Below are 288,358 nucleotides of genomic sequence, written 5' to 3'. Positions count from 1 at the left end.
TAGATAATATTTGATTACCGGTGCGGCAAAATAATAAGAGAGGTTTTTAGCGTGTGCAGTATCCCGGTATAAGTAAAGGGGTGCAGCAATACCGGGTTACTGGACGGCGGTGTAGACATCTCGTGACGCTTCGTCCAACCACAGTCATAGACACGTTTGTTTTCGCTTGGTGTTATTGAGGGAAAAAATGGTTAAAAATGGAACTCATTCGTAATTTTGCCGCTGCAAGGCATTTACATTGGAAGTAGAATGCCCGATGTTTCTGCAATAACAACTTTGTGCTTTCCTAGTTCACCATGACCCCGCTAGATGGCGCCACTTATCCAGCCTGTCAGGGGCATTAGGCCTCTCGCGTTTACGAATTCGGTATTCTAGGTCGCTCAAGCCTCGGTAATCCGGCTGTAACAAGGTAATCTCAAGTGCCGCTGCACTTCGGCTTATTTTGAGTTGGTTGGCTGGAGTCTCCGCAAAGCGGTTATCATGAGTTGCCACTAACGAAGGAGAATTTGCGAGATAGGGCCGTAAACGTAAAGCCTATCCAGCGAGTAATGGACGTTCTGTAAACGTTTACGTTCAGTAAACGTTCGCGCATGCGCAGATTCCATCCGGTATCAGTAACACGGTAACTTAAAGAAGTATACTTACAAACTAAAAGTCCCTAATGATTGGGGAAACTAACCTTAATTTGTTACGTTAACGGAGGGAAGGCACAGGGAGTGGAGTTCTTAGTGTAAGCGTTCCACGGCCTTGACCAGACTAATGCACGCATCACACCATGTAGAGCAAGGCGGCATGTACAGAAGCCAGAGATAGTCGACTGTCTCTTCACTGTAATGAATGTGGTTGCCAGCCATCGTTTAAAGGTTCGACATTCCTGTCAAAATACCATGACGAAAAGGCGTGTGTCATTTCTGAAGCGTATCATACCTATTACGGCGGAGAGGCATGTGTCCTCCCCTCGATCTCCCTCCTTCCGAAGGAGTCAACTTTTCTTTCCGATTGAGGATTTTTTGGCCTCTGCGCAGGCTAATCATCATCTTTTATTGCGATAGTAAATATATGAACAGTCTCAACGGGTTTTTGCCGTCGTCGTTGCCGTTGCCGTCGCCATCGCCGTCATGTCCTTTCGGTATGAAGTCCAAATTGATAAGATCCCCCCGCGCATTGTATGTTCTACCACGGGTACAAGCGCGCGAGCGGGGGTGACCATCGCGACCGAAGCAGTGTTCAAACAAGTCGGCCCATCGCTCGGAGGGTGCATGCGATAACATCACCCCGCTCGGGAGGCCTGCCGTCGAAGCAGACAGGAAATGCCCCGCCCGTGTTTAACGAGCGTTGAAAGACGCGAAGATGTGAGGGGGGGGGGGGGGGAGAGTGTCGCGTCGCGAGACGAGCAACTTTGTACTTTGAATCTAAGGGCGCGGCGGCGATCGCTGGCGCGCGCTCTAGCTCGAAAGCCATCACAGCGGGCGGCTCGTGTACCCTTCTACGTGCTGCGCTCTCAACGCGAAGTGACTATGCGGAGAGCATCTCTCACTGGAGCGGCCATATTCTCTTACACCAGCGCTTTGTAGTTACGCGAGATTGTATACAAAAGAGTTAGCTGCAATCCTCACTTCGTGTAACACTACAATATGTTGCTATAGCATTCATTGCTTCGCCCTTGCGATGAAACTGTGGCTTGTTTCTTTGTTGTTGTTTTTTTTTGCTTTTCTGTTTCCTTGAGATTGTGGCGGAGTATATACACGCGGACTCGAAGAATAAAACACAGAATAAAACACCAGAAAGGACACAAACAGGGCGCCTTGGTTGGTGTCTTTTCTTCGTCCCCTCTTTAAACGCTGTTTTCTACAGTTAATCTGGAGCTGTCAAACGTAATAAGAGCGGCTGCGTTCTTACTCATGGATCTGGCGCTCACTATCCCGCACGAGTAGCACTTGAGTTTAGCAATAAGCTGATCACTTGTTCGCCCATTGACAGGGTAGATAACACCGCGAATCTGGCTTGTGCGAATGGCTTCATACGACTTTATTGGTGTTTCCCTTCCGGATATCACGAGAGACTGAAGTTCCAGAAGACAGTCCTTAGCGCGAGTGTGCGAAACGTCAACTGCAAACCGACTGCTTTGCTGAAACGGTCGTACTTGAAAGCCTGAGTGGAAATGAACAGACGCCTTAGAAAAGTCAGCGTCTCCTAGTGTCAGAAGCGCGAACTGCGAGCGTCCGCCAGTGCTTGTTCTCTCCGGACGTAAGGTACGCATACGGAAATGGAGCCCTTTTACCACGTTGATCAAGTTCTTTAGCCTACAACACAGCTACAAATATATTTAGAGGGTCGAAATCTTCGGAGAGAAGCCACATCTGTGATGCCATCGTGCTTCTGCGTGCCATTCTGTTCCAGGCGCTCAAGCAAAAAGTGGCTCAAGGAAAAAAAATCTAGGCAGACATTTCTGGAAGACCCCTCACCTCCTTAGGTACCATATGGCTACGTATCAGTCCACAGGATGCTCACAGGCTGCGTTCGTTTTCTCTACTTCTACTCTGTTGTCTCCTCCAAGCGAGTTTAGGTACACATAATAATGCCTTACCAACTAGCCCCCCTCCCCCCCCCCCACACACACACCTTCTTTGAGTTCGTTACTGACGGACAGGCGAGTCACTGTTCCACACTGCCTACAGCTTCCGCTTTGAGTGCAACTGCATAAATTTATATCAGCGTTTGGACGAGCGGGCGAAGGGGAGCAGAAGGAAGTGGCGCCGCCAGGGACTCTGACCTCGTGACCTGGTAGCCCGCCTTGCAGTGCTCTTAAATAGAATAAAGCGAGTTTATAATAGCTTCTGTGCTTTTGCATTTTCGTACACTCAGCATGCCACTCTTTTGAACGTTCTTAGGTTAATTAATTCAATTGCGACGTTTGCATTCATCTTTCCTATATGCGACACAAACGAAGAATAAAACTGACAGTCCTAAGGAGAGCGCAGGCGAAAGCCTGTCCTATCGCGTTTGGTCAATTCACATTTCACATATGATTAACATTACAATCCGTATTCAATAAGATTAAATTCACTATATTCATTTCAATGTAGTACGTCGATTCACTCTTGATTCCTTTTATGTTACCTTTAATTTGCTCTTTTATTATACGGCGTCATTACATGAGCATTAGACGTCACATGTTAACGACAATTTCCGACAGACAAGTTTAAACGCTTTTCGCCGATTAATTACGTATCGGCAGACACCCACTTCCCGCACTGCCAATGGAGCCAAAGCGGATGCGCAATGGCTCTGGCTTCCAATATGTCAGAGCCACATTTGCGGCTACGTCGATCCTGTGCCTGTTTTCGAGGTATTGAAGTTAAAAACGCTCTAGAGAAGGAAATCGCAGTGGTCTCTCTGTAAAATATCAGTCACGACGCATGTCTTTTATTTAAAAAAGAACAAGCAAAAGAAAAGACGGTAAAACTTACACTTGAAACCTCTCTCTTCGCTAAAGAGAACGCATCGCTGCGAAATCCATCCTCGTCGACAGGTATTGAAGACGCGGGTACATATTTTATGTGAAAGCTCTTTCTGATAACTTGAAACAGGGTGCCTTGATGCGCGCGTTCTTTCGCCGCAGGTATCGAGGCACGCTAACTTAAAATACTTAACGAAGTTACAGGGTCCCTTAGGCAATAGCCTCAGAAGACTCGACGGCAAAAGCCATCATCGATTCTGTTTCTTCTCACCTTTCATATTATTATTAACTTAACCTTCCTTCGCTTATAGTTAAGCTGGGAAACCTGTATAATGTGACCTTCATTGAGAAGGAGTGGTAGTGGAACTAGTGGGGCTATTGTGCAGCACTCGCGGTTATAAGGCACATTGCAGGACAGCCTTGTCTTAGCGTTTGCTGCATTTTTAAACACGAAAGTGTTTCAGGCCGCAGTCCGCCTAGATTCTGTGACGTATTTCCGTCGCGAATGTACGTCAACAAAATGCACACGATCAAATGGGAAAGAGAAATAACTATGATAAAAGCAAGTGGGAGTCGAACCCATGATCTTTCGGTCCGCGACGATACGTGACGGACGATCAAACCACTGCGCACCGATCTTCTTTTAAAGATAGTCTTTCTTGGGGAACCTAAACGGAGAAATTTTGGTCTGTCTGTCTGTTTGTCTGTCTATCACCCGATTCAGCCACCCGGCCGAAGTTGAACCACTTGCCCAAGGGCCAGCCATCTTGAACGGCTGACTAGGTTCATACTTGTGTACATTGTCGGTCAAAAAGCAAACATTACGCATATCTGAGGCGCAAAATCACTAGGTAAGTATTAAGTGGTGTGTTCCTTTAATAGAAAATAGATAGATACGTAATTCTAAAGACTAGTTTCTTAAGCTGCGCTGAAATTGCGACTGCGCTGAAACTTGCCTTCCTCCGTACCCTCTGCCCAAGCTCATTGTTGTGTTTCAGTTTCGGTTCAGTATTGCACTGTACGAATGTCATGGGGCGCCGCTCTGGCATTCCTCACAAAAGTAATCGCGAACAGGTCTGACTTCCACATCGGCATTGTGAAAGGCCGTTCTGGTTTGCCATATACTATGCACGCCTAGGAACATAATAAGGTCGTAATAAGACGTCATCTTCATTTTGAACGGGGAGAAACCGGATTCCATGTCACTTTAACGGTTCTTATTTCATGCGCAGCGTTGATGAAACAGACTGGGGCCTCATAGAAAATAGCAGAATTTGCAGTTGGCATTTCGTGGGTAGTGCTAAGGCCAGTGAACAAGAGCAACCAGCCTACCTCCCAATGATCCATCCCCTTGCAAGAAGGCTTGAACAACTCGCTCATGCGAACGTTACGAAAGGTGCAGTAACATTTATGCGTGTTTTGCACGTTGCTTTAGGCTTGAAAGTGATGAATATTGCTTTCGTTCTAGACGTATTCACTTCACAGTTTATAGAATTAGTCCTGGTGTAGCTATTTTGCGCTTATCATGCACGTATATTATTTTTGTTAGCTTTACATGCCTAACATAATCTTCGTGCTAAAATAAGCTTTCTATATCTCTGCTGGTACACGGCCTCTGCCGCAGCGTGCTTGCACTAGCCGGCTATGCCTGCTCTGCAGTCGCAGGTCGCGTCAATGATCCATCTCTTTCAAGAGAGCTTCAAAACAACAAACCAGAATGAAGTAAAACGGGATCATTGATTAAAAGGCTTACTTACAATCAACTTCATAGTCTTCGACGGAGCGTTAATGCGCGTATGGGACACCCGCCGTCTTGTGACCATGCTTCCATTTTCAGAGACTTGTTCGTTACCATTATGTACTACATGACCTGTCTCGTAGAGAAGCTTACCTTTATGAATGCTTGCTCCCCTGAAAATTGTATCCGAAACGTTCGGCGGTTTCAAAGCCAGCCAGCAGTTGCAGAGGAACACAGGCAGACGACACCATGCTTGTACAAGTAGCCGCGCGTGTGGTCTGGGAGAGGAATCATCACCCCAGGGACGCGGAAACGGTCGCGTTGGCGCTGAACGCCTCCGCGCTGGTGGAGCCGCCTATGCAAGCGCAGTGTGCCCATACTCTGTGAACGAGCCGTCACACGACGCAAAAGGTAAATCACGTATCGGCGTCTAGTGCAGCTCCTCGACAACTGCGTGGCCAGCGTTCCATCGCTGGAATAGATACGCCCTACCTGCGTCGGTCGTCATAGAATCGTTTCCTATCGGCGCTCATGACGCAGTACTTAACTTCACCCCTCCCAGACAGCAACGCCACCCAGCGAACCAAGAACACCATGCGAGAGAGAATGTAGGAGATATATACGTCGCGTCTGTGAAGCCTCGTACATGTGTTGGTAACACAGTGGGTAGAGCGCCCGGCACCTATCGTCGCGGACCAAGAGGTTTTGCGTTCGATTCCCAGATTTGCGTCAATAAAAGTTTTCGTTCTAGTTTTCATTTGCCATCCATTCGTGTGCATTCCCTCAACGTCATATCCGTGACGGAAATACGTCAGTGAGGTCTTGGTAGACCACGACATAAAACACGATCGTGATAAAAAGAATTGGTACAGAATGGATGGTGCTCCTCAGAGTTAGGTGCTGCATTAGATAGACAGGGCGCGCAAACACGGACACAAGATAGAGATCAGGACACCACAAACGGCGTTTGTGGTGTCCTGATCTCTTTCTTGTGTCCGTGTTTGCACGCACCGTCTCTTTTTAGAATGAATACGTACCAACTAGCTCAGCTCTCTGTTATTCTGTATTAGATATATATCATATCGGAGCATAAGTTTACTTAAGGGCCAATTACCTCTCAGTACAATAAATGGAAAATAATTGAATGCGTTCACTGACAGAGCACACGGTTTTCGTGTGAGTAGTTCGGATGGTTGCGGCACCTGGACGAGCAGATCACAGCCGCGCGCTTGTTTTCCACGTAGTCTCTGGGAACCGCTTTTGCACGAGCGAAGAAACACAAGGTTAAACCAAGGAACACAACAGGGTGTACACAAACGCCGAGTGCCACTAGCATATTGCCAAGTCAAAGCATACGCTGGCTGAAAATGTTTTAAAAATCATTCGTTAAAGTTACCTCACACAGTACTGTTATAAGGCTAGTGAACCGCGTCAACATATAACGTCGAAGATGGATATCTCATTGAATTTATGGAAGAAAGACACTCCAAGTGTAATTTTTAGCCTTTGTGTTTCTTTCAAATAACAGACATGCGTCGTCACTGAAATTTCACAGAGCGCCTATTGCAGTTCATTTCTTCGTAGCGTTTCTAACTTCAATACCTGAAAAACTGGCACAGGGTCGATGTAGCCACAAGGAAGGCTCTGACCAATTGGAACTGAGAGCCATACCGTAATAGTTTTGGCTCCATTGGCAGTCCGTCCAGTGAAACACCTGCGAACGCGCCGCTGTGGGATATTATTATCGTAAAATGCCGTGCAAGCGCCCCCCCCCCCTCTCTTTTTCGGGAGATCTGAAATAAGCGCCAATGACCGAGCAAGCGCCTCCCCTCTCTCATCCCCTGCGGCCAGTGTTTTTCAGGACGAGCGTCGCTTATGTAAAGGAAGGAAGGAGGAGGAGGAGGAAGAAACTTTATTCAGAAAAAAAAATTAAAATAAAATGCAGCCAGTTTGGTCGGGCCCTCAGTCCAGGGCTCCGCTGGCACGAGCGGCTCGCTGGACCTGGTCAAGGAAAGCTATTTGGCTCTGCTTGTCCTCGTGCGCAAGCCATGCCTCCCACTGCCTGAGAAACATGTGTGGTTGCTTAGTGATGTGTGGGCTGTCGATGTGTTTGGGCCTCTGGGTGCACTCCCATGTTATGTGGCTGAGTGTTGGTGCTTGTGAACACCACGGACAGGTATCTTTAAATCTTGCGGGATACATTCTACTTAGATGGTACAAATTTCGAAAGCTATTGGTCTGTATGCGTCTCCAATCCCTGCTTTGTTGGCTATCCAAGTCTTTATGTGGAAACCCGTATTCCCTTCTTTGCTTCATTTGTTGGAGAAGGATATCACGCGAATTGGAAAGAGGTTCAACGTCATAGCCTGCCGTCGCCCGGTTGGTGATGCCTCGAGCTATACGGTCTGCCATGACGTTCCCCTCCAATCCTTCGTGAGCAGCAGAACACCATATAACGTGGTGATCTCCTGTTATGGGTTTATTTAAAAACTTCTACGCTATTTTAGGTAGCGTTCCTCAGAGAAACATTCGGCATGCCGCCTATGAATGAGAGAGCACAACCACTGATTCTCCCCTGTTTTCTGCATTGGATATGGCTATGGCTATTGCCGCCGCCTCTGCCACTCGTGTGAAACATGTTTTTACAGACGCCATTGTGGTGTGATTTTGTGCTACAATTGCCACTACATGTGTCCCGCTGCTCGCTTTACTTACGTCTGTAAAGACGGCTTCTGGGCTATTTTGAAATGCTTTGCGTAAGGAGTCTGCTCTTGCTTTCCTCCTACCTGCGTGATACGTTGGGTGCATATTTCTGGGATTAGGTGCCACAGTTAAATGTGTGCGTTTTTCCGCATCTATTAGCACCGTTTCCTCGTCACAGTATAGCGGCCGCAATGTGTATCCCGTCTTTTCCAGAATTCTTCTCCCATGATAGCTTGAATTGAGCCTTTCCTTTTGAGATAAAAGCACCGCATTGGCATACTCCTCAAAGGTATCGTATATGCCCAATTTCTGTACCCTCTCAGTTTTGGCATTTTCCGGAATCCCCAATGCTGCTTTGAATGCTTTCCTCATAATTGTGTTTATTTGCTTTGTCTCCTGGTTTGTGATTGTCTGGTACGGCAGCGCGTACGTAACTCGGCTGATAACAAATGCACGAACGAGTGCAATGGTTTCTTCCTCCTCTAGTCCCGTTTTGCTATTTGCTATCCGCCTGATCATCCGGGCCACATTCGCCGTGGTTCCCCGCAGCCTTTGCAGTGTGTGTGTTGTGCCCGAATTTCCTTGTATCCACATTCGAAGCACCCGTATTACTTCTGCCTCTGTGATTTGTCTCCCATCCAGCAGTATTTTTATCGGTATTAAGTCCTTTTTCTTTGCATATCTTGCCCTAATTCTACCCAATTCAGTCTTTTTCCGGCGAGCATTGCATTCCTGCAGCTGTCACAAAAGCTTGTATTTTATTTACTGCCTCCAGGAGGGCGTTTTCTTTGTCCGCATAAGACCCCCCCCCCCTTGTCCATAAGGTGACATCGTCTGCGTAAAGAGCTGCTCCTAAGCCTTTTATATTTTCCAGCTCACGTGCTAGCTTTCTCAGGTCGATAATAAATACTATTGGGGATAGCATGGCTCCCTGGGGGTGCCTCTATTTGGGTAGTCGAAGGTTTCAGATGTAACCGAGCCTAAAGATATTGTTACGGATGATATGGGTTTATTTACAATGAGGTCAATGAAGCGGCAGGCAAAAGACAAGGGACGATCCGATGATGCCGAGCACCAAATCCCTCGCGCCCGTTCTTCTTCTTCGTTCTTCTTTCGCGCTCTTCCAGCGCCGCGTTACATTTTCCTCGGGGCCAGACGAAGCTCACCGAGCAAGTCAGAGGGCTCGCTGAGTGCAGGGCTTCAGTCGTGCAACATGGACAAGTTGCGTCTTGCGTGAACGGCGGTTGCCAGCTGTCACTTTTGCGATGACGTAGGTGACGTCGCTCAAACCTTTAACGACGACGAATGGACCGGTGTACTTAGAAAGAAGCTTTTGGCAAAGTCCCTGCTTTCTTAGTGGTGTCCACAACCATACGAGATCACCTGTTGCAAAGGTGACTGGCAAATGTCTTGCGTCGTAACGTGCCTTAGCACGGGAATGGGACGAGAGAGTTCTGAGCCGGGCCAGTCGACGTGCTTCTTCAGCGCGACACAAGGTCTGCGCGACACTTGCGTTTTCGTTGGTCGAGAAAGGAAGCACGGTGTCGAGGAAACTTTGAGGATGGCGAGCGTAGAGCAGAAAGAAAGGTGTATAACCTGTTACTTCGTGTTTGGCGGTGTTAAAGGCATACGTTATGAAAGGTAGTACGGCATCCCAGTTCTTATGATCCGCTGAGACATACATTGAAAGCATGTTTATGATGGTACGATTGGTACGCTCAGTTAGCCCGTTGGTTTGCGGGTGGTAAGGCGTGGAATGCCGATAGTGGGACCCACAGAGCCGTAGTAGTTCTTCGACAACGTCAGCGGTGAACTGCCGGCCACGATCACTTATTACCACACGGGGAGCTCCGTGACGGAGGATAATCGAATGCAGTAGGAACCAGGACACATCAGATGAGGTGGCTGAAGCAAGTGCCATCGTCTCAGTGTAACGTGTTAGATAATCCACGCAGACGATAATCCAGCGGCGTCCGGTGGAAGACTTCGGGAAAGGGCCGAGCAAATCTATGCCGACTTTTTCGAAAGGCGAAGTCGGTGGCGTAACTTGTTGCAGTGTACCTGCAGGAAGAGCAGTCGGTTGCTTGTGGCGTTGGCATACATCACAACTGGCGACGTAGTGCTTCGTCGTCTTCCACAGTCGAGGCCAGTAGAACCGCTGTCGGATGCGATGAAGCGTCCGAGCAAATCCAAGGTGCCCAGACGTAATGTCGTCGTGCATTGCTCGGAACACCGCAAGGCGCAAGCGTTCTGGGACGACTAGAAGCAGTGGGGCACCATTGCTTGAGTAATTCTTGCGGTACAAAACACCGTCACGAATCACAAATTGCATTGAGTGTCGAGATCTGTTGGTCGCATCAATAATTGGTCTCAGTGATGAGTCGCGCAGCTGCTCCTGACTGAAGATGTCCATACTCGGAAAGTCCAAGGAGACCGTCGCAAGGTAATTGTCGAAATCGTCGTCATCGGTGCTTGTAGTTGGAGATGGTAGACGAGATAAGCAATCGGCGTCGGCGTGACATCGCCCACTCTTGTAGGCAACAGAAAAGTTATATTCCTGAAGCCGCAAGGACCAACGAGCCAACCGGCCCGCTGGGTCACGTAATCCGACAAGCCAACATAGGGAATGATGGTCGGTTACGATCTTGAAATGTCGGCCGTACAAATAAGGTCTGAACTTGTGTATGGCGAAAACAACTGCGAGGCACTCCAGTTCTGTTACAGTATAATTGCTTTCAGCCTTTGTCAGAGCACGACTTGCATACGCAACGACGTGTTGGCGTCCGTCATGAAACTGGACGAGGACGGCACCAACGCCCACGCCACTTGCATCGGTATGCAGTTCTGTGAGTGCCTCCGGGTCGAAATGATGCAGAAGGGGCCCAGAAGTGAGCAAAAACTTCAACTGTTCGAAAGCAGCCTCATGCTCAGCGGTCCACCGGTAGGGGGTGTCCTTTCGAAGCAAGTCTGTCAGTGGATGAGCTAGCTGGGCGAAGTTTTTAATAAACCGGCGAAAATAAGAACAAAGGCCCAGGAAGCTACGAAGGTCCTTCACCGTCTTTGGTGGCTTGAAGTTGCGGACTGCAGTGATCTTGTTGGGATCTGGTCGTATGCCGTCCTGGTCGACTAGATATCCAAGAACAACGGCTTGGCGCGCACCAAAGTGGCACTTCTTGGAGTTTAAAATAAGACCAGCTTGTTTGATACAACTGAGAACAACGCTGAGCCGCTGGTTATGCTCGTGGAAAGTCCTGCCGAAAATAATGACGTCATTGAGATAACACATACAAATCTCCCATTTGAGACCGCGAAGTATGGAGTCCATGAATCGCTCGAAGGTTGCTGGAGCGTTACATAAGCCAAACGGCATAACGTTAAACTCAAATAAGCCGTCGGGCGTAACGAAAGCAGTCTTTTCTCTGTCAGACGGATGCATTGGTATCTGCCAGTACCCAGACCGGAGGTCGACGGATGAAAAGTACGAGGCGGAGTGCAGGCAATCAACAGCATGGTCGATGCGTGGTAAAGGATACACGTCTTTCTTCGTGACGGCGTTAAGGCGGCGGTAGTCGACACAAAATCTCCATGACTTGTCTTTCTTTTTTACGAGTATAACCGGAGCTGCCCATGGGCTGCATGACTCCTGAATAACGCCCTTCTGCAGCATGTCGTTGACCTGTTCGGCGATCACTTTCCTTTCCGAAGGGGATACGCGGTAAGGCTTCTGGCGTATCGGTGTAGCATCTCCCGTGTTGATACGGTGGTGCATACGGGAGTTTGGCAGCGTAAAACAATGATCGCTTTGAGCAAAATCAAAGACTGGCGCGTACCTGGCGAGTACCTCTTGAAGAACATCTAGCTCAGTAGAAGACAGCGACTTGTTTATCATGCGCCGCAAGTCGGCTGAGTAGTCAGGAGTGGGTGGATGGATGTCTCGGGACCCTTCAACCGTCCGGACGTTAATTGTGGCCATCTCCTCAAACGTTCCCAATTTGAATCCGGCTGGCAGACAGACAGACTCTGCAGAAGCGTTGACTGTCCACAAGAGAGCACGTCCGTCGATAACTTGAATAAACGACCGAGGGACCAGCACATTCTTCTTAAGTGCGTTGGTATGATCTGGTTCCACTAGGCCGCTGCAGGATCCCAACAGGACACGAGAAGAGCACACGGGAATAAACATGGCTGAATGACCAGGGATCAACGCATCTTCTGACAACGAAAGAACGTCGGCGGGTTGAGCCCGAAAATCGTCAATTACGGCAGTTGGCAACGTGCTTTGGAGAATAATTTCCCCAGTCCCACAGTCAAGTGTAGCGCCACATTCTCGCAGGAGGTCTATCCCTAAGATAACACTATGAGTTGCTTGCGCCAATACAATGAATTCTGCTCTAAAACTTTGTCCTCCAATCGTTACTAAAGCCGAACAAACACCAACGGGGCGCAACATTTCTCCTCCAACTCCACGAAAAGTCTCATTGCGATCCCACGCAAACATAACCTTATGTCCTAAAAAGTGATTTTTAAAATGAAGGCTCATCACCGAAATAGTCGCACCAGTATCTACAAGAGCTACAGTGTTTACACCGTCTATACAGACACGCACTTTGTTCTTCAACATCACAGCAGAAGGAGGAATTGGCGAATCGGACCGTCCCGCGACCGCACCTCCATCGGTCGCACCAGCTAGTTTCCCAGCTGGGGAGGAGAAGGCGACCGACGACGCGGGGACGGCGAACGGCGTGGTCGTCTCGAAGGCGGCGTAAGGCTTCGCTCGGATGCTGGGGACTCGTCACGCAATCTGTTAGGCCACTGCTGTCGTAGAGGGCTAACGATAGATGGAGATGTCGAGGTTTCGTGTACACGAGCCGGGTATGCCGAGAAACGTGGCGCTCGCGGCTGGCGGCGACAGAAGCGCGAGATATGCCCTCGGAGGCCGCACGTGTAGCATATTGGCACGCCACGGTTCAAATTAGTGGTAGCAGAGGCTCGCGGAGTTGGGTGGTACTCCGCAGGCGCACGTCTTGACGTCTCGTAGTAGTCTGCAGGAGGACGTTGTGGTGTCGGGGGATATTCCGCAGCAGCACGACGGGGTGGTGACATCCGGCGGCGACCGTGACTTGTCGGGAGCGATCGGAAGCTCGTGCTGGAGTGCGCCTCTTCAGATTGTGGTCGATACTCGATGCGACGCTCTCGCTTCCAGAAGGATGGTGGTTCGGGAAACTCGTCGAATGCGCATTGATAGCCAGCCTCTGCTCCCTGAAGCCGTGCTAGCTCTTCTTGAACTACTCGACGCACGATCAGAGGGAGGTCTTCGCAGGCGGCGACGTCCATACTTGCAACCGTAGGGACGTTGTCCAAGCGCCCGAACTTCGGCAAAATTCGTCGGGTCTTCAGCGCCTCGAATGCCCGACATTGCTGCCTAAACTCGGAAGGTGTGTGCAGGTTGTCCCTTGTAATTAAAAAGCTATAAACATCTTCAGCGATGCCCTTTAACAGATGTCCGACCTTGTCTTCGTCGGACATGTTCGTGTTCACAATGCCACAAAGCTTCAGTACTTCCTCAATGTACGTCATACACGTTTCGCCGGGCAGTTGTGCTCTACGTGCGAGTGTCTGTTCAGCCTTCTTTTTCTTGGAACTTGTGTCCCCAAAGCAGGCCTTCAGTTCCTCAACAAAGGTCGGCCAAGTGGTCAGCACGTGTTCATGGTTCTCAAACCAAAGCAGGGCGGTCCCGGCGAGAAAGAATGCCACGTTCACGAGCTTCGCCGACGTACTCCATTCGTGATAGCGGCTCACTCTTTCGTAGTGCTTTAACCACTCGTCCACGTCTTCATCGGTCCTACCTGAGAATATGCGTGGCTCAGGTGCCCAGTAGCTAGGTTGTCTCGGTCGGTGGCTGCCTTGCTCCGTGACACCGGTTGGTGCGTGGGCGTTGCCGGCCGACGTGCCTTCGCGAGCGTCGGTCATGTCGGTGTGTTCCGGAGGTAGTCCGGCTAGGCGTCGGCTTCAAAACTGTTACGGATGATATGGGTTTATTTACAATGAGGTCAATGAAGCGGCAGGCAAAAGACAAGGGACGATCCGATGATGCCGAGCACCAAATCCCTCGCGCCCGTTCTTCTTCGTTCTTCTTTCGCGCTCTTCCAGCGCCGCGTTACAATATGGTAGATTTCCTACTTGTTAGAAATGACCGGCCATACTCATATATTCGTTGGCCGCAGTTAATCGATTCGAGGCCCTCCATTATCACCTTGTGTGATATTCTATCGAATGCTTTCTTGATATCTAACGATAGTACAAATTCGTCGCTCGATCCTCTGTTTGGGTTCATGACGTCATTTTGCAACAGCAGGAAAACATCCTGGGCCAATATATGTGTCCGGAAACCGAACATATTCACCGGTAGCAGGCCCTCTCTCTCTACATAGTCTGTCAATCTAGTCAATATTGTTTTTTTCAACTTACCCGAACATGAGGTAAGAGAGACTGGCCGGAGGTTCTTAATATCTCTTGGTTTTCCTGGTTCTGGTAATAACATGATGTTTGAGTCCTTCCATTCTACTGGAAGGTCTCCTCCATCTACCCATACCATTTCATTAAAGAAATCCGTGATTCGTCGGAGGGCCGCGTCACTCAAATTTCTAAGCATAGAGTTTGTTATTTTATCTCGTGCTGGGGCGGTATTCTTTTTGAAAGACTGGGCCGCCGCATATACCTCTTCAAATGTTATGGGAGCGTCTAACTCTGCTTGTTCATTTCCTGCATATTTGCCATGCACCACTTCGCATGTGTCCTGTCCGACATATAATTTCTTGGCTTCGTAGATAAGTACATCATCGTTACCTTCAAATTCATTCTCCAGAATTCTTAAAGCCCTATTCGGCATTGTTTTTGTTGCCCTTGGATTGAGCATACTCCTCAGGATGTGCCACGTCTTTTTGGTTCCTAACGTCCCTCTAAGTGAGTCACTAAATTGCCTCCAGTTACTGTTATTTAGTTGACGTGCGTAGTCATTGGCTTCCTGTGACAACTGAGCTATCCTTATCTTCAATTTGCGAATAAGCTTTTGTTTCCTCCATCTCTTTGTGAGGCTTCTCCGCGCGTCCCACAAATGTAGCAGGTGCTTGTGGACTGCTGGGATTTCCACGCTTCTTTCTATTTACTTTGTCACTTTCCTGTGTGCCTTTTTTATCTGTGTCACCCAGCCACCTAAATCTATTATTTCCCCTTGGTCTCCTATGTTCTCCCTAAATTTGTTCCAGTCAGATATTGTCGCTTTCTCAATTCTTCTTGTCGTGGCGGCATTCATAGTTATTCCGAGAATGTAGTGGTCGCTTCCCAAGTTTTTTCCGAGGTGTGCCCATGAGACGTCTCCTTCAGAATTTGTAAATGTTAAGTCCGGTGATGTGTCTTTTGTTAAGCTATTCGCGACCCGTGTCGGTAGGTCTGGTTGTGTAAGTTGGCAGAGATCATACCGTTCAACAAGGTCTACAAGGAGTTTGCCCTTAGGGCTGTCCTGCTTATATCCCCAATTTCTGTGTGGCGCATTAAAATCCCCCATGATAACTAACCTATCTTTCTCTTTCAATAAACCCATCGCATGCGCTATAATGTTCTCAAAGTCGCCTCGTCTCTCCTTGGGTGGGCTATATATATTGACCCCCACTGTTCTTGGTCCTCCACGTTTTTTGGGCGACACTGTTATTATCTGGTGTTGCACTGCCTTATTACTCACGTAGCTGATACTCAATGCTATATGTTTCTTGGTAAACGTCGCCACTTGTGGGTACTTTGGGTTAATATGTCTCATGTACCCTCTCAGATTTATCTGAAATTTGCCTACTTCCTGAAGGCAGATTATATCAGGAGGGATTGGAGATGCTCGAATTAATTGTTTGAAATTTTCAAGTTTTGTCCTCAATGAGCAGCCGTTCCACTGCCATATTTCCATTTGCTCGGTCTTTTTATTATTACGGTGTCTAGCCATGATTGGTGTTCTCGGAATCTGTTATTCCAATTTCTTTAGGTTGTCTGGTGGGGGCATCCGGGCTCTGACAAGATCTCTTGCGAGGATTCTGCGCCTGACTCATGTCGCTTATGGTGCGTTCCATCTGGCCTAGTTTCGCAAAAACAAGTTGAATTTGTTGAACTAGAAACGCTATCGGCGGTGTTTGTGATTGTTGCGTTGCCATGGGCTGCGCGACAGTCTGCGAGACAACAGGTGTTTTCGGTGGGCTTTGCGTGTTACTCGACTAGTTTAGTAGTGACTCTAGGCGCGCCATTCTAGACTTGACCTCCTGTAGTTCTGTTCTAAGTTATCTGTTCTCAGCTACAACCCTCTTGTATTCTTGGTGTTCTGTGATCGGTGGTGTAACAGGGTTATGTTTGGTAGTGGGAGATACGGCTTGCGCATAGCTTACCGCGTCCGCCTGTGGGTTGCTATGTGCAGGGCATGCCCCCAGTGGCTTGCTTCTCGGAAAGGCTTGCGCGTTCGTATTGTCCTGGCAGATGGCTTTCGGCGTCGACGTCGACTTTGGATGCCGCTGTCCTGGCTGTCCTGTCGCCGCGGCACGGTTTTTCGACGGCGTGCGGGTTCTGAACGGCTCTTTCGGGCCCCGCCGCCTCCGCACTTCCAATCTGATTCCTCTTCCTCCTACTGGAACCAGCGAGGGGCTGGCTTGTTTGGTTTCTTGGGTGGTTTCGCTGATTGCTTGCGAATAGGCTTGAGGCGCTTCAGACAACTGCGGTCTCCAGTGATATGGTTTCCCGTGCAAATTGCGCATGTCGGAGTGCATTTATGGTTTACTTCCACGTTAGGCATGACGCAGGTACGGCACACGGGTGAGTCTGGCTGCGGACACACGTCGGTGCGGTGTGTCCGCAGCCAGACTTCCCCACACGCTCGGCAGAATTGGACGGTGTTACGAAAAGGAATACACTCCTTCTAACCCCCTGTGTAGTAAACATATCTCGGTAGAATGTCCCCGAAGAAACTCAAGACGGCACTCTGAGAGTCTCCCAATATCCCAGCGTCGACCAGCGTTACGCTCTGGGTGCGAAAACGGATGCTCGCTTTCATGGTCTCAGACGGGGTGCGCGGCTCTATACCGTGAATAACACCTTTTCTGGTTCCATCACCTGTCGTAACGTAGACGTTGACCGGGTGTGGTCTTCCGTTCATATTTAAAGACACGAGGTCTCTCATCGCCATCGCGACGGTCATGTCTGGAGTCGACGCTAGTGCAATGTTGGATCCCGGTCGGATGCGGAGAATAAATTGATCCCACCTGACTTTTCCTTGACAAGCCTCCACTATAGCGTCGGAGATCACTTGGGTGGTCACATTCTTCAGAGGCAGTCCCTGGTGAAGTCGGAAGACTACTTTCAGATCGTCCTTGGGTAGTGCTGGGGGCCTCCGTCTTGTACATCGACCCCGGCGCTTTGGCTGGTTGTCCGTCGCAGGTCTGCTGTCTGCGGAGAAGTCCCCTCCTTGTTGAAATGTCCGCTCCTTCGTCTGTTTCTTCTTCGCTCTGAGCGATTGGGATATTTGCCATCCCTCCTCTGCGTGGTCGGTCTCCGTTGGGACGGAAAAATCTGCGTCGGCGTGCGCGGACGCCCCGTTGCAGTTCCCAGGTAGTGCTGCTTCATCCCGGTTTTGCGCGGCAAAGTCCCTGAATTCTTCACCCAGACCCGGTTTGTATTGTCGTACGGACGCTATTTGCGACTCCCCAGTCGAGTCCATTGCCGTCAGCATCCGCGGCAACGCCGTGGTCCTCCTCTTCAGGCGAGCGTTTCCCGGCGTCACCGCCGCCGCTCCTCCACTGGACGCTAGAGGCAGCGAAGGCTCCACATGGGCGAACGAAGAAGTGGCCGTAAAAGCAGGAAAAAAGGTGCGATTTCAGTGAAACTGGAGTCCACCAACACCGGAGCACCTCCCCTAAACGCTGGTGGCAAATTCTGGACGATTCAAGAGGTTGGCCCGTACAGAAAATACGAGAACATGCGGAGCTCGATGTGCATGCGTCTGCACTCATCGGCATCCCAGCAGCGTCTCCGGAAGGAAGGAAAAACTTTATTGGTCGGGTGAGTTTGGGCCCTTTACGGGCCCTGGACCACCGCACGAAAATCACATTGCGCCTATGTGTCCAGACCGCGCAGGGCACTGGCACCTCGGTTCACACGGCGAACCTGTGCGTTCAGATTCTGCCACGCAAGCAGGGCCTCCCATTCCTCCCATCTGCTGATGACGGGGAAGCATCGGCAGGGCAGCCAAAGAAAACGTGGTCTAAGGTGGTGAGCGACAGAGAGTGCACTCCGGAGAAATGGGGCGGATGTGGGATAGGACTTGGGGGTGGGAAGAGTTAGGGACTGGAGTCGCCTCCACATAATTTGTTGCTGGTGGGAAAGGCGTGGGAGGGGAAGGGGGTAGAGATCACGGGCAAGGCGTGCTTGTTGGGTGAGTTCAGAGAACATCTGGACCCGCTTTCTCGGGAAATCCCGGCTGGGGTCTCCATTTGCCCGGATAATAAGTCCTCGGACTATAATATCGGCGGCCTCATCTCAGGAATTGCCAGAGTGAGCCGGCACCCACACGAGTTCAATAAGCCTATCGAAAGTTCCGGTACAAACCCGGAATATTTGCCACGCGGAAGGACGAACGCGACCACGGGCAAAGTTAAGAATGTCTGTTTTTGAATCACTAAGTATCTAAGTGACCTTGGTTTTGGCAATTGTAAACGCTATAGCAGCTGCCTCTGCTTCCTCCGGGGTACAGGGGGGGTCCAAAAAGTGGATGAGGGGGGGGGGGGGGGGGCTGAAGGATGGTAAGCGACAGCTACCGAACGGTCTGGACCACACGCGGCGTCTACCCAGCGCAGATCCTCTGAAGTACCATAGTCCTTATGCAGAGTTACTGCTCGCGCGACGCGGCGGGATTGGCGGTATTCTGGATGAACGTTCCAAGGGAGAGGTTTGATGATAAGCGCGGCGCGCATGGTACAAGGGAGCGAGACTAATTCTGAAGTATGTGCTGGTATAAGGGAGAGAGAGAGAGGGAATTTTATTTGAAGGCAGAGAGGTCGGCCTGAGCTAGTGCGCTCTAGCCTGCTACTCTGCACAGGGCAAAAGGGAAGGGAAAAAAGGAGTGATGAGGGGTGATGATGGGGAGAGGAAGGAGATATGCGTATATACAATAAACACGTGACACAGTGGTTTCGCTATAGTCTTGTGTCCAGTTCTGTGCTCTTAAGAAAATCTATCACAGCCTTGATAGCAGTTGGTGAATTTGTCTGGCCGCACATAGCTGACAAAATACCCAAGTGTTGCCACACCGATTCCTGCCAACGTTGAAGCAAGTGGACACCTCGAACTCTGAACGATGCCAAGTACATGAAACAACAGCACATATATTTTGTGACTGCCCACTTTACGTGTCGCAACGTAATGGTATACGTATTCCAAGCGAATCCAGTATATGCCGCTCTGTTTCGGACCCAGCCAGGCGAAGGTACTGCGATTGTATATGTGCCTCTATCAGTTCTTGTATTGCGTTTTGCGTTCCGAACTTTAAGAGCTGATCCGTGCTAGTATTTCTTTCGTAGATTAAGCAGTGCTGTGGTAGCCATTCGGATTAGAGCGTTAATTTTGTCTTTATCTGCGCAGGATAGGTTCAAGTAAGGAGAGGCATTTAGAATGTGACTAAGCACAAAGGCATGTGGCACGTTGAGGTTATCTGCTTCATCGAGACCTGCGTAAAAAGAACCCCAAGAAGGAGTACACTGAATGCGTATCTAATGTTGTTTATGAAATTCCGTTGTCATGTGGCCGGTTGTATGTTGGAAGATGGTGCGCGCCGCGCCAGGCTTTCCGGTGTTGGCGATCTGATCTACCACCAGAAGACCGCAGATCTCTCCAGGCCGAGTGCGCGGACTAAGTTTTGTGTCCGACTCTGAGGAGTCGTTGGACGAGTTCAACAGTCACGAGGGGGAATAAAAACAGTAAATAAATAAAGCGTTTCATTAGATACATGGACTGGCATTTGTTTATTTTTAGCGGCTCTGCCACCGCCATCTTGAATTTTGATCCGGGACCGAGTAAGCGGCCCCCTCCAAATCTGGTCAGATTATCCTTCACCACAGGGGGGGGGGGCGCTTACTCGGCAATTTACGGTAAGGGAAACCGTTATGCAAGTGAGCGGTTGAAAAATATCCTTAACGCGAAGGGTACCACGCTTCCCGTTACATCTGATGCAATTATTAATAAAAGATTAAATCAGAGTTCAAAGCTAATTTAAAGGAAATCACCGCACAGTAAAGTGGAGCAAGAGTGAACAGAAGCAAATAAATTGGATTTTGTGAAAAAATGCGCTTGAATCACATTACGTTCACTAAATTCAAGCAATGAATCACGCTTGCCGTGATTCATTTCGTCGCACTCGCATGATTCAAGCGCGAATCACGGCAAAATCACTGCTATGACTTTCCCACAGCAAAATCACTACTGAAGGGCATTGATAGACAAAAGGAAGGTTAGACACAGAGACCCGCAGTCTGCTTTTAGTTAACCCTTTCGTGCGTTACGCGCAACGAAAGCGCTGCTGAGTTTCTTTCGGGCCACAAGCCTGACCGAAACTTTGTAAACAGTGTAGTCTATGTATGTATATGTGGTTATCAGTGTATATATCATAATCATCACCCTGGAGCACCTCGAGTAGCATGTCAGGCGAATAGCCAGGCAAACATCTCCAGCTCTTCATTAAAACATTTCTCTCTCTCTCTCTCTCCCTTTCATGACCGCGGAAAAATCAGTTGTTTCTGGCTAGTCCAGGAAATATTTTTTTTCCTGCCACAATACATTTGATGCTAAAGTATAGGGTATCAAACGATAGAGGAAGAATTGGTCTTTCCAAGAGTATTTATTTTAAACAACGGGCTTATTTCGAATATGATAAAACATTATAAAACAAAGAAAAATGCATCAAAAAGAAAGATTCATAAAAAACATCAGTGCTACTCTGCAAAGGTTAAACATAAAAAAAATCGAAATATACGTTTTGAACGCGAAGCCCTTGTAGAATAATAGTGGAAATATAAGCTCTGTAAGTACAAAGATTATTTACATAAATACAAGAATATAGGCACGAGTGCCTATCATGCCACCGCGCGATGCAAGTTCTCGACGCGGTGAAACAAAGGCTGGCTGCGCTTGTTTCGGGAAAAAAAATTTTTCTGTTCAACTTTCCTAGCATGGTTTGCATTTGTGGTATTTTTCAATTTTCCTGTGTATTTGTTGAAATGAACAGTGTAGCCTGTTCCAAATCTGCAAAAATCCATAATTGTACCCTCATTTGACCTCTTTCTCGCTCATATACTGCCGAATACCATACCGACCTTCACATTTCACCATTTTCTCATCCACTGCAAGGTTCCGACGGGGTTAAAAGATAGCGTAGAAAAATCGTTCATGTGTTGCAATAGAGAAGACACGTGGTGAAGATTTTCGTGGGATGCGACGGTCGTCTTCTTCAGATCAGAGACACTCAAGAAGCCTTGAACCTTTTCCGTGGCATCACTGACGGTGGACGAAGGCCTCGAAATATGTGTTGTCGACACCAACACCAATGCAACCGCGGGACTTGAACGATTACCATGTACACATGGAATAAGACGAACTTGCTCATCTTCTCTTAAGTAACCTCCCTCCATGTATCCGTCCCTCTCACTGTATGATGGCTTTTCGAAAGTATGCATCCACGCATACTTATCTGTGTGGTTGCATATCTCTCTGACGACTTCTGCGGTAAAAAAACAACACGAAGACGCCACCGCGCAGCACACCGGAGCGTTGGGTCAAAGCCCGCTCCGCGCCATCTTCGCGAAGAGAATTGCGCTCTTTCTGCAGCCGGCGCAAAATGATCCCGCCCGAATGAAGTTAACACCTTGCAGATACCAGCTGTTATTTTAAGAACGCAACGGATACGTTTACGTCGACGCGCGGCAACGACCCGAGGAGAAGACGAAACTTACCGGCGGATAGCTGCTCATGTTCCGGGGAGGTTTGACGAACTTTCGCCGTCCGTACTGAAGCCTGGCGAATCGAAGTCGTCTTCCGTGTCTGTGGTGCTACCATCATCCAGAGATTCCCGCTCATATTAATCAGAATCCGTCGAAATTCGCCGTTTCTAAGGAGCACCCGCGAGCGGCGTCGACGCGAAGTCTGCAACAACGAGCGCTCACCTACCCGACTGCGAACAAGCTTTAAAAATCTCCCCGCCGTGTAAAAAACAAACCCGCAAACAAAACGGATAAAAAGCATGCTATTTTATGCTTTGTATTGCGTTAGCTGTCCAGAACCGCTCAGAGAGTGCCAAAACTTGATCTTGAAGTCATCGATAACATACTACCGATGGGAATAGGTGCGGTCACGAAAGTGTTAACGTGCGCGCTGCGAATCTTTATTGTTCAACTACGCACAGGAGAAATCTCCAACCGGTGCTACATTGCAGCATAGAGTTTCCTAAAATGACCTAGAGGGAACTCTGGCGCTGCGATCGTTCAGCCACCATGGGAATGATGGGTAGTACACGGATTTGCCTAGTCTTCGTGCTTGTGGGCTTCGAACGCACTTGTGGCTTTGTTTATTGCTATGTTTTGGTTTTCTTTCGGATAAAAGAATGGATCGTTGTGAACTTCGTGACCAGACTTGAATCGGTGAGCCTAACGAAGTTAAAGTGGTGAAGTGAAACTGCTGATTTTTGCTGAACTTCGTTTTGCGACAAAGCGGATGCAGGCGACGCGGAGCCGAAAGAACGAAGTTTAGACAAATCCGTGTACTACCCATGATTCCCATGCTGGCTGAAGCGCGATGCATTGCAGCTCCCATAGACACTAGCGCCAGAGTTCCCTCTAGTAAGTATTGTAGGAAACTCTATGCATTGCAGGTCAATATCGAGTGCCTATATATATATATGGTGTGGCATGTGAACGGTTACGCAGCGCGAGCAGTCGATTTTTAGATGCGAAAGTATCTGATTCTCGGGGCAGTGTCCGTCCTGCGGCGTCCGAACCAATTCTGCACATGTGCCAACTCTCCCCCCTTTCCTCGCGTGAGCTCGAGGAGGTGGGGTGGAGGAGGTGGCGTGAGCGCTGCCTCCGCTTCGTTTCTGCTCTCCCGTTTCTCTCTCTCCGCCGCAGCACTGCACTCGTATATAATGCGGCGCGCGCTCTCCCCCGTTGCACTCGCCTTCGCAACGGCGGTATGGACGCTCGCGAAGCTGAACGTAAACGATAACGCCGGCAAGCGAATCTCGAAGCTGCGAAAGCGCGCGTTTGCTGTGCTTCCGTCATTCTGTCTCTGTGCAACGGTGTGCGAAACGCCATGAACAACGTCAACGTCGGCGCTAGTTGCAGCGGCAGCGCCACCGCCGCGGAGGAGAGGAAGGCTCGTGAAGCCGAACGTAAACGTCAGCGTCGGCAAGCGGTAATACAAGCGCCTAGACAACCAGCGTCTCATAAGTCACATAAGAGAAACGGAAACTTGATGCGCACTCCCCGCAATGCTTTCGCATCCCACCATAGTTGCCCGTAGGGGAAGATTATGTGTAATTTTTCAGTCAGGAAATTCGCTAGCAGATGCTACCTGTGTCGGCGCTGTCTTTCGAAGGCGAGGGCGCGTTTTCGTGCCTTGCGAGCTGGTAGTTCCACGTTCATCGCAGACAGAGCGTTTCCATAGTCAACGCGCGCCATTCGCTCTCTCTCGCCACACGGCGAGCGCTAAGATGGTGATGCCCTCTCTTGCGCCCACGCAAAAGGACCGTCCCGACAGCGACGACAATGCACGCTGACACGCCAACATCCTAACCGTTCGCTTCCCACATACAATCTGCGCAGTGCCCACAATTGAAAATGATATTTTCAGACAAGAAGGGAAAACTGGCTCAGTTGGTTATAGTTCATTTTCGATCAGCTTACAGCGCAATAAAAAGACGAGGACGCAGACCAAGGATGTGATGACACGAGCGCTGACTGTCAACTAAAGTTTATTGGAAGGAAGGGCACAAATAAATACATGCAGAGGCCAGCCGGCTGTCGACCGAGCAACTGCGCGTGTGCATCAGAGTCATCCAGGTGATAACCAAATCACTCAGAGCACGTGGAACACCAACGTGCGTCAAAAACCTTATATACAAAACAAGATCCACTTACAAGCAAACATGTGACGCGACCTAATCCGGCGCCAGTAAAGATAGGTTTCTATTAAGAAATTGCCCCTCCTTTTCACTAAGGGCAACCGACGGATGGCTTATACACCTTTCACCTTCTCTGCTGACGAACAAGGCCTCCATAACCTGCCTCTTGTTCTGATGCTTATGGCGGAACAAACGATCTGTTTTCACCGCCATCGGCTCGCAACCACATTCTCTGCAGTGTGAAAGCAGGTGTAAACCGCCTGCAGCCCTCAACGCTGACAAATGCTCTCTCAATGTGATATTTACACATCGTCCGGTTTGCCCAATATAAACAGGCCCGCGAGACAACGGCAAACTGTATACAACACCTGACTTGCATCTAATGCATCTATCTTTCTGCTTCTTGGAATGTAAATTACAAGCCTTACAACCCCCGATGGTTTCTTATGCGAACGTGAACATCTAGTCGCGAGTTTAGTAGGGGCTGACAAGGCCACGCGCACCCCATACCTGTTTCCTACATTCTTCAGGCAGTGCGAAAACTTATGTACATGAGTCACAACCACCAGTCTATTTTCCTTGCGCAATTGCTCTGTTGTCTTTTGTGCCTTATTGGCACCTTTGACCCACTTGATCAGATTGTGGCAGGCTCTCGCGATTTCCAATTCCTGATAGCCGGCCATCTGCAATTTTTCTATCTGGCTCACGAAACTTTCCTTTAGGAAATCATTGCAAGTTTTCTGGAGCACGGCTCGCAGTGCCGCGTACACGATACCGGATTTCACCGTCTTAGAATGACCAGACCAAAAGTTCAAAATGGCCTTTACAGAGCGTGGCTTGTATATCCAGCACAAGTGGTGCTTCTTGAATCTTAGTTTAATGTCCAGGAATTGGAGTTCTGCGTCAGCGGGTAGCTCACAAGTAAACTTCAATCCCATACCGTGTGCCGTAAGCATCCTTAGAGTACTATCTGCCTTGTTATGGTGACTGTCGCATTCAGTGATGACCAAAAAATTGTCAACATATCGGAAACCCCGTAAGGCCGAACTGCCTAAGCTCTGGGCGATTGCATTATAAACGCGGCTAAGGAAAGTATGGCTTAGGATCGGGGCCACCCTCGACCCAATACAGATTCCCGACTTCTGAGCAAAAAATTCCCTCTGCATTCAACAAACATGGATCTCAAAACGACAGCATTTGAAAAAAAAAAAACTTTTCACAGAAGTACCACATTTGTCAATAAAGATAATCTCGTCATTATCGTCAACGATACAATACTTAACCACCCGCATGATTTCACTGTGAGATATCGAATAAAACACATCTTCAATATCTATGCTAAAAGCGGCACAGGAACCAGGGTTATGATCCTTGAGAAATTCAACGATACCTTCTGAACTCTTCACCGAAAACGGATCACGGACAGTCAAGGACTCAAGTTGTGTTTGTAGGTAACCCGACACTTCCTGCTGCCATGTTCCTCTTACTGAAATAATAGTCCTAAACGGGGAATCTTGTTTGCGGGTTTCTACTGAGAAAAGTATCTGTAAATTTAAGCCTTTCAGCTTCTTAACTCGAGAGTACAAACGGGCATGATTACTTTCTTGCAGCAAAGTGAGCGCCTGCTGTTTCACTTTTGTTGTCTTAACTTCAATGCGGTTAAAATTTTTAGAGACCGCCGCCTCCGAGTTCTCAGTGAATACACCTTCCGGCATTACCACAAACATTCCCTCCTTGTCCGGACACACACACTTGACGCACGTTGGTGTTCTACGTGCCCTGAGCAATTTGTTTATCACCTGGATGACTCTAATGCACACGCGCAGTTACTCGGTCGCTAGCCGGGTGGCCTCTGTATGTATTTATTTGTGCCCTTTCTTCCAATAAACTTTAATTGAGAGTCAGCGCTCGTGTCGTCACATCCTAGGCCGGCGTCCTCGTCTTTTTATTGCGCTGTAACTTGATCGAAAATGAAATATTTTCAGACAGTTTTCTTTCAAAGTAATACCTGAAAAAAAAAACTTACAATACATATACATTTTATAAGATTTCTATTACTGCCATGTTTGTGGCAGTCAGAAATGAGGAGTTGAATATAGGGGACTATGCATTGAACTCTCAAGCGCTTTCAAGAGACATGAAAATTTGAAAACAGTTATTTTTTTCTGTATCGACGCATAGGTAAGATGTGTTCTTCTCCACAGTTGATCTTGAGATCCTTCTTCACCCAGTGGCATATTTTTTTTGTTCATGTGAGTCGATGTAAGTTGAAATCGCTCATCCTCACTGTCTGTGGAGCTTTCACCATCCGTGCGTGGCAGTTGATCCGGCTAAATATACTCTCCTTTGCAATCTGAGCCTTCCAAGTCTTCATCTTCGCTTCCGCTTGGATACTATTTTTGAAGGAGAATTTCGTGTATTTCCTCATGTCAACTGTTGCCTCCACAAAGAAACACATTTTTAAAGCTTTGAGGTGCTCTAAAACCTCTCTTGCAGTAAATTAATGAGAAAGAAACAGAACTGCGATGCACTGCAAACCATTGTCCACTATTTGGCCTATCCGGAAGCTGGACTTCGTAGTCCTGAGATTCACAAACGTGTATGCAAGCCTAAACTGCACATACAGTGGACAATAACTCATGATACAAAAATACTACAAACTAGACTCGTTCCGTAGGCTTCGCGAAAAACAACATAGGCATTTATAACTACATATTACAAGTAATGAGCCAAGAGGAGCATGAACAAGCCGGGAGTTTGCCCTTTTTGCCGGCCGCACGTGGTGTCCATGTTTGCAATGGGAGGAGCACGCAAGTGCGGTACCTGTAGCACCATATATCAAGCGTAAGTGAAAGCTTGCACTTCCACGTTTGTGGCAGCAAGGACTCGGGGGTCCCTTATTGAAATTTTGAGGCAAAAAAATCAAACAAAACTGCCACAAATGTGGCGCCTGGGATATAAAGGGCTAAGGTGTACGAATAAAAACCGATGAACGAAGCTCCTTAGTGGGCCGCAAAGGACTGCGCCTGATCTCGCTTCTGGCTTTCATGAAGGCGGTAGGCTGGGGAGCGCGTGGGGACAGCCTCTGCTGCACTCGGTGGCGGGAACGACTGAGCGAGTGTGTGGCGCCCGCATCGTAAGGAGAGTGAGACAGATGAGAGAGGGATGCGAGTGTTGATGCGGCGGGGACCTTCGACGGCGGGCGTGTGTTCGGCACGCGCACCGTTTCATTGTCTTTTCGCGCCGGCGCCGGGTGGGGAGACCGTCTGCTACTACCTTCGACAAAGCGCCCGTAGTTCGCTAGAGTGATGGTTGTCATTTCACAATACATGAAGAAGGTGGTGAAAGTGAAGGCTACCGTTATAACCAGTTGTGCACAAACCTTATTTCTTTTAACATCGAATTTCCGGTGCGCCAGAACCAAACCGCTCAAGGCCTAAACATTCCGTCTTATATCACCGGCCACTGCAACCTGCGATGCTTAAGAGTTTTTTTGCTTCGACGGCGCCGATGGGTGCGGGCCTAAGGAGCTTTGCTCCTACAAAATGGAACGCATCTCCACGAAGTGAATGATGACGAGTGGGCGAAGCTAGGTCGTACGGTCCATAATGTCTACGTTGTAGTCAAGGAGGTTGGTTGTAATCACCGACTAGAACAAAATGTTTGTGCTTGTAGGAGTTTGATATTGTTCTGTCACGATTATAGTTGATATTAGTGTACTGTTGAACCTTTTTGTGTGTCACATATTACCCGAGCGTCGTCCCATATAATTTAAATTGAGTGACATAAAGTGACAAATAGTCGACGACAAAGCTCGCTTCTAACGTCCATAATGTGTACGTTGAAGTCACCGACTAGTATAAAGGATTTGTGGTTGTAGGTGTTTTATATTGTTTTGTCACAAATACGATTGTTGTTCATCCATTCTAAACCTTTTTTATTTTCGCACACACGTATCTTTCCACTGTAGCAACGGTTTTCTAACCAGCATGACAGCCGACAGTGAGCGTCGACGAAAAATCTAGGTCCTAAGGTTCATAATGTCTACGTTCAAATCGCCGATAGTATAAAGATTTGTGCTTCTAGGTATTTTATATTGTTCCGCCACAATTATGATTCATATTAGTCCATTGTTAAACGTTTTTACGGGATTTTACACGGTGCTGTGCCGTGAGCACGGACACCACACAACGGACAAGTCTAGACCCTAAGATGCTTCGCCTTTAAAAAGAAGTCGTATGGTCCGTTATGCATTTGGCTAAGACGACTGGAAGGCGAAATGCATCTTCTTTTTCATCTAGGTCGATTGCATCGATCACGCCCAAAACCTTTCCTCACCCAACGTGGTTTCGCACTGCCTCCAGTATGGGAGGCTTTTCAAGCTTTCTTCAGCTCACCTGGTTTTGCACGTCCTCCGTCATCGGCCCGTCTTTGAAAGAGCGACGATGTCGTGTGATGATGTCATCATATGACGTCACATGAGGTTACATCATAGTGGCATAAAAATTTGGTAATCCGTGACGTCATGATGACGTCATATGGTGACGTCTTCGAGTGGCGGTCTTTTTAATCACTCGTGTTGGCATCGACGCTGCGGGACGATAGTCAACGCCGACGGTAAAGTTTCGCGTTTGGTGAGGCATCTAAGGTTTTCGCCTTAAAAGTGCTGAGGAGTATTCGGATGGCGCAGTCATTTCTTATGTGGTCTTACCTGATTCAACTAGCCGGTCCACGGAATCAAGCTTGGTGAGATTCACCCTGCTCGGTGTCGCTAGAACAACATCGGAAGAGATTGACTTGGGAAAGTGGGGTCTTTTCAGCGAAATAATTTTTGACAAAAACATGTTTGCAGATTTTGAGGGTGGTATTGAAGCCAGTCGTCCACCGCAGTGGTACAGTTGTTTTGATCGTCGGCTACTGAACCGGAAGTCGCGGGCTCGATTCCGGCCTTGGCGGTAGCATTACGATTGGGGTGAAGTGCTAGAGGCCCGTATGCAGGGCGCTGCAAGCGCGCGTTAGAGAACCCTACGTGGCCGAAATTTTCGGAGCGTTCCACTTCGGTTTGCGTGTAGGAATGGCTGAGAAAAAAGCTGGCCTTCGCCTTCGAGTCTTATTAGACGAACACACAAGAGGCCGCTTGTCTCTGTCTGTCCTCGTGTTTGTTCCCGCTAAAGCTAAAGATAGGCAGCCAGTAATTTGACCAGTTCGCAGTTGGGAAGCTCTGCCAACCTTGTACCCACTCTACGCACGTCTTTTACGTCTCTGTCGTCCCGGCGTCGACTGTCGTCCCGCCCGTCGATGCCAACACGAGTGATTCAAAAGACCGCCACTCATCACGTCACCATATGGCGCCATCATCATGTCGCAGACTGTAAATTTTTTGTCGCTATGATGTCATCTGACGCCACGTCATACGATGACATCATCACATGACATCGTTGCTTGGTCATAGGTGTGCTGTTCCAGGAGGCCGTGAAAAACCAGGTGAGCTGAAAGCTTGAAATGCCTCCCATACTGGAGGCAGTGCAAAACCACTTTGGGTGAGCAAAGGTTTCGGGCCTGATCGATGCAATCGACCGAGATGAAAAAGAAGATGGATTTCGCCGTCCAGTCGTCTTAGCCAAATGCATAACGGACAGTGCGACTTTCTTTTTCAGTGTTTTTTTTTTCGCGCTAAATTGACCGTCGGTGGCATCGGCATGAACAAGAATGATTCAAAAATGCTCACGTGCTGACGTCACCATATGACGCCATTATGAAGTCACATATAGAACATTTTTTTCCGTCATCACGACGTAACATAACGTAACGTCACATGCTGACATACTCACGAGACGTCGCTTGGTCACAGACAGGCCGATCACGGAGGTAGTGCGAAACAAGGAGATGCGCAGGAACCTTGCAATGTCTCCGTTATTCGAGGCAGTGCACAACCACTTTGGTTTCAGTATTGCTTTCGGAGGGGGTGGGGGAGGGTGAATACATCTGGTGATATCACTGATTCCGTTAATCGGGAGGCAATAGTAGGGCAGCGTCCAGGGGCTGACATCGTGGTGTGTTTCGTGGTGTGTTTCGGCCCCCCGAAACACACCACGAAAGCGCGGACAATTGAGGGGTTGGTCCTTTTAGTGACAAGAGTTGATAACACAAGCAAGATATATTCTCAGCTAAGGCACTACAAGCATCACACAAGTATGCGCACTTGGCTGGTACCAATTACAATAGAAATCACACGAATCTAACACAAATGGGGAACAATTATTCACATGCGCTCAAAACCAAACTCTATAGAACATTCCAAAACAATTAGAGTCATTTCATCTTCACCGGTTTGACGGGTCCCTTCCACGTAGACTGTGGCGCTGAGAAATCGTCCTCTTCGTAGTCGGTGCTCGCATGACTCCTCGGCGGCACTCTTTAAAACTTTTCATTGCTCCCGCGGTGTCATCTCTCCATACTTGGAAGTTGAATTGACCACAATGCATCATCAAACAACACGCCTTCCCTGGCCGGCTGAGCCACACTTCACTCCACTCACACCATCACTGACTCACTGACTCCATCGCCGTGCGCTCATATCGGCTCGCGCCCAGGTTCGTGAAGCTTCTAGGCGTATAGACAGCGAAATCTTCGTGTAGCACAGCGTAATCTTAGGAAAGAGCAAGCTCCTTCTCATACTTTCGTCTGGCGGAGTCGGATGCGCCGCGTTGATTTCTAGAAGTCTCTCGATCATGTGCGGCAGTTAGGCTCTCTCGGCGTTCACCGTCTCCGAGAAGGTGAGGTGCGCGGTTTCGGCGCCTTTTGATACTCCTCTAGGGGCGAGGCACCTCATGGTCTCGGCTTGTTGGCGCGTCATGTCGTCGTCAGAGCACATCATAAACAGGTATGCGCCAAAAAATTCGGTAAATCCCCCTACTCACCACCGGTCTATACGATGCATTAATGACTTAAATTTTGATAAGTCAGGGCTAGTTGGTTGGTAGTGTGCCTTCTTTCGCTTCGACGTAGGCGGGTGCAGATTGTTGTGGTTAGTGATGACACGTGCAGGCTTTGTGCTGTATCTTTACATGTTCTCTCGGGTTTGGGCTTGTTGCTTTGGCATGACACAGGTTGAAAGAGCAAAAGACGAAGACAGAGAAGAGGCTTGACACACACGAGCACTGCCCGTGTGTGTGTCAAGCCTCTTCTCTGTCTTCGTCTTTTGCTCTTTCAACCTGTGTCATGTTCTCTCGGTTTTAGGGGCGAAGCTCCTTAAGGCGGCACCCGTTCGTCCCTCGTAGTCGTAGTCGTAGTCGTAGTAGTCGTAGTGCGTAACCAGTCTTACGCTTTGACCTCCAAGGTGGTGCCGGTGGGAGACTTTTCCTGGAGGCGGACTGGAACGATCTGCTCACTAGCCAAGACAAAGGAGACCAGCTTAGGGCCATCCAGAGGGCCCGCGACATGGCCGTGGAGTTTAACCTCCCCGTCCCGTCGTGGGAGTGGCCCACCGGTGTCACCCCCTAAAGGGGGTCGAGCACCGCCTCCGGATAATAATAAAGTTCTTTGCCTGCCTGCCTGCCTGCCTGCCTGTGCGTTGTTGAACAATAAAAAATTCGCAGCGTGCGCGTTAACTAAAAGCCGAATTCTTCTGTCTCTCATTCCCCATTAGCAGCCATTGGCATGTTCCAGTAGGAAACGTTAGTAGAAGTAGAAGTATGAGTGTTAGCTAAAAGCCGACTTCTTCTGTCTCTCATTCCCATTAGCAGCCATTGTTTACTTCCAAGGTAGTGCTTGGTGAGATTTCTCCTGTGCGTGATTAAACAATAAAAATTTTGTTCAAAACGCCGTTGATTGATGAAATAAACCAACGAAAGACGCCAGATGTTTTGTAAAAGCAAAACGAAAGAACGCCAGATGTTTCTAAAGCAAAACGAAAAGACGCCAGCTGCTTAACGAAAGACGCCAGATGTTTTCTAAAGCAATGGTTTTCTAAACAATGAAAATTCACAGCGTACATGTAAAATTAAAGTGAGCTGCAAGTCGTCATAACTCATCGAACCTTTAGTATAAACGCGCCCGATCTCACGTCGGTGATGATGTACTGGGCGGAATTCACGGAAGATTCACGGTTTACCGATGAACCTCCGCAGCTTCGCCCACTCATCATCATTCACTCCGTGGATATGCTGTGATTTTTTTTCGATCCACTGTTACTGTATAAAAGGCATGTGTGATCGCAAATCAAACCATTAGTTGCAAGTTAGCGCTGTGTGTGTGTGCGTCACTCTTCTCTTTCGCTCTCGTGGTGTGCTATGCAATATGAGTTATGAGCTAAAGGTTCGTCGTTACTGCCTAAAACATTGTTTGACTTAGCAGCGCGGTGTCCGAATCATCGACGAAATTTATCAAGGCGCTCACGTTTTTTTATCTAACACCAGAGACATAAGCATGGATCTCTACGGTAATGTCATCTATTTGATACGCCACTTCTTGAAAGATATCTCCAAAGTGACGGCGCTTTACTCGCAAAATGGAGAAGGCAATAATTATCTCACCAAATAGCCGAAGACGATAGTGGAGCTGAAACACCCTACCCTACATGCTTTAGGGAACTGACTCCGGCGTGTAGGGACGAAGAAGCACCTTTGGGCAACCTGCATTCCGATGCAGTTCCCCGACGACACAAGTGCAGCTGAAGCACCCTTCCCTACACGCCCGGTTTCGGGCTTGGCACCACTAGTGCCTCATCAACGAAATCTCTCTCAAAGCAATGTGGCGAATTACCTCGGTCAGGCACTTCTTCTTCTCCCCTCAAGGGCGTCTGCGCAAGCAGGCCTTTGGTGTGTCGGACTTGAGCTACCGGGGGGTTTCGACCCCTCTCACGCCCAGCCGTGCGTGGCTTTGCCATATCCGGGGAAAATGGGATCCTAGAGGTTGAGCCGACACCTGGTGCTTGGACTTTTAAGGCACCCCGTCAGAGGAAGTACACTCCTTTGTCCTTTGGCCCTGGCTTCAAGAAGACGGCAACCCTGAGCTGACCCACCCAGAGGAAATCGGCAGTCGCTTTTCCTGTCCCCATCTCCCATCTTTTAGGGGCGAACAAAGGGAATTTCTATTGACAAGTAACTCTTCACATGGTTACACAGAACAGGGTCGCCTGGACACCTTGTAACTTATACTTACACAGCGCCCCAACTGAAGGGCAGGAAGCGCGTGAACATAGGGTGAGCAAGAAGCGGGAGCCGTACAACGGTGGTAAGACATTCGCGACATCATTATACAAAGTTTGTTCAATATGCATTTTGAAATGCCTATACATTCAGATTATTCATAAAAACCGTGTACATTCAGATTGAGTTTGTGTTCATTCACCACATAAGCATACGCCGTCAGGGTAAATCGGGGCCTGGGTGTGCACCCATAATTTAAGGCACGCGAGGGGGGGGCGGGGGCGGAAGGGGGGGTTAGCGCGCCACTGCGCTCCTTAAGCCCCGCTAGCGAGCCCTTAAAGGCGGCGGAAGGGGGGGGGTAGAGGGTGATCGTTCCCGGCCGCTCCGGGGCGGGAATAATAGTAAAAGGATAAATTGGTATCATTAGGCTTCTGGGGCTCCCACCCGTCTGACTTGAGGGGGGTAGAAGTGGATGAGTTAAAAGGCGGTGATTGGGATTTGCAGCTTGCCTTGGCGCATCAAAAAAAACAGTGTGTGCCAGCGGCGGAGAAACTTCTCCTCGCCGCTGGACTCAAGTTGTTCCGAGAGATATCGCCAGATCATCTCTCGAACACGGGACAAGGTTGGGTAGGCCGCTCTCGTAGTTTTCCGCCTCGCCTCGGCTAAGCAGCGGCGTTTAAAAATGGAGAACCAGGTGCACATCACGACCAGTTTGGCGAACGCGCCCCTGTTCCTGTTGAGCGCCGGAGGGGGGCGGATTTTGAAGTCCCTTGCTACGAGTCGCCAAACAGGCTTGGCTGCGGGGCACTCCATCAGGGCGTGCGCCAGCGTTTCGTCGGCCCGGCAGTTCGGGAAGCGGGGCGACGGCACTATACCAAACTTGTGAAGCCGCTGACGGGTTGGTAACACCCCCCAGTTTTTACGCCACGCGAAGTCCTGCGCCAACCTGGGTTTTCCTCGTCCGTCCTTGGACGCTTTCTTTTTCCACTTGCGAGACATCTGCCTCTCTTCATCGCTTATCTGGTGTCTCGCGACCTCCTCCGTGATGCGGGCAGGCGGGACTTCGTCCACGTCGCAGTCAGGGGCCTCCCTTTGGAGTATCCGCATCGTGTTCGCAGCTGCCTTGTAGAAAGGCGAGGGCGTCTCCGCGAGAGGGCCAAGTGGTCGGTCGGCGTCGAGGAAGGCTGCGCTCGTACTGCTCCAGTAGCGCATGAGGCCTCTCCCCACATAGTCGCTAGAGCGAAAGAGGGCTCTAGCCGTTTTTAGAGCGAGGACTTTGCTGATCGTTAGTGCGTGACTGAGGCCGAGGCCGCCTTCGCTTTCTGGGAGTTGCAGGAGAGTCCGTCGCACGGGTGCTGGCTTGCCCTCCCATAGGAAAGACCCGAGCATTTTTGTCACCTGTGAAGCCGTTTTGGTGGGCATAACTGCTATCCTGCTAGCGTAGTAAGCGAAGGCGCAGATGGTGGTCTTCGCAGCCACGGCCTTCTCACGAAGTGTGAGGTCCTTGAAGCTGAGACGCGCAATTGCCGTTCGTGCTCGTTCTATTGCCCGCTTCCACGTTGTCTCTGCGACGCCGCCACGGCAGAAGTATATGCCCAGCACATTGACCACGTCTACGATTTCGAGATCGCCCAGGGTTTCGTGAGGGAACTTGCCAAACAGTAGTGCCTTGCATTTTCCCCTGTTCAGTTCCGCGCCCGAGACCTCCGCATAGGATGCGAACGTTATCCAGAACTTCTGGAGGCTTGCAGGGTCACTGACGTACAAGGAAACGTCATCAGCGTAGGCCATTACCTTGACCTCGTCCTCACCAGTAAGGGGAAAGCCTCTGATATGCTCGTTTTGCTCGATGTTTCTTATGAGTGGCTTGAGTGAGAGAATGAAGAGGGTGGGTCCCAGCGGGCACCCCTGACGGATCCCTCTTTCATAGACGAAGTTCTGTGTTGGGTTGCCGTTCACAATCACGTGGCACGTTAAGTAGCTGTATAGGGGCGAAATGAGATCGACGGAGCTTGCCGGAAACCCAAAGTGGCGTAAAACTTCGAGCAGGTATCGATGCCTGACCCGGTCGAAAGCCTTCGCCTGGTCTAGGGAAACAAAGGCTCCCGAGAGGGACTTCGCTGTCATATACTCGAATACGTCCCTTGTTGCGGTCAAGTTAGCGAACATGGAACGTCCTGGAACCTCACAAGCCTGCTGGGGGGAGATGATGTTTGGCAGGAGGAGTGTCAGGCGTGAGTTTAGCAAGGAAGCTACAATCTTGTAGTCGACGTTTAACAATGAAATGGGCCGCCACGCCGACGGCTCCTCCTGCGGGGCTCCTTCTTTCAGCAGCAGTGCAATTCTCCCTTCTCCAAATGACTTTTGTTTTGTTTGGCGCGTGACCACCATGTTGATCATTTCCAAGAGAGGGCCCTCAAGCTCATCAAAAAAGTTGCGTAGAAGTTGGCGGTTAGGCCGTCAGTGCCAGGGGTGGAGTTGGGGGGCATGCTTTTGATGGTGGTCAATACTTCCTCAGCAGGCACTTCGCTGTCAAGCAGTGCGACTTCCTCCTCGCTCAGACGCACGAGGTTCCGGCAGACCTCTTCTGTGCTCCGCATGTCACCCGGTCCGCCGTCGGGTTCCGCGCTCCGGAATACGGCCGCGAAGTGATCTCGGAAGATCTCGGTAATCTCGTCCGGATCGGTTGCAAGTGAGCCGTCCGGACGTTTCACGCGAGTGATGCGTACACTGCCGTTGCTGCATACCTCGTTAAGATTCTCATCAGCCTGGTTGGGTGCCTTGCCCCACGGCCCCGGCGGTCTAGCCGCTCGCTGTTGTAATAATCGGATGTACTCGGCTTCCAACGTGATGAGGTAATTCTGCATGCACAGCGTAAGTGTCTCAGCCCCTTTGACGATTCTAATCCTGCGTAACGTATCATTGATCCTGGCCGTGATACGCCGCTTTCTCTCCCTGCCTTCTTCTTGCAGGATTGCCTTCCACTCCACCTTTAGGGCGTCCCAGGTGCGTGGGGTCATGCCCGGCCCAGTCGCCACAGATGCCCGCAGTCGCTTTCTAATACGCTCGACGCTTTCCTCATCTTGTAACAAGGCCGCGTCGAGACGCCAGCCCTGGTCGCTTCTGCTGGCTCCGGGTAACCCGCTCAGCGTGGTTGCGAGAGGGAGGTGATCTGATCTGCTTGCTAGATCGGCGGGGGGAGAGAGGACCTCGCACGCGACCACCGACGGGAGAAGGAAGTCGGACAGGTAGGTCCGATCTAGTCTGCTCGCTGATAGCTGGGAGGTGCGTGTCGGGACGAAAACATCGCCGCGCGTGTGCAACCAGGCGCCCGTCAGGCTGAAGTGCGTCAAAACCTTCCTGAGTTCTCTGGCGTGATAAGTAGACCCGTCTCGGCCCGGCCCCCTCACGTCCCGCTGCGAGTCGATGACGCAGTTAAAATCGCCCAGAATTACGTGTGGGAGAGGCTCCGAGAGGTACGGGCGTAACGCTTGAAAAAAAGAATTGGTGTCAGCCCTCTTTGCCGGGGCGTAAACGTTCAGGAAACGACATCGCTTCCCATTTATGAAGAGGTCTAGCAGGAGTGTTCTGCCGTTCACGCCGAAGGTGCAGAACGCCTTGTGACGGAAACGGCCTGAAACAAAAATGACTCCAACGCCGCAAGCCCGCGAATTTGTTAAAGAGAAAAGGGCGTCTACCTAAACCCGCGTCGGAAGCTAGAGACGTCCAGGGGGGAACGGAAGTTAGTTTCCTGGATGAACAGGATATCGATGCCATGGGCCTGAGCGAAAGCTAGGATATCCCTTTGTTTGGCCTTGTCCCGGAAGCCTCTGACGTTCCATGTTGCGAACGTAAAAAGCGACATATCCTGAGGGGCCGCGACGAGAAAAAAAAAAAGAAAGGGGGGGGGAGGCGAGTGGGCCGACCGGACGCGGAGCCCAGTTAACGTTTCCCGCCGGCACCCGGAGGTGGATGCCCTTTCCCCGAAGGGGGTGTACCCAGCTTCTGGGACTTGGCGGTCGAAGGCGCGTCACTGTCGCTGCTGAGGTCGTGTGTTTTAGAGCGGCGGTGCTTGTTGTCAAGGCTCGGAGGGTGGCTCGACTCAGCGGTGGCTGCCATGGTGTCTCCTCTTAGTGGGGACCTTGAGCGCGAACGGTCGCGCCTCACGAGGCCTGACTGTGCCATGGGTGTGGCAGCGGGAGTAGGGTCTCCTGAAGTTGGGCCAGGTGTCTGCGTCACGGCGGGGGGTAACGGACCCGGAGGGGGGTGCTCAGAGTCAGTTAGTGCGTAGTAGACGCGGCTCACAATGGGCGCTTCGTCGAGATTGGGTGGCGTGGTTGTCGCAGCCGCGAGCGGAAGGAAGTTGACGTCATCAAGGCCCGGGGGGGTCGCCGCGTTGTCGGATGGGGCGTGCTCGTCTTCGGGGACTTCTTGCTCCGAGCTCGGTGCCTGCGAAATGTCCCAAGAGTCACGCGTGGACTCCGGGGAGCCGGATTCGAGGCCACTTGATTCATCCCTGTCGCCTTCGGAGCTTGACATACTCGTCTCGTCATTGGTTTCAACACCAGCGGCCGGAGGTGAGGGGGACGTGGGGGAGAGGCGGATGTCGTTTCTCTCCTGTGAAGCCTGGATCACCTCGGAATCGGGAGCGTTCATTGGCATAAGGGGGCGTGGCCTCGGCCTCACCACTTGGAGCCCCGACGACGACGCCGCGGCCGTGAGAGACCGCGGGCTACCTGGGTGTGTAGCGCTTGTGGTGGTCCTCGTCTCGGACGGGAAGCCACGCGCCGCGGCAACGTAAGAGCGCTTGCGGAAGCACTCGCGCGTGCCGTGCCTCCCGCTCCCCTCGGTTTCATGGCCGAAGAACCCGCAACGCTTGCAGTACGCGGCGGTACAGGCTGATGCCATGTGCCCCGGTTCGCTTCACCTAGCGCACACTCGGCGCATACCCCGGTATTCGCACATAACGTGGTGCCCGGCAATAGTGCTGAAATTAGGGACCGTTCTGCTCATCTCAATTCGCACTACCCGAAAACCGTTGAGTTTGTTTTGTCTGTTTGCGACAGTGCCAAATGAGACGCTTTTAACTTTGCCGTACTGGGCAAGGGCATTAGCTAGCACCTCATCGGGAAGGTAGGCGGGAAACCGGTAAACATTCACAAAAGGTAAGCGGGGGACCGACGGCTTCGACAGCGACGTGCTCGCGGTTTATTTTAAAGCCTTCAGCAACCATTAACTTCGTAGCTTGGCTGGCGTTCCTGGTACACACGAGGAACTTAGAGCCCCCCATGTGCTGCAGCACTAGTATGCTGTCGTCGCCTGCGGTCTCCTCAACAGCATCAATTAGATCGTCAATTGACACATCCCCTTCAGGGGCATTAAACAAAAAAATCACAGCATATCCACGGAGTGAATGATGATGAGTGGGCGAAGCTGCGGAGGTTCATCGGTAAACCGTGAATCTTCCGTGAATTCTGCCCAGTACATCATCACCGACGTGAGATCGGGCGCGTTTATACTAAAGGTTCGACGAGTTATGACGACTTGCAGCTGACTTTAATTTTACATGTACGCTGTGAATTTTCATTGTTTAGAAAACCATTGCTTTAGAAAACATCTGGCGTCTTTCGTTAAGCAGCTGGCGTCTTTTCGTTTTGCTTTAGAAACATCTGGCGTTCTTTCGTTTTGCTTTTACAAAACATCTGGCGTGTTTCGTTGGTTTAGTTCATCAATCAACGGCGTTTTGAACAAAATTTTTATTGTTTAATCACGCACAGGAGAAATCTCACCAGGCCCTACCTTGGAGGTAAACAATGGCTGCTAATGGGAATGAGAGACAGAAGTCGGCTTTCAGCTAACACTTACACTTCTACTTCTACTAACGTTTCCTACAGGAACATGCCCATGGCTGCTAATGGGGAATGAGAGACAGAAGAATTCGGCTTTTAGTTAACGCGCACGCTGCGAATTTTTTATTGTTCAACAACGCACAGGAAAAATCTCCCACCGGCACCACCTTGGAGGTCAAAGCGTAAGACTGGTTACGCACTACGACTACTACGACCAAGGGTCGGTTTCTTCGTATACCTCCCATAGGACGCGAAATTCAAACGCTCCGCCGACGGAAGCGCCGACAGCGCCGAGAGCGCTATTGAGTTACGCCCCTTGCGGAAGGCCGCCAAGATCAGTGGGCCGATGACGTAGCGATTACGCTGCTTACGTCGTCAGGGCAACAGTAACAACAGCCGCTCGCCTCCACCCCTCTTCATCCCTCTCCGCGCGCCGTTTTCTTTCTTTTTTCTTTGTGCGCTTGCTTTTTCTCCTCTCCCATGCCGCGCACCGTTTCTTTTTTGTACGCTTGCTTTTTCTCCTCTCCTATGCCCCGCGCCGGGATTTTTTTTTTGTTCGCGTGCGCTCGCGCGCGTGCTGTGCTTGGCCGCGCATTCGTGTTTGCCCGCAGTCAGCATGTGCTGTAGCATAAAGGATGAATCCACCTACAACATTTCTGTTGCCTCTTTTTATTGTTCTGTTTCCGGAACTCAAGATTTGCATGTAATGGGGCGCGATACAAGTTCAGGAGAAGAACAGAAGGGAAGAATTCACAGTGTGTGCATGACTAAGCACAAAAGTTCATTGTAAAATTTATAAATTAAAAAATCGAACACATTGAAAAGTGTAGGCCCTTTGACGTACACACATATAAGAAACACGATTTTCATTCGGTGCAATACCGAGCAAAGTGCAGAGGAGCCTCTGATGAGAGGTAATCATGTAGTTTAAAGAAATGTCAGTGCATGACAAAAACATAACGAAGCGCAAAATATGTAAATATGAAATAGTATTGCAAAGATTTACTTATTAACCGTTGAAATGATACGAAACACAAAACAACCAGTTACATATTTGCTCAGATTTTGCACAAATATACATGAAATGCTGGATACCTTCATTAGATAAACAAAATGAAAAAGATAAGATTTAGCACAGTAAGTAGTACATTGCGCTAAAAAGAGCAAGACACAATATATGGTACTTGAACACTACTTGAAAGTTAGTTTGTGGCAACGGGATGCAGGCCATGGTCAGTTTATGCAGCAGCATTGAAGCAACAACATTCGAAGAAAAGTGTATTACTCAACGACCAGGTGAAATTTTCTTTCACCGCGAATACAATGCCTAGCTGAATATAATGCCACTGAAGGGAGGACGTCATGTCGGGTACACTGAGCACTTCATTGTTATAAACACAAACAGTAAAATTCTGCATATAGGACATGTCTCATGCCGACAAATGAATCCTTAGAGCGGTTTTTCCATAGGTAATAACAGAGACAATATATAAACACGCAGAGTACTTCTTCAGCCGTAAGTACATAGCATATTCACGCACCGAGAAGAAGCACTGGGGGCAGGACAGAAAGCTGGTCCACTTGAGTTGCGGATCGAGACTTCGCAGAGAGCTGATTCTACAGCTGTTAACCCCTCCTTGGGCAAGCGCATCAATTCTTGCCTTCTCGAGTACTCCGAAAACGTTTCCATCCTGAAATAAAGCAATTGAAAACTATTAATTCCAACGATACAAATTACGCAGTCGCATGAGGCAAACGTAGTTTCGTCGTCTCGGCTCAGTGCAAGCTGCGATACATTAGGCAGTTTTAGAATAGCGTACGCTATGTTAGCGGTTGCGGCTCGCTATTTCCGTCACTACGGGAGCCCGCAAACGGTTAGCGTATGACGCATGCACAGTTGCGCGAAAAGCCAACGCAAATCTTTTCGTACGCTATTCTAAAACTGCCTATTGAGTCTCAGAAACGTGTATTTAAACGATGGCGAGTGATAAACAGGCAAAAAAAGCAAAACGCACTTCCATCACGTAGTTCTGTCATAGACGCAAAAGTGAAACTATGAGTCTCAAGTGCTTTAATTTCATTGCTTCTAGGAACAGCGATATTAACCGCAACATCGTGCTCTTCACGATTCAGGCATATTAAAAAAACAATAACTGTGTTGTCCAACTGCAACTCGTATATGTGTGGCTGCGAACGCAAGCCGCATGCTCACCTTTAGTTTTTCGGAACCTCGAAGAATATTGCGGAACTCGGCCGATCTTGAAGTATCCGTGCACCGTTGCATGATGTACGAATGGTGCGTGCCGTTAACCACCACGGCGGCAAGAGCGCACAACACGCAAACACCACAAAAAGTCCACACGCCGGCCAAAGCTCGCTTCATGTAACGGAACATCACGAAACTTCATGTCAAGGCCAGCGACTAGGACGGGCTCCTGTATGGCGGCGACGGAGCGCGGCTGACGTAACGACCACTTCGATAAGTGTCAAGAGCGAACAATTACCCGCCAAACACAACGGGAGACTTGCAGGTGTCCGCTAAGCATAGCCTGCCTGCACGGCCAGCCTGGTGCCCGCTCTCAACACTCGCTTCGTGCTACAACGGAACTTTCGAAGAATTCAAAACTAGCGTCGCGGCGCGCGCGCGGCCTCCGCGGCCGGCGCGGGGCGCACAGCTTTGTCGGCACGGGCGGCAGGCTGCCATTGGCTGCTTTAATTTTGAATATCCATCGACCCTAGCGCCAATTTCGCCTTCAGTTAGGGCCCCTTTCAAAAGGCCGCCGAACTAGCAAATTATTCAAGATGGTGTCGGTGACGTAATCATGACGTAATTCTTTGGGACGCCGGAGCGGCAGTGTTTCCGGGTATTGCTACGACTACGACTACGAGGGACGAATGGGTGCCGCCTTAAAGGCCAACTCCGGCGATTTTTCGAGGTCGATGGATCTCAGTGAAATTCGCTGGGTACGTTCCTTTGCACGTTTCCGTCATTTATGACAAATTACAGGCTTGAGACATGCGCAGATTGTTTGCAAATGAATTTTAAAGATTGTCTGCAAACGCCCTCCTGGCTTCCCACAATTATTGGCAACATTGCGTCTGTGACGTCAGTGTTGGCAAGGCGGCGGAAGTGACGCAGCCGAGGGCACCGCTAACCTCGGCGCTTAGGCCGCTACAGCGAGCGTCTGCTGTGCACAAGGCGACAGACAGCGTTGGTTTGGCCGGCGCTTCGCTGGTCGTCCCGGCTGTCACAGTTTTCATACTCCGCGCCGGCGTGACCGGCATGCCTTGCACGACTTCCGGTTCGTTCGTAACAACGTCTACGTCATACGTAGACAGTACACTCGGTTGGGTTTCGGTTTCGGTGTTGCGCTTTTTTGCTTATTTAAAATTATTCTCCAATTTGCCGAGTATTTCTGCTATCGGGCCCGTAACAGGAGCGTCTCAGGAACATAAAAGCACCATTACTTTGACATGGCCAAAAAATCGCCGGAGTTGGCCTTTAAGGAGCTTCGCCCCTAAAAAATCACAGCATATCCACAGAGTGAATGATGATGAGTGGGCGAAGCTGCGGAGGTTCATCGGTAAACCGTGAATCTTCCGTGAATTCTGCCCAGTACATCATCACCGACGTGAGATAGGGCGCGTTTATACTAAAGGTTCGATGATTTATGACGACTTGCAGCTCACTTTAATTTTACATGTACGCTGCGAATTTTCATTGTTTAGAAAACCATTGCTTTAGAAAACATCTGGCGTCTTTCGTTAAGCAGCTGGCGTCTTTTCCTTTTGCTTTAGAAACATCTGGCGTTCTTCCGTATTGCTTTTACAAAACATCTGGCGTCTTTCGTTGGTTTATTTCATCAATAAACGGCGTTTTGAACAAAATTTTTATTGTTTAATCACGCACAGGAGAAATCTCATCAGGCACTACCTTGGAGGTAAAGAATGGCTGCTAATGGGAATGAGAGACAGAAGAAGTCGGCTTTTAGCTACCGCTGCGAATTTTTTATTGTTCAACAACGCACAGGAAAAATCTCCCACCGGCACCACCTTGGAGGTCAAAGCGTAAGACTGGTTACGGACTACGACTACGACTACGAGGGACGAACGGGTGCCGCCTTAAGGAGCTTCGCCCCTAAAAAAACGCCAGGCCTGCGCTGAAACCACAGCAGAGTCACAGCGAAAGCTGGAAGAGCGGCATTTCTAGAGCCCGTTAAGCTCTCTTGGGGCTACAATACAAGTACACTAGAAAGGTACCCACTACGCCATAAATCACAATTTTTGTGAAGTTGGGAAGCACCTACGAAGCCATTATTCGTCATTCTGCGGAGAAGCGAGGCACCAGCTACACGTCTGTAAGGCATTATGTGCACTTTGTTGACGCGACTACTGATGACGATGAACAATTATTGCTCAGCCCTTTGTAATGGGTTGGAATCTTTAAACGGCCCACCAGTTATGTAATTTGCATTGGGTGACGCCCGGTCGCTATTTCCCTCTCCCGTCATGCTGTATAACATACGTTGACGTGGGAGAGAGACGGGGGGGGGGGGGGGCGAAGAACTTTACTGAGACCCCGAGGAAATGGATCATGCGCTTATGGGCTTCCTTGGCAACCAATACAAGTGCGCTTGCGAGGAACCCGCTACGCTATAAATCATTGTAATTTTTGAGAAGTAGGGCAGCAGGCACTGTGCCATTTTTCATCATTCTACGGAGAGCGTTGGTACCTGCTAAACGCATGTAAGGCATTATGCGCACTTTGTTGATGCTGTGCCTGATGACGAAGAAGAATTATGGCAGAGTCCTTTGTAATGGGTTGGATGCATTCAACAACCTACTCGTTGCGCAATTCGCATTGTGTGACGCCTGGTTACAGAATTCGCGTTGTGCGACGCTTGGTACTTATTTTACTCTTCTACCACGCTATACTGCATATGCTAATGTGGTTCCTTCCCGACATGAAGCCTCTATAGGACCTTTTTGAAAAGCGGTTTCAAGCACCGGCATGGCTCAGAGGTTGAATACTGGGCTCCCACGCAGAGGGCCCAGGTTCGAACCTCGTTCCATCCTGGAATTTTTTTCTTATTTCGTTTTTTTTCTTATTTCGAGCGATACTGGTTACGGATACCGGCGGCGGCGGCGGACAACTACGGCGCCAAAAACGGCCGGTGAAATGATCTCATAACAGCTTTCGCTGTAAAATTCTCCCTCACTGGGAGGTTACTTGAAGCTGCCATTTCGGTGGGTGTTGCCACGTGTCGCGCTGGCGGGCCGCCGGCGAGACTGGGGGGCGTATCTGGTCGGTCTGATTACGTGGAGTTCCTGAGCACCCTCGTAGGCGGGGCGGCTTAGCCGAGGCAGGCGCCGCACGGAAGCAGGTGGCACCAGGGAGGGCAGCAGGGGACTCCGGGACAGCAGGTGCGGACCGGGATCCTGATGCTTCCTGGCATAGGGGTGCCCCGGGCTGCTAGGCCCGAAAGCTGAAGGCGGTGGTCGCGCGCGCGGGGCGGCGGTGCCACGAGAACTCTCTTTCTCCTTTGAGTAGAACCTGGGGTGGGGTCGGTGTAAGGTGACCCCGGGTCCGGCTTGGTCACTCGCGTGAGAAAACGGCCGAGAAGCGATCGGGCGAAGCTCCTTAAAGCGGCACCCGTTCGTCTCCGTCGTAGTGCGTAACCAGTCTTAACGCTAGTACCAGATCATGACCTCCAAGGTGGTGCCGGTGGAAGATTTCTCCTGTGCGTTGTTGAACAATAAGAAATTCGCAGCGTGCGCGTTAACTAAAAGCCGAATTATTCTGTCTCTCATTCCCCATTAGCAGCCATTGGCATGTTCCAGTAGGAAACGTTAGTAGAAGTGTAAGTGTTAGCTAAAAGCCAACTTCTTCTGTCTCTCATTCCCATTAGCAGCCATTGTTTACCTCCAAGGTAGTGCCTGGTGAGATTTCTCCTGTGCGTGATTAAACAATAAAAATTTTGTTCAAAACGCCGTTGATTGATGAAATAAACCAACGAAAGATGCCAGATGTTTTCTAAAAGCAAAACGAAAAGACGCCAGATGTTTCTAAAGCAAAACGAAAAGACGCCAGCTGCTTAACGAAAGACGCCAGATGTTTTCTAAAGCAATGGTCTTCTAAACAATGAAAATTCACAGCGTACATGTAAAATTAAAGTGAGCTGCAAGTCGTCATAACTCTCATCGAACCTTTAGTATAAACGCGCCCGATCTCACGTCGGTGATGATGTACTGGGCAGAAGTCACGGAAGATTCACGGTTTACCGATGAAGCACTCATCATCATTCACTCCGTGGATATGCTGTGATTTTTTAGGAGTGAAGCTCCTCAAGCCCGCACGCAGCCGTCGCCGTTGAAGCCCCCTTCGCTTAAGCGTCGCCTTAGATTGCAGTGGCCGGTGATTTAAGAGGAAATATTTAGGACTTGAGTGGTTTGGTTCTAGCGCACCAGTTTTCGAGGTTAAAAGAAATAAGCTCTGTGCGCAACTAGTTATAATGATCGTCTTCACTTTCACCGCCTTTAGCGTAGACTCTGAAATAACAACCATCATTCTAGTGCACTATGGGGGCTTTGTCGAAGGCAGTAGCAGACGCTGTCGCCACCCGGCGCCGACGCAAAATGACAATGAAACGCTGCGCGGGGCATGCCGTCGGCGCCGTCGAATCTCCCCGCCACGTCACCGCTCGCACCTGTCTCCCTCTCTCTGCGCTGCGCGCGCCGCACACTCACTCGCTCAGTCGTTCCCGCCACCGAGAGCAGTAGACGCTCTCCCCACCCGCTCCCCAGCCTACCGCCTTCATGAAAGCCAGCAGTGAGATCAGGCGCATAGTCGTTTGCGTCCCATTTCTAATTAGCTTCGCTCATCGGTTGTATTAGTAGACGGAACAACTGCTAGTGTTTATTTCCGGTCTTCTAATCTCTTCTGTTCATTTCCGTAAGCGGCTCGGATTAACCGTGTGTATGTTGTCTTTCTTGGGCATGATATATTAGGCTATAATAGCGCCAGCCTTACATGTTGTTGCAGCCGTACAGCCAACAGCGTCGCCTAGTTGGACTCCATGGCGGATGGCCGCCACTAGGGCCGAGATATCCAAGTTTACTATGGGAGCACCTTCATTGTTGCCCTGACAAGACGGCGCGCAACGACGAACCTCTTTCAGTCAACTCAGAACAACCTATATGAAATTCCGTGTTATACAGAGCAAAAATCTAGAGAAACAATCAAGAGCAATTTGCCCATTTCTCATACCGGAGCATTTGACTGAAACGGTTGAACTAGGCTTATATGGGTGACCAAAATGGCCAGCGGAGGCCTTCTGCATGACTGCCCGAAAGAAAACAATAGGAAAAACTTGGAATCTTTGTCATGTTAGGCAACATGCGAATATCTGTCTTGCAACATAGATCAATGAACAGCTCACGCGAAGCTGTGTCAGAAACAGACCTTTTCGAACTGCCCGAAGATGAATTATTGGAAGGATGCGAAGATCAAAACTTGACCAGTGTAAAACGTATCACCATGAGACGTGACAACAAAGAAATTCTCACCGAACATCTAGTACTGACATTTGCATCAAGCATTCTATCAGAAACCATTGAAACCGGGTACATCAAACTAAGCATTGGTCCGTACATTACAAATCCAAGGCGATGTTCAAATTCCAGCAATTCGGCAACAGTTCGCAGAACTGCCGTGATCAGCAAATCTGTGCAAGATGTGGAGGCCAAGGCCACCCCTCTGACAACTGTACGAGCACACCTCACTGGGTCAACTGTTACGGTAACTACGCAGCCTACTCGCGTGCCTTTTCCAACTAGAAAAGTGAGAAGGACATAATCACTCTCAAGGTAAAGGAAGATATTTAATTAAAGTAAGCCCGTAAAACTGCTCACCCTTTCACACCACACCTTACACTGATGCGGCTCGCCGGGGGGCAACGTCGCCCCAACGTCGCCTGCGCAGAGCTAGCTGTCGGCTATGGCACCTGCCCCCGTGGCGGCAGTAGCCCAGCCTACTACTCGAAATTACGAACAGAGACCGGCGACTGCAGGGTCGTGGGCTCCCAAGGCCCGAAACTTGAACCAACAGCCCGCACTTGCGGGCATCCAGTGCCTCCCTGGAGGCACTGGATGCCCAGCGGTACCGCTGGCGCTGAGACCGGCGCAGTTCTCTTGACCGCGCCAACAAAACAAAAAGCCAATAACGGGGCCGTGCGATCGTCCTGCCGCCTGAAACAGAAAGTATTCCACATCGTCACTCCTCCCTTTCTTATTGCTCATACAACACCATTTTGTGCTTAAGATGCATACACAAATATTTCAATGGAACGTCCGAGGCCTTCGAAACCTCGATTACATACACTAAATCCTCCACAAGCTCAATCCAAAAGGGCTGTGGGTACAAGAAACAAACTTAAAATCAAGACACGCAAACGTTCTACGCAATTACGTCATTTTCAGAAATCACCGAACTGATGCCATGGCGTCATTTGGTGGGGTGGCCGTTATAAGAAATCAAGGAATAGCATATACACATGTACCTCTTCAAACGTTCCCTGAGGCAGTGGCTGGTCAAGCCGATTTTTCATTGAGGTCGACTCATCACAATTCGCTCTCACACCTCCACACTACCATCTCCAAAAATATGAATTCCTGTCCTTAATAGATCAGCTACCACATTCATATATGCCTCTTGGAGACTTGAATGCACACAGCAGTCTATGGGACGACTCTCGCTGCCATGCGTGACTACGTCTAATTGAGCAGTTCCTTTTCTCCATCCGGCGATTTTCCGTTCAGTCCGAAAAAGCCAACATACTATCGCCTTGCTAAAAATACCTGCTCGTCCATAGATCTCAGAATTACATCTTCATCGCTTCTACCGCTACCTAAATGGAAAGTTATTTATAATTCTTACGAAAGTGACCACTTTCCAATAGTTTTTAGTGCACCAATAATGTATGAATATCTTCTATAGGTTCCCAAATGGGTGATTGACAAAGCCGATTGTGAACAGTTTCGAAAAGCTACTCACTTAAGTTGGTCTCATATGCGTGGCTGAATCATATATGCAGTAGGAGACCACTTTATAGCCCTTCACAGTGATGCTGTAATCAGGTGTACCCCACAAATAAGTGAGCTGTCCGGCAAACGACGTGTCCGGTGATGGAACACTGAGTGTCGAAATGCGCGCAAGAAGCAAAACAAAGCGTGGAGGTTGCTTCGGGACTCTCTGACAGCGGAAAATCTTACCAACTTTCAGAACGTAAAGTCACAAGGCAGGAGAATGCACCGACAGGCTAGAAGCCAGAGGCGGCAGAAGTTTTTATCGGGCATCAGTTCATATACACATGAGGGTAAAGTCCTGAACTGGGTTAGTAGGGCAGCCAGAAGACCAACACTTCCACTTCCACTTTTAAACACACAAGGCGACAGCTAGAAAGACCAGGCGAACTTCCTAGGCGCACACTTTGAGCAGGTCTCTAGCTCGTCGCACTACTCGGGGGCTTTCCAACGGTACAGAAAATGCAACGCAGATGTAGGAAATAACGAGGCCTACTACCAACCTATTTTCATAGCTGAGCTACTGCCATCGATAAGCTGCTGCAATAATTCCGCCCCAGGTTTTGACCGTGTAGTATATCATCACGTGGTCGTGATGTTGACAAAGAAAGCAGTCGCCTTGTTCAAATATAACTTTTATTTGGGCGAACCTGTGCCCGACAAATAAAAAGGGAACGTGCGAGCGATTCACACTAAACGGATATCGATGTGCACAGTCATCGGCCGTCGAGCAGTCTCACAAACGTACAGCGCGTCGCCTTTAATGCATGTTTCATCGAAGATTCATCGCTGGTCCAGGCATCTAAACGATGCCTGGATCAGCGCGTCCTCAGACCTCGTTTCCGACGTCTTCATCACCACCCCGGCATGGCGGATCCACGTGCGGGTTCCGTCCAGCACAGCGCCGTCTGCGCCGTGCGGTGCAGCAGCTCAGCCACCGCCATTCCTCGCTTTGGCCAGGGCACCGCCAGGTACAGCTCGGGTGCACATCTCATGGGCTGGCGGCCCTCGTCCGAGTCTGGAGCATCGCTCGGTACGGCTCGGCGACCCTCGATTCAGCCAGTAGCCTCGCCCGGCTCCGTGGTCTTCTGTATACACGCGCCTCGCCCGGCAGAACGTCTCGCTCGTTAGAGCTCGGAACTGCACTGCGCCTGGCCCTAACACTGCGAACGCGCCTCGTGCCACCGTGCTTCCACACTCTTCTTTTTCGTCCCTCCGTGCTCGGTGGTCCGCGCCGACGTTTTTGCGCTATTTACACGCGACATTTTACCCCCACTTTAGAAAGTTGTTTCCCTTCAACAACTTTCCTAATCATGCGGATGGACAATGTTCACAGCCTGAAAGGCGGAAAGTATTCGCATGTTAGCAGTTTGTTTTTTTGACACGCATTTCACAGAGTGTTCACAGAGTGTTGACAAAGAAGTAAAAGCCCTACGAATGCGTGACGTTTCAAGTCTACACTTGGCTCACGTAGTCATTTCCGACTTTGCCACTTCCTTTGATATACTCCACAGTGAAGTCGTACTTCATTACTGTCAAGACACCAACGCAGAATTCGGCTGTTTGTGTGCTTGGCCGAGTTGATGTAGGCCAGCGGCTGGTGATCGCTCTGCAGTACAAACTGCTTGCCGAAGAGATAAATGGGGAATTTTTTGGACAGCCCACACGAGCGCAAACCCTTCTGGCTCTACGGTTGAGTATCGTGCCTTTCGTGGAAGGAGCTTCCCGCTTGTGTAGGCGACGGCATGAAGAACACCTTCATAATTTTCCATTAAAGGAACGCACCACCTAATACTTACATATTAATGTTGCGCTTCAGATATGTGTCATGTTTGCTTTTTGATCAACAATGTTCATAACTATGAACGCAACTACCAGTTCAAGATGACTGGGCGTTCAGCAAGTGCTTAAACTTAGGCCAGGTGGCTGAATCGTGTGACAGACAGAGAGACAGACCAAAATTTCTGCGTTCAAGTATCCCAAGAAAGACGATCGGCTATAAAATTAACATCCCAGCAAGAATCGAACCTAAGAATGCTGTGTGCCAGTCAGGTATCCCACCGCCGAGCCACGCCAGTTCTAGAAACTGCTTTGGAAAAAGACCCTATACAGGCGTAATGTCTGCGCAACGCCAACAGTGGTTGTAGTGCTGGCTGTCTAAGTTTATACTGTCGCAATAAACACTACATATGTATTCCTATGATACATGTGTCATGTCGGGTTACCGTCAGTTGTGGCTCCAGTGTTGTCTCCGCTTTTATAGCACTCCAGTCAGCATTACATTCGTAATTATGTGGTTGAGCAAGCTATGTTCAAGCGTTACTCGACCGCGGATGACTATATGCTAACGAAAGTTACGTATGATATTCACATCTTCGCACTTTCGCATGCCCTTAATTTCAATAACACAGACGTCTGTACTCTAACGTGAGTGCCGACACAACGTCAGACCACAAGTTACCATTTAAACGTCACTCTAGTCGGTCTGCGTTGTAAGCCCCCGATGTGCACACAACTCCTCCATTTACTAAAACACGTGGATCCATCTCTAAATAACGCTAGCCTCAAACCGAAAACGCAGCACAGAGCTACTGGCTCCCTGCTTTGCATGAAGCCGATTCCCGCAAGGCGTGGGATCCGCCGAATTTTTATTTATTTATTTTCTTTACTTCCCCCCGTCACACACTGTGGAGAGCGGCACCTGCAGGTGCTTAAGCCACGATACCGACGAGCAAACAGAAATCCGAAGCATAACTTACTTTTGGGGTTCCGGACGGCGCCAAGCACGAAGTATGCGCATCATCCGGCTTGACAGAGTGAAGCTGCTTCTTTTCTTTTTTCTTTTTTGTTTTAACACGAAAGTGTTTTATGGCGGGGTTCTCCAAGCACTTCCGTTACGGTTATGACGTTGATAATATGGACACCAACGGGTGAGAAAGAAAAAAACCCAGAAAAATATGCGCCCCTGGGAATCGAACCCACGACCTTGCGGCCGCGACGGTAAGCGCCCGATGCTCAGTCGACCGATGTACCTTTCCAGATGTCCGATTCTTCACGAACTCGTCTTATATCTTTCACACATTCTCTCTCGCATGGTACTCACTGTTGGTGGTGTAGGTAGGCGAGGCAGAACGGGGCGGTGCCACCGTCTGTGAGAGCTGAAAAAAATAAATGCGTCACGATGCACACTTACTAGCGCCTACTCCGAGATTGCACGCAATATTGGAGGTCATGGCTAAAACGTCTCGATACCATCGAGGGACACTGGCCGCGTTCTTTGCCTTTCGCTTCGGGTTAGTGTGCACAGGCTCATCGTAGTAGTGCGGCTTCCACATGCGCCAACGGGATTTCTCCGCCGCCGACAGCTTCGAGTGCAAGAGCACCGACTAACAAAACTGCTGCAATATGCATTGCAGAAAGGACACGATTTCGAAGGGCGAAGGTCGTGCCTTGGTTGAGCGAGACAAAGACTAGCGGGACGCACTCGTTTGCGGCTCAAGCTACGAACCTCTGCCTCCCGTGTTGCTGAAGCGCAGTGTGGTAGTGTATGCACGAGCACAGGCGTCGGTTAGACATTACTAGAAAGCGCACACCATGCCGTTTCACTCGTTAATTGGCGACGTTTTGAGGAAGTGCATACCGGGTACCAGAGTTGATTATAGGCTTGTTCATGTCATCTTTACGCGGGAATCACGGTACGCTGTGTCAGTCAGTCAGTCAGTCAGTCAGTCAGTCATTCAGTCAGTCAGTCAGTCAGTCAGTCAGTCAGTCAGTCAGTCAGTCAGTCAGTCAGTCAGTCAGTCAGTCAGTCAGTCAGTCAGTCAGTCAGTCAGTCAGTCAGTCAGTCCGTCAGTCAGTCTGTTTATTTTCCTTAAAGACCCCCAGTGGGGGTATTACATAAGGGGTGGGAATAACAATAAACAAAAGTAATCAGTACATAGGTTACAAGTGTATACATTTCTTCATATTACAAGCAAACATGAATATACAATAAATAATACACGTAAATAACATGAAAAGCACAAAGTACTCAGAGGCTATTTGTTTGAAGATGGTAAGTTACGTGTTGCGCAAATGGGGATGGGCACATTATGTCGACAATGGTAGAAGGGAGGTCATTCCAGTCTTTTGCTGTGAGGGGAAAAAATGACGCTGAAAATGTTGATGTATGAGCACGTATTATTGAAACCTGCTGCGGGTGGCTGGTCCTGACCCTTACAAAAAAAATTGTAGCCAGTCTGTGGAAATTCTGCAGACCACCAGTCATCCGGCAAGTATACTAGGAAAAGAAAAGTGACAGACTTTCTGTAACCCCATGTCACCTTTCAGCGGGCAATTGGAACACCCTTTCTGCAGCAAGTCTGCAGAGCCCGAGTAGCCACTGGATGCAGCTTGTCTGCAGAAAGTCTGTTGCCGAGATGCAGCTTGTCTGCAGAAAGTCTGCTGCCGGTATGCAGCTTGTCTACTGCAGGGATGCAGAATATGTGAAGATGACTGACAGACGTTCGCAACCCCCGTCACCTTTCAGCGGGAAATTGGAACACCCTTTCTGCAGAAAGTCTGCAGAGCCCGAATAGCCACAGGATGCAGCTTGTCTGCAGAAAGTCTGTTGTTGGGAGAATCTGTAGTCCAGCCATTCTAGCATTCAATGAAACGAAATGGTATTTTGTGTTTTTTTTTATTTTTCTCTGATTGGTTTTACGTACAGTGTATGCCAACACACAAAGCTAGTAAAGACAAAAACAATACCCGTATGAGTGAGTTCTGACAGGGCGACGCACTTCCGGCCAGGACTGTGCACCACAGAGAAGGTAAATGACTGATTATGTATTCGATGATTCGTACTTGTCCTCAACTTCTTCCTGCTCAGCAGTGGAGGTGCTTTGCCTCGACCCCATCTTCTGAAACATGGAGCCTAGTCTCCTCTTCAGCTTATCGTCTGAGCATTTATATTTCAGGCATGTATATTCTGTAAACTAATGAAAATGAATTTTAGGGACATCATATTAAGTCATATGCACTGGGTTTTCTGGTAATCAAAACAGCATAGCTGGATTAATCTATGTTATAGTTTTAGTATCATGTGGAAAGTGCAATGTAATGCCCACCAAAGGCAGGCTGGTAAGATTATTGCAGCAGCAAAATTTTTTTCACTAAGTCGTTAGCACTTTTTTGGTGGCAATGGAAAAGTTCAATGTAAACATGAAACTACTCAGGAAAACACTGCATAGACCATAATGAAGCATGCCCACCTGTTTCGAGGTGAAACATTTGGTGCAGTACGACCCCTTTTGTCAAGAATGCAGCACTGTATAGGTGCTGGTAACCACGGAAAGTCAATATGACACAGCAATGTCCATGCATATAAAAAGAAACAGGACAGAATGAGAGAAAGCGTTAGTGCTGACTTCAAATGAACATTAAGAAAAATCAGAAGGCATTTAGGAAGAGAAAGAGTTACATGGAGCACAGAATAAGAGCAACTAAATCCCTATATATCTCAATCTAGGCAAAGTGTGGTACTGTTCCACTGGGCGCGTTATAGTTTTGACAAGTCATAGATTGCCGGGAAAGAGAAATGTAGTGCCAAGCAAGGTAAAACAAAAGATTACGTATGGAATGATGCAAACAGGAAACTTGCAGACATAGAAGACTTATATCAGGATCTTTTGTTTTTTTCCAACAATTTCTAAAAATATGCCAATGTAAATACCAGTACTGCCTTTGCAGTGAATTAAAAAAAAGCGTGTGCGACTGGCCACTACATATTGGGCCTTTACAAATGTTTTGCAAATTGCTTTCAAATGCCTTAATGATGCATGATGAGATGCCAGAATTGTAGCCATTTTTGTCCAAGCCATTTTCAGTTAAGGCCGATTCTGTGTGACCAGCACAACATACAGTGCATGGCGCTCAAAATGTGTGGCAGAAGTTAGGCCACTCGCAAGACAACCTCAGTGTTCATGTTTATTGGATTGCTGAAATGTCATGCATCTTGTTACTGATTAACTATTATGACTTAATTAAACAAAACATGCAACCTAACATCTTAAGTTACAAATGATAATTATTTAAATTCTGAACAAGATAGCCTTGAGCTACGTGATGCCTGCTATTTTAAGGAGCCATGAACCACCCCTAAGTCTTGGTCAGAAAACACATCCTTCGGAAAGCAGCCACTTCTATGAACAGCTCAGCCTAATTTTGCAGTCGTGTGCAGCAAAGAGTTCAGACTCGGAGCACGAAGTTGCCATTTTCTCAGGCGCCCTCTTTTCACAAAGAGGCCCGTCCTCACCCTCTTCGCTAGGCGGGGCACCTACTGTGTGATGTCACGCGGCAGACAGCATGCTATTGGCCGATAGCTGACATAAATCAAAAGCGGCGTTTGGATGAGATGCGCTTCTTGCCATGGGGTCCCGCCACTTGCCGGCACTGCGCTCCTCAGTCTGCTAACTTTACACCGTAGCCACACTTGCGCACACGAATCACAGGAAGAGAGCGATCGCATTTCAGCACGCGCACAACACTGTTACACAACACTGTCCCAGAGCATAATTGCGATTACAAATACATTGAAAGTATGATTCATGAAACTGACATTTTTACGATTTTTTTTGCTATTTTAAGCCCATCATCTCCCCCCCTCCCCCACATGAGAATCGCTTATAATGGTCACCCATGTGTTTAGGTATCAAGAACATTGACCTACCAAGGACTGCAACCACCCTCTTTTGGTCCAATCCAGCTTTCGCTGGCTGGTCTTTGTGGCTGTTGGTCTGACGGCCAAACAGCGTTTTGTTCTCCAGCTCCGCGTCAGTGAAGAGAACACGCAGTAGAGCCCTTGCGAATTTTGAAGGGGCGTCACGAAAGTTTTCCTCAAGCCTTGTCAGACTAGCCCTTGACACCAGGACGCCACCGCCAATATTTTGGTGCTGCAATAACAAAACGCAGGTATGTTGACAAACTATAACTGCGTAGAAGTGCAGAACACAACAAAATTTAACATCAAAATGCCTTATTTTGGCTTGTTGACAGAGTCGAAGCAGGAAGTAGTGTGGTAAAGTAACTGTTACACAGTGCAATTTTGTGGAATTTCTAAATGTTAAGGCATTATTTGGAACTCAGCCACACGTCAGTAAACACTGCTCTCCTCAGCCACATTCTAAGTTGACAGGGTGCAGGCGTAGGCATGTTGGTAATTCATTTCACTATTTTAGCACACCGGTAAACAGGACAGAGGACAGAAGAACGACACGAACACAGTGCTATCTTCGAACATTTCATCTAGTAGGCGTCGCACCAATAAATAGGCAGAGGACACACAGGCGCATTTGTATAAAAAATGAAAACAGAAAGGACTTGAAAACACATGAATATCTTGGGTTATAAATAGTTGACAATGTATTTTAAATATCATGACAGCGGGATGATGAAAGAGAGAGAGAAGTAAATTTATTTGGTCCAGTGGTTTAGGGACCAGGCCCCTGCCTTAAATTCGGCCAGTATCCCTTGGTACCTGGCAGCGTTTTCGGCCAGATGGATGGCCCAGAGTTGCTATTCTGGATCTGAGCTCAGTAGTACAGCCTCCCATTGCTCATCATTAATGATTTTGCGGCCCTGCCGAGACGCCTGAGGGCAAGCACACAGAATGCGTCTCAGATTTGCCCGTTCCTTGCATAACTGGCATAACAGACAGTGGCCCGAAAGCAATGACATATCTCAGAGCACATCATCCCGCAGACAGTCATGCTATTTAAAATCCATTGTCAGCAATCTGTAACCGAAGATGTACGCACGTTTGCAAGTTCTTTCAGCTTTCATTTTTTGTTCTTTACAAATGCACCTTTGTGTGCTGCTTTTCAGCCTATTTATTGGTGCAACGCCTACTGAAAGGAACCAAATGTTGGAAGCTAGCATTGTGTCCATGTCGTTCTTTTGTCTTCTTTCCTGTTTAACAGTGCGCTAAAACAGTGAAACATATTCTACACTGTCTCCCTTCAGCTCATGTGCTTCGCAGCTGGCGGCACATCCACAGCTTCTGAAGGCGTGCTTTATCCTGCGAAGATATTTTCATTTACTTCTGATTGTGAGTGCAAATGCAAGAAAATTAGTAGCGTGGTCTAGCTTGTTGAACCAACATGCACCTCAGTGTTTCGTTTCTCACCCAGCAGAAATGGACACTGAACCCGAATACATGCAGACAGTGTTTGACCCTCGTAGCACAACGGCACGGACAATACCTGTGCACCACTGCCTTGGCCGCCAGATTCCTCTAATTACCAGAACTATGTTACTACTGTTGTAACTGATAGCCGTCATTTGCCTTAATATTGGTAGTTTGTCATGGTAAAATAACATGCAACTATTACTTCGAAGTTGGAGCTTGCATTGTCATGCTCTGACGTTACATCATTAATGTCAAAGAAGCAGGATTGGAAAAAATCATCATATTGCAATGCCACATAAAAATTTTTAACTACAGTCGAATACTGATATAACGAATACCGCTACAACGAAATTTCGGCCACAACGAATAATTTTCGATTCCCCATCAGCTACCCATAGAAACAATGGAAAAATGTCTCGTAACAACGAATACTTTTTCTGGGTATTTCCGCTTCAATGACGTTTTCACTAGTGTGGCCACATCAAAAGACCCGTGTCTACATCGGAGACATACTTTGTGCCACCACACGCACATCCCGGTAATTTTTAAATGCGAATGCACTTTATAAGCGACCCTGAATCCGCCGTCCCATAGCAACGGCGCGAGGAAAGGAGAGGAGCGTCTGTAGCAACGGCGCAGCGACGTCACACCCCACGTGACTGCGCGCGCTCCGCCTCCTCACCGCGGTTTGCGCGGGCGCGCGCCGGCTCCTCACCGCTCTTCTAGATGGCATTGGGTGCAGTGCTTCGCCGCTCCTTCTCTCGCCGTTCGCTCTCTCTCCTCCCTGCGCCCCACTCTCCCGTCCGCTGGCTGGGCGCCTCTCGAAATGTGTGCTCGAGACTCCGCTGTGAAACGCCAACGGCGACCACAAGGCTGAGATTATGGCCGTCAGGTACAATGACAACACAAACAGGTGCTGATGAATGTGTAAATAAATGGTTACGGTACAAATCCTCGTCTCGTCATTAATTTACACCATTAAAATTACTGCGCCGTGTACTCTCGGCGCAAGAAATGCATTCGCATTTCCTCACGATTCCCTTCGGGGAGGTGGGGGCATTTTTTTCACCATTGAGATGCTCGGCGATAGATCGTCCATTCACCATGACGATGCCGGTGGGTTTTATGCGCGTGCAAGCCACAGCAGAATCCTTCAAGAACTTCCACCATGGTTTTTGACATAGCGCTCAGAACGAAACTACAGCTCGTCGTCGCTAGGCTTGCGATCGCAAATGACAAGCACGGCGTTATGAAGGCACGCGCGCTACCAACGACATTTTGCCACAACCACTGCGAACATAATGCGGTCGTGTCAACGCAACCATGGGTGACCACGAAAGTATGCGCGCATCCAACGTACGCGCACAGACTCAAAACAATGATGTGGACAAAAACTGCAGCAGAGGTAATTCTAGCCACCCTAGCAGAGCCGATCACGGTTATACAGATAACAACGACGCAGTTTGAGGGCACATGCACGGCCAGCGAGCAGATTAAAAACGGAACTACCCTCTGCTGCCGCCGCTGCACACGAAACCACGGTGACAGCCAATGTTCATAGATTCTATACATAGGCGTGCGCAGGGGGGGGCAAGGGGGGCGAGAAGGGGGGGCGCAAAGTCAGCCCTATACATTGTAGGGGGGGCGAGAAGAGGGGCGCAAAGGCAGCCGCATACATTGACATAATAGGGAGGGGGGGCGCTGCGACGAACCTTCGCCCCCCCTGAAGGGGAACCCTGCGCACGCTTATGATTCTATAAACGTGACCGCGGTCCCTATCGTCGCGATCATCGATAGTGAATAAGCTCCGAAAGTAAGCAGCTAACACATCAAACGATTAAAGGCAATGAAGTCGCAAAACTGTCACTCGCTCATGTCACATCGCTCAGTGCGGAGCTTCGGCACTTGCCTTTCAGTCAGCCTGTATCGAAGCTTTTGCATGCTCATTCGCGGTGCTGCGCGCTCGGCACGCTTTGAGGTAGCCTGAATATGTATAACCAGCACCCCCCCCCCCTTACAAAATGCTGGAGATCGAAAAAAAAGATACTCGCGTATTGACACAGGGCCGCCTTCTTTGCATTTTGTGAAGCCGTGCCGTGAAGCCAACTTCCGCCTACGAAATTAGAACCAGCACCCTGAGTTTACCCCCAAATTTTGTATATATTTTGTGCGTGTTATACGTTCACTCGGTATGCGGCCAAGTACATCTGAGTTAGCGAAAGTGCAATGGAAAAATTAATGCATGTGCTGACCGGGACCAAAGAACGAGTAATATTAATAGTCAGATTTTCCTAACCTTTGTGGTAATACATGAAATTTCGGTTGAACGAAATTCCACGATTAGAATTTTTTCGCGCGTCCCGTCAATTTCGTTGTGGCGGGATTGGACTGTATAACAATTGCCGTGAGAGCGAATTCATGAGTAAATATCAGGCGGTTAACACAAAGCACTTAAACTGTCTTAATTGCTAGCAAAGTTCCCCTAACTGGTGCACTTGACGAGATTTATGGTCCTTTGAATTAGTCACTAAATAAACTGGCTGTGATTTGGTGGTGACAGGTTGGTAAACGTGTTGCACACCCCACATGCATCGAGCGAAGCTTGATAAGGACACCACTGTGATGACATAAATAGTGGTGTGCGGCCATGACACCACAACGAGACTGGGAGTGAGACAGCTGCTGCTGATGATTACTGTGTAGCGACAACCGAATATGGTGATGGTGATTGGAGAGATCACATGTGGCGATAAAGACTCACACCAGGCCGCTGGTACAGCAGGCCGCTGGCACGCTGAACAGCCAGAAGCTCGTCCCACGCTGTCACGGCACGCCTGCGGCCTGCTGTACCAGTGGTCTGGTGAGAGTCTTCATCGCCACATGTGATCTTTCCAGTCACCATCACCAGCTGTCTTGCTCCAGGTCTCATGGCGTCACGGCCGCACACCACTATTCACATCATCACAACCACAAAGGCATGCGAACAAACTATGAACTGTTTTATTGACCGGAGAACGCCACTTAAACAGACTATCAGAAGAGAACTGCACAGATATAAACAAACACACCAAATGATAGCACACGTATCCCATAAAAAAATCTCTGCACCATAAAGTGATATTGAAGCGTCACTTACACAGCTATTACCTTTTGTCTTGATAAAAGTTTCCAAAACTTCCCAGGCACACATGTTCTTGCTGTGCCCTAGTATCTTAACCTGATGAAATCATGCCTCACATCTACCATCTAGCCCCTCAAACTGAACCAACTAGCCCCTCATGACGTCCTGACCTGAGTAAACAAACTCTTACCATGTTCTCTTGAGCCTGTGCAGGCGTTGCTGGCGCAGAAGCTTCAAGCTTATTGACTAAACGCTGGAGCTTTTTGAGGATTTTGGAAGTATCTGGAAGACAATAGTTGGAGAAGTTTAAGAGCAAGCATTTTGATCAAGGAGTATCATGTACAGGAGCACCGACTGCTAATGAAAGAGCTTTTATTGGTGCCCCGATAGTCAGCTTTGATACTTCTGTACAGTTTACGCCACCGCACATTAGTTCCTGCCCAGTCTGTTCTCTGGCTAAGGGCGCACGGTAAGGCACATTTTACAGCGAAAGCTGTTATGAGATCATTTCACCGGCCGTTTTTGGCGCCGTAGTTGTCCGCCGCCGCCGCCGCCGCCGCCACCGGTGTCCGTAACGAGTATCGCTCGAAATAAGAAAAAAAAACGAAATAAGAAAAAAATTCCAGGATGGAACGAGGTTCGAACCTGGGCCCTCTGCGTGCGAGCCCAGTATTCAACCTCTGAGCCATGCCGGTGCTTAAAACTGCTTTGCAGAAAGGTCCTATACAGGCTTCATGTCGGGAAGGAACCACATTAGCATATGCAATATAGCGTTGCAGAAGAGTAAAATAAGCACCAAGCGTCGCACAATGCGAATTCTGTAACACGGCGTCACACAATGCGAATTGCGCAACGAGTAGGTTGTTGAATGCTTCGAACCCATTACAAAGGGCTCTGCCATAATTCTTCATCGTCATCAGGCACAGCATCAACAAAGTACGCTAATGCCTTACATGCGTTTAGCAGGTACCAACGCTCTCCGTAGAATGACGAAAAATGGCACAGTGCCTGCTGCCCTACTTTTCAAAAATTACAATGATTTATAGCGTAGTGGGTTCCTCGCAAGTGCACTTGTATTGGTTGCCAAGGAAGCCCATAAGCGCATGATCCATTTGCTCGGGTTCTCCGTAAAATTACAATGATTTAGAGCGTAGTGGGTTCCTCGCGAGTGCGCTTGTATTGGTTGCCAAGGAAGCCCATTAGCGCATGATCCATTTCCTCGGGGTCTCAGTAAAATTACAATGATTTATAGCGTAGTGGGTTCCTCGCAAACGCACTTGTATTGGTTGCCAAGGAAGCCCATAAGCGCATGATCCATTTCCTCGGGGTCTTAGTAAAGTTCTTCGCCCCCCCCCGTCTCTCTCCCACGTCAACGTATGTTATACAGCATGACGGGAGAGTGAAATAGCGAGCGGGCATCACCCAATGCAAATTACATAACTGGTGGGCCGTTTAAAGATTCCAACCCATTACAAAGGGCTGAGCCATAATTCTTCATCGTCATCAGTCGTCACGTCACCAAAGTGCACATATGCCTAACAGACGTGTAGCTGGTGCCTCGCCTTTCCGCAGAATGACGAATAATGGCTTAGTAGGTGCTTCCCAACTTCACAAAAATTGTGATTTATGGCGTAGTGGGTACCTTTCTAGTGTACTTGTATTGTAGCTCCAAGAGAGCTTACAACGGGCTCTAGAAACGCCGCTCTTCCAGCTTTCGCTGTGACTGTGCTGCGGTTTCAGCGCAGGCCTGGCGTTTTTTAAATAGTCACTTTCTTTTTTTTTGCGATTTGGTGTATTACTTTGTGCATATTTTCCATATTTGTGCTTCTTTTGGAAAGTCCTTTATGTGGCTGAAAATCAGCTTTTCAAAAGAAAGTAGTGACTGAACATGCACCCTTCTTATTTTCAAGTTTTCCAAAACTTCCTGTACGAAAGCCAAAATTCTTGTACGGAGCCACCTGTATATAAGTGGTCGGGTAACTTCTAAGGCAGCCCGAAGATGCGGTGCACCTTTTTATTTGCATTCGTTCTTCAGAGAGCATCTGTGCAATACCTTTATTTCTTAGCTTCATTACATACTGTGTCTGTCATGCTTGTCGACGTTCACATGCTCAGGATGAAGAAGGTCTCCAGCAAGTGTAAATTTCACAGCAACCAATACAGCTGTCTTGTAAATGAAATGAATGCCAGTGATGTACTGAGGTGCTGAACGCTGAACCAGCAAGCTCTTCCTCGTTGCACTTCTAAGTCTTTTCATGAAAAGCATGCCTCAAGGAGAATTGCACAGATGTTGACAACGAATATGCTCTAATGGACATGAATATCATTTCTGACGCAGTTAGACAGAATTATGCATGCAAACTGTGCAGTAGAAGTGTTGAGCTAATCGGAATTGAGTTGCCGAGTATTTGCTGTCTTCGTCTAGGCTTCAGTCTTGAAGCTGTGTATGTGGCATGAGATGTTAGCTATCCAGCTGTTTTTTTTACTTTAAACTCTATTATCTCAAAACCATGTTACCATTATTTCCTATGTGTTCCAAGATATCCAGTTGTTTCTTTTTCCTTGTACTCTGCGTAAGTGCAAAGAACTACTGTACCAATGTTGAAGTGATGCACATTAGAGTATTTGAGCAAAAAAAAATTGAAAGGCACAAATTAACTCAAAATTTATGTCCTAGTAGTAAAAAAATCAAACAAAATAATAATATTAGCAAGATTTGAATTAATCTGGTACAGTTAAAAGAGCACTAAATTTGGGAGAGAATGATGTATGCGTTATGTTACTAATTTTAATACTGCGAAAACGGTTCCTTAAATGGTCAAAAATGCATGGGATGTATACAGCTGACCCTGTGCCCTTAAGAGGTAGCTACAAAAGCTCACACTTTATATTACTTGTCACTTATCAGTGCCCATTATTGTTCATTGTCTAATGAACAATAATTGGCACTGATAAGTGAATGAGCACTATATATTCCTTATGACGTCATCGTGACGTCAAAGGTATCCTGAATTTGTAACTTCATCACGGAGGCAATGCAAAACGTCATGTAGCTTATGAAGGCGAAAGCCCTAGAGGCCTCATCAAACGGGAAGATTGCCCGTGGCGTCCCGCGTCGGCGGCGTCAACACGAGTGATGCAAAAAATAATCGTCACGTGATGGCGTCACCATATGACGTCATCATGACGTCACAGATCGCCAAAGTATGTAGTGCCATTAAGACGTGACGTAACGTGACGTCACATGATGTATTCACACGTCATGGTCTCTTTGCATTGTCTCCGGGATCGGTGACGGAGGCCGTGCAAAACCACGTTAGGTGCAGAACGCTTTTGGATGGGGACGCCGGAGAATCAATACATCGATTGACAAGAAGATGGCTATCGCCTTCTAGTCATCTTTGGCGAATGCATAATGGACCCTGTGAGTTTTTAGATGCGAAGTATCTTAAGGCGGAGCTCAATCCGGTGGTGGTGGTGTGCGGCGTGACCACCCTTACTGCGCATGCGCATACCCTCTCCACACACCTCCTCTCCACTCACCCTCTCCCCTTCCCCTCTCCACTTTCCCTTTCTCTTTCCACTTTCTCTTTCCACTTTCCCTCTCCCCTTCCCCTTTCCACTTTCCCTCTCCCCTTCCCCTCTCCACTTTCTCTCTCCCCTCCCCTCTCCCCTCTCCACTTTCCACTCTTCCACTGAATCACGGGCTAGACATGCCGAAATTCTCTCCTGCGCAACGCCGCGATGACCTCGAGCGCATGCGCGTCCCCTCCCCTTCTCCCTCCTCTCCTACGCTGCCCCCCTCTCGCCCGCCTGTCGACCGCGTTCCCCGCTCGCCCTGTGAGAATTAACGGCCGGGCTAGATGGAAGATACGACGCGCGTAGCGTCCCTCTTCGCGTTCCACGACGCGAGGTCGGTAGCATGCCCAACGAACGCCAACGAAACGCGATCGTGCAAGTGCTCCGGCTTCGCATCGCCTCATGGTCCCCTTTAGCGGGAGATGGTGTAATTTTTTTAATTGGACGTATCTAAACACTGAGTTACGCATCTGCAGCTGATTTTATGGACGCTGAGCGCGGGGCCGACGATCAAGAGGTCTTACGGGAGGGTTCTGAGATGGTATCGCACGTGGTAAAAGGTAGCGCCTTTTCCATCCTGTGGCAGATAATCATTTGCCAGCGGGAAGCGCGCGCGAGCCATCGTCTCAGTGCACGCTGTCTGCTACTCACCGAACATCGCAGGCCCGACGCAATAATGAAAGCCTGCGTCGCGGAAATGCTTGTTGCACGCAAGACTCGTAGCCGATGGTTACTTGCCGGTTCCTATCTTTCAACCCATGCTTCACGCAGTTTCGTGTCCCGCGGCTACCGGTGCAAGCTGACACTGGGCTCCGTTGCGTAAGCGCGGCACTGCGGCACCGAGCGGTAGAGCCCCATGTTCGTCGCCTTCGGAGGCAGCCACTCTATTACAATGGTTTCAATTGAGTGGAAAATGCGAGAAAACTTCCGTATTTTAACAGACCGCAGCGCATGTGTGACTTGAAACTCGTTTTCAAAGCGCGCGGCAGCGCTCCACAAGCAGCCGACGCGGCCGCTGAGACCACGCGATCCTGCCAATCACGTCACGCCGACGGCGGCGTCGGCGTTTCCAGTGGTGGGCCTCGCTGCCAATAGCGAGGCAAGGACAGGATTTCTGTGTTTTTTTAGAGTTTTTAAAGCTTCAACTACGCTTAGGGAATCCGTGTATATCACTGCATTTTCTAATTTTAATTCTTTGATGTGCTTAACGGCCTCAAGTATCACGTGAGTCTCTGCTGTGAAGTTGCTTATATTGCGGTGCAGAGAATGGAGGGGAACGGCCGAGCAGTTGGTGAATTCTTCCTATATTTTCTGCATGATGTGACTCCTAAGTACGCTATTTGCTTTTAATTATTGAATTTAAGTGCCAATTATGAGTAATGAAAAATTGAATGCCCATGGAATTTAGCAAGAGATTCTTTTAGTAGCAATGATATATTCCTGAACAGCAAGGAAAACATCCCTGTGGCTGTACCCCAGGGTATTGGCCCCAAAAGAAAGAAGAATGGGTTCTCATAATTCCAGGCCCTGCTTTCGAAGAGGCGGTACTAGTATTCTTTTCCTGAATGTGTTGAACCGGCGGCATGATATGAAAAAATTACTAATCGTTTCTTCCTGATTACAGAAGAGGCGCAGAGAGAAATTGAAGGAAGTAACGCGGCAACAAATTTTTGTTATGGCAACTTCCATCATCCTTGAATTAGAGAAATCGCTGTGCCAAGAGAATATAAGGTGCTTGTACTCTGGAAAAGCTGTCAGTGCCGAGTATAAAAAGCCTTTTCTGATTGTAAGTGTGCGCAAGCGCGCCGTCGTGATGTGAGCTCTTTGCGGGAAAACAGGAATTAATAATAATATCTGGGGTTTAACGTCCCAAAACCACCATATGATTATGAGAGACGCCGTAGTGGAGGGCTCCGGAAATTTCGACCACCTGGGGTTCTTTAACGTGCACCTAAATCTAAGTACACGGGCCTCAAACATTTTCGCCTCCATCGAAAATGCAGCCGCCGCGGCCGGGATTCGATCCCGCGACCTTCGGGTCAGCAGTCGAGCGCCATAACTACTAGACCACCGTGGCGGGGCTGGAAAACAGGAATTATCGGAGCGGTCAGCGACGCCTTTGCAAGATTATCCGCCATTTCATTGAAAAACAAGCCCTTCTGGCCGCGTACCCAGATTAAATGAATATATTGAAGATGCGCGGCGACCCGTATTTCAAAGAGCTTCATTATAGGCGTGTCACCGGATGTGGAAATCGGAGAGCACAAAGACAATGAATCGCTCATTACTGCCGCTACTTCGCCAAGGAAGACGGGAATAAAATCGGGCAATCGCAATGAAACAGACCAATCAAGTTCAGGGCAAAATATTCCGATACCAGATCTTTCCTCAGACTGCGGTGTATCCGTTGCAATAAAAACATTCGTTGGCAGAGTTTGTAGATGTTCTTGCAGCAGCCCATTTCAAATGTTGAGTGGCCACCATACGATATTTCTTCCTTTTGCGAAACAGCAAATTGCCCACTACGCTCCCGTGAGGCAACCCGCGAACCTACGCAGCTACTCACTTTGTTGATGTTTTCGCTGATGATTATGATGAAATATGTCTGAGCGCTTCCTGTTGTGGGGATCCTTTAAAACATCCATTCGTTGCGCAATTCACATGTTTCGACGCCTGGCGCGATTGTACGCTTATGCCACCCAATATTACATGCGTTAAGGCGACTGCTTCTACTGCATGACATTCGTAGTGTTTTTTTTCCGAAGCAGCCTCGAGCAATAGCGTGGCTCTGTGGTAGAACACCTGCGTACCACGCAGAGGGCCTGGATACGATTCATACGCGAACCGAATATTTTTATTATTGATTTTATTTAATGCGAAGCATTTCTTAGCGAACCTTTGGCACTTTGAGCGTTTCTATCTACGTGTCTATCTATCTATCTATGTAGCCGCCTACGTCTGGGGGCTCTCATGACCACCTCCTTAACTTGGTGTAGACCAAACTTGGCAGGGGAGAGTAAGAAGATTCGACGAATATGACTGTCGGGTCATGACATGAATAACGTGATAACCCTGTCGTGTACGTCGTCAAACCCTTCGCTCCAGACACGTGTGGCACATACCCGTTTACCACGGGCCGCAGTGTACGGGTATGCGCCACAGGTGATTGACGGTTTATATCTACCCAGGAACGGCGAGAACAGACAATAAATGCGAGAGCATTAAGGAAAACCGGCCACGGCAGCATTGACCCGGCGAATGGGAAGAATGAAAATTAGGATCCGAGCAGGAATCGAACCCGAGCATTTTGCGTGGTAATCAGGTATTCTACCATAGAGCCACGCCAGGTCTGTAAACTGGTTTGGAAAAACAGCCTATGCAGGCGTAATGGCGGTGCACAGTCAATTGTGGTTGTGTTGCTTGCTTCTAATTTTAGAAGAAAGCAAGAAACACTGCATGGTACTCCTACAATGCAGGAGTCATATCGGATTAACGTCTGTGCTTCCAGTGCCGGCTCCGCGTTTGTAGCAGTCTAATAAACATTACATATGTATTCCTATGATTCAGCAAGCTATATTGAAGCATTGCTCGACCCCGGAGGAATACTGTAATGAAATGTACGTATGATATTCACATCATCGCACCGTAAAGTGCACTTAGTCCGCCAGAACGACGCACTGTCCTCTTCATTTCTTACGAGGGTGGGCGATGGCCTCATGCTGACCAAGGATGATGCCAGATTGATTGACAGCCGCTTTGTAGACTAGGCTACGTAGGCTACATACGCCCATGTAGTCAACGAATACGACAAGCGTCATCCACTGGTGTTGTTCTATGTAGCACTATACAGGCCTACCAGCCTCGACGGCCTAGCTATACCTCACCAACGCGAAGGGCGACTTCAGATTCCGACATGTCGTCTGCTCTAACGACAGACAATTTGTCGACGATATGACCGCGGCATCCACGATTTCCAACAGCTGTACTATACCTCATACTTTAGTACACACGTACCCTTCGTCACCGCGATCACGACCTGATCCGATAACAAGTCATGACCAGCTGCTGGTGCTCACTGATCACAGGGAGGACGACCTTGTTCAAGAACTGTCAAGAACTTCTTTCACACACGCACACGGGTTCGTGAAACGTGCGTGCGTTCTCCATCGTAAGACAAGTATAAGCACTAATCAGCTTGCCGCGTCTGGTGTTGGTATAATAACCACGTTGCCGTTGGCAGCGTTACCCAACTGTAAACAACTGGTTATGTAACACATATGCGGCTCTTCAACATATATATGTGCGTATAAACATTATACAGCTCTTTAGCGTCGTTTTGTAACGTTTCGCTCAGTGAAAAAAATACGCCACAGTCACTTTCCCGCCGTGCGCTTCGCATAACATCGACTCTCATGGTACGTGGGATCTGCCGAATTTTTTTTTATTTCCATCTATCTTGACTTTGGGGTCATGGACTACGTGATGATTTTTCGTCCACAACCAACGACGCAGACACCGACGCTGACAACACTAGAATTTCTGCGAAACGACCTATTTAATGATGTCGCGTTAGTACTAGCAAATCTTAGCTAGGTCGAGCACTAGGCTCCGCTGATGGTTCCAGCCTTGCGCCTCTAGCGCAAGCTGCACATTTATTCTGCAGAATTTTCAAAGAATGGTGTGGCTCTGGGGCAGAATAGCTGCTTGCCTCGTGGATGGCCTGCGCTCGATTCTCAGTCGAACCGAATATTTCTATTATTCATTTATTTATTTACACCTTGCTTTTTTTGCTCACGGACAACGCAGCTTTTTTGCACACAACCACTGACACATTGGCCGTCGCCTACACCGGCATTTTTGCAAAACGAGATCTTTAACGCTATCGTGTTAAAACACGCTCTTTCAGCAAGATTCTGACCAGCCTTATATGTATGTACTCGGAGGTGTTTATACACGCGTGGCCATGCTCGCTGATATGAACCACAAAGTATTCGGGGAGACTAGGAAGCACCTCTCATTCTACCTCTGGTTACGCCACTTTTGAATGCACAGCATGCAAGTGCTTCGAGGAAACGCTGGTCACATTCCTTACCTCCTAGGGCAAAGTGACAGCATTGTTGCGCGAGAAAGGTAGGCTCCACCTTTAGCACGAAAAGAAGGCAGATGCAGCTACTCAACGATAACGCTCTACGGAAACGGTGGCAGCTTGGACATGAAAGTCGAATGAATATCTGGCCCTGCAATAAACATCAAGTGGTTTCCAAGAAACATTTCACAAGGCGCGCGCAACCACAGGACTTTCGTGTAAGAGGAAAAGGTGTCAATGATTACGCCGTAGTGCGCGCTGCAGATAGCGAACGAGGTTCTGACTGGTGTTCCAAAGGCCCATCTGAGTAAACGTCGCCGCACCTACGAAACGTTATCAGCGGCGACTGATCATAGTACGCTGCAGAGGGTATCTTAGAACACCGCGGTCGTAATCTGGCAAGCACGGAGGAAGCCGAGTCACAGTCTGCTGCCACTTTTGAGCCCATGAAGGCTGGTTTCAGCAACCTCTCCGACGCGGTTTAAATTTAGTTCTTGGATGAACCGAGTAGCTATCACAGGAAGGGCCCCGATGGGTGAGAACACGGTCCCGTCGATGGATTCAGGATTCAGCTGCTCTGAAGAGAGTCCGGGCGACGCAGGAGCAAATATGTCCTCCGCGAACATTCGTGCCTTCTTGCCCTGGCACAATCGCGGCGAAAGAGACATTCAGGCAGCGAAAGCTGGCGCCTTTCAAGAAAACCAGATTAGCGCTTACGCCCTCCCGTTCCCTCCTTCAGTGGAAAGAACGGAAACAGGCAGCGCGGCACCCGGAGCACAGCAGATGGAATCCGGCGTTAACAATCAGCATTACGCAAGTGCTGGCGGTCAATCACCTACGGAGGCGACGGCGCAGTTAGTCAGAGAGGAAAGTACTGTAGCTGTGATGGTACTGCATTTGTTTACGTTGGAGCGACGCATCACTTCACTTGAGGCAGCGGTGGAAGCATTAATAACCAGAATCAGTGAACCATCACAAAACATTATGTTCCCAGGTACGTCTTCTGTTGTCGAAAGTGCCCCGACCAGCCACGCTGCCGAGATGTCTGAGCCTCCTGAAGGGCAATCGGTCTCAAATAATGGTGGCAGGTGTGAAGAGCCAGAGAGAGAGAGAGAAAACTTTTATTTGTGAAGGCCTCAAGGATTATCCTCGTTGGGTGGAGCCCTTAGTTCAGGGCCCCATTGGCTCGCGCCACACAACGTGCCCGCTGGATCAGCCGACGCTGCTCCTGCGGCTCTGAGCTGGTCAGCGCAGTCTCCCAAGAGGATTGTGAGGGTGAAGGAATAGGGCGGCAGCCCGGTGGTTGTGGACATTCCCAGGTGCAGTGATACACCGTGGGCTTCGCTCCACAATAGGGACAGTATGAGGGATATTGTGTGGGGTGGAAGAGATGAAGGATGTAAAGGCAGGGGAATGAATTAGTCTGAAGCTGCCGCCAGGCAACAGCGTCTTCTCGGTTGAGTGATTTGTGTGGTGGTGGGAAGTACATGCGGCTTTGTCGGTAGTGTTGTAGCGTTTCAGTGTAGTTGAGTGGTGCTGTTGGTGCATCGTCTGGGTTGGACAGCTCTTCCGATGGCGCCCGGTTTGTGAGCTCTCGAGCTACCGCATTAGCGCGTTCATTGCCATGGAGAGAGGCGTGTCCAGGTGTCCAGACGATACGCACCCTGTGTAACAAAGTGGGGTGTATTGATGTCAGGATACGGTGTGTGTAGGGTGTGACCATTCCTTTCGCTATGTTCCGACAGGCAGTTTGTGAATCGGTAACCACGGTAATTGGTTCGTCCGGTGCTGGTAATTGTGAAGCGTGTAGAATAGCCAGGGCGATAGCAGCCTCCTCTGCCGTGCCGCTGTCCAGGGTTTTAAGTGTAGCCGACACCGTTACAGAATCGGTGTTGTCCACTACGACCAGACACATGGCCCGTTTTTGTGGATATCGGGCCACATCAGTGTAAAGGACTGGTGCGTTAGATGTGCCGTCACCTACGATTCGCATTAAAGCTTTTACTCTTGCTCGTCTCCGGCCTTTATGTCGATCAGGGTGCATATTGCGGAAGATGTCCAGAAGATGTCCTTGGCTCCCGCTCTGTAGGAAATACAACGCAAAGAAGTGGACGCCGATGTCGCTTTCGCCGCGATATGTCTACTCCCATGCGGCCCGTAGCAGACTGCACGCAAGACACTACAAACCTCTCGGGGACTCCACAACAGCCCACTTGTGATGGGAGGTTTGGTCAGCTAGACACAGCCAATGCATCTTACAGGTATGAATCAAATGATCTTGAGATACAAAGCCTTGGCCAACCAAGTCCTCAAGAAGGTCAATTCCGTGACATGACTGCGACAGAATATCCTTCCCCCACGTGGACGCTCAGCTGCTTAGCCCCCCAGGGCCGCCACGCATTTGAGAACGGATACGTCGGCGAAGTGTTCAGCCCCGTGACAAAGGCGTCGGGATACCTTGTGAAGTTGTACGCGCGATTCGCAACTAAGGGTGAATGCGCCGTGGTCTCGTTTTGTGTGCAACTTTGCGCTAACATCAAGAATAATGCCGTTCCCTGGCCTTTTCGGGGCGCATTCAAGTTCGTCATACACCATCCAACGTGTCCAGCAAGGAGCAGGACGTACATTGCACCGGCTTTCCAGGAGGAGAGGACTGTTACCATCCGTGACGTCGGCAAAACGCTTTTCAGCCTCACAGGTCCAATACCAGTGACGATTCTGCACAGCGAAGGGCTTTGCGCTGCGGAAACGCTTCAGCTTTCTATTGCTCTTAGCGCGTAGCACACGACAGCCTTTTTTTTCTGAAATGTTAGGGCTGCTTTGGCGTGCACGACGTTCACATGAAGCTCCCTTGATAGTGACGAAAGTAAAACGTTTGGTGCACAAATTTAACTACTTTTTTTTCTGCTGAAGGAAGGAACACCATGCTCTCACAACGAATCATTTATTATAGTGTGGAATTCTTGCATGACAATTGCTTCTGCAAAAGCAATACATCTGTTTTTTTTTTCGTTGAAGTAATCAGAGAATGGAAGGAGCGTGATCGATTTAGTATAACGCAGCGAACAGCAGGAAAGTTTATAAAAAATATAAAACGTATAATCTCAGCGCCCCCACATTGGAAACTCATTTTTGAAAGTGTGTTAAGCCTCTACACCTGAAGGTTTCTATTTTCTTCTCTTTTCTACGTTATTCTGCATCTATAACTGATGTGGTACGCAAGGTCGTATATAATCCCAGTGTTATCGCGAAAGTGAACGTCGCATGTGGATGTCAATGCCAATATTCTTCACTTCTTTCTTGTGTACTCATCTTTTTCTACGAGAAATATATCGTCCATGCTTGATAATTTTTTTGTGCTTTAATTCCACCCATGTGTAATGTGGTCTGGAGAATGACGTTATTCCGAAATAAATGTTGTTATTTCTTCATCATCTTTTAATCGTTTAATTAACTGTCATAATAAGCGCATTTAATCATGAACATGAACTAGCTCGACTCATTGCTTTCCTAAACGAAACAAATGAATTGATAAACAATACCAGTGTTGAAAGTATGAAACATGATCTATTTTTGTATGTCTGACTTTGTATTTAGCACTGGTGACAAAACTGGTGCTCAGCTAACTACTTATTGCGTTAACTTGAGGCAAATATTTTTTATTAACGACCATCTTGGCTGTAGTGTCGGTAGTTTCAAGTATCTCAAGGTCACCCCCATGCAGCGAATGGCTATTTCAGGGGACGCTATTGTAGAACTTCGGTTCAGCAATAAGGGGACTAACATACGAAGGCTTGTATCTATCAGTTCTTCGCACACAACGCCTAATATTTTTGGCATTTTCAATATACCAAACGTGTTCATCAATGTACGTTTTTTTTTGCGTGTTTGCTTACATGCTCATGAATGACAACTTACGTAGTTTCATTTAACTATTATCAGAAAGTAGTTTAAAAATCCGGCAGGTCCCGCGCACTGTGGCAATCGATGTAATGTGAAGCAGTCAGCAAGGAGCGGCATACATGGCATTGTTTGTCTCTGAGGATATTGAAGGCACTCATGCCATTACATGTAGTTCACTATCGCATGTTTGTCATGCATGCATGCATGCATACATGTACAATCTGTTATATACCATGCTAATGAAACGCATATTCTGGCATATATACAATGCATGTCACCCGGCCGCGGCGGCTGCATTTTCGATGGAGACGAAAATGTTTGAGGCCCGTGTACTTAGATTTAGCTAGGTGCACGTTAAGGAACCCCAGGTGGTCGAAATGTCCGGAGCCCTCCACTACGCCGTCTCTCATAATATTATCTTGGTTTTGGGACGTTAACCCCCAGCAAATATTAATTATTAACAATGCATGACCTCTCATTTATGTTCGCCACCCACCCTTGCCATGTCACACCAATTTTGCGTTATAACCAGTTAACGAAACGGCCGGAAGCACACCAAGACAGTACCATGTAAATCGTGCAGTAACGCTAGCAAAACGGCCTCGAACGCACCATGAGAGTGCCTTGTAAATCACGCCGTGGATGACATGTATGCCATAATTTGCATGTTGGGATCCTTCGTACTTTCATGTCACGCCGTATCAATTTTGGTATATACCCAGTGAATGAAACGGCCGCGAACGCACCACGAGCGTTCTGGGGTCGGAAGACCTCCGCGCTCACGGAACACGCGGACACAGTTCACACAGTCGCACAACGAACGAACACGTGGACATTTATTAACAACTCTTACATCACGGCGAGCTCCCCAGCCGAGTCTAACAAATAACTGGAAACATGCGAAATAAGCCAATACACTACACAGAAAACAGAACACAGAAAAAAACACAATAACTTATGCAATGTACCGCGAACGCGTGGTCGCTGACGCCCGACTCACCACGAGGCCCCGTGAGCCCGCGCCGGGTAATAGTGCCCATGGAGCACCCTCCCTCCCCGAGTCATCCGTCGTCGACCACGCCAACCCGCCAGAGAGAGAAAGCGCTAGCATAAAGGGGTCATGAAGCACCCCTTGGGCTTGTTGAAAAAACACATCCTGCGGAAAGCTGACACAACTATGAACTGCTCAGCCAAATATTGCAGTCGTGCGCGCCGCGTAAAGCTACAAGCGGAACGCGAAGTTGCTGTTTTCTCCGGCGCCCTCTTTTCAAACTGAGGCCAGTTGTCACTCTCGTCGGCGGGCAGGGCGTCTGTCAGTTGACGTCACGGATCTGTTTTTTCGCGTCGCAAGAGACATAGCATCCTTATTGGCCAATAGCCGACATAAATCGAGAGCGGTGTTTGGATCAGATGTGCTTGTTCCCGTTGACACTGTGTACAATAGTTGTAGTCAAATAAACAGGCTGAAATATGGAGAAACTTTGTTGCGAATTTTCAAAGAGGTGACTCACTTCCGGTAGAGGCCAAATATCGTCTGCTGAACTCAGCGCGCCGCCGCACGTTCGAGCGTAACCTAAATTTGCCCGCACTGCCTTTTCCGTATCGCAGCCTCTTGTGCCTCGCTTGTTCCGATTAGTTTTGAATGAAATAACTGGCCCAAAAAAGAAACTTTTGTGTGGCGTTGAGTACTAACGCCACGGATTTCGTTCTGACTTGATCAGTGCGTGCACAGATCGAGTTTCAAGCAGCTTCTTAATTAACAGGCCGGAGAACGGCCCCTCGTGAATCATGAGGGTTGGATTATAGCTGAGGGTTTTAACACTGTTATTCTTTTGACAGAGAATGCACACGATCATTTAACCTTTGAATAATACTCTTCACGTCAAAGATATCCCGAAGATGGATTCAGCAGTAACGTCAAAATAATACAACCTGAATTTCACTGTCAACTCACTGAGAGTACTTTTGCTTTCAGTCGTCTTCAGAGAACAACCATCTGCCTGTGTTTAAGCTTACGTAAGGCCACTACATAATTTGTGAAGCTTCACGCAGGCCCAAGTCAACACCTTCGGCTCTGAATTCTGAGCTCGCGCCTACTGTCGCGAGCTGCACGCAGGGGCAACAGCGCCTTATGAGCCGCTTAACGATAATCTATTTCCGCAATTAGCACTTATTTGCAATTCGCGCTTTAGTGTGGCATACAGTGGTTCTCCATAACTGATATTTTGTATTTAGTTGCTTTCATGCTCGTAGACAACCTGCTATCTTACTAATTAACCGTTATTTTTAAGCGTCACACCACCGCGTTAAAGCGAACGCCAAAAGCGTGTCCCGATGTCAAGCTAATCTAGTAACGTTGGTCAGGCACAGCATCCACGAATTTACCAGTGACGTATCTCCCGCAATATAAAAAAGTTAATGCATTTGTACTTCTTCCTTGTGAATGCCCATGGGTACTTGGCACTCCCCTTGCACAGATGACGCAGTACGAATTTAAAAAATATGTATTACAGTCCTCCTCAATGAAAGAGCTGTTCTCCAGAAAATAATGGTTCGCTTGAATTGCTAGTATACTATATTCACAGCAGTAGACAGGTTGGCTTGTTCACAATTCAGACTGTTACATACATAACACAGAAACACAAGGACTATAGCAAATAGGTACAAAACTGAAAAAAACTCGGTCATATGTGCACTGCCTCGTCCACCTGCACATTATGTTGAAGTTGACTTATACAACAGGCACCTTCAATTATGCTACGATTGATGAAATATCACCCAACCTACATTAGAACACATGAATGACTTGTTGCCTAACGGTCACCTATTTCTCTTCCACAATGTGTTCTAATGTGTAAATCATCTGTTCTACTTGTTTGGTAATAAAACACAGCCCGTTACATCGAGCGAGCAGTGTTTCGCCAATATGTATGGTATGCCGAAGTTCATTTCTTCCATTCGCATGCACGACAAATAGTCATACCTCAACTGATGCAAGAAACAGTGTTTGCACTAATTCGTTGCAATCAAAACAGTAGCAGTTCTCATGTCAGTGTAAGCATATGTATATTTTCATCTTTGTGCACAGAACCTGCACCCAGGATGTCGCAACGAAATGTTTTTTGTTTCGCTGTTAGTATCGTTTTTTTATGCGAAAATTCGAAGTTATTATCATAAAAAAAAACATTAGACTTGTGATATATTTACTTGCCATCCTCTTAAGAAAGTGGGACAGGGGTAAGACATGTTCTTCTCACGTTCTTCAGACGAGCGGAAGTAACTGTACCACGAATTCTTACCAACCAGCACAAACCAGTATACCCTTCAAAGTCATTTCCTCAAAAGTCAATTACGATTTTTTAGCGGGCTCAATGCTTTGTGTCGAGGGAGTGAGCACGATCTCAGAAGCAGCACGTGACTGAGTGTACTCTCTGATGTGTGAGACAGCTGGTATGATAAAAAAATTCGGGGCAGATCCCACGCGTTGTGGGAATCGGTTTCATGCGAAGCAGTCAGAGTGTACTTCTATGCTGCATTTTATGGCTTGAGCCACGCGTGACGAGGTGCATCAACGTGTTTTTGTTAGTTCAGTAGCTGTGTGCACATCTCGGCCTTACCAGGCACGTCGACAACGCTGGCGTTTAAAGGCTAACTCATGGTGCGAATAACTTACATACATTAGTATTATCAAATCTGATAGGCCACACAGGATAGGCCGCGCAAATTACGGCTGCCTTAAACCGCTTCGCTGTTAAAATGTTCGGTTCGTGTGGGCATTGAACCCAGGCTTACTGGGTGGCAAGCAGGTGTTCTACCACAGAGCCATGCCAGTACGAAGTTGCGATGCACCCAATACGTGATCTTAATGGAATACGCGCAGTAATGTGTGTGCCATTTGTAATGGATGGCTGTCTTTAAACCACCAAGTCGTTATGATAGTGCCATTGTGTGACACCCGATGGCAATGTACAGTGGTCAACTCTCATGTCTATAACGCCGGAGCGTCGTGCTCGGAACTGCATGAGCGACATCTACAGCTTGAAACGGGCCACATCAGAGCATGCGCAGTGTCACTGATGCGCTCGCCATGTAATTTCCGTCCTTGTTATCGCCGCGGCCGCGACAACTCATTTCGCCGTCAGAAGCGCTGTCAACCGTATAGCGCCTAAAAAAAAGAGAGAGTGCAATCACCGGATCGGCGTGTTTTATACTGCGCACTTATTCTCGGTTCGCAGTATCATATCATACCGACAATGCGCCGGACAATGGATAAACTTATAAGTGGACGCAAATCTGCTGCTGGGACAATGTGATCGCGAACGGCAAATCAACACGCAGCATAGCTTTCATCGCGCGCTGACAACGGTTCGCTTCGCTTCGCTTCGTTTCCTTTTTTTCTTTTTTGTTTTTGTGATAAACTGTTGACAGCGCTTCCAAAGGCCAAAGCAGTTGTTGCATTCGCGGTAATAACCAACGATCTAAAATGCAAGGTAGGCGCATCAGTGGGTCTGCGCATGCTCAGAGGTGCCCCGTTTTCAACTGTAGATGTCGCTCGTGCAGTTCGGAGCACGACGCTCCGTCGTTATAGATATGAGAGTTGACCACTGTACGCTTGTACCACGCAATATTACTCCGATATTACATCTCGTACTGTGACACCTGTATGCAGGACGCGTATTTTTGGGAAGCATGAAAGTTACTTTCAGTACAGCTTCAAGCATAGGCGTGGCTGTGTGGTAGAACACCTGCTTGCCACGCAGACGGCCTGGGTTCGGTTCTCATTCGTACCCAACGTTTTTATTATTTATTTTATTTGCAGCTTTTTCGATTTTTCTGTCACGGACAAGATGATTTTTCGCTCACACCCAACGGCGCCGACACCGACGGTGGAATTTCTGCGATACGAGCTCTTTAACGCTATCGCGTTAAAATATTTTGCTGTATAGTACGAGTAAAATATTATGTAAATATAATAAGCTTGCTTCTCAAATATTTCTTGGTCTTCTTGCTTTTCTCTCTAATACGGCTATCAGCAAGCCGTAAAAACGCATAAAATCTCCTAGCTGTTAAAACCGAGAAGACCAGTACCTTAAAAATAGTGAAATAATTTCGCGCCATATTGCGTGAAGGCGCCACGTCGTTACCGCTTCGAGCTGCGACGCTATTTTTAAATTTTGCTTTGTGTTAGTTGTCCCCACGACACTTATATGGCGACGGTAGCAGCGAGCCGCCTCCTTATAGGCATATGAACTTCGATGGAAGTTTTGCTACCACTTAACGATTACCTTGGGGGAATGCCACAGGGGCAAGAAGCTATGCCCGCGCGCGTCATGACGTTGAGCATATTGTGTTGCCTTTTTTTTCTTGGAACGCGTCGGCACACTTTCGGTGGCATCACTATCTCACTGTGTGGCGTAGTTTGTCAAGGGCAGAGTGAGCGATTTGTAGCTGTCTTTCAAACGTCGATGTAAATTTCCCTAGCGCGTGCTCTGCTATAACATCTGGATCTCATTTTCACAAGGTCTCGTCGACGGCATTTTCTCATCATGTTCAGGGCGTCAATAATGTGCAGTATACTCTCGGATACCGTATTTTCCAATTATGGCACCATATCTATTGCGCCGCAAAAGGTGTGCACTGCGCTGTCTCACTCTTGATCGACGTCACAAAGCCGCGCATAGATAATGCGAGCCAACAGAAATCCGTACGTAGCGCTCCTGTCGCGGGTTGAAGGGTCCCTAGAAATGCATGACGTACTATGTAGCGGCACGTGGAGTTGAAGATATCAAGATATCCTTGAAGTGAGCGCACGTAGACAAAGCGTAGACCTTGCCCACTCCGTATTTTCCATCGGTTGGTGTTATCGTAAGATAGAGGCCGGTTGTAGAGAGCTGAGGGCATTATGAGTGATCTTATCAACAACACTCTTCGGCACCAGATTCATCACGTCTGCTGAATGAGCAAGACATAATTTTACCACAGAGCCACGCCAGTGCTTCTAAGACTATTCTTTACAGTAATATACTTGTATATGTATACACACGAGCAGAAGGACTCGGAAAATGTACAATACTTCCATACGTCTTTTTTTAGGCAATACAGATTTCGTATAAAAATTCTCGCACTCACGGTTCAGTCGTTTTCCCGCACGTAGCCTATCTATGTCGAGACGGAAATACCTTGCCGCAAGTAAAATGACATTGCCAAGACTAATTAACAAACACTCGTTAATTAACTTTTTAATTACTGACTTCAGGGCAGTTGTTTATATTGAAAGTTATAGTACGTGCCAATCGTGTATACCTATTTTCTTTAATTGGCGAAAGTCGGACGTAATTTCAGATATTCACCATGTAATTTTAAGGGCGAAATCGGAGTTCAGTTGGTAGAACATCAGACGCGTATGTATGTATGTATGTATGTATGTATGTATGTATGTATGTATGTATGTATGTATGTATGTATGTATGTATGTATGTATGTATGTATGTATGTATGTATGTATGTATATGTGTGTGTGTGTGTATGAAGGAACGATGAATTTTAAGGGCTCGCTTTTCTTGTTAGACACAATAATAATGAGAACCAGCTAGATAATAACGCCAAGGAAATTGTAGCGGATATTGGTAGCAATTAGTATATGAATGTGAAGAAAGTAAAGTGGACGAAAAAATGACTTGCCGCCGGCAGGGACGAAACATGCGACGTTCGAATAACGCGTCCGATGCTCTACCACTGAGCTACGGCGGCGGTCATCCTCTCGTCCACTTTTATGGGGTATATATGTGCATATAAACCTGGGAGTGTTAGTCAGCGCCGATCGCAGCCACGGCGGTGAATAATGAACACGCTTTTTCTGCCTGTTGGCGTCACGTAGCACGTGATCTTTTTACGAGCTGGCAGCTGGCCAATAATCCCTCGCATACTATTTGAAGGCATCAAGTCTACCAGAACGAGACCCTCGCTATGAAGGAAGGAAAGAAGATGACTTCTAAGCGCTCGCTTTTCTTTGTTAGACACAATATTAATGAGAACTAACTGACAATATTGCCAAGGAAAGTATAGGGGATGTTATTGTAGTAATTAGAATGCAAATGTGAAGAAAGTAAAGTGGACGAAAGTAAAGTGGTTGCAGGTTCGGTCCCTGCCAGCGGCAAGATATCCTTTCGTCCACTTTACTTTCTTCTAAAGCTTTTAAGGTATCTAAAGCTTCATCTTTTTCTCCTTAAAAAAAGAAAACACGCATTCCACCGGTTATTCGGAGCAGCAAATCTAAAGTACTATATAGAAGACGAATAGGTACGCGTGAGATATAAACGTTCATTTTTCGCCTCTGAAACTGTAGTAGTTCTTTTATTGCGACAGCCCCACTTCTCCAAAGACAAAACCAGAAAGCGGCTCGTTTCCTCAATATGACCGCTAAGATTAGAGAAGGTCAGAGCAGCATCTCTGAGCTTCGTCAGCGCCGCAGAAAATTCCTTACAGATTACCCGCGAGATGGCCCAAAGTTCCCGCCGATGAGTTTGGGCCGACGTTTATCCAGAGTATCACCGCGTTGATCACGTGCTTCGCTCCACGTGCTGCGCGTGTCGTCGCAACGCCGGCCAAAGAGCATCAGCGCAATGGTAGTGCGGCGTGTCAGCAAAAACTAACAGCGGCTCCAGGTCATCCCTTACTACCGACACCACCAGAGGCGCTGGCTGCATCCAGGGTGACTGAGCGTTTGCGCAGATAGCTTCGAGCAGCATCTGTGGGATGCTTTGTGGTGCAATGGTAGATTCGGTAGTTGTTTTAGGGGCGAAGCACCTTAGAGCCGAGGCTTGTACTCCCCCCCCACGTGTAGCGTAGCTCTAGTTTACACGTCCCGGCGCGTGCTCTGGTTTGAATGGACTCTCTAAAAGGTTTAACCAACACAACATCAACCACAATTGAGACAGGGCAATATAAAACACCTAGAAACACAAACCCTTTATACTAGTCGGCGATTACAACGTAGATATTAGGGACCTTAGGACCTAGCTTTGTCGTCGAAGCTCACCTGTCCGCTGTCGTCGTGGTTCATAGAGTTTCTTACAATAATACCTAGAGGGGAATCTGGCGCTAGTGTCTACACGGGCTCCTTGAGACGCGCTTCAACCACCATGGGAATGATGGGAAGTACAGGCTTCGGATTTGCTTCGGATGGATTAGGTTCTTGAGATTCGCAACGCTTGTTTGCCGAGTGTAAAACAAAATTATATGAAGTTATTTCCAAATAAAATTTGCTTCATTCTTTTGTATGTAAATATTATTGCAAAAAGTTTGCGTGACCATGAGATGGAGCTGAAACCTGGACGAATTCAACCACCAGGGTATGCATTGCTCTGCAATTGTGTTCCAGATTTGGCATCACCAAATAGTGAATTATTGTTGTACAACACTTGAAAAGAAACACGCTTGTTTTTCCCTCGAAAGTACGCATTATCTATTTATGGAAATAACAGTAGTGTATTGAGTGAGAAACACTTAACGTATTGTCTCTTGCGATGCCAGGTGCGTCTGTTCAAGTGGTTTATTGTCTCCAACGCATCTCTCGTTTTGTTGTGAAGTCGAGTCAGAGGAGCGCGATGGTGCGTCTACTTAGCTTCGCCGTTGTTTTGCAGCTGATTTGAACGAGTTTTGGTAAGACGCGCTTATCAAACAAACGTGAACTCGATGCAGTTTGCTTCACTGACATGGGACGCTACATCTGTGCGCAGCGGTGAGTGCACGACGCTTTGCTAAAACTGTCAAATACAACCTGTAAAGCTGCAGCGTCGCAGCAAACCAAGAGATCTAGCGGTCTTCAGCCTCTTTGAACAACAAAGGCACTGCTTGAATGATTTGAAATGCACCCCACTACCCACGCCTCGCGAAGAACGAAACTGAAACTGTAGAAAAAGATGCGTAGACAGTTCGCTAGCTAACGCTATCCACTCCGAAGCCTGTACTTCCCATCATTCCCATGGTGGTTGAACGATCGCAGCGCCAGTTTCCTCTCTAGGGTATTGTATGAAACTCTATGTCGTGGTTAGAAAAGCGTTGCTATAGTCGAACCATATGTGTGTATGTGAATCGAAAAAAAAAAAGGTTCAAAATAGACGAACAAGAATCATAATTGTGACAAAGGGATACAAAACGCCTACAAGCACAAACCCTTTATACTAGTCGGCGACTTCATCGTACACATTATGGAGCTTAGGACCGAGCTTTGTCGTCGACTCTTTATGTCTCTTTATGTCACTCAATTTACATTATATGAGGCAACGCTCGGGTAACATCAGTCATAGTTGTGACAGATCAATACAAAACTCCTACAAGCACAAACCCTTTATGTAGTGGGCGACTACAACGTAGACATTATGGACCTTGGGACCTACCAGCCACTCGTCATCATTCACTTCGTGGAGCTGCAGTATATGACGTCTCGATGCGCTCTACGATGCATTTCGTGTGACTACCAACAAAAAACAACCAACAGGGGAAAGTGCATACAGCTCGTCTTTGCTAACTTCAGGCTAGATCCGATCGAAGAAACATTGCCTCTACATTCCACAGACCACAAAGCAGTAATAATAAAGGCAAAACGGAATCCACAACTCAACACGACATACGAGTTATGACCAATAAAACACATTGTATATAACTGTACACACGCGCTGTCACTCATTTACATGCGCGAGTGGGCAATGCCACGGGAGATTCACGGTTACCTAACGATCCCCAGTGCTTCGCCCACTCATCATCACTCACTTCTTGGATATGCGTGAATTTTTTTACAGAAGTGGCTGTCTGCCTGACACTTCGCCACGCATTGAGCGGGAACAACGAGGAGCGGGGCTGCCGAGCGCTCAGGCTCGCAAGTTATCGCTCATAAAACTTGGTTTAACCGCGTTCAACCAGTGCGATTGCTCTCTTCCCTAATGCGTTGTCGTGTGCCTTCCTCATATTTTATCATTACGGGGGAGGTCCGATTCACCCCGTACGAGGCATAATATGTGGAGATAGAAAATTATTTTGTTGCTTCCTTAAGCTTCGCCTTTAATGGCGCGTTCACACTTGGCCTCGATGGGGGCGAAAGCGGCAAAACTCGCCGGAAGTTCACTCGCTTCGCCGCCTAAGCGGCCGGAAAACCACGCCGCGAGGCGGACGCGAAAAAATCGGTCCGAGACCGATTTTTCCGCCACGCGAAAGCGGATCGCCTTTCCGCTTCACGGGAAGCCGTACTTTGGCTGCGCTAGCTTAAATCACGTGACGGCCCTGCTAGACGACGGGAGAACAACAATATACAGTGACTCGAGATCAGCAGTTCGAGCATTCGGTAGGGGCACCATCTCAGAATCAGCCTTGCGGATCCTGCGAAATAAGGAGGTACAACAACACACAATCGTCTGGTTCCCAGCTCACATGGGACAGATCAAGGGCGCTCCGTCCAACCTCAACGAGAAGGCCCACAGAGCTGCGCGAGGAGTCGTCGACCGCGTAGCTACTGAACGGCATGACGATGAGGTTGTTGACAACAAAGATCCCCCAACGACGTACAATGAACTTTGCAAGAACTTTTATCTGAGGAGGCGAAAGTATCCGCCACCGCACAGTAAACTGAACAGGCCTCAGGCATTGACGCTCAGACAATGTGTTTTATTGGTCATAACAAAATTTACCCAGAAATTCAGACGTCAAACACGTGCGCGCTTTGCTCAGACTTTGCCAGCTTAGATCATATGCTCTGGCGGTGCCCTGCGTTACGGGTTCAAAACGTTACATCGTCAAAGTGGGATGCTGCGCTACGCAGTACGGATTTCAGGACGCAGCTATGGGCAGTCCAACGGGCCCACGACGTGGCGGACAGGTTAGGCCTATCTGTCCCGACGTGGGAGCGGCCCGCTACGTGCTAGTTCACGCCCCGACGGACCTAAATAAAGTTTTTCCATACCATACCATACCATACGTAAACAACAGACCGCAAATTCAACATGGCGGCCAAGGCGTCGGCGGTGGCTCGCATCGGCGCATTCGCAAACTACCCGTGCAGCGCGACAAGACTCACAGCCTCGACAAGGACGCGTTCCTCGAGAACCTGGTTTGGATTACGATTGACGAGAACACTGGAAGTAGAAAAAAGGTGTAGCAGCAGCGAGTCGGCGTGCCCCAACGTGCCTCGCGTTTTGCAAAGCCGGGTGAATCCGCCGCCGCCGCCACTGCTGCCGTGTCCGCTTATGTGGTTTCTGCTGGTGTATCTCCCGAAACGGCGGTTTGAAAAGGTGAAAGCTATTTATTTTCCGTGTTTTGCATACTTAACTTGAATTTGGTACGAAATTAAATGCTCAGGAAACGGGGAAAAGAGAATTAATTCTCGAAGTGGCGAAGGCCGCGGCGGCGGCGACAGTATGCGGGAGAGGCAGAACAAATGTGAACGTTTCCGACGCGCGCGAAAACGGTTTTCCTGACGCTCTGGCGCTTTCGCTTTCTCTTCGCTTCTCAAGTGTGAATGCGCCTTAAGAGTTGAACGCGATAGCGAAATCCGGCCCCTAGTGCGCTCTTCAAGCACTAAGTGCATACTTATTACTGAGTGTTGTCACACACACACGCACACGCACACAGACACACACGCACGCGTGCGATGTATCTATAATAATGGTACAGTTTTTCGATCTAAAGCACTTCGTGTGCTAGAACGGCGGAACCGTATAGGATCTGCTGTAGTCGAGACATGTTTCTGACAGATGGCAGCACATTATCTAACGTGCGCTGTTTGCTTGATATATTTTCCGCTAGATGGACATAGTTGTCCATTTTTGGAGCTGCTTGCAAGCTTGTGTTTGTTTATAGCGGCGATGGGTGTACTATCCCGGCTTTTTTCGAAGAATGGCGTCGCGCAAGAAACGTAGTGTGATGGCAACGCCAATGCCCTACAAATCGCCGAATGTAGGGTCATTTTCGTCGTGACACCTGCCGAACAAGAAGCGCTAAGGAGACTCCTTCCACTACATGTCATTTATGTAGTGTTTTCTTTCGAAGCAGTTGCAAGTAACATCGTGCCTTTGTGGTCTAACACCTGCTCGCCACGCAGACGGCCCGGGTTCGGTCCTCAATGCGACGGAGGATTTTTATTATTCTATTTGCATGTTTCTTGACTTTTCGGTCACGGACGATTTTTCGCTCACAAACGACGCAGTCACCGACGCCGACGGTGGAATTTCCGCGAAAAGAGCCCTCTAACGATATCGCGTTAATATATCAGGCAACGAAAATGACAATAGCCAGAAATAATAACAAACAATAGCCAGAAAATTGAAAAAGCTAAATAAAATGTAGCAAACTTGAGCCAAGGACCGTAAAGGTAGCCAAAAGTAGCCACGCATGTATCAAAACCGCTACCACATTTTTATTTAAATTGCTAAGTGCAAAAGCTTCTCGGCGAAAATGTAAACATTTGCAGCATGAACTCTTCAAGATTCCTGAGATTGAAGCATAAATCGCTGACTTTGGCAATCATTTCATGTATGAGGACGTAGTCTTTGCGTGGTTGAAAACCTGACGCCCTCTTTACGCGTTTTGCATGATTTTTCTTGAGATGACTAGAAGTTTCAACAATAAAAATGAGTATTGTATGAGTAGCGCTCTCAAAATGACAGCTGTTGGCATTTAAGCATGAATTGTAGCCATTTTCACAATGCTTTCTTTCGTGATAGCGAATCCAGAGTCGCAGTCCGTACCTAAGCCTAAAAATGATGCAAGTAGTTCGTCATATATCCTAGAGAGGTTGGTACGACATTTTAAAAAGAGCACTAAAAAACGAGGACACAAGAGGCAAAGGCATCAACCAACACAAGCGCTCATTAAGAGCACTTGTTAGCGCTTGTGTTGCCTCTTTTGCCCAGTTCTCACTTGATATGGGGCATACCCGATTTCTAATGTCGATGAGTGCAGAGTGCCCTGAATGTGGAGCGCTTTCGATTCCGGTTCACTTCTAATTGTTGTTTAAAGCCGCTTTCAACAAAGGCTGATCTGCAAAATTAGGCCCCATGCGACACTTCCCGCTGAGTCCCAGCCATGTATCCAAAATGATTTTGTTTGAGCGTGTGCAAGGCCTGCTTGACTGGCAGGCTCTAAACGTGTGGTTTTTTAATATTTATGTTATGATCGCCACCATTGACCCTTCCGCCTGCTTAGGCCACTGCGCCGCCCTTTTCATTACAGTTAATTATCGGCGTGATCAAAGTGCCAAATTCAATTTTCGGAGTTGGAAGCACGCTTTGACTGCCACGCTTTGGCATCACATATACTATACCAGCTGCTGCGGCGCCCCCAGACATTGATAATTTTGCTCAAATTGAGGGGACAAGAAATTAGCCAAAAATGAGCCAAGTAGCCAAGACGATTTTTCTGCCGCCACCAGCCTCAAAAAGTAGCCAAATCGGCGCAAGGTAGCCAAACCTGGCAACGCTGGCAGCTGGAAGTCTTTGGTTGGGTGGTGTGCCCTCGGCAGTAATCATCAGGATTAGTTCAGCGAGTGTAACCATGGTGAGGGTAATCACAGCCTTACTAAACTTCTCGCACCATGAAAGGTTACTGTTACACCTGCAATGTTTCTATAAGGCCGTTGGGCAGCCCACTTCAAAAAACAAAAAAAAAAAACAGAAAGGCGCTGTGTTTACATTTGTGGGCGCCAATTGCCTTTACCAACAAAGAGGAAGATACTAGGAACTTTGGTTGTATTGAAGCCTACTTTTCATTTTGTTTTCAGTGATGTTCAGTGTATTGCGGCCGATGGTTACCTTGCTGAAGGCGCTAGCATGATCGATGAGTCGTTTGACGAGTGTGACGAGAGAGCAACATCACAATTCAAATTCAAATTTTCGCTTGCGCGAAATCACTACAATCAATGACTCATTGCGCAAGTATTTCCAGACTGAGACAGGATTGTTCTTATGCAAAAATATAACATGAGTTTCAGAATAAGTATCTATTTAATTCCGCTCTAATGGCAATTCATTATTGAAAGAAAAGCACAAATCGACACATTACAACATTTTCCTCGCACAAGAGATTTTTGGACACCTTAAAACAAAGTGATCTAAATTGCAGAGCGCTTGTTGTTGTTGTTGCTATTCTCTCCTCATGGCGCATACCCGTTTGAGGGGATCGGCCGGGTAGTTAGTGAATTCTTCCTGTATTTTCTGTATGGCGTAACAAACACCCTAACCACTCCTCACCGCTTAGCGATATTCACAGGCGGAGAGGTTGACTCAACATGCAAAAATTGCGACAAAAATGCCATAGCAAACCAAAGTCACATCCTCTGGGAATGCGAGGGCCTTCCCCCACCCAGAGAGCTTCTGCCAGCTCCCTCCGAAGCGACATGGGATACCTTAATTAACCCTGTAAAACCCAGTGTATCATATATGATACATCAAAAATAATGCCTCGAAAGAGGTAATAAGCCCGTCAAAGCTTCATGGAAAAGCCATTATTGCATATTAGCATGTTATAATGAAGTTACACTGAGTTATTCATTTAATCAAATTAAATAATTAATTTTAATTAAGAGTAATTAAGTTATGATCGAAATAAACTTTCACCCTTTTTTTTTCTTAAAATGAATTCTACAAGAAGAGTAACTATGGTGAGTGTTTTTTCACAATTTTTCTGAAGGCAGAACGCCTTTTGGGCATTATAGGGTACGGTCTCCCGACGAAAAACTGCAGAAAGCAGAAATTGCATGGGCAGAAGAGATCGCCGCAGACAAGCGGCCAGCTCCAAACCCATGAAATGTCTTTTAATAAAGTTGTATCCTCCTCCTCCTCCTTGGGTTGTGTGATCACTTTATTTCGTACCATTTTTGCAAGCAATGCGATCCGTGCGCTCCGAAAGGATGAAAAGATTGTCATCCTCCCGGCCGACAAAGGCAACGCGATGGTCCTGCTTGATAGGGAGGCGTACGACGACAAAGTTCAGGATTTGCTCCAAAGCCCGGCCTATGAAAAGCTGACGAAAGACCCCACACCAAGAGTCCAAAGGGAACTGAACAAGCTTCTGGCGGATATCTTCAAAGGACACCAAGAGGCAAGAGCCATCTAACTCCAGCTCATCTGCAGGAACGGCTCTGCACCAGGATTTTACGGGCTTCCAAAGATCCATAAGCCCACCATCCCGCTCCGTCCGATCGCGGATTTTACATCTTCTCCACTCCGTGCGCTGTCCCAATATCTCCACCGGACTCTAGCGCCGCTCGTGGGAAAAACACCAACCCACATACGCAACGCCAGCCACTTCGTGGAGCGCGTGAAGGAAGTGACCGTGAGCAGTGATGAGTGCCTCGTCTCGTTCGACGTCGTGTCCCTGTTCACCAGCGTGCCCATAACACTAGCGGTGTCTTGCGCACGGGCAGCCTTGAATGACGACGAACTCCTGAGTGAAAGAACCTGCCTGAGCACCGATGAGCTGTGCCGCCTACTGGAGTACTGCCTCAAGGGAACATACTTTAGTGTCAACGGGGACTTCTACAGACAGGCCAACGGGACCGCGATGGGAGCAGCCGTCTCCGTTACAGCTGCGAACCTCGCAATGGAGTACGTAGAAGAGGCGGCACTGCGTTCCTTTATTGAAAGGCCAAAAGTATTTGTGAGGTATGTGGACGACTGCTTCTGCATCATAAAGAGAACAGCGGTAGACAGCTTCCTCGAACATCTTAACTCCGTCGACCAAGCAATCCAGTTTACGGTGGAAAGAGAACAAGACGGAGCGCTACCGTTCCTCGATGTTTTAGTACGACGACAAGGCGAACGCATGACCTTCTCGGTGTACAGAAAACCAACGCACACCGGCAGGTATTTGCATTTCACCTCGAGTCACCCCACTGCCCACAAAGCTTCCGTGGTGTCGGCACTCTTTTCACGAGCAAGAGCCATTTGCACATCAGAAGGAGAGAGAAAGAGAGAAGAAGAGAGGGTCGTGGCCGAGTTAAGAAAGAACGGATACACGACAGCTTTCATCCGCCGTGTGGCACGCCGCATGCCGAGAGATCAGCTTCCCCACCGCGGAGACGCATCTGCGAACGACACACGTGACCCTCGTCCCACGCTGGCCACCCCACCGGATACAATGGTATCGAAGAAACCAGCCCAACGAGTCGTCATCCCGTATGTTCCGGGAACTAGCGAACAGCTCGCCAGGGTTCTCGGAAAAGCTGGGGTCACGGTGGTTCACAAGCCGGCCTCAACGCTCGCTCGCTTACTACCGCGGCCGAAAGATCGACCATCCCGGGAGCAACACCAGGGCGTGGTCTACAAAGTGTCATGTGCTGACTGTCCAGCGAGCTACATAGGCGAGAGTAAGTGCTTCCCGGAAAGAATGCGCCAACACAAAAACGACGTCAGAAAGATGGAAATACAACGCAGTGCCCTTGCAGAGCATTGCGAGAAGCACGACCACAAAATTGACTTCGAGGGCGCTTCCATCATAGAAACGGAAAGGAATCTGGGAAGGAGGCTCTTGCTCGAGTCGTGGCACATCCAGAACACACCTGCGAATGTGAACCGGTCCCTCGGAACAATGCCTCCGATCTACGTGCACGGCCTCCGGAATGTGAGGGAAAGAGAAAGGCGGAGCCAAAAACAAGCTGCGACGAAGCCCCCCTGATCAGCACAGTCACCCCTGAAGAAGAGACCAAGCCGGTCTCGAAACGTCGGGTTTCCTCCAAGAATTTGTGGCTGGAGGTATTTCAACTTCTTAAATCTGCATGATGTACCAACTGGCCCATCAGAACACCCTTCTGATCTAAATCGGACACGTTTACGAAACGTTCCTCGTAATTCGTGCCTGAGGGGTATACACAAGCTCGGAAGTTGTTCAGGTAGTTCACGAGAGCCCAGGTGATCCCGCGCGGCGAAGAAGAAGTGACACCTGGCTGGCTGGTGCGTAGTATTCCGAGCAGCGCAGCCAACGAACCAGAATTTAAAGAGAAGGTGAGTGGGCGCGCTTAGGCCTTGACAGATCTTTATTTATTGCGTGCATTAGCTTCTTTTAATAGCCCACAAGAATGCACACTTAAAGGCGTCCTTTATCGGCGTCGATTGGAGCTTGCGCGATTAGGCACCCTTGCAAAAGTACTCCATACGTGTCACATTTGTGGCCTAGCGTCACTTAGTAATTGTGCGAATGTGTCTTGCAGAATTTGGCCTCCGAGTTTTCTACTGTTATGTTTATAGGCTGTATCATTTGAGGCCTGCTCTCGAGAGACACCCGTCATTAGGATAAAAGCTCTTACGTTAGCCTTGTCTGTAAGAGTTAACTTTAGCCAGTACTTATATGATGGACACAATGCTAGCAAAGATGACGCGCCACTGGCAAAGGGCACTTAAGTACGAAAAACCATTTGTATACAGGGTCAAGTTGCACTCTTGCTTGATGCGCGGGCTTCGTGTTTCGTGTTGCTTGTATCGTAGGATGTCGCACGCGATGGCTGAGGAAGAGGCACTTTGCCCTGCGCGACCTGGCGAGCCGCCACGCAAACCGTCTACCTTCTCAGAACACGTGTCAGCCGTCATCGGTTCCCGCTCGTACCTCTGGACGGTTACAGCCATCGCTGGCATCCTCGTCGTCTCTTCCATGATGGCGACGTCGTCGAGGCGCGACACCAGCGGAGCCGTCCCGCAGTTGGCGGCGCACGTGCACCGGTTGTCCGTGGCCGACGCCGATATCAACCCCGCGGCGCCACTTTCGGCCGACAGTGAGGGCCACCGTAGCGGTGTCGGGCAGCAGATGTGAGACCCTCGCGCTTTTTCTGTATCGTTACAATCGGTGTTGATGCACGGACACAGCCAGTCGTTAAAGAAAAAAAACAACGGAAAGCCTGCGTGGAACGCCTTGCGCAGTCACAGCGTAGGCTGACGGATAGCCATTCATGAACACTCTGTAAACTCTCTGTACTGCTATAGTACAGTTGCGAGATAACGCCTAAGAAATGAGTCATCCCGTTTTACGAGGTAGCGAAGCACCCACTATGCGTTTCTAAGGCAATATGCGCACAAGCGTGGCTGCACACTGCTGTTTTTCACCGTAATTTTTTTTGCTTTTGGTGAAAATAAAGATTTTTGATTGATTGATTGATTGATTGATTGATTGATTGATTGATTGATTGATTGATTGATTGATTGATTGATTGATTGATTGATTGATGCTGTTGTGGATGATGATTATGATGAAGAAATATGGCTGGCTGAGCCCTTTGTAATAGGCGGGAAGCTTTAATGCACGCGCTGGTTACACAAGTCAGATGGTGTACGCCTAGTGTGATTCTACTCTTCTACGACGCAATACTACATCCGTTGAAGCCGAAGAAATTGGTTTAGTGCAGATGTACGGAAAAAAAGCATAATAAAGCCAGAAGGATTCAGCAGTACTCAACAGCACTAGGCGAAGCAACGTACTGCCTTTGTTTTCACATGTAGCCGCACGCTGACTGCGTCATAGCTTTGTCTAACAATTTCGTAGTAAAGTTTTATACGTGTACTGATCAAGGCTCGCCTGATCCAACAGCTTGTTCATGTCGTTGATGTCGTTGTCATCATCAAGGATGACTCGTGGGTTGCCTAAGACAACGTATTCATTCGCAGCCACGGCAATTGAAAGCTTGCTTGCTGGCAACGTTTCGCCACTCTGTGTTGATTCATCCAAATCTTTTCGCGTTTGCGTGCGTTGAACCGAAGGAAGTCACGGCGCACCGAGTCCCTCGTGCGTTCCGGCGCTGGGCGCGCTCGCAAGGGCGGGCCACGGCGTTCTGTTCCGTCGGCCGAAGACCGCCAGAAGGATGCCGCCGGTGCGGGTACAGGGGAACCCGAATACATCCGCCAGGTGGAAGGCTGTCGCTCTGCGATGTGTCGCTGGCAGGGCGAATACCTGGGGGGCAAGCTGGACGAGACCATCGATCCCTGCATGGACTTCTACAGCTACGCGTGTCCCAGCCGCTGGTTTCATCAGGACACCCTCGCAGCCATGCCCTACAGAGTCAACGCAGCGGGACAGCTCATGTGAGAGCCGTTGACCTCGATATAACTGAGTGTTTGCTGTCTCCCACTCACATCATTCCGAACTTATGTATGACGACGTTATTTTTCATAGTCTTTTGATCAAGTATATGCTTTAGAGCTGTGCACGGGCCGTATTTCCGAGCCCGCTGACGTTGTCGAAGGCCCGCCCGAGACCGAAGGGAAAGGGCTGCGAGCCCGCCCGGCCCGACGTACGAAAACAAAATCCCGGGCCCGGCCCGGCCCGGCTTTTTGAAGGTTCGCTGCGAAAACGAAACATCGTTTTCCGGTAATTTGGCATTTTATTTAGCATATCAAATATGATCAAACGACACACGACGAACAGTCTCTATTACACAGATTACAAATTGTCGTGCAAAAACAGCAAGCAGTCCAACGATTCCGGCTTCAACGAAGTGCGGCGCTTTTGCCCATGCAAGCGTCAGCTTGCACGATGGCGATACGTCGGGTCGCCCGTCGCTGTCGCATGCATTTTCACTCATATGGGATTTGGCCTTAAATGTAACAAGAACTGTCGCATGGTGCCGTCACTAGCTCAGGTGGTGTTACTTATCTGTTTGTCGGAGTGCAACGCAGGCAGTGCTTTACCTGCTCCCCTTTTGTTTAAAGTAGCGAATGGAAAGGAAAAGCGGTAAAGGGCGGTCGCGGAAAAGGCGCTGTATGCGTGCTGGAAAACAATTCCCGCTCATTCTCTATATTTCGGGCTTGAGTCGGGCTTTGCGCCGGGCCCGAGCCCGGCCCGATAAAACTTCAAGTAGCCCGAGCCCGGCCCGGGCCCGAGGTGAAAATACGTCGGCCCGCCCGAGCCCGGCTTGCGGGCCGGGTCGGGCTCGGGCTTTCGGTCTACCCGGAGCCCGTGCACACTAGAGCACTGCACGGGCTCGGGCCTACCCGAAAACCCGGGCCCGGCCCGGCCCACGGGCCGGGCCGGGCCGGGTAAAGTAGTTTTCATGGCGGGCCCGGGCCGGGCTCGGGCCTGAGGCTCCGGGCTTAGGGCCGGGCCCGGGTTTGAGGTGGCGGGCTCGGGTCGGGCCGGGCTTGGACTCTGCTCAGCTCATAAAGGGACACTAAAGTGATACCACGAATCAGTTAAGACTGATAAAGTGTACTCTGACAACTCGAATGTAATTAGGTTCACCATCATAAGGAGAAAATCAAGGGTGAAGCTCCATTCTTAAATCTCGCGCCGAAATCTCCGCGCGTGACGTCACGGATTTCAAACTGTATTTGTCGTAATTTTGGGTCATTGGTTCAACGAAACTTCTTGAAACTTGGTATGTTAAGTCTATAGCCCTCTCAGAAGTCAATGTACTTCATTTTTACCGATTAGGAACCGTACGTATATCCCAGTAGTCGCCGTCAGAAGCTATGACGTCACTGCTTTTTTTGCACGAGCACCCGTGGAGCGATCGGAGATCTGTTCGTTCCGCTTGTTCATTCTCCTGGGGCGAACCCCCCAGGACAAGCGCGCTGATTGGCTGAAGCGGGAGATGCCACTCAAGGCCGGGGGGTGTCGCCATTTATTTTTGTTGTTTGAGGTTTTCTTTTTTGGTGACGTCATTCCGCGTCATAACGAGTGGGATGATCGGAGATTTCTGTTCTGCGCCGTTCGTTCTGCGCCCATTCTGGCGGCGCACGCGATTGGCCGAAGCCGGAAAAAACCACGTCTCTGAGGGGCGTAGCCATTTTTCTTTTTGCTTGATCTTTTATTTTTTGATGACGTCATACCGCGTGATAACGAGCATGCCGTCTGCTACAAACGAACGGAGTGCGCGACCGTTCGCACACGTTCTCTCGAGCGAACAAATGGCTTCGCACGGCATGATGCAGCGGTTGCGGCGGCCGCAAGAGCTGATTTTGAGAAAATGGCGCTTGCGACGTGTGCTTCTCTTGCGGTTAGAGGTGCGAGATGCGTTTGAAGATATGAGCGAGTGCGGCGTCGCTTTCGGTTCTGGAAACGAACAGTGCGAACGAAATGAACGGGCCTGCCACTGGGCTGTGGTCTTACGCGCAGGGACTTCTTAGTTCAAAAGCGCTACCAGCTACTGCCATGTGTCCTCCCGGTCCTCACTCGTGTACGACGGCCCCAGCGGGCACGACGGCGTAGCGATTTGTGGGTGCTCTTTCGTAAAAGCCAGCAGAAGCTCCCTTTTACGATCCGACACCCGGGAGCCAAGCCAGACATTCCGGTGGGACGACATTTTGAAAAACTGCGCCGACCGCTACTTTTTTTTTTTTCGCGTGCACGACTTCACATAGCGAGCAGGTTAGAAAAATTAACACCAATAAATATCAGCACTGAAACCTATTGCTGTTTCAGAAACTGTTTCAGCTTGAGAAGAAAAACAAGACCTTTTCGTATAACAACTGTACATATTTGAAGGCGAGAAACACTTCGTTTTGAAATATACGGTCCCCTTGCCGAGGAGAAACGATGCGCGTCTACTTCCGGAAAGCTCACCGCTTGACGATTGGCTGTCCTCTTCCTCTCGGCGGAAGAGAGCTGCGGACCGCCCACTTTTGTGACGCAACACCGCCAAAACGAACGCGGAACGAACAGAGATCTCCGATCCCCCCGCATTTTCTTTTCTTGAAGTGTCTGTCCCTTCAAGTGCGTTCCTCATAAGTTGCGCGTACATATGCGTTTCACATTTCATCTCGATAAAACGATTCCTTTTTTTTATGTGGGTCAAGCTATTTGGAGAAGTTTTATGAGCGACAAGTACTGATCTTCTTTCGTTTCTTGCATACGGAGCTACCTGATTTATCTAAAACGAGCGAACTGAAAGTAAGTAGACCAGGCGCTTATATAGCTAACATCTCGCTATTCCGTGCTTTATTTGCATTCGTTATTATTTTATATCTCAAATATTATTCTGTAGTCGCAGTGATAAATGTAATATAATACATTTATAGCTATAACTTATCATCGCAAGTGCGATCGCGGAGGCCCAAGGCGGGCAAGCGTTTTGCAAGTTCCAGCCCTCCACTAAAACGAAGAGACTGCGCGTAGTCTCGTCGCATACAATCCCTATAAAGAAATTCTTTTTTCCGTGGCTCCGTCTTGGCTCCCTGTGATCATGTGACGCAAGCTGGACATGCACAGCCTGCTTTGTGTGTCCCGCATTCACGAAAATTTACTTCCGCAAAGGCCAGGATAGTGACGAAGGTAGGAGTGAATGGGAGGGGGGGGGGGGGAGGGAGGGCAGAATAGGTTTTAGCAGATGTCAGCTAACACTGAAATTTTAAAGGCCTTTTTCAGATTTCATATATGGGTCATTTCTGAAGGGTATTTGGCGGCAAGTTTCCACCAATATATAGATACCTATCTCTAAAATGACTAAACTCTGGACGCCAATTCTGCAACACAGAGTTTTGTTTCACGGTTATGTATCAACACATGGTGGCTGCTGGTGGTGCCTCAGGAAAAAGATGCTTTAGACCTGCATGCCTGTGTAGCTCGAGCACGTACTTATAAAATAAAAGAATAAAAAATAGGACGAAGACAGTCATGTGCGGGCCGCAGGCCGCTAGCGAAAGGTCCGCGGTCTGCGCGTTTGAGACCCCTGCACTATATAGTGCGAATGCTACTTGATGCTGCCACAGCAGCGTTCGAATGTTCAGGAATAGCATAAGTCCATCAAACATGTACATACATTCATGTTTAAAGGCAAAGTGTATTACCTTGACGAAATATCTGGCTTGAAATAAGAATCACGAATTCCATGCCGGGGAATGTCCCCTTACTTCGAATTATATGCAGCCAATGAGTAAACGTCACGAAGCTTATTCACACATTTATTACCAAACTGGAATGAACCCCGAAAATAGATTGCAATCTCTTCGTCCGCCTTTTGCCAGTCCTACCAGTGCAGTCTTACCAGCGTAGGCCACCTTTACAGGTACACACATCGTTAGGAAGGCATGCACCATTATAATATAGACAGAAAAGAGCCCTGTGCAAGCCGTGCATAACAAATACTGCTGAACAGTGCAAGGAGAAGCCCTCAGAGGCATTTATAGATTATAATGAAGAGTGGCGCAACGTTCGGTAATAGAGAAATGAAGGGATCAGCTGGACAGCTATTTTCATTCTGCAGAGGTCCAAAAAGACATCCTAAATTTGCTCCAGTGGTGGAAGTTAAGAACTACGACTACCGACGCCTTCACATTTCTCAAGGCACATGTGCGCCCCTGCGGCTAGCGCAAGCAGTCTTTAGCGTGGCAGGACTTTAGCGTGGCAAAACTTTAGCGTGGCAGGACATGTGATGCAAGGGCGCATGGTGTGTTTAAGTGGAATCTCTTTTTAATTAGATTTTTTGTACAATAACATGCTCACAAATAAGCTATAAACTTTGCCACAAAATTTTATTGACGGTCTATAATAGCAGTGGTGGGGTATATCAAAAAGGTGCTGTGACAAATAGTTGCTTTTTTTTCCATTCGGCTTCTTTTACATATTTCCAAAGTCCACGTGCTGCGCGCGGTTCGTTATAATTTTTATCTAGGTTAGTGTATTTACAGGAAATCTAATAAATTTGAATTTTTTCCTGTACTTCTCTTGATTGGCAAGGTGCTACTACGATGAAGATACATGTGCTACACATCCAGAAGGGTGGACTTTGTCGTTACAGCATGCTTTGGAGGGACACTAAAGGAGGAAACGATTGTTGTCGCATTAGCAAATTACTCTAAATTACCACGCCTGCCGCGAGAAGACGCATGGGAAGCGCGAAAACGCGCAACAAGAAATTACGGCTGGTGACGCCACCATGAAATTCCCGCATCAAACGCGTCATAGATTGTGACGGCGTCTACTAGATCGCACGCAGTTTATAATCGGTAAAAATGAAGTGCATTGTCTTCCAGGGGGAGCCACAGATTTAACATACGAAGTTTCAGGAAATTTCGACAAGCCAAAGTCGCCAAAATACGAACAATACGCTTTGAAATCCGTGTTGTCACGCGTGAGATTTTGTCGCGAAATTTAAAAATGAAACGTTGACCTTTATTTTATCCTTTATTAATGAATCTCTGTTGGCGAAACTAACGGCATTAGATTTCTAAAAGCACAATTTATCAATCTAAGCCGATTCATTGTCTCCCTTTCGTGTCCATATAAATTTCAATACAGAGCGCAATAAAAACAAAGTGAAGAGAGCGTTCTGTTCTTTGTCCCCTCTGTTTTTATTGCGCTCCTTATCAAAACCGGACTCATGCTGGAAATCGCTTTTTTTTTCCTACAATATCTGCACCAAAACGCTCTTGATGATACCGATGGTATTCCTAGAAAATTGGGTACAGTACACCATTGCCGAACAAACGTTCATCGTATACAGTATGTCCTCTCAACTGTTTCCACGGTGAGCCAGCCCCTTTTTACAAGAAAGTACCATAGGTTAAAGTATACTTGCTAGCGAAGCATGTGCCAAGCATGCGTAGATATTTGCCGCTTAAACCGCCCTTGCGGTCGATTCTATCTTCAGGCAACACCACCTAGATTATTGGCTCGGGCCTCTGTCGGGCCCAATCTGGGGTCGGGCCGGGCCGGGCGGGGTAGACGAAATTTTTTCTCGGGTTCGGGTCGGGCCCGGGTCTCTTTTTTGAGTTGCCGGGCCGGGCTCGGGCGGGTAAATTTGAACGAGTCCCGTGCCCGGGCCGGGCCCGGGCCAAGAATCACGGCCCGTGCAGTGCTCTAGTGCACACCTCTAATATGCTTAGAAGCTCTATGTGTACAGGGTTTCACGAAATCCGTAGATTCGCAGTCGATGTGCCCGCACTAAATACAGGCTCTATAACAAGCTTTCGAACAAGGACGGGCGAACTAGTGGGTTTTTGTTGCTTTCTTTCTTTCGTTATATGTGTGTTCGGTTGCTTTGAATAGTTTTATTCCACAGCAGAATACGCCGGATTCGGAGCCGTCGGATGAACAAAGCCTTTTGTGCAGAATCAATTGAACACTCTGCCTGTGAGCAGCACATAAGGAATATATAGTGTTGATTTATTCGAAGTTGGCTAATGTAAGGAAAACTATGTGCAGCGAACGAAAAACCTCATTTTTTTCACTGTGGGATCGGAATCCCTATTACGCACTACACTTGCGCGTTCTGTAATTACCTAAGTTACAGCGGTGGAACTATCATCTGAGCGTTCCTATCTAGCATAACAGTAAGTTTTCGGTATAAATGTAGTTGAGTGCATATAAGGCGTAAACATATACGCCTGATTTACGCTCGATTGGTTTTATACCGTAAATGAGGTATCAACTGGCCCAACAACGAGTTCTTCTAGAGTATACAAGCAAATCGCAGGGCAATGTCGAATCAGTCGAAAACTAGAGCCACAGGGACACTTCATAAGGTATAATTTCCGCGTACAACCTCACGCCAGAGACTTCCGCAGGCAGCGCGACTGATTTTCCATGATGTATACGATGTGATGTCTGAACTTTGTCTCGCAGTTAAACACAAAACTTTACTTCAAAAAAATTTGGCAGATCCCACGTACCGTGGGAGTCGATGTTATGCGAAGCAGGCGGCGGGTAGGTGACTATGGAGTAACTTTTTTTACTGAGCGACATGCTACAAAATGACGCTGAAGATTTGTGTAAAGTTTATACGCACACTTATATATGTTGAAGAGACGCATATGTGTTATTTAACCAGATGTTTACGGTTGGGTAACGCTGCCAGTGGCAACGTGGATATTACCAACACCAGAAACGGTAAGCTGGTATGTAGTGCTTATACGTGTCCCGAGCACGCACGCACGTTTCACCAACCCGCGTGCATGCGTGCAAGAAGTTCTTGACAGTTCTTGAACAAGGCATCATCACCGTGATCAGTGAACACCAGCAGCTGGTCATGACTTGTTAGAGGATCCGGTCGTGATCGTGGTGACGAGGGGTCCGTGTGTAGTGAAGTATGTGGTATATGAGCTGTTGGAATTCGTGGATGCCTCGCTCATTTCGTCGACAAATTGTCTGTCGACAGAGCCTGAAGCCACCCTTCGCGTTGGTTAGGTATAGGCCGTCCAGGCTCATCAGTGGATGGTGTTTCTCGTATTCGTAGACTACGTGGGCGTATGTGGCCTACGTAGCCTAATCTACAAAGCGGCTGTCAATCAATCTGGCATCATCCTCGGTCAGCATGAGGCCATCGCCCAGCCTCGTAAGAAATGAAGAGGACACTGCGTCGTTCTAGTGGACGAAGTGCACTTTACGGCGCGGTATATGGATATCTTATGTCACTTTCGTTAATGTATTCATCCGGGGTCGAGCAATGCTTCAATATAGCTTGCTGAATCATAGGAATACAAACGTAATGTTTATTAGACTGCTATAAAAGCGGTGCGAACACTAGAACTACAGACGTTAATCTGATATGACACCTGTATCGTAGATGTACACATCGTAGGAGTATCATGTAGTGTTTATTGCTTTCTTGTAAAATTAGATAGCCAGCACTACAACCACAATTGACGTTCCATCGATATTACGGATGCGTAGGCTGTTTTTCCAAACCAATTTATAGACCTGGCGTGGCTCAGTGGTAGAACACCTGATTGCCACGCAGAATGATTGGGTTCGATTGCTGCTGGGATCCTAATTTTCATTCTTTCCATTCGTTGAGTCAACGCTGCCGATGTTGGTTTTCCTTAACGCTCTAGCAGTTAAGTTACCGATGTCTGTTCTCGCCCTTCCTGGGTAGATATAAGCTGTCAATCACCTGTGGCACATACCCGTTTACCATATACCACCGTTTACCGTTTACCACATACCGGCCCGTGGTAAACGGGTATGTGCCACACGTGTCTAGTAGAAAGGGTTTGATGACGTACACGACAGGATTTTAAAGTTATTCAGGTCATCACCCGGCAGTCATATTCGTCAAATTATTTTACCCTCCCATGCAAATTTTGGTCTACACCAAGTTAAGGAGGCGATCATGAGAGCACCCAGACGTAGACGGCTAGATAGATAGATAGATAGATATATAGATAGATAGATACGTAGATAGAAACGCTCAAAGTGCCAGAGGTTCGCTAAGAAATGCTTCGCATTTAAAAGGCAGTTTCGCCGCAGGGGTGAAGGAATGTATGTGATAGCAACATATTGTAACGTTACATGAAGTAAGGCTAGCAGCTAACCCTAGCAACCAAGTTGGCGTGACTCTACCAAACGCCGGCCTAAGGAAACACGGTCGCTCCAATGAGCGAAGCGACCTCCGTGTCGTCTATCTCTTCAAAACACTGTAAGCCGTTATAACACAGCACGTAGTAGGGTATTAGCCGTCTGCTGATCTCCGTCAAAATAGCATGCAGGCGACGGCACGTGATCACGCCCGTTTTATCGAAGTTCATCTGCAAGAGCGACGCAGCCCCCCACCCCCCCATCTCCTCCGGCCTCCCTCCATGTGCCTTCGCATGCCGGAGTGCGCCGGCGCGTTTCATCTGTGCTTGAGCTGCGACCGGTCGCAGCGCTCGGGCGCTTTAGCTCGCACATAGAACGTAAGACGCATGGGATGATTTTCATCTTGTGATGCGCTGCAGGTATGACAGGGACCGAAAAAACGAGAGACAACATAGGGGGATGCGCAAACTAGCAACTAGTTTATTTTGAGAATGGACAGACTTATGTACAAGAAAGAAAAGAGGAACACGAAAACGGAGGGGAGGGGGGAAATAGGTAATCAAAATATGGTATACACACAAAAAAAGGAGAGCACATCAGCCTGTCAAACAGTGCCAGCGACACGTGTCATGAGTTATGTATGCGGTAACGTGGTCGCCTTTAAAAAGTTAATTTCTTTTTGAGAGAGGGCGATCGATGAAGTGCTAACGCACACTTCGCTGATGTGCATGTGAAACGCTTAGGTAATTTCCCTCTCTGTCTGATCGAAAGGGCGCGCCAAAACTTTTGTGTCATGAAAAATCACCGTGCACTTACATTCTGCGCAGTGAGAAGCAAAATGGCCAGGGCGCGTCAACACCGAGGCAGCGTATTTATGCTCTTTAAGTCTCTCATTAATGCACCTCCCGGTCTGGCCTATGTATTTCTTATTACAGGAGAGGGGAATGCCATACACAATGCCCTCTGAGCAATCGACAAATTTGTTTTTGTGCTTAACACTGTAGCCCCATTCCCCCCTTCCGGTTTCACAATTATTAACTATTTTGCAAAGCCCTTTTAGCTCGTTTCGCGCTGAAAAAACAACTCGTACGCCAAACTTCGACTATGATAGAAATTATGGATATAAGGGACGACAACTGGTCTTTCCAAGCTCCCACTAGGCCTCGAGTTTTGTTCATTGTTACCAGTGGAGACGAATTAAGGGCCTCTTCAGCAACTGAGCAAATAACCCCATCCGGGAAAGAGAGCTTTTTTTTCACCCGATAATCCTTGCTTCAAGGCTGGCAGGTACTGTGTGAGAGCAAGACTTCTTGATCGCTTGCTGCACACAAAGCAAGGCTGCTCCTCTTTTTAGCAGTTTCGACTGCTCAGAATCGAACCTAAGTAGTTCCTGTCCCCCCAGGATTATACGCCCAGCACGTATAATTCTTGTTCAAAATTATTTTAACGTCGAAATACTGTGGAACACCACCGGTAGGCGATTCCAAAGTAAATTTGAGCCCTTCAAATTGGCTTTGGAAGAAGGGTAAAGCATTCATTCGAGGACTATGTTCTGCTTTCATAGGGGCGCAAGGAAGATAACTATCTACGTACCTAAAGTAGGCACAACCTCGATCGCGAAGAACCGGTGCCAGGGATCTCTTTCCGTCGGCCATATACAGATCTGAATTAATAGGCGCTATACGAGACCCTATGGAAATACCGTCTTTCTGGGAACATAAGGATCCTTCGATTTCTATTTAAGGGGTAGTCACATACATGTTCAAAAGGTCCATGAAGTCACATAACCGAGTCTCACTTTTTTCCACATATTTGGCTTCGCCAAAGTCCCGGATAGCGTTCCTCACAGACTTGAGCAACGGTTGCCTGGGGATATTGAAGAACATGTCCTTAACGTCCACTGAAACACACTGCACTGGCTTGGCCCCGGCGAAGAACGCCGCGAGTTCTTCCGAGCTCCGGACGCGGAAAGGGTCCTCACTGCTGAGGAATGACAGCTGTCTCTGCAGGAGTCTTCCAATCTGCCTCTGTCAGGTCTCTCTGTCGTCAACGATGGCCCCAAAAGGGTTCCCTTGCTTGTGTCCTAACGGGAAAAGGGGTTCCAGCGAAAGCTCCTTGCAGGCCTTGACGCTCTACGCCAATTTTTCTATCGCATCGTTTTTTAGGTCCGTGTCATACCTGGCAGCGCATCACAAGGTGAAGATGTACCAACTAGCCCCTGTTGCAGCGCTATTAGCACAGGATGATGTTATCAATTCACATGGAACATGACGGCGATGGCACCGGCGACGGTATAAGTGCGCCTTAGTGTCCGTAGAACTGCTGTCCTAATAGTATATAACCACAAACTTGCACTCAGGTACCGCCTGGAGAACATGTTCCACGAGTTCCATCAAGCAGAGGCGAGCGCGGACGTAAACAGCCGCAACGCCAGCTTCATGTCGCAAGCAGCGGATTTCTTCCTGCGCTGCGTCTCCAAGGAGAAAGGACGAGGACAGGGGCCTGAGCTCGAGGAGCTCTTTCGTCACTATGGACTTGAAGTACGCTCTAAGCTAAGTACGCCTTCCGAATGAAAAAGTCAATCTAGGTGGTGTTCGCTATGTAGAGGCAGCGCAAACGCAACATGTTAAGGATGTAATTTCGCAAGTACAAGAACTTACGATAAAAAATTACAATATCTCCCGCTACAGGGGACCATGAGGCGATGCGAAGCCGGAGCACTTGCACGATCGCGCTCCGTTGGCGATCGTTGGGCATGCTACCGACCTCGCGTCGTGGAACGCGAAGAGGGACGCTGCGCGCGTCGTATCTTCCATCTAGCCTGGCCGTTAATTCTCACAGGGCGAGCGGGGAACGCGGTCGACAGGCGGGCGAGAGGGGGGCAGCGTAGGAGAGGAGAGAGAAGGGGAGGGGACGCGCATGCGTTCGAGCTCACCGCGGCGTTGCGCAGGAGAGAATTTCGGCATGTCTAGCCCGCGTTTCAGAGGAAGTGTAGAAAGGGGTATGGGAGAGGGGGAGGGGAGAGGGAAAGTGGGGAAGGCAAGTGGAGAGGGGGAGGGGAGAGGGGGAGGGGAGAGGAGGTGTGTGGAGAGGGTATGCGCATGCGCAGTAAGGGTGGTCACGCCGCACACCACCACCACCGGATTGAGCTCCGCCTTAAGATACTTCGCATCTAATAGCGTTTGAAAACAGCAGTGGCAGTTAATGATGTAGTGTGTTTCGCCTTACACGTTGCGCGATGAATAGCTTTTTACAGACAATAAGCTGTAGCTGCATTGCGTTAGCTGAAGAAAACACTGTGTCCTCCCCGCTCCTGTGAATTAATTAGCTAGTAGTGATTACTTAACGTACCAATGAGTCAATATCTACTGCGTAACTACACGATTTCAGCACTTTACATTATCGTCTGCGCACGTTTGAGCCAGGCGCTCCCATTCGCGTTGATCTTTGTTTTCCATGCACCAAAGACAGCCCCCCAAAAATTTCAGGAGCCGCTACCGTACTCATTACGGCGTAAGAGAAGCTTTGTCAATGCGCAACCTCTGCTACTTTGGCAATGGCGTAATGCGCAAAAAATTTTGACGGAATGTCTTCAAAGGCGCTCTATACATCTTCTAATGCAACTGTGGGCATAAAATGCTTAATATTTGTGCATTATTCGAAATATCGTTGCATTATTTCTATACCAACTCGAAATTACGGCAAGATTGTAAATGAGTTTGTCGAAAACATATAATTTGCTTCATTAGCGTACAACATTTGAATTTAAATATAGACCCGGGTTCGCACAGGGTACTCCGTCGCACCTGTCTAGCCAGTCTGGAACCCAAATAATCGCATCACAGCATATTGAACTATATCGCATTTCATGTGTCCTCCTTTTTCCATGTCTTTGTATCCGTATGAACATTGCCATTGGATCTACACACTTCTTAAACATCTAATTCGTGTCCTCCAGTGTGGCTTTATTAAGCTGAATGTCGTCATGCACTCGACTACCGTTATAAATGACTTTTGTCGCCTGCCCAGGGCTACCCTTACAAAGCACCGAACGAGGGCTCATTATCATCGCCCACTATGCCCAACCTCACCCGCGTTGTGGGAATGCTGGACCGCGAGCTTGGTTTGGCGGCCATCTTCCAACCATCGCTTACCACGGCGCGCCGCCGCAGACAAGCAAAGAACGTGGTCCTCTTCATTGACGCACCGGAATCGACGCCTTCAATGCGGCTCAGAGACGACCTTGGCAAGGCCGACAAAGACTCTCTACAGCGAAAGATCCTCGCCGGCTTCGGTCTCCTCAAGCCGACGTCCAGAAAACTCAAAAGGGAATCTGCGCAAGTACGCTTTCGCAGATTGCCTTACACTCATTTGCGTACTGAAATTGCAGTCAAACCCGACCATATTCGACAAGGGTAAATCGAATTATCTTTTTTAGCCAACTTAATTTCGAACGCGGCACTGTTTTAACGTTACTTCATTGGAAAATCTACGGCTACATCGAACGAAAACAGCCGGAACACTTGATATATTGAACGTAGGCCCGCAGAAATTTCATTTCCCCAGCAAGAAGTTGGCTTTTCGTCACGGAAGGGCGCTTTCCCGTATGTATTTGGGAGAGCGAGCGGATTGATTAAGGGGGCGCTTCGCGGAGCGAGTAGAAACTCCCGGTTGCCATGGCAAGCTTTGTCCCACGATCCTTCGTCCTCGTGCCCGCCATCCCATCGTGCGGGATTGCTGTTCGTTTCTCTGGTCCCTATGTTAACGCGATGTCTGCCGTAAAACAGACGATCGTGCTGTTTTCCACAAAACTGGCGATAATCAGCACAGTCGAACATGGAGAATAGTTACCAAGCCGCTGTGTGGAACATCCCAAGGAGAACGCTTAGCAGGATATTGAAGAACAAGGCCGACATTAGGGCCAAGGCGGACCACAGGCTTCCGGCACCCGACGAGTACGCAAAGCTGCCTATGAAGATGTTGAGCCATGGTTACATCGATACCGTATTTCCTGGTGTATAACCCGCCCCTGCATATAACCCGCCTCTCCAAATACAAACCGATGAAAAAGGAAACCTAAATAAGTACCCGCGTATTACTGTGAAGCCTTATTTTAGAGACTTATTTTAAACATCGCTATAGGTCACCAATCACACTCATGAGTCGACTCACTTATACTCAGACTCAGATCGGGCTGTGAGTCCGAGTGAGTGCGGGCGAGTAATATTTTGGTGAGCTTGAGTCTGAGTGAGTCCCGTTAAAGAAAGTTTTAGTGAGACTGAGTACGAGTGAGTCTGGTTGAGTAAAAGATTGGCGACTCTGAGTCCGAGTGCGTCCTAAGCTAAAATTATATTCTTGAGTGAGTCTGAGTGAGCTCCACCTTTTATTGCCGACTATGTTCCTGTCTACTCATCTTCAGCATTACTATCAGCCTAATGTCGGCTTAGCTTATACTCAAGTCTATTCACACATATCTCAACGCACTGGCGGTCATGCACCACCTCAATATTTATTGATCAGAGGCGTGAGTTGGAGGGAGTGGGTGCCATGAGTTTCCCCCGCGAACGTTATACAAATGTCCTTACTGGCTTAAAACCACTGATAACTCGCATTTGAAGGTATAGTATAGAAGGGCATAACGTAGAGCACCGATTATATGAGATATTGGCGTTAAAGATTGACACCATGATCGAAAAGGCTAATTTTACGCTAGCAGGCTCATAAGTCGACTCCCTCATGCTCACTCACTCAGGTCGAGCCGCGAGTCTAGTCTCAGTGAGTCCGGCTGAGTATTATTTTGGTGGGTTTGAGTTCCGAGTGAGTCCGTTTGAGCAAAAGTTTAGTGAGTCTGAGTCCGAGTGTGTCCGGTTGAGGAAAATTTTGGTGAGTCTGAGTGAGCCCTCAGAGCAAAATATATTGCTTGAATGAGTCTGAGTGAGCTCCCCATTTTATTGCCGACATATGCCCAATGCTTTGCACGGCGTCATATCTGAGGGGATATATATTCAATGAATTTCACCGTGCACCGGTGTAGACGCGCGAGTTTCTGACTGCTACTTTTTGCCTGTTGGTGCTCACAGGCTGTGGATTCTTGCGCTGCTGTCGCATTTCGAAAACATCATTGCACGGTGTCTGAGTCTTTGCGAGGGCGCAGCGATAGATTCCGCATGGCTATGGGTCAACCTAGAAATTAGCCTTCATATTATTTAAAAGTTCTAAGCATCGCCCTAAATGTTTTCGTTTCCTTTTCAAGATATTAGATATCGCTCATAATTGCAAGTGAAGTGACATTTCCGAATTTGCCATCTCTTGACAGATGATGTTACTGTGTCTGGCATTTCTGTAAAGAGTTCTCATTAAAATTTAAGGCCCGAAATTCATACCGCTGCTATTCGTTTTTAGTAATTGTAATTTATGGATGTGGTAAAACTAGTTTTTATTCCGCAGAAGTAACTGTCGCTTTAAAGGGAATGTACACGAATACATTCACCACTCGTTACCCCGTGGTGTTCTTTCAGGTGCTGGCCTTCGACGAGAAACTGTCAACTATCATTCAAATGAGGAACAGTGCTACTTTGGCGGGTCACTCGCCGGTATCATTGGTCACAACGGAAACAAAGGACACTGGCCGTCTTCATGGCGCACTTCTCAGCGTTAGCAGCCTGGCGCAAGATTACGGCAACGAAGCCTGGTCGTGGAACGAATACGCGCCGATCTTGCTGGGCGACATCGCCAATGGGGAAAATGCCTCAACAGAACCTCGCGTTCTTGTGCAGGTAAGTCGACTCAGCTGTGCTCTTTTTAAGCTTCCGGAAGAAGTGCTTACTTGAAATTTATATATTTTTTAAATTACTAGTTTCTCGTGTTAATGTACGCAACCTCCAAATAGCGGACGTTGGGTGCCTACCATGTTTTCTCGCGTACAATCCTGCGTGTAGCCCCCCACCAACCTCCCTGAAAAAAAGTCACAGTTTCGCCGCAAGGGCGAAGCAATGAATACGATAGCAAGAAAGTAATGCTATACGAAGTGAGGCTCGCCAATAGATACTCTCAGTTTGAACAGCGCTCCTGTTGCAAAGGCGGCTGAAGCAGCGAAGGATACTAGCGTGCTTCAAGTGTCGAGGTGTGACACTTGATAGTTCCCGCTCATCTTCTGTTTGTTCGTTTAGCGGCGTCCCTTGAGCTCGAGTGACTTTCGTACGCTCTGTAACATCAGCGCGGACATCACGGTGAAAGCTTGAAACATTTCTCTTCCCTTCACCACGAGAAAACCGCGCGAGCAGACAGCGGAAGGGCAAGATTCTCCCTGCGCAAATATAAGAAGAAGCGAGCGAGCTCGCCGACGACTTTTAAATGCGCCCGTCGCGCTCCTAGCGCCATCTCGCTGGTAATGAAGAAACGCTTATAAGCGCCTGATATCTCTGAGTCCGTCCAGCGGTAAAGGGTGTGTATATAACGCTCGCCGTTAACTACGTGGAGGATCTGCGTTTCCTAGTGTAGTGGTTAACGCCACTCGCTGCGGAGCAAGAGGTCCCTGGTTCGATTCCGCTCTTCGGAAGCATTTTTCTGAATTACTTTTCTTTGGGGCTTTAATATATATATATATACATATCATATATATACGGTGCATGACGGCGGCGAGAGCGACGGCATGATCCAGCCGAGACTGTCTGTCCATATAATTGCTATCGCAATAATAAAAAGGAAAGATTGCCGCGTGTTTCCGGAGCGCTTAAACCAGGGAAATATAATCTTACGTGATAAAAGTGACTTCGCAACTGTGCTGAATGTTTCAAAAAACTTTATTTTCACTCAATTTCAGGAAGAAGTGCCAGTTTCTTTTTTTCTGCTAGTCACAGCTTCAGCCGTCGTTGTCGCTGCCACAGTTCTTTCATTGCCATGAAGCATTGCCCCAACGTCACCTTGCACACCGATATTCACGTATGCGCCTCCACTTCAGCTTCAAATTTTATTTTTTCCTTGCGGTTCGCGTGCGATAAAATGTGGCAATTTACGGTCACGAACTGTAACAAAGCGCAGCTGTAATGACACAGCGGCGCGAAATGCGACAAATTATCGGGAAGCGCAGTAAAGAATTGGTCCCTCAATTGGGCTTTTATTTTATTCTTTTTGTTGGAAATCCAGCGACAACTATTTTGCCGGTATAGATCGGCTTCCACTCTACTGCTTCTCCTTTCTGCTTGATTGCAAGCAGCTCACTTGAAAGATATATTTACTGGTCACTGAGACATTCCGTTCATGCATCGTCCATTTTCACAGATTGACAGCCCCGAGCAACTGAAAAAGTTAGTGTCGTTGCTCGGCAACCAAGAGGCCACCGCACTGCTCAACTATGTGGGCTTCTCGCTGGCTGTGTTCTTGTCCCCTGCTCTGCCCCCTGGAGGAATTGCGCAAGAACTGCTCACTCTGAGCCACAACGAGCACGTACCTCACGTAAGCGTGGCACTTTTCCACAACAAGCGTTCAGTGCTATGTTGGGTACCGAAGATCGCAAAATTTCAGTGCTTACCTCAATGGCGTTTTTCAGTATGGCGAATGCTAGGTAAACCGCGCATGCGCATGTGACTGCAAAGCTACTTAACCGTTTTGAGTAGTAACACCTAGGTATTATTCTTAAAAAACAAGTTAACATCACGTGCCGTTGCTTAGACTTTGACACGACACCCACTTCCGTCGTTTCATACTGTGTTATGAAAAAAACTATTTACAGACTAGGGTTCAATGTTTCGAAGAGCGTAGACGTATTCATAGTAGAAATGAAATGATAAAAACATAGGAAAGTTGTGAGCAAATAGTGATAATAGAAAACAAGAAATCAATAAAGAAGTTGCGAAAACAAGCAAGCCAAGACAGACCACGAAGCACTGAACACGAAACCTATAAATATTATTTAACTAAAGAAGCGAAAAAAAAATACCGCAACTGCCTAAGACATCGCAAAAGTAAACGTAGGACAGTAAGAGTGAAATCTGAATACTTTCACAAGTAAGTAAAGGAGAGACAAAGGCATTATGTTCATTGCGGTACATCGCAAAAAAAAAAGGGGCCAAGCACCAGAGAAGACACAAACACGCACTGACTAACCAGTGGAGCTTTATTCCTAAGAACAAGCCAATATATTGAAGAAAAACATAGAGACTGCGCAAGAGATGCAGGGTAGAGAGAGAGAGAAGGAAGAGGGGGGGACCAAATGCGTAAAACCATCGACACACCACGCGTTTCGACATTATAATACACGGTAAACAATTCCAAAATGGACTGGTTGTCAATGAAAAGACACGTTCCGTGATTAGTGTAAACTGGCGGTAATAGCTAACAGCCATGCAATGCAAAAACATTTTCATTATTTAGGTATTCAAGGATTATTTCGCCGAATAATCCGAAGCAGTTGTATTATAACAGCGTGTTAAGTGATTAAACGTTTTGTTTAATATGTAAAGTGCAGCTCTAAATTGCAAGGACTGAAAGTAATATAACACGTGCAACGATGCAACTCCTTAATTTCTTTTATAATATTTTTTCTGCACTGACGGATAAAGTTTTTTTGCAACCAAGGGCAGCATTTTCATAACTGTCACGCCCTCGTTTGTGCGCTACTGAATAGGCTTATAGGAGAGTAGGCTTACTCTCCCGATCTTGCCCACGGAACATGTCGCTCGTGGCAGCTATGGATGATTTGCGATTTTGGAACGTTGTTTATTTCTATATTGGTAAACAAATCTTCAACTCCGCTACAGGTGAAACATTCTCTAAAGGCGAAGTGACGAGTTCTATGACAGCAGCAATATGAACAGGAATCATCGTACAGTAAAGGTCAGGCAGCACTCTGTTTGACTAAAAAGTCCCATAGCCAGCGGAGCAGATCTTGAAGGCTGAATTCCGATAGGTGAAACCAAAAAATGGAAAAAACAAATCATTTCCGACTGTTGGCGCCATAATGAAAGAGCTCCACTGACGTGAAACAAGCATATAGTGTGCGCCCATGTTTTCCACGGCAAGATCACTGCTAATGAGCAATGAGAGACAGACGAAAGATTAGATACAGAGACCCGCAGTCCGCTTTTATTTAACGTGCACGCTGCGAATCTTTATTGTTCAGCTACGCACAAGAGAAATGTCCCACCGGCACTAAATTGCAGGTCAAGATCCAGTGCCTATATATACGGGGTGGCCGGTGAACTGCTGTGCAGCGCGAGCAGTCGGCCCTTTTTTTTTTAATCAAGAAACTCTCTAGCAGATGCTCCCTGCGTCGGCATGGTCTCTCGCGGCCGAGGTTGGGTTCTCGTTCCTTGCGAGCTGGTAATTCAGCGTTCATCGCAGAAAGAGCGTGTCCATAGTCAACGCGCGCCGTACGCTCTCTCGCCACACTAATAAAGTTGTTTAAAAAATAATAAAGTTGTTTACTACTCTCGCCACACTGCGAGCGCTGAGGCGGTGGCGCCCTCTCTTGCGCTGAAGCAAATCGACAGGACGCGACGATGCCCGCCGACACGCCGAGACCCTAAGGTGCTTCGCATATAAAATATAGAAAGTTCTACCGATCCAGGCCTGGTTTTAGATGCGAAGCAGCTTATGAACGAGGCCTGTCCCACCGGCGGAACCAGTGCGCTACATACAGCATAGCCAACAGTAGCATGCGCACGCTCGCGCGAAAAAGAAGTCTTCTTCCTCTTGTTCTTCGAGAGTCTTGATGATGATAATAACGCCGGAAATCCCGATTATCTCCGAGCCAGCTCCTCAATCATCATTCACTTCGTGAATATGGCGTAACCAGTGCCCCGCGTGCCACTAGATGTATGGAAGAAAGAAGAGAACGAAGTGTTGGCACGAGAGGAGAGCTTGCGCATGGTGTGCAAAAAGGAATGTTTGCCTGAGAGAAAGGTGCCACTAGATGTATGGAAGAAAGAAGAGGACGAAGTGCGAGCGAAGTGTTGGCACGAGGGGAGAGCTCGCGCATGGTGTCAGAAAGGAATGCTTGCCTGACATATGGATGCGCGGTAGAGCGCTCGCTCCACTGCAGCGCGTGCTCTAGTATAAATCATGCAAGGTACCCACTACGCCATAAATCATGCAAAGTACCCTTAAATGCGAAGCAGCTTGTGAGCGAGGCCTGTCTCCCCGGCGTTGCGTCGGCGTAGCCAGTGCCCCAGCCGATCCGGAGCGGCGGGCTCGCGAAGCCGAAACGAAACGGGCGCGTTGACATCGCATTATCAAACTTCAAGCTACAACCTTTGCAGCAAGAGCCATTAACTTTGTACTTTACGGACCACAAGGCCGTTATACTCAAGGGGAAACGTTCCCCTGAGCTTCAAGTCATATATGACGAGTAGCAACATCAGGGGAACCTCGAATGGAAGGACCATGAACAGTGATGAAGATAATAAACTATATACAGAAATCTAAGTCAACTCATGGCTGCTTCGCATACTACTCAGGGTTCCCTTTACGGGGAGATGGTGAGATTTTTTTCGAAGAGCTCTTATACACCTACCATTAGTAGTGAAGTGATGGAAAGGTAAAATATAGTGCAGAACGCTTTCTCCTCAAATATGTTTGTTTTCCAGGGCTGATCACTTTTTCTTCGTATAGCTGTCTTCCTCTCTTGTTTGAGCTCAGCATGTATATATGAGTAATAATATCTAGTTGCGTTATAACTGTGTACAACTGATGTGCTAAGAGATAAATGACATATTCTTAGTTTGGATGTCCCAGAGCTTCTCTCGAACAACGCAGGTGCCCGAAGAGCTGCAGTCATGTGTTCACCTGCTGGCCAGAACGTACCGCTACGGCACCCTGTCCCTCGCCCGCCATGCAGTCAGCCGCGACACCAGCGAGGGACATAGCTACAAGTCAGTGCTTCACGCCGATTTCAGATACAGGCCACCGCTTTGCGACAGAGACGAAATTGTTCTTGAACGTGACGCTGAGAGGAAGGATTGCAAGCTGCAGATGACCAAATATCTTTCTTAAATGCACAGAATTAAGTAGAATTTTAAGCAGCCCAAGACATAGATGACCAGTGAAAGACGGATGCATATAATAGAGCTAATTTACCCGTCTTCGTTTCTCTTTTTAAATTGAGGTATGTTTTAAATTCAGGTACGTCGGTTTTTTTTTTTTTAATTAAAGTATGTCGCACCGAATCACCCGTATAGATCACGCGGCCGTATCAATGGCCGACATATAAATCACTAAGTCTTGTGATCACACGTTATTTCCTTAGAAAGAAGGTAAAGAAATATCAATATACCGCTCTGTAACATGTCGACGAAGCATCAATTTTCTGTCATGTATAGAATACGTGACAGAAAATGAATGCTTCCTTGACATGCTGGGTGAACATTTACTTCCACAAATATAATGAGTGACTAGGTCTGCTAAACAAACCTTAATGTGCAAGCTTAATACGTCGACCAATGTGGTGTTATCGCTGCCAAACAAGCTGATCGGCGAGCTGTGTTCGTGCCTGAATTCAGATATGAAGGCGACATGCGAGCCCTGGTAGACGGAGCGCGAGAGCAGGTGTCCGCCCTGCTGCGCAAACACACTGAGGGGATGACATCCGCCGAGCTGTGGACGGCGCTGCAGAGGCTCGACACATTGCGAGTGGTCTTCCTCGGAGAGCCTGAGGACAGCGTGGAACAACTGTCACGTTATTACGGTGCTGCGGTGGCCAGCAACGGCACGGTCTATTCCTTCGTGCAGGCACGTGGCACTGCGATGGCAAGTGCGGCTTCCTGTGTTTCACTCAGCACCTATGCTGTCCCACCTTAAAGTAGGCGTATTACGCCGTTGTTCAAAAGTGGTAGTCACGCGAAAGAAATTTAGCATTTATTATTAAGCCGAAAGCATTAGACGCCTCATGAAACGCGAAGACGGACCGTCGTCTTTGGCGGCGGTTGCGTTGGCACTAGTCAGGGGATGCAAAAAATGATCATGTGATGACTTCACCGTGACATCACAGGTCGCCGAAGTGAATGACCTCATCATGGAGTCACATAACGTGGCGTCGCATTGCGTGGCATTGTCGCTTGGTCACAGATGGGACGATCCCGGAGGCACTTCAAGATCGCGTGCGGTGCAGATAGCTTCCGATACCTCCAGTCCCAAGGCAGTGCAAAATTATTTTCTCTGCTCTCTGGGTGGGAGGGGGAGTTAATGCAGTCGACAGAGAAAAAAAAAGAACAAGATGGACCTTCGCCTTCAAGGCGCCTTAGGCAAGTGCATAAAGGACCGCGTTACTTAACCTTCTTTGCAACGTAACTCAAAAGCCTAACTACCGCCGCTGTCACATAATGACACCGCAGAGGTTTTAGCCGTGTCATCGCGATGGCAGTCTATCGTGGATAGTAGAATATTTCTGTAAAGTTTATGAACGCCTTAGCTTTAATCTCTCTTTATCTTACTATAAATTGAGCCATTGAAATATGCCTCACGCCATAGTATGTGTTTCTTCTCAGTGTCCTTTGCAGTCGGAGCATGAACTATATTGAAGTCATATAAGAGCGTTCAGGCTATGTATTGCGCACAAGTGATATATATGCTACGAAGCTTACACTGGCACAAAACGCGCAGTTAACGCCGCTGTTCACACAATGACAGTGTCATCTTCATATGTGAGCACGATGGGTACCTTTAGGCCAGCTTAGACCTAACTCTGTGAGCTTGGTTTGGGGCCCTCTGTGGCGAGGTCATGCCATCGCGATTTGTCGCACATATGGTACCTTTAAGAAAAGTTCACAGATGTGAAAATGTTTTCTGCCAACGTACTTTTCCAAGAACTACTCAATCCCGCCGTTTCTAAGCAATACACCTCGGCTACGTTTTTCGCTAGAAGAATGTCGAGGTGGCATTCTTTCACTAGATTCGAATCAGGGCTGGGCAGTATCGCGATACAAGAGTATCGCGATAGTATTTCAGAGATACTTTTGAGTATATGTATTTCTGTATCGAGATACATTTGAAAAATGTATTTGTATCTCAGCAGTGAAATACTTTTACGATGTATCGCTTGTATCGCGATACAATGCAGGACACGGGTATCCCGTTACATTTTCTTTTTGTCGGAAATGAGTTGACGCGTGTTTCCAAGGGGGTATGAGTTTTTTTTCATTTGTTTTGTGCCAGACAAGCAAAGGCGCGCCACCGGTCGCCGACAGAAAGGGCGGCGATGGTTTCCCCTCAAGCACAGAATGGCCCATGTGGTCAAGCGCGCGACGCCGCAGACGGCAGACTCGCGGAGGCAGTGTTGCCGGCCTCTGCCGACGAAAGTCGATGTCTCTAAAGGCCAGTGCAGCTCGCCTAGTTTTTTTTCGGGTGGCAAACCATTACTTCGTGACCCCCCGCGCGGATATCGCCTTGGAACAGAGGCTTTGCAATGCTTCGCGTGAGTTCGGTTCTCAAAGCGGCGGCACTTCTAAAAGCAGTTCCCGTAGCTGCGGCGGAAGTGACTATAGAAGATGGCTATCTTCGTCGCGCTTTCAGCCACCTCTCCAGCGTTTCGGGGTGCGTTCCTAATTTATCACAAGCATGAAACAGTCTTTTGAGGTACCAGACTCCCCCACCGCCGGAGGCGACTTCGTCTGTTGCGGCATGCTGAAATGGGTGCTGGTATAGCGTCGGTTGTGGTGACACCTTTATTGAAGAGTGACCCTTTCGGCCCAGGCGACGAGTGCTTGCTGTAGTTTCTGATGGGGCGCTCTGAGCCGCTGTCCCTGATTCCACGTCTGTTCAGAGAGCTTGCAGGAGCGACTTGGGAGGGCTTACACCCTCTCACCCCCAAAGAACGTGATTTTAGAAAGGCAGTTTTTGAATTGTGCAGTTTCGACATATTGGGCTCGATTGCGCGTATATAATTATCACCGGCCTATATGGGCAGCAGAATCCTCAGTCGTCTGACCCGGCGCCGACCGGGCCAGACGGCTGAGGATTCCGAAGATGGGGACCGACTTCTGAGCGGCCAGAACAACCCACGTGAGGGAGGAAGTGTTTGGGTATCTAGATGGCCCGAGAAGAGATGTGACCGCGCTCCTGGGCTATCCGGCTATGAAGGCTGTATTTATTCACTATAACACGAATTTGTGCCCGTCTGCAGCGATAGATAGACTTTTTTTTCTTTCGCGAGTCTTGTGCTGAGGCCGAATCGACGCTGTCTAGAAGACAGTCGGCTTCAGAAGCTCAATTTGTTTAAACTATGCTATTTCTAGCATAGCTCATTTAGTTGTCGCCAAGCATGTCGATTTCGGTGCCCAATTATTGTTACTGTTGCTGTGAAATAGGGTACTTTTTTATTGCGATTGATATGTGTAATTATGTCATTATTACTAATTATGTACTTTGTAAGCCGGCCCTCCCCCTCTGTGATGCCTTAACGGCGCTGAGGGTACTGTAATAAACAAACAAACTAAAGTTTTCAATGCACTGCAACTTTATTTACACCATTATGCTGCACTTATAAATGTCTTTGCGGAGTACGAGCATCTTTGAAATAAAAAAGTATTCTAGTATCTGTATTGCAGTATCTGTATTCCGGAATACTTTTTTCGTCATATTGCAAAAGTATCTCCGAAATATCCCGTTACGCTAAAGGCAAATGTATCTCAGTATCTGTATTTTAGGTTTCCGGTCCATGTATTTCGATATCTGTATTCCGGAATACTTTTCCGAGTATCTCTGCCCAGCCCTGATTCGAATACGATCATAGGACATTCTGGTGGTACTTACGGTGAACTCTATCGCTTCGCATTGCAGAGCCAAAGCTCGAAAAACGCGAACGCCGGCAGCGCCTCGTCGAAGTCGGCGGCTGCGCCCAGCCTTCTGGAGGAGTACGTCGTCCGTCAGAACGCGACCAACGCGCTTTACTGGAGCAATCCGGAGCGAGCTGAAGAGAACCTGGAGACTCGGTGGCCTCCGTTTCGCGTCAAGCCGCCGGCCGACTACTTCGAGACGCGAAACACGCTCCTCATCTCCCCCAGCCTGGTGTCCTTCCTATCCGCGATGCTGATTGGCCTCGACCCTCTCGTTGTACCCGCCCTTGGCTCAGACGTTGTTCGCGCCCTACTGAGCGTCGTGGTCAGTAGCCAGCAGTCGTCGGACATCGGAACGACTGGCCAGCAGAGTTCTGCAGGGCACATTGCCTCCATGAGTCGACACAGAGAGGAAGCTACACGCTGCCTGTCTGAGCAGTATGCCAATCTGACGGGAGACCGCAAGGCACTGGCCCGTTCGCGCGACCTCTTCTTCGACTCCGCTGTTGTGGAGCCCCTGTTCGAACTCTACAGGACCTACTTGGCAAAGGTGATCATCGCTTGGAAGCGTTTTGCTGTTTTGTTCATAATAAGTTTATGGTTTATTGAAAGCTGATCCGGAAGTGAACGATCATGACACGATCTTGCAGACAAGGTTAACATATACCGGATTAAACCAGTAGTTGTTGAGCAATAGTATTCTAGGTGAGCGTAATTTAGGTGACCTTTCTTCATCACCACTGCCGTGAGTACGAGGGAATGAAGGGAATCAAGTAGTGCTTGTAATTGAGGGAATAAAGCGGTACCCACACCGTGTACGTGGGCTATGCAAAAATACCCTCTTTGTAAAGACTCATCGTAATCATAGATTTTTAAGACCTGGAAGCAACACGCTTTATGCATGTCTCATACTGCAGGCGCCAGAAATACTTCACCAAATAGGCAGACTTTATGAGCGCCTCTACGTAACATAACGGCATTTTCGCATTCTGTTCCCATGAAGATTTTGTTTATATCAGCGGAACTATAATCAGGGAGCTTGACTGCAATTATTCGTGAAAAATTGGATCGACAACGGCGAACAAATGCATTGACAGCTTCCAGAAGACATCTTGATTAGGACACTTATCCAAGCAGTGCAAGTGATCTGTGGATATACAGGAATTATACAGCATACCGGCCATGAACAAACTGGGCACCCTGTGTGTAAAACGTAATCATTCCTTGATACCGCACTGCGGTCAAATTACTATGATGAAAACTATAGCTCCGTTGATGGCTCTGCCGGGCCTTAAACACAGTAATACCAGCGTCGACGTCTTAATGTTGTGAATTGCTTATAAACAGAAAACTGAGCAGTGCGGCGTCTCTTTACTTAGAAAAGTTGTAAGCACCACGCTTGTTCAAAGACAGGCCACTTTGTCGGAATGTTCACACGCTAACATACTAAATAGTTTTATGAAACGCGAATCACGCGACGAAACAGCCACTTAAGATTATCTATATTGCAACGATGACTAAGCAAGCTTTCTTTGCATCGTCTACCTAGACAGACACGTTCTTTTGATTGCCTTCTATGAAATAGGTGCATGCGGGCACCTATGAAGAAGAGGAACTGCTTACTTCTGCGATTAGATGCAATGACATCCAATTACCGATGAAATCAACGCAATTATTACGTAACGCACGCAATGACCGTTCAGGAAATACGCATGAGGACAGGTTATTGCGCGCGTTAATGTTGGCTGGAACATAATGTGATGCTAGCGTCATATTCTGACGCCGATCACGAACTGGTATTAATCGGATGAACAACAATTAGCTGAACCACGTCCGCGCAGCGGGGTTTCCGGGTGGCGTCCTCGTTTCGGCGTCTGCTATAACTGTCACTGAGGTGAAGTATTTTAGTTAGGGGTGAGCAGCACACAAAAAGGCAGAGGAGGACTGATGTGTGCGGTTATCTCCTATTCGTCGCTTCAGTAAACGCTGCCACCAGATTCTGTGTTTGCGTGCCTTCTTTTTCTGCGAATAATAGACATAGTAGAATGGGTACAGAAGTATATGTCTTGTAGTTTTGTAAGTTCTATAGCACGTGTAGCTGACCGTGGGCCGTTCTCGTTTTGTGCCTAGTATATTGGACAGGGTGGGCGGTGCCTGTATGTTTCCTTTCAGAAATATTTAAGACACCCCACACCCATCTATCAATGCACGGCAAGGAGTGCGCAGTGAGCGCGACATGGCCAAACCAGTTTTAGTCAACGCGGACTACCTATGTCTAGTAGCATCGAATAGCCAGGAAACAGGTAGATGGACATTCGTTCGAATAATTACGGGACTTGTACGTTTGTCAGTCACCCATTGCAACATTTATTTGAGGCTGAGCACGCATACCTAGAGCGCAGCATGTGACAGTTATATGCTTGAGTTCTCGTGATTGCCTAGCGATGTGATTGCTTTCCGCGGTTTGTTCAGACGCAAATTACACAGCGTGCACGCATGGGCTCTACTTTTGTGTTTGTTGGTTTTTGGTGGCTTGCGTGCCACGTATGGAATTCGGGATTTCCTCATTAAGCCTCAATTAGCTGTCAGCGAGTGCGCTGTACCTTTAGCCACGTGTTCTATTTTCTTCAGGCTGCATTACAACATGTAAAGTAGTGAGCAATATGGGAGGGAACGCTGAAGTCACTTTTGAAAGGCCATAGCAGCTAAACGCATCTGGCAAGCGCAAAAGGGTTCATTAATCCTTGATTAGTTCAAAAGTGTTCAGTAATCCTTCATTAAACACGAATTCACTGTTCCCCCTCTTATTGTTCACGACTGTACACTGTTATTCGTTAAATGCTGGCTATATCCAGGAAACCAGACAAAAAATGTCCGACTTCTGTGCTACATCAAGCACATTAAGCGGGATCTGATTAAGAGTGTACCAATGCCAGCCCAAAGCAAAAATGAAACATACTCTATTTGTGTCTGTTTTTTTTTTGCTAGTTGGGGGCTTTGTTTCATACCAGCCATAGCTGTAGAAGTTTCACTCGAGATGTTTGCACAATCGTGCTACAGCTCTGTTCCTCTCATTACAGTACCCTGAGCTACGTGATGGCCCCAACATTGCGGAGTTGCCAGGCAAGAACTCCTTGGAACTGTTCTTCGTCAACTACGCGGTGGCTCACTGTGAGCACGCACCGCGATCGGTTGACCTGTCAGCTTCGACAGACGCGGACAGGGCGCTGTCGCCGGCTGCGCGTCTCAACGTGGCTCTCATGAACTCCAAGGTATGTGTGGCAGCTCCTTCGGCTGCTCGCTTACGCAGACTAAGGCTAGAGGTCCCACAAACACCCTATAATGCAGCATTAAAACTCGTGTTATAACAGTTGCCAGTTGTTAAACAGAAGTAAATTTCCAGTCACACCGCTAAGCAGTGGTGGAGGAAACGCACGCACATGAGAGCGAGCAGTCTGCTTCCAAGAAGCGTGAAGTCACTGTTGCTTGCAGCTCGACTAGTCTGCGGCTACACAGCTGGCAAAAGACGGACAGATATCACGCTGCGCCGCACTGTTGCCTATTCTGCCTTTCGTTCGAGATTCGCTTACAGGGCGTTGTTCCGCGTCGCTGATTTATGTATAAGCTTCGGAGCCTTTCGCAGCATTGGACAGAATGGTACAGCACCACCCTAAAAAGCTAGACTGAGGTTTGCACAAGCTTCATTGAACTTTCATTGAGGAATACCTGTTTGTTGGTAAATCAAATGATCGCCTTTCTGTAATGTGGCGGTATTTTGTGTTCTCCAAAGGTTTTGTCCTTACCTTACCGCACGGATAAGATGGATGTAGTTCATTGATGGCCATTATCAAAGCCAGTATGTTTTCCGGGTTAATTGAATCTTTGCCTAAATTTGGTCAGAAAGTCTTTACCCGCAATACATATTTACAATAGTCGCAATCATACGAATGTATTATTTATGAATCCTTTTGTGCCTGACTTTCGATCAATTAGAGTCGATGCACTCGTCTTCCAGTACCTCATCAGGCCTTGTCAATAAACAGTTGCAAGATGCTTGGGTCCTATGCCGATTTCATATATCAAATCGAATGTTGTTGTATCTTGGTTGCCACTTTTGCCCCGGAAATTAAGGAAATTAAGCCCTTCGAACCTCACCTCCCAGTTTCACGAAAAGTTATCTTATTTCTTCACTACTAAAGTGCGCATAAGGCAATAATTCTCAATATTTACCCGCCACTTACTACTGTCTTTAAGGCGGAAAGTGTACAACAATTGCATTTTACTATTCCTAAAATACTCGCCAAAACCTTAGAGAATAACGAAGAAACTAGGGTAGTCGAGAAACACGCAGCGTGATTGAACAAAAGATGATGGGAGTAACACGAACAGATAGGAAGACAGCTGTGTGGATCAGAGTGAACACGCGTAGCCGGTATTCCAGTTGATATTGGGAGAATGAAATGGGCCTTGACAATTCACTTAACGACATGGACAGATAACCGATCGCCAGTTAGAGCGAGAGAATGAATACGAAAAGTTAGAAAGCCCGGATCAGGCTGAAAAGGGTTAGGTGGAGCGACGAAGAAATCCGCAGGCGTAAAATGCAATCAGGTCGCAGAGGACGGGAAGGGTTGGAGATAATTGGGAAAGGACTTCGACCTGCATTGGACGTAAGATAGTCTGATAATGACGAAGATGACTAAGTAGAGTAGAGGTTGCGAGGTTGCTCCGTGATGGGCAGGCATGACGTCGACCTGCGACTTCATGTTCCCGAAATGGCCAATGAAACTACCGTGCACCATGCTTATCGTTACCTGCATAGGACTTTTTTGAATGATTTCTCGCTGTCCCCAGTCTTTCCTCCTTCCTCAGTTGTACTGGCATTAAATTGCGTTGGCTTAATGCTGATTAACATATACCTGAGAAACAACTCACTCAGTGTCTTGGAGTTAGTTACTTTATAATTTGCTATTTTAAATGCGAAGAATTTCTCAGCAATCCTTTAAACGGCAGGAGGTGGAAGATGGAAGCTTGCGATGAAAAAATCCGTAAACACTTGTATCCGTAAAAACTCGAGCCGACGTTTCGACAAGTGCACTTGTCTTCTTCAAGGCTGGAACTAATTTTCAGTTCCAGCCTTGAAGAAGACAAGTCCACTTGTCGAAACGTCGGATCGAGCACCCACCCCCTGTTTACGGATATTTTTCATTAGCAAACCTTTGGCACTTGAGCGTTTCTATTTACGTATCTATCTATCTATCTGTCTATCTAGCCACCTACGTCTGTGTGCTTTCATGATTTCCTGCGTAACTTAGTGTAGACCAAAATTGGCATGGGAGGGTAACATGATTCGACGAATATGAATGTTTAGTCATGACATGAATACCGTGAAAATCCTGCCCAGTACGTCGTCAAACCCTTTTCTCCAGACATGTGTGGCACATACCCGTTTACCACGGGCCGCGGTGTACGGGTATGCACCACAGGTGATTGACAGTTTTTATCTACCCAGGAACAGCGAGAACAGAGATTGGTAATTTAAATGCGAGATCGTTAAGCAAAACCGACATCGGCAGCGTTGACCCGAGGAATGGAAAGAATAAATAAAATTAGGATCCCAGCAGGAATCGAACCCAAGCATTCTGCATTTCAATGAGGTATTATACCACAGAACCACGCCAGGTCTATAAACTGGTTTGTAAAAACAGCCTATGCAGCCGTAATGTTGGTGCAACGCCTACTGTGGTGCTGGCTAATTTTAGAAGAAAGCTCTAAACACTACATATGTACCCCTAGGATACAGCCGTCATATCATATTAACGTCGGTGGCTCCAGTGTTGGCTCCGCTTTCATAGCAGTCTAATAAACATTACATTTGTATTCCTCTAATTCAGCGAGCTATATTGAAGCATTGCTCGACCCCGGAGGAATACAAATAATCGCATGATTTCACCATAATCTGTACTTAGTTTCGATAATACTGATGTATCTACTCTAACACGAGAGCTGACGTTACATCACATCATAAGTTACACCTTAAACGCCAGCCTTGTCGACGTGCCTGGTAAGACCACAATGTGCGCACAGCTACTCTACTTACAAAAACGCGTCGATCCACCTCGTAACGCTTGGCTTAAAGCCATAAAATGCAGCATAGGAGTACCCGCTGTCTACTTCGCACGAAACCGATTCCCACAACGCGTGGGATCTGCCTAATTTTTATTAGCTACTTCGTTAGGTGGGACAGCTTGTCTTGTCGTTAGGTGGGAGAGTGTCTTGCACTACAGCGATATGAGATTGTAGGTTGTTTTAGTAATTGTTTCACTCATTATTCATGTGTCATCACTCATGTCGTCCAAAAGCCACACTCTTTTTGTCTATGAATTCTTAGAATATTTATCAGCACTGCTTTGAACCCATTCATTTTATCCCACTACCATTATTTTCACCTTGTTCTTACCTACTAACTTTCGTTTTTCTCTTCAGATGAGAGTACAATCCCGGGGTGGAATTCACAAGACTCTTTTATGACAGTGGTCAATTCTAGTGGCTGATCGCCTTCGCTAATGATATGGCAAGCGTCAGGATTGGCTGAAATTTTGTCTTAAGAACAATTCTAGCATAAGCTGGTTTTGTGACCTCGTACACTGAACCTTAGTGACCTGCGGTAGTTGCCATTTATTCAAGCAGATGCATCTACATACGACACTCTTCGTGGACGTTTGTGCATTGTCGCAGTGCAAAAGAAACAAGGAACACGTACAGACAAGAGAAGCGCTGTATGTGCCTGTGTTCTTTCCTAATACGTGAATGTTTGAACGACCAGTTAGCCCGTATTTTTCTTTCGCTAACTGGACTCGGCTTCTTTGAGAGTATGAAATCTAGAAATTTTTTAATTCACCGTGAGGTTTTCTCAAGGTCCACCTCAAAGTTTGTGGCGGCTGAAAAATACACAGTGAACATTTCAGTCGATTTTCTCTGAATGCTGCAGGGCAGCTCCTAGACTGTTTTATGTCTGATGCGTTTCTTGACCAGCTTCTTCTCAAATGTCTCAGGGAAATCGGCAATCATGACGGTTTTTTTTTTCTAAGTTATGTAAGTGTTCCCGTACGATACCTAATCATCGTCATGACCGGACCCTGGGGTGTAAGCTCGGCGATGCTTTTACAGGTATACCACCTGTATGGTTGCTGCGGCAACTCATTTACATTCTGAGATTTTGAAGATCAAATTCTATTCCCCGACGTTAAATCTTCCATGCTTTTTGTTGTGTTTTAAACCGTCGAAAAGATATTTCAGCTTGTAATAACAATTGTTCGTTCGTTTAATAGTACATGAAGTATAGCGGGAGAAAAGTTGACATAAATCCGAAGCATTCAGCAAGACTTGTTGACTTTTTGAAACGCTGCCTGAAATGTGATGTTTAGTTCCTCGTTTGGCCACTGTTACACTGTAGATGTTCTTTTAACCCCTGTCTTCATCTTCGCATCTAACATAGACGTCCTAATTCTAAAGTTTCATATACATTTTCGCCAAACGACTAACACAGCTATTGCTGCTGTTGTCTCGTGGAAAAGAGTTTTATGATATTCCTTACGCTTGTTTTGGTCTGCATAAAAATAAAGAACTTGTCACTTCGGGCATCGTCGATGCTTTGTTAGTTGTACATGCACTGCTATTGAAATATGATTGAAAGTTGGCCAAGTTGGTACGGTGGAATGTTTTGGTGCAGCGCGAGAACGACGTCGACGGAACAGAACACAAGGTACACAGACGAGCGGTTTCCGTGTCCCTTCTGTTTTATTCCGTCTTCGTCATTCTCGCGCTGTACCCAAACGTGCTATTGCCATTGACGCTAGGTCTGAGAAGTTTGAAACTTACGCGAATCAAAAGGAACTTTATCTTATGTAAGTGGATACGATGAAGAAGCGATCTATAATCGAGGCTGCCAAGGAATGAAAGAGTAATGCTGATTATTCAAGAAGCGAAGTGATGGCCTTTTAGTCAGCGAAGTATATGAGAGAAAGAGCAAATAGAGGAGCTAGAAATGCAAGGGTCATAACGCAAGTTATTCTCGCGTTACAGTACGTCTACTAGCGTTGGATGTACGAACAAGTGAATACACAAACGATGCTTGCATTATTTGCGTGCTCATATGATCATATTTGAAAGCGAAAATGCAAACTGTAGCTCCTTTCTAGGATTAGTAAATAATGGTCCACAGAATTTCTATAGTCGCAAAATTCTTGCAGTGTTGGGCTGGTACGCACATTCCGAAAATCCACGTGTATTTTAGAGCGTAGTGCTTAGGCGCCCCTCTTCCTGCGTTCAGCGTCGTCCCTTGATGGCCCTCGCCGTACGCGCCTGTCTCGAGCGCCTTTATACACGGAACGCTCTTATTCGTTTACCGAGGACAGTAGGATTACTCTGTACCCTTCGCCCCCGAAACAGATATATATATATATATATATATATATATATATATATATATATATATAAAAATAAGTAATAAAAATGAAGAAATATAGGTACAAGAAGGAAGAAAAGAAATTGCTGGCAGTTTGCACTAAGTCGGGCAAAGCTTGGCACAGCGAAGCACGGGTCCGTCCTCGCTCATCCTCCCCGTCTACCGACACGTCTAGCTTCGAGATGCGCGGCTTCCTCCTCTGGGCTAAGCAGCCAGGCTATGCACTACAGAGCGGAGGTAGCGCGCGATGTCTCCGTCGGTGGGCGTCGGCTTAGCAACTGCGAACGTGCGGCTTTGCCAGGTGGTGTGGTACTTTGGCGCTAAACAACGCGATGCTTGCTTCCTCTTTCTATCTTTTTTGCTGTCTCTACTTTCTCTCTCTTTCACTGATGTTCTCTACGTCTCTCTTTTTAAATGCGAAGCGTTTCTTAGCGAACTTCTGCGACTTCGAGCGTATCTATCTATCTATCTATCTATCTATCTATCTATCTATCTATCTATCTATCTATCTATCTATCTATCTATCTATCTATCTATCTATCTATCTATCTATCTATCTATCTATCTATCCATCTATCCATCTATCTATCTATCTATCTATCTATCTATCTATCTATCTATCTATCTATCTATCTATCTATCTATCTAGCCGCCTACGACTTTGTGCTATCCTGGCCGTTTCGTTAATCAGGTGTATACCAAAATTGGTGTGTCATGACATGGCCTTATTACAAACATAATTGCCGGGTCAAACATGAAAATCATGATATGCATGTCATGAACAGCATGATTTACATGCCATGGTCTTGGGGCTCTTGCGGCCGTTTCGCTAATTTTATATATACCAAAATTAGTATGGCGTGACACTAGTGTATGACGAACACAAGTGACAGGCCCTAACGTGCAAATCATGAAAAGCATGTCATGTACAGCATGATTTACATTATATGGTCTCGGGGCGCTCGTGGCTGTTTAAATGAATAGATACATACCAAAACTGGTATGATGAGACATTTCTGTATGACGAACATAACTGACACATGGTAACATGAAAATCATGACATGCAAGTCATTTACAACGTGATTTACATGCCACGCCCATGGTGCCCACGCGGCCATTTCGCTCACTTGATATACACCAGCATTGGTATTGCGTGGCGACACTGTATTATTAACGTAAATCAGAGGTGGTAACGTGAAAATTATGACATGCAAGTAATGTACGACATGATTTACATGCCACGCTCATTGTCCCATCGTTGCCGTTTCGCTCGCGTGATATGCATCAAAATTGGTATTGCGCGACGCGACTGTATGATGAACGTATATGAGAGGTGGAAACTTGAAAATCATGACAGGCAAGTTATGTACGACATAGTTTACATGCCACGATCATGGTGCCCTCGCGGCCATTTCGCTCGCTTGATATACACCAAAGTTGGTATTGCGTGACGAGAGCGTACGACGAACATAGATGAGAGGTGGTAAGATGAATATACGAGGAGCTACTGTTTTTGGGTCACGTAATCAGCAAGGGTGGTGTTCGCCCACAGCCGCGGAAAACAGCTGCCATCGCTGCCTTCACTCCACCCACCGTACATGTCGTACATGACATCAGGGGCGTAGGCAGAAATATTTTTCGGGGGGGGGGGGGGGGGGGCACCTCCTTGAGCTGTAGTGGAGACGAGCAGGCAGATGTGGTCGAGTGTCATTTTCTGCTCTGTATGCTATGGCAAAAAAAAATTTCGGGGGGGGGGGGCACAGGCCCGGTGTGCCCTAACGTGGCTACGCCCCTGCATGACATGCATGTCATGTACGACATGCTTTACATGACACTGTCATGGTGCGCTTCCGGCCGTTTTGTTAAGTGGATATATACCAAAATTGGTATGGCATGACACTAGTGCGTCATGAACATAAATGACAGGCCATGCATTGTATATTCCAGAATATACGTTTCATTAGCATGGCATATACCGGATTGTACGTGCATGCATGCATGTTAAACATGCGATATATACGGAACTAGATGCCAAGGCATGAGTGACTTCACTTGTCTGTCTCCAAGACAAACAAGGCGATGAAGCAGCTCTCTGCCGGCTGCTTCGCATTACGTCGATTCCCACAGTGCGTGGGATCTGCCGTATTTTTCTTTCTGCATTTATTTCTATTTCTCTCTTTCTCACTCTTTCTGTGCTACGCTTTACTTTCTCCCCTCCTCCTCACGACCACATCTATTTTTCTCATGTTCACTTCCCTTTCCCACCCCGTAGCTACACTATACTATACAAGGCTATGGTATGCTCTGCTAGCGGACCTGGATAGCCGAGTGGTTAGGACGCTCGCCTTCGGATCGAGGGTACGCGGGTTCGAATCCCGCCTCGTGAAGAATTTTTTTTGCGGCAAGAATTTTTCTCTTTCTTTATATTTTTCCTTCCGTCTCTCTGTTCGTTTCTCTTTCTTTCTTTCTCTCTCTCTGCATTCATTCTCAGGCAGCCGTACAGGGGTTCAGATGATAGTTTTCTGCGATCGACTCACAAGGACTGATTTGCTAAACAGCTTCGCTGTTAAAAGTTACCGTAGTTATTTCCAACGAAGCAGAAAGTTACGTAAACTAAAATAAAAACAGGAAAGAAAAAATTTAACACATGTTAAGAAAAATAAAAACATCAAAAAGAGCGCTGTCTCACTGTACAGGCACGTAGCCTCTCTCAAATGCTTTGCTTCAATATACCGCCAAATAAAAACACCCGTACAGCTGCGCTCACATTTCGCATTTTGCGGTATCGTAAACGTCGGAAATTTTGTGTTCTGCTCTCTCTTGCAGGCATTTGCGGCCGTCTTCCACTGCAAGGAAGACGATGTGATGAACCCGCGCAGCAGGTGCCAAGTGTGGTGACAAGAAAGTGACGCAGGCTGCCGCAAAGTGGACGCCCAGTCGGCTTTGGCCATTTACATCATCATTCAGCAGCGCTCTCTTTTTCTTTGTTTTTTTTTTCTGTGCTACCGTAAAACAATATGTTTTGTCCATTTGTTTCCGCAATAGCACAAGTACTCATCGACGGCGTCTCTGTATGCTTTCTGCGCGATCTCTTTACGTGTGCGAGCTCCTAAAGGATACCTTCAATGCACAATTTTTTGAAGATGACCGCAAATTTCCTAGACTGCAAGCGTTTCTAACCTATCTGAAGGTAATGTTTAGTTTCACTGCTTTGCGATATTTAAAATTTTAGTAGTTCGCTAGCGCTAATATTTTATTGCAAGCTAATACACACGTGTTGATTTGCCATACAAGTCATGTGACGATTGACTGGCGTGTTGTTTTCCTCGATATACGATTAAGGTATATAGAAGCGCGTGCCAGCGTTGCCTCGACTGTATGTAATAACAGTTTTGTGAGAAGCGTCATAAGCAAGCGAAATAGAAATTACTGGCTTTTTGGATGCCCAGTTGTTAAGGCGGAAGCCTCATAAACCAGTGGCGAGGTTTAGGAGAGGAAACGACGCAACTTCTGCAGCCTTAGTAGGCAGCACGGCTCAGCGCCTGTAAGGGAATGGGGAGAGGTTAATAAAGATGTGAATAGGAGAGGATACTGCGTGATCGCGAAGCGGCACAAAAAATCTCACGCGACATCTGAAACGTGCATCGAGGTGCGTGGGCTGCGCGTTCACCTCGTCTTCGAGGCGTTCGCGTGACTAAAGTTTCAAAATCGGCGTTCGGGTGCCTCAGCCTACTGACGGCTGTGGGGTAACGCGGTAAGGGCGTAACAGGATGCGCCGAAGAAAAAGATGTCACAATAGTACCTGTGTACCTCCTTTTTAATGCGTTTTGCTAACTCATTCCGTATATACTTTCGCCTTCAAGTCCCAAATCGTGTATTCACTCGCAGTGTGTGCCCGCTCAGCGCACCGTTAAGCAGGGTTCGGGCGGCACACAGATGCGGAAGTTTCATATACCGCAAAGGGTTTACGAGTGAACTTCTTTGCAGCGCATAGAATCGCACACTCCGCGAATCAGAGTAGCTATTTTCGCTTTTATTAAACGGATTTGTGCTTCTTTTTTCGCCGAGTCGCGTGTGGAATTCGCCAGTCGCTTGTCGCATTTTTTGGGCTTATTTGCATTTTTCCAGCAAATGTAGTTACCTAGGGATCATCACGTTCACTAATAGCGCGTTTGTAGATTACTTTGAGTAGTTGAGTGTAGAAGTCAAACATACGTTGGAGGAATCAACAAATAATGTTAGTCATGCACTGGCAAACGTACATTCAATCGAATAGAGACGTCCCTGGAGACAATGTGAAAAAGTAAATATGGGCTTTCGTGCACAGTTGCCCATATTTTCGCTGTACAAAATAAACTAATGTTTTCAACGTCCCCTTCGTATTTGAGTGGCATTTTTTATTAATATTGAAACTAAATGAATTTCCCCACTCTTATCAACACTAGGAAATTCATTAAGTTTCCGCTTCTTTTGGGCTTCTTCGCGGAAGTCGCACCGCATTTTTGGGGGATTTTCTTGTGATGATTCCGTGCTTGTTAACTCGGTAGCATCTGGCAACTCTGTGCTCGAAAGTCGTGAATCATTTCAGCCTCGGCTCGTGCGGTGAGGACCTCGCTGGACGAACCAGTTTACAATGTGAATCGCTTTATGGTCGGAGTCCCAGCACCATGGTGTGCAACGCCTTCAAACTGTATTCAGTGTGAGGCGAGCAAGAGGTCGATGCGCGATGTCGCAGACCTGCTTCTCCGGAGCACGCGTCAGTGCTGAAGATCTCCAGCCTGAAGGTCGAAGCAAATCAGCTGGCTTGCTCTCTACGCCTGTCGCAGCACTCGCTGAATCTATCCGAGTGGGGGCAAATATGTCTACTGCGAGGAGGTAATGGAGGGCTTAAAGCGACACCAGTAGTGCTGCTCACACGCACGCCAAGTGACACCAGGCCGGGTATATACACTGGCAATGCGCGCAATCGCAACTCCAACGCGCGCCATCGCAGCCCATACTCCGGAGGCGCACTGCCTGGCTATGCGGTGTCCACACCCATTTGCGGGATTATTACCCACCTCCTCACGCACCACCGCCAAACTGTAGCTCCTGTAGGTTGGTAGGTGCCATGGACGTTCCTCTCACGACTATAGAAATAGGTTTCCTGAAGCGCGAGCACGTCACGCGCGACTTCTGTGAGATGCGCATAGCTGCGTCTGCAGTACTCCCTGGGGCCGAATGCTCCACTACCTGCCGGTGTAGCTGAACAGGTAAGGCGTCGGGCTGCTAATCTTGAGAAAGCTCGTTCTATTCCAGGCCACGGCGGTTGAAATTCGGTGGGGACGAAATACGCCAACGCCAATGTACATAGATTTAGGTGCACCCTGAAGAACCCCAGCTGCTTTAAATTAAGCCGCGTTCCATCACTACATACCGTGATTCTCGTCTGTGAAACCCCTGAAGTTGTTGTTACTAAAAAAATCATTGTAGAACATAGGATACTATGGGCTCTCTCCTTGCTCTAGCCATGCAGTGGACTTGATTTTCTACCGTATTTGCCACGCATAGGCGCGGAACATCCGATTCATCTGGCAAAGCTCGCCTCTAAGTGATTGACACGGTCGCCGAATTGCTGACCTTACCACGTAGGTCAAGGACTTTTTGTCACCCTCGAGAATTTTAAGGCCCTGACTGTGTGCTTCAAGAGAAACATGGCGTGCGGTCGAGAAACTCGCGAGATCTCTCCAGTAAAACCTTAAAAGAACAGGGTTCGAGGCGGGATCGAATCAAACGATTCTGCGTGGCAGTCAAGCGTTCAACCACAGAGCTCCAGACTGCGTTAAAAAAACGCTCTATGCAGACGTCGTGTCGCAAAAGAGTCATGTCAACAGACGTAATATTGCGTGGCAGAAACTTCGCATCGCGTGAGGCGTCACTGTGTGTGAAGTGCGTTAAAAGTGAGTGTTTTAAAGCTTCCTACCCGTTATCGAAGTATCAGCCACCAGTTATCATCGGTCTAAGCATCAACAAAGGTGCGCATATTGCATTACAAGCGCGCGACAGGTGCTTCGATAAAGTCTACACACCTTTGAAAATGACATCCACAGACAAAAGTGCTCGCAAGAGGCGTTCCAAGTGTTGATTTGTGCAAAACATGTCTACTTGCTCATTGTGGCCCATTTGTCTTACATGAAAGCAGGCAGGATTTCGCCTTCTGCTGTTGCAAGAGAGCAACCCGTGCTGAATTTATATACCGACTTGGAGACACGGTGCAAGCTGTTGTCCGCGTAAAGATAAAAAACATGTATGACACTAACATGAACGAAATGAGTCTCCTACTTTAACAAAGAGAGAAGCGCTCATAACACTTCGAAAACCTGAATACGAGTTCCAATACAAGATTCCAATGAAAAACAATTCTTAGCTGCTTCCATTGAATAATGAAATGATTATTCCAACGGCTTACCATGCCGTTATAGTCGATTCCACTTCCTATCACTGTCGTGTGGTCTCGTCTCTCATAGGATCCGAAGAAACAGATTAGCATGCCCTACGAAGATGCGGTACCCTGTCAATCACGAAGGCTTTTGATGAATAGGAATTCGTGTTACCTCATAGACGCACGTGTGTACGTTTTGAATGTAGGTCTGTTATCCGGTGGCTTTCAAGCCAGGTCCTAGAGTATTGAACCCTTCAGAAACTTAGTAGGTGTTTGGTTGGCGATCCGTGTTAGTAAGTGTAGAGCCCGAAGGTTAGGCGTGGTGATCGAAAAGACAGGGACAAGGTCAGGCTACCAACTAAATGTTTTTCTCTGAGTACGCCAAATTTTACAGTTAGTCAAAGAGCTCGAGAGAGGAAAACCCTAGAAGTGAAAGCAATGTTAAAATGCTATAAAAATGTTTATAAACTGAAAGTAGTGCAGTCATATTGATGAGGAAGTAGAACATTTCAGTGAGGATGTTTGAATAACAATGCAAAAGATGCGAATCCCGTGCACCTTGCGGTGGGGTGACTTTAACGCGAAAGTAGCAAGAAAGTTGAAGGATGAACGAGCTGTCGGCAACTATGGTATGTACACTCTAAGAAAAAAAAGAGCCCCTTGGCTTTATTTTGTGAGTTCTTACTTGCCACGTTTAACGTATGTTTAAAGAGACACGTGAACTGTATCTGGAGATCATTACCCACTCCTGGGAGAATCGTGGGACACAAAAGAGAGTTAATGTCTCTCTTTAAAGAAAGGCATCGAAAAAGAGAGCCATGCCAAAAAAAGTCAGACATACTCATTTTTTCACAGTGTGCACTAAAAAATGCTACTGTAACTCACAGAAAGGAATGGACTCCATCTAATATGAACGCCTTCTTCCGAAAGTATAGAAATAGAATCCAGCCAAGTAACGTTTTCACGTTAAAAACGTAGCATCAAATCTGGTACAACTATAAAGAAACTCTGCATAGGAAGGCACGAATGAATGCACGCATAAAACGATAAGCATGGCGATGTTATCAGCAACTTCCACGATCTAGGGAAAGGTAGCAGGAGACCTCTGTTGTGAACTTGTGGGGTCTGCATGCGGATCCCAGTATCTAACAAACAACCGCGCCTCGTCTCATGTGATGTTGCTCACGGCTCATAAGCAGCCGTGCCTTGGCTCACGGCACTCGTGATGGTGGTAAGGGAACGCTGATAGGGCACTGATGCCGCTCCCGCAGGCTTCCGCCCATTGCGGTGTTGCGGTCGAGACGCCCCATCCCACTTTGACCACTATGGGGCAGACTCCTACTCTCAGCTAGGGAAGTGGTCGCCTCTTTCTCGGTGCTGCTTTTGCTTTCAGCTCGAGATGTGGTGCTCACTGCATCTTGATTGAGCCGCAAGCACCACCGCCTACCGTCAGCCCTGTGCGGCCCGGCCTGCGAGTGTAACCTGCCACCCTACGGCCGAAGCGCAAACGCGCGTGAGCTGAGCCATACCATTATCATTTTCTCGACGTGTGCTTCCCAAATAATTGCGGTCTTCGAGCAGTCCTACCTAATACTCCACCATTGAGGTTTCCTTGCGTGTTTGTTGCTCGCAGTGGCTTGCGCAACAACTTAGGTGAATAAACTCACTCAGTCAAAAGACGCGTCCCTGTCCCCACTGCCGTAAACCTACCGTTGTCGTGACCATAGGTCGGCAAAGTCACTCATGAGTCGACTCACTCAGACTCACTCGGACTCAGATCGGCCTGTGAATCTGAGTCTGAGAGGGTCTGGGCGACTATTAATGTGGTGAGTTTCAGTTCGATTGAGTCCGGTTGAGGAAAATGTTGGTGCGTCTGAGTCCGAGTGAGCTCTCTCTTTTTTATGCTGACTTATGGTCATATGTACTCATCTTCAGCATTACTATTAGCTTTATATGGGCTTATGTTTATACTCAAGTCTATTCACACATATTTCAACGCACGAGCGTTCATGCGTCGCCTCAATATTTATTTATCAGAGGGGTGAGTTAGGGGGGTGGGTGCCATGACCGCCCCCCGCAAAATTATCGCGGGAAGTTCTTGATAAAGGTATCTCGTGTGAGTCGCGTATTTCATAAAATTGCCCTTACTGGATTGTAAACACGGATAACTCGTATTTGCAGGTACAAGATCAAAAGGTGTATCGTAGATCAACGATTATGTGAGATATTGGCGTTAAAGAGCATTGACACCATGATCGAAAACGCCAATTTCTCGCTACCAGAATCATGAGTCGACTCACTCAGGCTCAGGTCAAGCCGTGAGTATTAGTCTGAGCCGGTCTAGGAACAATTTGCTGAGTCTGAGTCCGAGTGAGCCATCAGAGCAAAATATATTTATTGAGTGAGTCTGAGTGAGCTCAAATTGTTTTGCCGACCTATGGTCGTGACTGAACGCCAAATCGACTGCTGGTTTGATGATCACTGTTCTAATTGTAGGGGCAGCCGCGGAAGTGTGAGCGAGCGAATGCCGCTCCGCTTGTGCGGTGCTATCCAGAAAAGCGTCAGGTCAGCACGCGCAGATGGTAGTAACAACCTTTTTAAATAGTGCAGTTCGCAGGTACGCCATGCGGCCTTCTTAAGTGAAGTCAAAGCGAAACAAGACATCATGTTTCATGTGTAACTTTCCATGACATACCGCCATACGATATACGTCCCGCGTATTTGCAGCCGCAGAGTGCGGCACAAGGCTTCGTTCACACTAGCGAGACGGCAGGAGAGCGGGAATTGTTTTCCGCGCGTATTCATAAGGTTCACATTTATCGTGCCGCCGTGGCCGCTTTGGCCACCTCTACCGACTTTTCACAAGGAAAATGAACGTATGCTATCTTTTATCTTCTCGGAGTTCTTTCTTGCGCGCAAGCGTAAATGCCCTTTCTTATATAAAAGTTACACACACTCCATACAGTTTCAGACAATTTATTACAGCATCGTGCATTCTGCATGGTACACAATAATCACTTAAAAGAGCGATTTGTTGGACAAGTTGGTGATCCATAATGTTACTAACAGCGCAAAAAACTAACAGCGCAAATAAACTTCAGTTGTAAGTCAGCGCCTTGTCTGTGATTCTTCCTGGTTCCTCGTCCTTTTTTGCGCTGTTAGTAACAATAATCACGGAGTGCTGCTTCACTATGAAGACTCACACGTGAAGTAAGCGCCTCCATTTATCGGGTCGTCTCATCTTGCACTGAGGCACTCGGAGCCTATTCTGCCGTCTCCTGCGACTAAATTAGCACATCTCTGCCGGCGGACTCCATTTCAGCGGATCGAGCAGCAAAGGTCCCTGCAAAAAAGGAGAAAACATAAGAACGTATTAACTCAGTCACATGAGAGAGCATAAGCATACGTGAGTGGCGCGCATGTGTATGATTTCACGGTGCTTGACCTCGTCTGTACTTTTTGTGTTAGTTCCTCGTTTGTTCCAGAAATACGTTCTAACGCTTCATCGTTGCAGCTACGGTGGAAAAACTCCTCTGTACCTATTCCCTCTTTAGCACGGAAAAAATATTGTTTGTTCAGCTGTGTATTTTCACAGATATAGCCTTGAGATAAAGGAGCCCAAAAGGCTCTTGCGCTCACCCGCAATGCTACATCGCCACAGGTGTAGAACTCAGAACAGTGCACTGCCACAGAGTGCGTCGTGAGCATTCCTTGAATGCTCCAATAGCTACGTCGTGAAATTCTAATGCCGGTTGCCTTGATTGAGAATAAACGCTCACTGTTGCATAGAGTTGCCTTTGGTTCAGCTACTGGTGCCTAAAATGCCAGTTCCTCTTAGAGCACTGCACGGGCCGTGATTTTCGGCCCGGGCCCGGCCCGGGCCCGGAACTCGTTCACATTTACCCGCCCGAGCCCGGCCCGGTGATTCAATGCGCGACCCGGGCCCGGCCCGAACCCGAGAAAAAATTTCGCCTACCCGTCCCGGCCCGGCCCGACGGCAGATCAGGCCCGACAGAGGCCCGAGCCAATAATATAGGTGGTGTTGCCAGAACATAGAATCTACAGCAAAGTGTTAAGCAGGAAATATTTACGCGTTGATGGCGAATGTTTCGCTAACAATTCTACTTTAGCCTACGGTAATTTCGTGTAAACAGGGGCTCACGGTGGAAACAGTGGAGTGGACTTACTGGGTGCACTGAATGTTTGCTAGGCAAATGTATACCATACCTGTTTTTTTTTTTGCAAATGCAATGGGGATCATTAAGAGCGTTTTGTAGCAGATATTGCACCAAGGAAAGCGATTTGCAGCATGAGTACAGTTTCGATAGGAAGTGCAATAAAAACAGGGGAGACAGAGAACAGAACGCTCTCTTCAGTTTGTTTTTATTGCGCTCTTTACTGAAACCTAAAACGTTCTAACGACAAAGGCAATAGTGCACCCGGCTTCTGGATATATAACACCTGTCTTCATCATTGTAGCACCTCGCCACAGCAATATAGAGAAAGAAAGCCAAGTTTTTTACCTTTTTGTAAATACACTAACCTAGCTAAAAATTACACCAAACCGTGTGCACCACGTGTACTTTTAGAAATACGTTTAGGCAGACGAAAGGACGAAAAAAGTATTTGTGGTAGCATTCTTTTCATATATCACACCACTGCTACTATATACAGTGCATAAGTCTTTTGTGGCATATTTCATAGTTTATTTCTTCACGCGTTATTGTGCAAAAAATCAAATTATCTAGAGATTCCGGCTTGAAGCACGCCATCCATCGTTGCATCACATATACTGCCAGGCTAAAGTTTCTCGCACTGCATGCGCTATCTGCAGAGCTGCACATCTGCCTTGCGAAATGTGAAGGCGTCGGCAGTCGTAGTTCTTCACTTCCACCACGGGAGCAAATTTAGGACGACTTTGTGGACCTCTGCAGAATGAACGTAGCTGTGCAGCTTATCCCTTCATTTCTATCGTTCCCGAAAGTCGCGACACTATTTAGTATCACATATAAAACTCCTCTTTGAGGGATTCTTCTTGCAGTTTTCAGCAGTGTATGTTATGCGCGGCTTGTGCCGCGCTCATTTTTTAAAGACGATAGTCTTTCTTGGGATACTTAAACGGAGAAATTTTGGTCTGTCTTTCTGTTTGTCGGCACGTCGCTCAATTCAGTCACTCGGCCAAAGTTGAACCGCTTGCCCAAGGGCCAGCCATCTTGAACGGCTGACTAGGTTCATACTTGTGTACATTGTCGATCAAAACGCAAACATTACGCATATCTGAGGCGCAACATCACTAGGTAAGTATTAGGTGGTGTGTTTCTTTAATAGAAAATGCATACGTACGTAATTCTAAAGACCCTAGTTTCTTAAGCTGTGCTGAAACTTGCCTTCCTCCGTGCCCTCTGCACGTGCTCATTGTTGTGTTTCGGCTTCGGTTCTGTACTGCACTGTACGAATGCCATGGGGTGCCGCTCTGGCATTACCCAGGCGACGTGTAAATAAAAGATTGTGTGGAGAGTACTCGTTGAGTGCGGACGTTTCTTCTGCTTCGGCGCTTCGCGCAAAACCGCGTGTTCGGGCTGGCTGGCGTCCCCTCCGGTCGCGTTGGTCACCGCCGGTCTTCGCCTGCTGCTGCGCCAGGACTACCAGCCCGCAACACAGCACTCATGTTTCCCGACGTATTGCCAGATGGCGTCCATATCTCACGCAGCGCCTCTTCTATCGTCTTTAGACGACATTTGCAGCGAAGCACGCAGATACGCGGCCATTTTTTTTTTCCGTGTCATAATCCTTTATGCCTTCCTAACGATGTTGTGCTGGTAGAAGGTGATCACCAGACTACGCGGGTAGCACTGGCAGGAGGTGGACAAAGCGATATCGATCTATTTTTGGTGTTCCTTACAGTTTGTTAATAAAGGCGCAAATAAGTTTCTCGGCGCTTACTCATTGGATGCATATGGTTTGAGGTAAAGCGACAGCACCCGGCACGGAATCCGTAATTGCCTTTTTTCAAGCGTGATATTTTGTCAAGCGAATTATTTTGCCTCACACTTTATGCTGTTTGAACCTATGCTATTCCTGCACATTACAACGGTGTTGCGGCAGTATCATGTAGATCTCACACTATACCTGTATACAGACCCGTAGCCAGGGGGGGGGGGGGACGAGGGGCCTAGAGGCCCGCCCCTCCCCCCAAAATATTTGTGAAGTAGGTGTCTTTACCAAACATAAATAATAAAAATAGGTGTTTTCTCAAATAGTCAAGGTTTTCAGCAAGTGGGCCCCCTCGAAAAAAATTCCTGGCTACGGGCCTGCCTGTATAGCTCAGGGGACCCAAACACGCGGCCTGTGGGCCTCTCCCTAGAGGCCCGCGGCCCGCACATGACTGTCTTCGTCCCCCTTTTTCATTTTCTTTATAAGTATGATTTTAAGCTGCACAAGGATGACAGGTCTAAAGCTTTGTTGTCGCGAGGCATCCCCTGCGGCTAGCATGTGTTGATACCTAACCGTGAAACAAAACTCTATATTTCACAATCGGCGTCCAGATTTTAGTCGTGCTGAAGATAGGTATGGATATGTTGTTGGAATTCCGTCGCCAAATACCCTTCAGAAACGACCCGTACGTGATACAGTAAAACCTCGGTGATACGATCACGGCTCGTACGAATTTCGGGGTGATACGAATTTTTCTGTGGTCCCGGCCAAGGCCTACTAGCCTGCAATGTATTGGAGTACGGTTGTTGCGAAGCGATTTGCACCCCGCGACGTTTGATACGAACGTACGCTAGCGCACAGCTACGACGAGGTGCTGCCCTGGCTGCCGCGGAAGACGCGATAGTCACGCGCGGACGCGGGCATGCGCGCTGCTCGACCATCAACAGTGCGTCTTTGCGTCCGAGCATAGAGTTAATTACAATAATACCACTATGCGTCCGAGATAGTGCGCGCGAATCTGTGAAGCTTTTAGGCGCCTTCGCGTTTAGATTACAGATGACGTTGACGTCTCGCTTTTTTTTCCGACGCATTGACACCTGCTCCTGTGCTCGAGGCAGCGGCGTCTTTGTACTGTAAAGGCCCGAACACACGTACGCGTTGCAGCGCGTCGACGCGTACGTGTGTTCGGGCTTTAACACGCGTGCCTGCCATGCAGACGCAAGCCATGTCCCCGCAATCAGGCGTTCTATGGAACGAGACTAAAACTTGGGCTGCGGGTCCGTCATGAAGCCACAATAAAGGTGGACGAAGACGCCAAGAGACGAAGCGGACCGTCTTGGCGAAGGAGCTTGGCTTCTATCACGGAGTAAGATAAGAGAGGAGCGCCGACTCCGCCGCCGCCCCACGCATTCACCCGGGACAAACCGTGCAACGCAGGACGCGGCGGTCTAACTCATTCCTTTGCTCTCCCCCTCCGCTCCTCTTCACGCTTTCGCGCATGCTTTCTCCTCTCCCGGCGCTTATCACAACACGTTGCGCCATCTGTCGAAGCGCATAGAAATCATTCAACACCTGCGCTCATGAGCGCATGCGCCAATTGGAGGAAGACGGCGGCGGCGGCGGCGGCGGTGGCATGGTGGCAGGGAATCGTCTGCGCGGAGCGTGTCGTCTGCTAGAAACCCGTTCGCTCGGCATTCTCAATAAGACAAAAAAACGCGTACGTATGCGTACTGGTAATAAATATGAAATAAAAACATCGTACCGCTTTTTATACACATATGCAAAACATTGTAACATATCTTCAGTGAAAGCAGACGAAAAAGTATGCTGAACAAAAACGGCAGAACAGAAGTACACTTGTTTTCCACGTCTGGACGTCTGTGCGGTAGTGTTGGTTGGACATTTTCGTGTTACACCCTTTGTTTAGCGTGTCTGCAGTGTGCTCATTCATACTCGAAAAAAAGAAGGTGTCTTTGTACTTGTGTGTGAAGACATTGTTGGGTATTGGGTGTCTCAGCTTGCGGCTGCATCTGCGCAGAGCTGGTATAGACGGAGCGGACAAGGCAACGGTGAGTTAAGGCAAATTTATATACGTGTAAACAGAGGCGTTACATATTCGGCACTGGGGTCGACAGCTTATGGCGCTCGTACTCAGGTGCGACGACGACCCGGGATTTCTTCGTTCGCTGCTTCCCCTCTCCGCGCAGCTTGGTTTCTTATAGCCTGGCCGATTCCTTGCATCAGCCAGTAGTTCGAAGCTTCCAATCAGGAACCGCCGTTAGTCGCTGGCTGGAATCGGATCCGTGGATGAGAGGGCTTGCCGCACGTTGCGTGAGAAATTTCCGTCGGTTGCGTCAGAAGCATCGCGGGAGTTGCCGGTGGTTGCATGGCACCTCGCTGGTGTTGTCGCTGGTTGCATCAGACAGTCTATCGATGTTGACACCATTTGCGTCAGACGTTCTACCAGCTTGAATGCCTTGCCGAAGCAATGAAGTTTGGGTTGGGAGCCCTGGCATAACAACATGGAGCAACCGGACAGGAGGCAATGAAGTGTTTTGTTCCTAGCTGTAAATGTGGTTACGGCAAAGGGTGAGAGAAGATTCCGCTCTTCGTGGCCCTATCTGCGACAAAAGCTATGCGCTCTACAGAAAAGAATTGGTAGCAGGCGTGCAGCATGCACGGAGCAGACGACAACACGGATAGGCATACACCCGCGAACGCGGCTAAGCACGCGTCCGCGCCGTTGCTATAGCAACGGCTGACGGAGTCCCCGCCCGTGGCTCTGCTCGAGGACGGCGTCTCTCCTACGCCGCTTTTCTCCATTCGTAGCGCCATCTGGCAAACACGCCGCGAAGCATCAAGTGGCGTTGCAAAATGTGTCCCTTCCAGGAGAGCGGAGTCGGCGCTCCTGTCTATCTTACTCCGTGGCTTCTATCTATCGCGTGCAAAGCGCTTCTTAAGTCACTCTCGCCGCAGTACTCTGATGTCATGCAAAAAAGCGTAGTAAGATTAGGAAGCGGCTACTAGCGGTCACGGGGCACAACACATCTGGTTCATTAATTACACACGTATATTTACGTGTGCACCGTATATGCACACGTATATTTACGTGTGCATTATGCACCGTATATTTACGAGTACAAGTATGATCGTTGACGTCTAAGAACTTTACTGGCAATCATTCAGAGCTGTTCATGACGTCGCTGCGGCCCTGAGAAACACTAAACCAAAACGTATGCCAACTTTCGTTTGTCGCATACTAATTCTCCATGCTTTCTGGTAACACGAATTTCGGATGATACGAATATTTTTGGTATCCCCGCGAGATTCGTATCACCGAGGGTTTACTTCGGAAAGCTCTTCTTTTAAATGGCAACGTTAGCTGACATTTGATACGACCTAGCCCCTCCCCTCCTCCCCCCCCCTCCCGCGCACTTTTAGCTGCGTTATTGTCCTGGCCCTTGCGGGAGTAAATTTTCGTGAATGCGGCCCGTTAGCTGAGGTGGGTTTGATACCCCTAATATAGCGGAAAAAGGCCAAAGTTAAAACCTTAACAAATTGGGCACACAAAGCAGGGTATGCATGTTCATCTCGCGTCACATGACCACTGGGGGCCGTGACGGATGCCACGGAAAAAGAATGTGTCTGTGTACAGAATTCTATGTAACGAGACTCCGTGCAGTCCTCTCCTTTTAGTGGAGGGCTGGAAACTTCAAGAACGTTTCCCCGCTTTGCAGCTCTGTGATCGCTCTTGCCATAAGTTAAATATATATATATATATATTACATTTATTACTGCGATTACAGAATGACATTCGGGATATAAATTCATAACGAATGCAAATAAAGCACAGAATAACGACATGTTAACTGTATAAGCCCCTGGTATATCTACTTTTTGCTAGCGCGGATTTAGATAAATCAAGTAGCCCCATATGCATGGAGCAAAACAAGTTCAGTACTTGTCCCCAATAAAATTTCTCCAAATAGCTTGCCCCACATATAAAAAAGCGCTTTTTGGAGAGAAAATATGAAACATATATTTATGCACAACGTATGTGGAACAAACTGGAAATAATTTTTCTATTATCAGTAAATTACTATTTTGCAATTCCTAAGTCACCATGCTCGCCGGGCCAAGACACTTGGTAAGTGAGAAAACTCTCAAAAAGACAAATGCGTGTGGCGACGCCCCCTTGAAATTCGCGCAGCAGACGCCGTGACATCTTAGATTCTGACGGCGTCTAATGAGGCCTACGTAGTTCCTAATCTCTAAAAATGAAGTACATTGACCTCTGACGGGGCCATAGACTTAACATACCAAGTGTCAGGAAATTTTGTAGAGCCAATGTTCCCAATGTCGACGACAAATACAGTTTGAAATCTGTGACGTCAAGCTCGGAGTTTCAGCGCGAAATTTAGAAAATGGATTTTTTACCTTCAATTTCTCGTCTGACAATAGGCTTATGATGGCGAAATGAATTAAATTCGAGTTCTTAGCGTACACTTTATCCGTCTAAAACGATTCAGTGCTTCACTATAGTGTCCATTTAAGAACCGAACAAAGTCCAAGCCCGGCCCGACCCGAGCCCGCCACCTCAAACCCGGGCCCGGCCCTAAGCCCGGAGCTTCAGGCCCGAGCCCGGCCCGGGCCCGCCGTGAAAACTACTTTACCCGTCCCGGCCCGACCCGTGGGCCGGGCCGGGCCCGGGTTTCCGGGTAGGCCCGAGCCCGTGCAGTGCTCTAGTTCCTCTTAATTGACTAGTTCCGCCTAATTCGAGAAACTGCGTGAGTTCCAACTATTTTGCTTGTTAAGCTAAATGTCCTACTTTCACGTCACTGTGCTGTGAGCGTATCGTTTCAATTCTCTTATAAAACTCGTGTCGAACTCTTGTGATCACATTGGATACGGTATAACTGCAATAAATATAACCGTATTTACATGACTGTTATTCGACTCCAATCTAGGTCGCCCCCCCCCCCCCCCCGTCAAGTAGCATGACAGAAATAGAACAGGTGAGCGTATTTGATAAAGTAAATTTATTTAGGTAATGGCTGGACTGACTACACGTTGACTGACTCCATAATTTGAGGCAGCTCCTGTCCTATCACGAACTTGTCTGCCCCGTCCTCGTAAAGTAGCGCTGGAATATTTTCAGTGGAATGCATCACCAACTTGTTCCTGTTCCAACGTGTTTTGTAAAGTCAAGACAGAAAACGCGAATTCCTGTGTGCAAAGGTGGCTTCACGGCAGTTCGCCACAGCTATTCAGGGAAACAAGCTTCGAAGCAATACGCGGGGATCACTTTTAGAAAATTTTTCGCGAATAGTTGCTCAAAGTGCTGGTTATGCGCGAGAAAACGCGGTATACGTTTGCAGGGTAAAGCCGGAACCCAAACGTAATGTCGTAATCATGCCACGGCGTCCCTGATTCTTTCTTTGTCCCGCGGTAACTGCTGGTACTAACGTCCGTTTCGATTGTAAGTCGACCCCCAACTTCGGATTTCAAATTTTGGTAAAATGAGTCGACATACAATTATCTAAATACGTTACATTAGAAAACTTCATTTCACCGTATTCTGAATGTTCGTACACTACCATGTTTCCACTTACCGCACGCAAGCGCAGCCATAACATAAAGAGCTAAGATGAACTGTTTTCCGTCTATGTTATTTAGTTGACGCAACCCTCGTCAAGAGGTCTGAAACATATGAAGGAGTTACGTCAGTAGGAGCATGTTAAAACAATTCGCCGAAGACAGAAAACTAAAACTCGCATTCACCAGAACAAGCAGAACGCATTGTACAACTGATTAGGGCTCTTGCAGATAGTAATATTTGGCTTGTTACTAACCTTAGTTGAAGATTACAAGTCAGCACAGTGGTCCGAACAGATTCAACCACAAGCACTGGCTGAGGTTTTTATAATGATGCTGTATCAAAATGCATACTTGCCCACGTAGTGCAGTTTGGATCATTAAACCATAACATTAAAAATATACTTTTGATGCACGCATCCGGCGAATACAGTTTTCGCTGACCTCCTATTTACCGGTGCACAATGACTTTATGCTAAGTACCTGGCTGGAAGATGACCGTAAATTCGAGGTCAACATTCCAAAATCTTTGAAAACTGAGCGATAACAGGAAGAACGAAGATGACGTAGCCGTTGGGCTATTCGTCGCATTCGCATTCTGAGTAGACTCTTTCGTCTCTGTTACCCTGATCTCTATTTGAGAGACAAATGTAAGATGTGCGATGCAAGGGCAACACTAGGCCACATACTATGGGAGTGCTCGAGCTTAGACGACAGAGCACACGGAAACCATGAGGAGGTAGTATCGAACGGCAGGGGGCGCTGGGAGGAGGCTCCGCTCAGCTCCGCAATCGAAGAACAACTTTGGGCCGTCCAGCAAGCCGAAGAAGCCGCCCGAGCCCAAGGGCTCGCGGCCGATGCCTAGGCCGGGGGTGAGGCCTACCCCAAGTCAAGTTCGCTGGACTTTATAAATAATTTTATTTCTCTCTCGCTCTCCATATATGTCCCCATTCAGCTTGCCCTATTTTGACCCCGTGCCGCTAAATAATTATAGCATTTATATAAAAAAATTATTACACAATCACATACAGTTTCAAGCGGTTTATTGTAGCATCGTGCATTCTACAAGGTCCACAATCCTGGATGGCGACTTCACTGTAACGAACCGCACGTGCAGTAGCGTCTCCTCCGATCGGCATGCCGCATGGTGAGCTTAGGTAGTCCGAGCCCACCTGGCCATCTGCTCCTACTTAGCGGGGGAATATCTGGCGGCTGACTCCACTTCGGCATAAGGAACAGCAAGAGTTCCTGGAAAAAAAGGGACACCATCAAAGCATATTAATTCACTGACTGGAGGAAGCAGACGCACGCGTCAGATGTGAGCACTGAATTGACGTCACGGTGCGTGCATTCATATTTACTTCGTGCGTATTGTTCCTCGTTTGTTCCAGGAGTCCGTTGTAACGCTTCACCTTTGCAGCGACGATCAAGAAACGTGTCTATGATATATTTCTTATTTAGCACTCAGCAAAGAGGAATAAAGAGTTTCCTTAGCTATGTATTTTCACGTGTCCAGCTTTCAGGAAGATCGCGTAAGGCTCCTGAACTTGCCCATCATACTACTGCACCACAGGTTGAAATAAACACAGTGCGCAATTGTCAATTGCGTAGTGCGGATTCCTTGTAAATGTCTAATAGATACGTCGTAGAATTCTAATACCGGTCGCCTTCATTGAAACTGAACACTCACTGTTGCGTAGAGGCTTGCTAATACCTGTTCCCCTCGATTGACCAGTCTCGCGTAATTCGAGAAACTGTGTAATTTCGAAATAAAGTCCTCGTCACTCGAGCTTCACTATTACCGTGACACTCTTGTATGCTGCTGAATGAATCGTTTCTACTGCCTTAAGAAACGTGTGTGCCTTAAGAAACGCGTGTCCAAGTGTTTTCAATAGCATAACTGCAACAAAGATTGCCTTCAAAGTTTAGATTTTGCCGTCCGCTGAATGTTTGGCACAGTAACTGATTTCGGCATACCGCACACAAGCGCAGCCAAAGCAGCGAGGGCCAAGATGATCCGTTTGCCGTCCATGTTCTTCAGCTGTCGCCACACCCTTCAAGAAGTCTAAAACAAACGAAGGAACATGTTAAAGCAATTTCTCAAACACAGCGTAAGCTACACAAAACTAACACTTGTATTTACGAGAAATAGCACAACGCATTCTGTAGGTCATTGAGGTTCTGGCGAACAATACTGTCTGAATTGTCACTAACCTCGGTTGAAGGTCTCAAGCCAGTACAGTACACGAAGATGCAATGAGCATTGACTGAGGCTTTTATAATGCCGCAGTATCAAGATACATACGTGCCGAGATAGTGCGATTTAGGTCATTAAACCATAACAATGAAAACACACGTTTGATACGAACATCCGCCGGAGACACTTTTCGCGGATTCCCTATTTAGCGGTGCATATTGAGCATATTATAAGCACTAGCCTGAAAGATGACCGTGGATTCGGCGTAAACATCCCGAAGCCGCTGGAAATTAAGCGATAACAGGAAGAACGAAGATGGCGTAGACGCTGGGCTGTCAGTCGCATCCGCATTGTCACACATGAATTGTTCTTGCTCATTATGTGAAAGTTAAAGCTAAGTTCGAAGCGTCCAATGTCTGTACTATGGAGTGTGTGAACATTTCGACACACACAGTAAACGAATTATTATCGATGTGAGGCTACATCGATATTCATTCCATATTCGTATCTGTGTATGTATATACACGGTGCAAGCTCGCTAATTCGAATTTAGCAGGACCTGGAAACAATGTCCGAATTGACCGAATGCCTAATCATCGAAGGTATCAAGAAAACAACAAACAACTGTCTACTACATTATTTTCATTTCTTTGGTGAACACGTAAATTCAGTACTTAATTTGTATGAGACGCAATTTAAGGACAGCTGCAATTCAAGGACATAAATTAATCGCGAGGTAAAAACACACACACAAGGAGGAACACAACGACAGGACGAGCGGCTTGGGTTCCTCTTTGTGTGTGTGCTTTTACCTCGCGGCTAAAGTATGTCATTAGTTTTACGTAAATACAAACTAGGCCAGCAAACAGTCTTGTTTAAAACAGCCGCACCTTCTTCCTTCCCGACTTCGCTTATAACACGACAGTGGGTTAATACCCGCTTGCCTTAAGCCAAAAAGTGTTCTGGACCTACAATCCGCTCCTTATTACGTACGGCCACTACCAGCGGTTATAGCACGGTAGCTGAGCTTCGTAAGACGCAACATTCATGACCGCTGCTGTACTTACTTTATATACAATGCAGTGAGTAACTAATGGCAACGATGACAATGAAATGCTTGTTCATATAAAATATGCAAACAAGCACCCAGCAGCGCTTTCTGGGTGCCCAAATTTATCCCGCCATTGATTGTCCACGTCTAATAACGAGCGCAGGTATCCGTAATCCTCAAGCGTATTTAGATAGTGTAGTGGCGAACTTTCCGCCCTTTCCGGAGATTGTGTTTTCTTTTAACAGTGGTGGCCCACGTAGGCGTAAGACGATACTGTAACAGTGTAAGGATGTGTAGGTAACCCTGCATCTGCGGTATTCTTAAAAAAAATTTTTTGCAGAGGCAGCCTCTATTCCATTCTGAATGACAACATAGCAGGGAACAGCGCAGTTACGCGAGACAAGAGAGTAGAGCACTGCACGGGCCCGGGCCGACCCGAAATCCCTGGCCCGGCCCGGGCCGTCCGAAGCGTTTTCCAGCGGGCCCGGGCTTGAAAGTGCGTGCCCGGGCCGGGCCTAGTCTTGAAGCCGCGGGCCTGGGCCGGGTCCGGGCTTGAGGCTACGGGCCGGGCCGGACTCGGACCCGCTCATTAAAAAGCGTAAGTCGGGCCTTCGAGCACACGCGAACGTTATGCATTGCATGGTCTAAGGTATACTGTGCCAAGCTGAAGTGACACGTGCAAAGAGCTGGCTCTTAGTAAAACTTCACAAAAATAGAAAAACAGTTGAAGTGCTATTTTTTTCACCAGTATAGATATATATTGGCATTGTATATTTTCTGCTGGACCAGACTTTGTCAAAGTAACAAGTACATCATGATGGGTTTCCTTATAAACACGCTAGATCACGTATATATATATATATATATATATATATATATATATATATATATATATATATATATATATATATATATATATATATATATATATATATATATATATATATATATATATATATATATATATATATATATATATATACATATATATTTATATATATATATATATATATATATATATGTATATATATAATTAACAGTACTAACAATGGGCCACATCACGGTGTTGTTCCCATGGGAGGAATAAAGATTTCGGTCTTTTATTCGAGGTTGACACATACGGTACGTTTCATTTATATTCCTTGGTATTACATGCCAAAACCACGATATGATTACGAGGCACGCCGTAGTGGCACCGGATCCATTTCGACCACCTCGAGTTCTCTAACGTGCACCTAAAGATAAGTATATACACGGGTGTTCTTGCATTTCGCCCCCATCAAATTGCGGCCGCCGTGGCCGCGGGAATCGCACCCGTGTCCTAGGACTTAACAGCGAAACAGCTTAACCGCTGAGCTACCACCGTGGGCAAAGCAACATTTCGATGCATGTACACACCGGGTTTTGCGTCCGATTGCCCGCTACAAAGCGCACGGCGTCATTAATAATCATTATCAACAACTAATATCCTCCAGCGGGCCCGGGTCGGGCCTGGTCATGAACAAGCGCGCCCTGGATTAGTTTAGTAATGAACGCCCGGGCCCTGGCCGGGCTAGGGCTGGGTACGGTCAAGTACGCCCGAGCCGGGCCCGAGCTTGGAACCACGGGCCCGGGCCGGGCTCGGGCTGGGATCAGTCATGTACGCCCGGGCCCGGGCCGTGCCCGCGCTTGAAACCACGGGCCCGGGCTGGGCTGGGGCGTCATTAAGCGGGCCCGGGCCGTAAAATCCGGCCCGTGCAGTGCTCTGCAAGAGAGACTGACAGGACGTGGCGCTGGCTGAGAATACGAGTGTTTATTTCGTATGCGCATAAATATATACGCTTCTTGGGAAACGGAAATAAAGAAAAGAGGGAGGGGAAGAGGACAGCGCACGGGTCCAAACTAGTCCATGATGGTGCTATATGATCACGTGCAGATATACTTAATTGAATTAATTGAATGACAAAGATCCAACAAACCTGCATGAGGCACTTTATTTCACCGATGTGAACAGTTTTTCATGCACATGTTTGCTCAATTTGCCTATGTACGAAGTATTCGTTGTTCTGCCTCCCACGCTCTTGAAACCAGTGTTCATATTTAATCACGGACATTCAGGTCTTATATTATTCAGTGTAAGTAATGTTTCTTTGTTGTGTGTGTTAAGTGTACAGGTTCATGCGCATGTCTATTCTTCGCCTGTTCCAGAAATTCATAACGGCTTATTACTATTGCAGCTTGATTTGGAACGTTTATCCACGGATGCTTTGCTCTTAGCGCTAGAAAAATAGAACACCTTCACCTATGCTCTTCTACCTTATAGCACTCATACCACGTATTAAACGAAAAGCATTGCCTTGTAGCGTGTTGTGGTATGTACATTTTATTGACTGTTGAATTTTGATGTGTGCAGAATGTGCCTGTAGCTCAGTTTCTTGACAATATGTGGTAGGCACTGCGCGTTTCATAGACAATTGTTTGAGCCACAGGCGCCTAGCGTTTCAGTTGCAATGATGTTTGATTGGACATTCTCCCACAATTCAACAAATTGCATAACCTCTAAAATAATTCTTCCATAATTCAACAAATTGGGTTACTTCTGAAATAATTTTTTTTTCCAAGCTTCTCTATTAGCATATCGCCCAAGTAAGCTGTTCTTTGAACAGTTTTTATTCTCTTATTCAGACTGGGGTTGCAATATTAAGATTGCTTTCCATAATGTCAAACTACAAGGAAGCATACATTAGCACTTCCGTTTTCACCGTGCCCTAAATGTTTTGTATATTCCCTGTTATGACTTACCACAGAAGAGCGCCGCCATGACAACCAGAGCGAAAATGATTTGCTTGCCCTCTATTGAGAATGCCGGAACACTCGTGAAGAAGTCTGTGAAAAGAAAGAGGAAAGGTATTCGTTAGGGGTGTGCGAATATTCAAAAGTTTCGAATATTCGTCGAATATTACATTAGAAATATTCGTATTCGATTTGAAAATCGTGTATTCGAAAAGCTTCGAATATTCGATGACTTAGAATATTCGAAAAATTCGAATATACGGTTCGATTATCATGCATAAAATAACTCGTCTTCCACATTTATGCCGCCTTCGTATAGCTAAAAAGGTTGCCGAGAGGAGCGATAAACATAGTAAGTACACGGAGGCACGATAGCTGCCTGCGACGAGCGCCCCAATACGTATGATTTATTGCTGGTGCATCTCCGACGTGCAGCGCTGTTGGCGATCATGTAACCATATATTTTCAATATTATGCGGCCGTAACGTGCCGCACTACCACTCGTTCACTATGCGGGACCACTTCTCAGGAAAGACAGTGACCCATGTGACTGGTGGCGGACTGTAGGCACCTTCAGATACCCCAGTCTGGCAAAGCTTTGCCCCATGTACCTCCCTATACCAGCCACTTCAATTCCAAGCGAGCGCGCCTTTTCAGTGGCAGGGGGGGGGGGTTGTCTCTGTTAGAAGGGAGCGCCTGCTGCCTGATCATGTGGAGCAACTCATATTTCTTCATGATAACATCTAGTCATCGCTTTCATTGTGCCGTGATATTTGCTTGTGTTATGATGTGCATTGTGCTAGCCTGGACATTGTGTTCTGGAGATAGCAGTGTGTGTTGCCAGTGAGGCTGTTAATGTTTTTTTTTTCAAATATCATCATCAGCCTGTCTACGCCCACTGCAGGGCAAAGGCCTCTCCCATGTTCCGCCAATAAACCCGGTCCTGTCCTTTCTGCTGCCACGTTATACCTGCAAACTTCTTAATCTCATCTACCCACCTAATTTTCTGTCTCCCCCTCACGCGTTTGCCATCTCTTGGAATCCAGTCAGTTACCCTTAATGACCACCGGTTATCCTGCCGACGTGCTACGTGCCCGGCCCATATCCATTTCTTCTTCTTGATTTCAACTATGATGTCCTTAACCCCCGTTTGTTCCCTCACCCACTCTGCTCTCTTCCTGTCTCTTAAGGTTGCACCTATCATTTTCCTTTCCATCGCTCGCTGCGTCGTCCTCAGTTTAAGTTGAACCCTTTTTGTAAGTCTCCAGGTTTCTGCTCCGTAGGTAAGTACCGGTAAGATGCAGCTGTTATATACCTTCCTCTTGAGGGATAGTGGTAGATTACCATTCATGATTTGATAATGCTTGCCGAATTTTTTCAAATAGCTACATGTTAAATAAAATATTGTTACTGTGGAGGCAATTTTCCTTTGATATTCGATATTCGATTCGATATTCGAAGGTGGATATTCGTATTAGATTCGTATTCGAAAAATGGCACAGAACTCAAACACTTTGTCAGAGACCACCGAGTAACCAGTAAAAATTAATCGATCCTTTCAGCATAATGATCATAAGCCAGTCAAAAAGAACGGTATTGCGGTGTTTGTTACTCACCTTCCTCGACAATTCCAAGCAGTGCAGAGGCCACAGCTAGAATCCAGACATCGCAGCAACATGAGCTGACTGGTGCTTTTATTGCGATAGCAATTATATGGACACTCTCGGCTGGCTTTTGCCGTCGCCGTCTGTCGACGCCGTCATGTCCCGGATATGTATATGTGTCTCTATATAAATAAAAGCCACAAAGAAAAACTTCCGAAGCGCACCACCGGGATTCGAACCTTCAACCTCTCGCTCCGCAGCGCGCTGCCTTAAACAACTCGGCCACGTGCCTCTTTTCTTTCTTCATTGCTTATGTACATACATGTAGCAGTGACAAACAAATAAATACCGAACAAATAACATTCCTTAGCATAACAACGGCGAGCTATTTATGTATGCCATTTAACGCTAACGGTACCCAGAGCTCGGCGGTGCTTCAGTATGTGTAGATTGCCCGACGGGCGCGCTTAAAGCAAAGCTCCTACATTTTTCTTCAGACGGGCACTAAAAGGTGGCCCCTTTCTGTAGCCACTGACGATGTGGAACGCCGAGTGAACGATGCGTCTAACGCCAACGCGCGACACGAGACGCGGAGGGGTCAATCCACGCGCCGCAGTTTTAAAGAAAAAGAAGTCTAAGAGCGTCTCAAACACGAAGTCTAAGAAGTCTCAAACACGAAGAAGTAACAACCGCAACAGTTAGTTCGCGCTCGTCCTGTGTGTACCTGTGCGTTCTTTTCGAGTGTCCTTCCTTGTCTTTGAGCAGTGCGCTGCAAGTGCCGAGCTGTGATCGTTGTTAGTTCTCGGTCGTCCTGTGTGCAGTGGCGTACCAACTCGTTCGCGATTGGGGAGGGGGGGGGGGGGGTGTCGTCTCTCACGCTGAGCGGGAACTTCATCGCGCCTGAATTTCACGTGATATTTATTATTCATAGAGATTATTAGATGATTTGCTTTTCAAAACAGTTTGTTCACCAATCACATTGGCAGCGGCTGCTTCTAGCAGCGGGCGAGATGGATTCATATGTGTTTAATAGATACTTTCAGTAGTAGTATAACAATGTTGAGCTGTTCTTGCGCGTATACAACTTTCTGTGAACTCATCGTTGCTGACAGAGAGGTAGAGAGAAAAATAAACATTATTAGGAACAGACACAATCCTTTGCAAGTGGGCACCCTTCTTAGTTTAGAAAACCGTGGACGCTGATCATCTCCCTCGGGAGGTAGATCAAGTTGCGGGGAAAACTTGAAAGCTGGGCTTCTCAATGTGCTCGAATCCACAACCTTGTTAAAAGCCGCCGCGACCGCTTCAGGCTACCATATGATAAGCAAGGTGAACCACCAGGTTTATCGTAGACTAAAGTGGGAATCTTTTTTAGCTCTCCAACCTAGGCGCAGCTAAAATACTTGACACCTCTGCACACTCATAAACTCACAGCAGCTTGGATATGGAGCAGTAGCAATGCTAATAGTTTTCAAAACAAACCGAATTTCCTGAAAAAAAAAAACGCCAGCGCTGAAACCGCAGCGCAGTCACAGCGAAAGATGGAAGAGCGGCGTTTCTAGAGCCCGTTGTAAGCTCTCTTGGGGCTACAATACAAGTACACTAGAAAGGTACCCACTACGCCATAAATCACAATTTTTGTGAAGTTAGGAAGCACCTTCTAAGCCATTATTTCTCATTCCGCAGAGAAGCGAGGCACCAGCTACACGTCTGTAAGGAATTATGTGAACTTTGTTGACGCGACGACTAATGATGATGAAGAATTATGGCTCAGCTCTTTGTAATGTGTTGGAAGCTTTAAACAGCCCACCAGTTATGTAATTTGCATTGGGCGACGCCCAGTCGCTATTTCCCTCTCCCACCATGCTGTATAACATACGTTGACGTGGGAGAGAGACGGGGGGGGGGTGAAGAACTTTACTGAGACCCCGAGGAAATGGATCATGCGCTGATGGGCTTCCTTGGCAACCAATACAAGTGCACTAGCGAGAAACCCACTACGCTATAAATCATTGTAATTCTTTAGAAGTAGGGCAGCAGGCACTGTGCCATTTTTCGTCATTCTACGGAGAGCGTTGGTACCTGCTAAACGCATGTAAGGCATTATGCGCACTTTATTGATGCTGTGCCTGTATAGGGCCTTTTTGCAAAGCAGATTCAAGCACCGGCATGGCTCAGAGGTTGAATACTGGGCTCCCACGCCGAGGGCCCAGGTTCGAACCTCGTTCCATCCTGGAATTTTTTTTCTTATTTCGAGCGATACTGGTTACGGACACCGGCGGTGGCGGCGGCGGCGGACAACTACGGCGCCAAAAACGGCCGGTGAAATTCTCTCATAACAGCTTTCGCTGTAAAAGAGGCCGTTTGATCGGCTGTAAAACGTTTACTGGTTGCCGCCCGTATTTTCTTCGCCGATTACGTAAATTTCAGGCCAGACAGAACAAAATAGAGTCATGACGGATTGTTGTAATGTTACAGAGCCCCAGCTGAGCGATAGCCTCCTCTGCAATGCCCGAATGCAAGACGCGAAAATGTGGAATAGGCAGCCCGCACCGCAGAGAGCCTACAGTGCGTGTTCATGACACGAAGGACAGTCGTCACAGGTGAATCGGAGGACAAATTTTATAACATATTTAGGTTATTGCTGCGTTCAAGTAAATTTTTGCCTGACATGTTATTTTCCCAGTCTGCAGCCGACAATGACCACTGTCGGAAGTGGGGGGGCTCCACCCCCTTAACATTTTCCTGTGGGGGGCTAGCGCCTCCCTTGCGCCCCCCCCCCCCTCCGGTAGATACGCCTATGCCTGTGTGTGTTCCTTTCGCCAGTCCTTTGCGCTCGAGCGGCGCGTTGCGAGTACTGAGCTGCCTGCCGTTCTTCGTGTGACATTCTAATTTCTTGCTATCAAATTCATTGCTTCGCCGTGGCAGCGAAACTCCGACTTTGTATAATGCTGCTCTAGAATAGACATGACTACCTGGCAAGATATCGAACAATTTAGAAAATTAAGATATAATAATAAAAAAGAAGCGATTCATGCAGAGGAATGTGTGCTGGCGGATGCGCTTCGTCGCTAGGGCCACGTATATATATATATATATATATATATATATATATATATATATATATATATATATATATATATATATATATATATATATATATATATATATATATATATATATATATATATATATATATATATTAACTTGCTCATTTTACTTTATAAACACATATCACATCACACTGAACATTCCGAAATTTCATTTCAGTATCAACTGAGAACTGCAGTTGGCCATGGTCACTAAAACCATTATCTTTCGGTACAGGACTTACGCTATGCAGCTCTGTTGTTAGAAAAAGATCCGTACCGACAGCACTGTCTAATGCAATCTGGGTAAGATAGACGCTTCAAGACAACTCAATAAGATCACTTGACCCGCTGCTTGACGAAGACATATGAGACAAGTTCCTATTGAGAAAAATGAAATCTTCAAGTAAGTAAATTTCGTTAGTGGGAAAGTGATCAAGAGTTATTGGAATACTGTTAGGAAGATCAGACGCGAAAAATCAGCCGGAATCAGGAAGGCTGAAGAGTGGTAAGTTGGGCGAGTTGGTAATGATCCATTATGTAACTGCGCAAAAAACGGACGGTGACACAAGAGGAGAGGAAAGCACAAACAGGCGCAGACTATCAACTGAAGCTTTATTGCAAGAACAAGGCAATATAAAGGACAGGATAAAAGCAAGAAAGGGCAAAGGGGGCGGAGGAAACGCCAAGAGGGACCCATATCAACAAAAACCCAGGGCACATCAACCATGGCATGCCCGTCTCACAGGACCAAGATAACATAACTCTTTTTCATGTAAAGCAACAGAGGGAATACTGACTTGTTCTTGCACTTGTTCTTGCAATAAAGCTTCAGTTGATAGTCTGCACCTGTTTGTGCTTTCCTCTCCTCTTGTGTCTCCGTCCGTTTTTTGCGCAGTTACATAATGGATCAGGAAGGCTATAGAACACGCCCATCAATACCTTTCCAGAAAAGTAGGACAAGCGCCGTCGACTACTTCAAGTGTAGTGCTAGATAAGGAAGGTGTTCTAAATGACTAAGAATTTCAATTCCGACTCGGTCACAAAACTGTCAGTGCTTATATCTGACGCTTAAGGGGAGCATCGCCATAAGGAAATCAGTATGTAATACAAAAAATATGTTTCTTAGCGGCACATGACTGCGAGTCCAGGCCCCAGCGCACCGAAGGCAAGTGCTGGGGCCTGGTACTTAGCACAATAACGGGGCTAAGTACATTTCTTTTGTTCATGTTTGTCTGTTTTTGACATGTCACGAACAAACGATGAAACACAAATTAGGCAACGGCAACGACGCAAAACTGGTCAACAACATTCACCATGAATACTGGAAAGTGTCTATTCACGTACGAAGAGCTGCAGCTCCTAGGTCACGTCATAAACGGTTATGGAGTCCACCGCCACCTGCTGTGGCCAGTCGCCATGGCAGAGTCCTTAGACTTTCTGTTTTACTACAGGTGATCTCCAAGGGCTGTTCCTGCATCGCCGTGCACATGCCGGGTTCTCAATGACAATCAATTCAGAAGGACAGCCACGCATATAGAAGATTTTATTGAATGTGAACGCCGCCTGGCGACGCCGACAGAGAAATTCACATCAAGGCATATCACATAGGCCTCGGCGCCGTTCTAATCCAAAAAAAGATCACATCGAAAGAGCTGTGTTGATGCTAGCCGCCTACTCCCAAAGCCAGAAACAAATGAATTTACTGAGGGAAAAGACTCCGTTTCTATCACTCGTGCTAGCGCGAAATTTGCGCGATTTTCATATGTCAGGCACTTTAGTTTCGTAAGCAACCGTCATGCCTTGTGCCGGCAGGTGAACATTGATCCCCCGGATTGCCCTGCACGATGCAGTGTCAGCGTCGACGAATCCGACCTCACCGTGGTGTACACGTCGACATCGAATCACTTTGTTGCAGAATGCCTCTTACACGTCCTGTTGACTCGACTCCCCAAGACGACCTGGTTAACGACACACTCTTGGAAACAAAAAGGGCAAGCAACTTCGCCACAAGCAGTAAGCAGGACTAGACGTAAGGTGGTGTTTTGCAATACTGCCACGGAGCTGCATCCGTGTCTTTAGCAATGCCGCGGCATTTTCCTTGCGGTCCACGCTGGTGAAAACGCCTAGGAAGCCGATTCGGCTAGAAAGTTGTCCCTTGTTGTCATGGTGGACTCCCCATTCTCGAAGCATGTCCGAGCGGATTCCTTCAAAGAAAAGCAGACACGGCCTGGCTTCTCGTCGACGTCCCAGTTGTTGTAGCCAGCAATCCTCTCATACGTTTGGAGCCAGCTTTCTGGATCCTCACAAGTGGTTCCTCGAAACGTCGGTGGCTCCGTGGGCATCACGAGTGTTGTAGGTGACACGGCGGACGCCACCGTGGCTGCTGCCTTTGTCGTCGTGGTTATTGTCTTATTCAGCACGAGTCCGTACTCCGGTTGTAGACCATGCATGTAGTCGGCTGCTAGCTCGACTGTCCTTGATGGTGTCGGTATTCCAAGGCAATCTTGTTCAATTTTGCCTTGAATAAAGCAAACCAAACCAAACCAAAACTTGTGCTAGTTTCCCGGCTTTATGGGGCCGTCCGCAACATGAACGAACGTACCTTCCACCAGATATCACGTGGTTGTGACGGTGAAACAAACAGAACTCCAGCTGGTAAGAATGGAACACTTTACTGGGTAAACCTGTGCCCAGGCAGAAAGGCAGTGGCCCACTGAGTGCAACGATAGCCTGAAGCCAAATCGTCGGTTGTCGGTAAATGGTTAAGTGCGTCAGCGTTTATACATGTGTCATGGAAGATCACAGAGTTGTCGTTGGTGTTCGCGTTAGTTCCAGAAGTCTTTAAATGCCCGTGCATATGAAACTCGATTTCAAGAACTGATGACGACGACCGAATTATTTCGTTTAAACGTAAAGTCCGTAAAATTGAGGTGTTTTTGGTCCTTCGATAGCTAATATTGTAGCATAGGTACACCCAGAAGCTACCACGACACTTTATTTGTCGCTTACCCACGCCTGAGAATGTGACAAGTCCGCGAGGGCGGCCCGGACATGCAGCCTACTGCGTCGCCCGCACACGTAGGCTCCCATGTTTGGCAATATAGTTCAAGCAGACCTATGTGAAGCTGACAGGCTGCCGATATGCAGACGGGGGAACGAATGCACTTATTGTGCGAGCAAGCCGAACAAGAAAGTTGCGTCGAGGAGCTGAGTAGCCTATAATGTATAAACCAGGAGGTATGGCAAGTAACCACCGTAGTGTTGCTCTGAGAGCATTTATAGGAACACTAAACTATCCCCAACCCTAACGCCATCTGGTATGTAAGAGTGCTAACGGCTGTTGAGGCCCTTGTTCCGTGCATGAGTGCGGCAAGCAGCCGCTTCAAAGTAAAGCGGGTGTCATGACTGGGGCAGCTAGAACTTTCAACGCAATAGTGTAAAAGCGCACGCTTGGGGAAACGCTAATCTGTGCGTAAATAGAAAGAAAACACAACTTTTTCCTCATTTATTTCAGGAAAGACTTCGTTACATCGGGTTTGGTACCAAGAGAGTTTCGTTGTTCGGGTTGATGACAATATTGGACCCCCATGGGTACCTGCCGGGGAATACAAATTTCTTCCTTAGATCGGAAGCTCCTTAAATGGGATTTCGTCAAATCAAGTTTACATATAAATGTTGTCGCCTTCAGATCATCTGAAATGCATACAGAGCCCCGTATTTTATTTTAAGTAAATTAACATATTCTGTTAAACAAGCACTTTTACAGCAAAGCTGTTACCCTCAAAGTTTGCCCTGGGTCGTAGATGGATAATTATCATGATCAAAAACCGGCACGCGCCTTCCTGATCTTCATTTTTGTCCTTTTTCTTCTGAATCACTCCCAGAACACGTGCGCCGATTTGTACGGCGTGCGATGAATTAACTCTGATGGGTGAGAGCACGAGTACACAGGGAGATATAGAAAAAAGAAAGAGAGAGATAAAAAAAAGACAAAAAGAGAAATTTTCCTTGGCGAGGCAAGATTCGAAGTCGCGTACCCATGATCTGAATCCGAACTTCCTAACCACTCGGCTATCCAGGTACGCTGGTAGAGCAGAGCATATAGCCTTGTATAGTATAGTACAGCAAGGTGGCGGGAGAACGAGTATAGATAGATAGATAGATAGATAGATAGATAGATAGATAGATAGATAGATAGATAGATAGATAGATAGATAGATAGATAGATAGATAGATAGATAGATAGATAGATAGATAGATAGATAGATAGATAGATAGATAGATAGATAGATAGATAGATAGATAGATAGATAGATAGATAGATAGATAGATAGATAGATAGATAGATAGATAGATAGATAGATAGATAGATAGATAGATAGATAGATAGAAACGCTCAAAGAGGCTAGGGTTCGCTAAGAAATGCTTCGCATTTAAAAAGACGAAGACAGACATGAGATCGTCAGAGAGAGGAAGAGTTAGAAAGCAAGAGATAAACAGAAAAAAGGATAGAAGGCGAGTTACCGAGGTAAAGATAGAGAAACAAATAAGAAATAGAAGAAACAGATAAAAAGATAGAAGACGCGAGACCCACTACAAATAGAGAGAGATTGTGAAACAAAGGCATAATAAGAGAGAGAGAAAAAAAGAGAAGAAAGGAGAAACGACAGAACTACAGAGAGAGAAATAGAGAAATAAAGCAAGATACGCACAAAGGAAGAGGTTAAGAAAAGAGTGAAAGCGTAGCCATGTATAGTACAGCATAGCCAGTGTAGTTTGTGGGGAGGCGTAGAAAACTTATCGTCATCATAAACTCGCACGCGCTCTTTTCGCTATATTCTTCCTCTTCGTCCTCTTATTCAACTTCTGCTTACAGTCCACCAGCTCTCCTGTGATCCAGCCTGTGCGACTTTGTGGAAGATGGGCTAATTTTAAATAAAAGGTCACTCACACGCCATACAGTTTCAAGTGGTTTATTGCGGCTTCGGGCATTCTACAAGGCCACAACCTTGGAATACTGCTTCAGTGCAACATTTCGCATGCGTAGTAGGCGTCTCCTCTAGACGGCATGCCCAATGATGAGCTTAGGCAGCCGGACCCCGTTTGATAATCTGCATCTACATAAGGCGGATAGATCTGGCGGCTGACTCCATTTCAGCGGACTGAATAGCAACGGTTCCTGAAAAAATGTAGCAAAAGAATGTAATAAATCTGTGACAGGAGGCAACTAAGGTACGCGTGTGTTGGACTCATTTGTCTGACGTCACGGGGTATGTTTTCGCCTCTTGTTACAGCGTTTGTTCGTCGTTATTCCAGGAGTGCCTTGCAACGCTTCGCCCCCTTTGCAGCTAAGATCAAGATACTTATCTACGACATGATGTCTATTTAGCACTAAAATGAAAATTTCTTTAGCTATGTATGTTGACGCGTATAGCTTTGAGGAAGATGGCATAAGGTTCTTGAACTCACCCATCATGCTGCTGCAAATATGTTGAAATAATCGCACTGCGCAATTGCAAATTGCGTCGTGCGCATTCCTTGTTATGGTAGACTAGCTATAGGTCGTAAAATTGCGAGCCTTCGTTGGAAATAAGCGCTCTCTGTTCCATAGAGATTTGTTTGGTCAAGCATACTCGAGCCTAAAATACCTGTTCACCTTGACTGACCAGTTTCCCGTAAATAAAGAAACCGCGTAAGTTCGAAATAAATTGCTCCTCGCTCGAACAGATGGACACTATTACCGTGTCCATCTGTTTTCACTACTGTATTGCTGCAACAAAGATTGCATTCGAAATTTTGAGTTTCCAGTGTTCTCAATGATAGGCACACAAGCTCAGTTCGACTGACCGCTCACAAGCGCAGCCATAGCAGCAAGAGCTAAGATGATCCGTTTGCCTTCCATGTTCTTCAGCTGACACCACACTCCAGAAGAGGTCTAAAACAAACAAATGAATTTGTTAGGTGAGTAGGAGGCATGTTAAAGCAAGTTCTCAAAGACAGTGTTAGTACACAGAACTTGTACTCCCATTTCCGAGAACAAAGAACGCATTCTGCAAGTCATTGAGGTTCTTGCGAACAATACTATTTGACTTGTTACTAACCCCGGTTGAAGGTCCCAAAGCAGCACAGCGGTCCCACACGAATATACAATGAGCACTGACTGAGCCTTTTATAATGCCGCAGTATCAAGATATACTGGCCGACATAGAGCGATTTAGGTCATTAAACCATGAAAATAAAAACACGCGTTTGATGCACTCATCCGGCGGATACGCTTTTCACTGATTGCCTACTTACCGGTCCAGAACGAGTATATGCTAAGCACCAGTGTGATAGATGACTGTAGATTCGACGTCCACGTCCTGAAGTCGCTGGAAATTAAACGATAACAGGAAGAACGGAGATAACGCAGACGTTGGTTTATCTGTCGCTTCCGCACTATCACACGCGCAGAAGCGATATATATATGCATGTATGTATATTGTCACGTCGTCGTGACGTAGAAGAAGGCAGCAGTCGGCGGGTTCAAGATGAAATTCTGTAGTTGGGCGAACCTGTGCCCGGTTACGGGGAAGTCAAACCAAAGCGATACACGCTGTACACTGATAGCGGCGAACAGAGTGTCGGGCGTCGATAATCTGATCAGCGGTTAGGCGCGTCAGCATTTATAAATGCGCCATTGAACCTTCGAGCCTTATCTCTGGCGGCCGCATTAGTTCCAGAATATACTCAACTGTTCGTTTTTGCCGAAGAAGACCCTAATATAATTTGGAAGGTTTCCAGACATTAGGGCGCGGCTTGCGCAAGACGGCGGTAACGCGTGCAACGGACCAGTCACATAGAAATAACAAAAGGAGGGCGCGTGGCGTTTCAGCTCTTTGAAAAACCATCGTCCCGATGCTTGTAACAGAACATGGAGGGGGGAAAAGTGCATACACAAATAAAGAACAATCATAAAGCAAGAATTGAACTCCAAGGTTCGCTAACGCGTATAAAACGGCTTGGGGCACGCGACACGGGCGACTTCAGGTCGTGCGCGGCACCGCTGAGAGTTTGTGATGCCATCTGGAATGACTTCATAGTGTCACGGGATCGTGACGTCGACGAAGGCAGCAGTGAACACGTCCGAGATGAAACTCTTTATTTGGCCGAACTTGTGGCAGAGAAACTGAAAGTCAAACTACAGCAGTACACTGATAGCGGCGGACAGAGCGTCGACCATCGATCAACTGACAAGCGGTCAAGCGCGTCGGCTTTTATACAGGCGCTATCGAACTTTCCAGCAATATCGCTGGTGGCGGCGTTATCTCTAGACAAAGCTGGAACATTCGCGTGCGGGGCGCTATCTTAACAAAACGATCTACTACAATCGCGAAGTTTCTCGAACACTGCTTCGCGGACAGCGTCGCGCGTGGATAACCGTCCTTGCCGGTCAAACCCGAATACATCAAAACAAGACAAGAAGTGGGCGTGGCATTGCCCTCCCTCTGAAAAAGCATCGTCCCGATGCTTGTGAAAGAACATAGAAGAGAAAAAAACAAGTGCATACACAAATAAATTACAATGACAAAGGAAAAAAAATAGAGTCCCCAGGTTCGCTAACGCGCAAAAAAAGGCTTAAGGCGCACGACATGGACGACTTCAGGTCGTGCGCGGCGTCGCTGGAAGTTCGTAATGCCGTCCGGGATGACCTCGTAGTCAAGAGTGCCGAGGCGTCTATGAACCTTTTATGGCCCGAAGTATCGCCGAAGGAGTTTTTCGCTAAGCCCACGTCGGCGTATCGGCGTCCAGACCCAAACACGGTCGCCGGGCTGGTATTCCACGAAGCATCGTCGAAGATTGTGGCGACGGCTGTCGGTGTGCTGCTGGGTCTTGATGCGCAGGCGGGCGAGCTGTCGAGCTTCTTCGGCACGTTGTAAGTAAGCGGTGGCATCGAGATTTTCTTCGTCGGTGACGTTGAGTAGCATGGCATCGAGCGTCGTCGCCGGGCTCCTTTCGTAGACCAACAGTGTACGGCGTCATCTGCGTTGTTTCTTGGACGGCCGTGTTGTATGCGAAGGTCACATACGGAAAGATGGCATCCCACGTCTTGTGTTCGACGTCGACATACATGGCCAACATGTCGGAGATGGTCTTGTTTAGCCGCTCGGTGAGGCCATTTGTCTGTGGGTGGTACGCTGTGGTCCGGCCGTGGCTTGTTTCGCTGTATCTCAGTATTGCCTGAGTTAGGTCAGCAGTAAACGCCGTACCTCTGTCGGTGATGAGGACCTCTGGAGCGCCATGACGCAGGACGATGTTCTCAACGAAGAACTTCGCTACCTCTGCGGCACTGCCTCTGGGCAGGGCCCTTGTCTCGGCGTAGCGGGTGAGATAGACGGTAGCTACGACGATCCATTTGTTTCCGGTATTGGACGTCGGGAACGGCCCCAGTAAGTCCATCCCAATTTGCTGGAACGGCCGTCGAAGTGGATCGATAGGCTGCAGAAATCCGGCTGGCCTAGTGGGCGGTGTCTTGCGTCACTGACAGTCCCGGCAGGTCTTTACCTAACGAGTGACGACGGTGGAAAGGCGCGGCCAATAGTACTTCTCCTGTATTCTTGCTAGCGTGCGAGAAACACCCAGGTGTCCAAACGTCGGGTCGTCGTGCAGAGCCTGGAGGACTTCTGGCCGCAATGTCGAGCTTACCACGAGAAGGCAATCGGATCGGAGCGGTGAGAAGTTCTTCTTTAGGAGAACACCGTTGCGCAAGAAAAACGACGTCAGTCCCCGCGTGAATACCTTCGGAACAACGGTGGTCCTGCCCACAAGGCCCCTGAGTTCTGGATCCGCTCGCTGTCGTTCGGCGAAGTCGTCGGCACTTATGGTTCCCAAGAACGAGTCGTCCTCCTTGTGGTCCTGCGGCGGTGGGTCGACGGGGGCGCGGGACAGGCAGTCAGCGTCGGAGTGTTTTCTTCCGGACTTGTAAACGACGGTAATGTCGAATTCTTGAAGCCGTAGGCTCCACCGTGCGAGGCGACCTGAAGGGTCCTTCAAGTTAGCTAGAAAACACAATGTGTGGTGGTCGCTCACAACTTTGAAGGGCCTGCCGTAGAGGTAGGGGCGAAACTTGGATGCAGCCCAGATGATCGCTAGGCACTCCTTTTCTGTTGTGGAATAGTTTGTTTCTGCCTTTGATAGCGACCGGCTAGCATAACTGATGACTCTTTCCTGCCCGTCAGTCCTCTGCACAAGAACGGCGCCGAGTCCTACGCTGCTTGCGTCGGTGTCGATTTTCGTATCGGCGTATTCGTCGAAATGCACTAGTATCGGAGGCATCTGAAGGCGACGTATCAGTTCTTCGAATGCTTCGGTTTGCGCCGTTTCCCACTCGAATGGCACGTCGGTCTTCGTGAGGTGAGTTAGCGGTTCGGCGATTCGTGAAAATGCCTTGACGAAGCGCCTGTAGTAGGCGCACAAGCCGAGAAAACGGCGTACGGCTTTCGTGTCGGTGGGGGGAGGGGAGGCAGCGATGGCAGCTGTTTTCCGCGGGTCTGGGCGAACACCACCCTTGCTGATCACGTGACCCAAGAACAAGAGCTCCTCGTACGCGAAGCGGCACATTTCAGGCTTCAAGGTGAGGCCAGAGGTCTTGATTGCTTGCAGTACAGCGTCAAGGCGCCGGAGGTGTTCGTCGAAGCTTGAGGCAAACACAATGACGTCGTCCAAGTACACAAGGCAAGTCTGCCACTTCAATCCAGCCAGCACGGTGTCCATAACGCGCTGGAACGTCGCAGGTGCCGAGCAAAGACCAAAGGGCATAACCTTTAACTGGAAGAGGCCGTCTGGTGTTATAAAGGCAGTCTTCTCTCGGTATCTCTCGTTGACTTTGATTTGCCAATAGCCGGTCTTGAGGTCCATCGACGAAAAGTACCTCGCGTTGTAGAGTCGATCCAGGGTGTCGTTTATCCGTGGGAGAGGGTTGACGTTATTCTTCGTGATTTTGTTCAGGCGTCGATAATCGACGCAGAAGCGTAGGGTTCCGTCCTTCTTCTTCACTAACACCACGGGTGACGCCCATGGGCTCTTCGACGGCTGGATGATGTCGTCGCGTAGCATTTCGTCGACTTGTTTCTTTATAGGCACCGGGCGGCCGTCGTAAGGCGCCAGCTACGCCTCTCCCGAAAAGCGCCCCAAGTTGCGGCAGGGACAGCACTGCCATGTGAAGCAGACGACGCGGAGCAGGCTCTGCTACTTTCGGCACGTATTCGAAGAGAAGCGCGGCGTTTCTTTTCGGGCAATTCGAAGCTGTATGCTGTTGCGTTTGTTGCCGAGAGGCAAAGAGAAGCGGCAGCAACAGTGTTCTTTTGAACAATGCTCGAAGCGATCGACTCTCGGACATGTGTTCAGACAACGGGGCCCGTCGTCGGGCTTCAGGCAGACTCCTGCGCAGTCATGGGCGCGTTTAATGGCCGCCAAGTCATCTAAAAAGAATGACACGGTGTCCCTCTCATGTCCACACCAATGAGCGCTGTCGGAACATCAAACGAGTCAGCTTCTTTGCGTGGTGCTGTGCTTGTAGGCGTTTGTTTTCGTCCTGCGACGGACCAGAGGGGGCACAATGCCTCCTCCCTTTCGGGACTGCAAATGAGGCAGGCCCGATTGGCGACACGATGTAAAATAAGCATCTTTGCATTTTAACTGCCGAACTCGCTATTCCTCATTATTGTCTACATGGCCCCTGTCGCGAAGGCGAGTTCTGACAGCGCAAGTGCAGCCATGGCGCTGCCAGTTCTTTTTGCGCTGCAGTTTCAAAGACTTGACCAGCTGGCGTACGGTTTTCGTGCGTCTGCTCTAGAGAAGGGTCCCTGCTTGCACGAAACAGGTCACGTGCACGACATCACGGGATATGAAGGCGACAACGAGTGCAAATAGCGTTGCAAGTGCGCCCCGCAGACGAAGCTTAACGCGATAAGCTACGATGTGGAGCTAGATGTAAGTAGCACCATTTCTATTTTTTAAATGCGAAGCATTTCTTAGCAAACCCTAGGCACTTTGAGCGTTTCTATCTAGGTATCTCTTTATCTAGCCGCCTACGTCTGGGTGCTCTCGTGATCGCCTCCTTAACTTGGTGTAGACCAAAATTGGCATGGGAGGGTAAGCGGATTTGACGAATATGACTGTCTGCTCATGACTTCAATAAAGTGAAAATCCTGTCGCGTACCTCGTCAAGCCCTTTCCTCGAGACACGTGTAGCACATACCCGTTTACCACGGGCATCGGTGTACGGGTATGCGCCACAGGTGATTGACAGTTTATATCTACCCAGGAACGGCGAGTACAGAAATTGGTAAATAATATGCGAGAGCGTTAAGAAAAACCGACAACGTCAGCGTTGACCCGACGAATGCAGAGAATAAAAGTTAGAATCCCAGCAGGTATCGAACCCAATGGTTCTGCGTGGCAGTCAGGTATTCTACCACAGAGCCACGCCAGTTCTAGAACCTGCTTCGGAAAAACAGCCTATGCAGGCGTAATGTCGGTGCCACGTCAGTTGTGGTTGTGGTGCTGGCTATCTAATTTTATAACAACGCAATAAACACTACATACGTACTCCTATGATACCGGCGTCATGTCAGGTTAACGTCTGCGGTTCCAGTGTTTGCTCTGCTTTTATAGCAGTGTAATAAACGGTACATTTGTATTCCTATATGATTCAGCAAGCTATATTCAAGCGTTTCTCGACCCCGGAGGAATACGCAAACGAAAGTTACGTATGATGTTCACATAATCGCACCGTAAAGTACACTTCACTGCGAAAATACCGACATATGTGCTGTAACGTGGGTGCTGACGTTACGTCAGACCATAAGTTACCCTTTGAACGCGAGTGTAGTCGGCGTGCCTGGTAAGACCACGATGTGTACACAACTTACACACTTACACACTTACAAAAACACGTCGATCCACCCCGCAACGCTTGGCTCAACACCAAAAAAAAAATCAGCATAGAACTACTCGCTGACTGCTTCGCATGAAACCGATTTCCACAAGGCGTGAGATCTGCCGAATATTTATTACCTTGTTATTCTGTATACACGTTAACATTGTCTCCCAACATTTGAAAAAGATACCCTACGTCTCCTATTCGATTTTCGGCTTTCTTTACGCAATGCTTGGCCGATCGCACATGTTGTTCCTCCGGTGTACATCGTGCAAACTCCTGTTCCCGTTTTGCTTTCCTTTTCTTTTCGATGCATCGCCGATTATAATATTTCAACAGCTATCTTCAGTCTATGTATTTCATATAGCTTGATGCAACGAGGGCCGTCGTTGGCGGCCGGTGCGCGAACAAGGCCGTCGGCGACGGCGATTGCAGACGGGAACCGATGGAACTGGATGTACTCCCCAGCTTTATTCGTGTTTGCTTGGCTGTTTGTGCAGCCTAAAGAGCAGCCTGTCTGCTCGGGCATGGTTCCTGGGGCCTTTCGACAGCGCAGCACACAAGCGACGAGAGCACAATGAAGCGCAGCCAACATCCAGCACCGCGTCCCCGCAGCAAGCGCCTGCTCCTTTCTGGCACCCACATGCCATTGGTTCCGCGCCTCCGCCGAAAGAGGCGCCACCAGTCCAAACTCGCCCCCGCGCCCGGTGCCTATAGATTCGCGTTCTCGCGGAGTGGCCTGGCATTTTCCTCTGTTATGATGCGATGTTTTGCGACTGAGGTCTGGCGGATTCTTGTCGATGACGAAAAGCAGTCCCTGTATTTCAAGAGCAGGGTTTTGAGCTGTTCTTGTTTATGCTTCGGAAGGCTAGGATAGACGTCGAAAGCTGGTTGAGGAGCTTGGTTCGTCGGTGTGGGCTCGGAAGAATCGGCGATGGCGAAAGCATTGGTGGCTGCCACAATTTCTTCGAAGTAGGCGACTGTCGTGCCTTTGTTTATGTGCTTATGCTCGTTGCTAAAATTTGTGAGCATCACTGTTGCTTTGCTTTCCCGCAACTCTGCTACTCCTCTTGCGACGCAAATCTCGCGGTTATTCAACTGGTGCTGGTCGCCTTCAACGACGCCTTCCAGGTCTGCTACTTTCTGAGTGCCGACGGAAATGATGACGCTGGAGCGAGGGGGAATGGTGACCTGGTCTTCCAGTACATTCAAGGCATGCTTCCCTGGCGGCGTGTACCGCGGTAATGATTTTTCTGTAGATAGTGTTATCGACTTTGATCTGAGGTCGATGACTGCACCATGAAGGCCTAAGAAGTCCATACCAAGGATGACATCTCGGGAGCAATGCTGAAGGAATACGAAGCTTGCGGGATAAATCCGGTTGTTGATGAAGACCCTCGCTGTGCAGATTCCTGCCGGCGTTACTAGGTGACCTCCAGCTGTCCGGATTTTGGGGCCTTCCCAGGCGGTCTTGACTTTTTTTAGCTTCGTCGCGAACGGTCCACTGATGACAGAATAGTCGGCTCAGGTATCGACGAAAGCGGTGACGTTGTGGCCGTCGACGAGAACGTCGAGGTCACTCGTTCTTCGCCTTGCGTTGCGGTTGGGTCGCGGCGTCGGATCACGGCTGCGTCGATTCGTTGCGTTGCTTCCATGCTGCGTCGTCAGGTCTTCTTCGGTCCGCGATGTTCCGTCGGCAGGGCTCTGCCTGCTTCGCGTCGTGTTCTGCAGGTCTTATCGCGTTGTCGTCGTCGGCGGCCGCGGAGGATCTTCGGTAGTTCCTCGTACAGCAACCGCACCTCCGTCGGTTGCTGCCCTTAGTTTTCCGGATACGGGCTAGGCGACCGGCCCCGGTTTGGGCTAGTGTATGGCCGGCGGTGGGGCGACATATAGCAGCCGGGCGACGGCGAGCGGGAAGGTCGTCGTTCATGCCACTGTGTTCCGGTGAGGTAGTCGCCGATGTCGCGAGGCCGTTCGCCAGGCTGCGGTCGCGGCGCATTCACGGGGAATCCGCGTAGTCCCATCTGTCGGTACTGGCAGTGGCGGTACGTGTGGCCGGCCTCCCCGCAGTGGTAGCACAGCGGGCGGTTGTCAGGGGCACGCCAAACGTCGGTCTTTCGTGGGGCGCATCGTTGTCCTGTCGGCGGGCGGTATGGCGTTGGTGGTGGTGGCGGCGGTGCCTGGCGGCGGAACTGCTGCGGCGGCGCGGCGTCTTGACGCAGGCGAGGAGGGGGGGCGTTGCGTCGGGATGCAGCAGCATATCTCATGGCTTCCGGCTGAGCCTGCGGTGCTTCAGGAATTCCAAGCGATTGCCGGACTTCCTCACGAACAATGTCTGTGATCGAGTCCACTCGAGGCTGCGATTCCGGAAAGATCTTACGCAGCTCTTCACGCACGACTGCTCGGATGGTCTCGCGCAGGTTGTCGGTGCTGAGGGCTTGAACTTCGGCGTAGTCCGTTATTGGTGAGCGACGGTTGTACTGTCTTGTCCGCATCTCAAGCGCCTTTTCTATTGTTGTGGCCTCTGTAAGGAATTCGTTGACACTTCTGGGCGGGTTGTGAACAAGGCCCGCAAACAGCTCTTGCTTGATTCCTCGCATTAGGAATCGGAGCTTCTTCTCCTCAGACATGGCAGGGTCGGCATGACGGAACAAGCGGGTCATTTCTTCTGTGTATATTCCGACGTTCTCGTTTGGGAGCTGTATACGGCTGTCCAGCATGGTCTCGGCCATTTCCTTACGCACGACACTTGCGAAGGTTCCAAGGAATGCGGCGCGAAATAGGCCCCAGGTCGTCAAGGTGGCCTCTCTGTTTTCGAACCAGGTCCTGGCGCTATCTTCAAGGGCGAAGTAAACGTGGCGAAGTTTCTCGTTACAGTCCCAGTTGTTGAAGTGAGCAACTCGGTCGTATTTTTCCAACCAGCTTTCCGGGTCTTCATATGGTGATCCTCGGAAAGTCGGCGGCTCTCTGGGCTGATTCATGACGACTCGTTGAGGTGACACAGCAGCCGTCATGGTGCCTGTCGTCTTCGTCGTCGTGGTCTTCTTCTTGTCAGGTAGTGGTCCGAACTCGGGTTGTAGTCCTAGCTGCCTGCGGCTAGCTCGACGATCCGGGATGTCTTCCGGGTCTTCTTGTTGCACGAGGTCTTCGACGTCTTCTTCACGCTGTGGGCTTGGTTCCCGGCTCTTCGTAGGTGTCCGGAACGTCAAAGAAGCAGCACCTCCACCAGATGTCACGGGGTCGTGACGTCGACGAAGGCAGTAGTGAACACGTCCGAGATGAAACTTTATTTGGCCGAACTTGTGGCCGAGAAACTGAAAGTCAAACTACAGCAGTACACTGATAGTGCCGGACAGAACGTCGACCGTCGATCAACTGACAAGCGGCCAAGCGCGTCGGCTTTTGTACAGGCGCTATCGAACCGTCCAGCAATATCGCTGGTGGCGGCGTTATCTCTAGACAAAGCTGGAACATTTGCGTTCGGGGCGCAATCTTAACAAAACGATCTACTACAATCGCGAAGTTTCTCAAACACTGCTTCGCGGACAGCGTCGAGCGTTGATAACCGTCCCTGCCGGTCAAACCCGAATGCATCAAAAGAAGACAAGAAGTGGGCGTGGCAGCGCCGAAGCGTCGAAGCAACTTGTATCGCCCGAAGTATTGGCGAAGAAGTTTTTCACTGAGTCCACGTTGGCGTATCGACGTCCAGACCCAAAAGTGGTCGCCGGACTGATATTCTACTTGCCGTCGTCGAAGGTTGTAATGACGGCTGTCGGTCTTTTGCTAGCTCTTGATGCGCAGACGGACGAGTTGTCTGGCTTCTTCGCCGCGTAAAAGGTAGGCAGGGACGTCGAGGTGCTATTTGCTGGTGACGTCGGGTAGCATGGCGTCGAGCGTAATGATGCAGAACTATCGGTAAATTGACTATCGATAGCATCGATAGTTTTTTTAGACTATCGATAGTGTAGACAAACTATCGATAGTACTACTATCGACAAGCTGTCGATAGTGCAAGCGGTAGTGCCATGGTTAACATTACTACGTGTATTACTGTCACGCGTGTTTATTGCTTTGTTCTGATTCGGGTTTCAGCAACAAATATTGTTAGCAACGCTTGAATCAGGCCGCGCCATAATGTTTGAGAAACTTGACGATTGCTTGAGATCATTCTGTTAAGATTACGCACCGGACGTGAATAGTCAAGTTTACCTGAGAGCTTATGCGAGCGCCAGCGATAGCGCTGGAAGGTTCGATGAGGGATGTATGGAAGACTACGCGTTCCACCGATGATCAGATTACTCGACGGCCAACGACTGTTCTCGCCGGTATTCGTGCGCAGCGTGTATCGCTTGTATTTAGAGTTTTGATTTTCTGGGCGCAACTTCGCCCAAATAAAGAGCTCCGTATTTTCCAATCTTGCTGCAGCATTCTTCACCGTGATAACCACGTGAAAATACAATTAATAGTGGTGTGAGTAATGATGCTGTTGCTGGCCGGCCATATTGCCAAAATATTTGCGATAGCCTAGTATAAGCTTCGCCTAATTTATCAGCAACTTTTGGCGAGAGAAATAAATTATTTGCCCAATGTAAATGGCGGAGTATGTCCATCAATAAATTAATATCCAAAAGCAACCAGTTACACCTTACAATTCCCGAACTTAGTTCTTGATATTTTTTTATTTTGAAATCATAAAATGCAACATAAATTTGAAGTCGCGCAGTTCCACCGCATGTAACGCCTTCCATTTCCGCTACAGCTGAACAGTTTAACTTTATGATAATGTATCAGCAAAGCACTCTGGTGAAGAACACAAGCATGCCAGCTTTCTTGTCCTTCAGCCTGCTCCTCCGGCTCCACCATATACCACGCTCGCAGGGAACCAAGTTCATTCTGCAGTGAGTTTATGCTGTTGATCTAATACTATCCATAGTACCATCGAATTTTTTATTATTGATAGCGCTATCGATATTATTTTTTACCATCAATAGTTCGGTAGTGACTCAGCTGTCGATAGTATCGATAGTATTATCGATAGTTCTGCATCACTAGTCGAGCGTCGTTGCCGGGTTCTTTCCGTAGGCCAAATTGTATGGCGTCATCTGCTTCGTTTCTTGCACGGTCGTATTGTATGCGAAGGTTACGTACAGAAGAGTGGCATGCCACTTATGGTTCCCAACAAGCAGTCGTCATTGTGGTCGTCCTGCGGCGGCAGGTCGACGGGAGCGCGAGACAAGCACTAGGCGTCAGAGTGCTTTCATCCAGACTTGTAAACGACGGTAATGTCCAATTCTCGAAGTCTCAGACTCCATCGCGTCAGACGACCTGAATGGTCCTTCATGTTAGCTAACCAACCCAAGGCGTGGTGGTCGCTCACAACCTTGAAGGGTCTGCCGTACACTCACACCGGCAAGAGTGTGCTAGCAACTCTCTTTGCGAGAGTAAACGCTTGTCCCACATTTCACTCTCTTTTCAAGAGTGCTGGGAACTCTCTCTTTCACAGAGTAGGTACACTCTCTCGACAGAGTTCTGGTACTCCGGGCGAACGAGAGTGAACATGCGCGCTCCCCAGAGAAAATTCACGCTTCTGAAATGGAGTATACACACTCTCGGCCGGAATTACGCTACCCCCTCACGGAGTTTTACAATGCTGCTTGCGCTAGAGTGCATGAACTGCTACCAAGAGTAGAATCACTCTGGCTGCTAAGACTAACGTATAAAAAAAGAAAAAAAACATAAAACCGTCGTGCGTTTCCTACAATGTAACAGTCAGCCTTGCCGAGAATGGTTAAGTATACTCACATCCGCACACTCAATCACACACAACACAGCACTTATACACCGCTGGCGCTACACACAATTACACACGCGGTAACCAGTATATACATCCATGGTGTTTTGCCCCCCTTCCAGTGCCGGTGGCAACAGCTCTGCTGCGCGTATTTAAACAGCAAATGTTAAAACAGAGCATGTGTAAGTATATGATGATCCTTAGGGATACTGTTGGCACATCGACATTTTGCTATAAAACTGGAAAATATTCAACGCCGTTTCCATTAGTTAATTCCAAATATCCGCTGGGACTTTATCATATCGGCTCGATGCAGTACAGCCGCTCATACCGAAGTCTGAGAGTTGTAGCCATGCGCTTACAAATACACTTGCGACGATCTTTTACCGGGACTGGCTGATGGATACTTTACGACGTTACGATCTGGCGTCCAATCCGACATGCGGTGCCGCGGCATGTGCGCCAGAAAAACAACGCCGGTCGACATAACCACAACGAAAACTCATCTACGGCGATTCTCGCACTTTCCCTTACCTCGGGTGCATTTTAATGTAACGGTGAAAAGCTTTCGACGCTAAAATGCGCACTCTTCAACCTTCGCGAGCCACTTGCGCCGAGATTGGTCGCACTCAATTTGACCCGTACGACTCCCAGCGAAGGTATACGCCTAGCGCACCGGCCGAGTCCGTGTGTACATGCTCTCGCCGCTTCTGGGTTTAAGGATACACAATTCCGACGAGTAAGAATGAGTGTACAGTAGAGCTTTGGTATCGGTAAACCTGAATGAGCCATTTTTTCTTGCGTACGGTGTCCGTATAAGAAGCGATGGGCATCGTTGCGACGCGCTTTCAGAAAACGCACCCCGACAGCCACCGAAAGCCGCCGGGCACACTCGCCAGCACTTCGCTGACAAAGACTTGTCATTTGGTACGCCTTGTTGAACTAACATAATGGCATACTTTTTTGCACTTTCAATTTGGTTTTTGCCGATCGGTTGCGTAATTGCAGCTATCGATAGAGATGCAAACGAGTACACGGACACGGCCGCTGTACTGGTGTATCGTCGATTGCGCTAGAAAATACACGATGTTCAATGTCATTCGCGGTCGGCAGCTGTTTATGTGTTAAGACGCGAATTGTATTTGGAAAGGAACATCGCGTCTATCTTCAGCATGCGGCCCATAAAAATATACCGAGCGGCGATGATGATGATCAAAACTTTATTTCACCCAAAAGAGGGGACCGACCCAGAGATCGGTTACGCTGCTTAGAGGAGGTCAGCGGGAATGCCTTGAGACGCCGCGGCCTCCAATGCGCGTGAGATTACCCGGCGTTGCTGTGCCGAGTCGGTGGTACGCAGAAGGGACTCCCACGTATCTTCTGTGTGTGAAGCGTCAGCGTACTGTGGGCACGTCCACGCCATGTGTATGAGGGTGGCTGACTGTGAGCAGTATCTGCAGTGTGGTGTCACGAGGTGTGGGTATACCTTGCTATAAAGCCAGGGGTTGGGAAAGACACCCGTCTGAAGCTTGCGCACAGGACGGCATCACGTCGGGGGAGGTCTTTATGAGCTGGAGGGTAGTGGAGACGGCCTAGTCTGTAGTGCTGTAAAATGTCTGTGTAAGTAAACAAAGGAGTTTGTTTTTCGCAGGCCTGCGAGGGCGAAGAATGGGAAGTGTGAGGCGTAAGGAACTCCACCCGGTAGTTGAGATCTCGGGCGAGAGTGTGTGCCTGCACATTTCCACTAAGAGATTCATGGGCCGGGGCCCAGATAAGAAGGCGAGGTGAGGTAGGTGGGGTGTGGTCCTTTATGATTGAGTATGCCTGTGTAGAGATACGGCCCGCGTCAAAATTTCGGATGGCGAGTTGGGAATCGCTTACGATCACCTTGGTTGTACGGTCGGTCATTGCCAAAGCAATGGCAACCTCTTCAGCAACTGTTATATCGGTGGAGTGAATTACACTGCATGCCGTGCTCCAACCGCGGTGTGGGGCCAGGGCGACAGCCACCATTGTTGAACGATGTGGGTGCCGAGAGGCGTCTGTGTAGGTGACATCGGGGCGACTTGCGAAACGTTTCTGTAGTTGGTGCGCACGGTCGGCCCTGCGATCCGCGTGATGTTCGGGGTGCATGTGTTTGGGGAGTGGAGGAATACAGAGGCTGAGTCGTTGAGCTGTCGGTATGTCTTGGTAAGTGGTGGCCGCCCGCGTGGGGATGAGTCCAATTTGGTGCAATACAGCGCGTCCCGCATGCGTGAGTGAGAGTCGCTGGTACTGGGACGTGAGGGTAGCTTCGATAAGCTCGTTAACCGTGTTCGACACCCCAAGGGCCATACGTTTGGAGGTAGAAGTGGACATTGGGAGTCCTAAGGCGGTCTTGTATGCCTTGCGAAGCGAAGCATCGAGGCGATCGAGATCAGCGCGCGTAAGGCGGAGGTAGGGGGCCACGTAGGTGACGCGTGTGCAGACAAATGCCTGAACCAGCCGAAGAAGGTTGGATTCGCGCATGCCTGCGTGCTTGTTGGCAACCCGCTTGAGAAGGCGACCAATTTGGATGGCAGATTGGTCGATTCGCTGAAGAGCGGTGGAGTTGCCACCATTGGCCTGTAGGTACAGTCCTAGGATGCGGATGTGATCTGTTTGAGGGATTTGCATCCCCTGTACTTGGAGATGGAAAGAGACCTGTTTAGGTTTGCGTCCCTGTGATGGAATGACAATGTACTCGGATTTGGTTGCCGAGCAGGACAGGCCAACCGTAGAGAGATAGCTGCCCACGCGGTCGATGGCTGTTTGTAGGGTTTCTTCGATTTGGCCGTCGCTACCTCGTGTAACCCACAGCGTGAGGTCATCTGCATAGAGTGTGTGATGCAGATTTGGGATGTCAGCCAGAAGTTCGGGAAGTCCTAACAGTGCAACATTGAAGAGGAGTGGGGATAGCACGGAGCCTTGAGGTGTTCCACGACTGCCGGGCGTGATGGTGGAAAGCTCTCCTTCGCCGGTGTCAAGTTGAACTTGGCGATTGGTAAGGAAATCCCTCACATATGTATACGTCCTGTTCCCCACTCCCAAAGCCTGTAAATTCTGCAGGATGGCGGTGTGATGTACATTATCAAAGGCTTTGGAAACATCAAGACCAACAATGACTTGGGTGTCTAGAGTGCGGTTGTAGAGCACCTGGTGTTTGAGTAGGAGCATAATATCCGGCGCCGCCAGGTGTGGGCGGAAGCCGAACATGGTATCCGGAAGTAGATGATGATCCTCCAAGTAGCGGATAAGACGAGTCTGGACAACATGTTCCATCAGTTTGCCCACACAAGATGTGAGGGAGATGGGACGCAAATTGGCAAGCGTGGGGCTCTTTCCCGGTTTGGGAATCAGAATGAGGTTGGCAAGTTTCCAGCTCTGGGGAATGGTGCCTTGCTCCCAACATTGCTGCATATAGTCCGTGAGGGCTTGGATAGAAGAATCGTCCAGGTTTCGGAGCATGCGATTGGTGACTCGATCGGGACCAGCTGCAGAATTTGTCTTGAGACGATTTAGTTCCGCCCGCACCTCTGCTCTAGTTATGGGGGCATCAAGGAGCGGGTTACCTACCCCCTGATATGCAGGAAGAGGGATGACGGGTCCAGGACGGATGTAGGTGTTGATGAGCTCTTGACGCAGGGAAGCGGACGAGCCGGAATATTCACGAAAGATACGTTCAAGTTGATATTTAGCTTGCAGCTTGCCACCATCAGAATCCAGCAAGTGACGGAGCAGTTGCCATGTTTTCTTAGAGTTCGGAGCCTTATCCATTTGGCAACAAATATCATTCCAGTTCTGACGGGTGAGGTCTATGGCATAGTTTTCAATGTCTGTGTGCACTCGAGCCAACCGGCGGCGGATGTCTTTATCCCATTTTCGGGTTTGCAGAAGGGTCTCAAGTTTGCGTTTCCTCGCCCAAAGCTTGGCGTAGTGTCGGTCACAGCTAGGCACCGACTTCTCGACTTCGATGTCCGTTGTGGCGTCAGCGACGTGCTGAAGGAGGGTAGCGGACCAGCTGGAAATATCAGTAATACGCTGAGAGGTCCCCAATGCTTGTCGTTGGGTACGAAAGCGGTCCCAGTCGGTCAGTCTAGCTGAACGAAGACGCTCACGCGTGGGCTCCTGGATGACTATTTCCAGAACATAATGGTCACTGCCGAAAGTTTCTAGTGTATTGCACCAGGTGGCATTTACTCCGGGCCCCACGAAGGTGACATCTGGTGTGGTGTCACGGGCCACTCCCACCCCTCTACGCGTTGGATGTGCTGGGTCGGTAAGAAGATTTATGTGTAGCGAGTGCCACTCTTCCCATAGAGAACGGCCTTTGGGAGAATCGTAGTGGTAACCCCACGATGGGTGGGGAGCATTGAAGTCCCCCATTATGATATGCGGCTGGTGCTGGGCTAGTTGTTGAACACGGAGAAATAGGGGGCCGAATTCGACACGGCGGTCGCGGGGAGGACTATAGACGTTGAGCACAAAAAGACAGTGACCAGGTTTACGAGAAGGGCGGGGCAAAATTTCTAAAAGTACGTGATCGGGGAAATTAGAGCCAATGTCATGGGGGATGACATTCATGTTGCGTTTCACTAAAGTTGCCACCTGAGAGTTGGCGCGCCCCGACGTGTATGTCTTGTATCCGGCTAACTGAGCGTGCTTGCCACCCTCTTGAAGCGCTATGATTTCTGGACGATCGCGGGAGGCAAGAAACTGCTGGAGAACAGGACGCTTACGCGCGAAGCCCCGACAGTTCCACTGCCAGATGGTGGTGTTACGCGAGCGGCCCGCCATGATTAGGATGAGAGTTTGTGCCGCCTGTCACCGAGGACGAAGCGGGGCCAAGGGCAGCGTCATAAGATTTGCACCGAGCGTCTAGTGCTTTACTCAACGAGTCAAGTTGCTGGGTGAACTGCGCTGTGAGTGTTTCGAAATATTACTCCATAGTGGCTTCCAGAGCCGCGAAGCGTTGGTCTGTGCGTGTTTCACTCATAGTCAGAGCTGACGTAAGGCGTTCAATTTGGGCCTGAGTGTCACCCGGTTGTGAACCGCCCACCTCGTAGGCCTTTCGTTTTGTAGCTGTGCCTGCCAACGATTCAGTGTCCATGGGGGTGGATGTGGATGTTTTTGTCATGGAAGGTGGATGTGAAAAAGCACTGGACCCTATGCGCTGTTCTATTGTTGTAACCCTGTGCACTAGCTGTGTGACTACCGCAGTGAGGTGAGTAATGGCTTTTTCAAGTGTAGTGTTGGTAGTCCCTCCCTGCGTACTCACCGGCGCCGCCGCGGAAGGAGTTCCGGGAACTGTGGATCCATGTGGCTTCCCCGCCGGCAGACCTGGCGGAGTAGTAGCAGAGGTAGGCGCCCTCGAGCTGGACGATGGCCGTGATGACTTGTGGGAAGAGTCGGCCTCAAGTGGTGGGAACGAGGCAGAACGGTCCCTGTGCTTGCGCTGGGTACTACCAGACCGTTGACGGTCCCGGCGACTGGAGCGTTTAAGGGCGACCCGCCGTTGGGTCGCTTGATCTTGTTGCTTGGAGTCTTCTTCCTGCTGGAGGGCCTCCCATTGGCGCCGCTTTATGATATACGGGGTCCTGTAGATTTCCTTACAGCGGCTGTCGCCGGTGATATGCTGTTTTCCGCAAAGGCGGCACGTCGGGACGCATACGTGGTCACTGGGTGGGTCGGGGATGGCGCAGCCCCTACACTTGATCACTGTACTGGCACACACGTCAGCTCTGTGGCCAAGTTCACTGCACCGGTAACATACTTCGAACTTCTTCTTGTACAGGTTGCAACGGTGACGGGCATTGCAGAGGTAGATCCACATGGGAACACGAGGTTCCTTGAAGGTCAACAGCACGGCGGTGGTGTTCCCCAGACGGCGAAAGTCAACGATGGGAGGGTTACGGGGGTCTTCTAATTCTTCTTGGATACCTTGGCGGTCTAGGCGGAGGTCAACGCCCCGGATCACACCGCGTCCTTGACTTTCATCGGGTGCGCAGTACACTGAAATTTCGTACGTGTGGGTGCCAATCACCAATTCCTTAAGTCGCAGCACCCGTTCGGCTCGTTCGACGGCCGGGGTGCAATAGGCGAACGTGTTCTGCTTGGGGTTTACTTGAATGAGGTCTTCGCCGCGAACTGAGGACTTGGGGAAGTTTGCTGCAGTGCAAACCGCTTCGAATAGTATAAAGTTGGTAATCTTGGAGAGTAGGAGTCCTCCCCTGGGGCGGACGATGAGCTTGAGGGCATCGCTGGGCAGTCGAGGCTGCTTTGAAGCCACCGAGTTGAGAGCTAGTCGCCGCCCACGTTGGCGTGGTGTGAGCGAACGATCGGTCGCTGCGGTATCATCATTCGAGGCATTTGAGGTCTTATGGGACGTAGATCGTCCGTCCTGGGTGTCGGAAGCCGGGGGGATGGTGGTCCCTTTCGATGTGCGGGCTTCACGGCTCTTGTTGACTTGCGTGAGCCATTCGCTGGCTTCAAATTCTTCTGGGGTAATTTCCGTGCCCGCGACGATCTCCTTCATGGTACGCCGGCAGCCCGCGAGCGCGCTCGACGCCCAACGAAGCGGGCGGCGAGGCCGCGTCGACAGATTACGAGCGCGACACGGCGCGTTAGGCTTAACTGGCCGGGGGCGTGGCGGGACGGAAAACTTGCCGTAAAAGACTTGAAAACGGTCTACTTACGTCGAGGAAGGCGTTCAGAGATTCCCGGAGACGTCAGGAATCCGATGGTATTGGTGCAAATTCGCTAAGATGAGAATTTCCGGGGATGCGCGTGAAAACGTACGGAGCCCATGTAGAGCACGACCTACTCGGCTGCCGAGACAGTGGCGCCCCCCGAGCGGCGAGCTCCGTCTTGTATAGTCTATTTATGGCAAGGGCGGTGTGTCTGATCGGGGCGTACTGGTAGAGAACTGGGCTGAAAATGTGAAGGTGGTAGGTTCGCTTCGTGCGCACGGAATGCTTTCTTTTTTCACGGCTTTTATTTCTTATTATTGCAGTAATTCTTTTAGTTTTTACCTTATTCCAGTGGCGATTAGTTTGTGTAGCAATCTCATTTTTGGCAGTACGTTAGGGAGCTGCCGCTGCCCGAGGCTTCGAAGCTGCCTCTGTTGGCGTTTCAGAAACCAAAGGCTGACGACCACAAACATTTTCTTTTGTTATCACTGAAAGCTTGCCTATTAACTTGCACATTAAAGTGACATCTGTGGCGTCTACGCTCGGGGGATTATGGTTAAGAGACAGTTATATATCGCTGTGCGGCGTCGGCCAGAAGCTCGCGCTACTTTCTACTCTGCCTGCTTGTGAGGGAGTTTTCAACCCTGTTTACGCTACGTCGGCGCGGGAGTTCCGTGGATTGGGATTCGAGTAACAGACAGTTCGCAGTCTCTTTTACTCTACATTCAAGGAAAGAGTAAGTTCCTCGGCTAACTCTCCACTACTCCCCCGCGGAGTTAAAGAATTCTGGCGAGAGTAATAAAGTCGTTCTACTCTTGCAGTACTCCCTCTACATTTATGAGTTTAGAGCTAGGCGCGAAACGTTGACGTAGCCCAGATGATGGTAAGGCGCACCTTTTCTGTTTTGCAATGGTTGGCTTCTGCCTTGGATAGCTACTGGCTAGCATAACTGATAACCCTTTCCAGTCCGTCAGTCCTCTGCACATTGACGGCACCACGTCCTACGCTGCTTGCGTCGGTGTGAATTTCCGTATCGGCGTTATCGTCTAAATGCGCGAGTATAGGAGGCGTCTGCAAGCGTCATTTCAGCTCTTGAAATGCTTCGAATTCCGCGCCGTTTCGCACCTGATTTCGACGTCAGTCATCATGAGTTGTGTTAGTTGCTCGTCGATCCGTGAAAATTCCTTGACGAAGTATCTATAATAGGTACGCAATCCGGGATACTGGCGTACGGCCTTCTTGTCGGTGGATGGCGGGAAGGCAGCTGTTTTCGGCGGGTCTGGGCGCACTCCAGACTTGCTGATTTACAGAAAAGAAAAAGGGGGTAGAGCGAAGGGCTGGAAACTGGTCTCCGAAAGTCACATTCACCTGTTCACTCGGAGAGGCGACCCGATACCCAGGGTCGACACCATGGCGGCAACGGGTACTGCTTTGCGTAAAATCATTGCAAAGACCAACAACGCTTTTCGCCTCGTGCGAAGGGTCACCAACCGACGTCAAGGCCTCAAGGAACACAACCTGCTTCGGCTCATCAACGCCTTTGTGCTGTGTCACGTCACCTACACGGTGGCCATGCACAACTGGCTCAGAGCAGAGTGGGACACTCTCAATGCTCTCATTAGAAATATCGTCAATGTAGCACTCGGGCTCCCCGTCAGAACTCATACTGAGGACCTCCACCGGCTTGGAATGCACTACACCATGGAGGTGATTGCCGAGGCTCAGGAACGGCCCAGCGGCACCACGCTGGCCGGCAGGCGGACTCTATAGGAGATCTGACTCGCCCCCACACTAGAGCTTGGCTAGCAACACCCAAATCCCCAGAGAAATAAGGGAGAAGCTCGTCGTCACTCCGCTGCCCCGCAACGTTCATCCTAAGCACAACGCAGGTCGTCATAAGGCAAGAGCGTCGCAGGTACTCAAGCAAATCACCAAGGATAACATCAAAGCAAGCTTCGTGGACGCCGACACGTACCGAGACGGACGAGAGAATCAGTGAAACGTAACTCCGGCGGATGTTTGTATTCAACGTGTGCTATTATTATTATGGTTTAATGACCTAAATCGCACTATCTCGGCACGTACGTATCTTGATACTGCGGCATTATAAAAGCCTCAGTCAGTGCTCATTGCATCTTCATGTACTGTACTGGGTTGAGACTTTCAACCGAGGTTGGTGACAAGTCAAATAGTATTGTTCACCAGAACTTCAGTGACTTGCAGAATGCGTTGTGTTTTAGGGGCGAAGCTCCTTAAGGTGGCACCCGTTCGTCCCTCGTAGTCGTAGTAGTAGTAGTAGTGCGTAACCAGTCGTAACGCTAGTACCAGATCTTGACCTCCAAGGTGGTGCCGGTGGGAGATTTTTCCTGTGCGTTGTTGAACAATAAAAAATTCGCAGCGTGCGCGTTAACTAAAAGCCGAATTCTTCTGTCTCTCATTCCCCATTAGCAGCCATTGGCATGTTTCAGTAGGAAACGTTAGTAGAAGTGTAAGTGATAGCTAAAAGCCGACTTCTTCTGTCTCTCATTCCCATTAGCAGCCATTGTTTAACTCCAAGGTAGTGCCTGGTGAGATTTCTCCTGTGCGTGATTAAACAATAAAAATTTTCTTCAAAACGCCGTTGATTGATGAAATAAACAAATGAAAGACGCCAGATGTTTCTAAAGCAAAACGAAAAGACGCCAGCTGCTTAACGAAAGACGCCAGATGTTTTCTAAAGCAATGGTTTTCTAAACAATGAAAATTCACAGCGTACATGTAAAATTAAAGTGAGCTGCAAGTCGTCATAACTCATCGAACCTTTAGTATAAACGCGCCCGATCTCACGTCGGTGATGATGTACTGGGCAGAATTCACGGAAGATTCACGGTTTACCGATGAACCTCCGCAGCTTCGCCCACTCATCATCATTCACTCCGTGGATATGCTGTGATTTTTTTCCTAGTAAATAGAAGTGTCAGTTTTGTGTAGCTTAAACTCTCTATGAGAACTTGTTTTAACATGTCTCCTACTAACGTAACGTGTTCTCTCGTTTGTTTTAGACCTCATCAGGCGCGTGGCGTCAGCTGAATAACATAGACGGCAAACGGATAATCTTAACCCAGCGTCGTAGATTGATAATTATTATGATCATAAACCGGCACGCGCCTTCTTGATCTTCTTCTTCATCTTTGTCATTTTTTCTCTTCCGATTCACTCCCAGAACGCGTGCGCCGAATTGTACGGCGTAGGATGCAATTTCTCTGATCAGCGAGAGCACGAGTACAGAGGGAGATATAGAAAGAGAGACATATAAAAAAAGAGAGACCTTTCCTTCGCGTGATGAGATTCGAAGTTGCGTAACCACGATCTGAATCCGAGCGTCCTAACTACTCGGCTGTCCAGGCACGCTGGCAGAGCAGAGCAGAGCCTTGTGTAGTATAGTACAGCAAGGTGGCGGGAGAACGAGTATAGATAGATAGATAGATAGATAGATAGATAGATAGATAGATAGATAGATAGATAGATAGATAGATAGATAGATAGATAGATAGATAGATAGATAGACAGACAGACAGACAGACAGACAGACAGACAGACAGATAGACAGACAGACAGACAGACAGACAGACAGACAGACAGACAGACAGACAGACAGACAGATAGATAGATAGATAGATAGATAGATAGATAGATAGATAGATAGATAGATAGATAGATAGATAGATAGATAGATAGATAGATAGATAGATAGATAGATAGACAGACAGACAGACAGACAGACAGACAGACAGACAGGCAGACAGACAGACAGACAGACAGACAGACAGACAGACAGACAGATAGATAGATAGATAGATAGATAGATAGATAGATAGATAGATAGATAGATAGATAGATAGATAGATAGATAGATAGATAGATAGATAGATAGATAGATAGATAGACAGACAGACAGACAGACAGACAGACAGACAGACAGACAGACAGACAGACAGACAGACAGATAGATAGACAGACAGAGAGACAGACAGACAGACAGACAGACAGACAGACAGATAGATAGATAGATAGATAGATAGATAGATAGATAGATAGATAGATAGATAGATAGATAGATAGATAGATAGATAGATAGATAGATAGATAGATAGATAGATAGATACGCTCAAAGTGGCTAGGGTTCGCTAAGAAATGCTTCGCATTTAAAAAGACAAGCACAGCCAAGAAATAGACAGAGAGAGAAAGAGTTAGAAAACAAGAGATCAACAGAAAAAAAAAGATGGAAGACAAGAGACCCGCTACAAAGAGAGATTGAGAAAAGAAGAAGAGCGAGAGAAAAAATAGAAGAAAGGAGAAAGGGCAGAAGTACACAGAAAGAAATAGGCAGAGAGATAAAGCAACATACGCACAAATGAAGATGTAAAGAAAAGTGTGAAAGCGTAGCCATGTATAGTACAGCATAGCCAGTGTAGTTTGTGGGGAGGCGTAGAAAACTTATCGTCATCATAAACTGGCACGCGCTCCTTTCGCTATATTCCTCATCTTTGTCCTCTTCTTCCCATTCTGCTTACAGTCCACCAGCTCTTCTGTGATTCAGCCTTGCGCGACTTTGTGGAAGCTGGGCTAATTTTAAATAAAAAGGTGACTCACACGCCATATAGTTTCAAGTGGTTTATTGCGGCTTCGTGCATTCTACAAGGTACACAACCTTGGAGTACTGCTCCACTGCAGCATTTCGCACGTGGAGTAGGCGTCTCCTCTAGACGGCATGCCCAATGATGAGCTTAGGCGGCCGGTCCCCACTTGAAAGCCTGCTTCTCCTAAGCGGGGGCACCTCTGGCGGCTGACTCCATTTCAGCGGAGGGAACCGCAAAGGTTCCTAAAAAAACAGCAAAAGAACATATTGAATCCGTGAGAGGAGGCAACTAAGGCATGGGTGTGTTGGGCGGGTTTGTCTGACGTTACCGGGTACGTCACGGGTATTCTAGGAGTGCCTTGCAACCCTCCGCCTTTGCATCTAAGATCAAGAAACTTGTCTACGACATAATGTTTATTTAGCACTAAAAAGAAAGTTTCTTTAGCTATGTATATCCACGTATATAGCTTTTAGGACGACGGCGTACGGCCCTTGAACTCGCCCGTCATGCTTACTGCAGCAAATGTTGAAATAAACACAGTGCCCAATTGTTAATTGCGTCGTGCGCATTCCTTGTTATGGTCGACTAGCTAGATCGCACATTTCCGACACCGGTATTCTTCATTGGAAATAAGCACTCGCTGTTCCATAGGAATTTGTTTGGTTAAGATATACTCGCGCCTAAAATACGTGTTCGTTTTGATTCACCAGTCTCCCGAAATATGACGAAACTGCGTAATTTCGAAATAAATTGCTCGACACTGGAACTTCACTATTACCGTCTCACTTTTCTACGCTGCTGAATGAATCCTTTCAATTGTTTTCAGGAACGCGTGTCCAACTGTTTTCAATACTGTATAACTGGAAAAAAGATTGCATTCGAAAGTTTGATTTTTCCGTGTTCTGAATGATAGGCGCACAAACTCGTTTCGACTTACCGCACACAAGCGCAGCTATAGCAGCAAGAGCTAGGATGATTTGCCGTCCATGTTATTCAGCTGACGCCACGCTCCTAAAAAAGTCTAAAACGAACGAAGGAAGCTGTTAGGTGAGCAGGAGGCATGTTAAAGCAAGCTCTCAAAGACAGCGTAATCTACGCAAAACTATAGTACTCCCATTTACGAGAACAAGCAGAACGCATGCAGCAAGTCATTGAGGTTCTTGCGAACAATACTATTTCGCTTGTTACTAACCTCGGTTAAAGGTTCCAAAGCAGCAGAGCGCTCCGACACGAATATGCAATGAGCACTGACTGAGGTATTATTGGTGCCGCAGTATCAAGACACACATGGACCGTTATAGAGCAATTTAGGTCGTTAAACCATGAGATCAAAAACACACATTTGATGCACACGTCCGGCGGATAGATTTTTCGCTGATTTCCTTTTTACCGGTGCATAATGAGTATATGCTAAGCACCAGTGTGATAGATGACCGTAGATTCGTCGTCAACATCCTGAAGTCGCTGTAAATTACGCGATAACACGAAGAATGGAGGCGACGTAGACGTTGGGCTATCTGTCGCATCCGCATTCTCACACGAGTTGTTTTTGTACAATATGTGAAATACAAAGCGCGAAGCGCCTAATCTCTGCCATTAAAAAAAAGAAGAACGGCGTTACGCGAAGCGAAGCTGTTGCATATTGTTCCTACTAAACTGGAGTAGCCACTGCTCTTTTTTTCGTTAATGAAGTTAATTAATTAGTCATATCTATATTTGTAACTCGCCAAGTACTCACCTAATTGTCAAAATTTCAATGGGGCGTATGTAAGCATGTTCAAAGGACATCTAACTGCGCAATTTTTAACAACGTACTAATTACGTGCTCACATTTTCCAGCTGATAAAGAAAGCCCGCGAAATATGAAAAATAACACGGGCTACGCTCCCACCCGCAAAAGAAACCAGCGCCCTTAAATAGGCTTACTGCAAACAACCGCTTTGCCTGTTGCCTGTTGCGAAAGACAGCGTTCCGCATTTTGGCAAGGGTACAGGTCGGGCGCCAGCGATATGCGTGCAATTTCGCTGGGATTCAATCCGTTCGATAGTACGCCGCAATCATCCATATCTCACGGCCGACTGTTCTCATTGATAACGCGGCAGGTGTTCTGATTACGGCCTGACTGTAAAACCAAGCGGTGCGTTTCTAGGCCGGGGAGTGGCAGATAGGGTGATGCGTTTTTTTTTTCTGCATTTTTTCCTTGATACTGTCTACCTCATAGGGAGCCTGTTTGAGGGCGCTGGTTCCCGACGCGCGCTAGAGTCACTGGAAAATCAGAGTACCGCAAAGGTAGGCTGCACGCGGGCAACATTGGGTGGCGGCGGCCATGTCCCTTCCAGACCGCCCGGCGCGTTAGCTTGCGTGTGTTGAGAAGTGACCGATCTTTCAGCCCCAGTGCCGTGTTACGCTCGGCAGAACGGCATTATGTGCGTGTGTTTCTTCAAGAGGATATTAGAAGTGATTTCGAGTCATCGACAGGTATGGATCGACTGCGCGGTTAACGGTGTAACTAATGAAACGTACGGCGAATGTTGCCATGTGCTCGCGAACTCTCTTCATGGCTTCATCGGTCTCTTTTCGTGTCACGCCCGGGCGTGTTCGCTAGGTCCAGATCTGTAAACATAGTTGCATTAGCGCAGTGACATCGTGCGAGATCCATTTACTTCGATGTTTGGTGAATCTTGACTGTTTGCGCTAGCTTTGGAGTCGGTATTCAGGTTCACTGCACTCGAGAACGTTATCGAACAACATCGAGGACATTCAACATTGCGTCCTTCGACTGATCGCTGACGCATAGCTTGCTTGCGCACCGTACGTGCTTGCTGTTCAACTGGTTGATATGTGTAATAGAAGTTGTTTGTGTACGGTACTTGGAAGTTGTGCGCGACGTCTTGATTCGGAACGCCAGCAGCCGAACGCACGGGCGAATCGGCGTGCGGTACGTAAGGTGCATCTTACCTTACGATACGTAGAAAATAGGCCATCAAAAATTATTGACATCACCACTTAATTGTTTAATTTCATATTTCTTGTCTCCTTAATATTCCCAACGTTGCAATGAATTTGCAAATATTTTGCTGCGTTCCGACAAACAGCTCTTTTTTTTTTGGCGTTGCCAGCGCGTAAACAGCTGGGGTTCGGTTTCTGCACTGCTGCACTTTTTTTTTCATAATGCACTCTTATTAAAACTTCCTCGGCACGGTGCTTTATGTTCTTTTGATCAGAAATAGCACATCCCGGAATTTTTAAAGCGCATGCTACTGCAACACAGTATGTATATAGACCTAGGGCGCGCATAAAATCTGCTCTCTCAACGCGTGAGATCTGCCTTTCTTTTTTTTTTTTTTTTTGCTGTGACCATTTCTCACCAATTATACAGTATTTTAAGGGTGCGCTCGGTGCAATGCAGCATTAGCAGCATTTTCTTGCAACAAATGTAAAAATACGCTTGATAAAATTGCCTTATACCAAGTTTATCTACAGAGTTCCACGCTTCTGTTTTGTGCAATGCCAACGATCATGCCACAATTGCCTTCAAAGTATACAAGTAAACAGTTATTATTTTAATAAATCTTCGAATTCGCTCTCGTGCGTGACACGCTTATAACTCGGATAGCATGCGTAATCTGTTCAACAGATCGAGATAAACAGCCGAGCAAATAGAAAGGCATGTAGTTTTCAATATCGCTAACCATAGCGAACCGAAAAGATGAAGTATCCTGTCGCATAAGATATTTTCCAGCAAAGTTAGTGTAGTTCACTGCAGGAAGGAGTGTTATTCGAGGGGGGCGAATTCGTTGAGGCCAACTATGCAGCCACGTAGAACGGCGTGGCGCTCTTTGACATTAATTTTTCCCACACGGCAAACGAAATTCCCAGAGTAGCTCACCAGTAATGTTCGATTGTGAGCTACTCTCTTCTGCAATCTGCATACAGTGGCGTAGCCAGGGGGTGGCACACCGGGCCCGTGACCCCCCCCCCCCCGCGGAAAAAAATGTCTGCTTACGCCCCTGTCTGCATGGCGCGTTTAAACAAGCGACGAAGTACTTCAGGGGACCGTGGTACTGCTAAATGTCCGGCCACGCTCTGCATTGAACGGGCCTGCAGCCAAAGCGCTTGGAAGGGGTATGGCGGCGAGAGGTCACGTGATGCGAGTAAGCCAATCGCGTCGGCGGCGGCGCGCGGAAAACAGATGCGATACTCTGAAATTTTTCCAGTGACTCTAACGCGCGCTAAAGCCCCTTGATGTTGGAAAGTAGCGGCGCTCCTTTATAGACCTTATGCAAAATTGCTGCCATCTGTCGGAGGTTTGACCAAGCTACCGATTCGGCGCCATGTTGGAGGCTTGTGTCCGAATCGTATTGCTGTCGCTGCTATAACTTCTTGCTTGTATCTGCTTTGATAGTAAAGCAATCGGGGCATAAAAACGTCAGATGAGTGTGCAAAGGCCTGTACACGTTACCGCCATTTCCTAGTTGTTGCGTGTAAAGAACTGCCTCACAACGCGAACGAAGGTACAAGTTTGTCACCGAGTCACATGAAGGCCTGCCGTTGCCGAGAATGAAGCTTTGCGGTAGGTTACAAATTTGGTTTGTCTATTTTCAGTGTAGCGAATAAAGGGTTGTTAGCTATCTCAATATTATGTGTGTAGTGTAGGATGGTTGGGAAGAGGCTTGAACGCGTGACACGGCTAGGCACACTGATGACAGTAAAAAAGTGCTGTTGACCCAATTCAAAGCGCATATCATAAAGAATAGCATATGTCGACCCGATGTACTGTCCATCCAATTTTAAATAAAACATCGTCCTCTTTTATTTTTGAAATAATAAATATTTCGCTGCCGTAGTCCCCGACGTAAATGTTATGTGTAGAATTACAGCACGATTAAAATGTAAAAAAAATTCCGCATCTCACGCACGTGAAAAGTGAACATAGATGCCGATCAGCTGGTATTTTATTGAATATTCTTCCGACATGTGCTCCTATATAACACGATACGCCAAGAATATTCGCGCTCACATCGTCGTTTTCTGTGCCTACTGGTGCCTTACAATTTCAACCCGTTGCGGCAAGGCAGTTTTGCGTCGCCCGCTGAACGTTTGCGAAACCACCTTAGCGCGTAACCAGCGGTAGCACACCCACGGTCGAATGTAGCACATTTCCCGGAACAGAATTTTTTATTAGTTTCATAAGAAAAGTTCAAGTTAACGTCACCAGCAGCGCAGGCATGCGCGAGTAGCCGCGATGCAGCTTTGAAGCTCGTACACGAAGTGGGTTTGTCTATGCCTGCAAACACACGGAGCGAAAACTGTCTCCTTCCCGCATGACATGATGGGTGCCGATGCTGTCACATACCGCATATACTAAGAACGGCGAACGTAAACACGGCACTAGTCGAAAGCAGTAGCCGGAGCAACGGAACGATCTGCTGATTCTCGTCGGCCGCGAGGAAATCTAATAATATGGAGGTTAGTTTCTTACAAACCTCTTTTCAGCATCCCAATTTCCTCAATCTGAGCAACGCGGCACACGAAAATATGTTGGCATTGCCGTTCCGATCAGCCGCCACAGGTTGTACGCACGCTCGTGTGTGTACGTGCGGATCGCACTTAGCCTTCAACATGGCGGAAATGCGCACGGCAGCCGCTAGATGGCAGCACATTTTGCATAAGGTTTATATCCACGCCGGCTCATCCTCGCCGCGCCGTCAACATCCTCTTTTTTCACCCTCTCTTTCGCGGAGCCGGCGCATCCGCAACGCTGAATGGCTGCGACGCGCGATACCTCCCAGTCAGGTGACCCTGACGTCACGAGAAGCGAGCGCAAGCAAATTTCGCGCGCTTTCAGCTGCTCACGCCCGCCATGAACCCTCCAAGCGTCAACACTCCAGGCGTGTGTGTACGGGTGTGTGCAGGTGTATGCGTGTTTGTATGTGCGCATATGTGCGCCTGCGTTTGTATGTGCGTGCACGTGTTAACGTGTGACTGCATGTGCGTGCGTTTGTGTATTCGCGGTGTTTGTGCGTGTACGCACGTATGTGTATGCGTGCGCCTGCGCGTGCGTGTCTGTATAGACGTCAGACTCTGCCCAGGCGGCGCTGCGAAAAACACCGCCACCAGCGCCCTCATCGTAGCCCTGGCACTAACTGGGTAGTGCAAGGAGAGCAGCCCGCAAGCGAATGTGCATAGGCCGCAATATAACCCTCCTCTTTCGTTGGTGTCGAGGCGCGGTTTCCTGAAAATCAAGGACCTGGAAAGCGTCTTCCGCCAATCCACGCTTCAGAAACAAAGGAAGCTGATCAAAGCGAACTGCGAGTACAATGCAAAATAAGTTTTAGTTATTCCCGCGCGCTGCAACTCGCAAGTACAAGCGAGCATCACACGACACCGAGTTCGAGGCAAGCCCTCCGACATACGTTCTCTAGAGCCTAAATGCATTAAAATCGGGTGTATACGTATGCCACAGCGATAAAGTACCTACATACACGATCAATTTACTTAGCTATGCATCTTACGATCAGTGGTACAAAACTCGGTTCATCAGGGGCGAATGGCTCCGGCGATTTTCGCCTTTTCAGTTGCATTCTCCCTTAATTCATCTCTCGCTTCCTGTGCATTGGAGTGTTTTATTACGCATTCTCAAATGGTATCTTGATGGTCGTCTTCCGTTAGTATGTACTGCAAATGGGGATAAGTGCGTGTCCACTTTCGCGGGGTAACCAAAGGCAAAACCGTGGCCTCCGAGATAGTTACGGCAACCGCGGAGGACACGGGCGAAACAAACCTGAAGGGGGTTACAACCAACATTCTCCGATTTACTTGTATGACGCACGTGGTGTTAGCTAGTTAGAACCAGAACTCTGAGCCTTCAAAACGTACATACGTCCGCGATGCTGTGTTGTGACGACCAACTCGTCGGTGTGCGTATCACGCGTCTCCAGTCTGCCTCTAGCTGCTCACTTCGTGTTACACGACAAGCACCGCGGTCAGAGCCTCTGCTGAGCTTCATAGTCAAGGTTACCACGGTTTTTCATCAGGGCTACGCAAAACAACAGCAGAGCCACACATTCATGCCACCGGCTGTGGAGAACGCGGGTACTTCGCTTACCCAACACGCTCGCAACGGCCGTATCCAGCGCTCTCGCCTTTCTTCTGACAACTATGGAAATCGGTAAAACTGAACGTTGTTATTCAGTCTTTTACGTCCGTGGCAATTCACAACGCAACAGTGCGTCTTTTGCGGAGTTCGTAGCGTGCGGAGGGCTCTCGTCTGCTGCTGTTTTCGCCGTCGTTCAGGCGAGTGATCCAGCAAGCACTTCACGACGGTTCGGTGGCGCGTCCGACTAGCGGAGAGCAATTCACAGCTCTCGTTCTGAGTGCTAAATGCGCAAACACACGCGATATTAAGCTCAATCGTTGTTTCGCACTCGCTAGTTGCACCTGGTCCCATAGCAAACTGTACGAGAGAGTCGGTCTATGCACTACTCAATACTTCTCCGACAGGTGGCGCCACACATCTTGGAAACTCCAGAGTCTGACGTCTATACTCTGTATCACTTGTGCATGCGCGTGCGTTTCTGTATCGCTGTGTATGTGCGTGTGTGTCTGTATCGCGTGTGTATGTATGTGCCTGTGTGAGTATCGCGTGTGTATTTATGCGCGTGCGTGTCTGCATAGCGTGTATACGTATGTGCGTGCGTGTCTGCATAGCGTGTGTATGTATGTGCGTGCGTGTATGCATTGCGTGTGTATGTATGTGCGTGCGTGTCTGTATCGCGTGTGTATGTATGTATGAGCGTGCGTGTCTGTATCGCGTGTGTATGTATGTATGAGCGTGCGTGTCTGTATCGCGTGTGTATGTATGTGCGTGCGTGTCTGTATCGCGTGTGTATGTATGTATGAGCGTGCGTGTCTGTATCGCGTGTGTATGTATGTGCGTGCGTGTCTGTATCGCGTGTGTATGTATGTATGTGCGTGCGTGTCTGTATCGCGTGTGTATGTATGTACGAGCGTGCGTGTCTGTATCGCGTGTGTATGTATGAGCGTGCGTGTCTGTATCGCGTGTGTATGTATGTATGAGCGTGCGTGCCTGTATCGCGTGTGTATGTATGTGCGTGCATGTCTGTATCGCGTGTGTATGTATGTATGTGCGTGCGTGTCTGTATGGCGTGTGTATTTATGTATGAGCGTGCGTGTCTGTATCGCGTGTGTATGTATGTGCGTGCGTGTCTGTATCACGTGTGTATGTATGTGCGTGCGTGTCTATATCGCGTGTGTATGTATGTATGAGCGTGCGTGTCTGTATCGCGTGTGTATGTATGTATGAGCGTGCGTGTCTGTATCGCGTGTGTATGTATGTGCGTGCGTGTCTGCATTGCGTGTGTATGTATGTGCGTGCGTGTCTGTATCGCGTGTGTGTATGTGCGTGCGTGTCTGTATCGCGTGTGTATGTATGTACGAGCGTGCGTGTCTGTATCGCGTGTGTATGTATGTGCGTGCGTGTCTATATCGCGTGTGTATGTGTGTATGAGCGTGCGTGTCTGTATCGCGTGTGTATGTATGTATGAGCGTGCTTGTCTGCATTGCGTGTGTATGTATGTGCGTGCGTGTCTGTATCGCGTGTGTGTATGTGCGTGCGTGTCTGTATGGCGTGTGTATGTATGTATGTGCGTGCGTGTCTGTATCGCGTGTGTATGTATGTATGAGCGTGTGTGTCTGTATCGCGTGTGTATGTGTGTATGAGCGCGCGCGTCTGTATCGCGTGTATATGTATGTGCTTGCGTGTCTGTATCGCGTCTATATGCGCGCGTATATGTATGTATGTATGTGCGTGCGTGCGTGTCTATATCGCGTGTGTATGCGCATGTGTATGTAAGTGCGTGCGTGTCTGTTCGCATGTCCACACACGTGTGTCTGTAACACGTGTGTACGCGCGTGTGTATGTATGTGCGTATCTATATTGCGTGTGTATGAGCGTGCGTGCCTGTATCCCATGCGTATGATCGTGTGTATCTATGTGTGTGCGTGTCTGTATCGTGTGTGTATGCATGTCCGTGTGTACGTATGTGCGTGTCTTTATCACGTGTGTATAAGCGTGTGTGCGTGCGTGTCTGACAGCGGTATTGACACAAAAAAGCTTCGGGCCCACTCATTTGGCCCAATTTAAGTAAAGCACGAGATTCCTTCTTGGGTGCCTTCTTTTAGCTCACCAAGACCACAATTATGAAAAAAATTCTCGCCTATACTTTATGCTGGTTACATTATATGAGTTAATACACCGCGTTAAGAACAGCCGAGGCGGCGACGGGAAGGTAAACCGCTCAGCCGCCAGTTGATATACTCATTTTTTTCGAAGCGCTTATTTGTATATACCGAAGCGTCTTTAAAAATATATTTGTCACTTTGTCCTATCGGAAGCCCACTTTCGTCATGACTATTGCTTAAGAAACAGGTTCTCATTTCATGCTTCAAGGGGCCGATTAAACAAGCGCGCGCAGTGATTTTAATGCGGCTGCGGCGAGCCAATGGAGGGTTCAGCGTGCCGTGCGCAGCGCGCCGGCCAGGGGAGGGGAGAAATCCGAGGAGAATTGAGGAGGAAAACGCGCGCGCGGAGGAGAGTGTCGCTACTTTCTAGATCAAGGGGCTTTAACGCGCGCAACACTCTAGTCACGTGTCACTTTTCATATTTCGCGGGCTTTCTTGATAAAGCGGAAAAAATGAGCGCGCAATTAGCACGTTGTTGAAAGTAGCGCAGTTAGATGCCATTTGAACATTCCTACATACGCCTCATTGACATTTTGACAATTAGGCGAGTACTTGTCGAGTTAGAAATATAATTATCACTATTTAATTAAACCTCATTGACGAAAAAAATAGCAGTGGCTACTCTAGTGTACTAGGAACAATATGCTGTAGGTTTGATTCGCGTAACGCCGTTCCTCTTTTTTTAAATCGTGCTGTGTGATAGCTGGGACACCCTGTATACATAACCATCCTTTGTCATTCAAATAATCTCCCCTATGTTTCCAAACTACGAATGGCACCACTCTTGATCTCATTTTTCTAATGTCACCTTTTGCAACACAACCTCATGCCTTGCCTGTACGAGAGGTCAACTCATGTCAACGAGAAATGCCAGGAAAAGTCTAATCGCAGAAAAAACCAAAGTGAGGAGAAACTTGGAGAACGCTTGAGCTTCGCCTTCAAGAGTAGAACGCCATCGCGTAGAGGGCCTCTTCCGCATCGCCTTGCCATTCGCTAGACAGGCTTCGCTTCTCGGGGGGGGGGGGGGGGGGGGTACCTCAACCGCTCGGCGAGGAAAGAAACGTCTGTACGCTTAACATTGGCCGTTTGACACTATCCTAGAATGCCTGCTGAAAGTACAGTTTGAAAGTGCCCAGCACGCCATAATTCACTATTCTACGATTCAGCGATGTACAGGTCGGTCCACTGTTAAAGGGAACAATTGCGTTCAGGGCATGTTAGGATATCGCTCTCTTGCAACAATACAGTTGGTTAGATTTATATAAGACTACTGGTGGTTGACAGTTCCGACTCCCTTTGACAGACCAGTACCTTGAACAAACAACGTTTCCACATCCACTTGGAATGAGGGGGCCAGCAAAATGAAGGGGGCTCATTCGAGTGTTCCCTTTAACAGTGGACCGACCTGTACACACTACGCGTCCATAAGGTAATACGCACAGCTGCACAGCTGCACGCTTTGATGGTGCTGTTGCTAATGTTAATGATTAAATATGCCTCAGCGGTTTCGAATGGATGGGCCTTCAAACGACGCACCCATTTCTGCGCTTCTACCCCACAATATTACGTTTGTTATGCCACTCCTCTCACTGTATACCACCTGTATAGATTATTTTTTCTGAAGAGTTCCTAGCATTCGCGTTGCTCTGTAACAGAACACCTGCTTGCCGCGCAAAGGGCCTGGTTTCGATTCCGGTTCGGACGCATGATCTTTGTTATTAAATGCGAAGCATTTCTTAGCGAACCTCTGGCACTTTGAGCGTTTCTATCTACGTATCTATCTATCTATCTATCTATCTATCTATCTAGCCGCCTACGTCTGGGTGCTCTCATGATCGCCTCCTTAACTTGGTGTAGCCCAAAATTTGCATGGGAGGGTAAGATGATTTGACGAATATGATTGCCGGGTCATGACATGAATAACGGTAAAATCCTGTCGTGTACGTCGTCAAACCCTTCCCACTAGACACGTGTGGCACATACTCGTTTACCACGGGCCGCGGTGTACGGGTATGCGCCACAGGTGATTGACAGTTTATATCTACCCAGGAACGGCGAGAACAGACATTGGTAACTTAAATGCTAGAGCATTAAGGAAAACCAACATCGGCAGCGTTGACTCAACGATTGGAAAGAGTGAAAATTAGGATCCCAGCAGGAATCGAACCCAAGCATTCTGCGTGGCAATCAGGTATTCTACCACTGAGCCACGCCAGGTCTATAAACTGGTTTGGAAAAACAGCCTACGCAGGCGTAATATCGGTGCAACGTCAATTGTGGTTGTGGTACTGGCTATTTAATTTTACAAAAAAGCAATGAACACTACATGATACTCCTACGACGTCTACTCCTACGATACAGGCGTCATATCAGATTAACGTCTGTAGTTCCAGTGTTGGCTCCGCTTTTATAGCAGTGTAATAAACATTACGTTTGTATTCCTATGATTCAGCAAGCTATATTGAAGCATTGCAGGTATTCTACCACTGAGCCACGCCAGGTCTATAAACTGGTTTGGAAAAACAGCCTACGCAGGCGTAATATCGGTGCAACGTCAATTGTGGTTGTGGTACTGGCTATTTAATTTTACAAAAAAGCAATGAACACTACATGATACTCCTACGACGTCTACTCCTACGATACAGGCGTCATATCAGATTAACGTCTGTAGTTCCAGTGTTGGCTCCGCTTTTATAGCAGTCTAATAAACATTACGTTTGTATTCCTATGATTCAGCAAGCTATATTGAAGCATTGCAGGCATTCTACCACTGAGCCACGCCAGGTCTATAAACTGGTTTGGAAAAACAGCCTACGCAGGCGTAATATTGGTGCAACGTCAATTGTGGTTGTGGTGCTGGCTATCTAATTTTACAAAAAAGCAATGAACACTACATGATACTCCTACGACGTCTACTCCTACGATACAGGCGTCATATCAGATTAACGTCTGTAGTTCCAGTGTTGGCTCCGCTTTTATAGCAGTCTAATAAACATTACGCTTGTATTCCTATGATTCAGCAAGCTATATTGAAGCATTGCTCGACCCTGGAGGAATGCATTAACAAAAGTTACATATGATATCCACATCACCACAGCGTAATGTGCACTTCGTCCACCAGAACGACGCAGTCTCCTCTTCATTTCTTACGAGGCTGGGCGATGGCCTCATGCTGACCGAGGATGATGCCAGATTGATTGACAGCCGCTTTGTAGAATAGGCTACGTAGGCAACATACGCCCAGGTAGTCTACGAATACGACAAACACCATCCACTGATGTTGGTCTACGTAGCACTATCCAGACCTACCAGCCTCGACGGCCTATACCTCACCAACATAGGCGTGCGCACAGGGGGGGGCAAGGGGGGCGGCCGCCCCCCTTATTCACCTAAGAGGGGGGCGCAATGTCAGCCCCCCACATTGAGATAATAGGGAGGGGGGCAATGTCAGCGCCATACAATGACATAGGGGGGCTGCAACAAACCCCCCCCCCCCTGAAGGGGAACCTTGCGCACGCCTATGCTCACCAACGTGAAGGGTGGCTTCAGGTTCCGACATGTCGCTGGCTCTGTCGACGAAATGACCGAGGCATCCATAAATTCCAACACCTCTACTATACGACATACTTCACTACACATGGACCCCTCGTCACCACGATCACGACCGGATCCTATAACAAGTCATCACCAGCTGCTGGTGCTCACTGATCACGGTCATGATGCGCTTGTTCAAGAACTGTCAAGAACTTCTTGCACACGTGCACACAGGTTCGTGAAACGTGCGTGCGTGCTCTGTGCACATATAAGCACTACATATCAGCTTACCGCTTTCGGTGTTGGTAATACCCACGTTGCCATTGGCAGCGTTGCCCAACCATAAACAAGTGGTTATGTAACACATATGCGGCTCTTCAACATATATATGTGTGCTTATAAAATTTATACAAATCTTTGGCGTCATTTTGTAATGTGTCGCTCAGTAAAAAAAGTTACGCCACAGTAACCTACCCGCCGCATGCTTCGCATAACATCGACTCCCACGGTACGCGGGATCTGCCGAATTTTTTTTCATTTATCGTGACTTTTCGTTCACTGAAAACGATGATTTTAGGGGCGAAGCTCCTCTTAGTCTAACCTTGTCCCGCGTCCGGCGTAACCGGCAGTATCTCCCGAACAGTATAATAGATCCGTCACCGATCGATTACTTCACCGACCATACAGCCGTTATAATGAAGGGGGAACGGAAGCCACCTTTGCAAACTGCCCACTACTTCGTCTTTGCAAACATCCCACTACGACCCATCACCGATCCATGAATTCACCGACCACAAAGCCGTTATAATGAAGGGGGAACGGAAGCCACGTCTAGCTACCACTTACGATTAATAAAATTTCTTGTATACATATATACAGTGTTTGTCACGTCTTTGATGATGTACTGCTCTATCGCTTTGATTACTGCTGGGCGAAACTACTGAAGATTTCACGGTGTAATCATGATTGCTTCAGGAGCTTCGCCCAAGCTCTTCATCATTCACCCGTGGATTTTCTGTGAATTTTTTAAATGCGAATGCATTTCTTAGTCGGGGGTTGTCGTGTGTCCCTGGTCGGCGTGCGCACAGATCTCTCCGTGCGCGCTCCTCCTCGCTCCTAGCAACAGCTGCGCCGCGCCTAGCAACCGGAGCAGGTGGTGAGCGGCGAAGGGTGAGCGGGAAGAGGAGCGCTCGGGCGTGTGATGGCGCTCGCATCGCGGAGCCGCGGAGGGTAAGGGAGAGGAGGAGTGTACCGGTGAGGGCGTTCGCATCGCGGAGCTCGGCGATGCGAGTACGGGAACTGATATCGCACGCCGTTGCCACGTCTCCCGTTCGAGACGCGTCTCCGTACAAGGACTTGTACACCCTTGCCTACACCGGAGATGGAGTCTTTGTGGTGACCGTGTACCTTGCGCCCAACCTCGCTCGGGACGCCGTTGCCGCGAAGCTGGACGCGGCTATGGAAAGTGTGCGTGTGCGCTCCAAACCCTCTGATCCCATTGTCTTGGTCGGCGACTTCAACGTTGACGTGCGCAAGAAGAGTGGCGAGTGGCTGGTGGAGTACATGCAGACCAAGCACTCTATGCATTGTCTCTCTGCCGCCTCCGACAACACGTGCCCCACTAGCATTCACGGGAGTTGCATTGATCTGGTCTTTACGCGAAACTGTGCCGCGCGTATGCTTCTCAAAGACCCTTTGACCGTGCACTTCAGCGACCACAAGGCGGTGATTGCGGCCGTCAGGTACAACGATAACAAGAAAAGGTGCTGACGTATGAATAAATAATGCTTACGTGCACACTCTCGTCTCTCTTCATTAATTAATCGCACACTCATCGGGTGCACCCAAATGCATTCGCATTTCCTCACGATCCCCTTCGGGGAGGTGCGGCTTTTTTTTTCTTTTTCGCACCCAACCAACGACGCCGATGCTGACACCGGAATTTCGGCGAAACCAGCTCTTTAACGCTGTCGCTTTGAGGCATCGCTGTAGCATGAAAAACAAAGTAATCGCGCGCTCAGCAAACGGCCAAGGTCCTCTTTTGCCACGCTTTGCAGCACGGTCTCGCACTGCTCATAGTTGTACGGCGAGCTTCGCAGGTCGTCTTTGAGCATGACATAATGTTTGCGATAGCTCGGCTTTGTCCTTACATATCGTACACCGATCTGTGGTTGTACTGGGTAGTAGCGGTTGTATAAAAACCAGGATTGCATAGATAATGGTTTAAAGCAGGCACCAGAACACTGTTTATTGCTTGTTTAAACATGAACAGCTGTGGGACAGCGAGCCTTTTTGATAAGTAATGGGTTTTAATTTGAACGTAACCATGCAGTCTTCTCTCAACCCCATCAGAGACAGCTCCGCGGCTCGACGGGTGATCTTGCCACTGTGGAGGCCGCCCTGTCGCCAGGGGGAAAGGTGTGTGCAACAGCAAATATAATTTCCATTGTTCTTTCTCCTTTAATGCTGGCCAAAATCCTTCGTGCTAGCAGAGAGATTCGCCCTATCGTAAATTATATTTCTGCTTTGGAGTAAATGATCAAACATTTGGCTCACGTGGAAGCTGTTATGAACGCCAAATGCGATTCTTCGAATGCTTCCAAGCTCTCTGTTCGAATTGAGCCATTGAACCTAAGAGACTCCTTATCAGCTGCCTTAAAAGTGGTATTACATCCATGAATTCTAATGAGAACTAACGTACAATAATGCCAAGGAAAGTATAAAGGAGGTTATTTGTAATAATTGGGATATAAATGTGAAGAAAGTAAAGTGGACGAAAAGATAACTTGCCGCCGGCAGGGAACGAACCTGCGGCAAGTTATCTTTTCGTAATGACTTCTGGGAAAACAGTAACGACAGAAAACATAATGAGTGCTGGGAAAACAGTAAAGTACCACCGGGATAGAAACATGCTCAAGTAATCATGATTCCTAAACCCTACAAGTCCTTCAAGGTTCAGGACTGAATATCTATATGCCTCATCTCGTGTGCTGGAAAACTCTACGAGCACATGGTGCACAACCGCGTGATCCAATATCTCGAGGAGAACGGACATGTCCCAAAAACCATGTTCGGATTTAGAGCTCACTTGTCCACGCAAGACGTCTTACTGCAGATCAAGGAAAAAGTCATAGACAAATTGGACACTCACAGCCAGAGAGCCATCCTCGCACTAGACGTGAAAGGGGCTTTTGACAACGTGTCGCACGAAGCCATATTGCAACACCTGAACGTCTACACCTGCGGAGAGAAGGTATATAACTTCATAAGAGCTTTTCTGAAAGAAAGAACAGCCACAGCGGGAATAGGCCACTTGCGCTCCGAGTAACCACGATTCCTTGTTAATTGTATAGTTAAAAAGTAGGCAGATCCCATGCGCTATTGGAATCGATGTTATGCGAAGTAAGCGGCGGAAAGTCGGCTATGGCGTACCTTTTAGATTCAGCCACTCGTTAAAAGGCGTATGGACATGCTTGTGCACATAGTGTACAAGAGTTGATGGTACACTGTTCCTCTACCACGAGTCACGGTGATAGCGCTGTGATGGCGAAAATCGTCAAGTTCCTGTTGCGCATGGGCTTCGTTTGCAGCAGGAAAGTGCTGGCTGATGCAGGCCTCGTGGCGGAAGTGCGCGGCCATCTAACGATGCGAGTGATCGCGGAGTTTAGCAGCCAGCGAGGCGCCGTGTCAGAGTCGAGGAGGCAACGTTTGCTCGATGCGTCATGGATGCACTAAAATAAGAAATCACAATTTAGAACGTCGATTGCGAAGGACAAATTGTACATTTTTCCTCGCTCGTCGCCATCCCACCCGCTCCCTACAGGCACATGGTCGATCGAGTGGCCCTGCTCTCACTTCCCTGCACGCCGGGGTTAAAACGGAGTCTTGAGCGTTGCGCGAGAGAGCTCAAAGTTGTAGTTGTCTATTCAGGCAGATCCTCTAAAAGTTCATGGGGTTAGCTAAGACATGCTTTCCATTAAAAAAAATTGGACCATCTCAACGAAGGGAACCCTGATGGGATGCGAAGCAGCAGCGTTGCGCACGGGTGGCGTCACGGGTTGAACAGCGCTAACGCGGGTGCTGCGGTGAGCGCTGGAAGATTCGTTTGAAGCGAAACTCGGTGTAGCGTTTACTGGTGTAAACGCTTGTTTGAAACGCAGACACGGGAGGCGAGCCGGTGTTGGAGCCGGCCGCTGCGGGCGCTCCGGCGGGTGAGGGAGAGAGTGACGTACGCGCGCACCTGCGAGGGAAGCGTGCGAGGGGAGCGTGACGTCAACGCCCAGCGGCGGCGTGACCTACTTGGCACCGCTGCAACACCTGCGCCGAGGGAAGCGCGTTGCCTCGCGTTTGTGCGGAGGGAGGGACAGCGTTACACAGGCTAGTCAAAGAGCTGCTTCGCATCTAAAAATGCAAACACCGCTTAAGCTGCTCAAGGGAGGAGCCTGACAGCGACGCTTGACGCCGTGCTACAGAGTGTCCGCGACGAACGCAGCTCCGACTTCACTACATATCTGAGGAAGCTGGCACGCCTGTGTACCAAATAAAAGCCGGCCGACAGCCATCAAAACAATTTTTGCTAATAACATACCAATATAGACTTGAAGAGCGCTTTCCGGCACCTGAAAGCCGAGACGCCGGTGTGGACAGAGCTGGAACCATCAGCGAAATATTGCGGGCCTTAGAAGATACTCCGACGATGTGCGCTAGCCGACGAGACTGTGCACGATGGCGTGAGGCAGTCAAAGTGGCTCCGCACGGCCTTCTTCATCCGCGTAATATCTCGCCGTATCGTGAATATGTACGATGCTTTCGGAGAAGGGCGCACTCACGTGCGTACTTCTTTCTTGTTTTGATGCCTCGAAAGCTTCGCCGCCAACGCATGCACTTTTTGATTCGTGATAAACGTAATATTCTTGATCCGAAGGTCGCGGGATCGAATCCCTGCCGCGGCGGCTCCATTTTTGATGGAGACGTAAATGTTTGAGGCCCGTGTGCTCAGAAGTAGGTGCACGTTAAAGAACCCCAGGTGGTCGAAATTTCCGGAGCTCTCCACTACGGCGTCTCTAGTAATCATGTCGTGGTTTTGGGACGTTAAACCCCACATATTAATATATTAAGCATATTATTTGAACACATCTTTCCCGGGAGGGGGGGCAGGGGCGTAGAATTTTTTTTTTTTTCAGGGAGGGGGGAGGGAGGTTTAAATCCCCGTTTGTGTATGCTCCTGCGTGTATATATATTAATGCAAAATTTATGAACTTCAAGATAAGGGCAGTCTGAACCTCCCCATTCCCCACTCGCCTACGCAAATGGGAGGGTATACGTGGTTGCTTATGATCCCGACCGCCATGACATGGGAGATTTTTGCTCGTTAAAAGACCTTCGTTATGGGCTTGTCGAAGTATTCGAGACGTAACAAATATCGGTACTGGTACCGCTCCCGCAGAATGTACACTCTTAGCAAACGACCGCTTAAAACAACGCATATAAGGCGGAAAGTAGGTCAAATTTTCGACGCTTATAAATGGCTCTCTAAGCGGCCTACTTATACGGCTCTTTCATGCGGCCCTTCTTTATACGGCCTCTGGCTAAGCGGCTCTTTCTTATGCGGCCTAAATTTATGCGGCTCTTCCCTATGCGCGGCCATCTCGTTGCCAGAAGGCCGTTTAAAAGTGACCGCTTAAAGTAACGCATACCGTCGATGTGGTTAAGCGGTATTTCAGGTCAAATCTGTCCGGCTTATATACGGCTCAATATGCGGTCGAAATATATGCGGTACTTTTCGCAAATTTTTAGAAAAAAAAAGAAATTCTTCTACGTTGTAGTTGATCGTGCAGTGTTCCTCTTTTTTTTTCTTTTGTTCTCTTCAGCCTTTCAACTCATGAATATGCATTTACACATCACAAGAACACTGCACAGAGAGTCACAAACCATGTATCAACACACACACACTCCACCACGGGGATTTGAACCCAGGCCAACCGCGTGACAAGCAGACACTGTAACCACTACGCCACCGCACCACACGATCTTGGTGGACTTCCGCGGCTTTATATATGCGCTTCCTGCGCTTCACGTTATCTTGGACGATTTTACGATCGGCTACAACGCTATAATTTTGCATATATGAGAGGCATCGTTCGCGTATAATGCGCGTGTATACGTGTGCACGACCTTAAGCGAACCCTCGCGGGCAGTCACAGTCAGTTTGTGTGTGGAATTATGTTTCTCGTCCGACGGCTTGCGCATCCCGCACGGAGACAGAGGTGAACAATGAACGATGCGTTTCCGAGTGCATTTCCATTTGCCGGCATCATACAGCAGCCGAACGTGCCCTGATGTGCAACCAGCCGCCAAAGAAAAGTTTTCTGCGATGTTTGACGCAGTACAGGCGGTGGAAGTCAGCTGATCTCATCTCTACTTGGCGAAGTACAGTCTCCCACGTCCTTCGCGAGCATCGCGTTGATGTCGGTGCGTTTATACGGACAGTATTATGTAGAGGTTCATCTCAGAGAATCGGTTTAAAACACATAATCGCTTATTCGCGCAACTGATGGGTTTGGTGTAGTGCAGCGCGTACGAGGCGACGGACCAGCTTTCAGAACGGGCGCGCTCATTTCTCTCTCGAGTGTAGCATAGGCGATGAAGAAACGTTGTTGTTGAGTCGAAAGAACAGCGAGCCTTCGCAGAAAAAGAATGCAGTCTCCCGAGCTCGAGGCTGACGGCGCGGACGAGCGATGCCGTGGGATTGTCATGCTGGGGAGGACGGCGGGTCTGAGGTTGTTAGTTCTCGTGGTTCGTTCGTTGTTGACAGTTGGAAGTGATGCTCCCCTTGGCTTCCACAAACGATGAAACGTATAGTGCATGACTGGCGCGGAAAGAGCACGCATGAAATCGCTTGCATCACCCGTTAGAACATATGTTTCCTGCCAAGCGTCGCATCAAAAATAGCAATGCTTGAAATCGAATGAAGTCACAATATGATCCAGCTTTCAAGGATAAAACCATGCTATTTCTTCAAAAGTCAGAAGTGGCCTGAAGGATTCAGAAGGATCATGTGAACAATTATACTGAATGATGCAAAGATTAACTTGAAACATTCTAATATTTAATAGGTGCTGTTAAATCTAAATAATCCCAAATTAAATATGCACTTGTTTTGCACCTTGAAGCTTCATGAACGTTAAGCTCTATAACATGCCTCAGTTGACTACATATCAGCGCCGAACAGCGATCTGGTGGAGGCCCTGTGTTGGGAAACATAGCAGGTTGAAGGTTGTTTTCGTATTCCACCCATTGTCAACGAGTGAAAGTGATTCTTTCCTTGGCTACGAGATGTGATCGGAGCGACAAGGGCCAGTATTACTTCACTCCACGTCATCCAGTCGAGTATGCTTTGAGCTTAACAACGCTTAAACGTATAAACTAGCAGAATGCTAGAAGTGGCTGAACTCGGGCAGTAATCTTGACTTCTAGGAATAAATGTTCACCTGTCTTAAAAAAGTGCAGTCAGTAGCATCCTGCTTGATTCGGATCATGGGACACGACATGCAAACGTAAAATACTAAATAGTAGATATAGAGGAACAATTCTTTTACTCAGTAGGTGTCATAATTGCAAATAACAGCTGCAAATAAAAAGCACGCTTTCACACTAATAGCACACCCATAAATGTTGAGCTTTACGTGTCCCAGTCAACCTCCCTCATGTTCAATACCCGGGGCGTAGCCAGAAATTTTTTTCAGGGTGGGGGGGAGTCATCCATGCTTTATGTATGTTTGTGCATGCGTTTGCATGTCTGTGTGTATATATACACAAGCAAAATTGAAAATTTTCGGGGGGGGGGTTGAACGCCCTCCAATGCCCCCCCCCTGGCTACGCCCCTGTTCCATACCATGTAGCTTTACGTGCACCTTTATTTAAATATAAGCTGTCATGCAACATCCTTAGCTTTGGCTGGTACAGCAGCTAATACAAACTGTGCTTGAGAATCCAAGATTTATTGCCAGTACCAACACTAGCTATACACAATAACATTCTGTAGTAGTTCAAGCGCAAGTGTTGCAGCTTTTTTTTTCAGAATTAGCAGCTCATATAGCGCTCACATAAGCATGCAGACATACACGTCTAAATGTGCAGCTATTATTCTTTTTTACGAAGAACTGCGTGAAATAAACTGGCACAAGGAGACGCACGGACAAGCGTCTTCCTTGTGCCAGTTTATTTCGCGCAGTTCTTTGTAGTCATGGATTACCAACTTGCCCAGCGATCAATTCTTCAATATTATCCTTTACGTGCAGCCCCCTTCCGTGGCAGTTACCACGGCACACCATCTGTCAGACATTGTGCCACATAAAGGGTATTTGCATATAGTACAAGATTTGTCCTTCACTAAATGTTGAGACCTGAAATGTATTTGTTATTTTTCTGGTACCATTTCAAAACATGACCTTTCCCTTGCAGTGTTGAGACATATATTTGCAATAAGTTAGTCAGGCATCGAGTCCAAATCCATCACTGTGCCAGCCTGGCACTTAATTATGTATGCATGGGTCCCTTATTTCCATTCTCTGCTTCAAGCCCTTCCCTTCACCCATTACTGTAGAACTGTGGCATTTAGGTGTTCCATCTGGCACCGCTAATTGTTGTTACATTTTGTGCCATTTCTTCGAGTACCCATGCCAGTATTTAGTGCACTAAGTGAATGAAGGAACATATTATGCTGCTGCGCAGCTGCATACTGAGCAGAACAATGAAATGTAGAGCCATGAGAGAAAATATAGAGAATATTGTCACGCTACAACGCAAACACAAGACAGTGAGAAGTTCTACAAGAGTAGGAGGACAGCTTGTTGACACAAAAAAAAATAGCAGGCACAAACATGTCTAGCAAGACTGAAACTTGGGCTAGTTGGTTGTCCTTCATGATGAACCAGCAGCACAACCACACACAGAGGAAAGGTACACGAAACACAGCACTGTGTTATGTGCCTTCTTTCCTATGTCCGTGTGTGGTTGCACTGCCGGTTCATCATGGACAAACATGATGTCTTCGGCAAAATCCCAAAGACCCACTAGACATTGATGTTCATTGATGTCCCCATTGTCTTTCTCACCAACAGAGCACACGCATCACTACATATACAATAGGATGCATTGCAAGGGTTCTTCACCTATATGCTCTCTTGTTGGAGTAATAGGGCATTGTGTGAACAAAATAACGAAGGTAAAAATAAAATCACCCTAAAATACATGCCATATTCTTTATTGCTCAATTTTCAACCTCCACGTGTTCCACTTCAGCACCTGTGCACATAATGGCCCCCTAAAGGATCTCGGCAGTAGTTTCTCTGAAGTGGTTTTCAAAGCTGCTATTGGATTAGATTAAGCTAATTGAATCTCATGAACTTATCCTTTCAAAACAAATAAGGGGGCAGTCCACTTGTTATTTTCTAGCAAGCTACCTTAGCAATTTGGCTTTGAACGTGTGCACTTTCCTTGCAATTGTGTCCCAAACAATATTAAGTACAAGACACATCATTCTACACTCTTAAAAGAAAAGGTAGTGCTACTTACTAACTTTGAGGTAGTAAATTGCTGTCACAACATTCACTACCTAAGTAGTAACTGCAGGTAGTAAACGGCAAGGTAGTAAAGTTACTACCATGTCATTTACTACCTGCAGCTATTACATACCAAAGGTAGTAACAGAAAGTTAGTAAATTTACTACCATGACAGTTACTAGTTCCTGTTACTACTTATTGGAAGGTAGTAAGCTAAGCTAGTAACATTACTACCACGACGGTTATTACTTAGTTACTAAATGCAGGAAAATAGTATTTGTAAGTTAGCAAATTTCCACCGTGCATGTTAGCTATTTGCAGCAACTATTGATGAAAATTTGCTACATCATTTGATAACGTCAGTCAACTTCATGAACTAGAAAAATTGCATCTTACTTAACACAAGGAGCATGCATCAGCTAATCTCACAGAAAAAAAAATTAATGTATTTCAATAAAGAGACTAATGTCTTTAGACATCAGAATCATTAGACTGTCTTTTGCCAGTCTAATGCGCTTTCTCATGCACACCTAATGAGGGTCTACAAGGAATTGGCTGCTGTTAGTGTGTAGAATTCTGATGTACGAGTTTCAGCGTATTGCAGCCTTATGCCTGCAACAGCATGTTTGCTGCACACAGGTCAATAAATCTTTTTGTGGTTAACAATACGAAAGTGTGTAGGCTTTAGAGGATTGTAACAAAAATATCAGCAGAACATTCCCAGCAATGACTATATCAACAGCGTTCTTTACATGTAAGAGTATTTTGAAGCCAATAAGTAATCTTGTAGGCCTATGATGCAGGCATTTGGAAACAAGCTCTACATTGTCAATTTATTTAGTTTCAATGGGACAATAAATGGGGCTAGTTGATTCAATTCCCATGAAAGTGCAGTTTTATAATCACAAACAAACCAATAAGATGATACGAGAAGTTTCCAGGAGTAAGTGCTTTTTTATTTAATTTCTCGACGCGGCACTGACGATAGGCTCTCCTGTGCTGCACTGTTGTGGTGGTACAGTTGCTGTATTTGAAACCTGCAAGAGAGAGTGTGAAAATGTAGTTTGGCATTGAAGCGAACAGCTTAGCGCAACACATCAACAGATGCTGCAATTTATGATTGATGACTTTCTGTTTCGAAATAGTGATATCATTTTTACCATTTTACTTGAATAATCCACATGTATTCAATGCCCAACCCCATAGCCTTTCTTAATGCTGCTTTGATCAAAAACATAAGAAAACAAACCGCTATACAGCACTTCTGAGGGCTGTGGTGTCATAGATAGGCCAGCTATCATATACAGGCCAATTAGCTCGGTCAGCTTCTTTGATGTAACGTTGCATAACAGCATCCTTTCGCTACTCAAATGGTACTCCATGCATGACTCCTGGATGACTCCAGGAATAGGCTATTCTGCCATGAGAAACGCCCTCATTCGATCATGCCCTCAGTGGACGGAAACAAGTTTTACGATTCAAGTGGAACGCTCGAGGAGCGCGGGGTTCCCTAGTGCTCTTTTGAGCTCCCTAGCTGAAAAGATGCTCGTCACTCTTAGAACGACCAGAAATAACAGGCCAAACAAGCACACTCGCTCTCCCTTGGCTGACGTTCCCTACATTCACGGTTTCTCTCATAGGTTGAAGAAGACTGCAGGCAGAGTAGGCATAAGAGTTTTGTGCTCCATCCCAAACCATCTGGCCTCCCTATGCAGGCTAGTTAACAGGGATGAAACAGTATCCTTTTGCTGTGACAAGAAGCACAGAAATCATTTCATTGATTGCATGAAGAACGTCATTTATGACATTCCATTATCATGCAGAAAATCATATGTAGGACAAACCAGACGATGCATAAATTACAAAATGCGTGAACATGCCAAATCTTTAAAAGCAACAACAGGCAGGAATCTGGCATTGTACATCATGCGGCTGCTCCCCATTGCTTGACAATGTGCAAGTTCTCATGAAATATCGGGAGTAATGTGCTCACAAAATTTGTGAGGCGCACATCATTCACAAAAGGGGAGCAGCTTGCGTTAGCGCGCTATCACTAGCACTATTTGACGAAGAAATTAGCTGCCATGAGCCTCAATTGTGATCACTAAGCTTGTTGTCACATGTTTTGTTTTCTTGTTTTGTTTTCTGTTTTATTGTTAGTGGTTGCAGTTTTCTAGCCTTGCTGTCACTTGCTTAAAAACCTTTTTTTTTCAGACCCTGGTTCTTCGTTTTTGTTGATTTATGAATGTCAGACTTTTAGCGGTTTTAATCAGTTTGGTATTGACCACCATTTCATTGTTCTTTTTTGCCATTTTTTGCTTGTGTTTATGTTTTAATGAAATCGGCTTCTGCCGCATCTTGTAAACCCTATCAAAAAAAAAAAGCCGGGCGGCCGAGTCACTTGATAGCATTTGTGCCATTTTTCGATTTTTGCTCGCCTGCCTACAGATTCTCAGACTTTCCAATAAGGAAATCAGTTGATAGTCAGCTCTGTGCCCTGTATGTTCTTCGTCCCGTTGTCTGCGCTCTTTTGCCACAAAGAAGAATCCACATTCAAGTGCGTTGTTACTTGTTAAACATCTTGACAGGATAGCACAGCTACTCAAGAAAAGAGCACGTAGCAGTGCTGAACTCACGACTAACTTTTCTAGAAATCACGCAGATACTTAAGATATCACCTGAACCCAAGTGTTTTCACAGAGATAACATCATTTACAATGGTCGATTCCACGAAAGATAAAAAAAAAGGTGTATACTTGATGTTTCCGATTTTCCTGATAATTTTGTATGTTGTGCACATATGACTGCACAGCACGAAATCGCAATTTGCTTTCACATAAAAATTTTTTTCAACACAGGAAAATTCGACGAGCGTCGCCGGTTGACGACGACCATCTTACAAAGAGTGCGTTTTCGTAAATTCGCAACCATGCTGGCAGCTACTGAAGCTATACATTACAAATATCTTTCTATTTAGCATAAGTAGAAGTGAAGAAGAAATAGCTCTTATAATTTGATGGAATTCTGAGCAAATTATGCATTTTTAAAAATTCACGACAAACGCTGCGTTAGTGAAAGTTAGTCAAATTTGGGACGCTATGGTTACTTCTGTGAACATCTTAGTTTGCCCAGGCAGCACGCCGCCATTGGACCGATCTCGGCCCAACGTCGGCAAATGACGGCAGCAATATTGGCCCCACGGCGGCAAATCACGCTCGCGCTACTTTCACCCGGATCGGCCCGACGTCGGCTAGCCGGCTTTGGGCCGATGCGGGCTTGCCGGCTTCGGGCCGACGTGGGCTAGCCAGCGTCGGTCCGAGACGGGCCTGCCGTTATTCAGCCGATGATGGAAAGCCGTCATTGGGCCTATGTATGCTAGCCGATGCTGGCGCGGTGTCGGCCCCGCCGACGTCGGGTAGCCGCCGGCGTGACCGTTTACATCCGTTATTATGTTTTAGCAGTGGTGGCTTACCGTGCGTTAAGTACGGTAGTAATGCCCTCCGCGGGTTTTTAGGAACCCTCGTCCCAGGACGCAATAAAGTTCCTCTGTCTGTCTGTTGTACCGTCGTGGCCGGCACGTAGCTAGTTTATATGGAGACACCGGCGGTACCTGCTAGATGCGTAAATTAACCTGATCAGGCAGGCTGATACATGTGTTATAAAGTAAAATGGCTGCGTGCCGACCACGGCAGTTCGCTATTACTGTGGTTACTGTACTGTAAGTCAGCAGCGCTAAAACAGACTACTAGCGGCCCAACGACATTCATCGACTGCCATTGGTGCCATATTCGAAAAATGCTTCCTAATTAGAACGACTGCTCCACTGATGTCTTAGCGTGCGATTAAGACCCACAATTCTGTCGAACCGTGCAAGGCCGAGAACGAAAGTCAATATTGTCTCAAACAAAACTAAACTGATGAAAGGCCTGCTGCACCAACTACGCATGCGTCTGATAAATTAAGGAACAACACATTTGCAAGGTGATAAACACAAATTTATTCACAGATATGAACACACGCCAGCAGTTCCGGAATAATTATGCCATAAGGGAATATCTAAACATCTATAGATACCGTAGCCAACATCTAAAACAACCCCACAGCCACCGTATTCCTCAAAAAAAAAGAAGCAGGACAATCCTAATCGAGAATGGGATCAGGCGCAAAATCATAGGCGTGAGCAGGGTTCCCCTTCAGAGAGGGTGGGGGGGCGAAGGTTCATCGCGGCCCCCCCCCTCCCTATTAAGTCAATGTGTTTGGCAGACCTTGCGCCCACCTCTTCTTAAGTGACTACGGGGGCCGGCCGCCCCCCTGCCCCACTGTGCGCACGCCTATGCGAAGAGTTACAATCTCTTCAACGTTATGCGCGGCACATTCACTATAAATATTGAAAGAACTAGAACGGGCAAAAATAGGAATAAGGATTAACGAAGAATATCTTAGCTACTTGCGTTTTGCGGACGATATCGCGCTTTTCAGTAACGACGGTGCCGAATCACGAAAAAAATTCTGGAGATGTAAACGAAGGCAGCATTAAAGTAGGATTAAAGACGGACCCAAAAAAAAAAAAGATAATGTTAGGCGGCTTGCCGAAAAAGCAACATTAAGAGTGGCAACTAGACTAGAAGATTGTGTATACGCGTGGGCTAATTACGAGCAGAGAAGCACCCCCCCCCCCCCCACGTTTATTAAGTTCACCAAGGAACGGTAGGCATTCGCAACACATGACTGGCAATTAAATTAGCGTTATCCTTTAAGCGGGAATTGCAATTTTTTCAGTGATATCTTAAGGGCCAAAAAGATGCATAAACTGCTGCACGCGACGCGAGAAACATTGCGAGCGGTACCACAAGATCCCATGAACTCTACATCTAAACAAGATAGACACGCACGCATTCCTAATCTGAAGGTAAGATTGGAACAGAAAAGAATCGTGCATAAAAACCACTCACTTGTGCCCGTTGGATCGCTAAAAACACGAGCGAATAAAAAAAATGCAAGCGCACCATATCAGAATACACAAAACACGATGGTCAATAGAGAATACGCGATAAGAAGAGAACAAAAATCTGATGACACGTAACAGCAGTGAACACGCGGCCTTATATGAGGTGAGAATGGAAGCAGGGGGCCACTGGTTTCTCGCTGTGGTGATCTCTGCCGAAAACAATGCCGGAATCCTGCCGCGTATCCGTCTCGTGCACGATTTTGACTTTCCACCACACATGTCCACACACCGCACTTCTTGAAGAATTCTGCTGGTCGGAGTGAAAAAAACCTGCTCCCGCAGCTACGATTGTCCCGCCGTCTGGACGGCTACCCTACGCTGCCTGGTCAAGCGAGTTTCGCGACAATGACGCTGAACGAGGGGAAGGGAGGGAGGGGGGGGGGTAGAGGTTGAAGAAGACGAAAAAAAAAAAATGCGAGTTCTCCCTTCTTGAAAGCACGGCTCAGCCTACCACAATGGTGTGCGATCCCCCCAGCATGTCTATGGGCATGCCGTTTGAGAAAGGCGTTCGTTGAATTTTTAATGCATCACTTGTTGCCACATGTCGCTGCATGAAAACTTTGCGTACACCACGTTGGAACCGCATTTTTCATCGTATTTCACGTGCCATAATAATAATTTTATGCGACTGTTTCTGAAAGCACGTGGGAAGCAATCGTCGAGCGAGATTTTTACTTGAAAAAGATATGTATGTCGCAAAATGGACGGCAACGAAGTGCAAATGCGAACTGACAAACACGTGGCAAACACGTGTTTGTCAGTTCGTTAAAGATGGTCAGCGGGCTAGTTGATTTGTAAACATTCAAACGACAAAACGTGTCTTCACTTCGCCCGGTCTTTTTTGCACCATACCTATTTTTCTCAAGTAATGAACCAACTAGCTCAGCAACACGCCTTGCTGAGCTTTTACTATTTTCATAAAGTAAAATTATGTGACATCACTGAAGCAAATGCGCTTGTTACGCTTCACCCAAACACGCGCGTGAGTAAATATGTGTAAACACAGAGATCGGAAACTGTCCGTGTAGTATATGAGCTCTGGCGGCACACATTTAGCGGCTGAAAGGATATAGCGCTATAAATATGATCACGGGCTCGATTTATGCACAGAATTAGTATTCACATAAAACTTCTTCCGCTAAAAGCATTCGTGCGGGAATGTTTGGGTGAATTTTGATGCTGGATACATTAGCGAAGTCGGCCGACCAGTGGCAAAAACATTTACGAAACATAAGTACTTCGAATTTGGCCCATGAAGTTAATGGTATGTGTTATAACGTTTCAACATTTTTGATAGCGTTGAACAACTGGTCAACGAAGTGGCCATTTAATTTGAGTCAGTTATTCTTCTAAAGACCACCTTTTTTTTGGTAGAAAAGTGACTGTGCTAGTGATAGTTGTTAGTCATTGTCATAGCAGAAACTAATAAGAGAATGCAAGCTATTCAGTCGGCGATACTTCGCGCCCCGAGTCGTACGTGCGGCATTAGCACGGTACAATATTTGAACTTTGTTATTTGTGCTAGCACAGCAATCTATGCAGCGGTATTCTACAGCTTAAGCTACAAATATTCAAGCGCGTAATGCTCTATTGCATTACGATTGTATCCTAGGCGGGCGATGCCGGGCTTCTTCGGCGGGCTAAAGGTAGAGCGCAACGTCCAGGTTATTCTCGTCAATGACGGCCGGCAACACGGCGTCCAGCGTCGTTGAGGGGCTTCCGTGAACTAGTTTGAACGGCGTCATATGTGCGCCGTTTCTTACACTGCCGTGTTAACTTCAGGTTATGTGCGGAAGATATTATGGCGTCCCATGTCATGTGTTCGACGTACAGTACATTGCCAGCATGCCGGCGAGGGTTTCATTTACCCGCTCGATGAGGCCATTCGCCTGCGGGTGATGTCCGTCGGTGACTTGTGTGACTCTATTTCAAGATGGTTTGCGTTAGCTCTGCCATAAAAGCCGTACCTCTGTCGGTGACGAGGACTTTTGGAGCGCCGCGACGCAGGAGGACGTTCTCAACAGGGCATGTATAACTGTCTCAAGGGAGACAAGAAAGTTCCAACATCGTCGATAAGCCATCGGCTCCGCCGATGTCAGCTGAAGCACGCCAGAATGACGGCATGCTCGGCCCAATGTTGCCGGTGAAAGCCATCGGCTAAGCCGATATCGGCGGAAGAACAGCAAAACGCCGGCAAACTCGGCCCAATGTTGCCGGTGAAAGGAATCGGCTAAGCCGATATCGGCGGGAAGACGGCAGAAGGCCGGATAACACGGCCCAATGTTGCCGGTGAAATACCAACATCGGCTGAAAGGCGGCGAAATCGGCCCAATTTTGCCGGCAAATGTCAACGGCTCCGCCGATGTCGGCGCCAGGCTGGCAATGCGGGCCCGAGGTGGGGCCGCGCACAGCCACCGTAAAACCAATATCGGCCCGACGTTGCGTGCTGCCTGGGTGTTCATATTTGCTGTATGAATAGGCCTTTATGTGAATAATGAACCTCTGCATTTGTATTTCTCTAATAATTTTCAAAGTAGTAAATTTTCATGTATTATTTGTATGGTCGCCCATTTGATGTCGTCACCGATCATCATGCACTATGCTGGCTGTCATCATTGAAGGATCCCTCGGGCCGTCTCGCCCGCTGGGCACTTTGCCTGCAAGACTACGACATCCGCGTGCTGTACCGCAACGGACGCCAGCATGCTGATGCCGACGCCCTCTCGCGCTCCCCCTTGCCTGACGCCAATGCCTCCTGCTCAGTATCTCACATTGCTGTTTCTTCCATCGACGTTCACACCATCACTACCGAGCAGCGCAAGGATAAATGGATCACCTCGCTGATAGACTTGCTCACTGATCCGTCGGCAACACCAACCACTCGCCCGTTGCGTCGTCAAGCCCACAATTTTGCCATTCGTGACAACCTACTGCACCGACGCAATTACAACGCCAACGGCCGCCAGTGGCTACTTGTGATACCCCGAAGTCTGCGTGCTGAAATATGCGAGTCCTTCCACTCTGATCCGCAATGCGCGCACTCTAGGGTATCCAAAACTTACCACCGCATTCGACAACGATACTTCTGGCGAGGGATGTACCGTTACGTGCAGAAGTTCGTCCGCTCCTGCCTCGATTGCCAACACCGAAAACCTTCAACGCACGTGTCACCAGTCGGTCTACAACCATTACCTTGCCCTAACCATCCGTTTGGGCGCGTGGGCATCGATTTGTATTGACCACTTCCTCTGACCTCGGCTGGTAACCGTTGGGCCATCATCGCCGTTGACCATCTAACGCGATCTGCCGAAACCGCTGCCCTCACAGCGGCTACAGCGTGCGATGTTGCCTCCTTCCTGCTACACCGATTCATGCTGCGTCACGGTCCACCCTAGAAGCTTCTCAGCGATCGAGGCCGTGTCTTCTTGTCGGAAGTCGTCGAAGCCATTCTCAAAGAGTGCCATGCTGTTCACCGCAAAACTACTGCTTACAACCCGCAGACGAATGGCCTAACCGAACACTTTAACCACACGCTCGGCGACATGCTCTCAATGTATGTCGCCGCCGATCACACAAATTGGGATGCCATTCTGCCCTTCGTCACCTACGCCTATAATACCGCCCCTCAGAACACTACTGGTTTTTCACCCTTCTTCCTGTTGTACGGAAGGCACCCGTCGCACACCATTGACACGATACTACCCTACAAGCCGGATCCATCTGAGTGTGCGCCTATTTCTGACACAGCCAGGCTTGCTGAAGAGTGTCGCAAGCTTGCAAAGACCTTTACAACGCACGAACAAGAGCGGCAGAAGAGCCTTCACGGTGGCACCACCACTTCTGAGTCCACGTTAGTCGCCGGAGCGCTCGTATGGCTCTCGGTCCCTACCACTGCAACTGGCCTCTCTTCAAAACTACTGCCGAAATACGAAGGCCCCTACCGGGTCATCGAGCGCACATCACCGGTCAACTACCTGATCGAACCCATCGAACCAGCTTTGGACATGCGCCGTCGAGGGCGCGACATAGTCAACGTGGAGCGCCTCAAGGCCTACTAACCCACTAATAGTGACAAGCTGTTAGGTCGCCGAACGGCTCCCTTTTAACCATTACGTTTATTGCAGAGAGTAGTGAAGACAGGACAAGAAGGGACACAGATAGGCGCTATCTTTTAAGTGTTTTTTGGACTCAGATCACACATATTTATAATTTAAAAAGAAAAACTTCAACATGCGCAGGCACAGCTGCGTCCAGGAAAAATAGTTATTTCTTTGACAAGTAGTGTAATGACACACTAACGCAATCTCGGCCAAGATTATGAATACTTGCTGACTCAATAATCAATGTAGTATAGTTTCTTTACTGTTTGGCAAACAGGCAATCGCTGCGTTTCTTTACATTGTTGCAATGTTCCCTGAATCTTTCCTTGAGATGTTGCCCCATTTGCCCTCTATAATGCTTACCCCATGATAGGAGTATCTGATAAACGGTACCTTATATGCAGGGCACGTAACGTGTCCTGTGATTCTTATTGCAGCCAAGCCTCTCCTCTGAGTATCTGGGTTGCTGCTTTTCCATAGTTTAACATGCTTATTTGAGGCCATGAACATTATTCTGATGATTCCGAGCACCAACCGTTTTTATATTGTTGAATATTCCATGCAGATATGGCATCGTGGCAAACATTTTTCGGCCATCAAGATTTGGCATTTTTTTTTTTGGCTTGGCAACTGGAAGGTGGTTTTCTGGGTAGGGCATATGCAAACGATACAGCAAGGTGAACAGGATATCCTGCTTGTGTCAGGGGAGTTCTTTGGAAATTAAGGCTTGTCCACAAGTAATAGGAACAGAAATTTTACTGCGTTAGCGAGCCACAGTGGCATAGGCAGAAATTCATTTCGGGGAAGAGGGCGAGTGGGGGCATGGGCCCGGTCTGCTACCCCCTCGCTACGCCACTGTCCAAGCAGTGTCAGACAATGCACCTTTCTACCATTATTGAGTGGGAGAAACTAAGAGGCAGCAATGGCTTGTTTCCCATCAGTTCGTATAACTAGCTCATGCACTTTTTATGCAAATGAAATTGTACATTCAGGAACCTGATATGGTACAATCCTTGCCCGGATGCTCGTGGGTAAGCACCAGTGGGTGTTAGTAATCATGTGCCAGTGTTAATATGTTAATGGCTTCAGATTCGAAAGAACCTTTGTGGTATTTAATAAAGAAAGACGCAGTCATCCTCATATCTAAAACATTTAAGAACTTATGTGCTTGCATATTGTACTAAATAATCATGTTCCTATTTCTTGTGGACGAGGCTTGATTTCAAGAACTCGCTGGATGCAAGCAGGATATCCTGCTCCCCTTGCTGTATTGGCTGCAGAAGCCCTACTAAACAAACACCTTCCAGCTGCCAGGCCAAAGAAATGGCTAATCGTGATGGCCAAAATATGTTTGCCACTATGTCATACCTGCACGGGATATCCGACAATATAAGAACGGTTGGTGCTCGGGCAATCATCAGCATAGTGTTCACAGCCTCAAATAAGCATGCTAAACTATGAAAAGGTTGCAACCCAGACACTCACTTGGCTGCAATAGGAATCACAGGACACATTATGTGCTCTGTAAGGAAGGCATCGTTTATCAGATGATGGGATAAGCATTATGTGGAGCAAATGGGGCAGTGTATCAAAGAAAGGCTCAGGGAAGACTGAAACATAAAGAAAGGCAGTGATGACTGGTTAGCTGAACACTGGAGCATGTGTGGTTGCTTCCCACTTTTTGATGAGAGTTTCATCATGCGTATGCACAGCAACGAAACTACTACATTAAAATTGAGTCAGCAACTATTAATAATCTTGGCTGAGATTGCATTAGTGTGCCTTCACTATCTTTAACAAAGAAATAATTATTTTTCTTCGATGGAGCTGTGCCTGCGCACGCCCAATTTTTTTTTTCATGGCAGCTGCACCACAGTTTCATGGCAGCACAAACAACACAGATGTTCGATGAAAGATGGAGGAGGCTTGAAGAGACGAAAAAAATCTTCAAACGGTATGTCACTGCAGCCAACTCTTGTACGAGTAGACTTGCCTTCATCAAGATGGCAACATCAAGAATTAACAGTTGCTCCCTTTATGAAGACAACTCCAAGTTTCAAGACGTTGGCTCTAGCGACATCCCATGTTCAAAGATTACAAGCTCAACAATACAAACTATTCGACGTTCCATGTTCAAGGAATGCAAACTAAATAATATGCATTGCACTGAAGTGCAGAAGGTACGTTTCTCACTCCTAAGCTAAAGGCCAGTATATGCTGTATATCAATAGACCTTATGCAAAATTGCTGCCATCTGTTGGAGGTCTGACGAAGCTAACGATTCGGCGCCATGTTGGAGGCTTGTGCCCGAATTCTATTGCTGTCGCCGCTATCACTTCTTGCTTGTATCCGCTTTGGTAGTCGGCAATCAGGGCATAAAAATGTCAGGCGGGCCTGTACACGTTACCGGCATTTCCTAGTTTTTACGTTGACGGTTATTACGTGTAAAGAACCGCCTCACAGCGAGAAGAAGGTACAAGTTTGACACTGCGAGTCACGGGCAGGCCTGTCGTCGTCGATAATGAAGCTCTGCGCTAGGTTACAAATTGGCCTGTCTGTTTTCAGTGTAGCGAATAAAGCGTTGTTAGCTATCTGAATATCATGCTTGTATAATGTAGGATGGTTGGGAAGAGGCTTTATTTAGCGCGGCTAGGCGCAGCGATGACGGTAAGAAAGTGCAGTTGACCCAATTGAAAGCATATTTCATGAGGGACAGCCTATGTCGAGCCGACGTAGTGTCCATCTAATTTTAAATAAAACGTTGTCCTCTTTTTATCTTTGAAATAATATTATTTCGCTGTTGTAGTCATCCGACCTATGTTATGTACAGAATTGCCGTGCGATTAAAATGCAGAAAATTGCGCATCTCATGCACGTGGAAAGTGAACATGAAAAGTGTAGTGTCTCCTAGAAGTAGATGCCGATCAGCTGGTATTTTATTGAATATCCTTCCGATATGTGATCCTATATAACAGGAAACGCCAAGAATATTCGTGTTCACATTGTCGCTTTAGGGGCCTACTGGTGCTTTACAATTTAAACCCGTTGCGGCAAGGCAGGTTTGCTTCGCCGACTGAAACCGCCTCAGCGCGTAACCAGCGGTAGCGCACCCACGGTAGAATGTAGCACATTTCCCGGAACAGCATTTTATTTAGTTTCATAAGAAAAGTACCACGCACTTGAAGCACCTGTTAACATTTCATAGCAAACTGGAGTGTACAGAGGATTTTTCCGAAGGGGGGATCAGCTTTTGGGAGAACCTGATTTGCTCTTCCTGGGGTATAAGTTAAACAAAAAAAAGTAAGGGGGGGGGGTCGGTCAGGACATCCGGGCAACCCGTCTGAACCTGGCAGTGATACCACATGAAATGCTTGAAAAATACGCATAGTGAAGAAATACGCACGCAAAGCATCCCACCAGACGCTACCTTGTTAAACTCCACCATCGAAAACAAACTACAAACAACACGCTCCAGCACAATCGGTCCGTCCGCTGCAAATCAATGACGCGCACGAGCTATCTGTCTAACATGTAATTGTTATCGCAATTTAATAAACAAGCTAATATCAACAGCAGCGCAGGCATGCGCGAGTAGGCGCGATGCAGCTTTGAAGCTCGTACACGAAGCGGGTTTGTGCCTGCAGCAAGCACACGGTGCGAAAACTTTCTTGTTCTGGCATGACATGAAAGAGTGTTCTCTGATGAGTGCCGATGCTGTCACATACCACATATATTAACGGCGAACGGAAACACGGCGTTAGTCGTAAGCAGTAACCGAAGCAACGGAACGATCTGCTGATTCTCGTCGGCCACGAGGAAATGAACTAACATGGAGGCTTGTTTCCTGCAAACCTTCTTTCAGCATCCCAATTTCCTCAATCTCAGCAACACAGCACTCGAAAATATGTTGGCATTTTCGTTCTTATCAGCCGCCACACGTTGATATGTACGCTCCTTGTCTACATGCGGAGCGCGCTTAGCCTTCAACATGGCGGAAATGCACACAGCGGCCGCTAGATGGCAGCAGATTTTGCATAAGGTCTATAGGTGCTATGTGTCCAAACTGTCGCAATCTAGTGATGAAAAGAAATGCCTACCACTCATTATGGCTTGCCCGGGCTTGCAGGAAGTATGCTCCTATCTTGTACTGCAATCTGTCCTCTGTGTCGGTGCCATGAACAGCTCTCATCGCTGATACATGCATAATAGATACCACAAGGAAATGTTGATTTTCACTCAAGACAAACCCAACCACACACAGATAGTGAGTACCAAACATGTCCTCAGGCAAGTCTATATTCATATATTAAAGAGATCGATCCTTGAATGAAGGGATCAGGGTGCAATAAGAACAGGTATTAGTGGACCAGCCACTTGCAGACTATTGAAAGAGTGCCATTGCGTGTTCAACATTCACACATGTACACAGTAAGCAATCAGTCATGGGCACGTTACCAGTAAAATGTAACAGTGTTACAGTTACCTAAGCCAAAAAAGTGGGATAGGTTTCAAACAGGAGAAAGTGCCTCAGACAGGCTGGCCGACGTTTCCATAGGGGGACCTATCTTTATCGAAGGCACCTTGTCATCCTTGGCGTGTTAGTTTTAAAGGGTTAGTGTTGACGTCATGTCTAGCGGTGGTGCTTGTCGCTGTTGGTAATTGCTGCCTGGAAAGAGAAAACTAGAGAGAGGAGTGTAGCCCTTGCCACATCATTTCAAGAAAGTTTGCAACGGCGCTCAGGCCTCTCATCTCAGAAGTAAGGGGAGCTGCAAAGAAGGCAAAAAAAAAAAGCAAGAAAAAGGAGAGAAAAAAAGAAAAAAAAATGGAAAGGGGGGGGGGGGGGGTCTACTGAGGCGAGAGCCGTCAAAGGCAAAAAAAAAAGAGTGGAGTATGAAAGCCACTTGGAAAGGCTGCAGAAGGGCGGCACGTCTAGCCCTCACAAAGGGCTGCAGAAGATGGTGGGTAAGGCAACTACAGGCGGGGAAAGCGGGCGGCGTACTTTTAAAAGCCCACATGTGGAATTTAAGTGATACTGAGAGGGGTGTCTGAAAAACACGTGCTTGATGGGTGAAGTCATTGGCTCTGTTAAAGTAACTGTTACAGTTACAGTTACAGAGTTTCCAAAAGTAACCTGTTACAGTTACACTTACTGTGACAAGTAACGTCGTTACTTTGTTGCAGTTACTGTGACGAAGTAACGTCGCTACTTTTCCGTTACTGTATAAAATAAATAATAGATTACAAACCAAACGATAGAATTCATTTATTAAATATGTATGAAGGCATGCGGGCAGCTAAAATTGCAAGTGGTAAAACCCTAGACGAAGTAAACCTAATAGGGGGCCAAACACAAGCATTTGTTGTGTACACCTCATTTTGTTGCATCAATTTTGTTGTTCATGCACCGTTGGTGAAAAAGGGGAATTTATTTGCAAATAATAATAACAAATGTCCTCTGATACTCAAAATGGAAAATGTGGTTGATGCACTAGAACGACAGCAGTATCATAGGATGTTTATTAACGACACCCAGAAGCGCATGCAAATAGCAACGGACAGTGTGTGACGAATGAAGACGACGTCCATTGTGTCTGTTCCATATATATGTTCAAGGTGTATCCGACCCTGTTCGGTTAGCTTTGCGTCCGCTGGGCATACAAACCGTTTCTAAGTCCCGTTATACTCTGGGGCATGTGTTCGCGAAACCCAAAGATTGCACACCTGCAGACGATCAGAGTAGGGTGATATACAAGCCCGATGCAGGCATTGCGACGCGACTTGCATCGGCGAAATGGGAATGAAAGAATCAACGAGGCTTAAAGAAGGCAAACGGGATGTTGTTAAAGCAACTCATGCAACGCATTCTAAGATGGAGCTTGTTTAACACTTCCGGAGAACAGGGCACAGCTTTGACGTAAACACTGTGACGACGCTGGCTCGTGAACGAAGGTGAGGGGAAGGAACTCCTGGAATCGCGGTTCATTCGCCGCGACGCGTCGGCTTGCAATATAGTTACTGTATATGGCACCTTTAGGAGCCATGTCGTAGCATATATAGTAACTATAGTCGGATACAACTTAAGAAGTCAGGAGAGACTAAAGAAAAGAAATAGTCCCGCTCATGCACGCGCCGATGTTCTCCAAAGGCGAAGCCACCGCCATCCCGCTCATGATGTCCGTCCCGAGTGCGCGCCCATTGGTGCAGGCTTGTGTTCATCTGCCTTTGAGGAGAAAATGCCACTGACTTTTAAAGTTGTATCCGACTATAACATGCAACAACCACATTCCCCTACTGGTTTACACGGACGTATGGGACACTGGTCGATCTCCGCAAATTTTTTTCTTTCTTTCCTTTTCTTTTTCTTGTTGCCAGTGTATACTGAGGATGTCACATGCATAGGAGGCAAAACGTCCATGTGATTTTGTTAATAATTGTTGTATTAAGTTGGAGTAAACCTTTTACAATTAGTTTCAAAGAGGTTTTGAAAAATTACTTAGTTCACAGTATTTGTGCCTCTCAACCGTTTCGCGCTCTGCTGCTTTCTAGCCGTCAGTCAAACACGATTATTGCGCAGCCTCGGACGAAGGAGAATATAAACTTGGCGTCGTGATGTTCCACCGGTACACCAAGAACCGAGCTAGAAGCTCAAGTGACAAAAAGGATATATATACGCCGGAAAAAAAACTACTTGAATTTAGCAAGTTGTTCAGTTCCAACATGATTGACTTACGACATGTAGTTTACAAGTAAACTTAAGTTGTGTTAAAGACTGACTGCTGACCTCGGTCTTCTGCAGGGTAGATAATTCTCTAAGCGACCTCCACCCCTAAATTGGTAGGGGAGCCGTGCTGTGGAAAGATGAAAGGTGGAGAGGATATGGGAAAGTAACTGTAACGGTAATTCCCATTACAGTTACTCTGTAAAAAAGTAACAGTGTTACCGTTACAAGTTCCTATAAATTAAAAGTAACTAGTTACAGTTACAAGTTACCGAAAAAAGTAACTAGTTACCGGTAACGCGTTACTAGTTATTGCCCAAGACTGTAAGGAATACCCGAAATATGCACATAGCCCTATGGGCGATCCACATGAAAATAACGATATGCACACTTTTATCAAAATATAAAAAAAATGAAAGAGTGTGCGTGGTCCATGTGCACTTGGTGTGAGGTGGGAATGAGCCATGCATATTGTATTGCATCATGAATGTAAGCCATTCAGGGAACAAACTTTTGGTTCTCTAAAGCGAATTCCCGTGTAGTTTGTCTTGTAGAGTTGAGCTGTCAATTTGATTTCATTTTAAGTTATGTAAGGCCTTCACAAAACCGATCAAACTTTTGGTTCTCTAAAGCGAATTCCCGTGTAGTTTGTCTTGTAGAGTTGAGCTGTCAATTTGATTTCATTTTAAGTTATGTAAGGCCTTCACAAAACCGATAATATTTTCCAACTTTCTGTGAACTTCTGGAAACATATATGAGAATTGAGATCTTTTTCTTTTAATTTATGACCTTACAAAGCTCAATAAACCCTAAATCACTGCATACTAAACCTTGGTTATGCATTTAAGTAAGAGAGCAATATTGGTACTGTGCTAAGTAAAAAAAAAAAGCGTGAAAATACAATAACTTAAAGCACCACACAATAAAGCAACATTCTCGCAACATGAGCACAATCTAAGTTATTTGTGATAGAGAACCTCGTGTGCTTAAAGATGCTAAGAAAAAATATATAATGGCAGAACACGAGCTCACGCATATTTTCTCAAACACACAATATTGAAACAAAGAGTAGCATGTGTTAGCTTAATTAACCTAATTGAATTGACATATTCGTCTACTAACACTATTTGATATAAACATGTGCTTCTTCACATTAAGTACGCATTTGTTGGAGTGTGCACTTAGTACCAGTACGTAACGTAATTCACTCAAATACATTACTTCGAGTGAGCTCCTTTAAAACATTTATGAGGCAGCTAGGTTAAAATCCTAACCACAAAACAACTGCATGGATTTCTGGCGAAAAGCTCGGGGACGCAACCACGAAAACATATCCATCGTCGTGTGCGCGTGTCAGGGCTGTGTGTTTTGCTATCACGTCAGGGGCGTAGCCAGAAATTTTTTTCGGGGGGGGGTTCAACCATACTTTATGTATGTTCATGCGTGCGTTTGTATGTGTGCGTGCCCATATACGCAAGCAAACTGAAAATTTTCGGGGGGGGGGTTGAACCCCCCCCCCCCAACACCCCCCTTGGCTACGCCCCTGTATCACGTCCCCAGTCTTGCGATAATTTTGCGTGTTATTGCCGAGTTTGGTGAACTCTCGCATCACCACAGTGAAAACATTATGGGACGACCCCATGTGTTTAAAAGCACACACTTTCTAACGGCGACAAGGGATTCTAGAAACACTCTCAAGCGATGATCTCGTACAGTAAACAGTCAAGGAATAACAGCACAACGACACGAGGCCTGCATGATCGAAGCATAAGATTGCGTAGCGCAATGCGCATCCTTCAAACATGTCATTTATGGTGGTGTATATAAGAGCACCCAAAGCACAAAACATACCTGCCTATCGGGTATCTGTTGATCATCCTCGCTGTGCCAACACGACGGTTCCTGCAAACAGTTTCCATGCAATGAAGTAACAAAGTTACGTAGTTCAGCGACCTTCTTCAACTTACCCAAGTTTGGCACAGTCGCTCGTCAAAAGGCTCAAGCTTCCGCTCCTGTGGAACCGCGGTCGCCGCTTGTCAAAACACTCGGACGCGGATTGTCTTCGGAAGTACACTCGATCACTCGATCAACGTGAGTAATCGATGAACGAAGCAAGAAAGCACTTTGAGCGCGGACACAAAGCTGTGCGTCCCGTGAGGCTGTGTTGAGTGGCAACGAACAACGACCATCATCCGCCACTGGATCAAGGCAGGAGAACGCCCCAACACGCGGAAAATGCCCAGTCGACGAATGTCGCGTACGATAAGCACGCAATAAACGCACACAATACACGATAAACATGTAAGCGCGGCACACATGTGTTCACGGGAAGCTGGTGGTGCTCCGGCAGTACGAGACCTGTTGCAACTGTTAGCTTACAGTCTAAACCAAAAAGAATGTAGGTGGCAGCAGTGTCGTGATATGCTACAGGCCATAATTTTTATTAAAAATAAAACGTATTTGTGGCTTTTCACACAGGCGAAGGTCAGGGAGGCGGGGCTCTGTATATAAGCGTTGCGTCCGCCTTTCGCGTCGGGCCCCATATAAGCGTTGCGTCCGCTCGAGCCATTTCCGCCTCGGGCTCCATATAAGCGTTGCGACCGCTCGCGGCCGCATATAGCGGGCCCAATCCGTCACCGCAGAATTTGTCACGCTTAATGGCGATTGAAGGGCCGCTTATATGCAGTACGTTGTGGTGGAATAAAAATGGGCCGTATATGTGCCGGACGTTATACGGTACTTGAATAAGAGTGTATAACCTCTTCCCTAGTTTCATCCGCTCTAGCCACGAATGTAAGATCTGCATATCTCACCCACACCTCTCAGCTGCCGAACTCCAACACATGTAATGCCAACCGCTGCAGCTGTGTCGCACCTGTGCTTATTCATTTTCCTTAAGGTCCCGAATGCATCACAGAGGGGAATGAGATTACGGGCAATGTACGCAAAGAAACGGCAGAAGTAACAGCTACCGTCAGGTTGCCGTCAGTAGTTGACCGCACATCAGGGCTTACTTTAAGAATTCTTCCGGCGCACTGTTAACCGTACCGCGTTGTGGAGCGAAATTCATCGTCAGCTGCCGCTTGTGTCGTCGCCCAGATTGCACTTGATTTTTTTTTCATTATGACGCTCTATTAAGTCATTTACTTGACAAACACTTTGCAATAAAAAGTCGAAGAACGCCATAGAGTTTCATATGTTTTATTACGGCATCACGCATAGTGCATCGTGTCCATTCATGAAGCGATGCATCACTCTGATGGCTCGCACGGGGCCCATGCGTACCCCCTCATTTCGGAGCTGGGGAACCCGCTGCTCTTGCGCTGGGCTCCGCTTCAGAAAGCGGAATTGCAAAGCTCACTGCGGAAAAGAGACGGCAACAGATTTTTTGAGTCAGAGACTGTTAAGAGCGCTGAATGGGAGAACCTTAAACAAGATAAAGCGGGCGTCGTGCATTGCTGTCGTACGGCGGTTCTCGCGCGGTGGCTGAGCGTCATATGATGCCACCGCTGATGTGCTTTCTTGATGCCGTATACAGTCTAGTGGAGATCTGATGCCGACCTTAATAAAATCGTTGCTCACTAAAAATATACGAACGAGCACCCAGCAGCGCATTCTAGGCGTCCAAAATTATATTTCAAATGATTGTCCACATGTAATAGCGAGCGCAGGGATTCGTAACCCACAAGAGCTATTTAGATAGTGTAGTTGCAAAGTGTCCGCCCTTTCTGAAGGCAGTATTTTCTTTAAAAATTGTTAAGCAGAGAGGCAGACGTAAGCGTAAGACGATACTTCAATAGTATTAAGTTGCGTAACCAGCCCTGCACCTGTGACGTCGATGGAACAATAGGTTTTTCCGAGGCAGCCTCTATTCCATCCTCAATAATAAACATAAAAAAAAAACTAAATGACACACTATATTTCTTCGATGTGAACCACTGTTGGCGCACATTGTTATCCAAATTGTGGTTTGTTTTGCCTCCTAAGCTCTTCAATACAGTGTTCATATTTAATAACGGACAGTCACGCAACATATTGGTCATTATGAGGAAGGTTTATTCGCTGTGTGTGTTAAGTGTACATATTCATGCGCATGTCTACTCTTCGTCTGTTCCGAAAGTCCCTAACAACATTTCACTATTGCCGCTTCAATTGAAACATTTTGCTATGTGAGGGTGATTCCACGAGAGATCGAACATACCTGTCCGGTCAATATTTTCGTTTTGCCTGGGTTTTTTATATGTCTTGTGGGCACAGTCAAAGTGCACGGAACCGAAAATTTTATTTCCAAGAAACTCTCCCAGCGTGCCAAAAAAATATTTGAAGGTGGCGGCGCGGGCCTCCTGTTTTTGCTCGCTGCAATGTTTTCGGATTTCACGGCCGAATTTAACGAGGACTATAACTGATGTGTCGAAAAATTTTTTCGCTGCTTTTAATACGCATTACTGTCAATTACATCCACGCTTTTTTATGCCGTCCTCAGAAGAAAGAAAATGCAAAAAAAAGGCAAACACGGCCGAAATCAAAAAATTGTGCTAAGTTTGAAGCGCCTTGACACATTTTCTATTTCAAACAGAAACATCAAAACAGTGTCAAATATGGAGAAGAGCCTTTGCAACATTCATACGGAAGATCATTTTCCTACGGGCAGCGCAAAACACGAAAAAAATATAAGGAACCAAGTTTTTTCGAAAAAGTTCATTTTCAAAAAATAACATTAAAAAACTCCGGTCTCAATATTGACGACAATTTTTTATCGAAGAGCGCTTATGTCAATGAACGCATGCTTTTAATATGATATCTCCTCATTTGCTTTGTTCACGAGATATAACGGGCCAAAATGACCCGTGCTGTGTGTGCTCACTTCAGTGCGACTGATGGTTGTTATCAGCTTGCATTGTGCGTAAATCTCAGTTTTAATTATTCTGCTGCAGAAAAACCTTGCTCTGGTGGCTTTTCGTCAAGAAAAATGTGTTCTCAGATTTTATTTGTGTCTAGCGTGCGCGAAAGTGGGCTGCTGCCGTCCTCTAAACGGCTGACGTGTACACAGTTTGCAGCCAACAACCTCGCCTACAAGCATCAGAGGAAAGGTGGGCGCGCCTGTTCAATATATTAATCGCTTCCCCTTCCTGAAGAAATGCCTGCCCTACCTCATCGTGGTTAGATGTAGACAGGTATTTCTTGTGGCCTGTAAAACAATGCTAGCAGACCTCGCAGGTGTCACGAAGATCCTCAGGCTATGACAGTAGCTTCTGGAGGTAGGCAACAACAATAAATGGTGTGTATATAACCCTCGCCGTTAGCTAAAGGAGGATCTGCGTTTCGTGGCCTAGTGCATAGCGCCACTCGCTGCGGAGCAAGAGGTCCCTGGTTCGATTCCGCGCTTCGGAAGCATTTTTCTGAATTATTTTTCTTCGGGGCTTTTATATATATATACATACTTATACATATACGGTGCATGACGGGCGACGACGACGGCAAAATTCAGCCGAGACTGTCCATATAATTGCTATCGCAAGAAAAAGCGCAAGGAAAAAATTTTTGCGCAAGGAAAATGTTTTTCTCGGCAATCTACTTTTTGTGAACACGTAAATAATTGGCACAGAATACTCGGACGTAACCATGGGCCGCGCGCATCGCGTGTAGTGAACAGCTAGACCAACTCGAAACGTTTTTACTGAACGGCGCCGCACACATTATCTCACTTCTGCGCACCTCTCATGAATGAGTTTCCAGAACTGCTCACGGTTTCACATTTTATGACCAAGGGTGTCTAAGTGCTTTGGGCTGTGATAATTAATTTGTAGGCCACACTCGTAGTCAAAACTAAGGATAATGTCCATCTCGCGCCACCAGTGACCTCTGCTATTCTCGACGTGGGAAAGCACTTTAGTAAAGTGCCGACAAAACATCATCAATTGGGCAGCTTCGGCCACTTATGACTTAATCATGCCGCACCGCACGTTTTCTGGCTGCTGAAACGCTGAGGTAAAGGTCGAGATAATACAGGAAGACGTTATCTGGGACGCCGAAAACATGTGATAGCGGGAAGTGAAATAAACGGCTCAGAAATGATTGACCTAATTTTTTATAAATGATGTTTAGGCACAGTGTGCGTTGAATGGGAAAGATGGTTAGAGCCTACAGTGCACGTAATGGAAGGCAAGCGAGCAGGCAGTGAGAAAGCAACTGCATAACAGCGCGCCTGCTGATTCTGGCATTCAGTTACAGATTAAGCTGGCCTTCGCTGCATACAGATGGTTTGTTTGGTGTGCAAGGAGAGTTTTGACAAAGACACCTAAACCGCGCGCTCGCGGTGTCTCGCGTGCTTCTGATTAGCAAATACTGGCGAGGTAAGTGGAGGTTGTAAGCTGCAAACTGCGTACGCCTTAGCCCTTTAGAGAGTGGCAGCAGCCCACCCCCGCGCACGCTAGACACAAATAAAGTTGAGAATACATTTTTCTTGACGAAAAGCCATTAGAGCAATGTTTTACTGCAGGGAAATGAATTAAACTGTACATTTACGTGCAATGCAAGCTGATGACAACAATCAATCGCACTGAAGTGAGCACACACAGCAAGGGTCATTTTGGCCCGTTATATCTCGTGAACAAAGCAGATGAGGAGATATCATATTAAAAGCGTGTGCTCATTGACATATGCGTTCTTCGATAAAAAATTGTCGTCAATATTGAGATCGCAGTTGTTGTTTTTTTTTTTAATAATCTTAATTGAAAAAAACTTGCTTCTTTAACTATTTTTTCGTGTTTTGCGCTGCCGATAGGAAAATGACCTTCCGTATAAATGTTGCAAAGGCTCTTTTCTATATTTGACACTGTTTTGATGTTTCTGTTTGAAATAGAAAAGGCGCCAAGGCGCTTCAAACTTAGCACACTTTTTTTGATTTCGGCCGTGTTTGCCATTTTTTCACTTTTCCTTTTTTTTTGAGGACGGCATAAAAAAAGCGTAGATGTAGTTCACAGTAATGCGTATTAAAAGCAACAAAAGAATTTTTCGACACATCGTTTATAGTTCGCGTTAAATTCGGCCGTGAAATCCGAAAACATTGCAGTCAGCAAAAACAGGAGGCCCGCGCCGCCACCCTCAAATATTTTTTTGGCGCGCTGGGAGAGTTTCTTGGAAATGAAATTTTCGGTTCCGTGCACTTTGAATGTGCCCGCATAACATATAAAAACCCAGGTAAAACGAAAATATCGACCGGACAGGCATGTTCGATCTCTCGTGGAATCACCCTATAGATGCTTTCCTCTCATCCATAGAAAAACTGAACACATTCACCTATGCTGTTAAATATGCGGTTATACCACATATTTAACGAAAAACGACATGTTGTAGTGGGGTGTGTTATGAACATTTTATAGTGTGTCGGAATTTGGTGTGTTCAAAGTGTGTCTGTAGCTGCTGAGTTTCTTCACTGCGTGTACTAAGCACTCCGCGTTTCATAGACAATTGTTTATTTTAGCTGCAGGCGTTTAGCCTTTCAGTTTCAATGGCGCTTGATTGCATGTTCTCCCATAATTCAGCAAATTGCATAATCTCTCAAATAATTTTTTCCTAAATTTCTCTATCAGCGTATCGTTCAGGTAACCTGTTATATGAACAGTTTTGATTTGCTTAATCAATCTGGAGTGGCAATATTAATTTTGCTTTCCATAATGTAAAACTGCAAGAAAACATACACCGGTACTTCTGCTTCGCCATGCACTAAGTGTTTGGTTTATTTCCTGTTATGACTTACCACACAACAGTGCAGCCATGACAACCAGAGCGAAAATGATGGGCTTGCCGTCCATGGTTATTTAGATGTCGGAACACTCGTGAAGAGGACTGGGAAAGAAAGACGAAATTTATTTTTCTATAATGACACAATATTAAAGCGCTAGGCCGGAGACAGCATAATTGGCAAAAATATTAAGCGATCACTTCACCATAATAATCAAAAGGCTGTGAACAAGCTGCTGTAGAACGGTATTACGGTGCCTAATACTCACCTCCCTCGACGATTCCAAGCAGCACCGGGGCCACAGCTAGAACCCAGACAATGCAGCAAGGTGCGCTCACTGGTGCTTTTATAATGCTCCTGTAGATGAGACAAAAGTACCTAGCAAGAAACTAAACAATTTAGAAAAATTAGGATATAATAATAAAAAAGAAGTGATTCATGCAGTGGAATGTGTACCGTCGGATACGCTTTGTCGCTTGCACCGTGTACCTGTATGCATTGCGTATACAAATCGCACTAGTCTGCAATGTGAGAGCAGTATGTTGAAATCGGTGAAAATGATGCGGCAATATATATATATATATATATATATATATATATTATATATATATATATATATATATATAATCAAGCTGATGCCGCAGATTGTCTAAACCTTACGTTCTGCTCGCTATTGCGCTTACCTTTTAATTTTTGCCGCTTTCAGCATATCGACCTTCAACCCACAGTCGCAGTGTAGAATAGTGCGATTCACATACGCAATACGTCAGGTACACAGGGCGCCAGTGAAAAGCTTATCGGCCGACACACGTTCGTCTGCACGAATCCCCTCGTTCTTTTTTTTTAATTTTGTGTTTCAGTCCACCGCGTTTATACGCCGATGCAAGGACTCGAACATTATGAACATTATGCAATATACCAATATTACTCTGACGGTACGGTGCAAAAGCTCGCCAAAATTTTTCAGGGTTTCGTGTGTAAAATTAGGGCAGGTCTATGGAACCAGTAGGTATTTTTCGCTGCAGTTACTATTTCAAGACATCATGATTTTAGAAAACCTGCATTTAGACAATAACGAAGGGCATGAGAGCCGCTTCGTGAAAGCTATCTTTTCCTGCGTATTTGAGTGATATCAGAGCTTTATTAATCCATAGGCTGTACATCTCGTTAGAAATTGTTCTAAGCCGCAAATATTTATCTGTTAGCAACGCCATGATATCCTTTCTTTTCTTTTGTAGCGTTAGCTACGCTGGCCGAGACGGAGCGGTTTCGCGTGCGAGTGCAAGAGCCGTGCTGTGCATGCGCGCGGAGCAGTGATGTCACACAGCTGGCGCACCGGAGCCGCCACCTCCTCGCACTCAGCCGCCGCTGCGCTCGACTCGCCGGTCTGCGCATTCCAGAGGAGTGACGTCATAGCCGCGGCAGACTGCGCGCGCGCAGCTGTGCGCCTTCGCTGTGCAGTCGCCGTCTGACACTGCGCTGGAGCCGCTTGATAGCGCCTCTGCCTGGCGTTTGCCAGTGTGGTATAGCCATGGAGAAGGAGAGCGCAAATGCTGCTCACCGGCGCAGAAGAGCGGAGAAGCTTAACTCATCGGATCCCGAAGTAGTTGCCTGGCAATTAGCGGTTGAGCGAAGGAGCAACGAACGGCACAAGGCTAAACGTGCTGCGGAGACACTGGAGCAAAGGGAGGAAAGTTAAGCAAAGCGGCGCCGCCGGGAGGCTGAGCGACGTGCCAGACCATTTCTGCCGCAGCAAAAGCAAGACGCCGTCGATGACGTCAAGGGTCGCCGATCGACTGACCATATGGTGAAACAGCTAACGCTACGTATACCCTGGCATTGCCGGGCTAAGCCACTGCAAAAATTTTCATAAACCCCGATCACGTTACACTGAACACTCGGAAACTGCAGTTGAGTATCAACTGAGAACTGCAGTAGGCCATGGTAACTAATACCGTTATGTTTCGGGAGAGAACTTATGCCATGTGGCTCTGTTGTCAGAAAAAGATCCAATATATGTGAACCGAGAGTAGCGTGTAAGGCAATCTGGGTAAGATTTATCCCTAAAAAGGAATGAATAAATTCACTTGCCAACCCCCCCCCCCCCCGGTTGACAAATATGAGACCAGTTCATATCAAGAAAATTGAAATACCTACATAAGTGAATTTCGTCAGTGGGAAACTGATCAAGAGCTATTGGGATTCCTTTAGGAATATCAGACACGAAAAAGCCGTGGAAAGCAGTAATGCAAATAGCACATGCCTATCAATAGCTTTCTTGAAAAGTACGCCAAGTAGCCCAGATTATTTCAAGTGTAGTGTTAGTGTCAACAAGAGAAGAGGGTGGTGTTCTAAATGACTAAGAATTTCAATGCCGACTCGGCTAGAAAACTGTCAGTGCGTCTATCCGTTCCTTAAGCGAGCATGACCATAGAAAATCAGTATATAATACAAAAGATATGTTTCTTAGCGGCGCATAATTGCGAGTTCAGGCCCCAGCGCACCGATGGCAAGTATCTGAATAACAGGGCGAAGCACCTTCCTTTAGTTGTTCATTGTTTTTGACTTCTCACGAACAAACTATCAAACACTATTTATGAGGAGGGTGGAGGCGTTGAGCACACCCGGGCAAGGGACAAGGGAGACAACCACGCAAATCGAGTCAACAAGATTCACCATGAATGCCGCAAAGTGCCTATTCGCGTACGAGGGGCAGTAGTTCCTCGGTCACGTTATAAGCAATCCTGGAGTCTCCGCCATATGCAGAAGTCAGCCGCCATAGCAGATTCCTTAGACTTTCTGCTATACTACATGCGCTTTGTATGGACTTTTCCTGGATCACTGTGCATCTGCCGGCTCTGAAAAAGTCTGACATGAATTGGACAACCATGCAGATCTAAGCATTTCAAGAAAGTAAACGACGCCTGTAGACACTGATAGCGGAATTCATACCAAGGCATATGATATCGGCCTCGACGCCGTGCTGGTCCAAAAAAATACTGAATTAAAATAGTCATTCTTCTCACCAGCCGATCAATGTAAAAGGCAGAAACAAATTACTCGACGGCGGATAAAAGCTATATTCCAATTATACGCGCTAACGCGAAATTCCCACGTTTTCCATACTACAGGCCCTTAAAGCCGCAAGCAACCATCACTCCTTGTGTTGGCTGAGCAGCTCAGATGCTTCAGGTTGCCCTCACGGTGCACTTTCAGGCTCGAAGAATCCGACATCACCGTTGTATCATGTCGAGATTGAATCACCTTGATAGAGACGGCCTCTCACATCCCTGTGGACTTGCTCTCGGCAAGACGACCAGGGTGATGACAAAGCCTTGGAAACAGTAAGGGCAAGCAACTTCGTCATGAGGGGTAAGCAGGAATAGAAGTAAGATGTTTTCACATATGCTCTGAATACAAGGAAAACATTGTCCCGAGGATATTTTGCCGGAAAATTTCTTCGTCCCCTTTCTAAAACAATTTCTTTGCAAATAACACGCCCGCCAGGGCCACATAACTTGTCATTGTGCGTCCAGCGGTGCAATCAGTGATACCGCACGCGCTGCAAGACAGCCTACCGCTGGTCACCTCAGATTCACCCATGCGCTTGCCAGTATGCAGGAAGAGCATCACATGTATGATCTCCCACGTCACTCATTACGTCAACACGTGCAGAAATTGCCGGTGGTGCATGACACCACCAAAGGGGCCAGCGGGATTGCTCAAGCCAACTTGACCTCTCCGCTGATCATTCCAGCAGATCACTATTATTTCACTGTGGTACTTTTTGACGTCAGCATCCAGCAATTATTCAATCGTTGTAGCGGCTGATTACCTCACACAGTATGCCGAAAAAAAATCCCCATCGAAAGTTACTGCACGAGAAATGGCAACAATATTCGTCGGTACCGTCCAGCTACAAAAGCTTTGTGCATGCGTACCGAGAACCAGCAGAGCGCCCGCATCTGGAACTACGGTATTCGAGGACGAAACATGGAATATAAACTCGGTGACCGTGTTTGGGTCTGCACGACGATACGACCGCATTGACATAACCAGAAGCTTCCGCGGCGATACTTCGGACCTTATCGGACATGCCGATGATGTGGTGCAGTGTATTACAAGGCTGTGCTCGAATTCATGACGCAATCACAGCGACTCCGCTTACCACCTTAACTCGTCACGTACTCAGTCTCAAGCTTTTCGGTTCGTGCTAGCAAGCAAACTTTTCAGACATTCTACACCTGCTTTCTGTATGTTCATTAACTTCACGCAATTTTGAAAGACGATAGTCTTTCTTAAACGCAGAAATTTTGTTCTGTCTGTCTCTCTGTCTTTGTGTTTGTCTGTCTGTCACCCGATTCAGCCACCCGGCCAAAGTTGAACCACTTCCTTACCGCCCATCGATTTTGAACTAGTACGGCTGTTCATACTTGTGAACGTTGTCGATCAACAACTAAATATTACGCATATCTGAGGCGCAACATCACTAGGTAAGTATTATGCGATGTGTTCCTTCATTAGAAAATACATAGATACGTAATTCTAAAGACCCTAGTGTCTTAAGCTGCGCTGAAAATACGGCTGCGCTCAAAATGGCATGCTATGCGCACCGACGAATGCCTTCTGCCACGGAGGAAGGAAACCCTCCGCACAAGCTCATGTTTCTCGACGTATTGCCAGATGGCGTCCATATCTCACGCAGCGCCTCCTCTATACTCTTTTGGCGGCATTTGCAGCGGAGCACGCAGACACGTGGCCATTTTTTTTCATTTGACATCCTCCGGGGTTCGCGCTGCGCAGCTCGAGGTTACTTACTGACCACGGCGGCCCCGTTTCGATGGTGTCGAAAAGCAAGAACATCCGTGTACCTAGGTTGAAGTGTACATTTGAAATGTTATTCCCAACTCTGCTGACATGGTAGCTATGAGCGTTACATACGTTTGCTTCAATTGGAACCTTGATATTTTTATTCGTCATCTACCCCACAATAACGCTATGGGAAACAGCGCCCGTTTTTGCTCCTTTTCTCTATTCCGGTCGCAGTTCTTCACACACACCTCACACATTCTACCTCACTGAAGGGGCTCATCTTAGTGCGTACCAATCTTAAACCCGACGAAAGGCATGGAATAATATCGCCAGTTGTCCACTGTTAACCCCAAACGACCAGCACCGACAACAAACAGTCTCTCAACTCGACTCTTTCCTTCTGTAAACCATGCTGTTCCTGTCAGTACGTCACTGCACGCCTGGGATGTCAATACTTTTTCCGAAACATTGACCTACCGCGTTCTCCAGCGGCATTCTACGGTCAACTACCTGATCGGGCCGGTCAGACCGCCATCTGACATGTGAAGTCGTAACGCATAAGTCGTCGACGCCACGCGGTTCAAATCGTATCGCGCCTTTGTGGTCTCCTGCTCAATTTTACGGCGTTTATCATAAATAAATAGAATAACGACTGCGCAGAGCCAACGCCACTAAGCGTGAAGCTGAGGCTCGAGCTGAAATGCTGTGCTCGGTAGGCAAGTTGACGTGTCGCTGCCTTTGCGTCAACTAAACCTTCTCTACAACATATTTAATTCACTTCCAGCAAAAAAAAAACGAAAAAAGAAAAATAGTTGTGCGTGAAAATTCTGGCGCATTTATCCAGACTGAGGTTTTGTTATTATAAAGTTTACCATGCTGCTAAATTAATAGTACTTTTTAAAATAAAAACTTCCCCATAGCTTATGCAGATACAAACGGTTTATTACAGCATTTTGCAAATTGCATGATACCAGTTCGTGGAGTGCTGCTTAGCTATCAAGATTTGCACCTGCCATGAAGCTACCCTGCAGTTGGCTGTCCCCATCGTGGTGGGCTGAGGCAGTCGGAGCCCACCGGGCCATCTGGTCCTACTTAAGGAGCGTATCTCTGCCGGCTGACTCCATTTCAGCAGATCGCATAGCAAAGGCCCCTGAATAAAAATACAGCAGAAAAAGGTGTTGTTCAGTAAGAGTAACAGCAGTGAGCAGAAATGTCTACAGCCACCCAAATCTTTAAGTGGCGTGCGCGAGCGCCGACTTCTGCGTGCATTAGCGCCGTACGACGGAGCTGAGTTGCAAGGAGGGCGAGGGTAAGCGCATGCCCGCAAAGCGTGCTCAGCTGGTCGCGCCGTCAGTGAGGCTCTTTCATCTTCAGGACGTCGCCCCATATTAGCGCACTTCAGACGAGCAGAAAGCGTGAACAGGCGAATAGTTTTCCTCGTATTTTATTTTCCGAAAGTCAACATTGCAGCAAGAAATCGAGGAAATTACATTTAAAATGTGCCACACGCCCCTACTTACGAGATAAGCAGAACAACGTGGTTCGTCAAAAATGCGCTGACGTGGCGTTACATCTTTAAGAAGGAACAGCCCAGCAGACAATGAGCCTAGCCGAGCGAGCTTTGTGGGCATGCGCTTACCGTCGCCCTGTTTGCAACTTGGCTCCATCGTACGGCGCTGACGCGCAGAAAAATCGCCGCTCGCACCCGCTAGTTAAAGGTTTGGGCAGCTGTACTTTTCCGTTTGCCCAAGGGGGTGAGGGTGCGGCCTTACTTCGAAGCCGACCCAAGTTTCCACTTTGTGAGAGACAGAGAAAATCTTTATTTTGAGAACGCAGCTTCAAAGACCCTAGGATGTCCTTACCCTAGGATGTCCTGAGAATGGGCCGCGTCCTGCTATCTTGCAACCGTCCTTATAACCACTATCAATCCAAGGCAAACTGCAGCATTAGGGTCGTATTTCTGCCACACAACAATACCCACCATCTGGCTTTTTGGCTTTTCCTTTTTCGAAAACTGAGCACTCGCTACCTTCCTTTCATGAGTGCTATATCACGCTGAAAGCCTCACGCCGTTCGTGAACAGTAAGCATCTGGCATATGCTGATGACGCAGGGAAAGCAGGCGAGTTGTATCAAGATTATTGTTGTGTCGCAGAAATACGTTCAGATTTGACCTCTTGTGTCTTAGAATGCAGGGTTCCTTCCGAAAGCTTATTGGTGTTGTACTGACTGGATGGTTATAATGGGAATTGTCTGCAGCATTCTTCTATATGGCAAAAGGGCCCGGTTTCCCCGACAAATCATTATTGCGGAGAGAATTGTGCAACTCTTGGTTAATTCTAGTAGTGTACTAGATGTCAGCAACCAAATTCGGCTAGAATATAGCCTCCTCGGCTATAGCTGTGGCTGCTAATGTATGCTGCTCGGAAGGGGTCATGTGGGGATAGCGAAGCCCACGCGGAGAAGCTCGGGATGAGTAGAACACCCTTACCCGCCACCTCTTCCATAACTGACGCCTCTCTCAAGGTAGAGCCACTGAAAGGCAGAACCTTCCACATGAAAATAGCAAACCTCCTGCATCACTACAACTCTACTCGCACAGGTGCTGAGGTTCGTCTGAAGTAGCGTGCATAATTTATAAAGTGCTTTCATTACAGCGTTGTGGCACTTGAGAAGCATTTTCGATTTTTAATTGCGTTACGTGGTTTGACAGTATGACTTCGACGCCACACGACCTGCACACACCTCAATAAGCAGCGCACGTTTTGCGACAAAAGAAATTTTTATTCCTCCTACCTGCTTACGTTTTGAATGAATGCCATTACATCATTTTTTTAAGAGAGCATGAGAACAATAAAGTGATGATGTTGCTTTTGACATATGCACAGTTCATTTCCTTATAATTGTTGTGTCTGTATCCCTATATAGAATACATTTTGTTGATTCTTGTGATGATGAAGGCTCTGCTCATGTAGAAAGCGATGGCTCTTCCTAAGAGAGACAATTACGAATATATACGTCCCCAACATTGCAGGCAGCGTGGAAGATGACTTTTCTCCAATGAGAATCCCCCGCAGGCTGTCGTCACTTTTTGCACCGTTTGTCATGCAGTGCGATAAAATATTTTCACCGGTTCGGTCATTGTGAAGTTCGAGAATACTCAAAAGATAGGACGCACCTGAGAAATTCAGCTTAAGTGGAAGCGCCGCCATGCGCCTGCGGTGAGTTGTACGTGTGTACTAGGTGTGCGAGTGCGTGAATGTGTCTGTTCTTTCTACGTCTAACGTTCGTTTTTTAAAGACGATAGTCTTTCTTGGGGAACCTAAACGCCTAAATTTTGGTCTGTCTTTCTGTCTGTCTGTCTTTCTGTTTGTCGGCACGTCCCTCGATTCAGCCACCCGGCCAAAGTTGAACCACTTGCTTACCGCCCACCCATCTTGAACTGGTATGGCTGTTCATACTAGTGAACGTTGTCGATCAAAAAGTAAATATTACGCATATCTGAGGCGTAACATCATTAGGTAAGTATTAGGTGGTGTGTTCGTTTAATAGAAAATACACAGATACGCAATTTTAAACACCTTGATGGTATGCGTTTAACGTTGAGACAGTAACGCTGAAGCGATCAGCGGTCCAAGCCGAGCAAGCGCGAGCGCCAACAACAACCGTCTTCGTCTTCTTCTTTCGCAGGCGTTCTTGTCTGCGCCCTACCATGTTGCAAATCACTCCCCCGCGGAAAAGGAGCCATCCTGGCGACCTAAGGAACAGGTACAACTGGTGGGTCATAATGCGGCTTCAGTCGATCGACGTGAACAGTCTCGCGGCCGCGACGACGGCGGTCCGTAGATGATTGAACAGGCTCAATCATATAGTTAATTGGGGATGCTTGACGTAGCACGCGGTAGGGGCCTTCGTACTTAGGCAGTAGCTTTGTGGAAAGGCCAGGAGCGGAGGAGGGAACGCGAAGCCACACCAACGTTCCAGGCGAATACGACTGAGGAGGCAGGTTTTCGTCGTGACGGTCCTTCTGGCCCTACTCGCCCTACAATGTTACAACCCTAGTTTCTTAAGGTGCGCAGAAAATGAGACTGCGCTGAAACTTGTCTTCCTCCGTGCCCTCTGCACAAGCTCATGTTGTGTTTCGGTTTCGGTTCAGTATTGCATTGTACGAATGGCAGGGGGCGCCGCTCTGGCATTCCTGTTTTACCCAGGCGACGTGTAAGTAAGAGAGTTTGTGGAGAGTACTCGTTGAGTGCGGACGTTTCTTCTCCTTCGGCGCATCGCGCCAAACAGCTGTTTGGGCTGGCCGGCGTCCCCACCGGTCGCGTTGGTCACCGCCGGTCTTCGCCTGCCGCTGCGCCGGGACTACCAGCCCGCAACACAGCACTCATGTTTCCCGACGTAATGCCAGATGGCATCCATATCTCACGCAGCGCCTCTTCTATCGTCTTTAGACGACATTTGCAGCGAAGCACGCAGATACACGGCCAATTTTTTTCCTAGAGTTCCTCTTAACTCTTCAATGTTGTCGATGAGATGGAGAGATATATTGCCTCTATGATATATTGTTATCGTGAGCACCGCGAAAGGAAAGTTCATTCAGCTATGCTCTTCGTTCATACCTCTGAAACAAAAATCGCATCAGGCCCTCGCACTAACTCGTCGTTAAGGCTGTATTTAGTACTATACAATTGCACAAAGATTACATCGGCAATTTCAATTTCGCCGCGCCCTTTCGCCCTTGTTTGGACTTACCGCACACAAGCGCAGCCATTGCAGCAAGAGTTAAGATGACGTGTTTGCCGTCCATGTTCCTGGGCTGTCGCAACTAGTCGCAACTCTAGAACCAACGAATGCATTTTTGTCGTGAGTATGAGGCTTGTTGAAACAATTTGTTAGAGGCAGTATAGACTATAGAAAATGGGGACTCTAGTTTATCATAACGGGCGCAACGAAGCCTACAAGTTTTCAGGCTCATTTCAACAATACTATTTCGTTTGCTACTAACTTCGCTCGATGACTCCACACAGTGAAAGGGGTACCAGGCGTGTTATTTGCCAGCACTATCTCGGGCTTTTATAGGGCGGCACGTTGTGTGAAACACGCACGTGGCAGGATAGTGCAATTCCGATAATTCGGATATCAGAATGAAAACAGGCATTTTATGCAGACATCCGGAGGATCGACTTTTTGCTGACTTCCTGCGTGCCCATGCATAATGAGTCTACGAAAATCAACAGTCTGAAATTTCAGTCTAGATTTGACGTCGGCATCCTGAAATCACTAGAAATTGCGTGATAACAGCAATAATGAAAATGACATAAATGTTGGACTATCCGCCACATGCGCATTCTGACGCATGCGTTTTTACTCATTACGGGAGGCATAAAATTTAGTATGAAGCGCCCAATACCTATGTTAAAGACCAGGCTGGTGGCGCGTGCCAATATCTGGCGCCTAGGAATACCCAAACAAATAACTTATTCGACTAGCTGTATGACGGAACCCAGCGTTCTCCTTCATATATATATATATATATATATATATATATATATATATATATATATATATATATATATATATACATATATATATATATATATATATATATATATATATATATAGTTTCATGAGAATCACGAATAACATTTCAGGAGTGTCCAATACATGAACAAAGGTCTTACGACGTGCGATCTCTCTGTAACATTTCTTACCCTATAAAATATGGTAGCCGGCAAAACAAACCGTTACATTACATTATATATATATATATATATATATATATATATATATATATATATATATATATATATATATATATATATATATATATATATATATATATATATATATATATATATATATATATATATATATATATATATATACACTTGTGTGTGTGTGTGGGTGGGTGTGGCGTAGTCGAGTACACGGATAATAGGCGCGACTGTGCAATGCTAGTCACGTCGCACATATAGTTTCATGAGAATCACGAATAACATTTCAGGAGTGGCCAATACATGAACAAAGGTCTTACGACGTGCGATCGCTCTGTAACATTTCTTACCCTCTAAAATATGGTAGCCGGAAAAACAAACCGTTACATTACCAGGTGCCCCTGATGAAGATAACGATATGTGATGTTTGTGGCGCAAAGGCCAAATAGCACCAAACGTATGCGATGATGTGTACAAAGTGATGCAGTCAATGAAAATGTCAGTTTGTAATGTTGGCTGTATGTCGGCCTAAAACTTTCGCTGTAAAGTACGTAGAACCAAAATAGCTGTTAAAAGATGCTATGATTACTGAGATGTACAATCAATTTGTAAATGTGGCTTGCATAAATGAACCCCACCCTAGTTCGGCCTGCAAGACTTGTTCTGTCGGCAGAGCAAACCTAAATCACAATTTGTACCAGTGTAAAAGTCACTGCCCTACACCAAGCGTTCGCAGATATTTAGTTAGTCTGGAGCTCTGGGAGGCTGCCAAGCGCCGCTACCATCCCGAATTCAGGAGGCTAGCCTGAGGTGGGCTGAGGTGATAGAGGAGGCCTACCGTGAGTAGGATCCCTCCCCTTCTTCTGGCAGCCCGTTTCCCTTCAGATGGAATTAAATAAAGTTATTTCTCTCTTTCTGAAAACTGCATGAAGGTAGAATTTATACATTGTCAAGGCCCTTGGAAACGAGGACCACCGGGCATGCGTTGTACGGTGTGCAAGTTACAACAATTGCAACAGCGATCTCTCAAGGGAGGCCGTGCTTAAGAATTTTAGGGTCAATTTTATGCAGTGTGCTGGTTCTGTTAATGATATTTAAGGCTACATCTGGATCCAATATAGCAGTTTTTCTGCGCAACATTGTCGGATTGTCGGAGAACATTTTCTTCTTCCGTATATTGTATATGCTCTTTCTTTCAGGTTCAGTTTGTCGACTCTATAGCAGAGCGTGGAGGACGTTAAGCCTTCCACCACATTTATTGTGGGCGGGAGTTCTTTCATCAATCAACAAGTAATCATGTGTTCGAAAGGTATGGCCTATTCTTAAGAGACCGAGCAAGACATCACGTCTCCGGAATTCGATTGTTGATGTAGGGTTTGTAAGGTTTAAGGCTGTAGGGGTCGATTAAACGAAGTTTCTAGCTTCTCTATCCCGCACACGCTGCCAATAGCTTCCGAGTTTATTGCAGAAGAGAGGCTTTTAAATCTGTAACGAACACAGCTAAAGAATCGTTGCCACCTTAATTGCGGCCGGTGTAGCAAGTTCGTCGGCGAGGACATTTTCTTCAATTCCCTTATGGTGTTACACGCAGTTCAGAGCGACATGCTTGTTTAGCGCATCTATCTATCTATCTATCTATCTATCTATCTATCTATCTATCTATCTATCTATCTATCTATCTATCTATCTATCTATCTATCTATCTATCTATCTATCTATCTATCTATCTATCTATCTATCTATCTATCTATCTATCTATCTATCTATCTATCTATCTATAATCCAACCGCCTACGTCACGGTCATCTCATAGTCACTTCGTTAACATTGTGTATCAAAACTGGCTCCGTATACTACAAATCATAAACCCATGTCCTTCAAATTGCGCTTCTAGTAAATGGCAGTAATTTCTTTAGATGGCAAATCTTCGTGTGCATGGCGTAACACAAATAGCATGGTATCTACTCTATTTATTTGCTTAGAACAAACAGTGCTTCGCTAAATGTCAGTTAGATTTGGGTAGGTACACAAGAACGTGCATGAATACATGACCGACATGATCTAATGAAAGGCATGTGATGAACTGTATAGCATGGTATGTCACGAATGAGATATATCGTATGACATGAATGACATAGAAGAGATGCTATTGCTGTCATTTCGTGAGCTAGGAAACCCCGACGTACAGGAAATGATATAGATTGCAGAACATACGAAGCATGCAACTGCATGCACTGTATGTGCTCGCATAAAACCAACATTGTTTGGCCATTATTTCACTGCCGCTGTTCACTGGTGCGTATTTTCGGATAACCATTCACTAGAACAGCCTTGTGTACACTAAGACGTCGGTGGAGCAGCCTAACATTGTTTAGTGCCTGCTAATCTCTAGGCCAGTGGTGGACAACTCTGTGCTAATTCTTGCTAGTTATTGTCGACTGGTGGCTAATGTCTCCATTTGCTGGATAATTGTTGGCTGCCTGTCAGATTATTGCGGTCAGTGCTTACTATTATTGACTTGCTGTTGGGTAGCACTAAATTATGTTCGGTAAGTATCTGTGTTGGCTAGCGTTGTGAAATGTTGGCCAGTCTTGAGTGTCACTGATTGAGTGGAGGCTAGTGCTGACAAGTACTTACCTCCACTGCTTGCTGGCTAACGCTTGCTAGCATGGGCCTATGTTGCTAGCTCACAATGGTTTACTGTCTGCTAGTGTTGTATAAAGTATGCAGTGCTTGGTATCCGTTGTTATAACGATGTAACGCATGCTAACGCGGTAGCGTTAATGAGCTCGTTTCGCATAAATTCCGATGTTGGCATCTTTGGTTGTCAACAAATAATCAGCTTTGTCCGTGAGTAAAATTCGAGTTAGATGCAAATAATGAAATGAAAAAAAAAATCACAGCATATCCACGGAGTGAATGATGATGAGTGGGCGAAGCTGCGGAGGTTCATCGGTAAACCGTGAATCTTCCGTGAAATCTGCCCAGTACATCATCACCGACGTGAGATCGGGCGCGTTTCTACTAAAGGTTCGATGAGTTATGACGACTTGCAGCTCACTTTAATTTTACATGTACGCTGTGAATTTTCATTGTTTAGAAAACCATTGCTTTAGAAAACATCTGGCGTCTTTCGTTAAGCAGCTGGCGTCTTTGCGTTTTGCTTTAGAAACATCTGGCGTTCTTTCGTTTTGCTTTTACAAAACATCTGGCGTCTTTCGTTGGTTTATTTCATCAATCAACGGCGTTTTGAACGAAATTTTTATTGTTTAATCACGCACAGGAGAAATCTCACCAGGCACTACCTTGGAGGTAAAGAATGGCTGCTAATGGGAATGAGAGACAGAAGAAGTCGGCTTTTAGCTAACGCTGCTAATTTTTTATTGTTCAACAACGCACAGGAAAAATCTCCCACCGGCACCACCTTGGAGGTCAAAGCGTAAGACTGGTTACGCACTACGACTACGACTACGAGGGACGAACGGGTGCCGCCTTAAGGAGCTTCGCCCCTAAAATCTTCCGTTCGATTGGGACTGGGAATTTGAACCTGTGGCCCGTTCGTGCGTGGCGCGATGCTCTTAGCCACTAGGCCACCACGCAGCATACCAAGAGTGAGCTATTTATATACACCATTTGCCGTTGGTGGTATCCGCATCTCGGAGGTTCTTGCGTGGCTTGACTATCACCCGCGAGATGGCGCAGAGGGCCCATGGAAGCGCTTTTAAAGGGGCCCTGCAACATTTTTTCACCATGATCAGAAAATGCTGCCGATCGGTAGTCGATGCTCCCGAGAACACTCGAGCCAAACATTACGGCGCAGCACGCTGCCTGAGATTTTTAATAAATTCTCAGTCAGCTAAAATTCGCTTCCTCTTCTCTCGACGAATTGTGCTATTTACTCCAAATCACGGCGTCACTGACTCAAGTTCCACGCCATCGGCTGATTTGAACACGGCGCGCTCGGCAGTTGCTACGGACGCCACGGGATGCCGCCACTTGCCTGCGCGCGCACGCGATGGCGCTGAAAGTACGCCGCGCGTTCCAAGACGAAAAGAGAGTGCTCGAGGCACGGCCGGTCTAGAGGCGCGCGTGACGTACCTTCCCCTGTCTCATCCCTCCCCGCTCAGCTTCCAGCGCTTTCGGCGGGCCGAGAAAAGAAAGCTATTACAGCGTGCGGCAAATGTTTGTAACTCCGCTCATACTGAACGGATTCTAAAATTTTTGCCGCGGTCGATTCGTGAGGCAATAAGTTCCTTTAGTGAAGTAATTCCATGGCTACTTTGAAAAGTGTTGCAGGGCCCCTTTAAAAGGCATCGCCTCGCCACGTTTCTTCGCGCCGCATGCATGATATAGGAGCCGGTTTGCGTCCTCACTTTGGCTTTCCTTGCGGCACGGCTTGAAGTGAAGGCAGGCTAGCGATTGGGAAGGCGATACGAACACAGTCCGATTAAGCTTGCACGCTGCTCTTGAAGTCAAAGTTGAAGCGTCTTCCACATTTTCACACATGTGCTCCTCACTCTGCCATTGATAGCACAGCGTCAGTCGAACCCGCATAATTACGCCAATGAACGCTGCATACGATATGCACGTCTGCGTTCGAACGACGCGAGTGCCGACGTTATGACAAGTCCCACATTCGCCATATAATACTTGGCTCAAAGTAAAATCGTGTGCCGGAGGCAGCCTCTTGCTAATTGCATAGGGCAACATTGAATCTCACAGCTCGTTAGACCTCGAAGAGTTTCTTTTTTCAGGAGACAAACGCTTCGCCATGCTTCACACATATATGCTCCAGCATGTTCTTAGCACAGACCAGCCAGCTGCTGCCTTGAATGTATAGCGCTAGGCATTGTCTTGTGTTTGTCATATAGGTCTTTCCTCGGTTCATGCCGCATTTGTTAATCACCATAACCGCCCCGTGGCAGCATATGTCGTTTCTATCCTTTCCATAACATGTATGGGTTTTTTTTTCTAAAGGAGTCGAATCCAGAAAACAAAACTGGGCTAATTTTAATGGAAACGTAAAGCACGCCAAAGTATATAGTTTACATTTGAAACGTTTGTAATCAAAATTGGACTATTCCTGGTTGTAACGTGGTCTCAAAAAGGCACTTTCGAATCGAAAATGAGCGCAATCCTTCTACTGTTTGAAAGAAACTGAGCCACATTCGTTAAACCAGTGCCGTGTCAACAATCGTGACCAAAACAACCAAAATTGCGGCATCCAATCTGTTTCATTTGTGGCCTAGTTACTTTGTTATCGTGCTTTAGCTCCACAATTGCTGTTTTCTTGGGCGAGTTGTTACCCTCCGAAGGACACGAAATTGTCGAGCAAAACTGACATGAAAAATGTAAGGCGCCGACTATTCTTGCCCTGCCTCTATGTTACTGTTTATTCCTGAGTTTTGCGCTTCAACAACACGTCCCCCTTTCGCCCCAAGACGGTATATTTGTAATGGACGACAAGAGAAATTAATTATTCGGCAGCGAAATATTCCTCGAAGAACAAGACGTGGTCCTAAACGGCGCGGCATAAAAGCATCTAATGCTTACACAAAGCTGGACTCAGCGCGCCTCCGATATGTCAGTTTTTCGGTGAAATAGAGAAAATAAAGCATTTCATTTTATTCTGTCACCGGTATTCTAATCAGAAAAAAACGTGCCTCGTCGCTCCCCTTCAAAAGTTAGGATTACAAATCAATGGTCCGCAAATTTTATCGTTTGGTGGCATTACATTAGGTTATAGCCACAGGGAGGTCCACTCTGCAGTGTTTGGTTACATACAGGAAACAAAAAGACTACCATGCTACTTTATATTCGTTTATTTTCATTACTAATTACAACCCATTGTTACATCCGTGCAACATCACATCTCATAGTCTGACTGTGTGCTCTGCAGAATTTTCAAGTACTACCTATGTTTTTTTTAAACGAGGAGCATTTCTTAGCAAACTTCTGCGACTTTGAGCGTATCTATCTATCTATCTATCTATCTATCTATCTATCTATCTATCTATCTATCTATCTATCTATCTATCTATCTATCTATCTATCTATCTATCTATCTATCTATCTATCTATCTATCTATCTATCTATCTATCTATCTATCTATCTATCTATCTATCTATCTAGCCGCCTACGACTTCGTGCTCTCCTGGCCGTTTCGTTAATCGGATTTACACCAAAATTGGTATGACGAAACATGACTTTATCACAAACATAAATGACAGGTCATAACATGAAAATCATGATATCCATATCATGAACGACATGATTTACATGCCACTGTTCTGGTGCTCTTGTGGCCGTTTCGTTAGTTTGCTACATACCAAAATTGGTATGGAGTGACAAGAGTGTAATGACGGACATAAGTGACAGGTCCTAACGTGCAAATCATGACACGCATGTCATGCACAGCATGACTTACGAGCCACGCTCATGGTGCGCCGGCGGCCGTTTCGCTAGCTTGATATACACCAAAATTGGTAACTCGCGACGTGACTGTATCACGAGCCTAAGTAACAGGTGTAACATGAAAATCATGACATGCATGTCATGTACAGCATGACTTACGTGCCACGCTCATGGTGCGCTGGCGGCCGTTTTGATAGCTTGATATACACCAAAATATGTATCGCGCGACGTGACTGTGTGACGAACACAAATAACAGGTGGTAACATGAAAATCATGACACGCATGTCATGCACAGCATGGCTTACGTGCCACGCTCATGGTGCGCTCGCGGCCGTTTCGCTAGCTTGATATACACCAATATTGGTATCGCGTGACGTGACTGTGTGACGAACAGAAATAACAGGTGTAACATGAAAATCATGACACGCATGTCATGCACAGCATGACTTACGTGCCACGCTCATGGTGCTCTGGCGGCCATTTCGCTAGCATGATATACATCAAAATTGGTATCTCGCGACGTGACTGTGTCGCGAACCTAAATAACATGAGTTAACATGAAAATCGTGACACGCATGTCATGTACAGCATGATTTACATTCCACGCTCATGGTGCGCTCACGGCCGTTTCGCTAGCTTGATATGACCAAAATTGGTATCGCGCAACGTGACTGTGTGACGAACACAAATAACAGGTGTAACATGAAAATCATGACACGCATGTCATGCACAGCATGACTTACGTGCCACGCTCATGGTGCGCCGGCGGCCGTTTTGCTAGCTTGATATTCGCAATGCCCATAGACTGTCGCGCCGCCGAGCGGAGTTGAGGAGCGTCCTCTCGAGGAGGGTTAGTAGACGACAAAATGGCAACACTACGCAGTCGCTTCCTTGTTCGGCTGTGCTAGCCTCAGTGTTAACGCGTTGGCAAGAAACGAACACTACGACTTTGCATGTTCCCTGCATCAGTGAACAAATGGGGCCCTCCGTGACACAAGAAATATGGTTCGTTCTTGCGAGACGCGAAGTTTTCGTGAAAATATGTGGCAACTCGCGCTTCCAATGCTAGCCCACAGCGTAAAAATACTATCAGCTTCGCGAGGGTTTCCGAGGCTGTAGCCTCGCGAGGCTGTAGCCACGTAGGTTAGCTAAATGTTATCATCTGACATTTTCAGTTGAAGCTCACGCTGTTTTACTTGCACATAACATTCGTCAGTGTTTCTTGTAGTGCATGAATCCCATAACATTGTACGTGGGAGGTCGCGCGGGCTCGCGATGTGCTCTTCAATAACTGAGGAATCTCAAGTCGGTGATAATATAAAATAGGGCCTCTGTGTTTTGTCAGGAAAGCAATCGTGCGAGCGACGTTTCAATCATTCGAAGACGCGTCTGCTCCACGCCTTTCGTGGAGCGAACGCTTTCAACGCCGTCCTTCACCGGTGTGTTGGTTTCATAGCCAGCGCTGCGGCGCTTGTTTTTGTACGTTTGTTGATAGGTGGCAGCACACTGCAAGCGATTTGCTTGTTGACCGGTTTGAGAGCGAAATGTTCGCCGCGCGTCCGCGCCTAAACGTCTCTCTAATTGTAAACATGGTGATGCGGAGTGGTCGAAGTCGTTCGGCGGAGGATATTCTTCAGATTGCTTTCAGCAGTGGTGTTGAAATAAACCATCATGACGACGAGGACTTTTCACTGGACGTAGAAGGCTGTGAAAGCACCGAGGGTGACAGCGAGGATGAACGATCAGCTGCTAACTCATGAGGGGCGAGTTGCACTTCACGTCCCCTCGTGCGTTAATGTTCTTTCACGCTTGTAAGTCACTTTGATTGTATTTAATGTATAATATCCTTGAGCGAGATCAAAATAAAAGCATAGTTCTTCGTGTGCATTGCATGTAGCACAATTATTGTGGATATTATGGAGCGCCGCTTGCCGCCAACACGCTCGAGCTCGACCAGCGAAGCGAAATGGTTAGAACGATGGAACGTGCAGTCACGGCCACAATCAACGCCTCTGCGCTAACTTCTCCTGTACTTCACCGGTACCTTCCGAACGGCATTGTTATTCGACGAATTTTTTGCATTGTCGAATTATTCGACGTTGAGAAAAGCATACGTGTGCATTCTTTCCGATATTCATGTTTCGATCGTGCTGATCGAACCTGCAACATGCGAGTGAAGTGAGTTGCACACGTCTAGAGTCTCAGCATGGCTGTGACACAAGTGCTACTGAATGGGATGTTAAATGCTTGTGTTCCGTTGAAGACGTAACTCCGCGTTCCTGACTGCGCAAGTAATGGCGATGGCGTAATATGTTTGCAAATCATCACCACGTTAAACGTGCGGTCCCGTGCAGCAGCGATGGCACTACTCGCTGGCGGTGTACTGCTGCGGCAAATCCGTAAGTCAGGCTCGGTACGTACTACCTCGGAGTGCCGTTCAGCTCATACGTCAGTTCTAGTTCATGCAGTTTTATGTAGCGCGCACAGGATTTCGCACAGCATCGTTGATGCACAGGAACTGAGTGGAAATATAACCTTTCACACCGCAGCAAATAATTAGGTGGCGAGTACTTAGCACTTTTCATGGTTTGGGAAAGTATTTTGGTCTCATATCCAATTCAGTGCAGCTCATGACTTCATCCGGTGAAAGTGGCACGGGCCGTACGACCGCACGTGCTAACAAACGGGTTGACCCTCCTCCGGGCGCCATGTTGAATCGCACGTCGCGCTCGTGGGCATTGCGAATACACCAAAGTTGGTATCTTGCGACGTGACTGCGTGACGAACACAAATAACAGGAGTTAACATGAAAATCATAACACGCACGTCATGTACAGCATGACTTACGTGCCACGTTCATGGTGCGCTGGCGGCCGTTTTGCTAAATTGATATACACCAAAATTTGTATCGCGTGACGTGACTGTGTGAAGAACCCAAATAACAGGTGTATCATGGAAATCATGACACGCATGTCATGCACAGCATGACTTACGTGCCACGCTCATGGTTTCGCCGGCGGCCGTTTCCCTAGCTTGATATACTACAAAATTGGTATCTCGCGACGTGACTGTGTCATGAACCTAAATACCAGGTGTAACATGAAAATCATGACACGCATGTCATGTACAGCATGACTTACGTGCCACGCTCATGGTGCGCTGGCGGCCATTTCGCCAGCTTGATATACACCAAAATTGGTATCTTCCGACGTGACTGTGCCACGAACCTAAATAACAGGAGTTAACATGAAAATCATGACATGCATGTCATGTACAGCATGATTTACATTCCACGCTCATGGTGCGCTCGCGGCCGTTTCGCTAGCTTGATATACACCAACATTGGTATCGCGCGACGTGACTGTGTGACGAACACAAATAACAGGTGTAACATGAAAATCATAACACGCACGTCATGTACAGCATCACTTACGTTCCACGCTCATGGTGCGCTGGCGGCCGTTTCGCTAGCTTGATATACACCAAAATTGGTATCGCGTGACATGACTGTGTGACGAACACAAATAAGAGGTGGTAACATGAAAATCATGACACGCATGTCATGCACAGCATGACTTACGTGCCATGTTCATGGTGCGCTGGCGGGCGTTTCGCTGGCTTGATATAGACAAAAATTAGTATTGCGCGGCGTCTGTGTGGCGAACATAAATAACAGGTGGTAACACGAAAATCATGACATGCATGTCATGTAGGTATCATTTAGACGCCACGCTCATGGTGCACTGGCGGCCATTTTCTTAACTGGATATATAACTAAATTCGTATGGCATGACAGGAGTGCCGAACATATATGGCAGGTCACGCATCCTATATATGTAGCAGAATGTATGTTTCGTTACCGTGGCATATACCAGATTGTACACGCATCCATGTATGCATATCTCGCGATATATGGCGAACTAGATGTCACGACATGAATGACTTCATTAACCTCAATGACAAACACGACGATGTATGCTGCTCTTTGCTGGCTGCTTCGCGTTACATCGATTCCCACACTGCGTGGGATCTGCCGATTTTTTTTTCTCTTTTAGTCTAAAAGTACATCGTTTATCTTTAGCTTCATAAGTATTTACCTCAAAGATAAGTATTCATAAGTATTTACCTCACTGGGAAATTGCCGGCAGAGCTGTTGTTGCATACTATGACATTTGTTGGCACTTAACGGCCTTTAGCTTTCACAGTGATGCATTCCTTCTCTCATTCGTCCTCTGAGCGTAGTTTGGCGCGCAAGCGGCGCTCATCCGCAGTCGAAGCGGCACTCATGTAATGTGAGTGCCCACAGCATCAGGCGGCCGCTGCTGCGGGTTTGTCAAGCTGCTGATCGCAAGACAAAGCTTGCTGAACCATGACACCGGGCTGCGCATTTGTTGGTGTGGAGCTGCTGATTTGTGATTATGTCACGTACAAGTATTTTTAGCAACTTATATCCGAGTTTCAGCTCATAACGAACGACGCGGCCGCTAGGCTGGCATGGTCACATTTGACGCACTATAACTTGTTACCAACCAAAATAATGCAACGGTTTTTTCTGCACAATGGTAGAGGACGTTCTTGACTTCGATCAGAGGGATTTTAAAAAAAATTAAAAATGGCCTTTTTGAAAAAATTATTTTCAAATTTCGGCGTTTTTGGTACATCAATTACGTTTCAGCCCAATTATGAAGAAAAACGAAGCGCGATAAAAGCACGAAAATTATTTTAAACGAGAGCGAAAGTATCAAAGTTAATATGTACCGATTTTTATTATCCTCACTTTAACTTGCTTGCAGTAATAAATTCCTGAAATACAGGTATTTTTTGCGATTTGCCAAGTTTATGATTTTTTTCTTCAGAAGTGCTTCGACAAGCAAGGGAAATAATAGACTAATAAGATTGTATTTCACTTGTTCTTTAAGGGGAATAAATATTGTGACGAAGGAGTGCACCGTTTTTTCCCTAGGTGCGCTCAAAATTCAGAAATCGCGAAATTGGCGGAAAAGCGTTTTTTACGGCTAAAATTTGTATATTTTTTTTCAGGCGAACAAATTTTTTTTTCGCAGAACTAACTGCGAAACCATTGTTCTGGGTGTAATGCCTAGGCCTACAGTAAATTTCATCACAATCGGGAATGGTGACCGGGACCTCGTGTTCGATCTTATCTGGACACACCCTGTTTCCTCTTGTTGAAAATTGTTTCTGAACTATCATGTTGTTTTCACGCAGAAAATTTGGGCCTCGAGTGTGAGAGTGCAGCGATTGGTTTTATTTTCTGATTCCTTTATTACTAAAATTTTGTCCCTCTGTGGGCAGTATCGCTATTGTAATGGGCGCATATTTTGGGGTTCTAAGGAAAGGTGGCGCGGGCGTTCTATATCAAATGAACCAAGCATGTACAATCCACGTGAACCCAACTCCCACGCAATCTTTCCTTTCATTTGTGAATAACAAATTTGGGCGCATTCATAGCGCTGATTTCCACTTAAAGTCAAGCGAAGCCAAAAGGTCTATCTTTCCACATAAAAATCGTTCTCCACTCGATGATTTCACGCAAGCGCACGGGTCGGAACAGAGCTCAGGCTACTAAACAGCAAACGCTGGCTGATTCATGCTTTCGTAACGCCGCAGTAACAAAGGCACACACTTGGCAAGATAGTGTACCGTTTCGATTAACAAACTATAAAAATAAAAGCGCGTTTCACGCAAACAGATGCGCGGCGTCGTGTATGTCTTTCGCTGGCGCCCAATAAGCGCCCGAAACGGCGCACACTTGGCAAGGTAGTGTACAATATCAAAAGCTAAATACAAAAATGAAAGCGCGTCTCATGCCGACAGATGTGTGACGGTGTATGTGCGTATCACTGGCGCCTCGTGCACCTGTACATGCTTCATACAAGAGCACAAGTCTGCACTGCGAGTGTAGAATCGAGTTTTACGTTCTGAAAGCTGCGAAACGGAGCGATAACAGCAAGAATACGCATGACATAAGCGCACCGCTCACCGCCCCGAGCAGCTGTTACTTGCGTATTGTTTTTCAAACTTTATCGTACTCGCATAGCATTTCTATTGCAAACCCACCGCCATTTGTGCTGACAGGGTTATGTGGTATGCGGGACTGTATGCGGTGTCTTATCAACCACATAGAGCAATACAGCGCTGCCAGATGCAGCTTTCCCGGACATAGGGTTTTAGTTCGCGTGAATTTCACCGCGTGCCGCATGGCCTTTATCTTTTTGAATCTCGCCCGACGTCGAGAGTTGTGTCACGGCAAAAAGAAACGGGAATGAAACGAAAGAAAGAAGTTCAAAACACACAACTTCACGAATAAACTGGGTTAACCCCCGATCGTCGTTAACGGCACTAATGATGAAACTGGAGAGCCGTAATGATAAAAAAACCTAATCATTCCCCGAATTCTTTGGCAAAGACTCGTTTTACGCTTGTAAAAAACGATTCCCGGCTTTTCCGGAGACATTGAAAGGACAGCCGAAGGTGTCGATTTATTTCCTCATTAGTCTCTTTTTACCATGCCAAAGACTTGGCCTGTGGCAGATCATGAAGGGTTTGATGTATGTACATGGTCGTCTACTCTTGGTACGAACATGACGCAGCGTTGCTGCGCTCCGCGGAGCACCAGCGCTCGCAGGACGGCCGCGCATTGAAGCTAATCAACGCAGGCGCACCGGGGCTTGGAGGTGGGGCTTCCTTTCGTTCGAAAAGCGCGGGAGCGCACCGTGCCTGTTTTGTTGGGAAGCAAACTGAAGTATCTGCATGCTTGCAGCGATCGAGAAAACTGCAAAGGCGTTGCGGGAGAGCGCGCTTCGCGCACTTCAGCAAATTGAGTAGTTCCAGCGTTTGACAACGTAGCGGTCTGTCTTTTTTGTACCATAATACCAGTTATATGTATAGATTACTAAACATATGAGGACGTGTTTCGCTTGGTTTGTGGTGTTTAGGTTGGCGAAACGACTTTGAGATTGGGACACCCGGGGATCCGAAGATTGAGACCCGGGGATCTTTAACGTGCATTGAAATTACGTGCACACGGCCGTTTTTGCATTTCGCCTGCCTTGAAACACCGCTCCTCCTATCCGGAAAGAACTTGGGTTCCTCCACTGATTAGAGCCGAGCGCTTTAGCCACTGAGCCACTGCAACGGGGAGTTTTGAAGACTTGGCTAGACGCATCGAGTTTCCCGGAGCAAAGCATTATTTTTACGTGTGTTCTCGGTGTCATATGGGATGCTTCACAGCACCAGCTGGTAAAGCCATGCGCCCGGCTCTTCTTGCTTGGTTGTGTTGAGAGTAACTTTATTGAACATACCGGCTTGGTTGGCGTGATAAAATTATCAATCTAGTGCGAAGGCACTCGAGGAGCGCTTGATGTAACTGAATGTGACCAACAGTATCGTGGAAATAAACAACGGATTACGTAAATATCAAAAATTGGATGTTTTCAGTTCGTAATGTAAGTGCTTGTTTATATATGCGAATCATTGCTTCCATGATTCAGAACGCTCCATGGCAAAATATCTAGCCGGAAGCTCATGCTTCCGCAACAAGAACGTCATCCTACTGTTCAAATGCGTTATAATGAGTAATCCAATCAATACATAAGTTCAGGGGAACATGGAGGCTTGAAAGGATAAGAAATCGTTAAATAGGGGATGTCACTGGAGCCAACGTTATGGTCAAGTTGCTTGTCCTTATTGGGTGTCAAGGCTCCTTTGCGCCTCCCTGCCTTGATGAAGGAAAGTCCTATCGTCGAAACGTTGCCTGTAGCGACATTGCATGTTCAACGAATTCTTATCATTTATGATGGGTAAGTCATTCTAGTGGTCTCAGGTGAAAGCTCTTCGCCAAGATGGCATTTTCGGGACAGGCGAAATGTAGCTGAATGCATAAAACAAGCGTAAAGAAGGCAACAGACAGCATGTTACCTGGCAACAATCATTTTATCGTTAAAATGCTACTGAAACTATAGTGTTGCGTGGTCGCCTAATTTCGCGCGTGGGCTGCATTTCCTGAAGTTTTCTACGATCATGCCAAGAGACATGAATACCGAGATCGTGGGATGAAAGTCTACCCGATATTACGAAGTCTTCGTGGACGCAACATGCAACAACGCCCGTGTGCACCTAATTTCAGTGCACCTTAAAGATTCTCGGGTTGTGGGAATTTTTCCGGAGTGCTCTTCTAGAGCGTCTCTCAATCGCAAAGTAGTTTCGTGGCTTTAAACACCACTAACCAAGCGAAACCTCTCCTCAGAAGTTCGAAGTAATGTATACATTTAACTGGTATTATGGTACTGAAAAGAGGGACGGCTCAGTTGTGAAACTCTGGAACTAGACAACACCCTACAGTGCGCGAAGTGTGCTTTCCCGCAACGCCTTCACGGTTCTCTCAGGCACTGTAAGCACGCAAATACTTCTGTCTGCTTCACAGCAAAACAGGCACGGCGTGTTTCCGAGCTTCTCAGACGAAACGAAGCTCCGCCTCGAAGCCCCGGTGCGCCTGCGCTGTTGAGCTTCGAAGCGCGGCCGCACCGCGAGCGCTGGCGCTTCGCGGGGCGCGGCCACGCTGCGCCGTGTTCGCACGAAGAGGGGACGACCCTGTACATTTATTAGTCGACTGACAGCATTTCGCAAGGCTGATGTAATAGGGTGCGTAGCTTGTCCCGTCTGGTTGTTTTTTTTCTCCCCGCGTTTTCGGCCATTTAAGCTTTTCTGTGGCTGCAGAGAAAGCGGTTAGACTTGCTAGGACGAGTTCCACTTCTTTTGTTGTTGTGTTTGTGCGATCCCAGTGTATGTCACATTTTTCATCTGGCAGAGGAGATACATGGCAGGCTGTCAGGCTTAAGCCTCCACTTTTACCACAGTGGGGGTGTCTTTTGCACACCAAAGAGCGTTTTTACGAAAGAGTATGACACCCAAATGGGATCGTAAATGACACATTATACCGTACTGATGATGACGTAGACGGCGCGCATATATAGTGTACGAAACTGGTAATCTTCGTTTCACCGCCTATCAGCAAGCATGCTGTAGAATACCGTCATCACAACAGACGAAAAATCCTTGAACACATGCTGTCGCTAGAGGCAAAATTTGGACAAGTGGTCTTGACTTCTTCAAGGCAGCAACGACGCAGTAGTCATTATCACTTGTCGAAACGCTAGCTTTAGTGGCACGCCGTGTTTGAAGAATTTTGCACAAGTTTCTGTCTTTCCCTGAACTTCTGCCTAATTCGGATGGCCATCACAACACATATTTATGCAATAAATGGCCGGAGACAGAGCTGATACTGCACATTATTTTGTGCCGCAGAACATGCATATTTGATGCCGTTCGATTGAGTTGAAAAATTGCCTGGGCGATCGAGGGCCGACGTTAAGTTTTCAGAACCTCCCTAATATTCTGGTTAAACTTGTTTAGGCTATTTCCCTTCCGCGTAAAGTTCACCGGTCCCAAACGACGGGTGTCCGCCACTACAAAAGAGAGAACGAAAGAAAAAGGAAAGGACATGTCGACCAGAAATAACGTCTTGTTGTCTATACCCTATTTTGGGGAAATAGAATAGAAAGAGCAGAAACGGAAGAAGCGCTTGATTAGGAGTGCCTACCGGTGATAAAATGCTCTTGCAGGGCTAAAGCTACTGATGAACTCGAAGTCTTTGTTCGCATGACAGCGTTTTCTCAATGCACTTCTCGCTTACGTGGAACACCACACAGTGTTTTTTAGAACTGAAGGCGACTTTATCCTGTGAACTACACACAAAATATAAAGGCTCCGCAGTGCACGCCGGCAAAGGAAGCAAAGCTTACACTTGCCCCAGCAAGCCCAAAAAATCCTGGCTTATTGGCATACCGCTAGATCAGGAGTGAGGAAAGAGGTCTTAGATTGTCTTTGTTATTTTGATTTCCTCTTTTTTGGATTCAATACATTCCTCATTACAGCAAAACTTAATTTATTTACTGCAATTTCATTCCTGTAATGTAGTTACTTTCAAGTCTGACTGCAATAGTAACGTCCCTGCTTTGACCATCGCAGCCGGAACTTTCTCCCTGGGAACAATAACATACCTCAGCAACTATTCTCAGCAGGATGAAGTATGTGCACGTTCGAAGGAGAATCCGAAAACTGTCCATTGTAATGTAATGTAAATCTAGGATATTTGCACGGGGGATTCGCTTTCAATATACACCTCTTAGAGGCTCTCGTATTCAAAACGGATGTCAGCAATAGGTGGAGAGTGGTGGAAATATGCAAAGGACATTGATCTTATAGTCCCAAAAATCCATGAAGACGTAGATAAAACTAAAGTCGCTACAAGCATTGCAATAATAACAACTACTCGAATTTTACGCGCCTAATCCACGATATGGTTATGAAGCATGCCATAGAGGAGTCCTCCAGATAATTTCGACCCCCGGGAGTTCTTTAACGTATGCCAAAGTCCGTAGTTACACCGACCTCCAACTTTTCATCCCCATGGAAATGCGAGCCGCAACGGCCGGGACGGAACCCGCGCCTTTCGAGTGACCAGCCGAACCCCGAAACTCCTGCACCACCGCGGCGGCGCTGCATGTTCACAGGTAACAAAGCATTATATGAACAAAGGTACAATAAAAGTCAGTAATACTTAGAGAGAACTTGAGTATTGTGTCAGTAATACTTATTTATTTTTTTTATTTATTTATTACAATACTGCCGATCTGATCTTCAGACCTTAGGCAGGAGTGGGTACAAGTAAATAAAAAAGAAATATTTACAAAAAACACATGAGGCATTGCGGCAATAATAACGAAACCTCTGTTAGCGAATACATGTAGAGAAATGCCACAACTGAACATCAATAAAAAACATTGAATTAAAGTAATACGAAATATATATATATATATATATATATATATATATATATATATATATATATATATATATATATATATATATATATCTTGGATAGTTCGTGGATGCTTATGGAATTAAGGTCCGTCAATACTTTTTTACGAAGGGTACTGAAGGACGCTGGTTGAATACACAAAATGCGCAACTACCATAAAAAAAAATTCACCGCCATATCCACGAAGTGAATGATGTTAGATGAGCTTGCTCGGAGATGATCGGGTAACCCGCGAATGCTCCGTGCACATTCCTCTACCATCATATATAGACGTGACAACGTTGTTATACATACATTACATCCACAATGTTTATTAATTTACGGTTGGATGCACTATATACATTTTGATGAAGTATATATACATTTCGATGAACTATAAACATTATATATACACTAGAGATGTTGTTTTACCAAGTTCAAGAAGGGCGTCCCTCGATGAGTTCGGGTACTTGGTTCCCTTTAAAGATGATGCTTTATGATGGATGAATTATATGCAGTACATATACACAAGAGATGTTCTTTTACAAAGTACAAGAAGTGGGGGGGGCGTCCCTCGATGAGCATGGGGACTCGTTTCCCTTTAAAGATGATTGCTTTATGATCAGTAAAGTATGTTGCCAAGGGATCATCGATGATGGGACACAATGGAAAGTTCGAGAAGGCAACATCGATACAGGTGCCCCTGATGGTGGTGGGGCGTTTGCAGTCGTACGATACACATCGGAGAGCGTAACGTGACATCATGTGTTGGCTGGTTATTGGCAAGGCGAGATCTTCCCGAGCTGCTGCTGCGTTGCGAGCCCGTCGCGCTGCTGCCGTTCATGCTGCGGAGCGGCAACGAAGAGTGTTCACTTAGTGAACTCCCGGCTAAGAGAAAGGAAGCCAGCGAAACGAGAGGTGCGGCCCTCGAGCAGTCACCTAACTAGCACTTGCGCCGAGCGTGGTGTGTGCCGCCTTGAGCGGCGGCGCCATCTAGTGAGCATTCTTGAAATCACCGGAGAGAGCGCAGCTGCGCCGAGCGTGGTGTGTGCCGCCGCGCCGACGGTCACGCAGGTGAGGACAAGGCGCGAGCATAAGAAGGTTGGCGAGCAAGCTCCTAAAAGGTGACGCCCTTTTATGCCTCTTCTCTCGGCTGGGGTTGTTACGAATCTGGTGTATTCCGGATACTCGAATTAAGAATAAAAATAGCAGAAATAGATGGCCTGAACAATAGAGGGTGATCGACGCAATAACATAATAACATCTGAGTTAGTCACTATTTGTCGCCCCCTCCCCCATTCTAAACGGGATGCCTACGAACATTATGATCATTATAATCATCATTACTTACCAAAATAGACTTTCAGAAACAAATGCAGAATTGCATTCACCTAAGAGGACTCGAAGGTGAAAGCCACCTTCTTTTTCTTAGTCGATGTATTGATCCTGCCCTGCCATACGCCGAATGCTTTCTGCACCTAACGTTGTTTTGCACTGCATCCGTGATCGGTCGCCCTTAACCAAGCAACGATGTCATGTGATGTCAAATGACGTCATGATGACGTCATAACGATGACACAAATTTGGGCGATCTGTGACGTCATCTTGACGTCATATGGCGACGTCATCACGGGATGATGATTTTTCGCATCACTGGTGTTGACGGCGCCGACGGGAGACGCCGACGCGGGACGCCGGTCAATTTTCGCGTTTGATGAGGCGTCCTTTCACCCTAATATGCACCACAAACACAAGACAGTGCATCGCCACGTAGATTTTCAACCCTGCAGCCTTCCTGTTGAAAGAAAAGCCTGATAAATCACACTGGGAGTTTGTCTGCGACAACAATAAGTTCTAGCCATTCCAGTCTGGGAAAGCGGGTGACCAGCAGAGCTGATTGGTACACTCCCGTCTCTGCTCTCATCGGCGTTCTTTATAAGCGCGTTGCTCATCGGGCGTTCTCACAATGTGCGGTCCACCCCCGCACGACCCCGCCAGCGCAGCACGTATACTTGAGTGACCTGGTGAAACACGTACTCAAGGCGTACCGCTTCACTGAAGATTTGTGAACCTCACTTGGTGTTAGACTGCCTCCGGAATCTACTCAGCTTTGGCGGATCGATAATGTGAATTAATCACGGCAACATGTGACGTCATGGCGTCACATGAAGATGTTATTTTTTAAAATAACAGACAGCTGAGCTAGTTGGTACATATTCATGTTAAAGAGAGAGGGCATGCAAACACGGACAAAAAAGAGAAGTCAAGATTTGTGGTGTCTTGACTTCTCTCTTGTGTCCGTGTTTCCACGCCCTGTCTCTTTAACATGTAGACGTTATATGTGACGCAATCACTCGCTTGGAGGAGGTTACGTGTTTTCTTCATTGTTTTTTCTGTTCGAGGACGGGCCCCGAAAACTCGACCAGGCGTGCTCTTTTCAGCTTCGTTATAAAAACGGGCAACGACTGCGCGTTTCCTTCCGATATGCCAAAATTGTAACATCGAAGTACCCGCATACACCGTTCACTTTCTAAAAGCGCTGAAATTCACGGAGTCTAGAACTATATTCTCATCGCATGTTGATATAAGAAACACATGCTCAGAGGAACGGCAATAAATGGCTCACAGTCGTGATATAAATGGACACGAATAAAGAAAGTGGCACAAAAAAAAGACAACTTGCCTCCTTGAGCACCGAAGCTCTAATGTTTTGGGTTGGGTCTCCGCACCAGGAGGTTATGTTTAATTCTTTCACGTTTACGAAACAGTTAGCCAAACTACAATTAAAAACTTCAAGTAATGTCCCGTATACTTTCTTAGGCTCCTTATTTGTCGGTTTCGTCCGGAAATATTTCCGTTGTATTGCCTACGAAGGCGTATGCATTCCTATGCGATACTTTTATTTTTTTAACGAATACCCAAGCGATACAAAGTATCAACGCTGCAACGCATATAACTTTCAAATGTCACAAAGTGACCAATTATATCAAGTCTTTATTGTAATATATTTTTTTCAGTTATTTACTATGAAGCCATGTGCATTCCTATAAAAAGTATTCTTTATTGTTATTTCATATTCAACATACAGCTGTGGCACTGGTTTAAACATCAGGTTAAGCAGGTAATGGTTAAGCACCATTACCTGCTTGGATATGGATATTGGCGGTGGTTAAGCAGGTAATGGCCCGAGATCTGCGCAGGCGGCCCTGGTGCCGAGGGCGGGCAAGCAGCGCCACGGGAGGTGCCCCGTCTCCTCGGCCACGCGGGCAGCTGGGCGAAACGTGCAGTCTGAACAGGTACGCGCACTCGCCGCCTTCGCGCATTGAAAATCCGCTTCGCCGCTTTGGCCGCTCCACTTTCGGTGTGAACGAGCCTTTATCGAAAGGTGTGACACAATGCGTCAGCAGAAGCAGTCAAGCGGAAGCGGAAGTATGTCCGCCGTCATTTCCTACATTCACGGCCTCTCAAGAAGAGTCGTTCAGCATATCGGAGTACGTGTGCTTCTTTCAGCGCCTAATAAGCTAGGTCCATTAGGTAAAGTGTGAAAATACCTCGACAATCCGCCTGCACAAAGGAACAGGTCACTCGGTTTGTAAAGTGAAAAGCATGCGTGGTATCTGCTCTGTGTACCCTTCTACGTCGGCCAGAGGCGGCGCTGCCTAAATGACCGTCTGAGAAGGCATGGCCGTAGCTTTCGCTCCGGAACTGGCGGCAACTTGGCCTTACATTGTAAGCACTATGGCGTGTGCGTGACTTTGTACTGCACGCAGACCGAAAGCGCTACGGTGAAGCTCGCGCGCGAAATCGTTGAAGCCGTGAAACTCTCAACAGTGAGTCTTGCGTGAGCTCCCCGTCTTCGTCGTATCCTCATGCTGAGTTACGATGTTAACAACTGCAATATTTTTGGCGAAATATAATCGCAACTACCTGATAGCATTCTCCTTCTGCCCTTTATATGTGCGATGCTGAAAAATTGTTTTGTAGGTATATGTACCTGTTCCTTTCTTAATAAAAAATTCTGTCGTCAGCGCTGTATTTTCCGTCTTCGTACCCCGTCTTTCCGCACTCTTCCTTCCACAAGTTTGCACCTACTAGCTCAAGTATTCACTGTGCGGTTAAATCATCGTTCATCGCTACAAGTAAAGCTTTCGTGCCCAGGCTTGAGAACTTCTGCCGCCAGCAATTTTGTCAGCAGCAGAAAAAGTTTTGAAGCGCATAAAGAAACGCCACTAGTGTGAGGAATGTCCCGATGACCGTAACAACAACGGAAGGAAGGGCGCTATGTCGTACATTCGCATGCTCTCTAATCGGCTGAAGAAAGTGAGATGACGATATAGCATGCAGATCGCTTTCCTGGGGCCTGGATCAGGCTGAATAGAATGTGCAGGATGGTGCAGCTGAAGGTGAAAAGCGAAGAGAGAATGGTTCGCCCAGTTAATCATATCATATGTATCTCCCGTCTAGGCAGAAAGTCATGTATGACATTCTTTTTTTACAGCGCAAGCTTTTATGAGATCACCACAGCTGATTTTGGATGCGTTAGTTGCCCTCCTCCCCCACCGCTGATGTCCGTAACAGCTATCGCGCACAATCAGAAAAAAAAATTGCAGTGGCTTAGCTTGGCTATGCCAGGATATACGTAGCGTTAGCAAAGGTTCAGCTCATTATTCTTAGCTTTCTAGATTGTCTAGGATTATTAGCCTTCTTCTGTTCGTTCTTCGTACGCTGAACCGCTAATTGCCTGGCAACTACTTCGGGATCCGTTGAGATAAGCTTCTCGGCTGTTTGCGCCGTTGAGCAGCATTTGCGCTCTCCTTCTCCATGGCGTTACCCACTTGCAAACGCCAGTCAGAGGCGCTATCAAGCGGCTCCAGCGCAGTGTCAGACGGCGACTGCACAGCGAAGGCGAATAGCTGCGCACGCGCCGGCGCCAGTGTGTCTGCCATGGCTACGACGTCACTCCTCTCGAATGTGCACACCAGCAGCGGCGAGTCGCACGCGGCGGTGGCGGAGTCTGCGCGCACGCCGGTGCCAGTGTGTCCCCCCGCGGCTATGACGTCACTCCTCCCAAACGCGCAGACCAGCAGAGGCGAGTCGCGCGCCACGGTGGTGGAGAGCGCGTGAGATGCCGGCTCCGGTGAGCCAGCTGTGGGACATCACTGATCCTCGCGCATGCGCAGCACGGCTCATGAGGATCCACGCGAAATCGGCTCCGGCTAGGCCAGTGTAGCTAACGCTACAAAAGTGGAATTTCAACCCAGGCACTCTGCGTGGCAGTCGAGTATTCTACCACAGGGCCACGTCGGGGCTTGAAACACCTGGCAAGCGTAACGACAGGCGTCATGTCGGGCAAGTAATAACTTTAACTGGTGTATTATGGCGTAGTAGAAGAGAAATATAACATCAGGTGTCACACAATGCGAACTGCTGAACGAGTCGGTGGTTTCACGCTTCCCACCCATTACAAAGGGCTCAGCCATATTCTTCATCGTCTTGAGCGTCATGGATAATGTCACAGTAGGTAATTCCCTGCTCCGAAAAATTGTGATAGATTATGGCGTAGTGGGTGCCTTGCTTGCAGTATCGGTACCAACAATGTTTGTAACGGGCTTTAGAGAGGCCGCTGTTCCAGCTTTTGCTGTGAATGTGCTGCGTGTTCCGCGTCTTTTTCTTTGGTTGTTTCTATGGCGGGCACTGCCTAGGACAGATGGGGCTTTGCGTGAACATGTCCTCACGGAAACACAGCTATTAATCAAAATGGCCTCGGTATTCCCACGCGGTGCATAGCTGCAGACCATGAGAGAGCCAGCCGCTACCCAGTGAAATCGAGGTGTTGTTTCGACAAGTGCACTTGTCGAAACGTTGGCACTAGCGATGTTTTCTGTACAGGGATTTTTCATCATTTATAGTACTATGTATTTCTAAAATTAATAAAAAGCCATTTCGGCATTTAAACCCTTGTGTATGTGTGCCAATCAAGTTTAAATATGTGAATATTGAAAATGTGTCAAAGTTGAAAATAAAAAAAAAATGCGCATCTTGCATTAAGTCGCACAAGGCTGGTTCACAGCAGAGCTGCTGGGCACATATAGCTGCTCCTTGCTTGGCTAGGCTTTTAACCTCTCACCCGTCTCTTTCCCACCTCTTGCTATACTATACTATACTATACTATACTATACTATACTATACTATACTATACTATACTATACTATACTATACTATACTATACTATACTATACTATACATGGCTAAACTTCCTCTCTCCTATAGCAATGTGCTACAGAAGCTGGGCAACAACGAGTACTCACCCCACTGATTCAGTAAAGATTAGGTCAACACACGGGCGGCAAACAACGATTAGGGGCCGCTCGTTTCAGTTTATTTCGTTAACCATCTGTGCAGAGTGCTTGGGCGGTGATTGAGCGCGTGCCGGTTTATGATGACGATAATTTTCTATCTACGACACACGGCAAACCTCGACGATAAAGTAAAGTAAATGCGCTCGCTCAGACGGTTTGCACAAGAGAAACAAAACGGAAGTGTGTCGGTGCTCAAGAGAAAACCTCCGATTACCACGCTCAGCGGTAACGGATATTGTTAGCAGCAGACACCAAGTAGCAGGCTATGACTTATTCTTTGACTTTGAGCCAAGGTTTATGGAGACGCATCTTTGTCCTTGCGTTGAGCGAGTAGTTGTGTGCGTGACTCGGGCTTGCACGGCAGGTAGACTACATTGTAACGCCTAAAAGGTAATTATAGTCCGACCTAACCTCGCATCGGCAGTCGCGCAGAAGACCAGACGACAGTCGTACAGAGCGGACTGTAGTCCCTAGATTTTTCCGTAGGAGAATGAAATCTAGGGACTTTAGGGCAGACATGAACGCTCCAGTGCGTTGACGCTTCATAAGCAGCGTTCGTTGGCGCCTTCCTAGGTATTCGAGAACGGCAGACTACAAATGACAGAATCATTGCTGTGAATGTGTAATATTTGTTAGATTTTCGTCAGAGTGAATCGACAATACTAATTCAGGGACATCGAACATTATCCAGCGCTAGACAACAGTAAGTAACCGCTAGACAACAATAACATGCTACCACATGCCAACAGCTGACATATATTTTAAAGTTATATGCTACACTTCACACGAATTAGCCAGCACTGTTCAAAACCAGCCTTACGGTGAGACAAAGCACGAATGATGTCTTTTGTCTTATGTCATGCGTAATGAAATATCCCACCTTCAGATCATTATAATCACACTGACATTTATGTCATTCATTTGACAACATGTCATTCCTTACCGTGAATTTCTCATCCATACGGGCACATTCCGCTGCATATCGCCATCTGCTGAAACGACCAGCATGGCTTCCTGATGTATGCATCCTGTTGTTTGGCCCTGATGTCAAGGTATAGATGGCATGCATGCCATTCAAAGATAAAGTAGAAACACTCTGTCTATAGTGTCCCTTTAAGGTTTCAACTTTGCAAATGTACACTGCAAGGGCTCCTCGGTGCCATTCGTATTTTCTTTTTCGTACCGAGAGACAAAACTCGTTCAACCATGTTTCTGCGTTTTTTAACTCTTAAAAACTCACAAGTCGCTCAGTCTAGCTTTTTGCTTGAGTGTACTTGCCGATCGAAAGGAAAACAAATCACTGTAGCGAAGGGTATCTGCCGCGGATATCTGGTCTTTGAATTGGAGGGTTCAAACATTGGCTCGCTCAATGCTGGCAATGAAAAAATAACCTCTTACAGACGGTTAACTAGCGTAGCTGAAATGTGCTGCCCCGTGTTTAGCACTGGGTTAATCCCGACATTACATCACCCTGTTCCTCAATTATTGGTTACGTCTGTCCAGAAATCTTTGTTGATGATTGCCACCCGTGTGTTGCGTTCTCCATTTTGATTGGACCAGTGAAGAGAGGGGAGATTAGCTCAATTTCTGAGGCACGTAAGCGCGAGGAGTTTTTGCGCACAAAGGACAGATTAATTTTGGTTTCGACAAGCCTTCTTATTGTAAAAATTGCGGAGACATTGCACATTGTAAAGTTTGATGAGCACTGAAGCTGCAATGCACACGACACAGAGGTGACACAGAATTTCGATCCATAGCCGACCTCATAGCCCGTAACTCAATCCGAAATGTCTGTCCAGAAAGCCCCTCACGAATTTAGCGTATGCTTTAACCCTTTTCATACCGTAAAAAAAAGAACAAAACTGTACGTACCAAATCTACCGAAGGAATATTTTCGCTCACTTTGTAGAGCTTTCTTTTTCTGAAGAAAATGGTACCATTCATTCAATTCAACGAAGTTCCTTTATTTCAGTAATTGGGTAAAAAGAAAACATAACAGGAAGATGGCTTGACCGCATGGCAGTACAATGGAAGACGGCTATAAAACGAAAGCCGAGACACAAATGGCACAACATGGACAAGTGTGGCCATCTAACGTCAAGAACCACAGCTATGGCGAGTGTAGTCGCCATTGGTTCCATGTGGGACCAATTCTTGTTGGTGACGAGTATAGACGTCACCGGTCATTTTGGTACATGATCTCATGACGACTATACTCGTTTTCCATTCGAGGGGCATGGGTCTTTCCCTGCATTCTCCGTTTCCCGAAACGCGTCGTCTTGCCTGGTTTGCCGCATGCGTATAACGTTTCGAGCGCGATCATAATTGGTGCTCGCTGCTCGTGTGTTTTTTTGTTCATTCTTAGCGGATAAGGGGGTGACTAGTGGGGCTATGACGAATCACAGTGCCATATACGTTTTGCCAGCTGACAAACAGAATACGATAGCCACATACAGCTATGCTGCAAAAAGGTCTGGCTAGTTGGAACGAATGCATGTTCTGTTTTGTTTTGTTTTTTTTTGTTTGTTTTTTTTTGCAGACAGCATGGTCAGACAGGACCCAGAGGGAAACGGGCGACGAGTGCCGACTAACAAATAAATTACTGACGGCATGTAAGCTGTTGTAGATAGAGCTTAGCTAAAGGGACGTGTCAGAAGTATTTGGCTTACAATGTACAAACAAATATCAATACAAAAAAAACTAGTATCTGCAACGTCATGCAATATAACAAGAACCAAGAGAACATCAAGAATGATGCGGAAAAGCACATGAATACCCATGCTGTGGTGCGCATGGAGCATCCATACGTGTGACCCTTGTCGGAGAGATGAAGGAATTGTTCGTTAACGCACCCTTCTTGGTTCGCCTTAGTATTGAATAATTGGTCAATCTACATCCTTAGAAATTAAATAGGCTTTATCTGGAAATATGGCTCGCACCCTGGAGTGCGGTTACTCCTTTAGTTCATTTATTTTCTTTGTTTCGTATTTTATTACGCACTTATTTATAATTACGCGTACCTCATCACTTCTTTGGAACCAACTACACGCAGACTTAACAGAACCACAATCATTTACCTGTTACAAAACTAACCTACGTTCTTCTATATTCGCGTCACTTGTCGGATGAGAATGTCCCATATTCCTGCCGTTATACTTTTATCTTACGTGCTCTAGTGTTTGTATAACAGATTATGACATAAGGGCCCCCGCCACAACTCCTATGCAAGTTATGGGTCCCTGCCTTTATAACTTAACTGATGTAGCTATCTTCATGTGAATAACAAAAGGACTGACTGACTGACTGACTCACCGACCGACCGACCGACCGACCGACCGACCGACCGACCGACCGACCGACCGACCGACCGACTGACTGACTGACGAAGGGCACGACATATCACTCGGTCTAGGCGCTATATATGCGCGTTTAGTCGCTTTCAATTAAAGAATTGTAAATCAGCATTCATCTGCCCCCATTTTTCTCCCGTGTCCTCTCCTGCCGCGCCTTTTGAACAAAAAGGAAAATAACCTTTACTGAATTCCGCCGTCCGTCCTCCCGCTAAAAAGTACATTCCCTTCCTAGGCCTACGCAAGAAAAGACATGTAATGTAACTATCGAGCTTTCTTCATCAGAGCGTGTTCAATATTTAATTTTTTGATTCCCTGTGTGTTTCATCCAGAACGTGCTGGCAAAAAGCACATTACCCCTTGACCACATTACACTGATTTTTAATCGATGTCTACCCTCACTCTCCTAAAAGGATCGCCATTATTTGAGCGAAGCTTTGCAGTCACGTATAGTGCCCCGGAAGGAAAGCCTAATGCATGCAACTGTGATGCATTTATTGGAGCTGCAAGTGAACTCCTTCCGCCGCGAGGTAAAGTAGGTAAGCGGATTTGCCTAACTTTTTCCTAATGACTTCAAAGTACTTTGCGACTGCCATTCGATGATTTTTAGCTTGATATCGCGTTACTGACATGCACAAAATTTTGAAGCAATCACGCATGCGCAAGGCGAATAAACTCACTGCATCGTTTAGAACGCTATGATTACTTAGAAATGAACTTGTGCATATGTGAAGCCCAACCAGTAGTGAGAAGATCATCTTTCAAGTTACCAGGATATTTACCGAAATTACGTGCTGCACCGAAGTACTAGCTATAATTTTCATTGTAGCTAAATTACCTCAGAATCAGATTCCATCCTACCATTTTCTTTTAATCCAGCCGCAACAGGGTTCTATACGCTCAGTCAAACGCAGTCACGTTGCCAAAACTTGGGCTTTTTATTACCTTTTTTGTCTGGTGGCTGCGGAAGCAAATGCATTTTGTGCAATGTGGTTGGTTTTGATGATGTGAGTGCTCGTACTCTGAGGCGCCATCTTACCCGTAAAAACGTGCAAGGCTTTTGTCGACCGAGACATTCAATCAAACAATCAAAATAAGGTTCTTATTTCCTACAAAGCGGCAGTACGACTACACTGAACCTTTTTCAGCACAATATGCAGGTGCTCGATGGCTGTTGTCATAAGCAAAGGGGATTTCGGACGGGCCGGCATTTTCAGATTTCACAAAACCACTTGCGTTGGTGTTCCTTCAGCAGATGATGAAAACAAATGCAACTTTGGAGAATCATTCGTTCGCCTCAGTTACATCTAAAATGCCGGTCCCTATGTATAGCCGTACACAATCCACAAACTGGATAAACGCTAAGAAATTTTTCTTCGCATATGCCTCATGAGTAATGCATCACTCAAATAACATAGCAGAATTGCCACACTGTTCAGGTACCATATAACTCCAAAATACACCATTTATTTTGCCGTGCCGGTACTTCTTAATGTGGCCCCCACATTACACTTACCACACAAAAGGGCCGCCATGACAAGAAAAGCTAAGATGACACTCCTGCCAGCCATTTTCTTGAAGATGTTTTGAAATACCCGTAATGATGGCTAAAAAGAATAGAAAAATTTTGTTCTATGAGAAGATACAATGAAGTAAGTTGTCAGACACAGTGTAACCTGCACAGAACTGAGCACTATACTGTGCGAAATTGCGCTTGCAAATTGTGTGATTTAGGGACACGTTAAAGAATCACGTGAGGTCGGCATTTCCGAAGCCTTCTACTACGAAGTGCCTCATAATCATACCGGAGTTTAGGCAAAACACAAGACCCCACAAATTATATTATCATATTGTTAGTAGTATCTCGTCCCAGGTGTTACATTTTTACGCACCACGGTGATCTAGTGGTTGTGGCGCTCAACTGCTGATCCCGGCCGCAGCTGCCACATTCGGCTGGAGGCGTAATTTTAGAGGCCCGTGTACTTAGATTTAGGTACACGTAAAAGAACGTCAGGTGGTCGTAATTTCCGTAGGCCTCCACTACAGCGTCCCTCATAATCATATAGTGGTTTTCGGACGTAAAAGCCCAACAATTACTGCCTCACTTGAACTGACGATTCCGCGTCTGAACTTGATCCCAGGAGATACAACAACGAGCGCTCGCTGTGGATGCCGTAACACCGATGCCGAACAAACGTCATACGATTTGTCCGCAATAGTTGAAAAGTGCGTTTTATGAAGCCGGCTGCCTACCGGCGGATGCGCTTTGGAGAAGCGACATGTGTTTCTGTACACGTGAAAATACCAACGACTGAAACAGCGCTACAAAGTCAGTGCATGTTCAAGGTCTACATGTCAACCCGATAACGTTAAACGGCTCGTTTTGCAGAAATTCCGGTGCTGGCGTCGTTGGTTGCGAGCGAAAAATCAGCGTTGTCCGTCAGCGAAAATTCGAGATAGATGCGAATAGATAAATAAATAATAAAAATCCTACCTTCGAATGGCAATCGAACCCAGGCCTTCTGCACGGCGATCAGGTGTTGTACCACAAAGTCACGCCATTGTTTGGAACTACTTCCTAAAAAAACCCTATAACGAAAGTCATGTAATGGGAGGAGCCCCCTTAACGTATGATGTGTGGCAGAAGCCTAGAATCGTGCCAGAGGGTAAGACATGTGATTTGCACAACGAGTGAGAGGTTTAAGAGCTGGCCGTTACAAAGCTCTCAGACGTATTTATTCATCATGAGCAGCAAAAGTTTACGGACTCTTTCTGAATGGCGTACGTATATTCAACAAAACTTCAGAATAACGCATAGCATATCGCGCCATTCCAGTGGCTCTTTGAAACTGGTACTATGAAATTTTAGGCCGATACATTGGTTTTCTTTTTATTTTGAAACAGCGCCACATAATAGCACGAGAATACTGAACAACACACGAACACAAGCGCCGACTCGCAGTTTAAGTTGATTCATTCACACGCGCGAGACAGTCAAGTACCCACGCTTGGTTATACAAAAACGAAAAAACTGGAACATTGGTCCATTCGGATATAAAAATTATTTGCGCTGCACGTTTGTTTTTTGTTGTGTACGTGTTTGCGTGCATTGCTCCTTAGTTGCCTGGTCGTGGCATCTGGTGGCAATGCAAGCTTGGCTGAACTGAAGAGCGCAACCGGATTCGGTGCACCGATTAAGCCGTCATACGCGAATGGCCATTGCCACGCGCACATTCTTCGTGATCCCTTAATCATGTATTTACGTGTGTTCCGGCATGGCCTACATAAAAAAAAACTACATGACAAAGGCAGATTGTAGACAACGCCAGCGGCCCAGTAATTGCTTGTTATGTAGGCTTGATGGCGCGGTCTGCCATCTATCGGCCATTTTTCGCCACTGCTTCCGTCTTACGCTTCCGCAAGTTTTTTATGGTCTTGGAAAGAATAGGTATTAACTGCATTACTCGTAAAGTACAAGTCCTTCGTGGAAAATAAAGCATCCATCGACACACATTTCGCTATCTTCACAGTAGAGACCACTTGCTTGTAACCACTACTATCTAATTAGCCAACCACCTTCCCCTTACTTTTTTCTGGTTTTACTGCTACGGAGTTCAAATTCTTGTTTACAACACACACTAAGGCAAACATAGTCAAATCAAATCAAATCAAAATGAGTTTATTAAGACGTGTATACAAAAAAATGCGTACATAATATTTGGCCCAATATATCCTACGTGGCTAGTAGCTGGTCCAATAGAGAAAATACATAAATGTTAGCAACGGACATGATTGGTCATAAAAAATGATTGGTTTTATACATATGGAAGTTTCAGTGATGTACAATCTACGTACGGAAGGTGATTACAATTCATTAGACAAGTTTCATTAGTCGCAAGGATGCGTGGCTCATCAGGTTGGGGACTAATGATACTGCCACAGTCATAAGCTGTTTTACGTTAACAGTACCTGGTTTATCAGTTAGACACCATTCAATTACTCAACAACAAACTATTCATCCCCACACCTGCACCTGAATTGACTAACACAGTCCTACTTTTTCACCTCAACCTGGCAACTGTTGATCTACACGGCTGCACCTCACCAGACAAACTGTTAGTCCACCCAGACACCACATGAGGATGACCTATTTATTCCTAGTTCGTGTGATGTGGTAATCCCCAGGGACGATCCTATGCGGTTAGTGTCCTCGAGACAAAATATTTCCTCATGTGTGTGTTCACATGCGTTCGTGTGTTTCCAGTACCCACCAACAAATGATACGTAAAACACACGTGAAAGCAAGATTTCGTTTCATGTGTTTCATTTCTTTCGCACATATTGCTACAAATGGCAAAATCGGGAATTACACAAAGAAATACTTTACTGTTTTATATATACAGACAAAGTTCCTGCTTTCCTTCAGTGAAGACACCATGAAATGTCCGATACGAAGCGCGCTACGTTGTCTTCCCATTTCCTGAGGTCGTCCTGCCCTTGTGAAGCTACTCCGAAGAAATCGGTTCTTCGGCAAATAAAAGGTGTCCCACACGCCAGCACACACACAGCAGTCGATGCAATGCCCACAGTGGATCGGTCCTGCTAAGCACGTAAAGATTGCAAATAGCGTTTGACTTGGACTGATGCGGCATCACTTGGGACTCGAAAAACGCCAGGCGTGCGCAGAACACGCAGCGCAGTCACAGCGAAAGCTATAGACGAGCGGCCTCTAAAGAGCCCGTTGTAAACTCTCTTTGGCCGACTACTACAAGTACAATTGCACGATACAGACTGCGAAATAAATCATCATAATTTTGCGAAGTAAGGAATTAGCGACTATGCCATTAATTATCACTGTGCAATCGTTCAGCGTAACGAAACACAGAACAGGAAGAGGCGCCGTGGACAAAATAGACGCTCAACGATTTCACAGTGATGATCCAACTGGCCCAACAGTCAAGGCTTCTGAATTTCATTAGTATGTAGATGTGTAGCAAGGTGCCCGTTAGATATATGTATGGCATTATGTGCAGTTTCTTGAAGCTGTGGTTAATAAAGATGATAATTATGGCTGAGTCCTTTGTAATGAGTGGGAAGCTTCAAACAACCCGCTCTTCACGCAGTTCGCATTGTGTGTTTCTTGCTAGTTCTGTGCGCCTTCAAATCGCTGTACTTAGCAAGTTGAAAATTGCAGTACTTAGACTCGGAAAACTTGGCTTCGTCCGATTTTCTCCTTCGAACAAGCCGTGTGCTCAAGTCCGGGTCTTTCAGCCATTCCTCTCGGAACTTCTTAAATCAGCACGCTTTCGTAACTTTTGGGATGCTTTCGGATCCCCTGCTCGCGCGTACAGCGTCGAAATTCAAATTTTTTCTGACGAGACAGAGGCGCCACCGATGGCTAATTAGCTAATTTTTTATAGCATAGGTGACTATTCGCTCAACGATGATAACCACTAAAATTTTCTTTGAATTCTGCTAAATAATCCGCTAGCCGCAAAATGGAAAATTTCCCTTCTATATTTATGAAAATTCCGTCACATCTAGCCGACAATGCGTTCAGATGGCAACACTGTTCATCAGGGAAGCCACGGATTTATTTCTCAGACGTTAGTCCTATTTCTTAAAAAAGAAAGTTGCGTTCTTCACGACCATAAATGCTTAGTCATTTCTTTCTAATACTGACGCAGACCCGTCTGCGTCAGTATTAGAAAGAAATGACTGCATTTCTTGCTCATTTATTTCCGGGAAGGCGTCGTTAAATCAGGTTTAGCGTCATGATAGCTTCGTTAATTCGCCTTGATAACAACATTGGACCCAATGGGCGCATAGATAGATAGATAGATAGATAGATAGATAGATAGATAGATAGATAGATAGATAGATAGATAGATAGATAGATAGATAGATAGATAGATAGATAGATAGATAGATAGATAGATAGATAGATAGATAGATAGATAGATAGATAGATAGATAGATAGATAGATGCCTTGCATATTTTTTTGGTCAGGAAATGCTCCACATTTAAGTATGCGCTGATCCCAATAATAAAACACTATAAAAAACCTTAATGTCGGGGACGTTATGTAAAGGTGAGGTATTACTGAAGTATGGTAAGGCGCCGTAGTTAAAGTTAGGCTGGCTCAACAGTGGTTGGTATGAAAGGATGATCGTTCTGTTAAACTGTGTCCTCTGTTCTATGTAGTCTGTCCTTCGCAGCCTCTCTACCGTAAGCGCTTCGCCAAGCCAGCATGAACCAAGTAGCCCCTTTCGTCGCATTACTGATGATAGGGAGATATCATGATATCTCTTTTCCCTACGAGTGATCAACGTGGAACGAGAAGCGATACGCTAGGCTAACGCGTCTGACGATGCCTTTATGCGGTCTCCAGGACTGTCGAGTCACCTTTCTATACTGCTTTATTTTTTCCTCTGCTTTAGGAATTCTAAGTGCAGCAGCAGCTCTTTTCAAGCCACTGTTTTCATTATATCGCTAGATGTTAGCATGCATACGGCGCGTTCTGAATGAGTGTCTACTGCGTCCTTTCCGCGTATGTTCCTGGAGTCCCGTTTAAGGGGCGATTGAACTGAACACTAACTCGTTTCGGACTGATGCGCTATTCTTTGAGAACTTAATTATCACTAATTTTTCGATCGTGGCTTCTTGCTCAAATAGAAAATGATCGCCAGAGTTGTTTTTATCAATATCGCGCCTAAACCCGGACGCCGGCACGTCAGCGTGACACCATGGATTTAAAGAAACTCGTATTTCGGTCGTCCCGGCTCACTGCATGTTCCTGAAACTTCAACGAAAGCTCTGCCTGAGAAGAACCTGTAAATTGTTACGATGAATCGTTCTCTAATAGATGCTATATTCTCGATTAATTTTAATGCTCTGACAGCGCGAACTGCTCCGCGGCTGCTATGTGCTCTAAATCCAGAGTTTTCAGTTGTTCACTAATCACCATAGCTCGCCCACCGCCCTCCCTTCGCACTGAAGTCAGAAAGGCCGTGATTTGCCAATTGCATGCCGGAGCGCAGAAGTTGTGTGTGTCAGAGAAACTCCTTGACTCAGTGACCAATTGTACTCCTACGTAATTGTACTGCTCGCCTTCTCTCACATTTTTTTTTCTATTCACTATTCATTTACCCCCCAATGTAGGGTAGCAAACTGGAAGTTAGTCTGATTAACCTCACTGCTTTTCCTATTCCTGCTTTCTCACTCTTGAAACGTGTCACCTTAAGTCTCTGGCTCCTGATTGTGTTTTCTGTTTCCGCAGACTAAGCAATACGTATCCACTTCCGTCAAAATCTGTGACGTCGCTGTGAGATGGTGCGGATACTTAGAGGCGGTATTTTCGTTTCTTCATGCGCCTTTTATGACTTACCAATTGTTACAGCGACAGCGGCGTTCTTGCTATATCAAGTGGGTATTTCACTGGTACTTGTAAGCGAAAACTTTTCCTCTGCAACATTTGGGTTTCGCAGCTGTACAGTCAAAAGCTTGATCGGTGACATTTTATTACGGTGGTTTCATACCAACGGAACAAAATTCGTTCAATCATATTTCCCTGCTTTTACAGCTCCTAAAAAAAAGTCACCAGTCATTCACTCCAGCTGTTTATGTGGCACCACTTGCGTGTCGGACGGAACACATATTACTGTAGCGAAGTCTATGTGGCACGCATTCGGGATCTTTGAATAATAGCGTACTCCTCAGGCGGACTCAATTTGCTGGCAAAAAAATGCCTAGCAGCGTTCATAGCTGCACAATTTTTAATTTGAAACAAGTCAACTTCTTTTTCTTCAACTGCATAGCAAGACTTGTGGTTTCAAGTTGCTTTGTCACATTGCAATTTGATCATTTTCGAGTGGTGATCAGGTTAGAGATATGTACCAGTCACGATTGTTCGCAGAAATCAAATTCACTGCTGTGTTCAGCAGCCTGTGTGTGCATGGAAATCAATATGTATAGGTTAATAAATAAATATGTACGATAGATGAAGATCAATTAATAAATATCTATAGGTTAACCAGTAAAGCGAAAAGAATCTTTCGAGTTACGAAGACGCTTATCCCAATCAAGTACTGGCTGTATGTCTCACTCACTGTAAATTATGTAAGCGTTATATGTCATTCGAATAAGTTACTTTTTAAACCCTAGTTAGAGTGGTGTGTGTACGCGCTGCCAGGCGTAGTAACCTCGCTGAAGCTTAGACGTTTTAAGGCGAAAGCCTTAAAACGTCTTACGCCCCAGTTTGATCTGTTACCTCGTATACAGACCTTGGCATAGAACTCACTGCTGATCTTTCTTGGGCGCCCCACGTAACCAATGTAACCAACAATGCAAAGCACGTACTCGGCTACCTTCACCGGAACTTACGCCTAGCTCCACCTTCATTAAAACTATTGACTTATAACACTCTACTGCGGCCAAAGTTAGAATATGCATATGCCACATGAAATCCTAACCAATATAACCTGATTGAAATACTAGAACCTGTCTAAAATCGTGCGACTAGCTTTATTCTCTCTGACTACTCGTACAATAGCAGCGTAGCAGAGCTAAAACCTCGTATTATTCTTCCCAACCTTGCTCTTCGTCGCAACGTCGCTCGGCTTTGTCTTTTTCATAAACTTTTTCATGCTACCCCTCGTACATCTGTGGTAATTCCAGCTCATCGCAATTCCAGCAGACTAAACCACACCAAAGCCGTTCACCCGCCCCATGCTCGGACCGTAGCTCGTTCATATTCCCTTTTCGTGCGCACGCCAAAGGACTGGAACGCTCTCCCTGCCAGCGCCGTGCACCACTCCAGCTCGATACTCTTCAGAGAAGATGTCGTAAAGTATGTGCTATGTTAAATTGTTGCCCACCCCGCATGTAAAAGCCCTAAACATGGGCCTTTAAGGTATTGGGTTTAAATAAATAAATAAATAAACGCGAAAATTGACCGCCGGTGTCGGCGCCGTCAACACGAGCGATGCAAAAGATCATCACCATCATGCCAAGACATCACCACATGACTTCATCATGACGTCACAGATCGCCAGAAGGTGTCGCATTACCGCGACGTCATCGCATGCCACCGTCTCTTGGTCAAAGGTGGGCCGTTCACGGAGGCAGTGCAAAATCACGTTAGGTGCCGAGAGCTTTCGGAGGGGGGCGCAAGAGAATCAATACATCGACTGAGAAGCAAAAGAAGGTGACAGCTTTCGCCTTGGAGTCTTCTTAGACGAATGCATAAGGGACCCTGTCAGTCTTTGACATAGTAGTTGCGTGCGCAAATGCGTGTCGCGCTGTGTTGTGGGTTCTCATAATACGACGGCTTGTCTGTTGAGGCGTAGGGTTCTCATTAAGAAGGTGCCAGGTTTTGATGAACGAGATATTCAAGATAATATCGTTATTCTCTGCAAAATGGATCCTGTGACTGCTCCGAACACTTTCCAGCTACTCGATGACTCGGTGTCGTAGACAAGGCGTATTATGAACGAGGCGACATTTTAAGATTTCGTAACATTCTAGGACGGCATTCTAGGATTCAAGGATACCACCGGCGTTTGTCACTTTGGCAACCAATGAAATTAAGTGCGCCATTCCATAGCCATTGCTTTGTTTGAATCGCGTCTGAAATGCCAGTGCCTACGTATATATGCCACGCACTGCCAGAAATGGATAAATGCTATGAAATTGTTTCTCGTATATGCCCCATTCCAAATGCATCACTCAAGTAACATGCGGAACTACCATCTCTCTGTACAGTGTAGCTCTAATATACATCTTCATGTGATAAAGTATGACTTCGCCGTGTATGTACTCCTTAAAGTGCACGGCCCGTTTCTACTTATCACACAAAAAGGCTGCCATCACAAGGAGGGTCAAGGTGACGATCTTATGGGCCATTATCCTGATCATCTTTCGGAACACCCGTAATGAGGCCTGCAAAGAAAGGAGAGAATTCATTAGGTGAGTAGGCGGTACCAATAAAACGAATTTGTCACATAGAGTAGAGAGGTGCTTTTTGCAGCCAGATGTACGTCGGCGGATCCGCTTTCCACTGGTGACCTGCGTTTCTGTAAACATGGCATCATCTGGGACTAACGCTACGTTGCCCTGTTAGTGTAGGTTCAAGGTCTGCATTTCATAAAAGCATTAAACGATAGTATGACAGCGCGTGGCATGGCGTTCAGTAATCTTCCATCCCAATACTACGGCTTTGCACAATATTTCGGAAATATGAAGAGAGAGAAAATCTTTATTCGTAGAATGGCAGAGATGTAGGCCACAGATGTAGTTTGCGCTCACTTGAATACAATTCTGCATGAGGAAATGAATCTGTTGATTACAGTTATTTCCTAATCACGTATGAATATAATATCGTATGATCTATGTATAATGAAGACAACGAATCCAAAGCCGCGGTATTCGAGGGGCTAGTTGAAAGAGTTAGTAGAAAATTTTATGCTAATATATTTTTGTAATTACAAGCCAAATATGTGCGTACGTTTCAATCAGCTTTCCGAGCTGCGGTCCAGCATTTCACGATTTGGGAGGTGACCGATCGATTCTATGTGACATCCTATAAACCGCTTGCATTATCTCTTATCGGGGATACGAAGCAGTGGCGGAGTGTTCTTAACACTATACGTACTATATGTTATGCGTAACAATGGTACCTTGCAGTACGCGCACCGCATGTGGCACTTTACTTTCTTGCCACGGCGAGTTCACTTTGTGAAACGACTGTTAAATGTTAAAGCACGTGTTCTGTCCCTTTTTCTGGGTCACTGTCTTGCTCCAGCGCTTAAAATCTGTTACTATGCGTTCCCAACAAGACCGAACGTCTGCCCTCGTGAAAACTTGTTTCCAGCCTATTCATCATTAGGTTAGTTGCCTATTTTTCTGCAACGTTACTTTGACTCTTTCTCGGTTCAGATCTGCAATAATCTGTTGCGATTCGTCGACATTTTTTATCAAAAGCTCCAGGCAATAAGTTGCTAAGATATTAAACATATCGCAAGTACAAATGGGAAGAAAATATTTTTAAAAATGAATCTTGACTATTTGAAGATATCGCCTTCTGTGTATTTCAAGCCGATGACTGAGTCGCGGAACTTTGCTTCCTCATGCGAACTTTGCTTTCTCAGGCGCTCTTCTCGCAGCGGCGTGCAACGGCATCCCAAACAGTGCCTAGAAGTGCTTCTCCGCAAGGCTCTCCATGTGATTCCCAAGGAATGCTTCGGCTCTGAACGAATGCGCAATTTGCGACCCATCCACACACGCGTAATAAGGCTACCCAAGGTCACCGGAGGATGGGCCGACGTCCGAGACCACCAACTTTCCGTCAAGGTGACGATATGGGGGTCCTTGTTAATGAAGACCTTGGTAAAAATGTTTGCTCAGTTTTAGAAATCTCGAAAATCCCCCTTTAGGTCTGAATATTCAATATAGCACGCGCATTTAGACCTAGAAAGTCGAATTCACATTGCCGGGCACAAAAAGCAGCATGCGGCTTTAGTTACTTTAGACATATGTAAAGCATGGGATAGTGTCGACCATACCGTTTAATTTTACTGTGTCACGGGTTCCCTGCATATATTGTAGCATTGGCGACAGAACTCTTAAGAAGAGGAGAGCTTTATTTCCGAAGCATTTCTTAGCGAACCTAAGGCACTTGGAGCGTTTCTATCTATCTATCTATCTATCTATCTATCTATCTATCTATCTATCTATCTATCTATCTATCTATCTATCTATCTATCTATCTATCTATCTATCTATCTATCTATCTATCTATCTATCTATCTATCTATCTTTCTAGCCGCCTACGTCTGGGTGCTCTCGTGATCGCCTCTTTAACTTGGTGTAGACCAAAATTATTATGGGAGGGTAAGAGGGTTTGACGAATATGTCTGGCTGGTTATGGCATGAATGACGTGAAAATCCCGTCACGTACGTCGTCAAACCCTTCCCTCCAGACACGTGTGGGACATACCCGTATACCACGGGCCGCGCAATGCGCCTCGTGTGATGGACAATTTATATCTACCCAAGAACGGCGAGAACATACATTGGCCATTTAAATGCGAGAGCGTTAAGAAAAACTGACATCGGCAGCGTTGACCTGACGAGTGCAAAGAACAGATATCAGGGTCCCAGCAGGAATCAAGCCCAAACATTCTGCGTGGCAATCAAGTATTCTACCACAGAGCCACGCCAGCTCTCGAAACTGCTTTGGCAAAAGAGCCTACGCAGGCGTAATGTTGGTAAAATGTCAATTCTGGTTGCACTGCTGGCTATCTAATTATATAAACTCTACATATGTACTCCTAGGATACAGGTGTCACGTCGGGTTAACGTCAATTGTAATTAAGCGCCATCCACTGAAGTTGGTCTGCTTAGCACTATCCAGGCCTAGCATCCTCGCAAGCACAAGCGCTACATATCAGCTTACCGCTTCTGATGTTCATAGTACCAATGTCTCTGTTGGCATCGTTATGCATCTGTAAACAACTGGTTATAGAAAACTTATGTGACTGTTCAACATGTCTGTGCGTGCAACGTATGTACATATCATTACGTCATTTAGTAACAGTTCGCTCAATAAAAAAATCACACCATCTCCGACTAACGGGAACCATGTGGGGATGAGAAGCAGCGCTGGGCGTTCACTTGTGTTTCCATTGTTGTTCCTTTCGTATGTTTCCGTGTATGTTTCATTTGTGTGTGAAGCTGTGTATATGTTGTGTACCGCTTATGTTACCGACCCCCCCCCCCCCGCCGCTCGATGTTTCCGTTGCGCTTCGCGTTGCCTCGCAGCTTCGAGATTCGCCTGTCGGCGTTGCCGTTTACGTTCAGCTTCGCGAGCGTCCATAGCGCCGTTGCGAAGGGGAGTGCAACGGGAGCGAGCGCGCGCCGCATTATATACGAGCTCACAGTTGTGGCGGAGAGAGAGAAACGGGAGAGGAGAAACGAAGCGGGGGCAGCGCTCACGCCACCTCCTCGTGCTCACGAGAGGAGAGGGGGAGAGTTGGCGCGTGCGCAGAGGGGAGCGGACGCGTGAGGGAAGGACGGACACAGCCCCGAGCAAAAGCTGCTTGGCATCTAAAAGTCAAACACCACAGTCACCTTCCCTCCAGCGAAGGTGTAACAGCGCGAACACACACCCACAAGAGAGACGACACGGACATACGAGCGCTGAGTGTCGTGTAGTCTCTCTTGTGTGTGTGTGTGTTCGCGCTGTTACCACTTCGCTTAACAATGAACCAACTCGCCCAAACTGAAGTCTTGATGAAGTCACCTTCCCTCTGCATGCTTCGCAGAACATCGACTCCCATGGTACGTGGGATCTGTGAATTTTTATTGTATTCAAGACGGGTTCTCTTCTTGCAAACGCAAGCTGACGCGAGGTGTAACTCAGGGGTCAGTACTTTCACCAGTATTATTTAACATCTTGCTGTGTATCATTCCTGTTTAACAACAGATGAACAGTTATGTTTATGCTGATGACATTGCTTCTTTGCTATGGCCAATGACGTACGTACATAGCCTTTACAATATCTTGCACACATACTTGAGTGAACTCCAAATTTGGCTAGATTATTTACAGTATAATCTGAATACTAACAACTGTGCTATTCTTATTTTGCATGTTAATGACCATGCGCACATATCTATAAATTTCAAGCTGCACAAAAGGAGCTGCGACAAAAGGAGTACGTGCAATGGGTCTTCTGCGCATGTTGAGCAGCTGTAGATCTGGCATGAGAAGGAAGGCACACTTGATGGTATATAAAATGTACGTAGGGCCGGTATTAGAATGCGGCTGCGTTCTTTTTTCCGGTGCGCCAGCATACAAGCTTCGGTCACTAGTTCTATTAGAGTGAGAGGCTTTACGGCTGTGCTTAGGCCTTCCAAAAGATGTGGCAAATGCTGTATTATACCTTGAAGCGCGATCACCCCCCCCCCTTATATGCTTATTTAACCTCCCTACCGTGGAGACCTTTTTAGGGTTGTACGAATCATCCTCTAACCGTGCTCAAATAATTTGCATATCCGATCCCGACTTGGTTTTCTCCGAGCACTGGCCCAGATTTCGCAAACTGCAGACTATATATGTTCCAACATTACTTGATTTACTAAATGCACAATTTCGCTATGTCCTTCCTCTGACTATGCAACATAACACTCCAGAAATTGTCTACTTCGATATTTTTCCCAACAACGCGAAAAACTACTTTACGGCACTTCAAATGGGTTGTTGCAAGAGCATCTGAATACTCTAACAACAAATGTTATCGCAATGGACGCATCGCAATCCGAGAAAAAACCTGGCATAGGAATATTTTGCCCCGATCTCGACTCGTCTTTTCATTACGGTTGACTGATTTTCTTCCTGCTTTTCTTCCTCAGCTTATGGCAATAATATTAGCTTTACGCAAGTTAAGTATTTCAATAACAGTAGTTGCAATTACAACTGTGTGCTCCTCTCTTTGCGCATCTGGTGACACGCCTATACTAAAGCTTTTTAACATACTACTTCCCGCTCATCTTCAATGTATTCCTTTCATCTGGGTACCTGGCCACAAAGGTTTGCTGATTCTCTAGCAAGTACGTCGTTTTTCGGCGCCGAACATTCGTCTTTTTCCACTACAGCACACATTACGATGGCGAGATTTTGATCACTAACATTCAGAAAAAAATTATCATACCCAGCAGTGACTGCTTCTCCGGAGTACAAGCACCTCTTATTTCCCTGGCGCTGCGATTTATCAAAGTCAAGAATAATGGAAGCGGTCATAACGAAATTTCGTCTCCGCGTTACCTCCCTCAATTTTTACTTCCGTAGGGCCGGTTTAGTGACTTCCCCTCTGTGCCTCTTCTGTAATCAGGAGGAAAACCATTGGTCATTCCATTCTATCCTGTCGCTACTACACTACATTGAGGAAAAAAATAATAGTGCCACCCACGGAGGCCCCGCCACGGTGGTCTAGTGGTTACAGCACCAGACTACTGACCCGAAGGTCGCGGGATCGAATCCCGGCCGCGGCGGCTGCATTTCCGATGAAGGCGAAAATGTTTGAGGCCCGTGTACTTAGATTTAAGTGCACGTTCAAGAACCCCAGATGGTCGAAATTTCCGGAGCCCTCCTCTACGGCATCTCTGATAATCATATCGTGGTTTTGGGACGTTAAACCCCAGATAATAGTATTATTACCACCCACGGAGCAAGAATTCGTGAGGAGGCGTAACTGAGCTCGCTCGCGTGTCCTAATAAAGTCACGCAATCGGCACAGCACTAACACGCCCTTTGTCGTGACAGTCCGCGCTCTCCGCCTAAGCTCGACTGTTGAAAGCCATTCGGCGCCGATTCGCCGTTCGCGCTTTACGCCTAAATGGGAGTGTTTCTTGTGCGTTCTCGCCGGCTCCATATCTTTCGGTATTTTACAGGAAAAAATGCCGTCACATACAGGAAAATTACCTGAATGAGATATATTGTAGAACGCGGTATATGTAATGTTTGGAAATGTGAACTCGATAGGTTAGGTATAATTGTTATGAAACGCAGGAAGTGACCGTCAGCATCCCACGTCGGCGCCGTCACTTTGCACTGCCTCCGTGATCGGTGGGCCGGTCACTCACGCAGTGCAAAATCAGGTGAGGTGCAGAAAGATTGCAATTCCTCCGATCCTGGAGGCAGTGCAAAACGACGTTGGGTGCACAAAGCATTTGTAGAGGGGTGGGGCAGGACAGACACACCGACCGAAGGAAAGGAATGAAGACGATGGCTTTCGCCTTCGTGTCGTCTTAGCCTGATGCATAAGGGATGTTTATGAGTTTTTTCAATGAATGGTGGGACTTACTCTTCGAGACGTGCTTCCCACAAACGTAGTCACGAGGCGTGAGCTCTCGATGTTTTCTTGGAATGGCACGAGCACAGGCTTCCAACCTCACCGTATCACTAGGAACTTCGTACCTTCGTACCTTTTCCTTGCAGTATGCACACCCACTCTTGCAGTTAGACGCCACACATTCCCGCCCCATCCTACAGGAGCACTGGTGGCAATCTGCAAAGTGCACTCCTTTGTTCACAGAGCAATGCGTCTTTCTCCGTTCATTTGTTGCAGCGGGAAAAGTGCGCGCAAAGATCGAAAAGTCAGCGCCGCCGGCTCAACTCGGAAGTTAATGAGCGCGCTAAAGAAACAGAAAGCCTGCGAATCGCGAAGGAATGCGCGGCAGCTTGCTCCCCCATATTGGGAACACTCCCTCCCAAGGCCACCTAGGCAAGCCTGCGCACAACATGCGAGCGAGTAGCGAAGGGCCCATGCGTGCGGCAGTCGTCGTCTGCTCAGGGACCACAACCATAGCAGCTTGTTTCAAGCGCTGTACGGCCTATAATTCGAGCAGTATCTACTAGTAACTGCAGCTAAAATATCTATCACATCTACCAATTGATGTTACACACAGATATCTGAGGAATTTTGCAATGTACGAGGAGGTATCAGGATTTTTATGCATCGCGTCCATAGAAGAGGAGGAGGAGGAAAAATAAACTTTCTTGATAATAAATCGCAGTGGGAATGGAGGAGCCAGGCTGGACGGGGGGCTAGATTGAGAGCATGTAAACGATGTCAACACGCCGGCAGCGTCATCTGTCGTGCGGCTACGAAAAGCGCATTTCCTCCGTGACGCTATTGCACCGCGCTCGCGCGCTGCGGCGCCCGAGCAGTTTCTCCTCCTCAAATACTTACCTCTTCGCAAGCTCGGCCGATACTAGTATCAGAGCCGGTTATTCTTTTTACTGTGGCCACCATTCTGGGATACAGCCACAGGGATGTTTTCTTCGCCATTGAGGATTTCATCAGCGAGACTAAAAGAATATCTAGCTAAATTCTGCCTGCCTTATATATTTCATTACCAATAATTGTTACTTCAAATCAATGTATTATTGAGCTATAGCTTCTACGAACGATACGCTACAGAGAATATTGGATAAGTTCACCCACTACTTGGCCAATCCCCTATATTGGGTATGAGCCATGTCCAGAGGAAAACAACAACAGCAACAGCCATCAATGGTTTTATTGACGCGAGACCAATTCTAAGCCCCTGTCAAATTGGGTTCAGGGCTGGTTGTTCAACTTGGAAAGCCCATGTTGATTTAGAAAGTCGTATACACTTAGCACGACTACGTAATGAATATGCGGCTTTAGTTACTTTAGACATCGCTAAAGCATATGATACTGTAGAACATGGTATTTTGTTAGATCGATTGGAATATCTCAATTTTCCGGCATACATAGTAGCGTGGATTAGGAAATTCATTGTGGACAGAAAATTTTACTGTTTCAAACACGGCTTTTCATCGACTACTCACACACAAACGAGAGGAGTACCGCAAGGCTCAGTGCTTTCCCCGGTGCTATTTAATATACTAATGAGCACCATTCCACGACACTAGGAAATAACAACTTACGTGTATGCTGACGATATCACGTTCTTTGCAACGGCAGATAATATCCGTACATTATATGAACAAATGCAGATTTACCCTAATACCCTTGAGAATTGGCTCGATCACAATCACTTCTTTCTTAATCCGAGTAAATGTGCCCTTCTTGTTTTCCCACTGCAATGCCCTGTGCACGTCTCACTGATGATGAAAATATTCCTTTATTAAAGTGCAAAGAAAACAGGGAGTGTCCCTATTCCGGGACTCCTATGACAACCTCTGCGATAGCCCGGGCCCGCTGGACGAGCGCCCGACAGACCTCGGGGGCGCCGTCGCTAAGGATGCCTTCCCACTGCTCTGGGGTACTGAGTTATCATTATGAGGACATACCACAGGTGGAGTCTATTAAATATCTTGGGGTAATTTATGATCCATCCCTTAACTGACAACCTCACATCGTATATATAGCTGGAAAAGGTGCGCACGCTGTTGGCATGTTGCGTAGGCTAAGCAACTACCGCACAGGTATGATAACAGACACACTATTAATGATCTATCACATGTACGTTCGCCCTAATTTGGAATTTGGTTGCGTACTTTTCTCTGGTGCTCCAGCCTACAAGATACGGCCTCTAATTCTTTTGGAAAGAGAAGCGCTGCGCTTATGCCTCGGCCTCCCTAAAACGGTTTCTAACAATGTTCTGTATCTAGAATCGAGGGTTCCTTCTCTTTCGTGCCGGTTTCGCCTTCTGACTGTTCAGACATTCTTAAGAATTCCCGAGTCACCACTACGACAATCAGAAACAGTTTTTATTTCCAATCCGGAATTATTTTTCGGGGCTAGATGGCCGTGATTTCACACACCACAAATTATATTTGTACAACGTTTACTGGACCCTCTAAAAGTACGTATCTGCGATATAACCCCGACTCGTGATAATTCGTACCCTGTGGATATTCACTTTGACGATATTTTTCATAGTAATGCACAATTACTCCCCCATCATACTCTAGACGGTTTACTACAAGAACACCTGCAGAGCATTAGAACTAACGTTATTATTGCTACAGATGCATCTCAGTGTGACGAAAAGTCAGGTGTTGGCATATTTAGCCCGAATTTGGACTGGTCTTATTCCCTTCGACTACCCGATTTCATACCCGTTTTTGTGGCTGAATTTCTGGCAGCAGTGCTCGCATTGCGCAAGTTAAACTCGGCAATCACATCTGCCGTTATAATCACAGATTCTCTATCTCTCTGTGCTGCATTTCCGCTGGGGCTGAATCCCACGTAATAAAGGCGTTTCGTGCACTGGTACCCACGCATTTGAGAGAACTTCGATTAGTTTGGGTTCCTGGACATAAAGGGTTGCTCCTAAATGAAATTGCCGATTCTTTAGCGAAGTCGTCGATCAGTGGACCAATTTTACCTTCTTTTCCAACGTCCGCCTATGTGACGGCTGCACGATTTTGAAGGCGTAGCATAATGGAAGTCTTTGCAGACACAGCACTGACAAGTTCCGCAGAATATCGGCACCTATTATATCCCTGGCGGAGGGCATTTTGCCGAACCCGTAAGCTGGAAGTGTCAATTACGAGGCTGCGCTGTCGTGTACCGAAGCTACATTTCTATCAACACAGGTCTGCCCAGGCACCTTGTCCATTGTGCTTATTCTGTGGTGAGCTGCAAACTATTGATAATTGCTATCTGACCTACAGGCGATATACTACAGCACGAAACATTTTTTTTGGAAATACCCTTACGTGCTATTGGAATGAATTTATCTGTGCCTGTGATTTTGTCTTTTGGAGCCTCTATTTCTGGGTTCTCCAATGCGAAGGTTTGCGTGGCTGTGAGGGATTACCTCAATGAAACCAATCGGTTTAACTAGCTAATTTATATTATTACCCATCTGTGTCGACACATGTATGTACAAAAAATAGGGTATTGATTTATTTTATTTTATTATTACGCTGTTTTTTACATTTTGATCGAGCGCCAAAATTTCCTATCAAGTTTGTAATGTTTCTATTATTTAACCTCCCTTCTAAACTAATATAACGTTTTATAAAACCACTCAATTCTTGGCCATTCCCCCGCAGTGGGTGTCAGCCACAGCTGATGGTGAACAAGAACAAGAACCATCACTGTCATCACCAGTGCGCGAGCTGTCACGAGCCAGCATTCGCTTTCCTGGTCCTCGCGACAGTCAGACGTTCTGTTCGCAGCTACTAACAGCGCCCTTCGCCGTCGGACGTCCCCGCGGAGCTTCGACCCTTCTCTCCAGGCCTCGGTGAGTTCGAGCAGCTCATACAGCTTTAGGTCCCGCTGAACAACGTCTATCACCGCAATCGCTTGCTCGTACGTTAGGCTTCGGGAGAGCGCGAGCACTTGTCCTGGAATAGCTGCGAGATGCTATCGGCGTACAATGAAACGCGGACTGGTCACCACAAATTAGTGTGCGTCTTTGTCATTCCAAGTTCACAGGCGTGTGTGATAAATGCGAGACTTATTGCAGACCTGTACTTCTAAACTTCACCGAAGAGCTTCCGCGTCGCGCTATTGCGACTAAACAGAAATTTCTAATTGTCTAATTATAAATGTCTCACTGCAGTTTAATGCAGAAGTTCAGGGGAAGATGGAATCGCGATGCGATGAGAAATAGTTGAACACGGGTGTAGCTGGAGCCACCGTCTCGACATGCTGCCTTGAAGAAGGCAACACAAGTTGTCGAAAGGTTGGCTGCAGTGTAAGCAGGTGTTAAATCTTTCTCATCGCTTCGCTGTAGCTTATATTATAGAGAATTGCACCTGAATTGCGGTCGGCCCGATACCAGCTGCACCTGCCGATGCGGCCTGCTTTGTTTCCGTTGAGAATGATATGTGTTTTGACCGCCAAAAGTTTAACATCTGTTTCAAATCCCAATCTTCTGCAGGAGGTCTACATGTAGCTTTTCGAGTTCACGACCAGTATGAAACCCAGTCGCTGACTTAGGTTCGTGAGGAACTCTCATGCAAATACGTGAACGTGGCATCTAGAAGTTTTGGAGTTTCCGTGCAGTTAGGTCGCGGAGCGATGCGATATACTGTGTGGTCAGATCACAGTAACCCACTTGACGGGTTGCCTGATCAATCCCTTTCGTGTGCTCGTTTTATAGGCAACATACACAAGCGTCAGTTTGGTTGGAGTTGTTACAAACCGCCGTGGGCATTACATGCCACTTGTAATCAAACATGTAGCCTTAAAAGCGTGCATCCGATGTGTGACGTCACAGCGCATAATTTTTCAGCCGAATTCGGTGAATCTCCGGCGTTGTACAGCTTTTGGCCTCGTGCATGGTTCTGCTCGCTGTCTAGCCGCTGGGGTGGTGCAGTGGTTAGATTGTTCGGCTGCTGACAGGACCAGGTGCTGCACCCACGCAGCACAATGTCCACGTAGATAGCATCCTCTGTTTAGCTAGTTGCCGTTATTCACACCTGTACTTGTATTATTTCACAATGTTTTTGTGTGTGTGAGAGAGAAGGTGCGAGTAAGTCTTAGCGTCAGCAGAGTGATGACTGGGACAACTTGGCTCATGTTCACTCCGACAAGTCGCCGATTTAAGAACACGACACGGAAGAATTACCATTAACAATAGACTTCGAGGGCGTAGCTCTTTTTTATTTCAGAAACCTCGATATGCACTGCAATTGATGCTCCTGAGCACATGAATGCAAAAAAAAACAGCCTAAAGGGCGACAGAAAAGAGATATACGAATTCTCACTCGTGGCTTCGGTGAATGTAAAAAAATGTGTGATTGCGCGATCGGTCATCTGCGGGTATTGGTTTGACGCACTAAATAATGGCATGTTATAAGAGCCCAAGCAAGAGAGAAAGGTCGGAGGAAGAAGCTACTTGTCTTTTTCAGGACGGGAGAAGGTGTTTCTTAATACTTTTCGTGCAGTCACTCCCTTTGCAGCCATAAATATGATGTATATTTCAAAAGAAACAGCGGCTAGTCGCCCTTTGTCCTGCTAACCTGTTTTTCGTGTAGTGGGTTTTAAATAGGCGCGTGTGGATAATGAGTCTTGACGGCACTTACGTTATTAACAAGTGGGACCAGCCAACCACCAGAAGTATTTAGGAGTTACACTTCTTGCGTTTGATCCTTAATTCTCATAAATTAACATTTCAGCATGCGCGAATCTTCATTCTGAATGCGAACAATGGCATGTATAAAAGGTCACTGAATGCGATACCTACAAAGTGGAATAATATACGAAGCGAGGCTAGCAGCTAACTGATTTAGGATCCGATCTCGCGTAACTCTGCAAAAGAATACAGCCGCTCCAGAGAACGAAGCGGTTTTCGTGCTGCCTGTCGCCTCAGCGTGAAGTAAGCGGTGGGAGTACACCACGTAATAGGGTAGGAGCCGTCTGCCGATTTCTTTCGAGATAGAGCGCAGAGGACATCAGTAAACGGTTCATCAGCATATTAAAGAGCGTAACCGCGCGTGCGACCCCGCCATTTTCATCAAACTTCGCAGTTGTTGCCCAAGCGACGCAGCCGCCCCACCGGGGACCTTCATGCTCCTTCGCCGGATAGAGCGAGCCGGCGCGTTTCATTTCTGCTTTAGCCGCACCCATCTGCAGCCTTTGCGAGCTTTCGCTCGCGCTTAGAACATGCGATGGGCGGGGCGATGTTATCGATTTCGACTTTATACGAAACATGACGGCGACGCCAACGACAAAACTCCACGTTGAGTGCCCATATAATTGTCGCAAGAAAACAAGACTTCTTGTAGGACACAAAAGCTTAAGTTAATAGATCGCTTCCAGCGTTTCACGCCACTGCTGGTGTAACTCGGTAATGTAGCAGGGCAGAACATTACAGCGTAAACTACCACACATTGCCGATATTTAACTCCATGGTGCATGCCTTCTCTGCTCCGCGTTTTTTTTTTTTTTTTTTCAGATTGACACCTAGCCTCAGCCAACAATGGCTCATCCGTAAGTGTCGTACTTGGGAACAGTACTCACTTTAAAATTTCATGCTGCCTGAAAAAAAAAAGGTTAAACGTGACAGCGGTGCTCAAAATGAGTGGCATTTAATTTTTTCCCTTCATTTAAACAGGCGTAAAATTGATGCTGTGGTGCCGGTAGCCACCAGAATACCACAGCTGATCTGTTGTGAGGTAATCTGTAATCACTTATTCATTTTATAAGCTTCATATACCCCTTTCTCCCTGCCATCCACGCTCTTGAAGAGGCGCGCATCAGTTCTTGATGCGTTTCTGTGCGATATCTGGAGTATAGCCACCACAAATAATGGTTTAAAAGTACATTGCAAAATGTCGTGGGCCTCAACATATAACTTGTTGCGTTGAAACGATGCACTTATTGGCTCTAAATTGAATATCAACATGTCCCTTACAACATGACGCCTCCACATCTTGGAAATAATTTTTAAGGACAACAAATAGTTCCACTCTAAACGGCCTATACGAGAATTCCCAGATATGCGTACTGAAAAAGGAGGGAAACAGGTGGTAGCTGCGAACGCCGCAATTAACCTTTTTTTCCTCTCAAAGAGGAGAGGCAATTCAATTGTCGCAACGTATTACCCATAAATTAAGCTGAAGGTCGTCACCGCTGATGTGGAAGCTACGAGGCGGCTGAATTCGCTGATAGTGTGGCATAAAGCGGGCGATCACGACATTAGTCCCTCCACAGTGACTCATTGTTCGCGACTGTTTCGAGAAACCTGTTGGTCGCTGTAATCTAAGCAAGCGGGATCAGTGCAATGGACAAGGGTATCATAGTGAGTGGCTTCGAAACGTGCAACCTGCTCGGCGATTTCGTGCCAAAGCCCCTAGCTACGAAATGTCACTCATGCTGCCAACTCTGCCGTAATGAACGAAAGAAGGGAACTTTAAGGGCTGGTTTCTTTGTTCATACAACCTTAAGTATAACGTATATTGGACGCTAATTGTACTATTTCGACTGTATTGTGGTAATTACGACATAAATGTGAAGGAAGTCAAGTGGACGAAAAGAAAACTTGCCGCCGGCAGGGACCACACCTGCAATCCTTGGTCCCTGCCGGCGGAAACTTGACTTTTCGTGCACTTCACCTTATTCACATTTATATCGTTATTGCCACAATACAATTAAAACAGCAGTTAACAACTCTACTGTAAGGCAAACGCGAAGATGAGGCCAACGCGAAAGCATTTTGAGTGTTGCCCTTACAACACGCGAGTATAATACTAGGCTTAGTAGTGCTCTGGACTTGTCC

General features: G+C 47.2%; 1 protein-coding gene across 1 annotated transcript; it reads left to right on the top strand.

Annotated features, from left to right (window-relative positions):
* The first annotated feature begins 110,950 nt into the window (after positions 1-110,950).
* LOC119391490 (uncharacterized) lies at positions 110,951-126,391 on the top strand. The gene is made up of 5 exons (XM_049415303.1): positions 110,951-111,096; positions 111,724-111,970; positions 114,998-115,543; positions 118,074-118,265; positions 126,288-126,391. Exons 1-5 carry the CDS (start codon positions 110,951-110,953, stop codon positions 126,357-126,359), a joined length of 1,203 nt encoding a protein of 400 aa, XP_049271260.1. The 3' UTR covers positions 126,360-126,391.
* The last annotated feature ends 161,967 nt before the right edge of the window (positions 126,392-288,358 follow it).

This window comes from Rhipicephalus sanguineus, chromosome 4, assembly GCF_013339695.2.
Source record: "Rhipicephalus sanguineus isolate Rsan-2018 chromosome 4, BIME_Rsan_1.4, whole genome shotgun sequence".
NCBI lineage: Eukaryota > Metazoa > Arthropoda > Arachnida > Ixodida > Ixodidae > Rhipicephalus > Rhipicephalus sanguineus.
This window is presented reverse-complemented; position numbering and strand designations above follow the sequence as displayed.

Bases quoted from the DNA above. Each gene is read 5' to 3' on its own strand.
- LOC119391490 (XM_049415303.1), top strand. From the start codon at position 110,951: ATGTCCCAGAGCTTCTCTCGAACAACGCAGGTGCCCGAAGAGCTGCAG. The intron at 111,097-111,723 runs GTCAGTGCTTCA...GCCTGAATTCAG, and splicing joins AGCGAGGGACATAGCTACAA to ATATGAAGGCGACATGCGAG. The intron at 115,544-118,073 runs GTGATCATCGCT...CTCTCATTACAG, and splicing joins ACAGGACCTACTTGGCAAAG to TACCCTGAGCTACGTGATGG.